The sequence below is a fragment of the Astatotilapia calliptera genome, chromosome 13 (genome assembly GCF_900246225.1).
Source record: "Astatotilapia calliptera chromosome 13, fAstCal1.2, whole genome shotgun sequence".
Taxonomy (NCBI): domain Eukaryota; kingdom Metazoa; phylum Chordata; class Actinopteri; order Cichliformes; family Cichlidae; genus Astatotilapia; species Astatotilapia calliptera.
In genome coordinates this window covers 22,630,945-22,900,695 of record NC_039314.1, presented here as the reverse complement: position 1 = coordinate 22,900,695, position 269,751 = coordinate 22,630,945, and the positions used below count along the sequence as shown (strand labels likewise).

The following is a 269,751-nucleotide window of genomic DNA, read 5'->3' as shown; positions in this document are numbered from 1 at the left end:
TAGCAGGCTCTTAACTTCAGGACTTAACTTCAGTCCGGGGTGCAGCCTGGACTGTTTAGAGACAGACCAGACCACCTGCACAAACCAAACACTTTTTATTAAATTTTTTCTACAATCTCAGAAGGAGAGAGGCACTGAGGCACAATCTTCCGCCCCCTCGCTGTGCCCCCTCCTTCTGACAGAAACTTCCTACAGAGCAGGCATGAATGCTGCCTGAGTGGACATACACAACTCACAAGTTCCTGGCTCCCTCAGCTCCTCTGCAGAGGGTTTCCCTTTAGATGGACTGAAAATGCATAGTCAGTATTTTGAGCCATACACTTCCATACACTTTGTCCACACACTTTCAATTTTACATTTCTTCCACATGAGTTTGGGCATTCACATTACTTACACGCACCTCTGCCGCAGTACATTACCTGGAGGCGGCTGTGAGCAGGTGTCCACTGAGAGTTGAGAGGAAAACTAATAAAATCCTGCAGCAGAAGTAAGTGGTTCCATTCAATTGTCTCTATTTTTCTTATCTAGGAGATACAGAGGGAGCCTCTTTCCAAATGTTTCGACACTTACTCTAAATCCCTTTCTTATCTGTGTTTCTCTGCGTGCCTTGCGACATTCTGTCTTTTTAATCTTCCTTTTTTTCCTGTGACATTTTAATGACCCCAACATATTTAATCCCTTTACTTTATTGGATGAACAGTACTGTGCCTGCTGACTTGTGCTATAAAACCCTCAAATGTTGGCAAGCTGGTGTAACCTATCACGGTGTGATGCATGCTCACGACAAAGTGTCAAATTATGGTGAGTAAATGTGTTTTCATAACAACAGTGAGGAAGGGAATAACTTTTGATTGATGTAATATTACTTAAGGCGGCAGTGTTTATTCTAGATGAATTCATTAAGTGTGATTTGCCTACAGTTTTTTTCTTGTATGCATATTAAACAAAATTGTATCACATACATAGAAAGATTTGGGAAGTAAATGTTTGCAGTTGCTGTTGCTAAAGCCACTTCATTAAATCATAAAAGCACATCAAAGTGCCTTAGATCTAAACTTTTGTGGACTGCAGGATGGAGATTAGAGCGCCTTTGCTCAATGACACCTTCACTTAAAGTTCAAGATGGATTTACTGGGTTTAACAAGACACCCTCTCCCCCTTTTCTTTACTGCACTCCTTCTCTTTAAAGTTTAGCATGTGCCTACTTTAATCAGCCCAAACTAGGGGATGTAGCCATGTAGAAAGGAGACATTAATACTCTTTTCAACAGCCGTCATTTGCAATAATTAGCCTCGCAGCTGCTAAGTGACTATAACAGCTTCACAATATGGATGCAGCCTGCTACACCAGTCAAAGCATGATGTATTACTGTACATTAAACTTGTTTTTATTCTCCTCCACACTCCATAAATGATGGGAGGAAGGAAAGAGTGAGGAAGAAGGAGGGAGGCAGATGAAGGAAGAAAAAGAGGCAGAAAATGTCAGATGGAAGGAGAAAGAGGGTGAAACTCTTAAATGGGAGAAAGAAATGGGAAAATGATGCACTCAGGAATCCCATGTGCTTAGATATGCCATACAAAATGAAAGCTTTTTATTACAGCTCTATAATGCCAGCCTTATTAATGGATTCTTGAACACAATACATTATAGGAGGAGAATAATAAAAAGTGCAGCTACAGTTGCAAATAAGCACAGAATTACAGTGTTAAATTTCCAGAGACACAAATATGATCAGAGCATCTCTATGGTGATACATGCTGTCATTTGCTGTGCACTAAACATATTTTATGTTTCATTTAACTTAATAAATAATGAAAGACCGAGCGCCAGCGTTTCCCACTTCACACATTTTTTTTTAGCATTATTTCTTTCAGCTACTCATTTTAGAGGTCGCCACAGCCAATCATCTGCTTTCTTGTCCCACCTTATCCCTAGAAATCTTTGATTCTGCCCCCTCTGGGTCAGCCCCCTGTATTTTTCTTAGTACTATGGTAGCAAACCATGCAACATAGCTGGTCACTACCATCATATGGGACCAGAGAGAATTAATCAGCTGACATGAATGAACACAAATGGACTCCATATGAAAAATGGAGCTTCATCTGCTGGGTAAGGTCTAATGATTGTGGCTGAAAGTTTGGAAAAACAAAATACAAGTTTTCCAAAAAAGTTAGTGCATAGTGTGTAGATGTCAGCCATTATGTGGATGCTAATGACACAGCATGAAGCACAGTCACACAATGATCAATTATGCACCATAAAAGGCCGTGCTCTAAACCACAAATCCACTCCCACATGAGTGGATTTCTGACACGATGACATAGGAAAAGACATACAGAAGCTTCGCTTAGGCACGTTTTCTAATCTACACCTGTTCTTCACACACGCATAATAATATTAAGAGACTTATAATCACACTCGCACAGACTTAAATGTCACAGATTGAATGATCAGTTTTCTAATTAAAAACTAAATTGGAGTTTCAAGTGGTATTATCTCCTAAAATTACACATTCAGCATGTGATGATTAATATTCAGCGCAATTTCAAGAGAGCTGTCATTTAAAAGGCCAGACTATTCAGGCATGGTTGCGTGTGTGTGTTTAATTAAGGTAGGTGGAGTCCATCTGTCATGCTCCTCCAACTCCTGTCTTTTATAAGCACCACCTTTGCTTTATCTTTTATTTTCTCCTTTTTCTCTCTCTCCACACGCTCTTTTTATTCTCTCTGCTTTCTTTCCTTTTAACCTCTCTCCCAGGAGGAAGTCTGATCTTTAAGAGGAGAGTGTAAAAAAGATAGAGACCATGAAAATTTCATTACTTATATGTGTCATGTATGTGTGCATTCTTGCCTGTTTTAAGTGCTGATGTGTGTCTGCTTATGATGCAGATAAATAATTACTGCTCTCAGAGGACTGCAAGTGTGCCAAGAATCCATGAGGGGGAGAGAGTAAGATGGAGACGCACTCTGATAGCGGCAGAGCTCAGCTAGCAAACACTGCAACTAACTGTCTGTGAAGGTTCTCACAGACAGTTACATAGATGGCTTCTTTCACTCCTCTTTGAAAGAGGAGTGAAAGAAGCCATCTATGTCCACTATGAGCGACCATCTTTGAACACAGGCGGTGGTTTACGACACCAACTCTCTGCCATCTATAATCCAGTTTTGAGTTCCCTCCCCAGACGCCTTAACGCCCACTCACATCCTGGGCCATCTGACCTCAGGAATTCGCATGACAAGGTGGGGCCAGGTTTCACAATGAGCTCACCCGAAACTCTGGTTGATTGGGACCCACACCCGCTTTCACACCTTGGCTCAGGTGATTAGAGGATCATCAGGGGGTCCTTTTGTCCCTCTTTGGGGGGATACTCCCACTGGGTTTAAATCTGGGACTCTCGGCCATTTGACCTTAGAACTGAAGAAGCTTCTCGGATGAGAGGTGAAACGTCTTCAAGCAACTTAAAGAAGTCCAGACGCTAGGGCTGGGCGATATATCAAGTTTTTTAAAAATATCGATATATTTTCATACGAGATATAAGATGGGACAATATCGTTTATATCGATATAGTCTATGTTACGTTATAATTATACTTGTGGAGCCGCAGGTTTGCCTCTCTTTCGTCCACTTTTGTCTCTACGCAACGTTACTCGGCCTCGCCTCTCCTTCACTGAACACAACTCCGCCTCCCCCATAGCTTCACCTGCAGGCAATGACAAGATGAAAGCGGAAAATCTCCGTTAGCGAGTTACCGTGCGTGGGGCTGGACGGCGTCAACGTGTTAGCGAGCTAACCGTGCTAATGAGCTAACCACGCTAACGACATGCAGCCCAGAGGGGCTGCACGGCCTAAAATCCTTTCCTTTTCTCAAAAATCGACAGTGCGCCTTATGTATGAATTCTGGTTGTGCTTACTGACCGCGAACCGATTTTATGTGGTACACAGCGCTCAGCAATCTGTCAAAAAATGTTTTAATATGACTTTGCTAAGCTACGGAGCTGCACCGCTTGATGGATTGTCGGAGAATTACGGCTACAGAGGAGGATCCTCGCGGAGTGATACGTACTGTGTGTGTATAAGGACCACAAATGGCACCTGTTCAGAGAGGTGGTGCAGCTGTGAAATCTGTCTCTTTGTTATTATGCTCAGCGTCTATTAGTTTACATTTTGACTGCACAATTGTGAGCTTTTTGTTATGCACAAAAACAACAATGTTTTCTTTTATTTATGGACCATGATTATTTAATAAATGCTGATAATTTATTTTTGAGTAATATCTACGCTGTATGTAAATAAAAGTGCCCGTGTGACATCTGGGACACAGTGTGACTAAGAACTCTCTTTTTGTTCTTAACTTATGGCTTAAAAAAAAAAATCGAGATATACATCTTATATCGCCATCCAGCTAAAAAATATCGAGATATGAATTTTGGGTCATATCGCCCAGCCCTACCAGACGCTTTTCTTTGCAAGCTCCTTTGACTGCAACTAACTGTCAGCTAGAAGAAGTGATGGGGAAGAGCGCAACGATGGACAGCAGACATGTGGATGCTGAAAAATGATTTTGTTTTCTGCATGTGTGGTTTATTGTGCTGTCTGGCAATGTTCTCCATCAGTTCCTGAGGGAATCCTTTTTTTTTTCCAACTGCCGAATGTTCACCACCCATTTACTAATTTGGTCTGTTTTCTGTGTTGTGCTGGGCAGGTACAGGAGTTCATCAGAGAATTTCTGATAAAAACAACTGCCATCTGCAGCTTTAAACGAGGCTGATTAGGGTTGGTCAGACTGAAGCAAAATACAAAAAAAAACTTAAAACATATTTAATTATCTGTTATACAGATAATATTGCAACACAAAAATTAATGATTAGCGCAACTTTAAAGTATCATACTTGAAAGCTGATATACTTATATAGTCACCAAACACTGGGCCAACACTCACCAATGACCTCAACAATAAGCATTTGAATTTGTGATATTGTCAGTAAAAAAAGAAAATGTGTTTCACCCCCCCAAAACAAAAACAAAACCTTGACCTTTAATTCTTTCCACCATCTGCTATTTTTTGACGCTGAATTATAAAGATCAACAGAGGCTGTCAGGCGTGTCTGCTTGCCACTCCATTTAAAGTCAGCATCCAAAATGGCATATGCTGCTTGTCCAAAATAACATGATGCAACCCAACACACTAACAAATAGTTATGTCTATAACTTCTGTTCCCTGAAGGAGAGGAATGAGGTACAACACATAAGTATGGGATATCACGCCCTCGCGTGTCCTGGCTGAAGAAACCTTTATTCACGCCTTTAAGGCAGGTGACGTGTGATGACACATGCATGGCCCCGCCCGCACATATAGCCACTGCTCAGTGGGGCCACCTTGTGTTGTACCTCGTTCCTCTCCTTCAGGGAACAAAAGTTATAGAAATAACTATTCGTTCCCTTTCAGTCGATTCACTCGGTACAACACATAAGTATGGGACATATATACACGCCCCGCAGAGCAGCCACCGAATTGGAATCGGACCACCACATCCTTAGTGAGTGGTAGACCCAGCAGAAAGGACAGCATGAGCCACCGAAGGGGCTGTAACGTCCAACCAATAAAACCGCATAAAAGTGTGCGGTGATGCCCAACTAGCTGCCGCACAAATATCAGCTACAGGCCCCCCTTTAAAAAGATGAGGTTGCCATCCCCCTGGTGGAATGAGCTCTCACCCCGTGGGGCAAAGCAAGACCTTTGGTGCCGTATGCCAGTGAGATAGCTTCTATAATCCAGTGGGACAGCCTCTGTTTGGACAGAGCTCTACCTCTATTTCAATTAGCGAAGCAGACAAACAGCTGGTCACATAAACGCACATTCTGAGTGCACTCAATGTAGGTGCGTAGCACACGCACTGGACAAAGAGAATGCATCCTCATCTGCTCGTCAGATGCAAAAGGACTGCATTACTTCTCGCTTTGCCGAAGCCAAAGCGAGAAGTAATGCAGTCTTATATGAAAGGAATTTCATATCCACAGACTCAATGGGTTCAAACGGGGGGCTACAAAGGGCCTCCAGCACCAAAGACAAATCCCAAGCAGGGACACTGGACTTAAGCACGGGCCTCAGCCGGCGAACCCCTTTCAGAAAACGTATGGCGAGGGAATGTGCACCTGGTGTCAGCCCGTCAAAGCCAATATGACAAGCAGATATAGCTGCTAAATAAACCTTAATTGTCGAAAATTAAAGGCCCTTATCCAGCAGCTCCTGCAGGAATGTCAAAACATCCACAATAGAGCACTGAAATGGGAGAGTGTGGCGGTACAAGCCTTTAGTAGATCAGGCCCTAGCGCTCTGAAATGGGAATGCCGACGCACTCTCTCTAGAACTGGAGATATCATTTCCACTGGGGGAAATGCATACAGGAGCACGTCTGGCCATTGGCGCGCTAGCGCGTCCAAGCCCAAGGGTGCATCGTGGTCGATTATGGAGAAGAACAGGGGGCAGTGAGTATTTACCCAGGAAGCTAAAAGATCTATTTGCGCATTGCCAAATAGATCCCACATCTGAGCCACTATTAAAGGGTGTAACCTCCATTCTCTCACCAGAGGATCCTCCCTGGAGAGAAGGTCCGGCCCCAGCTTCAGGTGGCCCGGGACACGGGTGGCTCTTAGAGACAGAAAATGAACACTGCATCATAACAGCAGAGAGCGAGACAACTTCAACAGGGGGAGAGAGCGTGTTCCTCCCTGACTGTTTATGTAAGACACCACTGTTGAATTGTCCGTCCTGACTAAGACATGCTGGCCCTCCAGGACTGGGCGGAAATGCTTTGGAGCTAAGAACACTGCTAACAGCTCTAAGTGGTTGATGTGCAGCTGGCGCTGGGCTGCGTAATATCGTCTCGCAGTCTGCGTCCCAGCTGAAACTGAGCGAGGCAGCGATGAAACGTGGCCACTCTGTGCTCTGACAAACGTGCGCGGCTGGACAGCGAGCATATTTCCAAACCGAGGAAAGAAATCTGCCTACTCGGGATTAGCGAGCTCTTTTGAAAGTTCACAGAGAACCCCAGTGTCTGAATGTGTGACAGAACCAGCGACAGCTGAGCTGTGTCTCCGCCTGCTCTCTGGAGCACGCTACAAGAGCCCAGTCGTCTAGGTAGGCTAAGATGCGGATGCCTCTCTCTCTGAGGGGCGCAGAGCGAGCGACAGCCTGAACGGCAGCACTAGGTATTCGTAGGCTACGCCCTCGAATGCAAACCTCAGAAACTGCCTGTGTTTTGGGTGTATAGCCACATGAAAATAAGCATCTGTTAGACCGATTGTTGCAAACCAATCTCCCGGCCGACTGCATTCAAGAGCTGTCTGAGTGTTAGCATCTTGAAGCTGTACGTAGGTAGCTATGTGTTCAAGACTCGCAGGTTGAGGATGGGACGAAGCCCTCCCCCTTTTTTTCGGAACAACAAAACGGCTGTACCAAATTTTGTCTGTCTCCGAAGCGGGGACCACTCGCATTGCTCTTTTCTGCAATAGCGCCTTTATTTCCTCTATGAGCATCATGGCCGCCTCGGTGTTGACAGTCGTGTTTACGACTCTTTGGAAACGAGGCGGCTTGACCCGGAACTGCAACCGGTAACCGATGGCAACGGTTCGCAGCACCCACAGAGAGGGAGCACAAGCGCGCCACTGAGGAAAGTGAGCAGCCAGCCGGCTGACCGGCAGCACCGTCGGCGGGGCGTTGTCGCCCCCCAGTGTGTCTGCAGGGGACTGCATCACCTGCCTGACCTGGCTCATTTTGCCTGCAGGCTGCCTGTGCTGCCTATTTGTGATTGTTTGAGAATAAACAACACTCTTTATTGATTGTAACATGGAAACATGTACATTCATACATTTTGGAGGCACCTTTTCTGGGGCACAACAATGAGAAACAGCGGGAACACTTGAGGTGTCATCGTGGCCGACCGGCGCAGCAGCGGCGGCACATTGGGCCGACAATGAGGAAAACTTGAAATTAGCGCTCCGCGGGCAGCCTACACACCAACTGCGTGGTAGAGGCTAACACCAACAGGGGCAGTTAAGCTAAGTTTAAGTCGGCAGACAACGCTAGCCCAACTCAGCAGAGGTGTTCTTAGCGAGGTGAAGAGCGTAAGAACTGAGGGATGACTGTGATGACAGCGGCTATATGTGCGGGCGGGGCCGTGCGCGTGTCATCACACGTCACCTGCCTTAAAGGCGTGAATAAGGGTTTCTTCAGCCAGGACACGCAAGGGTGTGATATCCCATGCTTACGTGTTGTACCGAGTGAATCGACTGAAAGGGAACGGTGAGTTGTCTAAATGATCAACATATAGACACTGATCTGATCTAAGGTCTGCAATACCACGTGGGGCATTTAATTTAGCTGTATACACAAAACTCTGACCTGACGGCGCACAAGCCCTTGTCCCAGTTAACAAAGAATAATACTCACACTACATAAAGTCCCAAATCCCCTCGCCCCATATTTTATCAAGGTAAAAAAAAGGAAAGAAAAAAAAGTCAGTATCACACCACTACCAAGGCCATTGTTCCATTTAGCTCAATAAAAAAAGATGAAAGACCTTGGCCTATTTTTTCAATGTTTAACACTGCCACAAAGAGTAGCTATTACATTCATTCCCAAAGTCCTCCGGCTTATTTCAGGAGGTCCTTCATATAACTTCACTATGATGCCTGCAGTTTAAAATATCATCTAAAAAAGTAATGTAATCTCAGAGGCCTTGGTTCTCCATATACCAAATGCTGACAGGAACCAAAAACCTTCTCGTATTGAGAGCACTCACTGCTACTGAAGATGCATCGAGCTTGCACTTGCAGGTATCTGCCGCCAGGCGGAGCTCTAGGTTTACTGCTGAGCAATATTGTGCAGGTGTGTTGTCTTGGTGACAGTCGACTGCAGCATAGAGGAAGTAGAAGGGTCGGCTGCCCAAAACACAAGTCACTGCAGTAACAGAGAGCTCAGATGGGACCAAAACGTTGCTGAATGTTAGTGCGAAACATTACGGTGATATTTGGAGGTAATTTGCGAGTCCTGTGACAGCTCATGAGTCAAATAGATCTGTTGTTTGTGTCTTGAATTTTGTAGACTGTACAGCTATTCGCAAGGTGTGGTAAACCCCCTAATTTTAGAATATTTTGTTATCCTCCTTTCTTTTTTCTTCCACAGATGCTGTCATAAAGTTGGGATATTTTCTGGTTTGTTGATGTAAATACACTAAAACAAAAGAAAGAAAGAGACAAAAACACACCATGGGGCAGCTATTCTCAACTGAAGAAGAAATTTCTCAAGTGAAGGACGCTATTGGCTCTCTCCTCTACGATGCCATGCTGGAAGGTGGTGCAGTACCTGACCTGGGAGTCGTCCATCCGCTCCTTTTAGCCAGTCATGATGACAGCTCTGTCTCCCAGGACCGCCTCCAGGAACAACTGCAGCAGGTTAAAGAGCTTTAAAAGAAAGTGCGACAGTAAGCTTTGGAAAGTTGTGATGCTGTTCATGAAAGCAGAAAACTGAGATAGCACGGAGAGAGAGAAAATAAAACACAGTGTTGTGTGTTAAGTGTGAAAGTGCTCACTGATCACCTTTAAAGCCACTCAGTCATAAGGCCCAGATGAATATTAGCAAGACGAGCAGGACGATGCTGTTGCCTTGATACCTGCGATTAAAATGACACTTAAAAGGAGTCCTACTGGGACTGTAAAGAATTTACAAATGAATATAATAGCCTACACAGACCAATATCACGACGAGAAGGTGCTGTTCACAGCTGTTAATTTTATTGACGCAGATAATATAAAACAGTGTGCTGGATTTCTGTTACCACTCAGCAGGCTATAAAAGTTTGTTCTTTTCACCCAGTTGCAGAACGACATTGGGAACAAAGCGCCCACCTACCTGAGGGACCTGATTAGTCGATTGTCAACTTTCTCAGATGAGCCACGCTTGGCGGGCTTGGTGGGATTAGTGGTTTCTATGGTTATGGATATGGCATATACGTCAGCAAAACAGTCGGGTGTTAAAGGGAAGTCAGCAGGATCATCGTCATGCCAGGTAAAGCCTTAAAGGAACTAGTGAAGGAGTTATAATAGAAAATAAAAAGCAAAACAATACAAACAATACATGATGATATCCTTTCTCTGTGTATTTCCACTGTGTTGATCAGTATTATTCAAATCTTGGCTCTTGGAGCAGTTTCTGAACTGAAGTTATACAGGTTTACATGTATCCCATTACTCTGTAAAACGGACCCATGCAACAGTTTTTGCATACTTAAGCTGACCTTTCTTGACCAAGAATAAATGCACCATTAAGTCACTGGATGTTTATAGCTATATATTATAAAAAAAATATTCTGACAATTCACCATGTAACTAAATCCAAATGTAGAATAAAGACTGTTAATCTACTGGGAATGTTTAATGTGTTAACCATTACCTGTTCAGCTGGGTTACTTAGTTTGGTTTATAACAGTACATTTCAGCCAGCTGTGTGCATGCTCCTACAAATACTGTATGTTAAGGGTGATAAGAATAACTGTAAAAAGCTGCAGGATGTCAACACCAAATGAATTGCTTCTAAAATACTGAGGTATACATCTTTGAATTTCTTCCTGCAGCAGAGAGTCTGGGAGCTTCAGGAGGTGATGGAGGAATACCTGAAGCGCTGTAGGATCAGCTTGAATGATAAAAGCAGGCTGATCCAGGATGCTGTCAGACTTGAGGCCCAGCTCAGCCTCACCCTCACCCAGCTGAAGACGTGTCTGCTAGGGGGAGATTGTGACTCCAGGTGAGAGAATACAGTAGAGTAGAGGATGATATTATAGAGTAAAAAAAATACTGGACAAGTTAAATAACTAACTACATAGAGCAGACTAAAAGAAAGAAGTACTCTACAAAGAACTATCCAGTCAGATGAAGAAGGACTCACAATTAGTGTTTTTTTTGGTTCCTTCAGGTCTTTGAGACACTGGGCCAGCGGAGCATCCTTTCACACCCAAATGTTGGTTCACCTGGCTCGCCTTGAGAGCAAGGCTAAGCCTCTGTCTGCAAGGGCAGCACTGCAGCAATACAAAGAAGATCTCACACAGATCCTGCCTGCTTACAGGTAAAACACTAAATGCTCCAATCAGACAGGGAGGAGAATTTTACTGCTTTAACAACAACAACATTCCAGCCAATAATGCTGTATGTGATGACTTTGTGTCTTTTTTAGATGCTCCAAAACTTCACTTTTGGGCACAGCATAGTTCAGAAATTGCATCTGATGACTGTGTCAACTAAACATCTCAACTAGGCTGAAAGCATTTTCAGAAATTTCTCTTCTTTTCCTCCTTGCTGTTTAACAATCACTTCAACACTTACATATTTGGAATGATACTTTAAAAAGGAAAACAACAACAACATCAGTTTACATGAGTCATTGACACTGTGGCCGAATGTACAGGCCTGTCACAAAGTATTTGAGGCATTGTTACACAGCAAACACACCACACTTCAGCGGTAGCAGAACCCTAACAAGCACCCTGACAGTGGATACTAGAGCCGCTGAGTGCCTGCTTATCTGCTATGAGACACCCTCTCTAGCTTGCTCTAAATATGACAGCAGAAACACAAAAACGCTAATCAAGCTGTCAGAAAAATGTAGCTCTAAACTTTCTGCTGCATTTAGACTTTCTGCTTACAGTAGAAAAAAATCTGAAACCAGAGAGGCAATGCTTGAAACCCTTACATAAGATAAGTGAAAAAGGGTAAACTACGAAACATCCTTGCAATGCTGTGGAAATAAACTGATGTTTGTATAAGTTATTGATTAAGATTTTATAAAGTATATGTTATGAAACAACTTTAGAGCAATGGTGTTAACTCAGAGATAAATGTGTCACTTGATTGACATTTTCTGTCCTTTCTTCTTCCATCCCAATTCTTCCTGCAAACCCGTCACTCTCCACTTTCCTCATTCCAGGCGTTATAAGTCTAAAACAGTGTGTGTTGTAAAATGTCGAGGGAGTTTTCCTGCAGCAACTGACCCCTGCAGTGAGGTGCCAGAAGAAGGCACCATGACTGGACTCACTGTGACCGACAGAGAGACAGGAAAGAGTGTGACCATCCCTCTGTCCACCATAGAGACTGAGACAGGTAGATTTTGTCTAAGTAAGTAGTGAAATTACTTTTGTCAGTCTCAGTGGATTTGCATTAACTGAATTGTCTTAAATTAACAGGGAAAAGAAGGAGAGTCTCTGGGCTTGATACATCCTCTACAACAGTGCCCTCCTCAATTAACCTGGATCTGATCACCTCGGATCAGTACACTCAGGCATACTTGGATCACCTGTTCTCTGCTAAGGGTCCTGTGGCAGAGCTGGAAAACTACTTTAACAAGGCTAGTGAGAGACTGAGAGTGCTAACAACTGAACTGGGATGTAAAAGCAAGGCAGGGGTGGCTAATGGAATCGAAAAAAGTGAAGGAGTGCATCTTAAAGACCAGGCTGAAGGAACAGATGAAGTACAAAGTGTGGAAAAGGTGATGATGGAAAGGAGAGGAAGACAGGGAGAGGAACGTTTGAAACTCAGTATTGTAGAATCACAGCTAGAGCAAAGCCTTAATTCCAATTAGCACAGTGCTACAAACCCATGAAAGTGCAACAGCCATATGACTTTTAGAAGTATACATGCTTCTGTTCCTAAACGTGCCTTTTTGAGTGCTTTAATGCTCTCATGCCAACAAGCAAGACTACATTAAGTGCACTACAAAAACAACTGACCACCGAACACAGCCCAACCTCAATGCTCATTGTCCTGTTTCTGTAGTTGAAGCAGAGGGGCCATCAGCCAAATTTCAGCCAGAAGGATGATGGAAGGATGAAGGACACTTGGAAATGTACCAACACAAAGATCTGAATTGAGATCCTTGAGAAGATTTCAGTCCAATAATGCTGATAATCAAAATTCTGCGATCATGGCATCATAAAATAACCCATCGTTCTTAAGTTATTTTAATTTATTTAGATAAAAAAATATTGCTTAAGCAAAATGTAAGTTCCACAGACTTGTCTGCAGTGCTGTGAACCACGCAAAGTTCAGCAGCCTTGACTGAATATGAGCTTTGAATTTTTTTGTTTGTTGTTGAATTGGATTTTCTTTGTGTTGATACCCTCTTTAATGGGTCACCTTTTGTCTGTGAACAGTAATAAATAATTGATTGCAAAAGGTTTTTCTTGATTTCTTTTTGATACTTTTTTTTTTACACTCATACTTTATTTCATTTGGTAACCTATTAAAGTTCATTCCCAGTAGGACAGTTACACTATACAAAGGAAAAAACACCCCATGATTACTACATTGTCAAAGTTTTAATTTCAGAATTGAATACACCAAAAGGGCACTAACAGTTATCAATAACAAATTTCTGAGAAAAGTACAGGAAGAATTCTACAAGCAAGTATTTATTTTAGCTGATCTGAAATTCAGATGAGATAGAAAACACCAACAAAACCAAAAATCAACAGAAGAAACACAGGAATGGGAGCAGGGATTTAAAATGATACAAACGATATCTGGACCAGAACTGAAATACTAACATAAAACTTGAGCTCAGCATAGAACAACTGAAAAATGAAGCGAAAGAGAGGATCGCAGAAAAAACATTTAATTCTGAAAAAGAGGTTAAAAAAAAAATCAAGAGCACAACAACTAAAACTCCAGATTGCTACTATAGTAACTGGATAAAAACAGGAATCAAAACCTTTCACACACGTCCTATGGTGGTACACTGGTACAGTGTGAATTGTGATGGCTTACAGTGTAAATGTACTGTATCCAACTCTGGCCTGGATAAGAAATGAATAGAAATGATTTATGAATTAACAACATTATAGCCAAGGAAACATATTTCTGTGGTACAGTTGGCACAAATTCTGCTTTGTAATAAAGTATATATCATATATATATATATGTTCATGTATTTTCCATTGATTAATTAAATGTCTTAATTAAAGTCTTTTAGGCAATCTTTTCAAAAGACTGGCATTTTCTTTTCTTTTCTCTTTTGTACTTTGGACCTTTGGCTTGCAGAAAAGTGTGCTGAAATTACATGGCATTCTTTCTTTTAAGTCTGTCTCAAAAGGTCAGAAGCATAATGACCAGTCCACCACCTGCACAAGACAGCTTTGTCTATGTATGTGACAGGAAGTCCATGCGCTAAAAGGGGACATTCACAGGAGAGATGGCACTCTCCCTCAAGTGTGTCTCACTTGGAAAGGTTGAAAAGATGCTTTCTGTCTCCGTACTGTGGCGTTGCGATGCAGTAGGTGGGCGAACAGACTGCAGGAAGGAGCCCTTATCTGGTGTATAGCTGCAGCACTGCGTGAATGTCAAGACAAGAGGGAGAGTGTAAGGATTTCTATGTGTGGGTGTGTTGGCGTGAGTGTGTGAGCATGCATCTCTGTATAACTGAATTGAAGGAAGATGTATCCAGGCAAAATAACGAGTGCTGGACATAAAAATGTGAGAGTGATTATAGTTTTGTGTTTACATAAAACGTGTGAGCTACATAGACAATAAGAGATGATAGTGATGACAGATTGTAGCACAAGTGTTTAATGGGTTTTTGTGTGTGCGAGCTTTAGGTCCTGCTAACTGTAGATGAGTCACACTTTGCAGTTCCACTTACTCGACTCTTCTCTGCTAATGCTGTCTTATTAGTTTTAGTTCTCTCGCTGTTTTATTCTCCTCTCCTCTTTTCCTTTCCCCCCTTTTTTCAGCGGCTATCAAATTAGTGTGACTTTATTATTCAAATGAATGCAAATCTGACTGGCTTTGTAAGCACAAATGGGTATTCATATACACTATAGAGTATTAGGACATCTAAAAGTGAAATTATTCACATAGCATCTTTTCTCATGAACTGTTTATTGTTTACACTGTGTTTTTGTACTCTCTGTTTCTCTTTGCTTAATTTTAAACTTTCATTCCATACTTTCTATCTCTGCTCTTAACTGTCCATTTTTTTTTCAAAATCAATTTTCCTGACTCTGTCAGTCTGTGTTTTTATCCTTGAGGCGCACTGTCTTTTTCCAGCTGTTCATCTCTGTTCAGGCCCATTTATTGGCAAGGTAAAATGCTGCTATTATAACCAGGTATTCATAAAAACATCAAAAAATAGGACATATCTCAGGGGACGAGGGTGTCATTGATTCATCAATTTAGAAAAGAAACAGAATGGCTACGAAACAAGCATTATTACCATCATCGTCATCATCAAGAGCTCGCTATTTTTCTAGGAACATCAATCCGGTAATTGCATACAATCTAAACTCAACCTACTGTTGTTTTTCAGGATAATAATGTAACCAGTTCTCATTTTAAACTTTAAATATTGCTCTTTTGTAAAAGTCTCTCAATGAACTGACCTTTATCATTTGTTACATTTCTCAGATCTCATCTTTACTGTCTGTTAGAAGGTGTAGTCCTGTTGTTTTGACGAACGATGACTTCAAGCGCATGCTCAGGGAGCTGATTGTGAAGTGGCTGGGATGAGAATTAGCACATCAAAGTCTGAAGCTGCGGTTCTCAATCTTAAAAGGGTTTACTGCCTACACCAGGCTAGAGATCAGTCTCTGCCTGAAGTGAAGAGGTTCAAGTACCTTCAGGTTTTGCCTTCAGGTGAGAAGATTGGAGCAGAAGACGGGCTGGTCTGGTGTGGTGAGAAGTGAAGCTGAAGGAAGTGAAGCTGTCTATTTACTGGTCAGTTTGTGTTCTACATTCAAGATGTAGTAGTGATTAAAAGAAAAAGATCAGAGATTCAAGCAGTGGAAATGAGCATTCTCTGAAGGAATCTTGGGCTCACTCTTTGAGATAAAGTAAAGAGGTGAGTCAGGGTAAAACTGGTGCTCCTCTACAAGAGAAGAAGCTAATTGAGGTTGTTTAGGCTTATTTGGTACATTTCAGACCAAGAAGAGATCCTGGAACAGATGCACACAGGCTAAGCTCGAGATATTACATCACATAGATCTTGGTATTCACAGGAAAAAGAGAGGGCTGAGCAATTTTGCATACACAAGTGTTATATTTTCCAATTCAGTGATTATACTGTAGCTAGAAAATTGTACATTTCATTACATGCCCGCCGGTGTCCTCCAACTGAACTTGGAAAAAGTGTAATAATTCACGTGCTTGGCCAGTAATGATGCACTTGTGTTACTGGATCTAGACAAATAGTGGAAAATGTGTGGATAGTGCTGTTACGGTTGTTGTGATTATACAAAATATTGCAGTCATGTTTACTGGGACTTACTGTCTTATTTTACACAGTTACCTTATCTTTGCAAAAAATAAAAATAAAATATAAAACACGCACAGACACACACAAAGGATCAGTATCAATCCTAACATTTACATTGCACACCATTCCCAGACCACCCACCCCTCCTGAACTACTCAACCCTAATAAGAATGTCTGACATTATAATCAACTAGAAAGGCTCTGAGTGGGTGAATCCAATGCCAAAACCATATTTTGCAGTTTCAGAGAACAGGAGTTTTATATTTATTTAATTGTTTCGCTTAATCTTGCTGATGAGAAACTGAACCTGTTCACCTCGGCAGTGGTATTTATGCATACTTCCAGCAGATATAGCATAATTGCACACATTTATACTAATGTGTCGATATTTGTAGACCTACAACATGTACATAATAAACAACTCTGTATCTTATCTTGCTCGCTATGTATGTTTACCTTTGTCTTTTGCCTCTCTACCTATCTAAACTTGGTGGAATCTATATGGAAAAACATTTCATAGGCGCCTCCAACTTAAACATTCTCTGTTAAAGTACGTTAACTCCACTTTGCAGGCTCCGATTATGTGGGAGTAAATACAGGTGTATTTGAGAGCACCTATGTCTGGACTTCCATGTGTGTCTGTGTAAGTGAGACTATGTTGCTTTTCCCGTCTCCCTTCTCCAGTCCTGAGTAGAGGTGTGCGTTAGCGTGTGTCCGTGCTTGTACGCTACATTTGGTTGTTGTGAAAGCGTTGCCCAGGCAACAGATAATCGCCACAGTAACTCGACATCATCACATCGCCCACAGCCTCTTAGCAGAGAACAGTCACTGACACATGGTAACCTGCTGTCGAGTGTGCACGTTTGTCTAAGTGTACTCTGTGTGTATTTGTGTCAGTGGATGTGTTAGATCATGCTTTGTATGTGCGTGTTCATGTGTGGGTGTCTGCAAATCAAAGAAAAGAGGACTTGGTGATCAACTTCTGCCAAGCCAAAGGGTGAAAGACGAGCAAGATGGCCAAGAAAAAGAGAGCTAGAAGGTAGAAGGGAAAGGAAGGAGAAATAGAGGAGAGAGGATCAAAGAACCAAAGACATGGTTCAAGGTGGTGTAACAAACTCAGGGAAGGAATACGCAGTTAGGGCCATCATTTCTTGAGCAGAGACACAATTTGTGTAACTTTGCTTCTACAAATTACTACAGTGGATTTTAATTCATACATTCAACATGTAATTTATGTGGAGGCTTTCAGCTTTAATTCAAGGGGTTACACAAACATCTGTCGAGGAGTTAGAGCCAGGAGTAAGCCAAAATATGCTTTCAGTTATTAAATACAAAACTGAAGGCAGAAAAAACAAACAGCAACTGAAGGTGGCAAAGTAGAGCATCGCAAGGGAGCAAACATATCATTTGGTCAAGGGGATTAACGCAGGTGGACTCAAATGTGGGTCCTTTAGAATAAAAGTTCAATAGTTTATCTACAAGCAGGAAATATGCAACAATATCTTGAGGCAAATGCTCTTAATTCTGCACAGGCTCAGATCTGCAAAATAGCAACCCAACAAACAGAACAACTCTCACAAGACACAAGACAAACATAGCAGGATTTCCAGCACAGATGGACATTAAAGGTGATGATTGATGATCAGGCACTGGATGAAGGGCTTCTCTCCATTTAAGTAGAGGCAGTGGAATCACATAATGAATCACAGGTGTGCTCATTAACACTAGGTGTGCTGGGACGAAGAGCAGGAATCCCAAAAGGATCCTGCCCCTGGAAACAGAGGCATGGTTAACACATTCGTAAAAAATAAAGGGGCTAAAGCGGAGAGAGATTTTCAGAAATTTTCAGAAAAGAGACAAAGGTCCCTTTTCCATTAGTACCTACTCGGAGCGACTTGACTTGATCTGTTGACTCAGATCAACATTTCCATTACAAGTTAGCACCTCCAAATGTGCGTGGTTGTTGTCATAGCATTAATTAATTATGTCGCGTCCCATAACATAATCACTATGCAACACAAACACTACAACAAAGATGGAGGTCAAGGTGAAGATATACCTGCTGCCCAGTTCGTGGCTTTTCTTCACTCCCAGGGAACACTGCGTTGTTTTTTTGTAGCCATTTCCTTAGCTGCTGGGTTTCAAAATAGGCAGTTTTGATTTTTGTGAATGATATCCTCTCATGACTTATCAAGTAACGCTACTGACCAGCCATGGTGGCATTCAGTCTGACCACGTCACATTTTAGTACCTGCTTGGATCACTTGGAACCCTTGCTGAACAAGTACTAAAAAAGTACCTGGTACCAGGTACTATGACCTAATGGAAAACCCTGAAAAACGTAGCAAGTTGATCTGAGTAGATACTAATGGAAAGGGACTAAAGCATGCCTCACCCTAGCAGTAAACATTTGTATTGTGTATTTTATTGTATAAAAACAGAATGTTAACATAATTGGTCAGAAAGTTGGGGGAGCAGCTCACGTCCGGCATACGTTTCATCTTCTACACCTTTCGGACATCTCCCTGTAATAGGTGATGTCTCTTCCCACTTCACCATGGCAACAATCCTCTGTGTGTGTGTGTGTGGTGGGTGGGGGGCTCTTGCTAGCATCGTGATTTATAGTGTTGTTTTCTGGTTAGTGGAGTGAGCCTGAAGTTTCTGTACCTTATCGTGCCGTCACTAGTGCAGGAAGACCATCCTCCCAATTCATCAGAAAAGGGGGCTTCGCCCTGTTTATGTCTGCTAGTAAAACGATTCTACAGTACAAAAGTCTTCTTGCTTAAAAAGTACTTCTCTATGAATCAACAATTTCCTTTTGTGCATATTTTCACACTTCAACTGAATACAGACATGTATTAACCAAAAGCCACAGAGTAGCATACAGCTGTAGAGTTTGGTGACTCTTTTACACGACACTTATATTATCCATCTTCTTTAGAGAAAAATATTGATTAGTGCATTTTCAAGAGTTGAATAAGACTTAAGTTTAAAAGCACCACTCTAGTGGTTGTGCATGTTTTAGCCCATTAATTCTAAATTGAATACACTTTACATTATTGCAGAGCCATATAGGTTCTCAGATTGATTTCCTACCTTCAAGGCAGCCATCGGATTCAATTCATTTCATGAGGGGAAAATTAACTTTCACTGAGTTGGAACTTGCTTGACATAGATAATCAATCTCAGTGAACAATTTATTCATTAAAGGTCCATTATGGTCAGCTGTAAGCAGCGACTGTTGGTGTGGTCACGGATGTTTCAAATTCTCTGAGATTAGACAATTGATTCCTAACGGTGCCAAAGCCACAGTAATCTCCTAAAATCTGAGCGATGACGTTGTGAAACCACAATATGCTGTCAAGGGTGATTTTATTACAAATAAAACAGGCCATCCAAAAATAAAGTAAATCCAACAAAGACCTAGCGGAAACTATATGAGTGGCTAAATCCCCCGTTTTGGTGCAATCTCTGGAAAAAAGAAAAAGAAAACACAGTCGAGCTCAGCAACATAAAAAGAGCTGAAAATCCACAGAAGACAACAGAGGTGGAGGATTGCAGGATCAAAGCAATCCCCTTTTACAACATCCAGCCAAATGAAGAACACTCCACAGGAAGTAGAGATATAATTATCCGAGTGAACCATGAATGGTAGGCGGAGACATTTGAAGCAGAAGTCTGAAGAAGCTAGACTTAGTATGGACCAGAATAATGAGTTAAAAAAAAACGTGTTCAGAGGCCTTGGTACGGCTCATGATTGAGGTAAATGACATCACCTGTAAAACACAGTGAAAACAATATGCATGTTTGTTAAGTCTAATTGTTGAATGTTGTCATTGTGGTTCTTAAATTTGTAAAGTCTGAGTTCAAACTATAGGATCAAGACATTGCTTTGTCTCTGACCACCTCTCCAGCCACTCTGTGCTGGGGGAGGTTTTATTGTAGATACATCCTATCTGATAGATCTGTGACTTGTGTTGTAAGCTTCCTGCTTTTATGATCCTTTTGGTGAGCAGGAGGTCACACACACACGTTCTTGTACATGCATACAGGTGCTTACACATACACGCACATAGTGCCTTGTCTTAGAACCATTGGGGGGTCTTACGAGGGGAGGTGCTTGTGTTGTATTGTGTATTGTAACTGTCATGTCAATAAAAAGGCTACGAGGACAGCTCCTCTTTGAAGGATTTGGGTTTGGAGACAGGTGAGGAGCGTGAGCTCCAAGAGCTGGTTCTGACCAAAGCTTCCCTCATTAGTGAGTTAAAAAAACGGTTGAAGATGTTCTGTTATGTCTTGCATTCTTCATGAGGAATTAGTCGCTAAACTAGCGAGGCATGTGGAAACACAGACCCAACAATGTTTATTGATAATGTTAAAGAAGAGAAAACCAGCTGGATGAACTCTGGAGTGTGCATGTTACAGTCCCATGAGAAGGACTTGGTGAGAAGTTTTAATAAAGGAATTTAACAAAGTTTCAGCAACAAGAAATGAATGCAGAGACAATGGTCAGAACATGGACTTTAGGTGAGTGTACCAGAGAGTGAGAGAAGATTTGGCGTTAAATAGTGACAGCGTGAAGTGAAAACATGTGTGGCCTGGGCCCTTCAGTGGCCATGTCCACTCCAGGATCAAGGTCAGAGCTCACACACACAGATGTGCGGGAGGGAACGATAGATTGATTAGTTGGAGAAAAAAGGGGGGCAATAATAATGTAGAGATGTGCTGCCTCAGATTCAGCCAAATTATAGCATTTTATTTAAAAAGGTGGAACATTCATGTAATCTCAGCCTACTATATGTTAATTTCACTTACAGACAACAAAACTAAATACAGAGACACTGCCTTAAAGGCATCAGAAAGAATGAAGTTCAGATTCTGAGGAGAGAAGAAACTAGATTTGGCTGTTTATCTAGGCTTCACTAATGGAGACCCTTTGCTTAAAATGTTGCTATCCTTGTGTTCTTGTAAATAAGCTTGTTTAACTTCTAGTTTGGAGTTGGTCTTATGAGTCTGGACTCTTGGCCTATGGCCTATATTAATTAACTGTAGCATGAATAGGTTTTTCTTTGTTTGTTTGTTTTTAAACAACTAAAATAACAAAAGAAACACTTTACAAAAATATCTTTTTTTCTCTAGCCCTTCATTGTTTCAAAAAAAGCCAATGAAAAAGAATACAATCAACACAGTTTATTATAATAATTAGTTATTTACTTATTGGAAATAACCTAATAAGGACCTATTTAGACTAAAAAAAACCCCTCATAACTGTATAAACATGTAAGCTAGAAAAGGTGTAGTCACATACACATCCATGCAATAAATACTGAAGTAACAGGCTTTAATTTACAGTGGAATGTTTAAGAAACACATGCAAGAAGAAAGACATTGCCACTGTAAAGAAAAGTGCATGTATACACACACAAGCATGCACGCACGCACACAAATCTGGTTGAAAAGTTCATGCTCTGGTATTTCCCTGACATTTAATTTCAATCTGTTCCACGTGTGTGAAACACCTGCGGTTAGGTGCTCACACACATACACACGTGGGCTTAATGCGACTACTTTAAGCCTTTCAATCAAGCCATTATTTGCAGAGGTAAGTGGGCAAAATTTGGCCTGGAAGGCATCTACTAATTATTCTATGTGTGTGTCTGCATGCAAGGAAGAGTTCATGTGTGATGAGTCTACATAGACCTTAAGTGATGTCCCCCCCCCCCTCCTCCTCTTTCTCCTTTTCCCACAGGCCTGACATTTCTACGACACAAATGCCAGTTGACCTCCCGTATGCAGGGCAACGCGGTTGGAAAGAGTAAGGGAAAATATTTAAAGGGAAAAGATCAACACAGAGATATGTCAAGAGAAAAATTAAGTCGGAAATTTGCCAATGGCTTTTCTAAAATGAAAACTTTCAACAACTGGTTTAAAATTAAAATTTCTAGAAACAGTTATAGAAATAGTTTAATATAGAAACAGCTATAGAAATAGTTTAATATAGAAACAAACCACTATGTCAGAAGTCCTTGATGTTGAATTCTGGACCACCTGAAGATTTGCTGAGAGAGAGACATGGATGTGTTAGGCACAATAGCCAATGTGTATTTTTTATAAAAACACCTCATAACATGTTAGGATGTAAGTTTAAAAAAAAGTATATATATCCTTTAATCTCGGGCAATTGCACTGGCAGAGTGCAATAACAGTTTGTCCATCTGTATTAGGAATCCAATCATCTTGCACCCTGCCGTTGTGCACTGGATTGTCTCAGGGGCATCTTAGCACAGCCTGCACCTGGAGTCTTGCCTAGTATATACATCATTTTACTTCACAAAAATAACATTTTAATTTTGCATGTGTAATTCAGACGTACATGATCCTGGAAGGATCCATGTCAGTGTTTTAGGTTTGCCTTTCCTTTTATTAAGTAAAACTTGATTTTCTATAAAATTATATATTCATGCATTTTGATGAAAAATCTCCACTTGCCATTTCTTGGCAAGGAATTACATAGCTTCACAAATTCAGTCCCATGTCACATGTTTAGGAAAAGTTGGTCTGATAAGATTAATTTCTTAATCTTTAAACAACAGCAACAAAAATGTCAGCATCTTGTCCTTGTAAATTAGTGACTTTGATCTCAAACAGGTTATAATTTTTCTTTAAAACTTTAAAATCTGAGTATTGAATAATTTTTGCTAAATGTTCAAATATATTCCACATTTCTATTTGCCCACCAATAAAATATACCATAAGAATACATTTAAATTACATTGTGAGCAAAGTCTCTATGGCTGTTTGACAATACATTTCTATTAGGAAATCTGCACACAAGCCTAGCTGCTATTGTTATTCCAGTGCTGACTAAGCTGTCATCCTCTGAGACAGAAGCAGATGTAAGAGAATAAATAAGTATATAAAGGGAATGAGTGTATGTGGAGATAAAATGACTGTCTAGACATTCAAAAATAAATTGACATATCGAAATATAAAGTGTCTCTATAGGCCAGGCACTTCTTCACTTACAGCCCTCTTGAGAAAATGTTGTACAAGAGTGGCATGATCCCAGGAAAACATTTAGACAAAGATGCTTACAAAAATAAACTCATATAAAAAGGTACTTTCCATCAGCACCTTTATATTAGAAGGACTTAACACAAAGAGGCCTCACTGAATACACGGTAAGGATAAAACTGATGTCAAGTATCTTCTGTAATTTTAGATAGAACAACATATTCTCAGAATATTTTAGACATGTTTTATTTTTATTTATTTCAAACATGTAAATAATATACAGATACATTTAGAAAAGAAAATAATAATAAAAACAATACATTTCAATATAGCTATCGTTCTGATTAATTTACATGTTGAAAGGGAGTGGGAAGAAGTAAACACTTATTTAATCCGACGCCATAAATTATCAGTTAATATTTAGTCAGCTTCCTTACTGATATAATTTGCAATAAAAAAAAGTGAACAGATTTCTGATATTCTATATACTATAATATCACATCATGATTTTTTTTTTTTTAAATAGAGACATTCACTTAATTTCAATATTTTCCTTTTCTTTATAGTTCGAGGAGATCATATTTTTATAACTCTTTTTGAACAGTTTTATGTTTGGACATTGCTTTAATTCCATATTCAGACTGTTCCACAGTTTCACTCCATGAACAGAAACACAAAAGCTTTTTCTTCTAGTACGTACCTTCCAAACTTTAACTGAAGCAGGGCAGAGGTGTTTCAACTTAAAGCAAGGACACCAAACACAAGTTACCAGTTAGACTGTTGAAACCTTATAATAGAATGCATTTTAAGATACTCTAAAATTAATCACTGGGGAAAAGAAAGAAAATTAAATCTCACCATCGTCTGTTTTAAAGTCTCCTTTTTTTGGATTTACTGAACAGTCTATTATTTTTTTAAACTTTTTTTTTTTTACTTTAAATGGTCCGCCCAACTGTGTTAAAGTAACTTCCAAGAAAAAAAGAATCTTATTTATTTGGATTTACATAACAAATTTGTGTTGTTTTTTTTTACTTACGTGAGTCATTTGTGTTATTTCAAAGCAATAAGGTGCATATTATGTAAAAGTCACGAACACTCTGACTGACTCAATAACCCCAAAGTTCTAAAACTCCTCTTTCATTAACATCAGCACAGAAATTGTGCACCTGGAGCTTCGTGGGATGAGCTTCCATGGCTGAGCAGCTGCTGTAGGTGTAATGTGTAAATGTCCCAGTACTGTTGTCCATATGGTGTATTTACAAACTGCATGTTCAGACTAATAAGTTATTATTTCACTGGACACACGTGCACACACTTGCCTTTTATAACTTAGTGAGGACATCTAATTGACATAATGCTTTCCATGCCTAATCCTAACCTTTGGCCTAAACCTAACCATAGCCTAACTGTAACCCTGACACTAAAACCACATTTTGAGTCTCAAAATGCCTTCAAAATATTTGGTCCTCACAAATATATATAAACATGTACACACACACACGCGCGCACACACACACATCTTTTAGTATATCTCTTTTGTGACAAAAGTCAGAGTCACAGGTCATACCTGTTAGGGAATTATTCAGTCTAATCCATTCCAGTAGTGTTCACTATTGCAAACCCAAGCAGATTAATCACTGTCCCATGGATAACTTGCTATTTTATTAGCCCGTTAAAGTAAATACCTGCAATGCTTCAAGATGTGCACTTTTAATCTATATCTTAAAGGTATAGTACAGCATACAACAAACTATCTTTAAAGTACTTGATTGTTTTGTAAAGCAACTTGTTGTTCAGAACACAGGCTTTGAATGAGCACTGACTGACAGAGAGCTAAAAGAAAGGATTTTCTTTAAAACAGAAAATCAAGGCTTGCCCTTTTGTCTCTCACTAAGTCGTTGCATATAGTTTGACAGCCAACTTTGACTTTCTGACAGTTTTAGGTTTTATTCAGCATTCAGGATCAACCATGCACACACACATACACATGCATAAATTCGCATTAAGTTCCCAGCATGTTAACCTTCAAGCAGTGGGCTGCCCAGACAAGAACCTGTCTAGAAATCAAATGTGACAGGCTAATGAGATTTCAGACAGACACAGCAGAGGGCAAATAATGAACAGCCAAGGCAAACACCTTTACATAAGTAACGGCATGAAACATGCTGCAACACGGTGTATTTTGCTGACTTATACGCAACCTTCAAACAACAAAAATAAAAAAGAATTTACCTAGTCTCTTGTCTCTTACCTAGTCTCTTGTCTCTTACCTAGTCTCTTGCACTTTAAATAACTACACCAGGGTTCACCTAGTCTCAGGGTGGGTCCATTGTTGTGTGGGAGTGGTTTGCCCCCTTGCCTTGTAGAGTGGGCCGACCCACGTTAGGATATCCAGTCTGCACCTGCAGGGCTCGTGGGTGCCCGTAGGCCAACTGGGTGGGATGGGGAAGCAAACATTGCTGGGTGCACCTTGTCTCAGACCCAGACCAGTTTGTCTTGTCCTTTTACTGTGTGTGTCTGTTGTTTGACTAGGTTGTTGTGGATCACCATGGATGTTGAAGGCCATTCATGTGGCTTTGCTGGCTGTACTGCCTGGCGACACCCTGAAGCACCACAGTGCTTCAATTCTGTTTGCAAAAGGTGCTAGACAGGACAGGATTAAAATAAATAAAACATCAGCCACAACTAAATGTAACAAACAGGAAGAGGATTTATTTGTGTTTGGAATAATCCATCATGCCTGCAGCAGAGAACGGGCATGATCCATCATGGTGGCAGCTAAGGAAGAGGAGAAACCTAAACACAATTCATCTATCAATCAGCTCTTATAAAGGCTTTCTACTGACCATTGTGTAACTTTCTCTATATTTACATTCTGTTTATTTCTCTAAAAGCCCTGCAGTTTTTTCTTTTTACTCAGTTTCAAATCAGACCCCCTACTTTACCCGGAAGGCGTTTTTCCTAAGTGAGTGCTTTAGGCAAGTGTAACATGCCGTTTGGCTGCTTTTAGTTCAAATAAACCTAGAAGACATTCAGATCAAGAAAATAACAATTTACAGCAAATGGTTACACAGATTTATGAGGGAGCTCTCACAAAATGCCAATCACGGTCACACTATGAAAATCAATTTTGTCACGTGCAAGATTCGGCAAAATGTTTTTAACTAGGATAGACTGGGACTGAGCTGCAGCAGCAAACAGTGCCAGCATGGATGTATCAGGATAGTGACAGTAACAAGGTTGCATGTAATATAGTAACTGGATGTTAGGTAGTAAACACAAGTTAAGGTAGTGATTTGGAAAGGTAAGTGAAATGTGTGATGTCAATATTTGCAATGACTAATTAGTATTAAAAGGGTTGTAATATTAAGCCTGCATTCTTACTAACAACAGTGGAAAAGCCTTTTGTTGTCTATATGAACCTTTAGATCTCTCACTCTGTGACCTCAAAACACTTTTCTGATGGGTTTATGGCCACAGAAGCCCATTTACTGAATATAAAATGATAGCCATTTTTAAAATTATGGTACCGCTGCACCATTGAGAGCATCCTGACCAACTGTATAACAGTCTGGTGTGGGAGCTGCTCTAGCGTTGCAGAGGGTTTTGAAAACCGCACAGCGCATCGCTGGAGCACCACTTCCTGCCATACAAGACATCTGGAGGAAGAGGTGTCTGAAAAGGGCTGGGAAAATCATCAAAGACCCCAGTCACCCAGCACACGGGCTCTCCTGCCCTCTGGGAGCATCCGGACTAAGACCACCAGGTACTGGAACAGCTTCTTCCTTACAGCTGTATAGATCCACATTCTGTAATATATCTATATTATTGCAAAAGCACTTTCTGGATGGATGCAAACTGCATTTTGTTGCCTTGTACTTGTGACATGTGCAATGACAATAAAGTTTAATTCCATTTAGAAGGACTGTTAATCAAACATTACTGTGTGATTTAGCCTATAAGCATACAGTATCCCTTTGTTTCTCAGTTAGATCCTCATGTCCGGTTTCACATCAATGGTAATGGCAGATTGAAGCTTAATAGTGGGATGTCACTAACCAGAGGGGGATGTCACGATTCAATTCAATGAAATCTGGTTGAATTTTATTTATAAACTACCAAGCAACAGTCATCTCAAGGCTATACCAGTATTTTACTTCATTGCAAAAGTCACAAGCCAACCTTCAGCTCTTTGTGCTTTGCTTCCAAGAAGCAAAAGTGAATTGTGTTGGTCAAACCTCATTAGAAATATACTAATATACAAATTTCCCATTTATATGTGCAAATTATTTGCAAATTTTCCTCTTTTCCAAGCTATATTTAAACAAATGAGTGGTGACTCAAGATTTTTGCAGAGTACTGTATATAAAGTCTATAACTACTATAAATTACACAGCAGGGGACATAATTTGTCAGATAATTAAAAAAGACCAGTGCAAATGTGAATTTAGAACATTTTTATACTCTAAAGGACAGATGTTCTATCTGTACTGCATAAAATTTATATAAGGTAGTCTCAATAACAGTCTATCCACTGGTAGATTTTTATTTTAATCCAAATTAATTATTTAGTTATTAAAATCCACAGTATTGGTACTATTGGACCTTAGTGTGGCGTTTGACACTGTTGATCATGACATATTACTGGAACGTCTCGAGAGCTGGGTCGGACTCTCTGGTACGGCACTCGACTGGTTCAAATCCTACCTTAACAACAGGAATTTCTATGTGTCAATAAGCCAATTCTCATCACAAAATATAGAAATCACATGTGGGGTCCCCAAAGGCTCCATCCTAGGGCCCCTCTTATTTAGCATTTATATATATATGGATGTTCAAGTGTACAAGAGACACACAGATTCTATTTACTTATTGAATATGTAGCTAATAATAGAAACTGCATAATAAATATGTTTGATACTAAAGCTTTTAAATACAGACAGGATGTAACACAAACACACATGCTCACAAACACACACTGTAGAAAGGCAGTGCACTCACAGGGTCTCTGAAACAGGGTATCCCAAACTTTATTTTACTGGTTTTATCAGAATTACCATGTACCATGGAGAGCAGTCACAGTTAGTGGCAACACACATACAACAACTTTCCTCCTATCATTTGGTCTTGACCAGAAATTAATTTAAAAAAGAAAAGAAAATTAATACACGCACACACAGAGAAACAGCGGCAAAAAGAAAACAAATCTTAAAAATTATTACAAACATGATTATTAAAGTTACTGTTCCGTTAAGAAAAGAAAAACCCCCCCACATCAAATCAAAGTGACAAACATAAAAAACCCTGAAACACCCCGAAAGTGCAAAGAGGACAGAGAAAGAAAGAGAAGATGAATGAAAGGAAGGAGTGAAGAAATAAAAACCAGAATTTGTTGGCACAAAGGAAGAATTTAGGAAAGAAAAACAAAAAGAGAATTATTCAGCAACCAAGATAAATGATCGACAGCTCGGAAAACAGATGGTTTAAATACAAACAAATTATCCGTTGAGAGACTAAATCAGATGCACAGGCAGATATTCATAACTATACTTGGATGTTGGTGAATAGAAGCAGTTCTAGAGATAATGATTTAGGGGGCATAAAAAGCAACCATAAGTGAGACACGAGTCAAAAAGACAAACTAAAAACATAACGCTGTCTGAATCAAACGACAACAATCACTGACAAAAGGCAATCTCAAAAGCCTCCAACGCCAAAATAAAAGTAAATGGAAGCAGATGGAAGGAAAAAAATTAACCAACCAAGAATGAAGAAAGAGGATGCATGGGAGGGCAGAGTGAGGCAGCGATAGAGAAATAAGCTCTAAGCAAACTACAACTTCTCCAAAAAGGCAATATATGTCATTCTTGAGTGTAGCGAGTGTTGTTGTTTCCTTTAAATAAATATGTAGAATTAATTCTCTATGGTTAGTGTGATGGTCGTATAGTCCACCTCACTTATAACACTGTACAGTATATACACATTATTATTATTATTATTATTATTTCTTTAATGATAAAATAACCTTTAGATATACATACAGTATTCCTCATACAGCCACAGTATTAGAAGTAGCAAGCAGCGTCTCTTTTTTTGTACAAATAACCCATGCAGCTCCCATATAGATTACTTATTTAAGATACATAACTTCTTTAAGATCACATCTCTCATTCAATAACAGCAGATATTGCCTTTTTTAACAAAAAAACTTGATGAATTCATTAGTAATGTGCAAGTTACTCCAAAAAAAAAAAAAAGTCATCGCATCTTTGTTTAAATTAAAAACAAAATGTTGTTAAGCTCTACATACATTACAAAATGTAACTGAACAGAAAAAAAGGAAAACCTGAATCTGTACAACATTCAAACCTTTTTTAGTCAACACTAAGGAAATGGGATACAATTCTCTATAACTATATACAGACATGTTATCATTCATGCACAGTGTCAACAAGTAGCACATTGACATTCCAAAATATGGAAAACATGGCATAGGGAGACAGAGGGTAGAACGGGAGCTGGGAAGAAGATACGGAACAAAAGGAGAACTGCCTGTTTTGGTTACTTTGGCAGCAGTGAGATTGAGAAAGCAAGATAGAGAAAGAGGGTGGAGAGACACAGGGACAGATAAAGACACCATAACAATACACATGCTGGGCAGGAGAAGTCCACATCAGTCTCTCTGACCCAGAAATCAACATATGGCTGTAACTTCATTTTTTAATTATTATTATTATTATTTTCATCTTCTTTCGTGTCATCTTCTTTTTCTTTCTTCTTCTCTACATCACCATCCTTTTTTCTACATGTTAAATGTTGCATTTTAAGGTAGAGAATAGCTCTGGTAGCCTTTGTTTCCAGCGGTACATTTTTTTCTCTGTAGCAAATATTGCTCCGCTTGTACCAGTAGGGGCGTTTGTCCTTCCTTTTGCTCATTTTGTCTGTCCGATGTTGCTGTTATTTATTCCTCGGTCTGTCAGACAGACAGTCAGTTAAAAAGTGAATATGGCAACACAAACATATCGTCAACCCTTACATTAGAATCAACATTGTTAATGGTTTACAACTGATTCAACACCACTGTATTTTTACATCAGGTACATCATTATTATTGTGTAAATCAGAGACAGAAAACACAATCTCTGTTTTTTACATCAGAAGCAACTCTGTAAATGAACCAACGTAGTAGCCGTTTCACATAAGCGACAAGAACCAGTGCAATGCTTGTCCGTCATTTAAAAACCTGCCCAATTCTGTTTCAAACCCCACCACAGAAGAACAAAAGTTAAAACAAATGCAATCTACAGCTCATTTTTCTACTCCTTACTAGCTGTTAGTGTTAATATATACAGTGATGACCTGGCTAACTTTTGACCCTTTAAAATGCAGAATTTCAAACCAAAGCACGAAGCTGGACTCAAGCGTTATTGTGACTTGAGCTGGAACAAATTGCTTTACAGTCTTTGCAGGAAAGTTGCTAGTTGCAGATAGAAAAAAAAAAGTTCAACCAGAAAGTTAATATTTGATGATGTACAGCCAAGAAAAGTCTTTAGCTAAACAACAGCTAACAATGTTTAGTTTCCAGCCTTGTTTCAAACTCTGAACAGCTGTCATTAATCTGCCAATAAGGTTCATGTCAGACTAGCTCTTAAGCCAAAGTGAATACACCCAGAGAGACGGTGCAGCAACGCCAGTGCAGCAAAGCCAGTGCAGCAAAAGAGCTAAATTCCCATAAAAGAAAACTTTTAGCATTTAAAAAAAAAAATACAAGCCATAAATTTAATGCACGAAACTGCATTTTTGCAAGCATTTGATTCCTGCTCACGCTAGAGTTCACCTCAAAATATTAGGCAGCTGGCACATTTTAAGTAATTCCAACATGATTTAGCAATATCAAAGACAATACCTTACTGAAGGTACTCAAAAAGTGATGCATACAGCTTTAATATCGTTATTCCTTCTTTTTTTTTTAAAAGCAAGCTAGCATAATTTAGTTTTTTTTACAGTGTATAAACCCTCAGCTCGTGCCAGTGAAGAGACAAATACATACAAATTTAAATAAAAAGATTTGAGTTCTGTTAAAACAACATCAAGCCTTTTTTAATGCTTTTCAGATTACTAATCAAATATGAATTATATTTGGTGTTTTAAGAAAGATCCATTGGTTAGAAAACCCTTTACAGATTGGACTGCAAACATTAATATCTGATATAAAGTTTTCCCTTTGGCAAAACAGGGGTAAACTGCCACTCCAAGGCCTTCACTTAAGAACAGCTACTCTAATGATGAGCCACAGATTGTGCTGAGTTTGACAAATGCAAGTAATGCAATATCTCATTATACTGTAGCTATCAAACGACATATACACCAAATGTCTTTTCTTAGTAGTTTTCAAACTGTACAACAAACAAAACTGCAGCAACAAAGCCATTTTTCTGTAGCACTGTCTTCTCAAATTTTCATCCTAGTGTTGTTGTGTAATTAATAATTTTTTCAAAAGCTATATTCAGAGTATTTATATCGTTGCAATTATCTGGATTTGCCAAACTCATCCAATCTAAGCCAGCCCAGGTCTACTTTCTCAGGGGTTAAAATCTGCCTTTTACAAGAATCCTGCCAAGTTTAAAATGGATTACATCTAGTCCGGACTACTTACTTTTACAGATGACATTATAAATACAATTTATCATATACATCAAGTAAAAAACACATTAGAAGCAGAGGAATTCTGGACTTATGGACTTTTATTATGCCTACATATACTGTAAGTTACGTGTATGCTGAGATCTTTGTGAGTTTAGCTGAATGTTGCAATAGTTAACAGTCTGAAGTCTAAACTTCTCTGACAGTCGAGACAGGCTTTAAAATGTACATAATTCTGGGCCCTTGGTGTTCGAGGTTTTGGGATCGATTTGTTGTCTGTCTAATACTGAATTACAGAAAGCAGAAGATTTCCAGACATTTAGTGTTTTGGAATTTTAGTTTGTGAGTCTTACGATCTGGCAGTAAGTTTGGTCTGCACGCAGTAGACGTAGTGTTTCATATGCCCCGGTGTCCTTTTAAGCTACTAGCACACTATTAGGATGATAAATAAGTCCAAGTGGGCCTCTGTCACATCATGCACACAGACCAGGGGTAATAATTTAAGATCAGTTTACATTGTTAAACTAACAAAAGTATGCTACATATATAATAGAATAACAGAGACTGTTTGTGCCCATGTCACAAAGAGAGATTATACACTTTAAGAGTTAATTAGCTTTTAACCAGGGTGGACTACCATGGTAACCTGGCTACTGAGAATTAAAACACTGGGCTATATACTCCACAGCAGGAGGAGATTTGTGGGGACAAGTGTTGTAACTGTATCCCTGTTAGCTTTCTGTTATTGCCCTGAAACCGGTGTGAGCTTGTCAAACACAGGCTGTCTGAGATTAGATGTAACCTGTGTTACATATCCACATTTACCCCGTCCTCTACGCTGACGTCCGGCCCAACAAAAAATCATTTTCAGCTATCCCTTTATCTGATGGCTTTTGTGTTAAGACTGAAAACTGGCAGCTGAACTAATGTGTCAAGTTCAACAAGAATGAGTAAATCCCACAGATCACATTAAGGTTATTTGTTTGAAAGCAACTTACCTTTGAATAAAGAAATATGACAAAGCCAGATGGTAATTGCTTTCTTTAGGTTAAGGCCTTCGTCATCCAGACATATTATGAGTAAAATGTTTTTGACTAGTAGTGTTTTTTGGAATGAAAAGTTGAAGCCTTGTCTGAATGAGTACTTAGAAGCAGCAGGTTGCTTTTACAATATCTAGGAAATTCTTGATGCCTGGTGTGGTAACATAACAAAGACGTGCAGCTATTATCTCATGTAGCCCTGCGCTAGTTTGAAGCAAAGCTCTTTTAACTGAGAAGTCAATGTGTAAGGTTTACCAATATAAGCGCCTGTTAAATATTCCCCTTAACGACCAATCTATGTGAAACATTATAAATCAAGGGTCAGGGTTAGGGATTAGTGGTTATTACAAAGCCCTTGAAGATTTTGATTGGTCCAGCGACCAGCCAGGTTGGCGATGCACAGAGATAATGACTGAAGCTGTTAAGTAAACCAAGTGGCAGAAAATGAAGGAAAAGAAGGCCTATAATGGGTGCTAGCTAGAATTTTCAGGCTATTTAAAAGTTATGATTCAGAAATGATGGCGGCAATCCCACAGGTGGAACACCAGGTGGTTCCATAGTAAAATCAAAAATACCTAGATATTTATGCAGTGATAATAGTTTCTAACAGTTTTCGACGGTAGAGTGGCCATTTCGTCTTCTCAGACATGACCTTATTAAAGATAAAAGCACACTAACCACTTCTTGGTTCAAATTAGTCCTTAATTCATTTACATTTACAGTATAAAGCAACAGAAAGAGGGTCCGATCAGGAGCGCATGGCGTAACCGAGACATTCAGAAGGAAAACCGTGAAGCTGTAATGTACGATCAGCTCTTTATATTTACAATTCGAACCTCAGTGACGCTTAAAACATTTCATCTCACTGAATTTGCTCTCCTGCGAAAGTCATACTCGGCATTTCTACAGGCTGGGAGAGCGAGAGTCAAAAAGACCTCGAACACGAAAGCATATCTCGCCTCACGCAGTGAGAGCAAGACGAGAGGCGTTTTTTTTCACAGTACTTGACCATCTTCCCACAACACACAAGCAGGGACACCCACTGTTACACACCAGCACACACACAGTTAGTTGTCATGAAACAATTGTGGCAATGTATCCGGTTTCTTCTGATTATGTTTTCAGTATTGTCTGGTCATGCATGCACATACTGATAAAGTTATTCTTTCTTTGTCTGTCTCACTCCTGCCTGTTACAGTGTTTGGATACGATGCACTACACTGAAAGAGGGCTCCTGCTGAAACCACTCGTTCTCAATAGGAGCTTTTATGGTGCGTACCTCTGTTTTAACCTCAGTCCAAGTGTTTAAATTCATTGTAATTCTGTAAGGTCGAGCCAGTTGGGACACGTTTAATAAGATGACTTGATTGGTTTGCACTTTTAGAGTGAGACGCGAATATATATCTTTGATTTTTTTTCCTTTTCTCATTAAGCTTCCACCGTTCTGGATAATTTCGCTTCCTATTAATCTCATGTTTTTTGTTATCCTTCCATGCATCTGTACCTCTTTCCATTCTGTCTTTATCTGTTTAAATGTGCACTCCTTCATCTGTACATCCATCCATTCATCTATCATTAAATCTATTGCTGAAGGGGGGACTTATAGAACAACGAGACAGCCTTAATTCCTAAATCCAAATTCATCCATTCATCCACCTCCCCCTTGTTTTTTCCTCCATGTTTTCTTGCTTTGTCCCACCCTTCTCTTCAACATCTCCTATCATCTTAGAAGCCCTGGATGTGGCAGTAGGCTTCCAGTGAGGAGAAGAGGATGTAGAGGAGCCACAGGCTAACGAACAGCATGGTGGTAAGGGCCTTCGCAGTCCGGGGCCCACCCAGCTCTCCACCAATGTCTGGTCGCCGTCGGTACATCAGCATGGCGACACAGATAAAGGCAAAGATGGTGAAGAGTGTGACCGAGAAAGCCAGCGTGCCAGGATCTACCCTGAACTCCTCACCCCTGCTGTTGTGGTAGATGGCAGCAATGGACCACGCCACCTGTTGAACAGCAGCAAAACTGAATTTAATAACATGAGACGCGGTGAGCATGTACAACAAAGGAAACAAAAGCAAATATAGACTTTGCCAAAGGAGACAGATGGGTGTGACAGACCATACCACTTGTCAGTCACACACTCATTCATGCAGAATTAAAGAATAGGACTCATGCAGTAACCTATCATTTATACCAAGCACAACATAATAATTTATACTACAGCAAAATGACAAGCACTACTGCATTTTCTCTAAATAGCTATCAATCAATACATCTTTAATCAAATGTGCTGGACTTACCCCAATGCCCAGAAACACATTGACAGCATTGGAGCCTGTCACATTACCAATGGATGCATCTGCATACTGATCCTGGATAGCTGCTACCTTACTGGCAAATGTGTCTGGATGAAGAGAGAGAGAGAGAGAAAAAACAGAGTTGTCATTGGCCATAAAGTAACTGGTGATCGTTGTTACAATCTCTCATGTTCAAGTTAATGAGAAAGAAAAAAAAAAGATCAGATACATGTAACACTGATGTAGCGCTAATGAGTTAATACATTAGCTGATCGCAAGATAAAAAACACTCTTAATTCTGATGATGACTTATTAAAAACTTTGACTTTCCTATTCTTCTTCCGTCACCAAGAAATGAATGCAACCGTTTTTGTGGAGTGAAAGTGTAAAGCAATAAATAAAACAAAATGTTCCATTCAGTGTAAATTAAGTGTTACTGACTAAATGTCTAACACTGCAAACAGACTGACACGCCTAATCACAAAATCCCCCAACTGTGCCTGTTGCCTGTAACAGTTGCCTTTGTTATCATAGAGTATTTGAACTTTTTTTTTTTTTTTTATGTTATTTCCACTTTCAACCAGAATAACAACAATGGATATCTATGCCAAAGGTACAAGGAGGGGAGGCAAAAGATAGATGAGGAGAGGAAAGAGGAGATATAAGTTGGATTACACTTTTATCGTCATGGACAAGGTAAGATTTCTGCACAAAAAGATGGATGACTTTGTAGCTCTTCTAAGGAGTCGGTTTGACTTCCATCAGTGTATGGTTCTGCGTTTCACAGCAACACAGAATTAATCAAGATCCCATTGCTCCCACTGACAAACAGGAATAATCTAAGAGTGGTAAGAAAAGAAGGTTTAAAATACAAACGATGAAACACTGGTCACACTGCAGTGAAGATATTGGTCTGTTAGAATCAATGTTTCTCCAACAAACAGCCATGCTGATGCTGGAAAACCCAGTAAGACTGTTACTGGAAGATTTGAATTATGCATCGTGCATTCTACGACTTTCACATGACTGAGCAGCTGTAATGGGATAATTTCCCGCTGTGAATTAGGAAAATTATTCAGGATCTGGTAAATTTGCAGTGATTTCTGTGTTACACAAGACTGCATGGACAGATAAGGACACTTTTCATGCATGCATAATGTATATAGCTATTAATACAGACCACATACAGAGCACTATATAAATCTTGTTTTCTATTTTTAGACAGGCAACCTTAAATTAGGAGCCACAATCTTTAATCCAATTGCAGTGTTTCTTCTACAGCAGCCAGCATATGCACGATTTGCTCCGAGATCAAGAATTTACAAAGTTGAATTGCAGTTAGGGGGAACAAACAGATTTTGGCCTGGTGACTAAGAAGCAATGTGCTGCGTAGTCCTAAAAATTTCCCCTGCCTAATGTTTGCCAAACTACAGCAGCTCCAAAGTCATGCTCTTCCTTCCTGCACTGAAAGGAGCAACGGTGACTCTGCCAGATCTCAACAATAGGCTGTTTGGTGAGCAAATAGCCAAATGGTCAGTTAGCACTCTTTTCTGGCTAGCTTCTCTTTGTTAGTGATTCATGTCATCTTGCCTTTCTCTGCCAGATACAACAAGAAGAGACAAAAACTGTGATTACGGAAGAAAGAAAAAGATGAAAAGAGAAGGAAGGGATTACTTGAAGCAGCAGCCAACCTGGCTTTGGAAAAGAGGATGATGGGAGGATCAAGAAGTAGATACAGGGTGGTGATAGATATGACAATTGGCCTGTGAAAGAGACTAACACCTGTCTGCTGGGCTTATGGATGTGTGTCAACGCTCTGTGTGTTCCTGTTTTTGTGTGTGTGTGTGTGTTTTCTGTATTAAGAGCGCATACTGTATGTACACTGTGTCTCTGTGTGTTTGCGAAGTTTGCCACCTGGGTCCAATCTGATGCCATGTCTCTGCCAGCTGGCAAAGGCATGCACGCCTGTGCATCAAATGGTCTTAGAGTGCTTGTGAGCTTGATTGAGTGGGTGAGTCCGTGGGTGTGTACGTGTTCAGCAGTGACGTGAGTGTGTGTTACTGTGAAACAGGTTCCACTCTGAAGCTCCTTATGTGACACTATGGCTCCCTGGAGAGCTTTTTGCCCTTTTCCACTACCTCTCTGTCAATCAGTCACTGCCTCGCTCTTCTCTTTTTGACGTCATGCTCCTCCTTCTTCCCCTCTCCCCTCTGTTCCTGTTTTTCCCCATTGCCTCTTAAAATGGAAGAACATGCAACTAATATGCTCAGGAAAATCTTGGCATTTGGAACGTTTATAGTGTTAGCAATAAAGGAATAAAAACAGAAGCATTAATCCTCTGGGGACTGTGACTATCCAAAGGAAATCTGGCCCTCTTGAGATTCCTTATTATAGATCACTGGTCCACAAAATACTGAACAATACACAGAGGGGTATATAAATACTCAGGGGGTATAAACCAGTTGAAAATCTTTTTAAAGATATTTTGTTCTGAACTGGACAGTGCTGGGAGACTGATGTGTGGCAGCTCTTATTAGTTTAATTGAAAAACATTCAGGAATATTTATTAATTTGTTACTTTGACAGAGGGTCAAAGAGTATTCGAGTATTTTACAGTGACTGATCATAAATATCTTATCTATTTACATTTATTTGTCAAAAATCATGTCTTACATGACATATTTATTGTGATACAATATTGTGAGGATACATGATGACTATCAGCTTCACTGTCCTGAACCAACATTTATTGCACAATGCTTTTATCTTCTGTATGTATCTTTTTTTTTTCTCTTTTAAATCCCTGCGTATTTTCCTCAGTTTATATGCTCGGATCAAATTTCTGAAGCCATTAGGAGTCATGATAATACACTGCACACATCAAGTGTACTGTGGAATCACGAACCAACAAAGTTTTACCTGAAATTTTACCCGAATACCCGCAAACTACAAAGAAATGTGAGCTTCTTTAGTTTCAAATTTTCCTAACAGCACCGCTTTAGTTGTTTTCTTTCTATCTCCCTTTCTCCATGTGTGGGTTAGCCTGGCTAACTGTGATAAACGAGGGTAACTGACATAGAACCACAGCACAGGATGGGTTTTATTAACTGTAATAGCCACAGAACTGAGGTCTGTTTCTTTGTGTGTGTGTGTATGTGCGCGTATGTGCGGTGAAGCCACAGGAGGCTCTGTTAATAAGGCTGAGAGCTTCAGAAAGGCTGAGCCACTTTGTTTTCATTCGGCAGCTCTACACATTGTGTGCAGTACTGTGACTTGAGCATCTCTGTGTATGTGTCCATAAATTCAGCTGATATCAAGTGCATATTTTTCTTAGTGTATGAGCATATATTACATGTACAGCCATATGCTAATGTACTATGTGTGTATGTATATATGTGTGAGTATAAAGTAGTATGGAGCACACGCTTTTTATCCCTAAGCTCCCTAAATGGGAGGCAAGGGAGCACCTGAGCCTGACATGACAAATAGCCTTATGGTAATAGCACATGGTAGTCACAGTACAAGTCATTGTGTGTGGGGGTGTGTGTACACAAGTGTGCAAAATCTCTTTCAAGCTTTAATGTTTTTCAGATAGATGAGTGTGCTTGTCTATTACTCAAGTCGTGCAGTCGTTTATGTTTTTCCATGTTCTAGTTTATACATCTAGCAGTCAAGTACACACTGTATGTCTGATGTATTTGTCTGTGTGTGCATGTGGGGACCAAGGTTAAAACATATAATCACCCAGCCATCGCATTTGGTCATTCTTCACACTTACGCAAGATGAGCCATGTTGCTGTCGGCAGACTGCACTGCTTTGTCTAACGGGGACCCATATGCAAAAAATATTGTGGCAAGACGCCGAGAACTACTGGGTTAGTTCTGGTACAAGTTCACTGAGAATAAGAGCTCGGGAAATGTGAGCTCTGAGGTTCTTTTGATCTACTTTTATGTTGTTTTTCTTTGGATTTGTAATAGCAGAAAAATAATATTAATGAACATCAATACAAAGATGCTTTCATGTGGAAAAGCTCTTCAAAGCTATTTGTGTAAAGCAAATTTAGTGAATATTATCATGATGCCAGAATTACGCCGATCATTTTCTAGTAATGGATAATTACCCAAGTCCCATTCCCTGTTACTAAATAACCATGACATTTCTTTTCTGGATGAGTGAATTTGAGTTGAGACTGTATAATTTGCCATAAACCAACATAAAAATCCCCTGCATACTTTGTAGTCTATAGTGCAACAGATCACGCTGAAATATATCTCATCTTTATGAAAGTTGCTACTGTATATATAAGAATTACTAGTTACTTAGTGTTTCTCGAACTTGTGAAGTTTTAATAGCGTGCCTTGATATTCATTCCACTGTAGCTTTTGTTGATTTGTGTAGTAAATTGAGCAAAGAACTGAAAATATCAATATATATTCCTTGAGGTGGATCATTGATGAACAAAGATCTTTTCCTCATAATGACTTTACAAAGCTAAATAGCAAATATAAAGAGAGAACAGGATTTGATTAAAGCTGGCACAAGGTCCAGTAGATGGCAAAAACATATACTGTGATGGATTCATGTACGCCTACACATACATGTATATAAACATAAAGGATAAGTGCTCACACGCTTACCTGGTACTGAGGTTCCCAATGCAACAAATACTACTGCTGTGACAGAGTCTTTCAGGCCTACTGTGCATCCAAAGTGAGAGGCCAGGTCCCCTGTAAGGATAGGAAAGGAATAATTTCCATCACTATACTTCACAGCATATACTTAGAAGAAAACAGATGCGTTCAGCTGTTGAACAAACCATCATTTGTTGTGTATCTCTTGTCAATCCCTCAGGATATTTAAAGTCTTACCAATCATAGCGGTGAGCAGTCCGATCATGCAGATGGAGACTACAAAGCAGGCCCAGCCATTCCAATACTCTGTGGGCGGGACGAAGGCGAACAGAACCTTCCAGAATACAGTGAGGAAATGCATGACGTAGTCAAAACACGAGGGCAGCTTCTCCTCCCCACACTCCTCATCGTCGTCATCTTCACCTGGGAAGAAATAGGGGGAAAAAAACATACATGGTAGCTAGTTGAATCCTTGAGTCTTTGTTAAAAGCGCAGATTGTTTACACCAATTTAAATAAGATCCACAAGTTCGAGACCCAGGCACATCACAGATCAGATTCAATGTCATCCCTGCACTCCCATGCCTTTCCTGTTGCTGTAGTTGAAAATGTTGTTTGAATCTATAGTCTATAGTGATTTAGCCTGATAACCTGAAAAGCAAAATCCCTGTGTGTTTGTGTGTGTGTGTGGTTGCAAGCCAAACCTCTGCTTTCAGAATCAGAATCATCTTTATTTGGCCGTGTTTGTACACGCGAACAAGGAATTAGACTCCAGTACACTTTGCTCCCTGCATGCAAAGAAAAGAAACATTTTTTTAAAAATAGGCTGTATGTTAGAAACTATGCAAACTGAGTAGTGCAATGTGAATATGTGCATATGGCCTGAATGAAAGCAGGGAGTTATTTCATAGTGTTCATGAGAGTCACGGTCCTGGTTCTTTGACTACGTTTTTGGGTTGATTATGGTTATGGTATTAGTTAGTCTTTAGTTTTATATTTCCTAGAGCCTCTGAGTTTTCATTATTTACAATTCTAGTTCTGTAATTCTTGTTGTTCATATTTGGTCCCTTTCTGTTACTTGTGTCTTCCATGATTCTCTTGTAGGTTCCGAGTTCTTAGTTTCCTCCTGGTCCAAGTTTTTATGTGTTTTTATATTTTTGCATTTTCATACTACAGCAACAAAAAGCAGCTTCATTCAGTTGATCCTTGGTCTCCGAGTCCTGCGTTTGGGTCTCACCTTACCTGCCACGGAGCGCATCATGACAATGAGAGTAACTGCCTGGGGGAAGAAACTACCTCTGTGGAGTCTGGTTTTCACAAACAGCGCTCTGTAGCACCTGCCTGAAGGTAGCAGTTTGAACAGTTTATGTCCAGGATGTAAGGGGTCTGCAGAGATGTTTTCTGCCCATTTACTAACCCTGGACCTGCACAGGTCCTGGATGGAGGAAAGATCAGCATCAAGAGCAATCCTCTCTACAAATCGGATTACTTGTTGCCGTCTGACCGGCAGCTCTTGTGGCAGGTTGTACTACCTGATTTGATGTGAAGTACAACCTCTGCTAGGTCTTCTTCCGGATAGTCTACATGTGAGGACCACTTCGAATACTGTGAAAAGGTGGTTCCTAGGAATCAGAAGTAATCCACAGTAGGTACTGTATTGTTGAGGATGGTGGAGGGGGGAGGGTTTCTCTGAAATTCCACCACAGCCAACCACGTTTGGTTAGGCTGCTATGTGCAGATCTGTGTGAGTGTTTGCTGAAAGAAGGGAATAGCTGGAACCTGAAATTAAAATTACTCTCCTCACTCAGTAAAAGAGAAACGCTCACATGCTATTAGAAGTCTGTGCGCTCGCTGTATAAGTGGCTGTTTTTCTGATCCATTTATAAATGAATGAATAAAACGAGACCACCTGCTGCTTCCATGAAACATGCTGACTTGGTGATTCCAGGGAAAGCTATAATCTCTTATTGATTTCACCCTTGTCATTCAGTCACTGCATACTATTAACATTCAAAGAGGTGGTGATGCATTAAAATGTTCCAAACAACCGAATAAAACCCCATTAGCACTCTAAACCCAGGCGAGTTTGGAGAGGTTTCAAACTGCAGCTGCTTTCCCATACGGAGTTGTATGAGGTCTGACCTTAAAAAATATATTTAGTTATGTTTTAACCTTACATCTTAACATTTAAATATATAGCATTTACACATTCATGATTGTCATGAACAACAATCCATTTGCATGTTAATAAACTGACTGCTGTTTTTTTTGTTATGCTCATGAAACAACTGGAAATAATCACTGTCTGAATATTTTAAGTAACCTTCAAAAAGAGGCAGACAGCAAGACTGTTAAGATGCTTATTATTATGATATTACAAGAAGCCTGATATTTAAGTCTTAAACATACTGTACTGTGCAAAAGTCTTGAGCTGCATTTGATTTTTGATGCATATGTTGCATTCAACGAGTGAGACGTGGTTTTGAATAAGAGTTCTTTAGGCTTCTTAAGGTCTTTCAAAATTTTTGGGACATTGGCTGCTTTTTTACTCATTTTCAATCCAGTCGTTCATCTTGATCAATTTCAAATGAAATTTTTGGTTTGTTTTTTGTTCGTATAGCCACTTAATAAAAAAAAGGCCCCTCAGCCCATTAATAAACTAATCTACACATAACAAATAGCTGTTATCTATCTAAATAGAAAATATCTATTTCAAAAACAAAATTGTTTTTACTATTTTTTTTAATTGAATCTATGAAAAAATTCACAGTTTGACAGACTTAAAATAGTATTTTTGCATCAATAAGGTGATTCCCAGTGTGTCCATAAAAACTGGGGAAATTGGATAATGGGAGAACAAAAGAAATGGCAGTCCTAAAAACTATTTACAGATGGACAGTATCTGAAGCCATGTCCTGACACAGGACTCAATAGACGCATCAGACACTTAGGTTGATTCATTTAATGTTTGGCTCATCCGAAATGTGTTAATGGAAGGGTGGCTGTGAAGAAGGAATTCTTAAGAAAGGGAAATGGGGATAAAATGCTGAGGTCAATATGTACACAGGAGGTCAGCAGAGAGGTGCAACAGTATCTACTGCCATTTGTAAAACATAATAGAGGCTCTGTTGTGGTTTGGGGCTGCATTTTAGTCAGTAGTGTGATCTTTTATGAATTATGAACACAGTAGACCATCAGATTTTGATCCACCATGCGAAAGTTTTTGATTGGTAATGGATGGCTTTTTCAGCGTGACAGTGATCCCAAACACACTGTGGATAGTGCATACCTGCATAGAAAAACATACAGTCATGGAGTTTAACATTACAGCATCATCTTGGCAGAGAACAGAACAAAAGCCAGCCAACACCCAAAGAAGAGCTTTGAACATCCTCCAAGAAGCCTGAAGATCTATTTCCAAAGGCTACTTGAACAAAGGCTTGCTGAAGAGAGTTACGCTGTATTAAAGAATAAAAACAGTCCTATCAATACTTGACTTTCAAGCTTGTTATTCTTGTACAAAACATTTCAATATCAAAATATAAAGAAATGTGGGTAGTGCAAGACTTTTGCTGAGTTATGCACCCGATCTTGGCTGTGTGCTGTGCGGTTACTACACACATGAACTTGGATTAACATAAAAATAAATGAACTCTAATAAGGCCAATAATTTCCTCTTGGGTCACTGTTTAATGTCATTAAAAATAAATGTTTCAAATCATCAACTATAAATGAACATAAGGGCAGTGGAAAGAGCAATACCCTCATCTACAATAATGGTTTGCAGGACACACTCTTACACACACACACACACACACACACACACACACACACACACACACACACACACTCTGCAATGAATTATAAAACAAGACTCTCTACCTGAGTTATGTCACTTTTCACTGTCAGCAGCTCTCCTTCCCTCCCACACAGTCTGTTACGGCTGAATGGAGCCATTTCTCTCTGGCTTTCTTTCTACTTCAGTTAATGTTTATATGTGCCCTTTTATCACAGCCTTGGTCTCACTATTTGGCTCTTTGGTCTTTTTTTGATTATTTATTTTCTAGCTCAGTATGTTTAGGTGCAAGCATCTGAGCGACAGAAATACCAGCACATTAGCAGACTGCTAATGTCCAGTAAAGTTAAAATATCTACTGCATACAGTCTAAAAACAATTTGATCTAACACAAGGAAAATATGCGCCGTTCCAACCTGTTTTGACTGTCTTGTTATTCTTTAAGTGCATCCTAAAGGGCTCAGTGTTCAATCAGTGCTTTTGACTCACACTGGGATATATGCAGCACACTGCTAGTTGACTCATTTGTCTTGAAATTTAGCATCCATTGTGTGAAAACAGGAGACAAGATAATGACTGCTGAACTGTTGTTCCTACATGCTCAATAATATGCACAAAAGCAAAAATCATGTCCAATTAAGTCATCTTAAAGGCCTTATATAGCAACAAAGACAGAGTTGTTCAAAAACTATGGATTTAATTCATTCATTTACTTTTACAACAGCATTAAAAATGTCAACTTTTCCAGTTTTCAAAGGGAAAGGGTTGCAAGGGAAAATGTGTATTCCCCAAGTGGTTGGCAGCGTTTTGGTTGCTAGCATGTTGGCTGCAGTTTTTTGCTACTATCTGTAGTACAACTTCAAAAAGCAAAGTTGTACCTCAGTACTCCAGCCAACATGCTCCAGCCAGCATCACTTCCATTCAAACAGGTGCAGTAATATGCTAGTGACAGGTGGTTGCCAGTGGGTCACTAACCGGTCTGTATTACTGTGTAAGTGGAACTTCAGCATTCATTTTCTTAGCAACTGCCATCAGCCTTCACTGACCAGGGAATACTTATTCTTTACTCATGACTGAGGTTGCCAGGTAGTCGTTGACCATCTGTAGCCCTGTGAGGCTGGGGTCTTATTCATTGATCCTAAAGTGTCACCGTGTGATTGTCACATTTGTTAGTGTCGTAGCTGACCACTATGTTGTAACATACATAAATTTCTAAAAATTAGTAAAAAAAAACCCCACATTTATAAAACCCTTTCTATATAAGGATCACAAAGTGCTTCACAACAACAATGAACCAATGAGGAACAAGCAACGGATTATGATCAGATAACCAAACTGCACCCTCATCCCTCTATCTCAATCTTCTACTTATGCCTGACTTGCATGCTCTCTTTCGCCTCTGTTTATCTATGTCACACCTCAGTAACGTGTCATACTGATAATGTTTTTATACTAGAGTAAGTTCTCAATTTTCTCTTTTCATTCTTGGTCACATTTGGTTTCTACAGCAATTTTGTAGTTGTAATTTGTAATTGAATATTATGTTACTCCCCTTCAGTCGTCATTCTTCACTCAAATATGAGTGAAGAAAAAGCCAGAAAAGGATGGAGGGCCCACTCTGGGTCAGGGATGAGACCCTGCCCCAAGTGGAGGAGTTTAAGTATCTCGGGGTCTTGTTCATGAGTGATGGGAGAAGGGGGCGGGAGATCGACAGACGGATTGGTGCAGCGGCTACAGCGATGCGGACGCTGTACTGGTCTGTTGTGGTAAAGAGAGAGCTGAGTGTAAAAGCAAAGCTCTCAATTTACTGGTCGATCTACGTCCCTACCCTCACCTATGGTCACGAGCTGCGGGTAGTGACCGAAAGAACGAGCTTGCGAATACAAGCGGCAGAATAGGCTTCCTCCGAAGGATGGCTGGCCTCTTCCTTAGAGGTAGGGTGAGAGGTTCGTAGAGCCGCTGCTCCTCCACATCGAAAGGAACCAGTTGAGGTGGTTCGGGCATCTGACAAGGATGCCTCCTGGGCGAGGTTTTCCGGGCATGTCCCACCTGGAGGAGGCCCTGGGGCAGACCCAGGACACACTGGAGAGATTATATCTCTCAGCTGGCCTGGGAACGCCTTGGTGTTTCCCCCGGATAAGCTGGAGGAGGTGGCTGGGGAGAGGGAGGTCTTTGCTTCTCTACATTTTCCAGCCCCAGCCCCAGATAAGCATAAGAAAATGGATGAATGGATGGATGGATGGATGGATTATGACTAAATGGCATTGTGAGTCTCTTCACATCATTCGGGGCATGTGTTTGATATCGTATTGGCATTCTCTGATATTTATTCGAAACTTTGTTTGCTTCCACAAAACAATTGCCTTTTGGGAGTGTATATAAAATCATAAAAACAAAATGAAAGAGCAATGCAAAATCACATAAAATAGTGTGTGATAAGGTTGGGCAACTAATCACTTTCTTAACATCAGGGAAGAATAGCGAGTTTAAGGGCTTTAAGAAATAAAAATTGATTTGTGGTGTGAGATGGGCTGAGGAACAGCTGTTTCCTGAGTCATCTATGTATATACATAATATGGTCTATTCACCCACTCCACATGCAATCAAGCTTTTAATAGGCCAACTTCATAAATTATAGTATAGGACAGCTAATGCATTCCTCCTCCCTCTATCTCAGTCTTCTCCCCCATGCCTTACTTGCACACTCTCTTTCCTCCATCTCTTCCTATGTCACTCTTCTGTTATGTGTCATACCGATAAAGTTGTTATTCTAAAGTTAGTTTTCAATTTTCTCTTTTCATTCTTTCATTTGGTTTCTACAGCCATTATGTAATTGAATACTCTGTGTTAAGTCCTTATTTCATCCCCTTCAGTCTTCATTCTTCACTCAAATATGACTAAATGGTATTGTGAGTCTCTTCACATCATTTGGTGCATGTTTGATATCCTATTGACATTCTCTGATATTTATTTGGAGCTTTGTTTGCTTCCACAAAGCAATTGCTAGCCTTTTGGGGGTTTATATAAAATCATCAAAACAAAATGAAAGAGCAATTTAAAATCACACAATGCTGAAGAAATGGAAGGCCAAACAAGCTAAAGACACCAGGCGCTGCCCCACATAGATATCAATATTTTTTATTTCTCACCCTACTACAGTAGTAGATATCTCTTACTTGTAGTTGCTCACTGGGCATGCCCAAAAGCTGTGCTCTCATAATCTAGGAAGAAGATAACAGACTGCAGCTCTTCTTTACATGCTTGCAGCCAAGCAGGATGCGTTTCCATGACTATGTCTGCCTATTGGAGTGTGTCCCTTAAATGATATGGTCAGTGGTCCTGGGACTTGTAAAAATCATGCCACTGTCTGTTTCTCAGATTTATAGACACACATCCAGACTCTAAAAAAGAAGCGCACAGAGGTTTGAAACTGATGTGGCCAAACAAGCTGTTTGCCAGAAAACCCCAGAGTTAAACAGATCACTTCCCATTACAAAAGAACAGAAAGAAACACTTTATTAATTCTGTCAAGCTTCTTTGCTGTTGCAAGAATTGTGAAAAAATGCCCAAGCGCATTGAAATCAACAGAAAAGGGGAACAATCCTTACAACAGGACTGTTAAGTCTAATTGTTGAATGTTTGCCATTATGCTTCTTAAATTTGTAAAGTCTGAGTTCAATCTGTAGGATCAAGACATTCCTTTGTCCCTGAGCACCTCTCCAGTCACTCTGTGCTGGGGGAGGTTTTATGCAGAAACATCCTATCTGAAAGATCTGTTTCTTGTGATGTTGCTTCCTGCTTTTATGATCCTTTTGGTGAGCAGGAAGTCATGCATACAGAGACACATGCACACAGAGAGACACACATTCTCACACACTCACTCAAACACACACACACATTTTTACCTGCATACATACACACACACACACACACACACGCACATATACATACAGTGCCTTGTCTTTGTAACCAAGGGGGTTACGAGGGGAGGTGCGTGTAAACTATTGTGTATTGTGTGAACTGTTTTCCCAATAAAAGGCAGCAAGCGGAGGCCGGATTTGGGGGTCATCTTGTGGTAGATACCAACAAGGCCTCCCTTGCAAGTAAATCGATCGATCGTTGACTGTCTTGTTTTCTTCATGATGAATAAGTCTCTAAACCAGCGGGGCTTGTGGAAACACAGACCCAACAAGGACATCAAGGAAAATTTGTCACATTGAAATACCAAAAGACACAATCATATACCCAATATATGCACAGAATACCACAGAAATAAAACAAACAAACAGTGGAGACAACTGCATGTCAGTCATCCAGGTACCTTCAAACGTGGTGCTGTGATTTGTGCTGCTCGTTAGTGTGTTTCTTTGACACTTGTAATTTGAGTCAAACCACAGACGCAAGACACCATGGTTGTTAAAAATAGGCAGAACTCAAATTTCGAGAGAACCCCAGGACTTCTGAAGAACCTCCCTGCATTTCTGAGGACATGTCCATAATCTTCAAAGCCTCGTTTGCCAATAAAACAGATTTTAGCTAGCTCCTACATTCTTTGATCAAATAAAACCAGGGACCATTTTCTACTGTACTCTGACAGCTTTGAGACTGATTGTGTGTGTTTGGTGCGTCTATCAGAATTCATGCTGGCATGCTCATGTTTATATTCATGTTCCACTGGTCCTGTCATCCTGTCTGTCTAGGGCACACATTGAAACATACGCACACAAACAGACTCAGGCTGTCAGGCACCAGAGTCACAGGAGAGCTTCAAGTAGACACTTGACAGTTAAACTGGGCTAAATCTTTTCTCAGTATGACATAAAAAAAACTAATTAACCTAACTTTGTTATTCAAAACATTTTAATTACTGGTGAGATGGTCTTTTATTGCATCCAGCAAAGACTCATGCCATCCATGGATATGCTTTTCAATTTGCTTTATTTGTGCTGTCAAAGGTTTTGAGCAGCTGTCACATAGAACCCATCAGTGAATTTCTTCACTCAAGACAGACAGTAAACAAATAACAAAATCAACGGTGACTCAACCGTTCATTGTGATTCATCATCTAAAGAATGGAAATTACAGTTTGTGCACAAAAGAGATAGAAAAGTGGTGACATCAATGTAAGAGAAACAAAGTTCTTTCTTTTTGCAAACACCAGCATGAGAGTCACAGTTTGTGAAATTTTTCTCTCTGATGTTTGTCAAAAGCACCAAATCCCATAACAAAACTTAAACAAAGCATCAGCATTGGTTTAATTAGCACTCAGAAATAATAAAAAAACCTAAATCTGATGCATGAACGCACAATACAAAGACTTCTAAACGTTCTCAATCTGCGTATTTGTTCTTGTTGATAACATTTGTTGCCAGAAAATTCTCTTGTGAACATAAGTAGAATTCCATTTCTGTGGATTTATCTTCTTTCTGTGTTTTTTCCTCGAATACCTATGTTTCCCTCGGGTGTGGACGCACTCCCATAAATAACACACCCACATGGACCAGGTGATGAACAGCAAGATGTGGGCTTAGTAATTAGAGGGCAGTGGAGTATGGAGTGGTTGTACATCAATCTCTTTTACCTTGTTTCACTTTTTTCCAATCATTCCGTCTTAACAGTCCCTCTCTGTCCCCTTGATTTCCTTTCCATTGATTTTTTTGTCTTCATCTAGTTGTCCCTTTGTTTGCGTCTGTGCTCTTCAGTCGGTATTGTTCATTGCATTTAAACAAAACTGTGTTCAAAACTAAACCAGGGCCCGCATGTTCATGCAATCAGTGTGTTTATTGTTGTTTAACCACTTATCAGCCACCAGATCCACTGGCAACCCACTTAAGACAGATTAAGATCAATTTCTTTTCATGGAAACTGGCATACTCAAAGGAATAAGCTTGTGAAACAATAATTGCAATGCATATTTGACACCTTTTGGTTTTTAGTTTAATGTCTGAAAATGCCCTTTTTTGGCATGTGGCTAATTTTAACCTAACCTTCCCATATGGAAAAGAAATAGAAAAAACTTATAAAAGATTTGCATCAGCTTTAGCTTGCTTCATATAGTGAATCATATAAGGCTTATATGATTTACTCATGAAAGTGGCCACTTTCTCATTGCTTTCATATATTGTTTTAGGAAGTATCCAAAACATACAAGTTTCATTTATATAATTTTTCAAGGGATCTTATATCTGTTTTCACTCTTGTATGCTTTTCATACAAGTTTCACACAAGACAGATACAAACTTTATAAGAGTTATATATATCTTTTCCATATCGGTTAACCCTAAAGTGTATGGATCCCAGGAGACCTGGTGGATTTGAAAAGTGTGTGATAAGCTTGGGTAACTAATCACTTGCTTACCATCAGGGAAGAATAGCGAGTTCCAAGGTTTTAAGAAATAAAAATTGATTTGTGGTGTGAGATGGGCTGAGGAACAGCTGTTTCCTGAGTCATCTATGCATACAATTAATATGGTCCATTCACCCACGTTGCACACAATCAACCTGCTAATAGGCCAACTTAATAAATCTTAGTAAAGGACAACTAATGCAGCGCATCTGTGACATCTCATGCCAGTATACACGTCAGCCACATTCCTTCCTCTACACAGAAGGATAAATTAAAAATGCATTTCGGTGAAAGTGAAAAATTCACACTTGGATACAAGAATTTTGCTTAACTAATCTTCTGAGTGAAACATCACCCTCAGATCTTTATCGCTGCTATGCACCCAGCCGCTACAGAGACAGACAATTAATGTTTACGGGTCAATTTCAATCATATAAAAACATTCAAACATTGGAGCCAGTCTGCTAGCGCGTCAGCATGATGTCGCCTCTCGGCCTCGACTTTTCACGCTAACTACAAATAAACTAAAATCAGGCATGAAAATAAATTCTCACACTATTCCACAGATTTTTCACACCTATGCACATATGTGCTTATTCATCGCTCAAATTATGCACAATGGGAAATCATCGTCATTGGGATCTTTGCACTCATAGTGTGTATTCTTACTGGACAATACATATGGCCTCACCCTTTAAGAAATGCTCAAATTTTGAAACACAACATTGCAAATATAATGATAATGAGGATGAAATAAGAGCAAAAACTGTAACAGGCCCCATGACAGCCTGCAAAAGAAAGGAAAATAATGCGTTTGGGACTCGACACTATCAAGCTGCTCTCTAATGTGGATGATTTGGCCCTGCATTGTAAAGACACAATGTTAAATACATGCATAATCTCCGGCTATCTTCCAGCTTGTCTGGGGAATATTCTCCATGAGCCACACAATGCCAAAAAAGACACACACAGAGGGAAACAGGTCATTGTACACACACGAATCACAGTGACATTTGAAGGGAGGTGAATGCAGGTTTTCTGATTTGAGATGAATGTCATGGATTTGGAAGAATTAGGTTGGGACTGTGTGTCAGTGTAAGTGCCAAATTGGTTACACGATCTGGTGACCTTAAGGTCAAGACTTGGCAGACTTTAAATGTCGTTACAAAGCTGCAATCTTAGAAGAAAAGCTGTGCAAAATTTGTACCCTTCCCCATCGTTTCTTTGCGAACATACTCTCTGGAGGGCTTCAAAGGATGAGATCCTGATTGACTATAAAACTTGCGTTTGGAAGGCAGGACTAGGATGACAACAAGATGTTGTCTCAGTGATTTTTGTTTAAGATGAAGGAATATTTGAGGCTCATTTAAAGTCATTGTAATCTCAAATTCAATCTAATATGCTTGAGAGGAGATAAGACAAAGTAGGGAAGGATAATAGAGAGAGGGACAGAAAGAGTATAAGAAGCAGAAAAAGACCGACAGACAGAGAGCGGGAAAGGAAAGGATAGAGATGAGATTAGACGAAGCCAGCTTATCTCTCTGTGTGTTAAATCCACAGTATCAGTTACAGCGACTCTGGACTTGGTCAAACCAGCAGTGCGTGTCTGAAGAGATGAGCTGCCAAGTAACAGCACGTCTTCATCTGGGCTTCTTGTTTGTGTGAGAGTGTGTGTGTGTGTGTGGCAAGTTTGGAAAAATGTGTGTGAAGTTCACGTCATTTGTTCACAACAACACAAGATGCCCAAAATTAGATGTGTGAGATTATTGTGCCTCATTTCATTTTGTTAAGATAATAATTGCCCTTTCTTATTTTTATTCTCGTCTTTCTCTCTTGACACCTTTTAAAAGCCTGAAGGAGAGTTGTTGGAGCCATATTGAATCATTTTCCTTATGTACTGCAAGTTTCGGACCATTGTTATTTTTCCCTGTTAGTACTCCTGCCTTTTTGGTAATCTCTGACTGTAAGTGAGGAAAGCACACAAAAATGGACATTGTGGTAAAAGTGTGGGAAATTGGTATAAAGTGAAATATTAAAAAATGTGCCACTGTTTCAGAAATCTAAATATTTCATTGCACCTCTATTCTTGCTATGAACTACACCGAATAAGCCTTGAGCCTTATTCGATTTATAACTTCTTGAGCGGCTCTATAGGAAACAATCCACAAAGATCTGACACAAGAGCTGAGAGATGAATCTGTCCCATCACTTGATCCACCTACTGTTTGCAAAGGACTCATCAGAAGAGGTGTCGTGGAAGGGTGGCCATCAGAAAAGTCATTCATAAGTACCCACGACTGGACAAATTTTAAGTTTCTGATTCAAACTGTTGTCAATATGTATGGAAACAATCAGGAGAGAGGTTCAATAGTGAGTGTCTACAGCAATTTGTAAAGCATGCTGGAGACAGTGGTGGTTTGGGGAAGAATTCCAGCCAGTAGTGTTGGAGATCTTGTGAAAATTGATGGAATTTTGAATATGGAAAAGTACAATCAGCTTGTGATCCACTGTGCAATATCATCTGGAAATGGTATTTTCAACATCTTTATTTTTATTTTTTTCATTTATACATGCTATTATATAAGATACTGTAACTTGTATACAATTACAGCTTTTGTATTATGTTTTTATTCTTTGGATAAGAGTCGTGCGGGTAATCCAAAGGATTTTGTGCTAACTCGGTAAGTTTTAAATATGTTGTGAATGAGTCTTGGTGCAAAACCCAGTGAATGAAGCTGGTGATAAGTGAATGGAGGTGTGACTTTTCAGTTGATTACAGTTAAACAAACATTTATACTACACAATAATAATATAGCAGAACAATTATTGTAAGCATTTTTCATACTATACATGAAAAAGCATTTGTTTCTATTTTCATTTATAAATTTCACAGCGTGAAAATTATTTGTTCCATCAGTTATTTTGGCTTTATTGTGTTTTCCCTCTCCTTCTCCTCCGCTTTCATTTCCACTCTCAGTTGTTTCACAGCTGGATGCAAACTGCCAGTTTGATCTACAAGCAACCAATCAGCTCGTAATCTTAGACACTTTGAACTCACACAGTGCAATCAGCTGCAGGTTTAAAGGCTCAGAAAAACCAATCAGTCTCCAGTCTCCAGTCTGACATGATTTTGAACCTGATTTTGTTTGTCATATGCGCTTGTGTGGGCTTGTTTTTCTGTGTTACAGTTAACCTGTTCTAGTCTGCAAGCATTACAATTGTGGATTGTACAATAAAGTAAATACTATATTGAAACTGTACTGTATATGTGTGCAAGATGAACCAAGGGTGTGACAATAAGTCTGTCCTTTGGTGGAAGTTGCTCTCATTACCTTTAAACAGTTCTCTCTTTAAAACACACACACACACACACACACACACACACACACACACACACACACACACACACACACACACACACACACACACACACACACACAGAGCACTCTGTCAGGCTAGACAAGCTAATCCCAGATAAGAGAGCAAAGACAACCCTTTTCATTAATGGCATCAGCTCACCAACAAAGGCTGGCTGACAGGCTGGCTAACTAAAGCACAAACAAACACACGCACGCCCACACAGGATAAAGTTATTTGAAGACACTAAAGTGACTGAGAAAGATCCAGGCAAACAATGCCCTGACAGAAACCCAGTTTTAAATGCAGCAGCAAATACGATTTCTTTCTTTAAATCCAACTTTGTATTTTGATGTGCACCGTAATTATCGGTGACATTTTTATCGCAACAAATCAACGGTCCCAGTTTAACTGTGTTAACAATGATTGACTTCTTTCTGATAGTAATTCAGCTTATATATACACAGTTGCTGAAATCCTAAACATTGTTGATGAGTTCGGGCAGTCTGAGCTGTGGAAAAAGAATACACGTTGGTTTATCTTGAATAATTGAAAATGTTTGAGTGCTCCATCCAGATACACTGATTCAACTTTCCGATTTTTCCTTACGTACATTATTGAGCATGCAGCAAACTCGTGCCAAGAAGGTAAATCCTGAAATGCTGAACCAACCCTTCATGTACTGAATAGCACTGGTGTATTGAATAGTAAGTGCAGCTATAAAGCATAGATGTTCAGTAATTTTTCAGTCAGTGTTACATTTGCGCATTTGAAGAAATCAGTTGATGAACATTATCAGTAGAAAGCAGCCGATGGAGATTCTCTGGAGCTGAAAATAAAGCCAGCTCTAACTCTTCCAGGCACAACTTCAGCCTTCCTTCAAAATGGAGTCAATCCCCATTGACTCTGATGTAATGTCCCAGCATTACAGCATCAATGTTTTTACAAGCCTGCTACATAAAACTAACTAACTAATAATAATAATTGTGTTGGGTCATGTACGGTTTGATTGATGTCCTGACACCGGAAGCTGATGCTGAGTGGTCTCTGCTAGCGTCACCTCAGCTAATTTGAGAGATTTTTAAAATACCTTTCGGGCTATTTTTAAATCGTTTGTCTGATCTTTATAAAGTCCTTGCAAGAAGTTTGAGCTTCAGCTTTGCTGAGTAAAATTCTAACATCCCAAGTCCATTAATTAGGACTAGCTAGCTAAGTAGTTTATGGAGGCAACTTGATAACCAAGCTAACTAGCCTTTAGCTGATAAATTAGCACTCCACTCTTTTTTCCTAATATGGTTTCAAAACTAACATGGTGGCATCTAGAACAGGAGATAAAGTAATAGTTCAGTCAAAATTTATTTAATATATAATCATCTCACAATACAGCAATTAGCACCATATGCCATTTTATTATAAAAGCTGCACCTCATCTATGACCATTGTTAATCTGTCCCTGGAGTCAAGCAGTAGATGTGATAATGTCCAAATACTTTGGAGTGAACTAAATGTGCAATATGCTATACTGTCCGTTGAGCAAGACACTTAATAAAGAAAACAAAGCAAAGAAAGAACAAAACAAAACAAACAGACGCTGCTTAAGGATGTTTAAAGTTTAAAGAGCTGCAAAAGCTTGCCATTTGTTTGTGAATCCTTTTCCAAATAAAATCCACAACAGAAGTGACCGACAAGAAATGACAGTCAGTCATACATAAAGAACAGATTACAGCTATACCTTTCTACTCACTATTTCTCCTTCCTGCTTCCATTGATGAACTGCAGTAATGCCTCTCTGCCTCCAGAGGGCAAATTCCCACAAGTAACCACTGAACTGTGAAAATTCTGCAGTGAATGTGAAAAAATGCTGCCGTTCTCCCTTGTCCCTTTTCCCTCTGTCACTCTCTTTTGAACTGGGTGCCTCTACTTTATTTATTGCACGTGTTCATTTGGTGTCTAAATTTCCATATTCATAGCTAAAGCATCCTTTGTCGTTATACATGTTCTTTGTTCCTTGGATTATCTTTAAATTAATGCATATATTTTCTTTTCCACACTGTGCGTGTTTCTCAAAGGCATTTTCACACTGCAGGCGCATCACCTTCTGTTTGCATAATAATGTCTGATGCTTTCACTCTTCACAGGACACAACCACCTGTGCTTATATCAGATCCTGGCAGTGATGTAACATTAGTTTTAAATATTCTTCCCCCAAGATTAAGATTAGGATACACTTTATTTGGCTTCACCAGAAAAACAAAACACTTTTTCATTCTTCAGTTCTGTGAAAAATTATTTAAAAAAGCAGGGCAAACACACACACACACACACACACACACACACACACACACACACACACACACACACACACACACACACACGAAACAGAAGCCTAAAAAAAACTACACATTGGACAAACACCCATTTCCAGGAGCATCTTTCATTACTTGGCGTTTAGTGTCTTGATGCTGACAGGAATTAATGTTGTGTTTCAGCTGGTTATGTACCAGACGCTAGAAGCTTAAATTTACTGTATGAAATGTGGGTAGGGCCAGACGCTATTTTTTATACTTACTTGGTCAAGGCCTGCACAAAAATCAGCTGCAGGCAACAACGATTCTTAACACCAATGATTTTCATGGCAGATTTAATCAACTGGCCAGTTTGCGATTTCAGATGAACTCATCCCACAGCAGATGATACTCTCTCAAACTGCCTGGCAGAAAACTATCATCAGTTTCTGTTCAACACTACAGAGCTTCTTTCTCTACTCCTCTCTATCCCCAAAACACACACACACACACACACACACACACACATCCTTGTTCTTCTGCCTTTGTTGGGCAGAAACACACACAGTCACTCTCACGATTACTCTTGACGTTATCACCCATCTGGTTAGTGTTTGTCCAAACCACACAGGCCAATCCACTCTCCAGTAACCAAAACACACACACACAAACACATGATGCCATGAAACCACGAAATTACTCTAATTTGTTTTTAGACAGAGAGGGACATTTTGATTGAGGTTCCTGATATTTTAGGTTGCACCGATTGTTAGGGTGCAGGGAACAGAGGACGTCTGAGAGCTCAGACTGTAAAACTGCAGCTGTTCATACTAAAAAGAATTTACACCACACTCTCTCACTTTCTTTCACACGCACACACACACACACACACACACACACACACACACACACACACACACACACACACACACACACACACACACACACACACACACACACACACACACACACTCCAGTTAAAATCAGAGTTGGACACAGGGCTTCTGAGTCTCGCCGTTGGTCTTACCTGCGCTTACAGTGATGGCTTCTATGAACTGGTCTCTCCAGCTGTTGGTTCCCACCAGCAGAGCCAGGTTGGTCTTCTTTATCAGCTTGTCCACTGTGTTCTGCCAAAGGAGAGACAGATTATCAGTCATTTGCATCTAGCATAGGAAATCTCTTGGATTTCGACACAGCATGAAATAAGAAACTGGCACTCAGCTTTCACAGGAAATGCATTTTTTTATGAATTTCCAGGGACATAATAAAGGTGAAAACATAAACATACTCTGTATCAGTTTCATACAATTCATGACTGAAGCTATAAGACGCACACTGCAGTGAAATATTAAAATTCAAGATTCTCTTACAGCTGCATCATTCCTGTGCATCGCTTTATACATCTTCCCCAGCCTTATATTTGTGATATTTCTGCAAGAATTCAAAATATAGTTTTCACTACCATTTATTAAATAAACATTTAGATCTACAGTAGACTTGTTTGTTTTTCTTTCCATATATGTCTCTGTTTACGTCCATTTTCCTTCCTTTTTCTTTCCACGGTTTCCTTCCATGTGCATTATTTTACAGTATTTACATTTTTATTACAGTCTTCTTCAATAGGAAGAAGCTAAAACAGACTGGGGTAACACAAACAATCCAGCATGCACACACATATACTAATTAGTGAGCACTGGGGGAATGCACTCTCCTTTTCTGAGGGAAGCTGTGATGCTACTTGTGTTGAATGGAGCTTAGGTGTGTAAATAGGGCTTCTTAGCTGTGGACACAAACATGCACAGACACAGCCAGCTTTACTCTGCCTATTGTATCTGGAGTGTTCGCTTAACTGCATTCACCTAGGTTTTGTGCATAATACCGTCTTCTACGATTGCCATTTTATCATTCTCTAATGCTGTTACTTTTATCAGCTTTGCTTTCCATCTCTTTTCTTCGCTCCCTCAATTACTTTGGACTCAGTCAGACTGAAACATGCATATGCATGGGTTTCCTGTGTGTATCCATGTGAATTTCTGCTTTATTTTGGGAGGGCCCCATGCTGGGACTGAGGAACGTTATGTATTTTTCTTCTGAAAGACACATGAAAAGACTTCTTGACTCTGTGTTTATCTTAGAAAGGGGTCAAAATCATCAAGATTGGTTTCATCATAGAAATCTAACAGACACAATGTTTGCTTTAAATGAGTGAAAACTAAATTATGTCAAAATCAAAAGAAAGTAAGTACTAGTGAAAATTATACTTGAGATAAAAGCTGCAATTTGCACATTGTAAAGTCAGTATTTTGTGGCTTATGTAATTTAATTATAACTTAACTAAAAATAAATTGTTTTTCCTTTGGATGACAGTAATTACATAACTACATAAATGACTTGAGAAGGAGTAAGTTAATATTTTGGGATGACAGTTTTTCTTACAATACTTTTCTAATCTTCAGTCAGTAAGCTGAACTGGAGTTTAGTTTTAATCCTCCAGCAAATGGTGCTATATAATCCAGTGATGATTGAGCTAAAAGTCACAAGTAAAATTAAAAGATAACACAGTCTGACAGGCATAAAATTATACTTTTGTATCAACATAATTCCCAATGAGCTTTTATCCAAAAACTGGTATACAGGTCCTGAGTGAGTGCCTATACCCATCTGTAGAACAACATGGAGGCTCTGACATAGAAATAAGAAAGCTTGCCTAATAGAATTTAGATTGTGTTGAAGAGTAAATGTGGTCATATTGTAGATTGCAGTTCAATTTCATGAGAAGTGTAGAAATTCTCATGATTTTGAAAGTCTTATGAGAGACTTTTTGCCTTCTAGGCATTTCCATTTCTAGTCCCACATTTCAATAAATTGCTCCAGACATTTCTCATTTTCCCAGCACCATATTTAAAGAAATAATCAGTGGCTCAAGACTTTATTATTATTTATTTATTTATTATTATTGTGCTAAAAACACAAGGGTAAAAACATTGTAAAACTTTTTTTCCTTTAACCTCTCATCCTTGTTCAGTCTCTAATGTCACTCTACATCTGCCAGTGGACAGTACTTTAGATAACTATAGGATCTCTTTACACACACACATACACATACACACTGAACTACTTGACAAACTATAGTATCCTGTCAAGTGGCAAGCTATTAGTGGGTGCTATTAGCTGTCTTTTTAGAGTGATTGTGTAGGTGGAGCAGGAGCAAAGAACATGCATTAGTACACACAGTCCCACACATACACACACAAATGTAACATGGATGGTAATTACATCTGCACTCGTCTTAAGAGTCTGTGTGGGTGAAGGGAAAGGAGGAAATTAAGCAAACATAACAAATATCCAATTATTTCCTATATGTATCAGAAAAATTTGTGCATGAATATGTTATATGAGCTTTATTTTAATCCTTTGTTGCCCTTTTGTGAACATATTAGCATATTACTACACTCGCAATAGACAATAATAATAATAATACTAATAATAATAACTTTATTTGTAAATCAAAATCAAGTTCTCCATAGTTTGACTAAAACCACACAATAAAAAATAATCATACATGTTCCAGCATACAGACATGCAGTCAGCCATATGGTCTTATATTAATTCCAACATACACCCTTCCGTACACCAATTTGAGGGTCTCGAAAAGCGCTATATAAATGCAATCCATTATTACTATTATTATTATTAGATGAGAACTATGGCCAAAAATAATGGGAGAAAGATTAAGGAAAAGCTAACCTATAAAAAGGAGTTTTGAGCAGTCATGTAAAACAAACCACTGCTTCAGCCGATCTAATAATGTGAGGAAGGCTTTTCCAAAGTTTAAGAGCTACAACCTCAAAAGCACGATTGCATGAAGTTTTCATCAGCAGCCTAGCTGTTGCATTCTAAACTAGTTGAAGACACACAGAACGAAAAACATGTAAACAGCATGTCTTTCATCGTCACTTCCCTCTCTCACACCAACCGGTCGCAGCAGATGGCCCCGCCCCTCCCTGAGCCTGGTTCTGCCGGAGGTTTCTTCCTGTTAAAAGGGAGTTTTTCCTTCCCACTGTCGCCAAAGTGCTTGCTCATAGGGGGTCATTTGATTTTTGGGCTTTTTCTCTGTATGTATTATTGTAGGGTCTACCTTACAATATAAAGCGCATTGAATTGAACTGAACTGAATTGAATTGAATTGAAAGACAGGATAAGGAATACTGAGACATGTATGTGAAAACAATAATATATATGGGAGAAAATTAAAGCATGTATTCAAAGTTCCAAATTGTTGGATAACAGACAACACGTAGGTTTTGAAAGCAGACAGAGATATGTCTGCTTTTAAATATCCTATTGTGTCATGAAATCTTATTGTTCAAGGATGTTTGAATCCGAAAGTTATACTTCAGAGTAAAACATCCTCAGTTTTCCTGCCATCTAAACTTGTTTTATTGTCCTCAGATGAGATCTGTCATCTTTATCTCACCACACAAAGGCTTCATTTCAATCCAAAGTACCTAAACTGCATGCAATCTGTGTCCACTGCCATGTGCAAACTTACAAAAACTATGCAAACCAGTCAGCTGATATATGAAAAAGCATGGGATGTCTTTTTCTCCCGTTTGACTATATAGGCTTCGTTTCGGTATATTTGATGTCAGCAATGCAAAAGATTACACACTAAATGTCACAGTGTAACAGGATAGCTTTCTCCCTAGTATAAAGGGCAAATATAGCCCATATCCTTTTGTAAATCAATGCTAATGTGTCAAAGCACAATGAAAAAAGCAACACACAACTCTATATATGGCTACAGAGTTTTAAAAATGGTGGCTGCTATAAAATTCTGCTTACTCAACCAATCAATTCACCTCTACAAGCTGTATCCCCCGGAGTTCCTGTGAAGTGAAAAATGCTACCATTTAAACAGAGTCTTTTGGAGCTCTGACTTTTGTTCCTGTAGTAGAAACACACTTAGTTCCTGCACTGGAAATATAGTCAATGTGGCACCGCCTTACCTTGAATTCATATGATTCCTCGATGATCACCTCCAGTTTGACATGATCTCCCAACATTGGACGGCCCATTTCAGCTATGCGGCGTTCCTCTTCATCTTTTCCTGTCAGCGGCTCTTCTTCCACTTCTTCGTCTTTCTGCTGTTCCTCTGAAGAAACAAAACAGGGGACACAAACAGTTAGAAAAGAAACAGCAGTAAGCCAGTCAGTTGTGTTAATGCAGATTGGAATTTATGCAAGAGATTAGCTGAAAAAAAGATAATAAAGTGAGGGAAGCTAGTTGTGTAGCACACCAGAAGAAGTAGTTTCAAATAAGAAATAAGCTGATATTGTTATTTTATTTATTTATTTATTTATTTTTTAAGTTTTCAAAATCAGTTTTCTCAAAAGTTAGCATGTCAGGTGAAACCATGTCAGGTGAAGTTGTCAGGTACAACTTCAAGGTCACATTCTGGATGATCTTGTTCTAGTGGAGTGATATCTCTTATACTACAATGAAGAGGACTTTCTTCTTCCAGTCTTTATGCCAGTCACACTGCAGTTACCATACCAAAGTGTGATGTAGCTGTTCAGGATGCCCAAACAGCTTTTATTGAGACCCAACATTGCCTCCATAAAACGGGGTTCTCACTTGCTTCATTTACCAACCTCTACACCTTTGGAGACAGAGCCTTCAGTGTGTCAGCGCCTACCCTGTGAATTCCCATCTGAGCTTGGCAGTGTCCCTTCATTTAACTTCTCAAAACCTTTTCAAACAGGCCTCCAACCTCTAGCCTGTTTACTTATTTCATCGTAGTTGCTGATGAGATGATGTGCGCTAGTGTTGTATCATTAGTCTTGTTTCAGCAAAGTATGGAGCAACGGACAGAGCACACAGCCCCGTGTGACCCCTGTGTTCAGTTTGATGAGGTCTTACTGTAAGCATTTACTGTTTGCACAGTATGCCAACTGTAAGGGCTCCAGAGAAGGTGGGAGGCTGGTTTTGATAAGATCCATGACTAGTCGGATGAATCTCTTCACATTAGTTGCACCTGCAGGTTTTCTTCTCTGGTGTAAGTTTCAGTGCCTTAAACCTCCCATAGAACTCATTCAGCTGGTTTTGGTGGGAGGGTTGTGTCGTCCACTTGCGGTATTATTTTACAGCCCGAATCTCCTGCTACATGAGCCCAGTGTCCCTGGAATCACAGAATTTGCTTTCAATTTTTCTTATGTATGCCAACTTAGTCTTCTTGATGGCTCAGTAGAGATCAGTTTTTGCCAACCTGAGCACTACTTTTACCCCCAATCAGAAGGCAGCATCCTTAATTCTCAGCTCTTTAAGGCTCTCTGATGACATCAGAAGAAGGGTTTGATAACTGTAACAACACACATACACTTGGAGCATACATGCTCCAATCAGTACTTGCAAAAAAGTCCTGAAGTGCTGTAGTTGTATCTGGCCAGGATGCAACTACTGGTCTGATCGGATTTGCCTTAATGCGTTTCAGTAATGTTCTCTATGCTGGAAAAAGCATAACAGAAATGTGATGTTTGTATACACCATATTAAATGTGTTATTGCGCCTGGTTGGAACACGCTATTGGAATTTGGATAGAACAATTTAAGTTTATGTATATGAAATCTCCAGCAACCACCTTGAAACTGTCTGAATGAACAGTCTCTAGCTCACTGATGGCACTGTACAGCTGCCACAGGATGTCCTGGGTGGTGACAGTGAATTACTATAGCTGGTAGAAGGGTTGGAATTTCACTATCATATCTTTCAAAAGAAAATGAGTTGTGACAATTCCACTGTTGCTGCACCACATATAATGTAATGTATACACACAGTCCTCCACCTCAGGTCTTACTGGTGCTTACAGAAGGCTGTTAGTCTGTCCAGCAGGAATGCGACATCAGAAATGTTGCTACGGAGTCAGGTTTTGGTCAAAACAAAAACAATACAGTGTCTCGCATCCTGCTGTGTGTGTACTTGCAGCCACAGATAATCCATCTTATTCTCTAAGGAATGAACATAGGCAAGTAAGAGTGATGGGACTGATGGTCTGTTTGGGTTAGCTCGGACGCTTTCTTCATTCACTTGTGTGTCTGTGCACACTGCTTCATGTACGTCATACCCCACACAGCTCTGTCAGACCAGCTCAGTGATCTCAGCTTTCTTCAAACACAAAGTCTCCCACAGACTTCTCAAGGTTACGCCTCATTTTCAGCAGCATCTTTTGGTTGGTCCTTAATATGAGACACTCATGATGCTCAAGACAAACACAACAAATATGATGCCGTGTATTTTCCTCTAAAATTCCAAACTTTTTATCTGTAATGAATACACGGGCGATCGTGGCTCAAGAGTTGGGAGTTCACCTTGTAATCGGAAGGTTGCCGGTTCGAGCCCCGGCTTGGACAGTCTCGGTCGTTGTGTCCTTGGGCAAGACGCTTCACCCGTTGCCTACTGGTGGTGGTCAGAGGGCCCGGTGGCGCCAGTGTCCGGCAGCCTCGCCTCTGTCAGTGCGCCCCAGGGTGGCTGTGGCAACAATGTAACTTTCCATCACCAGTGCATGAATGTGTGCGTGAATGGGTGGATGGCTGGACTTTGGGGTCCTTGGGGACTAGTAATGCGCTATACAAATATTTACCATATAACACAAAACCCTCAGCGTACCAGGTACAAATACATTTTGATCACTAATTCTTCAAAGAGAGCTGGTGATCATATGCCATTATTGGCACTTTATTCATAATTGCCACTTCAAGTAGCAATCTTTGTCTTAAATTATTAACTAGAAGTGTCTGCAATTTTAACTTATTTAATTAGCTTTATATTCTTCAACTGTTTTAGCACCATTACTAAATGGAAAATACTTCCACTAGTTCCCCTGTTATCTCATTATCCCTGTCGCTCTGTCTTTCACACGCCACCCCCATCTCTTTTCTTTTCTCTGTCTTTATGGTCTGTGCCAGTAATTGAGATTCACCGTCGAGAAAGAACTCACTGCTGGTATCAAAGGGTGAGGCGTCAGACAGAATGGCCTTGATCATATTTTTCACGGGGGAACAGTTATCCATGCTGTTGCCTTCCATTATTGTGCACTGCATTGTGGGTCTACACCAACCCGTTGGTCATTTGTTCCCCTCAGTTGGGTTTGCTGCATGGAGCTTATAGCTCACTTGCACAAACAGCCATGCAAATGTCTGCCAAGAGCACTTTCATCAAACTTGTACTCCACAAGCAAGGGGCACAATTTAGAACTGTGGTGCCCAGCGTGTTCATGTAGCAACAGAGTAAAGTCTAGGGCAACCAAAAGGCAGCCTGCTATTTTTCTTTTTAATTACTGCAGTATACAAAAGCCACCTGTTAATAACAAAGCATTCACCAGGAATAAATTCCTAGCAGACTTCTTTGTTAGCCAGCTGTAGCACACAAAACAGATTAAATTAAATTAGCTGAGAATATCACCTGCCTCTTCAGTCTATGCAGATGCTTTCACTGTTCTTATACCTTAGAACCACTTTCAACACCACACTGTCTGCCCATAGCCTTTAAACTGCAGGGAAAATATAGCTGGTTCACTTCTGCCTCACTACCAAATAGATAACAATGGTCATCTAACATTTCTGTTTTTCTCCTTTAATGGTGCAGTGTGTCCTGTAATAAGTCCAACATTTTGTTGACCTATCAGTCCACCCTGACCTTCACCATATAAGGATTCTGTGGCTTAAAATTACAGCTATGTCACCTCACTTCCTTTTTTGACCTGGCCAAAGGTCGACGGGTTACAATAAACTGTGTCTGTAAACAACCATGTGTATTTTTTATACTAACAGTCACTTCAGATATGACGGCAGTCTCTAAAAATAAAATTTTTATCTCAGCAGACTTTCAATGTTCGCTTTTTAGCTAACTTGAATTTACAATATAGTGATTAGCGCACACACATAAACACACACAGCTGCACCAAAGCTAATTTAATGAACTCTAATACCAGCATACAATAAGTCATATGTGAGATGAGGATGACCTGGCAGTATCCTCGTTAGCTACACTCCTTCTGTGTGAGCGTATCTGTAAATGAATCTGACAGAGGTTGAATGTTGCAGGGTAAGATGCTGCTTCTTGTCAAAGCTACTGTCTGCACAATTTATCATTCGGATTTCTTCTCCCGTTGTCCTTCTCTGTGCTCCTTTGAAGCTAATTCAATTAATACTACTGAATATGCTTTTAAGTCAGGACAGCTATACAGAAATATTACTAAAGCATTTAAATATGCGTTGAATTCAGCATTGTACATAATTAGATTCAAAATTGCATACTTTTAAACTTTTTGATAATGTATATTTGGATGAAAACAGACCTAAAATATGAGGATAGTATACGCTGTGGTATGTGTATTTTTGTTGCGTAACATTTTATACCTCCAACTCCAGCTGTCCTACTCTTTAAAATCTTTTTCATCTCCGGCTCTCATAATTAAAATCTCTAATTTGTATTCACCCTTTTCTCTGTTTGATTCAAATTTTTTCTCCTTCCTGATTTGGCTTTGTTTCAAGGGGGCTTCAGAAAACTGTGAAAGTTAAAAAACAAGGAACACATCACTAATTCAGGTAGCAATACTGACAATATGACGCAGCTCTCGAGTTAATTGTGCTCTGTGGCATATTCAGTGGGAACAAATGAGCCCATGAGGTACAGTTAGTACAGGTTAGTGCTCTCTGTCCCGCTAGCAAGAAGTCACAATTTGTACTTTTGAAAATGTAGAAAGATTATACTGTCAACTTTGCCTGCTAGGAAACAGAATTATTATTATTATTTCACTTTATTGTCCTTTCCTATCTTCCACAATGGACTGCAAATACCAATGCTAGACAGTTACAAGTTTGTATTTTATGCGACCTTTTGCAGATGTGTCTCTGATTTTTTTTCTTTAGAAAGAACCTTTTAATTCTAAAAATCTAAGCTCTAAGCTGTTTTCACACATTCATTGTGCCCGTTTTCAAGACATTATACAGTGTCCAACTTACCCAGATTGGACATCAAACTAATTTTTACTTTACAAGCTCCTAATAGCAAGTTCCTTAATCCCTGATTGATACCATTTGAGTGTGAGTAGTAGAACTTCCTGCATGGTTTACGTAAGCCTCACATGCATATCCAGTTGTGAATGTGCAGCTAGGGCAGCTACATAGAAATATAGTTGTAAAGAAAATCTGACATTTTTGTCTGGTACATGTAAGAAGGGGCGACTTCAAATAATTTCCAAATCTGATTTTTCTGAGACTGTTTGGAGTTCATGTGTGAAATTATCAAAAGAAGGCCACAAAAGAGCAGCTGAGAGGCATACACTTCACCAACCCCAATGTACTTTATATCAGATAACAATGATTTGGGGCTTCATATAGTATGGCACACCATAACAATTAGATTAGACTCAGTGATTACAGCATGACCATATTTGATATTCAACTATCCAACAAGAGTTGTTGTTGGATAGTTGAGAAGCTTATTGTAGAGATCAAGTAAAGAAGCAGGGTCTAAACTTGTTTATTTATTATGGCTAACATATAAAGCTTTTCTATCAGCATAAAATTGATCCAGGTAAATCATCAGTCCAAATTCTAGGCAATAACATGTGGTCCAACACCATATACAGATGCTAGCTTCAAATGTACACCCTGGAAAGGAACATTCAGTTTCTGAACTTAAATAGTGCTAAATTTCACTCAGTCTACGTGTGTTTCTTTCTGAATTTTCTCCACGGTATTGTCTTTAGTTTAGGAATTGTGTCTGCCTCTTTGTCTGGGTGAAACATCTGTCAATACGTGTCTGACAGGAGGTAGCATGTGTTCGGTGTGCATGTGGGATTTCACACCTTGTCATGTTTGATGGAGCCCCTACTTTAACAGAAGTGATAGAAGGTGACTTGGAGGGGAAGGAGAGAGTAGAAAGGTTGAGTAAGGGGCAAAGATGAAGGAAAGAAAGAACAATCAGAGAGAAGAGAGAATTTTTGTCATGTTTAATTGATTCAAGATTCACTGGAGAACGTAGAGGAAAAAGAGGAAAGGCAAGAAGAGAAAAACAAAGAGCAGGAACAGAGGGGAGAAGCATCAGTGCTTTGGGAAGGAGGAGATATGCAGATGGAAGGAGGAAGAAGACAGGAAGGAGACAATTGAAGACAGGGCCTCTGACAGGATTAAACAGTACAGCAGGGGACAAGACGGAGGAAGAAGCAGTTGTTATACTGTCACAATTCTGAAGAGTGTCACAGAAGGAGGCACAAAAGCAGATGGACAAGAAGAACTTTTAAAGACTTAACACAGTTTTACCAGGTCCATTACATGAGATTAAGGAAAAGAAAGGGAAAAAAGAAGGAAATACAAATAAAGGAGAAGAGTATGGGGATATAGATAAGAAAGAATATCATATGGAACATTTTGAAAAAGCAAAAAAGAGACAAGAAAAGAGAGGGTGAAAATAAAACAAAAATGGGTAGAGGGCAGGTAAATGAATGTAGCAAGAGGAAAAAAACAGGAAGATGCATATGAAAGTAACAACTGGAGTTTATGCTGCTTTTCTTTTCTTTTCAGAGTTTTGTTAGAGTGACAACCCATGTTAGTCACTACAGTTAGGTACTTGTTTTTGTTTAGAATTGAAGGATGTCTGGATAATGTATCTGAGGCAGACTCCTGAAGTGCTGTGTGCTGTCAATAAGGCTGAGCTAGAAGCTGGGTTAAATGCTATCGCTTATTGTCTCCCCAGCAACACTTTCTAGTTCCTCCTGGGGGATCACAATGCATTCCTATGCCAGGTGAGAAGTAATATCTTTCCAGCAGGTTATGGATCTTCATCAGGGTCTCCTTCTAGTTCAGGGAAAAATCTCCCAGAGGAGATGCCCAGCGGGGATCCTAACCACCACAACTGACTCCTTTTCACACAGAGAAGCAGTGACTCTTGTCTGAGCTCCCTCCAGATGTCTCCTAACTCTATCTCTAAGGGTTAGCCCAGGCGCTAAGTTACACCCAGCAAGAATATGTGCTTGCTGGGTGTTGTTTTCTGTAGTAATTGTATAAGCTGTACAATACTGATTTCAAAAATTTACAATTGCTCTTATAAATAATCTTAACTTCTACAGATTTAATTAGAGTAGTAATGAGAAATTGAATGATATGAGGAGCCTGCAATTTAATTAACCTAACTTACTCTTCCATTTTAAACAATCTAGCACTGAATATGAAATAAAAAAAATAGTAATCAGTGTCCTCATTCAATAAAATAAACAAAACAACACAAGCATTAATGTGAAATGATCATTAATCATTGCATATGTGAAATTTACTTAGAATTGCATATTGCTGTATTGCTTGGTGATTTTGCAGAGTTAATGACTCTGTTTTGCAATCTCTCATTAAATAGATTTGTAATGATGTTTACTGTTCTGCACAACACAGGGTTCAGTGGGTTTGTACATTATGGATATGTAATGTACATACTAATAAACAAACAGAATATGGAGAGATACATAGAAACATGTACATAAACATACTGACTGGCATGATGAAGAGTATCATGTGTCCAATTAGTTGATGCTGTTTTGACACATGTACCATCTTAATCAATGCTGGAATTAACGATATGCACTATTGTATAACTAAACACTCAAAAATACTGATGCACACAGACGGGGGCTGAAAAAGGACATAAGGAAAAGGAGTATGAGAGGGGATGACATTGCTGTCAGACAAAATCTGTCACATATATTCATGCACATAATGTATCTCTATGCATGTGTGGGCACACTACAATGCACATATGTTTACCTCTGCATTAGTATAAATTGTATCTGTCTGTGCCTGTTTTATACTGTACACATGCTTGCATGTTTTAGGACATGGGGTCATTATTACTTTCTGCAGGGCATGTGTGTTTTCAGCCTTTTTCCTCTCAGCAATATTCCTTCCTCACGCCGCACTTTTTCCCCCAATGTGAAATATTTAGCTTCATGGGTTGTGGTGAACTATCTACTGCTTGAGGTTCCTCGGGACAAAATTTGAATGATGCTGTATCTGAGGGTCATCCAGAAACTTCAAAAATTCCATGTAAATTCAATTGAGTTTACCCTCAGAAAAAAAACAACTATGTGCATAAAACATGTGATCACTCAAAACATCTTCTGTGGGAGTCCAAGATCCATTTACTTTATTTAAAGAGAGAAACCAACACTTCACATCTGCAACAATACTGTCACCCAATTTGATATCTGCCTACACATGCAAACAATAAATATCCAGCTGCACCTGCACAAACAAGCCAGAGCTGAACAGGTACTCATACCTTCTCTCCAAAAGTTGTTGAAAGGGAGATGGAGGAAACTAGTACAAGAAGAGGATAAAATAATCGACAAAAACACATTGAAAGGCATCTTTTGTCAATGTGCTACGGTTCTATTAAGTAAAAGCAGACTCGGGTTGAAAAATAAGTGAAATTTAAGGCAGCTGAATGTTGAAGCACTGACACATGAACTTAAGATGCCTTCAAAATACTGGAGCCAAGCTACAGTTGTGGTAAACTGATGAGGTTTAAGCTGAAATCTGAGGTGGGGTGATGCTATTGTTATTGGCAAAACATTGCTCTAGGGCATCTGTGCATAATCAGTCATAAAGTATCTGAATATGCACAGACTAAATCTTGTGCGTCACGTTCTCTGCCCTGCAGTAAAGAAAATAAAGACCAGGTTCATGCAGTGATGTCTCTCTCATTTCATCCTCCTTATCACTACTGAGTTGATCACAATAAAAAACTTAGCAAACAAACCAGGTATGAGTAAAGACACTGCAGCATTCTGTGCTTCTGAATACCTGAATAACAAGAACAGCATAACAAGAAAAAATTTCATGGACTCCTATGATTGTATTTTATGTACTCTGCTTACTGTCCTAAAAAAAAAGCCTTGTTATCAATATCTCTTCTATTTCCAGTAAAGTCAAGTGACTACAGGAAATTACTGAACTACACGGTTCCCCTCTGTTCTCTTTGCATAATATGTAGCTCCTTATATCAGTGCAACAGATGTCAAACCAGTTGCCTGTTTAGACACTATATGAATTCTGTGAACCTAATTTCCTTTAAGCAAAACACAGGTAAATGAAACAGCCGCATCAAAAGACAAGAATATCAGCCTTTTATCTTTGGTTCAGAATAAAAGAACAAGAGATGAAACGGGACCTTGCTGGAAGAAAAGCTGACTATATTCTCCCAGTCATAAAACCTTGTATGTCAGAGCTGTTTTCTGGGATTCATATCTGACGGCACAATTAGCAAATTAATCAACACTGGAGAGTGAATGTGCCTCTTTTGGACTGTGCTCAGCAGCTGTCTCAGGGGTAGGACACTTAAAAGCCAATTTAAAATATGTTGGATTGTGCCAAAATGCTCTGAGAAAACCAATTCTACATTCCACAGTCTCTCTGCAGTACTTTGTACTAATTTACTGAGTTTACAATAATAATAATAGTTTACTGAAATTGCAACCTCAGTAAACACTAATTGGAAATTAAGAATACAAAACAACATAGTCCCATGTTTTCACATATTCAACTGTGTTTGTTATAAAAAGCTGCCAGTGCTACCCCTCAGCCTCCTGAACACCTATGGTATAAACTTGAAAAAATGTGGTGACTTCCTTCTTGAGTTACCACATTCATCCACAAGATTTTCTGAGAAAAGGTCCTCAGACTTCTGAGATTTTGACTTTTCTAATTCAATTCAATTCAATTCCATTTTATTTATACAGTGCCAAATAACAACAAAAGTCACCTCAACGTGCTTTATATTTTAAGATAGACCCCAAAATAATACATACAGAGAAAAATCCAACAATGATATGACCCCCTATGAGCAAGCACTTTGGTGACAGTGGGAAGGAAAAACTCCCTTTTAACAGGAAGAAACCTCTGGCAGAACCAGACTCAGACTCATCTGCTGCAACCAGAGATTTTTAATTTGAAAATCCTAGTTCATCCTTAGTTATTAGTAAGTAAGTACCGTAATTGTCGGGCTATAAGCCGCTACTTTTTGCACCAGCTTTGAACCCTGCGGCTTTTAGTCAGGTGCGGCTTTTCTATGGATTGTCCATGATTGTTGTCATATCGTAAGAGGATTTGTTTTGTTTGTTCCGCTGTTGTACGGCACTACGTTGCCTGGCGGAAGGATCGGGGTTCAAGAGTGGTATGTTGGTCACGTGTCCGTCCGCCAGGCAACGTAGTGCCGTACGAAGTAGCGCGAAAAACAAACTTCAAAGTAGCGCTACGCGTTCAGCGGGAGGCGTGGATGATGAGCGGCGATAAACTTGCGAAAAGCAAGTTATGCCCAACTCCACCGGTGGATTCTGACAGCGTGGAAAAGTGTGAAAACATCCACGATCACCAACGGATTTCTAAGGGCTGGACTGCTGCATGATGGAGAGGAGGACACCGCCACGGCCCTTCTGAGGGTGTTCGACTCTGACAACGAGGATTTCTTTGGTTTTGAAAGTGACAACGAAGGAGAGAAGCGGAGAGTGGATGACGAAGCCATCCTGAGCCTGTTCGTATCCGACACTGGAGAAGAGGACTTTGGTGGTTTTAGTGGGCAGGAAGAAGAGAAAGATGGTGAATGACTGACTTTTCTTCTTGTTAAAGCTGTGTCACTGCACCTGAGCCTAAAAGGTAGGCTGAATCTATTGTTCTGGTGTGCTGTAGGTTACTGTTATGTACTACATGTGCAAATATGTACCCATAACTTGTTTTTCAAAATATTAATAAAAGTGATGTCTCCAAACAGCCATCTCTTTCCTGACAATTCCCTTTGTGCATATTCTCTTACATATGATGAGTCAACATTGAAACACCTGCGGCCTTTAGTCAGGTGCGGCTAATGTATGTACAAAACAGGATTTTCCCCTGATTTTAGCTTGTGCGGCTAATATTCAGGTGCGCTTTGTAGTCCGGGAAATACGGTAAGTAAGTAAAACTTTATTTATATAGCACCTTTCAAGATAAAAATCACAAAGTGCTTCACAGAAGCTAAAACCTAAAAATAAAAATCAACTAAAAGCAAGTTTAAAAAGATGGGTTTTTAGCTGTTTTTTTAAAAGCGACCACTGAGTCCACAGATCTCAGGCTCAAAGGGAGAGAGTTCCACAATCTGGGGGCCACAGTTCCAAAAGCTTTGTCGCCTTTTGTTTTCAGCCTCGTGTGCTGGACAGCAAGCAAGCCCTGGTCACATGACCTCAGGGACCTGCTGGGAATGTATGGATGCAAAAGTTCACTTATATATGTTGGTGCTTGTCCATGCAGGGCCCTGAAAGTCAAGGTCAAAACCTTAAACTGGATCCTGAATTTAACGGGGAGCCAGTGCAGCTGAATCAGCAGGGGTGTGACATGGGAAAACTTGGAGGACTTGGTCAGAAGCTTTGCAGCAGCGTTCTGAACAACTTGCAGACGCTCCAAAGAGGCTTTACATAAACAAGTAAACAAAGAATTACAATAATCCAGACGAGATGAAACAAATGCATGAATGACAATTTCTAATTCGGAGCGCGATACAATGGGACTCAGCTTAGCAATGTTTCTCAAATGATAAAAACAGGAGCGAACCAAGGATTTTACATGGGCATCCAAAGTCAGAGCTGAGTCAATACTAACACCAAGGCTCCTGATAGACGGTTTTGCAAATGTAGCAAGTGGACCCAAGCTTTCCATAACACTAGGTACAAAATTTTTAGGAGCACAAACAAGAACTTCAGTCTTCTCCTCATTTAGTTAAAGAAAGTTTCCAGCCATCCAACATCTAATGGAGTCTATGCACTTGTGCAAAATCTGTAGCTAGAACAACTATAAGCTGCTTAGCCACAACCTTTTCTAAAATCTTAGAAATGAACGGTAATTTTGAAATCGGTCTGTAGCTACTGAGAAGAGAAGCATCAAGCTTAGGTTTTTTTTAACAGTGGGTGAATAACAGCATTCTTACAATAAACAGGGACCTGACCAGAAACCAGTGAGGTATTAATAATTGTGAGCACACAGGGACCAATAGACTGAAAGACATTTTTAAACAAAGATCCAGGTAAAATATCAAGAGAGCAGGAGGATGCTTTCATTGAATTAACCAACTTGACCAGCTCAGTTATCATGTTCACAAGAGTTTCAGAAAATCAGAATCTGACCTTGGTCAAGGTCATCATTATTCAAGCTTGCCTGAGACTCAACACTCTGTTAAATGGTAAATGGACTGGTTCTTATATAGCACTTTTCTAGTCTATCTGAGCAGTCAATGCACTTTTATTTGCCTTTACTTGCCTCATTCAAAGATATTTGGCATCCAGACTGGAGGGAATCGGACCACCAACCCTCTGAATAGCAGATGCCCTGCTCTACCACCTAAGCTACAGCCATCAGTCGTTCAGGCTGAATAAAAGTCTAAACCCAGACTTTATTTCAGACATTTATTTCTGTGCCTAACACAAACACTGAATTTGAAACTCCTCCTCTAGCGTCCTCCTAAAATAAATCGGAGAATCGTGATTAGCTGATGGCAGCTGTGCCAGCCAATTTCCCCTGGTACTGCCCCTGAACCCGCTACTGCATCCCTCTCGTGCAGTTGAGCCACACACCACATCCCACCACCATACTAACAGTTTTGGGAAATCTTAGGATTTTGCCTGCCTGCCTGTCCAGTGGAGTCATGCCTTTTATATATGAGGGGTAAAACTCCCAGGAGCTCAGCTATGAAATTACAGACCACTCAAAAGGTGGTGACTGCTGAGGTGCATGGAGCATAATAGTCGTAATAGTCACAAATGCCCTGGCAACTCAATAACTCAATAACCAGCAAAACCAACCTCTGCCATTAACATCAGCGCAAAGAATGTGTGCCGGGAGCTTCGCGGCATGGGTTTCCAGGGCAGAACAACCCTGTAGAGGTAATGTGTAAGTGGTCCTATGTCTTTGAACAATGCAATGCTGTTTTGACCAAATACAGAACATTTTTAAATGTTCAAATTCTTGAAAGAGTAGTTGTCAAACAGCTAACAGTACAGAAACAGCTTTAGTGAAGGTTACAAATGATCTTCTTATGGCTTCTGACAGTGGACTCATCTCTGTGCTTGTCCTGCTAGACCTCAGTGCAGCATTCGATACTGTTGGCCATAATGTTCTATTAGAACGATTAGCACACACTGTAGGTATAACAGGTACTAGGCTGCAGTGGTTTGTATCATATCTATCTGATCAACTCCAATTTGTTCACATAAATGGAGAGTTAATTATGGAGTTCCACAGGGTTCAGTGCTAGGACCAATTCTATTTACATTATACATGCTTCCCTTAGGCAGTATCAACAGAAGGCATAGCAAACATTTTCACTGCTATGCAGATGACACACAACTTTATCTGTCCATTAAGCCAGATAACACACAACAATTAGTTAAACTGCAGGAATGTTTTAAAGACATAAAAACCTGGATGGCATCTAATTTTCTGCTTCTTAATTCAGATAAAACTGAGGTTATTGTACTGGCCAAGAAAATCTTAGAAATATGGTATCTAACCAGATCTAACCTTACTCTGGATGGCATTAGCTTGGCCTCCAGTAACACTGTGAGGAAGCTTGGAGTCATTTTTGACCAGGATATGTCCTTCAACGCACATATTAAACAAATATGTAGGACTGCTTTCTTCCATTTGCGCAATATCTCTAAAATTAGAAATATCCAGTCTCCGAGTGATGCTGAAAAACTAGTTCATGCATTTATTACATCTAGGTTGGACTCTTGTAATTCATGTTTCCATAAAAGAGGGGCCTGAAAACTAAAGGCTCTGATGGACAAAGAACAAACATCAGCATCTGTGTAGAACTGATAAAAGTCAATTATCACTGCTGATGAAAGCTGTGTCTCACCACTCTTCAGCGGAAATGCCTGCAGTTTCCATGCCTGAAGAAATGATTTCAGAAGTGCAAGCATTTGAATGCTTGTTTCTTTTGACATTCACAGGGTTGTGCACCATGCTCTTAATTTGTCCCTGAGGGTCAGACTGTCAATCCAAATGTAGCAGGAGGAAGAAGAAGCCTAGAAGTGGAATATAGCTGCAAAAACATAGCGAGTAAATCAGGTCCACTTTTGGTTTTTCATAGATTTTATGTAACCCTGCAACATAAGAATTCTAATTTTAAAGACGTATTTCTAGAGATTTTTTTTTTCTGTCTAATCTCATCAAATACTGTTTTTTGAAGACAAAAGATATAAAAATATTTAGTATATTTGTTTATTACTAAACAGCAGTCTAAGCAGAGACACCCAGACCTCCCTCTCCCCAGCCACTGCTTCAAACTCACCAAGCTTGAGGAGGTGCTTGAACACAGAGGCATTACAATTGCAGACCAAGCGAGTCGAGGGATATAACCTCTCCCTTTGAGGTATGCCCTGAGCCTTCCTCCTATTGTGGCATGCTCAAAAAACTTCACTTAAGAGGCTTCTAGGAGTCTGTCAATCTCCCACCACTCCCCTCATTCTCCAACAAGATCCCAAGATATACTTAAATTCCTCCACTTGGGGTAGCAGCTAGGCCCTGACAAGAAACATAGCTGAGAACTATGGGCTCATACTTGGAGGTGCTAGTTTTTATTCCCACCACTTGACACTTGACTCCAAACCACTTCTCCAGTGCCAGTTGGAGGCAACCACCTGATGAAAAATCAGAACCACATCTACAAAAAGCAGAGACCAGAACAAGTGGAAACCATCTGCTACTTGGCAATTCCTAGAAATTATATCCGTAAAAATTATGACTGACATTGGTGAAAAAGGGTAACTGTGGCTGAATGGCCCTAACAAGAGGCCAGATACCTGGGCTAAGTACCCCTACTGGATCCCCTGCAGGACACAGTCCAATGCCTTCTCCATAAAACACACAAAACCTTGAAATACCTTCGGGAGGATAGAAAATTGGTCAAATGTTCTATGACAAAGACAAAAACAATAATGTTGATAATGCAAGCATACAGTGATATGTGTACGTGGCTATATGCATACAGAACATGCACAGATAAACAACAGGATGGACAAACACACGAAAAAGGGGTTAATGCCATTAAGAGATGTGCAGGGCTCATTTAGTACAGACAACCAGCACATCAGATCATAAAACACACAGACAGTGTGTGTTTGCGTGTTCCTGTGTATCCCGGAGGTGTGGTTGATCTCCTGACTGTGATAATGTGATATCCAGCCCTTGTCTTTGATCCCCTCATCACTATAAACACTGCTGATGCCTGGTAAACACATGCTGCCATTAGCACACTGATATGGCTGCTCTGTGTGAGTGTGTAAAACAGAGAGAGAAAGAACTACTTTTAATGAGTGTACCCAAAAGAGCTAAAGTACATTTAAGGTCATAAAACTCATTTTAGACAACATGTAAACAGAAAACTGAGGATATATCTCAAACTCCTTAACAGTATGTGATTTATCAATCTCTGTAGTGTGTGTCAAAATAACAATATATATAAAATGGATCATTTCTCACTTAAAACCCCCCCAACAACTTTACAATAAATTACTTTGTAATAAAAAACAAGGGGGGTGAGCATCTCATATGAGATAATGGATAAACACACTGGAGATAGATTCAGCAAGTGATTAAGGGCAAACACAGAGTTGCAGACAAACACTAACATGCACATCTAAAGCCTAACTACATGGTGGAAGCATTGAAACTGAAATACTGTTTGATTCAATCATTAAATCAACATCATAGAACAACTTAGAATCAACATTTCAGTGTTATTAACAGGAAATACATATTATTATAGAAAATATATTTGGGAGCTTATAAAATTTCAATTGACTAAGCTACTAGATTACAAAACATTTTGATCACTGGTTTAACTGCACCAGATTGCTTAACAATGATGTGTGAAACATTGAAGCATTCCTCCTCCTGGAAGAGTAAAGGCTTGATATGACTCAAATAGGACTAAATTAAACTTTAGGAAACAGCTTCTGTCTGTGGAATATTTAATTTTCTAGAATGTAGAAAAGCTACAAAGTTCTTCATAAAAAGTGGCTCTGTGGAATGTCAACATGTCATGAGCAAAAGAAGAACAGCCCTGTGTCACTGTGGGTTTTTCCACCCATTAATATGTTATCAGCACAGTGAATGGCTATTATCAGTCATTATGACTCCCATAGATATGGGCCAATAGTTGCTCTTCCATCTACTAGCATGCCCATTATAATCAGAGAAGTCCTGTGTCAGTTATGTGTACTTAGGGAATTGTTAACCCCACAGTTAGCAGTCTGTTAGGTACTGCTTCTATATGTTTTTTTTAACCCAGTGATCCATAATCCAGCTGTACGAGAACATTTTGAATCAAGCAGTGACATTTTCAAACGCCAACAGAAAACATATCTCAGAAAGCTCTTGGCTGAATGACGGGGGGAACAAAGTAGATAAGAGAAAAAGGAAAGGAGAAGAAAGGAGAGGACAGGTGTAATTCCCGCTCAATTTGCTCAGGAGCAAAAAGACTAAGAATGAAAAAAATAAAGGAGGAAAAACAGAGAAGTCCAGAAGGGAGCAACACAACTGATCTGTGTATGCTCAGGCTGAATCCCAAATCAACAGACCTGCTAAATCAAGAGCAAACACAAGGGTGCTGCTCTGTGTCACTTCAGAAATATGCTATAAGTGTAACTGATGCTTTGATTTTATGTTTTATAGTGTTGCCAGCTGTAAAGTGTCAGTTCTTCCTTCTAACTGCAAAGTGCTCTTGTCTCAAATATCTTATCAGGGTTTACATAAAATAAATATGATAAAAAAGACTGAAACAAAGCTGGCTCGCTGACTCTGTAGTCTCTTTTCTTTGCTTCCATGTTTGGAGATTTGTGTAATCAGCTATGCTGGCAATGTGCACAGATGCAAAGGCTCATCCAGTTACAAAGCTGAGGAAAATCATGTTGTATTGCTTACAGTGACAAGAACAAGGCTTCTCTCGTGCACTGATAACCTGATGATAAAATCTATATTTTCCCTGGATATTGTTTGAGATTTTGTTTATATGCAAAATATATTATTTTTTAATTAATGTATGTTCTTTATATATGAGATATATTAGACCATGCCCTGCAGCGATTAGTCACCTTAATTATAAGTTATGTCAAAATTTAAACAGCTACTTTAATTATCAAACAACCGTTTCCTGTGGCGCAAACGTTTCAGATGCTAAAATTTACCGCTTTTCTTCGTCATATTTAAAAGTACATTTTAAATATTTAGGCTTTGGGTTGGTGGTTGGAAAAAGCAAATTTAGAAATCATAAAATAAATTCCAACATTTCAAGAACACTGCCAAATAAACTGAACAGAGACAGCCAAATGCTCCCTCCAGAAATCATATTTTTTACTTAGTGTTTCTGGAGCTTTTTCACCACCACCCACAACTGCTTTATATTTTTCTAGTTGGAAGTAACTCCATCATTTCCCAATACATAGCACTGTAATAGAACAGCGTAAAAATGAGCTTTAATTTTTGTCAATTATACGTTCTGAACATTTGAAAACTTGCTCAGATTGAGTATATTGCACGGAAATACTATAGTTATTCTTTGCGCAGAGATAACAGTTAACATTAACAGCCCACTCAGCAACTACAGTAACAAAGGAGAACTGCGTTATAAGAATGAATGAGGAACTTATTTCTGGTGATGGTCTGTTGAATCAGGATTCATGAAAGTGCATTCTCAGTGCTCATTAGTCGTCAAACCTGTCTGTTCCTTCCTGTTTCGTCTCCACTGGGGGGGTTCAAGCAGAATGTAGAAGGAGGATAGCTTATTGTACTCCTCCCGGTCTAAGATCCTAACGGTTATGGTCTTCCTGTATGGGACAACACACGTACACATACATAGAGGGAGGTGGTAAATGCATGCATGATAAACAAACATCATGGCGAGGTATATACACAAAAGGCACACACAGACATGCACACAGACAAAGGTGTAGTGGATGTGGTTGATGAGATGACGTACAGTCTGCCGCATGTTCGCTGTCATATTTAGGACACAACAGCAGGAGAACAATAAATCCCCTCCTGTGTGCCTCCATGTGTTAAGAACATGCGGCCTCTGCAGTGCGACGGACACTCTGGGGTCAAGGCTTCACTATTCGCAGGATCACGAGGCTCACCCTCTTCCTGACCTTTGGTGTCATTGCTCTCCACCAGGCGAGGCTCCCCAATCTCTATGTAGAATGTTTTGTTCTTCTCATACTCCTCGTCGTCAATTATTTTCACCTTGATGGTTTTGCTGAAGAGAAGGAGGGGGAGGAGGGAGGGGGGGGGGGAGAAGGGGAAAAAAGGAGGAGAGAAGAAGAGAAGGCAGAAAAGTGAGGAAAGGACAGGCTGGAAACTGGAAAACCAAGAGGAAACAGAAAAGAGCAGTACTCGACTTTCCCACAGATACACGTCCAGTTATCAGGTTACATAATATTTTCACATGGACGTATCTGAAGGCTGTTCTTTTGCTTTTAAAACTATGGAAAGTTTGCATATTTCCTCTGGATGTCATACTAATCTTTATTATTATGTTATTGGAGCAGCTCACATCCGTCTGGAATGATCAAACTGATATACTCTTTACTCTACCAGCATGATCAAAGCTCAGTTAAATCTTTCAATCCACCATGATATCAGGCATCTTCAGTATAGAGAAAAACAATCTTGAATGTTACCGGCTAAATGAACTGTGGAGAGTTTATCAACTCTGCTAGTCAGTTTGGTGAGTGAGCAGTCGTGAGACATGATGATGAATTTGTCAAATGCAATCAGTCAACTTTTGGGATGCAATGTTGACAATGCACTTTTTATTTCCACAAGTATTCCCTTTAAACCTTGATGACTGTGGGAAACTTAAGCAAACTTAACAATTCAATTTCCATGAAAATGTGTTGTATCTGATGTTAAAGGCTGGGATATCCAGCCTACATAAAATTAAGAATGCTACATGCATATGCTATAGCAAACAAGCATTTGTGGTTCTAGCTCTATTTAAAGTGTAGAAATTCAGCACATTTTTTAATTAGACATATCTAAGGCACTAGAACAGAAAGATCTCTGCAGCATTATTCATCACCTTCAATTAATGCTTTCAACAAGATGAGGTCAAGATTAGCTGTGCCTTGCAATTTAACACAAGAGAAACTGGCTAGAATTTAGTACAGTGCGAACAACAAACATGCTGACACGCCACGACTAAAATAGCACGAGCAAAATAACCATCTTTCTCTCTCAAAGTCTCAAAGTTCTGCAACTGGCTGAGATTTAACACAAAAACCAGCACTGAGAGTTTTATTCCACTGTTGGTCTCCATCTAAATTACAAACAACACATTGACCATTCTTCCGGCAAATTTTAACAGTGTTTTGTCAAAGAACAAAGACAAGGCAGGGATTTCTTTCTTTGAAAATTAGATTTCCACCAATAAAGTATACCAGCAATTCTGGAGAGAGAGTGTGTATCTGTGTATTTATTGTGGGAGTTGGCCTTGATCGCATTTGGCATGGCAGCTAATATTCCAGGTCACAGTGCTACAGAGTGGGGTGCGGTGAATGTAGCATTTGTGTGCTGTGTGACTGAGTGCCTCTGGACATATGCTTATGAGTGTGTTTATCTTGTGTTTCCAGTCTGGAACAAAACCCATATTCTAATCCAAATCCACTACAGGCAATAACAAAGACAGCTCAAAATCTGCCCTATAGCATGAGAAATGGGAACATGAACACACGAGCTTATATAAGCGTTATCTCTCATCGCAGACCTGCAACCAATGTGGAATCGTCAGCAAACACCGTGTTAGCAGAATTTGAATCCCTCCCTCTCTCACCACTGAGCAGCCATGTGAAAAGTAAAAGGTGTATGACAGTGCATATAACAACTTTCAAATAGAAACATGTGTCAGTCTCTAACATCAGAACAAGAAATATTCAGAAAAGGGCTTAAGGAGTAATACCATACAACAGAATTAGTATTTTATAAAATTTTGCATTGCACTGTTATTCTATTTACAGTAGACTAAAGTAAATAATGATGCCTTTGAGAGAAAAAAAAATAATAGCAGTACTACACTGTATTTCTACAGTACAATACAGTATGTGTTCTTGCTGTACTGAAGAGTCATGTCATTGTACTTGGAAAGGCAAGAAATTGAATTCAGGTAACGCTGGAGAATTTATGCAGTTAGATTACACAGTAATAACACAGTAATTAAGTGTAAGTTAGCGGAGGAATTTGTTACTTTGTAATAAAGACTTGTGATTGAGGTGTAAGTGAAAGTATTCATTTTGCATAATGATTATTATATGATTATATCATTATCCATCCATTTCATTCTACTTATCCAATTCAGGGTGATAGAGGAGCTGAAGCCCATCCCAGGTGTTACTGGACATGAGACAGGGTACATACTGGTCGCCATCTATTGCATGGTTGACACACAGAGACTGACAACCATTGATACTTGCACATTCACACCTAACACCAGTTTAGACTCTCCAGTTAACCTAACATGAATGCTGCTGGAGTTAGGTAGCCTGGAGTAGCCAGAGAGATCCCACACAAAACACAGGGAAACGATGCAAACTCCACATAAAAAGGACCCAAAGACTAAATTAAACAGGTTCATATTTACTTCTTAAATTTAGTTGATCAGAAATATATAGCAGGATAAAATGATAATGACCTGGTAATTACAAATGTCCCACACTTATCTAGCTTATAGTTTTTAGGATTGACATCCTTAGCATCCACAGCACACCTCTTTTGTGACTGAATACACACAGCAGCTCTGATAATAATTTAATTATACACAGGAAGGCCAGGGGTTAATCATTGTATTACATATACAAACGCAGTGAAAGTCATTTCATTAAACTATTGAGAACACCAACACACACACATGCAAATGTCAGAGGTTAACTTATTACACTAGAGGGATTAGTCCATTTATCACTGTCCTATAACTGCAGATGGAGAGCAGTCTCCACCCTCTGGGATGGAGAAGATCTCATCCACAGGCTGCCAGCTAACATTCGCACAACAGCTGGAACAGCTGCCTCAAGGTGGAACCATTGAACAAGACACTGCCACTCCCAAATGATAGAGTGGAGACAGGTTATGTTTACTTTCCCCTTGTGAATAAATTCTGTTTCTACTTCCTATGAATTTACAATTACACCATCTGGACTGACACTATTGTCAGGTTTTCCTCAAGAGTAACCAACTTTGAGAGCCAATAACAGTTTTTGTAATTTTAATTCCTTTTGAAAGCAATTAACAATTTTGTGTGACCCATATTTTAAGCATGTTTTTTTTCCTTTTTTTAATATTGGCAGATTTGCACAGGATTGAGAGCACAGAACTCTGAAATTAACACAAATCACAGAGGGACCCAGAACAACAGCGGTCTCATGTGAATAGGGATCTGGGCTCCATTTTCCCCTAAAAAACAAAAGCATCAGGCACAGGCCAAATGTTTTGTATTATTACCCTCATCTGTCAGTGCCTTTGTAAAACATTCTATTAGTGACAGCTCGCGTGAATTTATATATGAATATATGAATATATACTTAAGACTGAAATGAAAGGTTTTGGATTCAGGCTTTTCTTCTGCAAACTTTGAGAATGACGACTTTTCTGTTGAAACTGGCAAACAGATGACCAGCTTACTGGAAAAATAAACACACACTCACGCACACACACACACACACACACACACACACACACACACACACACACACACACACACACACACACACACACACACACACACACACACACACAATGTATGTCTTTACATACTCATGACAAACAAGCATATCCAGACAGTGCATCAGCGCAGATATAATTGATTAATAATGCAGTGGATTTATCATCAGCACCTTCATCTCCTATCCAATCATCCTGGCTATACGGCACGCTGTTTGGTTGCCATGGTGACAACATGTTTGGGTAACCAACAGGGGTGGAGAAGATTGTTTCCAGACCAATAATGTGTGTGTGTGTGTGTGTGTGTGTGTGTGCATGCATGTGTGCGCGTTTGTGTGTCTTTGAGTTTGTCATGACAAGTGAGTGCATTTTAGACAAAGGCCAAATACTTAACATACACTCAACATTTTGTCATTCCCAGGCGGTTTAAAAAAAAACCTTCAGTTTTGTCAGTGGGGCTGGTAATAATGGACACCGGGAGCTGGAAGTTTGAAAAAGTAGAGAAGCCCTCATAAGGACACAGAGGGCAGAATGTGTAACAGCGGCTAAAGTCACGACCAGGCTACCAAGCTACTAAGTGACCCATTTAGCGTTTTGCACTCTGTTTTCCTTTGCTGTCTGGTCAAGTTTAGATACCAAATCTTACTTGGTTAGGTTTGGGAACATGGTTTGGTTTAAGGTATGCCCGTTCAAAATCGACCCTGCATTTTGAAAGATTGTAGCTAAAGGGTGCATTCAATATATATGACAAGTACCAACCTTGTGTGAATCTCTGAGACACCAGCAGGTTTTACAAAACTGTAGTATTTGACACCCTGAGGATGAGGACTGGCTCCCACACTACACTGATTTGTGTGCACATGTGTGAGAGGGACTTTGATAGCCTACACTGTTTGTAGTAACTAGTGCCTCTTTGCCTCTTCCTTTATAATATAATATAAAATAAAGCTGATGTGAACAAAGGTGTGTGATAGTCGCATATCAAATATACAGTTTATGGTTTTCATATAAACATGTGCAAACTCATTGAAGTTGTGCACTCTATAGTCTTTTAGCTTCACCTAACCAAACACTAACATTAGCCAACTGTCAAAAAGAAGACTCCACTCCCCTTTCCAAAAGTCATATTAGTCCCCACAGGTATACAGCACACACTCACTCAGACAGAGGTGGTATCACACTTGCATGGCAGCATTCACAAATGTATCACACTAGCACACTTTCACGCCCATGCATGAGCACACTAAATTTCAGCTGCAGGAATACAAAAATTCACACACACATGCAGATAAGCTCAGGCACGCACATTACTCCAGGGAATACAATGTGTGTACATCTGTGTATTTCCACAGAGACGTCCTCCATCTGACTTTGCTAAAGCGTATGATAAACTAAGGGAACATCTGAGCAGCTGTGATCTCTACTCCACTGCTTCTCCAACACTCCACCACTCCTCCTTTTTCCCCTTTATTGCTTCCACGTTTCACCTCATAGCCTTTCATACATAGGATTTCTGTCCATGCTGGTATAACATCAGAACTCATCATGAAATAGCCAAACAGATAAAACAACAAATTAAACAGACAAAGAATTGCTCAAAAACAACTGACCTGAGTCACATAAACTACAAACACATACCTTTGGCACTGGGTGACCTCAATGTACCAAAATAGAATTCTCCCCCTCACTTTTCCTTTGTGGTGATCCAAGATACTCCTGTTTGGTTTCATTTTCCACAATGATTTTGTAGGTTCTAGTCTCTGGTGCTCATTGAGTTTGGACAGTTTGACAATAGTAGAGAAGACACTTAGTTACCATTTTGGAAACAGAACAAGGGAGACATCTCTCTTTTTTTGCCTTACAAATATGAGTAATTGCTCTAAGCTTTAACTTTTCACCATCTAATTGGATCACCATAATGAGGGTACAAATTAAATATGTCTTAAAGTCTATGCAGCTCAGTGGTCTTTTGATTTTCTATCCAGTTACAGATGTGTGTTTAGCCTAAAATATATTTATATTATAGGGCACGCATGTGACACTAGGATAGCATTTTCCCTAGCCTCACACATCAACATCCCCCATACATCCACACAGGAAGTCGTAGAGCACAACAGGCATTAGCGCGGGTCACTCCCTTCTCCTCAGCAACCTGCCTTAGCGACGTATTTGGATTGGAAAATTTGAGGAACCACCGCTTTATTTTAAGTTTGAGGGGGAAAGTTCTGCTGCTCCGTTGGTGTGTGTGTGTGTGTGTGTGTGTGTGTGTGTGTGTGTGTGTGTGTGTGTGTGTGTGAAATGGACAGCTGGAAAAAGGAGGGCAGAGGACAACCAAGTCCAAATAACATCACCATGATGGAACAAGCCCGCATGTTTGTCTCTGTTTGTGTCGAAAGTTGTGATTAAAACCCTAATCACTTCAAGTGCTTTTAAAGAAAATGACATAGCTGAGTGTTTACAGCCAACATGTGTTTGTTTGTGTCAGGTTTGCCTGCCTATCTTTTGCCCAAACTGTTTAAAAGTGAGTTTGGAAAAGTAGGAGTTGAGTGCGGTGTGTGCGTGTGCATGTGCTTGTGTGTAAAGAACTAGCTTTTGAGACTGTGAACTGGTTTGTTTGTGTGGAACAGATTGCTGGTGGGTGGACTTTGGTCACAGACTAAACAAAAGAGGCAAGTGTGTGTGTTTGTGTGTGTATATAAGTGTACGTGATATGTATCTGTGTGTCAGCTTGTATGAATGTGTGTGCATTTATTTTAGTTTGAGCTAATTTCACTTTTGCATTAAGAGTCATTATGTAACATACAGAGAACAAGTCTATATATTGATGTCTGCACTTGCATAAATTAGAATTTGGCAGTAATTTTATAAGGAAGAGTATTGGTGATGCCACTTTACAAAAGAAAGGAGGTCTGTGTTGGTGTGTACCGTCTGCATGCAGTGTTTTTATAAGACAAAGCTGATAATGGTGCTGGCCTCTGTGGGAAACTACAACAATAAGCTGACAGCGATCAGCCATGCCTTCTCTAATAAGACCCACTCTGCTCACTAATACGTGTAATCCAGAGTGCATAGAGGCTAATGGATACAAAAAAGGTTACACAAACACACCTGCGATAAGGTTGCAATTAGTTCCTTGTGGACTATAGGGTTTCCAGTTCATCTGACTGCCTATCTGCCCATCTGACTATATGACGTTTTTGTTTTAACGTTATTTATTACTGGCTAAGAAAAAGAGCCTCTCATTTAACGTGTTCACTGATGCTTTTGATTACACAGTTGTGCCATGTATATACTGTTAGCCTGCAGGTCACAGATGTAATTTGCACGTTTAGCCTGTTTCTCAGTGTGGTCTTCTGAAAATAAGTGGTTGTAATTCTAGATGAGAGTTGTGACATACAAAGAAAAAAAATCCTGGCTTGAGTATGACTGGCTGGTTGGTTATAGCCAATCCCTCAAATGCTTAGAGGAAGAGTTTATCAAAAAGATTATCATTCCTTTGAAAACTTTTACATCTTCCAGAGTCAGCTAGAACTGTGTAGGTGTGTGTGTGTGTGTGTGTTTGTATTTGCGTCAAACCCTCCTCCCCTTGTGTCATTTAAGCTACTTTCTATCATCACCGGGAGTTTCCCTATCTTCTCTCTATTTCTCTCCACACTCTGTTTGGCTATCTCACTCCCCCTTCATTCCTATCTGCAGTATATCTTGCTGGCCAAATAAGGAGCTGGGAAAATCCACGGGACTCCCTGATACACACACACACACACACACAGATTCTCAGAGGAAATGTTTTTAAAGAGCTTACATCTGATTAAAAAAAAACATGTACGTACTAGTGTGTTTATATGTGTGTATATTTATTTATCTTACTGGGATGGAAATCTGTTTGCGTTTTGCAATGTTGAAACGTGCTTTCCTTTACGTAATGTAAATCCTTACAGTTATGGGTAAAGACAGCTCTAGCGTAAGAATTTCCCAGAAATGAGAGCATTTAAAGATACTGCCCACTACACTGATGGAAATGAAATGGTGTCTGAGTGTGTGCGCATGTGTGTCACCTATATCCAACTATTTCTTTACTTTTCGATAGGTGTTTTTTTTTTTTGAGACCAGAGAGAGAGAGAGAGAGAGAGAGAGAGAGAGCGAATAAAAAGTGAGAAAATGGGAACGATATGGAGAAACTAACTAATGTTACCTTTAACTATTCCAGTCAGAATTAAGTAAGAGATTACTTTAAGATGCTGAGTTCAGCAAAGTACTAAACACACTCACATGCACATACACATACACACAAACTGCAAATTATAAATGCAATTAGACTGATAAAATAGTTAAAGTGAAGCATAGGAGAAGGATTGACAGATGGGTAGGCCACAGAACAGTAAAATGTAAATATAGGGCATACATCATGCTCAGTATCTAGGAACAAACCATACATAATGAGATAGAATACAGAGACAGCCACACAGCATGTGTATGTGTGTATGTGCGTGTGTGTGAGTGAGTTAGATGGAAGCAGAAAAAGAGCAGGAGAGGATATGAATGCTAATCAGCTGATGCGGCCAAACAGGCTGCGGTGCTCCATCGTTACCAGGGCTTTATGAGCTTTAAGCTGCATGCTGGGATCAGCACTGATGGAGAGTGACGCAGAGTCAAGTGGACTGAAGAGCCTCTGCAGCCACAAGCCACAGTTGCGGCAGTGAAAACATCTCCCTTCAACCAACTGTGCCTTGATGTAATTGTAGACTGCCTGCAGTACAAGGAGCATTTGTTTAGCCCATAGTTAGCAAGCTCGTGCTCTGAGCCTCAAATCTATCATAGGCTTTTTAAAAATGTTGTAACATTTATTTACACCTTTCATGTTCTAACTTCAAGTCTAATTTGTAACATAATTGTATTATTATGAACAACTTATAGCAACATGCACAGTATGTCAGTTTGAGCAGATGTATATTGCTAACTGAAATGCTACGCTAGCTTGAAAAAGCAATGCAAAAATGTAAAAAAGGGGAGGTCTAAAAGGTGTAAAATGCAATGATCCAGCCAAAGGCTAAGAAACATTCTTGCATCATATTCTAGCTGCAATGCATTATATCTGTGGAGGCTTTATTAAAGAAGGTTCAAGGGAACTGATATGGTGCATCGGTGTAATCTGAAGATGATGGAATAGGTAAACTATTTAGCGATTGAAAATCTTCATATTCATTTAAAACAGCAGGAAAACACAAGTTTATCTTTTTATTGCTCTCTCCCAATCTCCCAGAGTGACACAGCCTTGCAGAGTTTCAGTACATTCAAAGTTTAGTTTTTTTTATTTTTTATATATATATATATATTTTTTTTTTAAGTCAGATGTGAAAACCTTCACCTACACTGACACAACAGCACTTGTTGTGGGGGATCTCATTCCTTATCTATTTCCTCACACAACAAGACACAGGTGTCAAAACACTGGGCTGATGATTTCACTGGGGAAAACCATGAAGTGAATGTTTTCATCAAAAGACTGAATAGAGATCGTTTCATTTTCTTTGGTGTCATGTTTCACTTCGTGGTCCCTCTGCCTCTCCCTCTGTGTTTCTTTCTTACCTACAAGATCAACATATTTGAAAGTTTGCCGTGGATATTTTTTAATTAATGATTTTTTTAAAGGAGCATTTAAACCCAGGATTTAGATTAATTTAAGCTTAGCTAATAAGATCCAACCTCACATCCAGTTTCAGTAGAACAAGACTGAAGAGGTAAAAATAACAAATTGAAGGCTCCAAAACAGGTATGGTTAAGCCCACTTTCAATTTATCCTCTTTAGAATTTTTTACAATATTTAGAAAGTTCAAGGAAAATTATGTATTTCCATGTGGTTCAGACTGATTAAACTCAATACATCTGCTAGTTCTATAGCTATCTTATTCACTTGTTTTGATCACTTTATCTCCCTATACATACAAAACTCTAACCCTGATCCCGCGGTCTCCATTACCGCTATCACAGGCATTTCCCTTTTCAAAGACAGCTTCTACCTTTACATTATAAAAAAAAAACCTCTAAGGACAGAAAGCATCACCACAACACCCTCACAGCATAAAGATATGGACTTCTAATATTGATGTACATTGCTGCCACAAGGGAATCTAATCACAATCAGATCTTTATGGAAAAAGTGAAGCTATATATAAAAAAACAAATCAGACGTCACTTCACATTTATACATTGCATATGTAATATGCAATGAAGATGTCAGGTGTTACACATTCTCTGTCTTTAAATGCTCTCCCTTTAACATATTTATCACACAGGAGAATATAGTTTGTATAGCCAGGTGCTTTATATTCTCTGTGATTACATATTAATGGCTGTCCAACATGGTTTAAGGTTGTTAGTGATAAAAGGGTAAAGCTAATTCCATCTGTGGTGCATAGGTAGAGGATTACACCTCCTTTTCTCGCTCTCTTGCAATTATGCCTTTCATGATTCACTCTCTCTTGAGCTTGTGTATTCAAACAGCAACATTTTACTCTTCAGTATTCATGTGACTCTTATTTCCTTCCATTTCACCACTGTGCCTGTTTGACACACGTGGCTATGGTACATATGTTTACCACAGAATTACTGATTTTCTTTCTGTTTCCATTCACGTTATCCTCAGATACACAATCGATCAGTCAGTGAGCTAGGGGATGTATTTAATGTGTGTATGGAAGGAAGTTCAGACAAATATTCTGCAGACTAGAAGAGAGCAGTGACAACCCTGGGATACAAATAACACATTTCTGCAATACACACTATGTCAAAAGAATCAGACTCATTTTATGAAGTGGTGTACAGGCAGTATAAGCCTATATATTTACTGATCTGTGATGCATATTTATCTAAAAGTGAATTTGAGCTGTTCAAAGTTAAACTGATCTCTCTTATGCTGCTTGACAACATTTTGCTGTCCTCATTCTGCACTGCACTGAGACCTGAAACAGTGATTTAAAAGAAGAAACAATCTGTTTGACCCTGTAAGCTTTGACAAGATGAATGACATTGGCATGTATAGAGACTGCAGGATCCACTACTTCATATTAGAGAAACTATAAACATAACCTAGTCTAGCAAACGTTCCCAAACAGCAACCTCCAGGCCTGAAAAATGAAGCCAATATGAATATGCCAAAAGAGAGTGAATCCCCATGGGAAAATGCTCAACTTGAGAACAGAAATAAACATGCCTGGAAAAATTTGTAAAAAGTTTTGGGTCTCTAGAGCTAATCTCCCACTTCAGTCCAGCTTTATAAAACCGATTTAAATTACATATTAAAGTTTTAAGTTAGCGAGCGTGCTGCTAGCTATCTGCTAGTCTATACTTTACTAATAGCCTACTAATTTAAGTCACTGAAATCTACTTCTTGACCCTGTAATTGGAGTTGGTGCCTTTTAGAGAGTTTTTTCTCTATGGAGTTTTCTGAAAAATGATATGGCTTTTAGAATGATTAAATTACTATTAGAGTAGAAGCCTGCTCACAAGTTCTGTTCACTGAAATACTAATGATTTATTTGTAGACTTAGATATCTGTGTGTGTGTGTGTGACGATGCAGCCATACAGTCTATGAATGCATCATCCTTAAGCCTGCTAAATAAAGCTGATAATTCCACCTTCTCATTCAAATATGGTCACTTCTGGTTCAAAATGCAACTCTGCAAACAGGTATGGTGTCTATGCCTATCTTTTATCTACAGTCTGTGGAATTAGCTCCATCCATTATGCTTTTAACAAAGTTTATTACTACCAAAATATTTCTTTCTTCAACTGATCCTATTTTTCATGTGCCCACCACAATTTAACTTGTTGTCCTTGAATTTAATTCAATAATAAGGTTTTCCCAGTATATAATTCCTGGGCCTTAATAGAGAATTTTAAACTCTTAATTAGAAATTAAGTGTTGATTGAAAGATGATTACATGAAACAAGCCTCCTTGATTTAATGATCTTTTATTACTACCCTGTAGAGATTTTGGACGTGATGGCAATGTTATAAAAACAATTATTTCGATAGCGATGTCACTGATTAGCATTTCCTGTCTGAAGCAGCTATTTTGTAAAACATTGTACATGCTTGGGTCTAATTTGCTACCAGGAAACAGCATGCACTGGTTGCTGATGTTGAGGCTGACCGCACAAAAGACAGCAGGGGTAAAGCAAATGGCAGCGCTATTCACAGGGCTGGAAACCACACAGTATGCTTCACTGTCTTTCTGTTAACGGCTTGCTCTGTGCCATTTTCCTTTACAAACTTCTGAGGGAGAAAAAAAACTATTTTCTCAGACATTTCCCCTCGTTTCTCAGATCTGCAAAACCTCTTCGTTCCTTCTTTTCCTCACCTACCTCTTCTTGTTGTCTTATTAAGTTTAGCAGTGGCACACTATTCAAGTTGGCAATAACTGCCTCTTTTTCTGCCACTTACACGCAGACTCCAAATCTCTTTCATTTCCACTCCAATTTTCAAATGAATTTTACTGGCATGAAGTGAAGAGGCCCATTCACCTCCCCTCTTCACCACCTCTCTGTTTCTGAGTCCACTTCAGAAAGCTTTATTGGCATGATTCAATGACAATAACTCTTTCACCCTTCCTGCTTCCCCCTCCCTTTTCCCAATTTCTTTGTTTCCCTCTGTCGATTGAAGCTGCTTTTTTGGCACGCCTCAAGATAACACTTGCAAAGACAGACCCAAGTGTATAAACTTAAAAAAAAAAAAGATGCTATGCTGATTTGAATGTCATTTATTTTACTGCTTTCTTGTTTTTGTGTCATATCTTTGCTTCCTATACTTGTTACTGTGATGCTTTTATTTTGCTTTCGTCTTCTTTTTTGCTTTGTCTCTCCTGGCACTTTAAATTATTGTTACAGGAGTGAATCTATCTAGATTTAAAACCCGCTGTTTAATTAAAAAACAACAATTAGTAGGAGCCAATTTTCAGTTCCAATTTACACAGTGTGATAATATAGGTTGAATTATGTAAACAGGCATGGCATAGCTTATAAAGCAGTTGCCCAGCTCTACTCTGAACTTTTCTTAAATAACTAAAAATTGCATTGAGATGCCCAGGGGCATGACATGATATTCACTGAGAGAGAAAGAGAGAGAAGAATTTTGATATAAAAAATGTCAATTTTTTATTATGTGGACATTAATTTCCGAACCAGTTAAAAAAAGATAGTTTGATGAGTCTAGGCTTGGCCCCCACATTTAAATATTTTCTGGCATGGAAATAGTTGGTAGAAATATCCAACAACTCCTTATAAGGTTGTGTGTACATGTTTGAATGTATACAACTGTCAGCATGGAACCTGGAGTTTCAGGTCACAGAGAAGACAGTCAGGGAAAATTTACAGTCAGATCTCGCCTCTCCTCTCTCCTCCGCTCCTTCTGTTTCTGTTCTTTCCCTTTTTAACCAAACATGGTTGACTTGTGTTGATGGGAAATGGTCAAGTTAACTTAATTTAACGGCAAAAAAAGTATGGCTTTGATTCTTTTTTTAAAAAAAGAGAAGAAATAATTTAAATGCACTGGTTTAAATTTCTCCTCCACTTTTAATATAATTACATACCGTAATTGTCGGGCTATAAGCCGCTACTTTTTGCACAAGCTTTGAACCCTGCGGCTTTTAGTCAGGTGCGGCTTTTCTATGGATTGTCCATGATTTTTGTGATATCGTAAGACGATTTGTTTTGTTTGTTCTGCTGTTGTACGGCACTACGTTGCCTGGCGGAAGGATCGGGGTTCAAGAGTGGTATGTTGGTCACATGTCCATCCGCCAGGCAACATAGTGCCGTACAAGTAGCGCGAAAAACAAACTTCAAAGTAGCGCTACGCGTTCAGCGGGAGTCGTGGATGACCAGCGGCGATAAACTTGCGAAAAGCAAGTTATGCTCAACACCACCAGTAGATTCTGACAGCGTGGAAAAGTGTGAAAACATCCACGATCACCAACGGATTTCGAAGGGCTGGACTGCTGCATGATGAAGAGGAGGACACCGCCACGGCCCTTCAGAGGGTGTTCGACTCTGACACTGACAACGAGGATTTCTTTGGTTTTGAAAGTGACAACGAAGGAAAGAAGCTGAGAGTGGATGACGAAGCCATCCTGAGCTTGTTCGTTTCCGACACTGGAGAAGAGGACTTTGGTGGTTTTAGTGCGCAGGAAGATGGTGGTGAATGACTGACTTTTCTTCTTGTTAAAGCCGTGTCACTGCACCTGAGCCTAAAAGGTAGTCCGAATCTATTTTTCTGGTGTGCTGTAGGTTACTGTTATGTACTACATGTGCAAATATGTACCCATAACTTGTTTTTCAAAATATTAATAAAAGGGGTGTGTCTCCAAACAGCCATCTCTTTCCTGACAATTCGCTTTGTGCATATTCTCTTACATATGATAAGTCAACATTGAAACACCTGCGGCTTTTGGTCAGGTGCGGCTAATGTATGTACAAAACAGGGTTTTCCCCTGATTTTAGCTTGTGCGGCTAATATTCAGGTGCGCTTTGTAGTCCGGGAAATACGGTATGCAAAACAGGACAAACTGCATGTAAAAAATTGATGTTACAAATGTGTAAATAGCAAAGTGTGCCTACACAGAAATGCTGTTGGTGATCATTCATCACAAAATGTGCCACAAACTAATAAGCTTAATTTACGAATGTGGTTTTACAACTTTGTTCTTCAACCAGAGGCGACCCCTGGTTGAGGTCCACTTGTATAAAATTCTGAATCAATAAACACTTTCCTAATGAAATTATGGTCTCAGATGTTTTAGGTCTAATGAAATACAATGTAAATTTGTAATCTATACCTGTCAATGTCAAAAGAAGCATAAGGCAGGGTCAGAAAACTCACAGCGATTCCATTTTAAAGACAAACCATCTCCTACTGAAGGAGAAGTAAACAAAAAAATGTTTTTCCATGTTATATTTTGGCCTTTAAGGTAGGTCTACCTTTCTTCTTGTCATCACCTCACTCTTGTTTGAGCTGCAGGAGTCTAATCTTAGTCTGTAACAGATAGTGTGGAGGTCAGTAATTTGTTAAGAGTCTGATAGAAATGTTGTGTGAATGTTTTTGGCTCTTTGATGCAGTCAGATGAGGTCAAATGTATCTCTTCCGCCGTGGAAGCTTAGCTGACCGACCGCAGTTGTCATGCACACACACACACACACACACACACACACACACGCACACACACACACACACACACACCAACAAAACACAAAACCAAAGCAGACACACACTCGACCTTGAGCTAGTCTTCACAAGTGTATCTGGGAAACTGCATGTGCATTTTGCTTTCATTCACACAGACACAGACTTGAGCACTGTGGCAATCTGATACAGCAGACATGTGAGGCACTTGGCAACAGGCAGGCGTAAATATGTGCACACACGCACACTGCTTCATCTTCAGGACATAAACAGATAGCTGACCCATATACAATCTTTGAGAACACACACACACACACACACACACACACACACACACACACACACACACACACACACACACACCCATATACACAACTTATGATAATATAGTCGTACCGACCGAAGATAAAACAGAAATGACAAAAAGGATGAGATTGACAAGGATGTAAGTATGTCAGTCTCCCCTGCATTACAACGGCATCATAAGGCAAATCAAGTGAGCTATAAACCGATGAGTGTCATCTGCTGATATGACTGATATAACATATTTTGAAAGACAACATTAAAGTGAAAAAGAAACTGAGTGAAAAATTGATAGGAGCCTGTTAAACAGACAAGATAAGATGGTAACACTGTGACTGACGTGAACAGAACTTAGCATGCTAAGATGGCTCCTCAAGGTCCGCTGGGCCACAGGAGTTTAATTTTGGAGAGGTAATTTGCGCACAAACAATTAATATTTGTGTCTGTTCAGTGTGCACTCTCCAGGAACAGTACACAGTTTTCTAGGACACAAGAAACAGAGTAAAGACTTTTCAGTCCAAGAAAGTAAACTTAAAAAACTATGATGAAAAGTTTCCCGTTACATTAAAATCCACGCATGAGGAAGAGTGGGTGTTAAACTTAATTGGGAATTCATAATAAGTCACTTTATAAGCCCTACATGACTGAATCAATATGCTGGACTATGATTAACATGCTGCCAAAGCTGGCATGCAAAATACCACGAGCCTTATCTATTGCTCATCTGGAGGACAGATTTAGAGCATGAGGGAGATGAAGAAGATGAGAGGAGACGTTTAGTAATTTATTGGTAATCACCTACCTCTGCTATCTAGGATGTGCACACAATAGAAATCTTGATGTGAAAAGGGACAACTCCTGGCTGATCAACATCTGTCTATCGTACATCTTTTGCTTTCATAGCTTGTCTGATTAAGATTAAGTATAACATTAAGTTTCAAACCAGGTCACAAACTTCAGATACCGCCCTCAGCCTGCACAGCATTTAAGAAATCAGTCTGTCAGCCACACAAATCACCAGCTTCGCTTTTTAGCTTAAAATATGCCGAGCAAAATCTGATTCATGTTCCTGCTCTTCCCGGTTCTTGGTGCACATAGATCATCTATTTCCTCCACACTGTAAAAACACAGGTGATATCGGAGGGAAGAACAGGAACTGCTGGTCTGATTTCTATAGATGGCACTGAGAAGAGAATAATTGTGTTAGCTAATTACTTATTGTAAATATTGTCTTGATCAGTTTACCGGTAGTGGAGACTTGATTCATATTAAATCAAATCAGACGAAAGGTCAATTATGAAACTGGACCCATATATCAGCTTGGAATTCTCAGTGATAATTGCAGGATGAACTTAATGTTTGGCTCTCTGGGACTAAGAGAAAGAATGGAATTGAAGACAATCATATTTGCACACACAATCCAGATTACAATCGCCTCTAAACAAAATAAACCCCTCATCTAATTTTTCTATTTTGCCTCCTACTAAATGAGAAGGGTGCTGAAAGAGGGATGGCGCTGTCATTATCTTGAGATAGATGGATATTTAAGATTAAAGCCTCTAGCATCAGTTTTCTTTTTTCCCCATTTTGTCTTGCTATTGAGATGGTTTCATCTTCCTTTGTCACGAATAAACCTAAATGGTGAAAATATTTTTATTTGCTTTCCAACACAGTTTTAACAAAATTCAGTAATTGCAGGCACATTTAATATTTTATCAGCATCCTGGAGTCCAACAAGGAAAAAATTAAAGCCTATGCAAAACACCACAAAGAAAGCTATCGCCATAGCAACATATATACACCCTAAAAGCAAGTTATTTGGGTTAAATTGTTAGAACAAACAAGCATTCTTTACCAAATCGAAATGTTTTGCATTCTGTTCACCATTGTCTGTCCTTTGGCTTAAACCTGTTACACAAACAGGAAGAGCTTGCCTCACTCAATCCCCACACACACACACACACACACACACACACACACACACACACACACACACACACACACACACACACACACACACACATGCAGATGACCCCACTCAGCTCCCAATGTTGTTTCCCTTGAGACTCAACTGTAGCCCTGCCGGAAACATGACATAGACTATAGATAGTGTGCTACAGATGGCTTACAAAATGACTAAATAACAACAATAAATTAATAGAATGGAATAGAATAGAATAGGTAAACAAAACATAGAAACTAAAAGGGGGTTTAAAAGGAACTTTATTGCCACTATAAGCTTTGCTCCAATAATATTAGGCGTTTACGCCAATTAAAAAAAATAATTTGTACCATTTTCCTTCATGCATGCTTTTGTTGTCATAAATTCCAAGACTCTCAAACATGACATTTAAAATTAGAATAATTTATTCAGCACGTTCTTTACAAAAGCACAAAGTCATCCATGCGCACAAAGGAAATTTGAACTTTCATGGACTAATTATTGCTTAGCAAACAACTCATTTTAATGTTGCTATAATAACATTTTAAACAAATGTTTAAAAGTCATTGCACTGGTACTCCAAAGGCAAGAAACTGTGTCACTGTAATTACCGTATTTCCCGGACTACAAAGCGCACCTAAATATTAGCCGCACAAGCTAAAATCAGGGGAAAATCCTGTTTTGTACATACATTAGCCGCACCTGACCAAAAGCCGCAGGTGTTTCAATGTTGACTTATCATATGTAAGAGAATATGCACAAAGGGAATTGTCAGGAAAGAGATGGGTACATATTTGCACATGTAGTACATAACAGTAGCCTACAGCACACCAGAAAAATAGATTCGGACTACCTTTTAGGCTCAGGTGCAGTGACACAGCTTTAACAAGAAGAAAAGTCAGTCATTCACCACCATCTTTCTCTTCTTCCTGCGCACTAAAACCACCAAAGTCCTCTTCTCCAGTGTCGGATACAAACAGGCTCATGATGGCTTCGTCATCCACTCTTCTTCTCTCCTTCGTTGTCACTTTCAAAACCAAAGAAATCCTCATTGTCAGTGTCAGAGTCGAACACCCTCAGAAGGGCCGTGGCGGTGTCCTCCTCTCCATCATGCAGCAGTCCAGCCCTTCAAAATCCGTTGGTGATCGTGGATGTTTTCACACTTTTCCACGCGGTCAGAATCCACCGGTGGAGTTGGGCATAACTTGCTTTTTGGGCATAACTTGCAAGTTTATCGCCGCTCATCATCCACGCCTCCCGCTGAATGCGTAGCGCTACTTTGAAGTTTGTTTTTCGCGCTACTTCGTACGGCACTACGTTGCCTGGCGGACGGACATGTGACTAACATACCACTCTTGAACCCCGATCCTTCCGCCAGGCAACGTAGTGCCGTACAACAGCGGAACACACAAAACATATCGTCTTACGATATGACAAAAATCACGGACAATCCATAGAAAAGCCGCACCTGACTAAAAGCCGCAGGGTTCAAAGCTTGTGCAAAAAGTAGCGGCTTATAGCCCGACATTTACGGTATATAACAAAACATGTGGAATGAAAAGATTCATGCTGAATATCTTAGGTGGTTCAGTCACTAGTTCAGGTGGCATCTTTGTTCAGTGGTCAATACATATACTGCATATACTGACCTAAACAATTAACACCCCTCCAGAGAGTGATTTTGGGTTCAAAATTCACAAAGGTCAAAGGTTAAATATTGACTGACTGTTACTATTGCACTTTTTCACAGTTATAACTAACCAGACAAGGACTGGTGTTTCCAACAATTGCACATATGTGTGTTAGCAAGTATATAGGCTTTTAAGTGTGCATGATTTGTATACATGAGATCTAACTCTAGTGCATTTGACTGTTTCCTATTCTTAGATCACTCTGTTAAGACTGGTTGCTCAGCATAAAACCATGAACAAAGATGGCCAATAAAAATAAAAGTGAATTCCAACTTGAAGCTTGGGCTTTATTCTCATCACTAAAGGTCAGTCCTGACAACCAGTTTATTCCTCTGCACCTGCCTCAGCTAATAGATTAAGCTCTTGTATCGATCGGGGAAAGTTCTATTGATTAGAGTGGCTGAGCTTTCCTAAGCAGGCAGAGCATTTTGATAAATGATCCGAAAATAAAATAAAATCATCGTTATTGACTTTCATCAGTCCCAGCTCCAAAAACTTATTTGTAAAGGTCACACGGAATCTGATGTAAATCCACCAAAGTAACTTGCAAATAAATATATCAACTTCAGTTTCAGCTTTTCATTTTTCACCATAGCCATACTGTTAGCTTGATATTCTGAAGTCAATCCGCACCCTAAAATTACATTAAATTCAATGAAAAGGTGAGAGTATTCGACTGCCATTCTGATGCTGAAATTATTTGCTCATGGACACATCAGTGGGATGCTGCAAGACACAGGTCATGTCATTGCAATACATTTTTCAAAATGCACTTATGCAACTGTGATTCAGTCGTACAGGACCAATCTGAGGATAAACGGATGATAAAAACTATATGATGGGATTAATCTGACCCCATTTTAGGCCAGTGTAGGTTCTCAGTCATCCAGGTCATGGTAATCAGAGGATCTTGAAAAGTTGTTTCACTTCTCATCTCAGAAGATTCTTCAATTCTAAGAACAAATGGTGGAGAGCCCAAAATTCATTGAATTCACGTTTTTTTTCTTTTCTTCAGATTTCCCCTCATTGGGAGTCTAAATAGGAAACTAAAACATGTTTAGGTAATGAACCAAGCCCAGCTTAATTGCTTCGTATTCTGTCTACATTTTTAATTACTTTTTATATATGCTTATTTTTTCATTTTGTATGTTTTCCTAATTATATTGTCATAACATTACTGTTTGTAATGTTTACAAAACAGTTTGACTTGCTTTTTTTCTTTAAATGAAATAAAACTTTGTACAACTTCCACAATAGTTGCCTAAGTTTCTTACTGACTTTTGCGTTGGATTCCCGGGAAGTGTTCCCACCAAAACAAGCACAAAACTTTGCATGCAAGACTAACTAACATCATCGTTATGCCACAGTGACGGGCGCATGTTGACAAAGCAATCCTTCCTTTCCTGATGTTACCGGACACATGTCAATCACACCGGCCTGGCAGAGGGGTCACACTCACCCACACACAGTGCCAGTCATCGGGGCCTGCTGTCTCGGACCATTACTTGCTACTAAAGGTATGAGTGACATCCACTGCAAACTGTACTCACTGTCATACAAATGTGCAAAATACACTGGAGATGGCACATGCACCTTTACATATTTCAAAAATATTTATTGTCAGAATTTTAAAATGTGACTTACATATACTGTAAGGTATTCAGTGGTGCTTTGTAATATGAAACCCGACTGAAAGAAGTGCTTCAAATCAGTCAGATTTTAGAAATCTATTTATTAAATGTATACCTCTCACAACTAAGGGAAATATTGGGGAATTAAGTTGGAACATTGACAGTGTGGCACACAGCAGGAAACACTGCAGCCATATTCTCTCTATTAGATTGGGTTTGGGGAAAGTACTGACTGAGCAGAGCAAGCAGGAGGCAGGACACAGGTTGTCCACACACTCACTGAATTCACAGGAGTATTTGCTGTGCCATTCACACATCTGTGCACATTGGTGCATTAAATGGGCCTTGTACTAAGAGGCTGACAGGTTGAAGGCCCTTTTAATGTCTGATTTAAGTGCATTGGACATTTGCGTTCTCACACAGCTGCATAGGGTAATGTCTTTGAGTTCAGGGCTCAAGTGCATATGCCTTAAGTGTCTTAAGTCGCCACATATCCTGAGATTTGCCTTTAATGTTTTATTTACATGGAATTATGGTATTTTGTCTATTTGTATTTGTTAAGCTTGAAGATTGCACAAATTAAAATATAATAATTTGTAATAGTGCTGGAAGAAGAGACTAAGAAAAAAGAGATTGAGTCGCTGTGATTATGTGTAGGATGTATGTACACAGTGATTATGTAATGCGCATGTGCGTGTGCGTATTATTGTGTAAGACAGACAGAAGCACAGTGATAGAAATACAGAGTTGTTGACCTTGCCTGGAAGGTAACCAGCTCGTGACTTGGCAACTTTTCTAACAACAACACATACATATGTACACACACACACACACACACACCACCCACTGCTGTTTTTGCTTATTGCTTGTTTTGCCTAGAAGCATCCATGCTGATTCAGATCATGTCACACTAAGACAGATAAACCTGAAAGTACTGTACACACCTTTTCTTTTTGTTTGTGAGCATGTATCTTTTCAAAAAGCTACATGGTCTCTATATGCAGCTGGAAACACTGTACGTTGAAGAGAGGACAGCTACTCTTTATGTATGTGTATCAAATACCCCCAAAAGAAGGCTTATGTGGACTATATTTCTGAATTTGTGGGGTTTATGTTGTGTGTGTACGTGAGGGTGCCCGTGCAACCAACTGATAAATTGTTTCCTCTTTGGTCTTTTACATTAGCGACTTCATAATTATCACCCCATCTGCTCCTGGATTCAACTGTTCTTCTTTTCCACCAATGACTGTAGAAAACACTTTCTGTCCCATTTCACTTCGCAAAATAAAAAAGATTTCTAAACACAGCCAGGAGGATTGCTCAGTGACCAGCAAATTAATACTAGCATTGATCCACATGTAAGAAACGCTCCCCATGATACTCTAAAGTTATCTGCCTCAGGTCTCATCAAAGACTATCGTCTTTAGTCTAAAGGTAACTTGCTGACCTATGAGTAGGTAAAACGTTTTTAGTAAGAAATATAATGTGAAAAGTGTGTTTAGGCAGCATCAAAACCAAAGACAATCACTTGATTCCAGAGTTTTACTGAGTACTATGGCTGTTATCCATGTTTCCACAACAAGAAACTTTGATGAAACAATGTGACTAACTGGTCATCATAGTAAATCATTTAGCAGTTCAATAGCCAGAAATTTCCTTCAGGATTGAATACGCAACGAAAAAAGTAAAACACCAGCAATGGAGGATTTACACAATATATTGTTCAGTGTTAAAAATGTCAGAATGTCACTTTCATGCAATGCTGTTTATGAGAAATCTGAACATTACGTTTTTGACAGAGTGGGTCTTTGACCCAGGTTTTTTAGTTTGCTTAGTCTTTTGTTCATTTCCTGCAGGTTATTGAGATGCTAATGTTCAGTTTTGTGTTTCTAGTTCTTAGTTCTTGTTTAATTTTGTTCTGTTTCCCGTTCAGTCTGTCTTAGTCTCTCCTTGCTATGTCCTCCCCTGCGTCTCCGGTGCATAGTCTATCATGTGTGTTTATGAATGTCAAGTTTAGTGTCACTCTCTTTGTCTCTCGCGCCTTGGCTCTCTCTATTGTCTCTAGCTATTGGCTCCCCATGTTAAGTTGTTTGTCTTAGTCTTCTGTCTCATTGTGTGTTTCTCGTACTTCCTGTTTTATTCTGATAGTCACGTGTGTGCATCATGTTCAGTTTTGCTCCCCCTGTCTCATCAGTTAGATTATGTCCAGCTGTGTTTCCCAGGTGTTTCTTCTCTGCCCTTATTCCCTGTGTCTAGTTATCATCTGCATTTCCTTCTGTTCCTTATTGCAATCTCCTTCAATGCTGTGTGTTCTGCCTGCCTAGGGTCTTCCCAGTTTTCTTGCTATCTGCGAATCGGCAATAAAACTGCCTTTAAGTTCAGCTTTGCTTGTGAGTCTTGCATTTTTGGGTCCTATCCTGCCTGCTTCACACAGCACATATGACACTGGGGGGGAAAAAAAGAGCCAGGACACAGAGAAGCAGTCTGCTTTCATATAGTGTGTAGGTTGAAATGAACAGGTGGATTCCCAGCAGGGAGAAAGAGCAGCATCCATCTCCATTCTCAGACCAGTTAGACACTGCGAGGGGTTTCGAAATTAACAATGTAACGACGCTACTAATTGGCTGGAAAATTACATTTGGAAAAAACTGTCCACCCTGCAGTGCACTGTGGTCAGTAGGTGCACAGTCATAAAGCCAGCCTTTATGAACATGAGCATATAGATGAAGCTGTTTATAGTATGGGTAACCTTTGCGCCTGTGAAATTACAGATACATTCAGGCACATCCACAACCACGTATTCAGGTGATGCTTTTATATACTTAAAGATTTAAACAGAAACCAGCAAAAACCGACTGTTGCAACTTGTTCTAATGGACTGGAGTCATTGTATACAGTGAAAACTTACACTAACATGAATGTGCATACACATAGTATTGACATTCTGTTCATCCAGCAAGGCATCAATGTCAGCACACCTCTTAGAATAGAACTGCTGAGGTTTCAGAGAAGAAATCTGAGATGTTTTGGAGCGGAGTCATGAACCTGTGTTAATAAATGTACACAGATGAAACAGGAGGCAAGAAGACATGCATAAAGGAATTGTGTTATTGATTGACAGATAAATATTATGGAATAAGGTGGACCGACAGTAGAACATTCAAGAAACGCTTCATTCTTTGCACAAGACTTTATATTATTGGGACTGCCACACCCTGTACCACAGCTGTTCCCCCAGTGTGGCAGATGGTGGATTGCTTAGATATTAATTTGCAACATTCAATGAAAGCATCTATATGAACCTCCATTCATTCACTTCCGCTTATCCTTTCCAGGGTCGCGGAGGGGTGCTGGAGCCTATCCCAGCTGTCATAGGGCGAGAGGCGGGGTACACCCTGGACAGGTCGCCAGTCTGTCGCAGGGCTAACACACAGAGACACAGACAACCATTCGCACTCACATTCACGCACAGATTCACACCTATGGGCAATTTAGATTGATCAATTAACCTGTCCCCACTAACTATTGTGATTCTTTTCATAAAATCTAAATTTTTCTATGATTTTATATATTCTTCCCTTTATTGTCTTTTTAAATTAAAACTTAAAGCTTAAAGGTCTGTGTTTTCTTGCACTGCATTCTTGTCCTCGAACCAGAATGGCCAAATGTGAATGTATATTTATACTCATACTGAGGCAGCAGAACACAATTCTACCTTAAATATGGCTATCCATCAAGAGAATTTAAAGTGCTGTATGAACTCAAGGACTGCACATTAGTGGCCACCTCAGACCAGCTCCCGTCTAAAACACTGTATTCTCTGTTGACAATTGATTGCAGATTATGTGACCCTGGTTGCTGAGGCTTTATTGGTGAAGGATCAATGACCTCCTAGCTGGACTTAGTGGATCATACAAGACCTTTGGGATTTACACACAAACACACACATGCACATCCACACACAAGGCTTTGTGTTTCTAAGTGCCTATTAGATTTCTCCAGGCTCTCAAAGTGACTGTCATTCAGAGCCATGATGGCTGCCTGCCTCTCCGTAGGGACCTGCGCAATTACAGGCTATTACAGGTTGGCACATAGATACACGCTGCTGCTGCAAGTAAATTTGGGAAAGTAGGGGACAATTTCGAAAATTAGATTTGCAAATGAGGAACTGCCTTTTGTTTAGATTTCTTCAGGCAGTATGCTACTGATATTATTTGTTCAATTTCCTCTGAGCAGATTCAATCATCATCTTAGAAAGGCTATACCCTTAAGATTCCATGAGTCTTCTAAAACAACAAGGGCTGTTCTTTGTATTAAAATTACTTTCATGTAAAGTGTAAAAAAATGACCCCCCCAGTAGATGAAAATGCAAATATTGTTTCAAATATACATTAATATCTCTTAAGGCTTAATACAGTTCAGTTTCAAACCTGTGAGGTTTTAATGGTGAGTTCTAAATAAAGTAGAGGAGTTACACAAACAGTGAGGTCTAAATTTTTTTACCATGAACCCAGCTGGGTGTGACCTTTGATAAACAGAAGCCAGTATTTACACCACTGCAAGACTGATAGCCTCTGCTTTCTCTGACATTTACAGAGTTGGGCTTGAGGTTGCCTCAGGCAAGGGAGATGTAAAGATAGATCAAAAGAAAAAAGAATTTTTTCTTTAAAGAAAATCTTATTTTTTCTTTTTTAAATCCTGATTTAACACAGTAAGACATAGTAAGCCTGCATTATGTATATTACCTGCCATTGATGTAATCTGTTAATATGTGTATTAAGTAATCACAGTGCTGGAATCATGAAAACCAAACAGGATGAACAACCTATTACAATCAGTCAGCCTTCATCAGCTCAGGTATGCCACATTCACTTCAAGATAGGAAGTCTAGTTTTAAAATAACCTATAACTGAAGCACAAAGCAAAGACAAACTTCTGATAAACTGACATCCTGTCAAATGTTGCACCTATTTTGTTTTAACAGTTATCACTCAGGCTTGGAAAATAGCCTTAGATACTATACTTAGATACTGAAGCAAAAAATCATCCAGAACAAATTTGTAGCTAAATGTGTGTTTTTGAATAACAGTGATGCTGTAATCAGCTGAGCCTGGTGGACGATGCCACTGTTCACTGTCGATACCTGGGCAGAAAATCGCTTCGTCATGTTTGCTTCCAAAAGAAAAAGAGAAGATTTAGTTTCTCCAAACATTTTATAAAAAAAATGAAGAGAAGGTACGAAAAGGGTCTTTACTTAACAATATAAAGCACCTTGAGTTGACTGTTGTTATGATTCATAATAATAAAATATAATTAAATTGAATAAAATATGTATTTACCTCCTCAGAGCAGTAACTGGTGTTCATATAATGGCATGTACTATACTTTTATCTTTTTTGGGGGGCCTGCAAAAAAAAATAAAAATAAAAAATGAAATAAAAAGTATATTTCCAGCAGACTACTGAAAATCTATATTTTAAGGCGTAAGAATGTGCTGTTGAAAGTCCAAGGCTTAAAAGTCTTAAGGAGTCTGGTTTCAGGGGACAGATGGTCAAGGCAACGCAAAGTCTGTGATCTGATCCGACATATGAGATGAGGTGAGAGAAAGACAGAACAAAAGCAGATAGTTTACTAAGCATAATACGAACAGGGGGCCAAGAAAAAGAATTAATTTCAGACATACAAAGAGAGAAAAAACACAGATCAAGTGTCTGTTGAGATTTAGAGGTCAAAAACGTCTCATGTATAATTTTTAAAAATCAAGTCACAGCTTTTATTTAGATATTAGCTGGACCTAATGGGTATTAGAGTTTTAAAACCCAATGTTTGGGCTATTTTTCTTATCCCAAGGTTTTACCATTGCAGCTTGCTTTAGTGTAAAAGCATATAAACAAACTGCTCCAAATAAATCAAAATTTTTTCCCCTTAATTTGCCAGTTGGACAGCAGCATAGCAGTTATTAGTGCTCCATATTACTAGGACCTGTTGGAGGATGCTTCACACAGAAGCTGCTGGGTGTAATCGCCATTAAAACTCCCCCACAACCACAGAAAATGCCACCAAGAGTCATGTATCAAGAATACAATAACAAAATTATTAAACAATACTTCTGGCTGTTTCTGGCAGTGGAGATGATTTAGCTCTCAAATTTAGGGCTCCGCTGTGGGTTTTTCAACTATATTAGCGTGCTTGTTGGGGTTTATTGTTTTCTGATATCAGCTATCCTTGAAAATATTAAACCATCATATCTGCCTAGTGTTGTTGTGATTATGCCAGCAGGGGCTCTGCCAGTGAGTGCCTTTACAGTAAATATTTGTACAGTCCTGTGTTCATGCCTGATTCTATACACATTAGAATCCTGCTGCATCAGTTTTTGTTTTTTAGTTTCTTTTAATATCATTCAGCATTTTTTGGTTGCAAGAATCCGAAAGTGTTAACCCCAATCTGTCGCAGCAGATCCAGCACAGGTTTTCCATGGAGAGCAGCTTCTGAGGCAACATCAGTAAAGCATGCTGCTGCTGCAGAGCTTCAACAAGCTTACTTTAGTACACAAGCTGTTTGATTTCTTTATCAGTGTGTGACACAAATCTTCATCATGCTGAAAAGTTGGTGCACAGTTTTCTATCTATATACATTTAATGTGTCAGCATGTTTACTGTGTGAGAAATTGTTTTTTTATATTTAGTAACAAAAACTGTGATGGCTGCGGTTAGGATACATCTGACAAATGTGACAGTGCACATGTTATTGGACGTATTAGAATTAATTATTTGCACTGACAGGCAAATAGCAGCCTTTTTAAAGTGATTTCATAAACAGAAAAGGAGGCAACTCTGCTACGTGTTACTACAGTGTAACTCAAACCAAAAGGGTAGGTCATCAGTGAGAAGAATACCACTGGAAAAATTACCACTGAGAAATACCTCTGTTTATATATGTGTGTTTGTGTGTAAATGTGTCATTACACATTTTCCATCTGTAAATGACTGTGTGTGTCTGTGCATGTGTCCTTTTACACTTTTTGTTTGCAAAGTCATAAAAAGGTTAAAAATAGCTCTCTGCATGTGTGCCTGTGTGTGAAGGAACACAGTAGGCTACAGTGCCACAGTAACAGTCAACATCTGTCATGTTAAAGCTAAACATGGAAAGTTTTCACCCCCTCTGTGCTCTATGTGTGTGTGTCATATGGAAGCGTTTAACATGCTATGATTACACACACACACACACACACACACACACACACACTCCCCCCTTTATCTCTTCCTGCCATTATATGTTTTCTCATTTATTTCAATGTATAACAGGAACGGAAGCAGAAAACAAGTCATCAGATTCCATTTAACGTTTGAAAAAAAAGGCAAGAGCTATATATCTGTCATTGATCTACCCATGCAAACCCTGCCTGTTCTATTATTCATCTAGTTGGGGAGAAGAAAATGAAGAGAAAAGAAAAGGAGCATGATGGTGACAGAGAGAAAAGAAGAAAAAGAGCAGTGTTTTATACTTGAAGTGTGTGTGTGTGTGCATGTGAGCAAGTATGTATGTGCAAACAGTATGGCATTCACTGTAAATAAAAATGTAATACAATATGAGAGCACACACACACACACACACACACACACACACACACACACACACACACACACACACACACACACACACAAAGACCTCTTTTTGTAGCTGATATGTGAGAGCAGGCTGTAATGTGAAAACTGGAGGTTAAAACCTGAGCCTCTCCATCCCAATCTACAGACACACAAACGCGCACACAAATAATAATATACTCCTAATATGAACTGCTTTTATTAAATTATTGAATGGTTGTATCACTCATCTTACTTTAAAGGCAATTGTATGAACAGAGAGAGAAGGAATGCGCAGTGCTGCAGTGAAGTGGTGCAGCAGCCTCAGCATGTGTGATAAGAAATTGGATAAGTGTGTATGTACATGAAACTGCATCTGCTCATAGGCATACATTACTGCATGCCTGTGAGTGAGGTGATATAATATTAATGTTCCCTGACGTAGTGTTGCACCAGTTTCACATCAAAGCAAAGAAGAGTGGAGAAACAGCCAGATACAAGCTTCTTAAACAGAACAACAAAACACTGCAGGGATGGGCTGCATGTGTCTCAGTGCGCACGTGTGTGCTATTTACGGCTGTAATGGCTTACTTGTCACTGTGGTTATTAACCCAAGGAGGCTATACCATGGGGGTACAGGAGGTTGCTCCTTGCCAGTTATTGAGAGCCAACAAAGGACCAGTATGTATAAAACCGAATAATTTAAAAAATATTAAAAACATTACTAGAAATTTGACATCAGTGCTATCCTGACTGGAAAAACTGGAAGCTGTGGCCAGTGACAAAAAGTTCCAGCAAAGATGATCCTTTCTCTATCTTTTTCTTGCTCTCACTGTCGTTATGTTTGGATTAACACTTGACTGCTTGAAAGCTTTTATTGTAACAAATGTGGTGTTGCCCACTCCAATGATATCATTTCACTTCACCTGTGTCCTGCAGGCTCTACGTGTGATGTGTGTGAGTGAGGAGCATTAAAAGGAGGTGCACATGGACTGAGAGGAGGAGAGGATAACAGCATGGAGGATAGCAGTATGGAGTCTCACACTGCGCTGAAATGAGACCAGCGCAAAGAGATTATGTGAATAACACAAACACATTTTCTTTTCATATTTAACATTTCGGTTCTGTTTTTTACATTTTTACGACTAAATGGCAATTTAGTAATTGACATTATCCGATGCATTTGTTTGTCACATTGTTTTCTTTTACAAGGTTAGTAAAGAAATGTGTCCCAGTCTTTTCCTTAAAGTGAGCATTACAGTTTGTTCATTTAACTCTGGTTAAACTAAAACTAAAACTTAACTAAACTAAAGCTTAAAAACTGGATCAGTGAAGCTGGGTTTCAGTTATAAACTAACATTTCTTTCCTCTGTCGTGGACGCGCGACATTGACCTTACCCCACAGTTAAGCCAAACTGAACTCCTCCCTGGGTAAATGTGTGCAATGTGGTGTGAGCAGAGGACACTTTCTTTCCGTCTTTCTTGGGGGTGGGGTCTCATATCTTTATTTTCTTATACTAATCTTTTATTGACCAAAACACGTAAAATTGTGCTCCAAAAGAGCAAATAATCACAAACCACCACACAATACTGTCATTGCACCAGTCAAATGATAATTTCCAAATAGCAAACTAATATTGGCAGTAAATTCAACTTGTAGCTTGTTATTGCACCACTGAAGGACTCTCAAGTCAAAAACAATGATAGGCTAGAATTGGGGGCTAAGCAGTGAATAAAAACTCTGGTTTCTGCACTTTGGTTCATTCATTCCATGAATACCTTCTAACATCTGATTCTTTTCATTTCTATTCTGACAAGTACTTTTAGTTCCTCAGTTCCACAGAGCCAGGGAAGCTAAGAATTTTATGGAAGGCAATATCTGTTTGCATTTGATTGTTCAGGTGTGGATAATTCTTGGTCTCAAAAGAAAATGAAATACTGAGTAGTTATGAGCAGACACTGACTGTAGGTATTGACAGCCTTTGGTTTTTATGGGTCTTAATAAACCAAACTGTAAAACCCCCACTTCAGGTCCTTCAGCATTTGTGAGGGTGAGTGTGGGCGTTTCTCTCAAAAGCCATGAACCAAGTGTGACACGCTCCGTGTGCCCTCAGAGTGTGTCAGTACACTTTCCACAGTCAGTCAGCCATTTTCACAATCACAGTTTGCTCCATTTACTGTGGCTCTGCGTTTCAGTATTTGCATGTTCACGTTTAAGTAGGTGTGCTATGTGTGTAGTCTAGAGTTGCAGGTTGCTCTGAAGTGTGAGCCTGAAGTCATGGAAAATATGCAGCAAGTTTACCCTGGTTCTCTAAACAATGAGAAAGTGACAGAAAGAGAGTGAGACATACACAGGGACTAGGTGCGTGTGGGAGAGGGAGCAGGAGTGAGAAAAAAGATTGTGTGAAGTATAGCAAAGGAAAAAAACTGTGAGTCAGAGGAAGAGAAGGAGAAAGGAGAGTGATTAAGAGGAAAACATCTTTTTTGGGGGGCTCTGTCTGCCCTTCCTTGGCTGGAAAATCATATTTCCATGTGTGTGTGTGTGTGTGTGTGTGTGTGTGTGTGAGGGGCCTGTGTTAGTCAGCAGAACACAATGAAAGGCTGGCCAGTCATGTTTTAACATTCCTACATGTGAAACAGCCCGTGTAAGACTGTACAGCAAACAGCTTGGTGGTACACTGATGCAAAGGTCCTTTTTTAATGCTTAATATAAGTTAGTTTGTTCAATCACACAATTTTAGGTCTTGCTGAAACACAAATCAACATCATAATGTGCACGTAAGACATCAGTTATATTTTGGAACATTTACCACAAACTTTTGAATGGGATAAAAAAAAGGCAGCATCAAATGTTTCCCCCAGTGAGACTGGAAACTGTGATTTGTGCATCAAAGTAGATAAATGAAGGTTTTACAACAATTTGGAAAGCATGCAAGAGAGATCTGAATTATACCCTTTTTGTCCTGAATAAAAGAAAATGATCAAGAGACAGCAGGTCGGTGCTTTGAGAGGCAGAGAAAAACGCTATCAACTCTAAAATTGCATGTGCAAATACACTACTCTCAAGACACTCATGAATATGAATGAATTAAACACATAAATGCAGCACAAACATAATAGTTGTAATTACATGCTCCACATCAATATACAAGAGAAAAATAAATCACAAGTATACACCGAAAGCCTTGTTAATGCCTTCTCGAGCAGCACATGGAAGTGTTTTCTGAACTGATGCTTCTATCTGATTAAAATCTCACCTAAATTTTTTTGCTGTTTCCAACCTATTGTGCTATTTATCCATCTCAACCTCCTCTTTTTTGGGATTTCAACATACTACATTCTTATTTTCCACCAACACATTAGAGCAATAATTTCATGTGTCATTTTTGATGTGTTTATCTAGAAAGAAATGTGCAGTAAATGGCCACAAACCTGTGCATAAGACGTGAGATATACACCAAGCAGCCCCCTAATCAGCCACAACTTGTGCTTCATTTTCTCAAGCAACTGATTTCGAGGCTCAAATTGGAAACAGTGAGACTAAATCCTGCTTCTTGTTCCTCTTCTCCTTGTATTTGAAGGACCCATCTGGGCCCATCCATCCTGGCTGCCAGTCTGAATGAACAGCCCTCACTGACAACAGCTGCCAATCATTCTACCAGGCCACTGGCCAATTAAGGAAAGGGTTGTCATAGTTACCGGAACACACTCACACTCTCTCATTTCTCACCTCCGACGATTTCCGCCTACTCATGCCATGGAGAAAGATATGGAGGGAACGATATGAAGATGAAAGGAGAGAGTGTGAAAGAAGAAATGAAAAAAAGGCAACGGCAAAAATCACATATATTCCTACATTAAAAACATTTAGAACCAAGTGTCAATGCTGAGTACACATGCTGGAGCCTAGGACCTCAACTGCATTAATAAAATACGCCAAGCAGAAAAAAGCAAAGCAAACAGGTTAAACAACTGTGCACTTTGCTTTATAGGACGTAGTTGTTTTCCAAAAGCAGATATAGTCTTCTATTGTGGTACAGTTTTATATTACAGTATATCATCAAATCCTGCTCTTGTACTTCTGTTACAAGCAACAGGAACAAAAATTTTCTGTCTGAACCATTAACATGGGTGAATACAATGCTACAATCTTCAATCTGAGTGGAGGACCCATCAAATTCACCCAAAGGTCAAATAATGCAATGCTCAGAGAAACTGTTTGCAAGTGTTGAAACCAACACAAGCACACACATGCACACCCTTCCAACTGGAAATGCTGCCTTAAAGGGACAATCAATAAAATTCTTCTTAAATTCCTGAGCTTTACAGAGAGTGAGAGAAAGAGAAAGAGGATGTCTGACAGTTGTTCCCACTCCTTGCTGATTCAATCTTTGCTCGGTATGGATGGGAGAAAGACAGTATGCAATGGGAAGAGAAAGAGAAACCCGTAGGAGGAAGAAAAGTGTGCGCAAAGGGAACAGAATCAACATTTACCGGAGGCTTTACAAAAGCACAGGGGTGGGGGGTGGGGGGTGAGTTATTCATTGCACTAAGGATAACAGAGACTGGAAGGATCGGAGAGTGAGAGAGGGTGAGGCAAACCTCCGAATCCAAGACCAGAAAGGTGAACGGATAGATGAGAAAGCAAGATGAGTTATTTGAAAAACTAAAAGAAGGCACGGAGATGGGGGATAAGCACAGGAAGACCGTTGGATCAGTTACTTAAAGACAAGAGGGCCTCTGGGAAGAGTGAAGGGAAGGCTGAGTGACTGAATGAAAACTAGAAAAAACAAGAATGTATTGAATTAATACATGAGTAATGACACAAAGAACAAAACACATATAACAATGACTTTTTACAGGCTAGACAAAAAAATGGACAGCAGAACAAAAAGATGGAGCTACGGAATGAGATCAAGCCACTGACTGAAAAGAAAGTGTACAAGAGGGTAAGGACTGAAGAACAAAGACAGCAAAATAGGAACTGACAATTGAGAAAAGACAGAGGAAGAGGCAAGAAAAAAGGAACATCAATGCAAGGATGGGAAAGAGAAAAAGAGAGTGGCTAAACTGGAAGCCTAGAGGGAAAAAAGAGATGGTAATAGAAATTAAAAAGGGGACAGAAGAGAGAGGGGGATGAAACCTTGGTTATCAAACATGTGGAAGAAAGAAAGGGAAAGACGGATGGATGGGAAACATCAATACATGATCAATAGTGATTAACTTGGGGCAGAAAATAGAAGGAATTTAGAGAGAGGTTATAAACTGAGTCAGTTGAAGAGACCATAAAAATACTAAAAAACATCTGCTCAGTTGAGATATGATTCTCAATGACAAGCCCCATCAGCTGTCATACCACCAAATTCTTTCCTACTCACAGAAAGGTTTTTACAGAGATTTGCAGGGAAATACTTACAAATCAGTCGTTAATCCCCAACGTTTTAGAACTTAATTTAACTCCTGATTTGTTATGTTGCTGATCTCCAAGGTATTTGAGATTGTCCCGAGTAAGAAAATCCTAATAACTCAGCTGTAAATGCACCTCAAACAGCTTCCATCAGAGCATGTGATGAGAACGAAGGTGTACTTTCAACAATGGGGACAGCTTGACTGATCAAAGCAATACTCTAACAAACAGAACTGCAGCTGAATTTGTACACCAATTTCCCCCTGGTGTGTTATTACTGTCAAAGGGGTAAGCTTTCAGTCTTCCTACCACTTTCTACATCTGAATGCATGTAACATTAAGGGCTGACACCAGGAGGGACCTTGGATTAAAAACTATATTTTACAGATGAAAGAATTAACCACAAAGAAAAGGTAAAAGTTAAAGACAGTGACAGAGTATGGAGCTAATGATAAATGAATTCAATTTAAAGATAATTCTATATCCTTGAAACGTGTTCTCTCTCTTGCTCACACATATTCTGTATACACCAGTTCAGACATGCTCCTTGTGAAACATTCATTATACCGACCACAGATCCCACAGATCTCTCTCAGCCATCCATCATTTAAAGCTGGAACCAGCTGCACATTTTGTAGATGGATGTGTCAATTTTTCCAAATCTCAGAGTGCAGCTAAGGACAGTACTATGGAATGTGGTGTGTTTCATTTGCTATGATTTTAGAGGATCTTTCCGCTTTCAAACATTTTTTTTTGTCATGGACCTAATTGGACATGGTGCGAGTCCAAATATACACACACGTGCACTATCTAATAAAAAACTATCCAGCAATCAAGAAGTTGTAATCATTTATCCAAATGCTCTGCTTTCTAAAAGTAGCTTTTAACCTCATTTAGCATGTCTCAAGCTGACACACATGCAACACACTAGACAGTTGAGCTGGTTTGTAGCTAATTGATTCTCCATTGATTGCTCTGATTGGTCACTTAATTGAACCATCGAGTCTCCACTGATTAGAGCTGCTCCATGCACATTTGTCACGTTCCCAACACACACACACACGTATGCATGCATATTTAATTTCCCATCAAGCTGAATGACACCTTTCGTTTTTGATTTAACAAGAAATGAATCATGAAATTAATACCAAATAACTCAACTAGGAATAAACATCACTTCATTATGCTTTTTATCACAAAAACATGCAAACCTAATCACTCAAATAAAGATATTTTACCATAGCTAAACTTATTTGAATATATCAAAATCACCAAAAAGGACCCATTAGTCCCAGCATTACCCACAGCACATTGTAGTTGTGGCTCCTGAGATGCAAGTGAGATGCACAGCAAAGCTATTCCACCATAAACATCTTCTTCAGCTTCAAAATGTACGCTTTACAAACTACACAAATATAGGTATTAACCTATTATCCTCTAAATCCCTTTATATGGCAACATATGCTTGCACACAGACACTTCCACTCAACCATGGATATGAAATACAAAATTGCTGAGTGGCAGATGAATAAAAGATGACAGCAGAGGCTGTGTGGCAGGACCTATACTGTCACATATTACTTAAATCAAACCTTAGCTGGGATTTCCTCTTTCTTTGTGTTTATGGGGAAGTGTCAGAATGTAGCCACATGGGCAGGGTTACATTTCCCCTGAGTCTATCTTTAGTCTCCTACCCTTTGCTCCAGTATACTTAGCTGACAGGTAGCAATGCTACATATCCAGCTGACCAGAAGGATCTCAAAAACAGTAGAAGGCTAGTTGTGCATATTTTCCTATTTAGATGCCTGCAGTTTTTCCCCATGGTTGAACAGCTTGTAATAATACAAGTTGCAGTTTAAAATAGGTTAATGTGCCATGAGGATTTATTGCCTGGCTTCTTTTCTAGATCCTGGCAAAATCACAGGGATGACAAGAGGTACTGATGTGGATTTTCTTACCTTCATTGAGGCAAACTCTTACTAGATTGTGAAAATCCTTTGAAAATGTGGTGGGTATTAATAAACAATGTACTGGGTTCTTTTTATAACTTCGCTCAGCATTTCACTATGGGAATTGCCTTGGCGTGACCAACTACGGAAACTCCACTGACACCTTGTCTGTCCACGACAGACCTATCAAGCCATGTTCAGGGCTCCACCCCCTCAGCAAAGTTAGAGAAAGAACATAATCACTGGTTTACCAATACTTCCCTTCTTGCTTGGGCTCATTAGAATGAGTAGCCCTGAGCACAACTGTCATGGACAGACTTGGTGTCATTGGAGCTTCCGTAGTTTGTCACACCAAGGCCATTTCACCATGGTGAAATGCCTCACTCTGTTATCAAAGAACCAGGTATTACATTAAGTAACCCAGTGGGGTTTTTTTTTTTCCAGGATTCACTTTTATAACCAGCAGGTATCAAAATCGCATGGTCAGTGTGGCATTTCAGAGGCATCAATAATAGCACAAATGAGCCTGAGTTAACAGTAGATCAAATAAAATACTCCAAAGCCCCCTAGTCCCTCTGATTTAGTTACATCAGAAAAAAACATCCTGACAAAAACACAGATTCTTGACTTCCAGACTATGATTGCAGTGAAAAAACACATCTGGCTGATTAATAGATAATCCAGATGATCAATAAACCAATTTTTAAACTGGATTTTGATTAGAAACTACCTGCATCAGTGAAGCTATTAGAGATAGAAAAATAAAAAATAAAAATCAGCAGAGTGACAGAGGAAAAAATGGATATAAACTGAAAGAGATGCTGAGAGGATCCGGCTAACAGAGAGTCTTAGTGTTTTGGAGTATGTATGATTCAGCTGATGCACCCATCTGGTCCTCAAAGAGAAGCTCCAGGCTTATCTGCCTTCTAATGATCAACCACAGGACTTTGAATTCATTCCAGCAACTCAATCAAACTAATACAAACCTGCAGGGCTAAGGTTATTTTTAAAGTAATGTCCTCTGGTATATATAGAGCTCTTATTTACTGATGTACTAATGGGCATTACTCCTTTCTTATATTCCATTGTTAAGCTTTATAACATTATGGTTTATAATGTGTTTGTGATAGAGCAGTCTCAAACTGGGTTCAAGGGACTCTTTAATGACTAATGCATGTTTTTTTTTCAGGAAGAGACAATTAAATGTTCATAGATAAGTGAATGAATTTATTAATTTGATTAAATGCATGAATCTAATGCTTTACAGAGAACGCAGCAAATAGAAACCAATGCTACAAATGAATGCTACAAGAAACGTGACAGAATAATCAAATAAAAAACTGAAAGATAGTAAAAATTTTCATGAATGTCTAAAATAAATAAGAATGAAACAATGGATGGTAATATCACCTTTCTTTCACGTATAATAATCATAGAGTAAAATTTGATTTGTAGGCTCCGTTGTACGTCTGGCTCTACTCGTAAGATCTTCATGTATTTTAATGCTTCGAATACCGTGAGCAGATGATAACTGGTAATTGAGTACTGAGCAGGGTACACAAGTGACATCAGGGAGAAAAACATACTAAATACATGGTAACTAAAAATGATCAGCAAAAAGGGCACAATATTCTAGCAACTTTTAAACAACACAGAAATAAAAAACAAAGAAATAAAAAAACGATAAAAAAAATGAATCCTATGGATGGGCAGATGGAAACTAGGAAACCTTTCATGACCCACGTATAGGCTATAATACAATTATGTAACATCTATCAATAATAGAAACGTTTTTATAAATATATAATCTGCTCCTTGCTTCTACATATATGTGATTGAGCAGGCAGTGGGGGTGGAAGTACAGCCCCAGGGTTTTTCAGGCGGTGTCACGCAACAGTAAAGGGGAAGAGTCAGACAAATTTATGGTGAGAGAAGCTATAGCTCAGATGGCAAACGATGTAATAGACACGTCGGTAAACTGTGTCCATTTCACGCTCAAATCGTGAAATAGACACGCATGCAGAAGTTGCAGTAAAGGAGATATTTTATTTTAAAGCAACATAAAAATCATGACAAGAAAGTGTTTAAACAGACATTATTAACACATTTACTCATAAACATATATTAGCTGCTTAGCTTAATAAGGTCTCTAATTAATCAATTAAGGACACTGGAATGTACTTCATATGTTTTTTGGAGAGGCAAAGCGTAAAATGGTAACGGTGGACCAGCGTGTCTATTATACATTTTGCCATGATATTGTGTTGAGAGCAGTTAGATGTCACAGTGATGAAGTGATGTATATTTGTGTATACAAATGTACGTGATAGTATGAATCCCATTTAAAAATGCAAACACACATATGCATCTTCTTAGCTGTATGTATTGTATGTTATTTATTTCAGCCTATATTTGCAGGACAGAGTGGAGTTAAGTCAGCATCTAATGCTAGCAAGCATGCTTTGGAGGATACATCCATACACTGTATGCACTCAAGTAACTGTAACTGTTCAGCGTCAGAAGTTCATGCTTAATTTGAACATTTAAAAATGCAATGATTAATATGGGTCTTATGGATTCACCACACGAGCACACACACAAAACCTCCAGCCTGTTTGTTGTATTGTTGATTGGACCTGTAATATTCTAATTCTTAGGGCACAGTAGGTGTTCATCACATGCATACATGCTTAACTACAAATACGTGAAGAAAACACAGCTACTAATGGCAGATGTTAAGGTGAAAAAGTGACAACATTCAAAATAAAACTGCTTTTAAAATGTGTGTGTGGTGCTTGTGCTTCTCTCTGTCCCACCAAAACATGGAGAGCTGGGGAAAGGTCAAAGCAAATAGTGGAGCGTCTGACCTGCTTAAAAGGTTCAACTGCACACACACACACACACAAATACTCAATTTTAGATTAGTCTGACAGAAAGATCTGGTCTCAGCTGGACTGTAGAATTGTATATCGTTGCATCTTTATCTGGCTGTATTCAGTACTAAGTTGGATGTTATCAGCCTTCTGGAACCACAGGCGGTTAAATAAGAGCCATTTCAAAGTAACAAATCAGTGACTAAAGAACTTAATTAGATTTATGCCTACATTTTTAAAAATGTATATAAAATCATTTTGCATTTGGTTCGATTGTGTTACCTGATTTCTTCTGTTATGGCCCATAATAAGATGCTGTGCCGCTGATGCATTTTGTCTTATTTAAGTTCACTATAGAAACGACAGTTCTTCCTGAAACATTCTATCAAACTGATTTACTTCATGACTTTGCAAAACAGACACACAGATCGCAGTTGAAAGCTACATCATTTTCTTTTATGGCTTTGGCAATATCTTCACTAGAAGGGCTTTCTTCAGTCTTGTTCCCACTACAGAAATAAACACCTAAACAATGCTTATTATTATCTTGAATGTCTATATTAGACCAACTGCAAGCTTAACAGGAGGGTATCCCAGCCTTGTTTTTGCAACACGGCCACAGAGAGCTAATCACGGTATACTTTAGTGTTCTTAAACAGAGCCAAAAGAGGGTTTTCAGTACTTACATTAGCTTTAACTTGGATTGAACTATACAGCTAAACAGCCATGCTCATTAAGCCTTTTTAAGGCTTGCTTCTCTGTAGGAACCAAGGGGACCAGCCAGAGAGGGTGAATGCTTATTTATTGGCTTCGATTTTTATATAATTGTAAAGCCACAGAATGGAGCTTGTTAGTGGCTTACTACCGCAAGGTTTCCCAGCACAAATAGCCAATGCTAACTTATTGTTGTTTAATCCCCCGGTTTTGTGACTTTCATCCTCTTCATTGTCACCATATGGACAAATACCAGCTCTTCTATCTTTGTCAGCTATACCACACGCAAACACATGCTTACACAATAGTCAGTTTGTACCATATTAAGACAATCTGATGAGAATGTTCTAGTAATATGTAGGGGCTAGACACAAAGTGGATAATGAGAAAAGGAAAACAGCACACTAATCACTCAGCTGCCGTGGGAATTAACAGTAACACACACACAGCCTGCTGCTTTTCTCCACCTGCCACAGTTCAAAAGTGAGCTGATATCCTACAAAAAAAATGTGTGTGTGTGTGTGTTAGTGTATACTTTGTATATTATTTATGGGTGCAGTTTGAATTTTACATGTGAGCGTGTGCATGACTGTGCACCACAGCTTTGTTGCAGCCCTGCAACATCTCTGCACTAATAGACACAAAGTTTTACACACAAAGAGAGGGAGTGGAGGAAAGAAACAGTGAATGTGAGAGGGCGAGGTAGAAACTTGCAGAAATGTCAGCGTGATTACTAGGACCATGTAGAGAAGTCTGCTAGTGCTGATTCAACAAAAAAGTTAGAAAGTTTTAGGGAGCACAGAGGGCTGCAGGAAAGGAATCTGAAAGACAGAAAAAGGCAAGTAAAAGAGGGATGGGAGAGGTGAGAGAAACTACTGCAGCATTTCCTTATGACATTACGCTACTATTATTATTATTTCTCTCCGATTGACAGCTTTAGCTGAACTTAAAACTTGGTTGCTTAACGGCTGCTGTTTTTTTGGGCCCATCGCACTGACGTCATTCTCTTACACAACAGACTAGAAGTGCTGTGCAGCTGTGCAAAAGTAATGTTGGATTATTTATGAGTAACTCTTTGGAGCACAATTTTCAGATTTTTTTATGCTACATTTTGTTATGCACTTTTGCACAATATGAGTTTATTGTGAAGCTAGAAAAACAAAGCTGGGACCATTTGTAAGCAACAGCCTGATAATTTTCTATATTATATTTAAAAAAATACACACTACCGAAAAGATTTTGGCTTAAGTTCATTTTAAAATGTGAACTTGTTTTGGAAAAAGCCAGATAAATAATTAGAGCAAAGACAGATTTAAAAGGTCATGGTTTCCCATAAGAGCTCTAATAATTTCTCATTGTCACTTTGACTCGCTCCACATCTTCAAGCGAATGTGCTCTAGTCATTCAGCTGAAATTAATTTCCCACCTGGAACTTATCTTTTATGGCATTCCAGGACATTAGCACATACATGGCAATTTGTCGGGAGCATAAGAATATACGTACAAGTGAAATTATGTATGAAATTGCCTTATGCCACCTGACACCTAAGTGAAAATGGAATCAAAGTGCATCAAGTACTCAGTCTTACGTGATTCACTGTACTTCTTACTCACAGCTGAGCCTAAATCATACTCCAGGTAGTAGCAAATTGGACTTCCACAGCAGACTGTAGATATTTTTATAGCATGATTAAAGAAAGGGGTAAAAAATGAGCTGGAAGTCTTCTGATGTGTCTAATACTACTGGTGTCACAAGTGGTTATCCTCATTTACAGTAGACTAGACTCTTAGTCAATTCCAGGAGAAATGTGTCTGCAATTCAGTCTGCTGCAAAAATGTTAGTAAAATATACCTTAACAAAATCAGATCACACATTTAGCATGCTGAAAATATGTAAACTGATGTGACTGCTTGGGATATCAGTTAATGGGATCATTTTCACTGTATTTCTTGGTTGGATCACATTGCTTTTCATGGTTATCACATGTATTCTGAGCCATAGGGCAAATCAAATGTGCCACATTTCCTACTGAATAGGTGGATCAGTAATGATCTTTTTGTTTGCCCTCAAACCTGAAGTGCTTTCCCCCCTTTTTAGCCACGAAATTCCACTTAAAAAGAGGCCCAGCTACAAGCAGTGTGTTGTGTAAGCCAGTGGTGATAGATGATTAGCAATGATAATATTAAGCTGGGGTAGAGTGAGAGAGCAGTGTCTGGGAGGGAGAAGAGAAAACCAAACTATGTGTTAGTTTTAGTAGATCTTCTGTCACCAAGTTTAAACAATTCATGGTAGGATTCGGACAACATTTAAACACCAACTTTGCTGTAGTGAACTTCACTAAACAGAAGAAATTCCATTCAGTACAGCTATGCAACGTCCCAAGTGAGCCACAAGGGAAGACAGCAGAGAACACCATTACATCATTTACAGCATAGATGAACGAGACTTTTCTGCTTGGTTTGGTCTCCAGCTTGTGTGTCTTTGTTTTGAGTGCCTGTGGTTCAGAAGGCTGATCACATTAAAGATTTGCAGCAAATACAGACAAGATAAAGATACAAGGATATGTGATTCTACAATCCAACTGAGACCGGATCTTTCTGTCAAAAGAATCTGCAGTTGTCTATTCGTGTTTGTGTGTACAATGGTGGTTAAGTAGGTCAGACATTGCATTGTTTGCTTTCACTTTCTCCAGATCTCCATGTTTTGATGGAATGTAGAGGAACAAGCATGTCCGCACACATATTTAGAAAGCAGCTTTATTTTGAGTGCGGCCACATTTTTCTTGTTTTGTAGCTATGCTTCCTTCAAAAACTTGCAGTTATGCTTATGATAAGTATGCATGTGTGCATCTGGTGAACACCTACTTTGCCCTGGGAATTAGCATATTAGAGGTCAAATCCGTAATACACCAAGGAGGCTGGAGGGTGTTTATGTGTGTGCATGCTTGCCATTTTAACCTCTATGACACTGACTGCACAACTATGACGCTTGCTCCCTTGTTAATGATGACCCCTATTGCATCAGATATATACACATACTAGACATAAATGTGAAATCCATTTACACATAGACACACACCCATAAACAGATACACACAGCCACACGCACTCAACACAGTGAACCACAGACATCAAGACGCTTTTCCAGAGGAATTCCACCCAGCTGTTGTGGAAAGCATTGCTTTAAAGTGGCGGCTTGGTGCCTCACTTGGTTATTAGGGGGTCAGCGTGTAGATAGAGATAACTACTGATATCTCTAAGCAAAAACTGGTTTTACAGTTATCAAACTATGTAGAAAGCATAACATAAACAAATTAAAGAAGACCATGTCACGGAGAAAATAGGTAATGCACAGTAATCTGATCAATCAATTAGTCCAGGTTGTTGGATGAATACTTTAGATGCTATTTCCCCCACTTTTTTTAAATAAAAAAAATAAAAAAGGCATTATAAAAATTATAAACATGCCTATAAAACTATATGTACTATATGTATATGTATATGTAGAGAAATGCTCACAGTAATTGTCTGACAGACGGTAAATTAGACCTAGTTTAAAAAAAAAATCACTGATATTCAATTATCATGGATTTTATACCCATGAATTAAAAAAAATTGGAGGTTTTGCCTTTTCTAGACAATCCATTTCACTACTGCTCAACTTTTAATAGGATGAAACACACAAACACACACACATGCTCAGACATCACTGTAGGTAGGTGCTATTAATATGCGCCTGAACCAGGACGTGGAAGTGGGGAACGGAAGCAGGCCGGTATCCACTGGGAAACAGATCGCTGCCCCTGTTTTAACCAGAATACTGCTGGGACTGTCAGTGGGAATGACCAGTGGGAATAAGTAACGGGAAGACCGCTCATTCGCTGATAAAATCTGCGACAGCTCAGAGAAGATACATTAATGCTTTAGTCACTGACATAACAGTTGAAATTTTCGTCTCTTAAACAGTAAACCAACTTAAATCCTGTGCTTCAAATCATAACAGAACAATAACTATGCTGTGAATATTCTGCTTTATTAAAAGATCTTTATTAAAAGGGGAGGATGAGGAGAGGCAGTTTTAGGAGTGTGAGAGCAACACTCACAAAAACAAGACAGAACAACAAATATGGTGGTTAAACTAAAAAACAGATTTTTTTAAACACCAAGACAGAAATGGAAAAATATGACATATAAAAAAAAGCCCTACGTGGTCAAAGAGACACAACAGGGGAAAAAAGGGAGAGAAGATGAGAGTTTGAGGGTGAGAACTGTAGTGAGGAAAGGATGGGGCTTCATTAACTGCAACATAAAACACACCTGTTGTCCTGCTCTTTGTCTCTCCCTGCATGCATACTGTATAGTGTGTGCGAGTGTGAGGCTGTGTGTGTTATGACAGATGTTGTACCATGCTGCTTCCCAGCAGAGGACAGGCTTAAAGTTCATTAGGAGGGCCTCTTGACATTCAGCCTCGGATACAAGATACTTCTAAAACACTGAAGACTGCTGGTAGAATAATAAATACAAACCCAAAAGCAGTGTGCATGACCTGCGATTGACCAAAGCATCATGCACTTTCTTGTTCTCATTTTCAGTTTTTAAATGCCATTTGTACAGCATGATACAGCAAGAACACTGACAAAGAATCACTACAGCATAGAAGAATACATTTCATTTGCAGTGTTTCAGTGTTCAGAACAGTTGCACTGTAAGTATCACCGTAATAATACCCAGGGCAAAGTTCAAAGCCAAACAATGTTGAACTCTTTGTATGTATCTTGATATAAATTAAACTGACCTCAAGGACAGAGACAGAGGTAGAGAGAGGGCGACACATAGAGAGAGAGAGGGAGGTAAAGTCCAAGTCAGAGGCACAGAGTGCTATGTGCATTTAATGTTAGCCTTTGAACTCTTTTGTATTTAATGGAAGACACAGTAATTTATTCTGTAACCACCTGAGAGACTAGGCATGATCTTTTGACTGTGCTATATAATGAACTGATATTCATAGACGATTCAATCTCACGTCCATACAGACATGAGAAGCATGTCCTGATATCCTGGGACTTGAACTCATTTAAACCCAAGTCACGATTACTGAACAGCAGATCCTTCAGCTGTCTCTGTAAAATTGTCTATACATTAGAAGCCCAATGCAATCTCCACAGAGTATAATGAACAGTACTGACAGGCTGTTGAGATCCACCATCTCTATGGAGTCTGCTGATTATGCAAATCTCCACTTTTGACAGAAAAGTCGTTTACTGAACATTTAAATATCTCGCCGTCTCCATGGTCTGCTGAGCAGTAAAAGCCCAGCTGTTTCCATAATCATAAACTTTAGAACCCCTTATGTAGAGTCTACTAAAGATGAAAATCAGTCCTCTGCTAAAGACTACACCATTCTCTTGTGTGCAGGGAATAGAACATAACTGTACTGTACCTGAGAATTTACTCTACTCTGTTCAAAATGCCTGTGACATACATTATATGGTAAATGGTAAATGGCCTGTATTTGTATAGCGCTTTACTAGTCCCTAAGGACCCCAAAGCGCTTTACACATCCAGTCATGCACCCATTCACACACACATTCACACACTGGTGATGGCAAGCTACATTGTAGCCACAGCCACCCTGGGGCGCACTGGACAAAAATATTAGGCCACACCTCCTGATCTTTGAATTCAGGTGTTTTCAGGTATAGAAAACCAAGCACCTGGACTTGCTGTGTGGTATTACAAGCATTTGTGAAACAATAGGTCATCCTGCAGAGTCATTATCATCTATAAGTGGTTTTATTTACATGGCAGATCACATAAAGTTACAGAACTAGACCTCTATCAAAAACTTTGTCAAAACTAAAAATTAGTCAGAGTTTTAGTTTTGTCAGTCAGAAATTAATTAAGCATTTGAAAACATTTAACCACTAAAACTACATTCTCTGTTCAGGAGCACAAGTAAAGAACTGTAATTTGGCATCTTAATCAAAAAATTATAATGTGCTGTACTGTTTTACTAGAAAACAGAAAATTAATGGGTGACAACAATAATTACATTTTAGAATTAAAAGTATTTTGATTCAAATGATTTGATTTCATTTTGATTAAAGAGCTTGTGTATACTGGTGGAGTAACCATTACAGGAGCATAAAATGATTTTAGTAATTACCAGTGTTATTAATTAAGGGCAGCTGTGGCGTAAACCTTACACTGGGTGGGGGTCTAATAAGTTTGTTAAGTAGTGTATTGTGCAGCGATGTCTGCAAAGACTCTACTCAGTATTTGAAACACCTGCTACCTCTGTATTCCACATGGCATTCGAGCCTTCTGTTTCCAGTAAATGTACTTGTCTCCAAGGTCTCTGTTAAATGTAACACATTAATGTTCTGCTGTCTCTATTAAAACCTCTCGTTACCTCTTGTCCGTTACATTTTGTGTCTCCAAAGAATCTACTGATGAGTCGAATCTTCAGCTATCACCAGTTGAGATTTCATTCAGTCCAAGTTGTACTTAGAAATTCAATCTCTGTCAGTCAGTCTGCCACACACTACAGCCAACTTGCCTTCACAGAGATCCTTCTTCAGCTGTGTGCACTGACAGCATAAAAAGGAAAATGTAGACTAGCAGAGCAGCCTTCCGCTCCTTGCTCTTAAATGTTAGAGTCAGGATGGGAAATAAGAAGATTTAATGTCATGGAATTGGACAAATCAGGGTGAATTACATCACTGACAAGACTTATGTGATAGTATTTTATTAGAAAGATCCAACATGGTTAGGTTGAGAGGTTATTCACTGAATGGGAGACTCACTCATCCTTCAGGTCTGGTAACCCAAGATAGGACAGGGCAGCTATCTGGTAAGCTGCAAAGGAACCTTAACAAATGTACTAAATATATAACAATGCTGCCAAATCTTCTTAGACCAGAGATGAAATTCCCTTGAGAGTTGTGAGATGAGCCTTTAGCCTCAAGTTAAAGTGACAGGCTCTGCATCTAGCCAAACCTAACATATTTAGATGAGATCAAGTAAACATGGAAGAATGATAATTCAGGTCATGAATTGCGATTCTACTCAAAAAGAGTGTAATGTAATCCATTTTAGTGTATTTCTCTTTACAAAGAGTCCAAATAATAGTACTGTCTCTCCTTCCTGGTGCCTTTATAGACTCTGTTTAGCGATAAAATCCCCACAGAGCCTCCAAAACACCCCCCCTGACTCCACTATATAGAACATTATAGCTAGCCATGTTCCCCCAGGTGATATCGGGGCAGAGAACATATCTGAACAATTTAGGGAATAAAGCATTTTTGTGACAATTGCCCTGCTTTTATTTTTGGTTGTCTTGATATGTAACTGTTTCTGTTAAGCCATGCTCTATTGAATTCTTGCACAGTGTAGCATGACGATGGCCCATCTCCATTTGGTTCTGCTGTACTGAGACAGTGTTTGCACCTATTTCCTTTTCTGGTGTGTTAAAAACAACAGACTGTGCATGTTGCTGTTCTTCATTGGACAACTGCTAGAGGTGAGAGCATGAGAGAGCTCATTATTGATTTCCACTACAGAGCCACTTTATATGATCAGGAGATTTGAAAGGGGTGAACAAGGAGGCTGACTGACACCAGAGAGAAGTGGGGACATGCTATAGCACTAAAATTGTAATGTATCCCTGTATAAATATTGCATATTATAAGAGGAGCTTAGATGTTTAGGTACCTTAGGTAGAGTAGGAGACTGTTTTTAAGGGATATTCTGCTGGTTGAGCATATTTAATGGTCATTCCTATAAGCAGGGGCTGAATCAGGATGACTATATGTGTTGTTTTATTTAAAAACAATCTTTGAATTTCAATGTGAAATTCAAATACTTCCAGTCATATGGGTTCACATTAGGTCCACTTTGATTTGGGATTAATTGGAATAAATTATCTGCTATTAGAGCAAAAGAAAGAGGACAAAAGGAGAGCCTGTGTGAGTAGACAGTGAATAATGTGGAGCAGTGCACTGAGCCCGCTGCTGTCTTCAATAACCAATGATGGAAGCGAGACCTGATCAATACCAGCGTGCGCGCACACTCACACACAGACACGCACACGCACGCAGAGCAAGAGAGAGACTGTACGCAAACACAAGTAAAGAAACATAAGATCTTTTTCATTTTTGTACTCTCCACACAGAAATATGCACGCAAGCAGGCAAACAAACACACATGCACACTGACCCCTGCAACTTCGTCTTTTTTTGAATGCTTGGGAATGGAAACATTCCTGTGAGAGAGTCCCCAGAGAGAGAACGAAAAGAAGAGAGAGACAGGGAGAGCGGGTTGGCAGTTTATAGGGATCTGACAAAGTCTTTGCTTAAAGGCACTCTTGCAGTCATTAGAGTTACCATACAGTATCAATAGTCTTCTTTCTTTACTCCCCCTTTACTTCATCCTCTATACACATCCAAAGTAACCTTCTTACTTCCTGATTTCTTTCCTGTTTCTCTTTAGTCATTTAACATTTTGCGTTTGTGCCTTCATTTTTTCTCTCTTTGATTTTTTTCTTCATGTCAGCACCAGTCTTAAAATAGTCTCGGTGTGGTGGAAACTGCTAGCATGCTAAGACTGCAAAACATACTTACCTTACACACACACAGGAGCAAGTGGAAATGAACGCCAGAGCACTGCAGGCCTTTTGTGTTTTCAATGGCACGGTAAAGTAATAATCATAAGTCTTACTAATTAAATATCTTGGTGATGTATGGTTGTCCCTGTGCACGGCATGTTTTATGAGCATCTTTTGTCTGTGAAGGTACTGAAGAGAGTTAAAGGTGTACCGTTCTTCTTCTGTTTAGGCAGGTATAAATCTACACTAGACAAAACCCAACGGGGATGATGGAATGCATGGATAAATGAGAGAAGGATGGTGCGAGGAAGAGCAGAAAAGAAAACGATAAAAACAAAGCATGGAAGGGGAGCAATTAAAGATAGAAAGAAGAATGGTGACATTTTAGCAGTCTGTGGTAAAGCAAAAAGCATAATTTCAGCTTTTGTCTTTATTTGGAAGGGGTTGCCACAGCAGGCTCTGCACAGTGAATTTGGCAGATTTTGAAGTTGGATGCCATTTCTGATGCAACCCCCAAGGTATTTGTGTCTCCTCCAGGGACAGAACCTGATCTATCGCTTAGCTGAATGTGTGAACCACTTAGTGGTGAAATAATAAAGCATTGCAAATTATGCAGCACTCTAAGATTACCCATGCACTAAACAGAATTCATAGGTCACCTGTGTAAATATTCCAGCTATCCCACACATTATTTAATCTCTTTGTCCATTTTTAGTCTGTCTTTTTTTTTTTAATCGGTTTTGGACTGCACATAGTTAGTGCAAATGCTGAAATAGCAACTTTTCCTGCAGGATATTCTGACATTGAAACAGTGTGCATGATTTGCATTTGAACACCAGACAGAAAATCCCTGTACTGGTTAAAATGTCCCATCTAGATTTTCCAAAGCTTAAAAACAGAGCTGGAGAGGCGATGTGGAAGTTCACTTCTGAACAACTGACATATAACAAGTGGAAATTTCACTGTACAATGGCATTTTTGCCCAATACCACCTACCTTAGCGTTAAATGTATTGTTATTTCTTTTATCATATTAAAACAGTAAGATTTTGTGTTGTACAGTCTTGTGAAAATGGGAAATTGACACACATAACAATAAGCACCATATAAGCTGCAATGAATTAAGCAGAAGTGACAGACATGGAAAAGGACAGATTAAGACCCTCAGGGACTGGACCAGCCATGTAGTAGTTGGTCCTACATCAGTGCAGTGAACTGTGAGGTGTCTAACAAAAGGCTGGTTTCATATCAGCAGCTACGTTTGACCCTCTCTCTTCTCCACTTTCTTTATGTCTCCCTGAAGGTCATGGGGGTTCTATTGATCCATTATAAACACACTGATGTAGCAATGTGGAAAACAAATCACTTTAAAGCTAGGATACAGCAGAAATATATACAGTGCATGTCGCATGGCACTGGAAGGCATGCACTCAGATAGCTACTTAACAAACATAATCGACCTTGTCTGGCATATGTGAAAAACCATACCAAAATACTGTACATTAAGTCATACCCACTCACACACATACGCACACATACTGTGAAATGACTTATGTCATTTGGAGTTTCCAGAGATGCACCACAAGCCAAGTCCAACACAACGACTGGGAGAAATGATTTCAGACCCTGGTAGTCACAGCTTTAATTACATATTCTGCTCTCTCTCCTTTCCTCCTCTCTCTCGCTCTTCCTTCATCACTCCCTCTCTTTAGTTCTGTCTCTTATTGGCTTCACTCTATGGCCAGACATTTGTCACGTTGCCATCCCCCTTATGGCTTCCTCTTTCCCTCTCTCTGTGTGAAGCAATGGAAACAGGATTTTTCTGTTCAGTCTTTCTTTCCACTTCTTTTTCGTTTACTCACCCCACCTCTCTTGCTCTTGCTCACCTTCGCCACTGACTCCTCACTATTTCAGGCATATTGAAAAGGCAAGCTTGCGCACGTTGTGCTTATGATTGCATGCAGCTGTGTGTGAAAACAGCATAAAGGTGACAAGAGTGGCTACAAATTGCGCAATGGTGACATGTGTACTGCTTATAGAGCATTTTATTGGTGTGCATATGCTTTTAAGCGTGAGTGCATGAAGTGAATGTATATAGATGTGCTTAGCCTCTGAGGATAGAGATCAATTATAAGCACTGTGAAGAGCACAATTGTGATTTGCATCACTAAAGCTCTATGTAACACTAAAGTGTTACATTTAGTATTCTCTTCAAAGTTGATAATATTTGGTGTTTTAAGCAGATTTTGAATGGAAGTAAAACACATATGGTATGTGAGCCCTTTTTATCTGATATGGACCAAGTTCACATGCAGTCCAAGAGTAAATGAGCTACCTATCAGATCGCTGAAGTGGAAATCCTTCCATTTTATCCTTCTCCATGGACATTGACTCAAACTGAGCATGAGCAGCTTTGCATATTTCTCATATTTGAGAAAATACATGCTGTTCCTAATCCTGGTAAAACATCCAATACATGCCTTCAGTTCTTCATATGAGACTAATGAATACATTTTTTTTTCCAAGAAAAGACTAATCAAAGAGTGCTTTCGGCATTTGAATAAATCTGAAGGACTGTACCCTGAGATCTTTAGAAAACAGAGAAGGCGGCTGGCAGTGCAGTCTGTGTGTGTGGGCCACTCATGTAAAGCTTGGTTTTACTGTATGGTGGAAGCAGAGGATGTAGGAAGAGTGTGTAATGGAGGAATTTTTTGTAAAGGCTCGGAAGTGGCACAGAGTGATATTCACACACACACACACACACACACACACACACACACACACACACACACACACACACACACACACACACACACACACACACACACACAGGCTCAGTCCTAAACCACTTGCCTCAATTGTGCCAAGGAAAGACCTACCACACCTTCGCCAGAATAGAGAGACATTGTTGATCAGACAGGGATATAACACGCACAGAGGTCTGTGTTTAAACAGCGGGGCATGGCTAATGTCTGCTTGTCCCTATTTGTTCCCTGTGTGACACACAACAGACAAAACAGAAGGGCAACTGTAGGCTAATCACTGTGAAAGAGTGTGTGTTTGTGCACATTAAAACCATTTACCTCCGTTCATTATCTGCTGTCTAGCTATCACATGCTGTTTCAGCTTGTTAGTATATCTAAATGCTTAAATATAAGACAAATTAAGATGTTTTTAACACGGGTTTTAGCTAATTAGTCAGTCGATCAAATATTACACATGCTGAAGAAAACTAACAATGAAAACCGTGTGTTTTTTTGAGGAAGCACATTTTGCCACCTTGTTTGAAAAGTACAACCTATAAAACATTTGTATTGTATTTTGACCATTAAACATTAAACACTCTTTTAGCACTAAAATTAGCATCAATGTATTTTCCATTTCCATTTTCCATTGCTGGATACTGTCAGCAGACCATCCAAAAGAATCTCTGTCCTCAACTGCTTGTTCTTCCTCCCCTTCATTCACTTCTTTTAATACCAAGTTGGTTGTTTCATCTTTTGTTTATGCAGTGGTTTGTATTGATTGTCATTTACTCCCACTAGCTCGCAGAGTGGTGCCAACAATTCTGACTGCTTCGGGTTGCTTGTTTTTGAATCAAATTTAAGAAAATTCACAGCCAGAAATCAAAAACATTAACACGTCAAACACTCCCACAAACCGCCTACATTGATCCATGGAGGACAGTAGTCCAGATGATACATGAATTTTTGATAAAAATAAAATGCCCGATGATAAAATACAAAAAAGTGTGATCTTAAATATCGAATCTTTTTAACCCACTCTGTTTCAATTTTATAAGCACTTAATTTTTACCACGAGAACCACTGTAATATCTCATTCTATCGATCTGACATTGATAGATATGCTATTAGCAAAATCTCCCATCTCCCAAAATCTCTCCAATGAAAGGGTTAATATATTTAAAAAATCAACTTCTATTTCTCTAGTTGTCTCAGTAGCACAAAAACTACTACTGCCTTTGTAATCACTTTATTTAATGTGCAGATGCAGACTCAGTTTGCACCCTCCATCAGCTGCGTCCTTTGAAGCAGGTGGCTCTTGAAATGGGACACAATATTAGGCTGCTAGCATCATCTCCAGAGTCACAAAATAACAAATTGTACCTCTAACAGAGGTAGGTCAATGAAGAACAGGCACAGCAAAGCATTACTGAACAGAGGATGGATATGCGGTTTCTCCTTAGAAAAAGTCCACCTTTTACCCTATGGAGCCTATCCCAGCTACCACACTGTAAGAGGTGGGTACTCCCTAGACAGGTTGCCAGTCTGTCGTAGGACTGGCACAGAGACAGACAACCTTTAACACTTACACAGTATTCACACCTATGAGCAATTTAGAATTGCCAAAACTAACCTAACCCACTAACTGCATGTCTTTGTACTGTGGGAGGAAGCCTGGAGTACCTGGAGACAACCCACGCAGACACAGGGAGAACATGCAAACTCCACACAGAAAAGTCCCCGGCCCTTGCTGCCCTAAAACGTGGCATCTACTCATAAAAATGTAAAAACGAGTCGATAGATCATCTCTTTTAGGTTTTATGTATTCATACAGAGAATGAAAAATGTCTTTATTGTAATGCTCTTCATTGAGTATTACTGTGCATACTGAAAGCAAGCATAAGTGAAACAGTGTGAGAAAGTTCAAAGAGATCACATGAAAAGAGCTGAGAGTGATGAAAGACTTAAAGTATCCCTAAGAGAAAGTTAAAATGAGGGTAAAAGTGTGATTGAGGTGGACATATGAGAGATTGTGAAAGAGTACAAGAAGCAAGAGGAGCCGGAGGCCTTTCTCTCTCTCTCTCACTCCCAGTCTCTCGTCCTCTGCAGCATCATGGGAGTCAGTGTGCTACATTAGAAACAAGATCGGCTGATAGCCTACATCCACTGCTGGCCTATCTATGTTATAATACTACTCCACAGAAGTGTCTTTCTTAAAGCATTAGAAACTATCTGCAGTCACATAAACAGATATGGTAGAACATATTTAGATGTTAAACATCTAAAATGAGGACAAAAAGAGGTCACCAATGATTCGAATCCAGGTATTCTAATGCCATTTTTTTTTTGTTTTTAACTGTAAAAGATCAGTTAACAAAAATATGTTAGGGGTACAAATACAATGGCTTTAAATGTAAAGACCTAAAACATCACATCTGCAACTTTCCTCCCTGGGAATCGATCTTAGTGTAATTGTGCTTGTGTATTTCTTTGTCTGCTTCCCTGTGTATGTAGGGCTGTGTGTTTGGAGATGATTGTGATTCCACCGCTACCCTTCATCAAGATTAAAGGCACCTCTCTGTGCCAGGGGACTACAATACCACTCACAAAAGTCTGTATTTCCACCAAGACAAAAAAGCTCGAATATTACTTCTCAACTTTCATCCTAAAATCACATTTAGACTTATTTTCCATCAAGGCAGTGAAGGTGTCGTTGAAGAACCACACAACATTTCAACATTCCATAGCATTACATAGTGAAAGTTATGGTTATAAAAAAAACACACGAGCTACAAAATCTATGGGCTGCATCTGCAAATCACTGGTGAATTTCCTTCAGCAGTTCCTTACATCATCACTGGTGTTTTCAGTCGCTCCTATTACTTTGTCTCCAAACCACTCAATCTGAAGTGTTCCTCAAAGACAAGAGATAATAGAAAGCCCATTTTCCAGCTTCACTTCAAGACTAGACTATATTTATTACTCAGCTAGAGCCAAACATGCACAATTACACAATTATCTACTATAAAACAACAATCATTAAAATGCTAAATGGATGAAATTTTAATGTAGCTAAGCATAAATTTATTCATCTTCAAACTAAAAATTAAACTGCCTTCATTAAATTTCCCTTGACATCGACCGGTGCTCTCTTCCACTGGGCCACAATATTTCTAACTCTTAATATCTAGTCATGCCATATGTGAGTAGCCCGTGGAGCCCCAGTGATTAACCCACAGGTCTTAAGAACAGTCATTTATAATATGATCTAGAAAAAAATGTGGGGGAGTGGGTGTGCATGAGAAAGAGAGTGCATGTATGAAGCAGGCTGTTTCTCATTGTCAGTGTGTGAACTCATAAATCTTTATACACACACACACACACGGATGCGAGGCCTCCACTCACCGACAGTTCGTTCATCCACCAAGGAGACGCTTGTCACCGCGGAGACAGAAACCAGGACCACCCGGGGATTATGTGATAGCTCAGTCCTCCAACATATAGACAACCTGCCATTGCTGATAGATTGTAGAGTGGATTCATTTGCCCGTCTTCCCCTCCCTGCCTCACTCTTTTCATTTCATTCAACATGCTTTGCTGGCTGCCTCTTGTCTGTTGCTCTTCTTCTATCTGCCGGCTGCTTTCCTTGCTGTCTTGGGGTTTATATTAGTACAAATATTATGAATCAGCACGGCATGTCAAATCATATCGATTGCTTGGCTCACAGGTAAAGCTTGTAAAGATGTTTAGATTGTCACAGCTATTACTTTACTTTATAGGCACAAAATTACCTCATATTTCCTATGATTATTTAATAGGGGCATTGCATTTTTTTTGCCCTAAGAGCTGCTTATGCTGAAAGAATTTCATTAGCCTGCATTTCCATGGAGAGTTTGGTTATGATCTTATTGCCATTTTGGGGGTGTTTTCCATAGTGCCAAGGAAAAACTGTGTTTTTGTAATTAGTCTTGTATTAGAAAAAAAAAGTTGAATGTCAGCAGCTTCTCCTCCGTTTCTCTTCTCATGGATCATTTGTTATCGTTAAACTCTCAATAACCTCATTTCTCTTAATCATGAGCTGTCACAAGCTTTTCTAGAGTCCGGTCTGCATTGGTTACCACTCCTTTTATTAAAGACCTGTAATAACTCTTAACAAACCTGGAGACACTCATATCTTCAAATGCCTTCATCCTAAGACAGGAACCACAGGGAAAGAGGATATCTATCAATTTCAAAAACGGGGTGGCTCTGACCTTCGACCAGATAATCCTGGGTTCAAATTCCCCTGGTCAGGTAGGGTTTTTCTGTGAGGAGCTGCATGTTTCCCCTGTGCCTGCACCGATTCTCTCTGTATTCTCATGCTTTGTGATTGTAAATGCACAAAATACACCATAACAAACTCTGTAGAGATTCTATTGTAGCATCCCACCTCACTGCAGAGGTTGAACACTGAGATTCAACACCTTACACACGATACAAGCAATAGACTGTCAGCCTCACACTTAGATTAAGTTCCTATGAGAACCACACATTGCTAAATTATGACAGCTCACTGTGATATTGAGGCATTAAGGTAGTAGTCATACGCACCAAATCCTACTGCTTAATCTGCACTATTAAATTCCAGGTTGGGAAAAACTGCAAGGGAAATCCCAGCTGGAATTCCCGAATTACATTCTTTTTCCAGGGATCGCGGGAGAACTCAGTGAGGTCAGATCCCAGAGGACCCAAAATGACATAAAGAGTTATCTGTTGCATTGTTACACATGCATTATGGATATATACCAATCACACACACGTTTAAAAAAAAATATGGCAAATGCTCATTCTCCCTCAGTCGCAGAAAACCTACTTGTCAGGTCAGTGTTTAAACTGATGGCAAATCGTTAATTTGACTTAACAGGGTCCCACTTTTACTCCCGCTCAAAGATGTGGAAATGTTTACTTCGAGTAAACCTGACACACAAGCTAGCTTTTAACAGCCACAAAACCACAGAAAGTATACTGGCAGTGTTTTTAAACACACACACACAATTATATCCATACAAATCTTCTCTACAGTGTTTTGTACACTTCGCAGTTTGAAAACGAGCTTAAGGGCAACAGCGATGACAGAAAAAAAGCTCAGTGTCACATCACAACACACAGATGTGACACACAACACTGTGGCCAAAGGTCTCCAAATGCCACGATAGTTATATTCATCTCGGTTTCTGTTGGCATTATTTTGTTATTGGTTTTTGTAAAGATTAAGTTGAAGTTGAATTCCACTATTGTGGAAAATGTTAGATGACACAAATATAGCTCAGCAAAGCCACACTTTGTGGATTTTTTCCCTTAAGTTTAAACATAACTACTTAACATAAGCAATTGCATTAATTAGCTATGATAGCTAGTTTCTAGCTATAGCTTCATAGAGGGAGTGATATTAGTACTGTTAGGTCTTGAGCTTTAATTGTGAATATGGTTTGCTTACCTTCTACTTTTGGCTTAGGATTTAAGTGTTTTGCACCATATGGGATTAAATTGAAGCCTCCTCTTGCTGCCAGGCCAAACCCTTTCTGGGATGTCATACTTCAGGATACAGAAAGAGCATGTGCATGTGACTCGTGGCTAATTACACGCCTTTTATACGATTCAAATGTTTGTTAAAGTCATTAAAAAGCTTCTAGTGCAAACAGAAAGGCGCAGTGGAAGGAGGGAGTCTTCCTGCCTTAGGTTTATCGCCACAATCCACATCTGTTAAGTCTGAGTGTAACTGAGGTCACCAGACATTTTGGCACAAAGTCAAAGATTTGTTTGGCTCATCTGACAGTCACTCGTTCTCTAACACACACACTCCTCACTCACATCACTTACCACTTTTGTCACCTTGTGCGCATGAGAGCAATTATTTGGACTGGAAACTGAAGTGCACTTCATCAGTGCATTTTCAGTTTTTGGATAAAGACCTGCAGTTTGATGCCTGATTGTGTCAATGAGTGTAACGGGAGTAAGAGAAAAATTGTCATAAAAGGAAGAATTCAAATTCTTGGCTCCCCCAAAATAATATTTCAAATGCTGTCTTTAATATTTTTAATTAAATTTATGGTCTAAATTCCATTTTTATTAATAGCTTTACACAGCATCCAACTTTTTCAGATACTAGGCTGTGTTTCTAGGCTTGTCTGAGTCCGAGCACAAAATCCAGACACCGTCCCTGGCAAACTAGGACATCTTGTCATCATAGATTACATGGAAAATTCATCTAGTGGTATGACAAGGCTTTTCCACCATCAAGGAATATTATTTGTTAAACCCCTCAAACCAGGATTGCTGTACAGCAAATTTTCTTAGAAACAATGAGAATACTGGTGTTTTTTTATCATTATTATTCATTTCAAACCATTTAAACCTCCTATAGGAAAGTAAATAGCGCTCTTCTACAAATGCAGACAGAAGCTTTTAATCTGAAAAGGTAATGAAATAAATGCAAAGACCTGAGATTTTGCTTCCCCGGATGTCTTTCAAATCTTTAAGCTCCCTCCTCCCCTTCATCTAAATCCCAGCTCACGACTGAACAGATTTAATAGATGAAATCAATCAAAGAACAGAGCCTGGATTCTCCTGATCAGCCCATTTCGGTAAGAGACCATGGGGATGTAATATATTTACAGCTTTGAACACTACAGAAAGACACAGTCAGAGAAAGAGATGAAAAAGAGAGACAGATGAATTGGTATCAGATCTCTGTAAGCCCAGGATTCTGCACACTAGAGCCTGTACAGATTAGCTAACACTGCAGCTGCTGCAGCAAGAGTGTGTGTTTGAGGGTGTGTGTGTACATGTGTGTGTATGTGTGCCTGTCTAGCAGTGCACATTACTAGGGAGCATGGTCTGTGTCTTTTCTGTCCATGCAGCTATCAGAAGAGCAGAACTGTGGCTGTGAGCGTGTGTGACTATCCTCAGTGCGACTGCTATCAGATACATATTCAAGCTAAGCTCCAGGCAAGACTCACTCTCTTGCATCAAATCTGTTGCAGTGATATGGGCCACTAAGCACCATAAATCTGTTTAACTTTCACTTGGTTATCTCAGCTCAGTTTGTCCTAAGACATTTTTGTTTACTTTAATCACACAGGGTTTTACGTCTTCTTTGTACTGTACAGAGACAAACATCATAGTCACACTAGGTGCACCACTGTTTGTGGTTTGCTGGCATTTCCATCTGTGATGCAAACCGAAATCACTGATCATTCAGGTTTTACGAGTTTTGCAGACAAAATCTTCCAGTAGAAAAGTACGAGCTTTGCATTGCATCATAAATGTATTATCTTACACACATTTCTTTGTGTTATCTTTGTATGTATACAGCTGTAACTAAGGATTGTTTTGGTTGTCAACTAATCTGTCATTTTGCTTTGATTAGTCAACAATTACTTCAATAACTCTTACCTCAGCTTCCTGCGGGCAAACTTTCTGTTCTTGGCTCCAGTACCAGTACCTCAACTGCTTAAGTCTGCGCGCCTGTGAATATCAACCTGCTCTCTCACCCACTTAACAGAAAATTTAAATAATGACCCAAGAAACATGATTTTGAAAATAATTTTAAAAAATGTAACATTACTCAATAGGACCGTCAGAATAAAATATAAATAAATAAAAATATCAAGTAATACAAATGAAAGTTTTAATGATAAAGAGAGGAAGTGGCGTTAGATTTGCGCATGCGTGGTACCGATCGGGTTTCCGGTACGGATCAGGTAGCGACAGTGACATTCTGTTTTGTGTTCACACTGCATTCTTCTTTTTTAGCACTAAGTGTAGCCTTGGCAGACAATAGAGGCCATATTGCCGTCATAGCTTCCTGTAGTGTATTGCAGTTACAAAAACACATTTATGTGGTATTCAAATCAAATCAAAATTTATATATATTAGTGTATGACGCGTCGACAATTTTTTACAGTCAATTATTTTTACAATCTTTGCAGCCGTAGTCATCTAATCATTTTAGATGAAAAATAAACAATCTTAAGTAAGATTGAACAATGTGTAACCTCTACAGATAGTAGTTCATACTTTAAACGACTGCATGTTACAAAAATGTTAATGGCTTTGTCTTAGACATTGTCTGCTAAGTTGAGTATGCAGACTTTTCCTCATTTTCCACCCTTTGCCTGTCGCTCATTAGCATTGCACATACATCTCTGCTGTGCTCATTAACAAAAAACCTGTTCTAGAGTCTAAGTGAAATACGAGAAAAAACAGTTTGCATCCATCTGAGCAATGAAAAAAGAAGGTGGCTCTTAAGTGTTGAACTTGTCCTCCTCTAAGTGGATTTTCTTATTTATTATTTTTCTTCATACAAGGGCATACAGGACAAGCTTTCCTTCCCCCAGAAACTACCATTTTTGTTTTTTTCTTCATTCAGCTGCTCAGGACAAATGCAAATCTCTATTGCTCAAAGCTGGAGCACCTATAGCGTATGGGAGATTACCTCCTCAGTAGGACAGCTATTGGTATGATGCCACAATTCCAAGGCCACTCCTTTACAACACCTGGTCATTGGGAATACATTTTACCATTGGGTTATTATTCATTTTTTTCCACTCAACACAGAATTACATATTAAAAGATGAGCAAAGATAACTGTTTTCTACTAATTAAAAATGCCATATAATTAAAAGAGTGCCTTGCTTTTGGACAATATTAGAAGGCGAATTTGATTTCCACTTTTCCAAATCTTGCCATTGTTTAAAATTCCTTTTATATATTTCAACACTTATTGACACATTCTATCAAATGGATAACAGTGATTTGCACATTAACATACCAGTCTGCAGCCAGCCGCTGGACTCCTTACATCATTTACCACATCTGTACCAATGTTAGTCCAGTGTGGCCAAACATAGTCTAATCCTTTTTTGGGAAAGTTCCCCTTGTTGCTAACTGACCAAAACTATGTTGGCTGTGTCAACATGTTGTAAACAGAAAGTGGTTTACACAGGGTGTGAGCGAAGGAAAGGAGAAAGAAAGAAAAAGACATGTTTCAGAGACAGTCAAGAAGTACTTCTAGATACTCCATCACTTTGATTACTTGAGAATCTTTGCAGAAAAAAAAAAGATATGGGAATTGTACAGAGGGAGACGGAACAGAATTCCAGCCAAGAATCCATAAGCTATCATGTGTGATTATATTGTAGCAGATTTATTGGTGGATCTCACTGCAAGCTCACATCTCTCTTCATCACAATGAAAAAAAAAGGATCAAGTGAGGTACAAGCAGGTGATACTGTAGATCATGATTAATCCTCTGGGAATCATGAATCCTAGTGAAAGCTTGTCAAGGCAATAGCTGTTACATTTTACTTGAAATCACAAAAGTCAGCCTCATATTAGGATAAAACATAAATTCATCCTGATTATCGCCATTGTCTTAACAAATAATTAATTGCAATTAGACTGTGATTAAATATGTAAGTGTGGAAAAAGTGCTAGATAGACCAACTGGCAATATCTAGAATCAAATCAGAGCTAGCTAAGGTCTGGGTCATATACTCAGCAACTTCCTGGCAACCTGTTGTGTAGGAAAAATGCATATTCCCTGACTGGTAAGTGGTTGCTGGAGGTTGCTGGCTGTTGCTGGGTGAAACTTGTCACAATGAGGGCACTGCACCAAAAATATCCTTGTGATTTCTTTCCTTGTTAGCAGACTGCTGAAGTTACTATACTTTGTATAGAAGACGCACACTCACCAACTGCTGGCTGGACTGGATTTAAACCTGAATGGGAAAAAATGCTAAGGAAACAAGAAATGAAGAAAAATGACCTTTAAAATTTCTCCCTACTGCAACAAACATTTGCTAACCGAGGTACTATGGAGGTACGTGTCTCCATGGTTCACCATGGGGGCCACTGACAGGTCTCTAGGCCTGTGTGACTCAGGCCTAAGGTAACTTAAGACAGCTCAAAACCAACACTTTTTTGTTATGGTTCATACATTTGCACAATCACATTTGTCATCATTACTATTATTGTTAGACACGTTAAAGATGAGTGTATGTAATAGTTATATTATGAATGAAGATAGTGAGACACTGGATTAAGAGATACAGGAAATTTAGTAAGGATGAGGATGAGAAGGAGGTAGCAGAACAGTGCACTTTTATCTTTCACAACATTATTTTGTGGTCCTGCAGTTTGTTTCAAGTATATTTGTCAAGTTTTGTCCTTGTTTTTTGCAATGTGAGCTCTTGTTAGCACTCTCCTTTCACCTTTTCTCACTGTCCTCCATTTATTTCTCTATGGTCCTTTATTTGTGAACTTTTCTTCTATACATCCATTGATCTCTTGCTCTCTCCCCTTCCCTCTATACTCTTCACTTTCTCTGTGTGCACTGCAATAAGTGGCACACAAAAAGGGAGAGAGAGAGATGGAAAGAGAAACTCATCAAAGCGTGAAATAGTCTGAGCTTTTACTACAACTGGCAGCATTTGACCACATACTGCACCAGCCATTATTGTGGTTACCCGCAGCAACACTGCGCTAAGAGAACGGCATGCTGAGAAAAAAGAAGTGGAAGAAAAAAAGAACACATACAGACGGTGTGTTCTGCATATGGAGCAGGTGTTAATGGACAAATTAAAAACATGCATGATCTCGCTTTCGCTCGCTCTCTCTAACACACACACACACACACACACACACACACACACACACACACACACACACACACACACACACACACACACACACACACACACACACCGTCTGTCTTCCCAACTTCTTGTAAAACAAAGAAATGTTTTGCTTTGGGTTAATGTCTTTTACACAAAAGGCAGTGCAAGCATTAAACCAAGCCCCTTTCAATCAGCAAACTCCAAATCCTAGCAGTAAAACTGAGACCTATACCTGACCTGTCCTGTTGTAATGTTTTAATTACGTTCTCACTAAACAGAAGGATGCGATATGTGCTTGTTTTTGACACATACACAACATTTCCCATCACTTGCAATACCTTGGTTTTAAATGAAAATGAATGTGAACTAACTTTAGATTCTAAAAAATATTGTTTTCCTCGCTGAACTTGTTCACATTTGTATGTAAAACAAAAAATGTATGTAGAGGTGTGATTATTGGCCATACAGGTTATACTGATCATACAGAGAAGAGGCCTTTACTAAATAATTGGGGATTTGGGGAAGCTCTCCTTTGGAAGGTTTTTGTATCCTTACAACTATTAAAGGCTTAAACTCTTTCCTACTCAATTTTCCTGCTGAACACTGCATGTCTTCAAAACGCATGACACGCAGGGCGAATTTCACCCAAAAGTAACTGCCAACTGAATCTGGAGATTTGGATTTAAAGCCACTCTGGTGATCGAAGTGTATGAGGGTAATATATCCTTTATTTATTCCTGTAGTGAAACTGATCCTTTAACTTGTCCTACACATTATGATGCAGTAGGAAGCCACTGTGCAGAGAATGTAAGCCAGTACCTTCATGAAGAACACAGTGATAGGTGAAGTAAGTGAACATGTTTGTGATAGCATGAGCCCCCTGAGGAAACCTACACAAGCACAGGGAGGACATGCAAATGCAACTCAGAGGGACTAATGAGGAGAATATTGCTGAAAATGAACATGAATTAACTAAATCTAGTAATTGAACCCAGAAATCCATGTTTCCCAACGTCACAGAGAAAGGGATCAGAGTACTACTCTTGCACAGATTTCTATACAAACTGAAGTGTTTTTGCAACCACATGAGTCGCCCTCTGCTGGCCAGTAAAAATAACGCAATGAAATGACTTCACTTTTCAGACACAGAGGTTATATCCATCTTTGACTGTGGCAGCTGATAATATTCAAAGAACTCTCACACACAAAGTTTAACAAACGCAACCGAAATATCCCATGGTATAAACAACAATGATCTGTTTCACTTAACCTGTCAAGTTCATATACATACAACACACATTTGGCAATCTTCCGACCTCAGCGATTCCTCTGCGACTAACGTGAAGAATAAATAACCCAGTGGGATTCAGTTCCAATATCACAGACCCCGCTCACCAAAAAATTAACATCAACATAATAGCATTAGCCTGCTCATAGTCATCCATTAGAACTACTTAGTGGAGACAGACAGACAGACCAGGGAATATGCCAGTGCTCTTATTAAAGCCCCTCTTTCATAAGGATAAGCACCAAGCAAAGAGCTACACTATATACACAGTGATGCCACAGGTTTAAAAATGGCTCATGATACCTAAAATAGGTAAAGCAAGTGACCAGACTGACTTAAAAGCAGAATGCTCTTATGTTAAAACCACCACTTCAAAGCAAATGCCTCAGTTCCTGCTTTGTTGTAGGGATTAATTCATTAAGAGTCACATCCTTCTTGAAATTCTTTACTGTGAAAACAGCACTGCATGTTTGTGAGCTCAAAAACGTCGCTGTCAGTGTTTTGTCCTGGACTTGGTATCGGCAGTTGTAGATGCCTATACATGTTTAAGTGCTTGAATTCTTAAAGTGTGCAGTGGATCTCAACCGAGTCATCACAGGGTAAAGGGAGTGGCTGTTCAGTGGAAGCGCTGTTCCTTGTAGCTGAATGTGCTAGTTGGCAAACTTGTGAATGGAAGATGTGACACAATCAGTTGCAGCTATATTTGCCAGAGGGATAACAAACAAGTTGGAGGGCAAGTAAGTGAAAGCTGTAATTCAAGAATGGTTGGTGATGTATTGTGACATCTTTTTACATAGATCTACTCCTAAAAACTTCTATTAGCTTTTGTTAAAACTAGAACGACTGCAAAATTCCCTGTATCCTAAAACTGCTAAGATACATATTCATGAGCTGAGTGTGTTGCAATAGTGCATCAAGTACTTGTTTAGCAGCTAAAAAACAGTGCAAAGTTTGCGCTCATAGATTATAATCACGAAATTCAAACAACACAATTAGAAGCCACATCTGGCAGCTGTAAGAATAAATGAGAAAATATTGTTTCCCATCTGGCTTCTTAGTCTATGCCTCTGCTCTTTATCTCTTTACCCCAGACCAACCTCTTTTCCATCTTTCTCACTCTCCTGTCTTTTATCACTCTCTTGCTCCCTTTATGTCTCTGAGTATCTCTCTCTCTCCCCCTCTCACTCTCTCTCTCTCCATCCCCACCGTTGCCAAGGCAATAGTGTTTTGTGGAGGCAGCTGGTTAGGGCTCATTTGTCAAGCTGCTGACCTGCCCTCTCTTGTCCTCACCCCTTTCGCTTGCACTCTCTTCTACTTTTCTGTTATTCGGTATACAAAAAACACTGAAGAGCCTAATTGTCATACTTGTATATCCCAAACAATCATGCAGTACAAGTGGAAATGGCATATTTCAGTCCGGTCCAGTTCCCTCATTATGTTTATGAGTGTCCATCTAAAATGATGTGTGTTTTTCCATGTGAGCAATAGCTTGGCAATGATTTAGAGGTATATACAGTAAACAAAGCAACCGCTTATGGGTTAGCATAATGAGCTTGACAAAGGATTCTGAAACATTGATTGTGCTCTCCTTCATGAGAAAGACTGTGGCAGCCTGCCGGAGATAAAAGCTGATTTTGTGGAAAGTAGGGTGAAAAAACGCCAAGATATGATGTCAGTCTTGAGCCTCTCTCCTCATTTGCTACATGTTTCCTACACTTTTTCCCAATGCTTGTGCCTTCATGTGACTGCAGTTATGATCTTAATCATCCATTAAAGATACTAATCTTTTTAATTAGTCAGTAAGTCATCCAAAAAATAAGTCACAGAACTGGAAATCTCAACCATGTTTGTGGTTTTGGTGGAACATTTTTAGTGGAATTATCTGATAATAGCCTGCTGTGTGGTACGGCCTTTCCAATAAAATTCAGCTTTGTTAAGTGTTTTATTAGTCTGCGACATAGCACTAATTAGCAGAGTCTGCACTGGATATGCACCAGTTTATGGATGTAGCTTGCTAACTAAGTTTGCTAGCTTAACACTGCAATCAGGGTGACTTCCAGCTCCAAAAAAACAAATGGGATGACATCGGTAGTGCTAACACTGAGGCAAAATCCAAAGCAAATGTGCAAAGACGCTACGGCTACATCCATCCTTTATATACAGTCTCTCATCTAAACACGTGTCAAGCTGTTACCAGAAAATGGCAAGTGAAAAATGATTGAATTTCACACAAAAGGACGTGATTTGTTTCAGTCAGTTTACTACTCCAGTCGTTTAAGCATTAGAAACAAAATCATTTCAAAGCTGAAGTCAAATGCATGCACGGTAAAAGCGCGCGCAAGATCACAGGTGTCTCCTACCTTTAGATGTGCGATAACAATGTACTCTGTAACACGAGAACACAGACTTCACACCTCATAAAGTGCAAGCTTGTTTGTGTGTCTGTGTTGAATGTGTGTACATGTAAGGAGGAAAAAGATTCAAGCAGATATTGTTTCACACTTTGCTTCATTGTCCAGAGCAACAGAGGAATTTATTAAAACAAATACGAAACACTGCACAGACACCAACGCACACACACACATACATAGTTTTAATCATCCGTCCTTAAGTGGAAAAACAAGTGCTCTCCCACAACACTTGTTATCTTTCTCTACTAATTAATTCAGAAATGTTCACTAATGGTACTGCTCTGACAGAAGGGTGCAATGTGTATGGGTACATGCATGTGACCTACAAACCCCATCAAGCCTCATTACCACCAGCATTCAAACGTATGCGTGTCCATAAATATGTCTGTTTGTTTATTGGCATGTGCATTTTATAATGATACAATTACATCATGCATGCTCGAGGTTTAGGAACTATGCAAACTGTTAATGAAAAGAAGGAGACAGTTTGATGATCTGCAGGTGTTAGCCAAGTGGTTCTTTTTATTGTGTGGTTCTCATTTAGGATTTTCTTTTTTGCAAACTTGACGAAACATTTAAAATATACATTTTACTGTGACGCAGTTCTCTTGAGCATAGAGAAACAATTCAAGTAAGGGAACAATGAAATCTATATCGATGCTACTGTGAATCTTAGAAGTAAACCTTGATCAAACCGAACCTCGATGACAAGCAAAATGTTAAAAAAAATCAAATTTCTTTACCATCTGAATGTATTTTTAAAAAGCACACAGGCCTACTCATAAAAACACACAGACACATCCCACATTTCTATAGCTTCTAACCATGCATCTCAAAAGGCCGATCTGTCCTGGTTATTAGAGTGTGAACTCCCAGTCTGCTCATCGTGTGTATGCATGTGTGTGTGAGTGTAGGAGGGAGCCTAATTTGATTCTCAACTACACCATGTTTCTCCACTTGCTGCCTGTTTATGGAAATTGCATAATTGGTATGTATCTATGTGTGCATATATTTGCTCCCTCGTGGGGTCAAAAAGTGACTGATTGCACAGCAAAACAACTGATGTTGTGTTCTGTAGAAGTGTGTGCACCACCAGTTTGCTTAGATGTGTAAGTATGCATGTTTTTCCATATTCGCATGTCATTGTGCATATTCACCTGCATGATCTGTTTACTCAACTTTTTGACCTCAGTATGACGGCATGTGAAACAAGGGCTCGCTCTCTTGGAAAACACTGCTTCGCTGATTACTAATGAACCACATGTTGATTGTACTTTAATTTTTTCTATATAATATCCAACCTGACTGCCCTTTCCATTTTCTAAAAATACTGTTTCAATGACAAGCTTTAGAAAAACTGAATTGCTGGCCCAGTTTGCATTAAGTAGTCTGCCAATTCCATCAGGATCATCTATAATAAAAATAGAGCCACTTAGACCGCTGGAAGGTGCTCTGGATAAAACTGCTCATCATAAGACAGGTGTTATGATACTAGTTTATAATAGCATGTATGCAATACAATAGCAGTGGTAATACAGGCATATACAGAAAAACACGTGCAAATTATTTTGTCCAATATTTAGTTTTAAAATTTGGCATTTATGTGCCTTTATTGTAGCTTCTTGTAGATTTCTTGCTACGCAAAACAAACAGCTGTGGGTGGAAGCAGTTCACTTGTTGATCAGATTGTTTGATGAGGGACTTTCATCTGCTTTTTCCCAGTAAAGGTTTTAATGAGGCAGTTTTGGATACTAGAAGCATTCTTTCTTTCACTCCACCTGAGCTCACCTTGATGGCTCCGCCTCTTTGCTGTCTGTGTAGACAGACTCCATTCTAAACAATGACAACACCATCCTCACTTTGGCTTGTGTTATCAGTCTTTTTGTGGGGCTACTTGAGGTTAATGTTGTATTAGTTTATATTCTTATGCACACTCCTAAATACATTTCCACTGCAGGTCTGATTTTAGTTACAGATGTAGTAGAAACGCTTACATGGATTAAATCACTGAAGCAAAGAATTTGGCCCAAGGATTTTTGTAATAGAGTTATTTGAGTTACTCGATGAGTTGTTGCAGCCCTAGTAGTAGTACTTTAAATTACTGCCTCCCAAGGAGTTCTTTGACTACATCCTGTTTGCACTTGGAAACCTTCATCACTGTATCTTGCAGTACTATTATTGTGGCAAAATCTGCATAGAGACAGACAAATAAACATCTCCCAAGGGCTCAAAACCATCATTGTGGTAATTCCAGCAACATCTTGTCATGATGACGGATAGACAGACCTACAAAGTGAAAACAATACCAGTGTCAATGTCACAGCTGGTAAATTCAAGCATCTGTATTGGCACATTAAACCACAAGGTGGATAGCAAAGTACACCCACACAAACACAAATGTGCAGCACTGAGCTGGTAGAGAGGTAATTTGACAGCACTGAGCACTGGATGTGGTGTTGTCTATGTGCTCTTCCTATTGTTCTCTCTCTCTCACACAAACACACACACAAGCACAATCATGTACATTTCCGTCTTTCACAAAACACACTAGGCAAGACCTCACAAGCTACTCTGGAGACAAATTGCACAGGTCCTCTTTCAGACGCAGAGATACAAAGGGGTGAAAAAGAAAATTGGAGAAAAAAAAAAGGCAGGGGCTAGTACGTATAGAAAATTACCACAACTTTAGAGAACTACAACTTTTCTCTTTCTCACTCCCTCCTCCGTCCACCCCACTACGCTCCCATCACTGCCTCCATTCACACTAATCTCTCTCCTCACAGTACCACCCCTATCTCTCTCTTTCTACCTCATTCCCTCTCCTCTGTCACAGAAAACAGAATCAGGGTAGAGTCAGCCTCGAGGCAATCATATTTAGATCAGCTATTTTGTAATTTCTTTTTTCTCAGCAAAATCGTTCAATGCTTTTCCCTAAAGGGACATGTCAGGGCCCCAATGGCTCATTTCTGACTTACACTGTGTATTTCTGTGGGAATGCATATTTTCTAAAAAAGCCCAGCATGGGACAAGTGTTGCAAAATAATTAGGGCCATAAATGGTATGGAACGGTAAGTTGTCGTTACTATTTGTTACCATATTATTCGTTACATGTATCTGTCCTTAAAAGTTTAGTTCCTTTGCTGTGCTTGCAACAGCATAACCAGTTTCTGGCCATATATCAAGAGCAGCTATTTTTTAATCGCATCACATTAAAGGCGTGAAACTTTATCCAGAAGACAAGGCACAGTGTAGCATCCTCCTTTTTATATGCAACAACTGCTTGACTCCAAGGCTTGGAAAGAAGGACGGTACAGTGAAGTATAAAACCACAAAGTTAAAATACTTTAACTAAGATTTATGCATGTGCACAAATTAAGTTACCATGTTGCAGTCATGTGTGTTATTCTTAAATGAAAGCTCAAGTTTTGGTTAAATTACTGTTAAAATTTCAGATATTCTATCGCTCGCCATGACATGAAGTCTTAATTTTTGGTCTCTCTGTTATTATTATTTATAATGCTTTGGGGTTTCCTTTTGATTTAGCACCTACAGTTTTAACTTATTCATATAAAAAAGTCACCACAGATGAGTTATAGGCACACTTACTCCCCAAGTGGTTAAATGACTTGTCTGGGAATCAAACCCCTGATTTCCCAATAGCAAAATGGCTTCTACATAACATAGATAACATTTGTGGCATGTTTAGAATACTTTTCACTTCAGGCACATCTCCTGTAGTCTACAGTCATCACTTAGCAACTCAGTCTTCCCCTAAAGAAACACACACACACACACACACACACACACACACACACACACACACACACACACACACACACACACACACACACACACACACACACACACACACACACACACAGTAACCATGATAGCCGGATGTACAGTCCATCATTTGATTTGGACAAAGTATTATTAAAACCCACTTATTCCTGGCTGTAAGCGCTATAAGCTGTGGAAACTATTCTGTCTGCCACAGGCTGAAAAAGCAAGTCCTGCAGACATCTGCTTCAAATCTGACCTAAAACAGTAGAGGCTGACACAGAGAGAGTTTAAGACTACTGTTACTAAGACAGCGTCTCTCCTATTCATTCATTATGGCAGCACACTTTGTTTAATGTCATTACAACTCTTCTTCCATCTCTCATACAAACTGAACATTTCCAAACAAGCACTGTAAGCAAACCTTTGGTTTCCAAGGCAAACTACAGTAACCAATAACTGAAGCCAGCCAGCTAAAAGAGCACAGTGCTTTCCATCTCTTTCCGCACTGCTAAACAAAGTCAAGTACAGTTTATTCCTGTAGTTCAATATCAGCTTTAAAATCTCATTTACTTATTATGAGACCACACCAGCAGCAGTTCACAGTCGTGCTCATGTTCTCTGTGAAGATAAAGAACCTCCTCCACAGCCAGAAAAGCTAAGATAAACAGTATGGGCAAAGACTCACTAACTAAACACTCTTAGCATCTGATTTATAGGTCAGAAATCCATTTTATAAGGAAGCAGTACAGTTGATTTAGTGAAATCATTTCATCAGTATACTCAGTATCAGTTACTTCAACCTCATTCCAGTTGCTATACTGGGATCGATTGAGTGGTCAACGAAACAGTGATGGTGTGGATATTTAAATGACGGTTGTTATACAGCCGGTAACATGTGATGATATTTAGGGATGATCACAGCTCCCATAAATAAACATAATGCCTAAAGGTAACAAGGTAAACTGCTGAAGTATGTTATAGGGTATATATATCTCGCTAAAGGTACAAGCCCAACAACCTTACAGAACAATGCCCAGAAATGATAATTCGCAAGAGTATTTCACCTTACTGTGAGAAATACACAATACAGAGCTCCTATTAAAAGAACCAACAGACATTCAGTTTTACATGTATACAGCTACAGGAGTGCATGTGTGTAGGCACTTTAGCAACACTGAATGACTGCATTATAACAAAGCAGACGTAACCATTAAAGACATGAGATTCAAGTCAATCACAGTTACAAGGAGAACAAATGTATACAAAACTATAGTCCACAGCAAAACTAATATGGCCACCAAAACTGGCTAAGAACCACCGCGTCAATGTGTAAATGAAGTCTGAACAACATAATGATACAATGAGCTTGATATTTACTGCTAACAAGGTTAAAACAGCTATTAGGAGACTAACACACAAGGCTACAGTCTAAGTACAATACCATTTACCTGTATCAGCTGTACAGTTGTACTGTCAGCATGTCACCTAATGTTTTGGCAAAAAAAAATTCTTTATAATGGTTGGTAATGAAAGGACTTCAGTTTTGAAAAAATATATACACAAGAATAGAAGACTGTGGAATTATCTTCAGTTTCAAAGCATATTGACCAGTATTATACAAACATTAGACTGACAGCTGGAGCTAATTTCCCACACTTGGTGTGGGTCAGGATGACGACTACAGCAGCTGGCCGTGAGCAAAATCAACAGCGTGGTAAAAGTCCTCTTCAAATGTGGTCAAATAGCCATCACAAACCTCACCATGAGTCACCATCAGATTTTAAGCATTGGGTTGAGAAGAGCTTTAAACTGTGCCGCTCTTATTTCACAGCAGGGATCTTTAAATGGAGCTCCAGTGGAGTCCCTTTTCAACTAAGAAAGATGACAAATAAACTTCAAGCTGGCTTCGTGAGTGGTTTGTTCTGGGATGTTCTCACACATTATTAAGCCACCTAAAAGGGCAACTGTTGTTGTTTTTTTAAATCTAAATTAAGTTGACTAGATAGATGTCCCTCCTTAGCATTTCTCCAGCTCCCTGCTGTCTGTTGAGTTCTTGTACCTTTTCCAGTGTCTAGGTCCTCTTTGTTTTCCACTGCATGACTTACTCAAAGAAAGCTCAATGCATCTCGTTCAAATTCAGCGCTATGACATTCGAATTACTTGAAATTCAAACAACCGACCACCCAACAAATAATTCACTTTCCCAACTTCTCGGCACTGGAACTTATAAGTTAAACTACACTACAGAGTGCAAAAATCAATAAAATCTACAGAAGACTAACATCGCAGCACGGCAGAGACCAAGGCAGAGGTCTGAACAGTCTGATGAAAATAAAAGAAGAGCATAAGTAAGGCAAAGTAGGAAACAGAGACAAGGCAAAAAGCATAAAGGGGGTGGGGTATTGTTGATTTTGTTGTGTGCTGAGAGAGCAGTCCACCTTACCGCTCATCCCAACCACCACATCGCACTGACACCATCGCCTTTTCACTTCATCACCAATAACATTTGCAACATTACACTGACAAAATGCATAATAAACAATTACGAAAAATATGAGGATAATGACAGTGAAGCTGATCATTATCTACATGAAAACCAGTTAATGATTTTAAGAGAGACTGATCAAAGTTACTCACAATATCTCATCGTTTTGAAATTCCAGGACGCCGTGAGAGTCTTCAAAGTCTTCTCCACCACCTCGCGCTGTTCCTTCCAACGTCTTGTATGGCAGCATGACCACGCCACGAGCCCCTGAGGTTCTCAGCACCTTCACCTCCATGGTGCCAACGCTCTCGCTGACATGGCATACGGGCTCCTCAAACGTAAAGATGCCGGCATGATCGTCGTCAAAGATGGTAACGGTTGCTGTGGATGGCATGCCGAGACAGGCCACTGAGTCAACGTGATTAGCTGACTCGCCCCCCTCCTCAGGTTCCTCGCCTTCTGATGTCAACACTTTGACACTGGAAAGGTGAATCAAGAAGTTTTCATCCTCCTCAAAGATGTCATCATCAATGATCCCCACACGGACCTCCTTCATCGTCTCACCAGGCTTGAAAACCACTACACCCTCGGTGAACTCGTAGTCCGAGCCAGCGTTGGCTGTGCCATCTTCTGTCCGGTACTCCACAGAAACCGTCTTGCCCAGGTCGCCGCCACGCCGCACCACATTCACTGCCACTGTGCCACAGTTCTCAAGACACTGGTAAGAACCGGGCTCAAAAAAGATTTTGGAGACAGGATCGTTTTCGCCAGTTTCTGAGCGAACCTCGTGCATGCTCACAGCCTTTCGTGCTTGATCAGCAGCATGTTTTTTCAGGATGTTGCCAGCACCTGTCATCAGTCGGGTGGCCTGGCATCGATAGAAAGCACGGCTCTTCTGCTGCTGGCTCAGGACTTGGTAGTTGGCAAGCTCAATGAGTTGCTCCACCTGGTAAGAGAAAATACAAAAAGCCACAAAGAGTGCAACAACATGCATTAATAGTAGATTTCCTGGGGGTATAAATCCCGACTCCCAGACTGCTGAAACAGTATCCTATTTTATGTTTTTAAAAGCTGTGTGTCACTGAACCAATGTGGTGGAGTTTCATCAAGCTCGGATGGATAAATAAGATCTAACTACATGTCACATCAATGACTACTGAACAAGAAACTGTCAAATAGCAGTAAAATTATAATGAGTCAAACACTTACAGTAAGTCAAGCACAGTCTGGGGGAAAAAAACAGATGTAAATTACATGCCAAGCCAACCACTTAGTTCTCTTTCGCAAATCCTTTTTCTTGTAGAAGGACAAAAAGTTTTTATTTGAAAATGTTTTCAGAATTCAGAAATTTCGTCTTTGTGTAAATAGTAAGTCTGCAGCATTTTCTTTGTGAGAGAACAAATAAAAATACTGCATATTTTATTTGGAAATGTCTTTGGTTTCCTATTAATTTTCTATATTCACCAATACATAAGTGTGAAATTCACTTGTAAATATATATAAATGCCTGAATTTATTAAGAATTTATCTAATATTCTGCAACAGACTGGTGATCTGACCCTGTAAAAATGAAAGCAAACAGCAGTAGTTTTATATATTGCAGATTACCTTTGGTCTTGTGCAACTAGAGCAGCAATAGCAAGATATATTTCTGACTTTGTTACAAACCTCTTTGTCAGGATGTTTCTGTTTAAGCTCCTTCAGGATCTTGGCCATATCTCTCCGTGTTTCCTCCTCATCCAAGTCCTTCTCATCTATATCTAAGCCCAGTGGACCATCAAGGAAGTCAACACCATGAGAGTTCAGCATCTTTCCATCCATCTCAATGTCCACCTTAAAACAGAAGCAATAGAAGGACGGAAGGAAGAAGTAATCAGTACACCTCATTTAAGATTTTGTCAATATATCAATTCTTTAGGCGCTCTTCTGTAATCTCAAAGGTCAAGTGAGAACTGCATGTATGTGATGAGAACACAACAACAAGCATGAAATCAAATAGTGAGTGTTTGTGTGAATCCAGTCATGTGAACATGTTGGTGTCCAATAACACCCCTCAATCAAAGCAAAGAAGGGTGCTATTAGACACTGGTCAGTGAGAGTTTTATCTGTCAGTGTTTCAAAGCTCAGTTCTCACTGTTTTATTCTTGAAACTATTTGTTTTGTCAGCCACATTTAGGTCAAAAAACTTTTGCTTTCACATTTCCGAAGGTTTACTTTACATGTAACCATGGTAAGCTAACAGTACCAGATCCCAAAGGATGGGTAGGTAATATATTAGCCGTCAGTATTTGGATGTCACTTTATTTTGTAGCTGTCAGAATAAAGAAGTATTCTGTTTTTCACTGACATTGCATTTTTCGTAGAGAATCATTTCATTGATGAAACGTCCTTCGTCTCTTTAAACGGGAAGGCAAGAAATACTCATTTTTTCCCCCAGGAACATATTTGAATTTAATTTAGTGATTTTTTTTCAGAAGATGAAATGAAAGTGTTCTTCATATACTTACGGAGCACTGATTCTTTATAATGCCATCAAGCAATAACACCATGGGCAATTTTCAAATGCAGAAGAAGAGACAACCAGGCTTCAAATTAACTGTAGCAAATCAACACAATCTACACTACAGTACTGAAGATTTAATTAGATGTGTGTGATGCACTTCATCTTCACATGTGTCATCAGATAATAGTCAAAATGAAAAATTAATAGCTGACAATACTTAAGAAGGTATTTGTGCGTGTTTCATAACAACAGTTTAGCATGGCAAAATGTCATTCTGTAATACAGATTTGAGGTACACATTACTCATGAACACTCTTCACGCACATACCTTAGCACCTTATCTTTTCCACCATGTGTTTGGATGAGGACAGCTTAATTATGTTTTTACTAGCTGACTCTTCTCACAGATATGTCGGATATGCTTTAGTTATAACTGTTAAGATTTTTATACGACACTAAGGAAGGCATTTTTTCTTCTGCAAAACTTGGTAGTAAGACATTGGTGCGATATGGGAATAAGAAACTGCTACAACAACAAAGTCTAACAGGGCAAATCAAGCAATTTAAGGAGGTTCCAAAAAGGAAAGGTCAGGCACATTAAAACTAATTTATTTGAACTGAAGATAAGAAAACTGTTCATTGTCCTGTCCTCACTCTTGTGTTCATTGCAAAAAACTGTACATGCCAAAGCATAGCAAAGAATAGTAGGTAGTAATGTGTGTCTTACCCTTTCTGACATTTTATTCAGTGCATTCCCCAGATTTCAGTAAATGACTAGTTAAATGCAATAAACAGTTATATGCTTTATACAAAAAATGTCTGTGGAAAATGAACCCTGGTGATAACGGCTGTGGCAACAGTGACAGCATCATACCTTGGAAGGAAGTGGACGATCACCCTCGGTCTCAATGATCATGCCACGCTGCTTGCCAGTGCGGTAGCGCTTGTACACATACTTGTAAAACAGCAGGCGGCGATCGGCTATCCAGGCGAACACCACACAAATGGGGAAGAAGAGGAAAGTGAGCAGCCCCTCCCACACCTGCACAACGCCAGGTGAGATCACTGACAGAATCAGGTAGAGCCAAATGTAGGCAAAAATACTCCAGGTGGCCGTGACAAAGAACACACGGAGGTGCTTGACCTTCCTTGTCTCGCCATCAGGAACGACATACACACAAATACCGATGATGACAAACATGTTGAACGCTGCAGAACCCACAATAGTGGAGGGTCCCAGTGTGCCAGCCTCAAACCCATGACCAATAATTTCTATAATGGACAGGAGGATTTCAGGTGCTGAAGAGCCCAAAGCCATGAGGGTAAGGTTGGAGACCGTTTCATTCCAGATCCGGACAGTAGTGGTGGTGGTTTCTCCATTGGGTTTCTTAATGGTGATCTCCTTTTCCTGTGATGTTATAACCTCTATTGATGCCATAAAGCGGTCTGCGATGATGGACACACCCAGGAACATGTAGACCAAAGCCACAAAGTAAACAGTTGCACGAGCGACCTTGTCTCCAAATGATGGGTTTTGGGGCTCCCAAATAGGCAGAATCACCCCATGTGAACACTGCTCAGGTTTACTGCATTCAGTTTTATTGGTGGACACAGCTGAAACAGAGCCACCCAGGCTTGCTTCAGGGGGTGCCCCGGCCAACGAGGGATGGAGATTAAGGAAGAGGATCACCGTAACAACTGTTAACCTCATGGTCGGGGACAGGCGGGAGGAGTGATCCCGACGGGCCATGTTGGTGTCAAGACCAGTACTCTGAGGTGTTAATGAGGATGTTGAACCTTCAGAGAGAAAACAACAGGAGAAAATACAAAGTATTATTAGAAATAAGACAAATGAATGTTGTTGAAAACAGGAACCAGTGGGGAATTCTAACATTTAAATCTCCTTTAACATGATTTTTATAATGTAGTGATTTTCACAGGAAAATATTTGTTTACTTCAATTTACTTACATTAAATGATGCTGCCTGCAAGGTGCCAATATCATGAAATATTATGATAGAATGTTGTACAAGAGCACGTCAGCATTGATAAAGTACATGATAATAGGGCTGGGCGATATGACCCAAAATTCATATCTCGATATTTTTTAGCTGGATGGCGATATAAGATATATATCTCGATATTTTCTTTTTAAAGCCATAAGTTAAGAACAAAAAGAGAGTTCTTAGTCACACTGTGTCCCAGATGTCACACGGGCACTTTTATTTACATACAGCGTAGATGTACATGAAGAAATTACTCAAAAATAAATTATCAGCATTTATTAAATAATCATGGTCCATAAATAAAAGAAAACAATGTTGTTTTTGTGCATAACAAAAAGCTCACAATTGTGCAGTCAAAATGTAAACTAAGACGCTGAGCATAATAACAAAGAGACAGATTTCACAGCTGCACCACGTCTCTGAACAGGTGCCATTTGTGGTCCTTATACACACACAGTACGTATCACTCCGTGAGGCTCCTCCCCAGTAGCCGTAATTTTCCGAAAATCCATCAAGCGGTGCAGCTCCGTAGCTTAGCAAAGTCATATTAAAACATTTTTTGACAGATTGCTGAGCGCTGTGTACCACATAAAATCGGTTCGCGGTCAGTAAGCACAACCAGAATTCATACATAAGGCGCACTGTCGAGTTTTGAGAAAATGAAAGGATTTGTCGTTAGCGCGGTTAGCTCGTTAGTGCGGTTAGCTCGCTAACACGTTGACGCCGTCCAGCCCCACGCACGGGGCGATCCGCGGTAACTCACTAACGGAGATTTTCCGCTTTCATCTTGTCATGCAGGTGAAGCTATGGGGGAGGGGGAGTTGTGTTCAGTGAAGGAGAGGCGAGGCCGAGTAACGTTGCGTAGAGACAAAAGTGGACGAAAGAGAGGCAAACCTGCGGCTCCACAAGTATAATTATAACGTAACATAGACTATATCGATATAAACGATATTGTCCCATCTTATATCTCGTATGAAAATAAATTGATATTTTTAAAAAACTCGATATATCGCCCAGCCCTACATGATAAGTTGGGAGGTGTGTGACTAAAACCAAATAGCTCAGTTCACATGAATGCCTTAGGACCTTGTAAACACAACACCACAGAGATTAGCAGACATGTTTCAGGGCAGATGTTTGCGTAGTTGTTTAAGGACACCAAGTTTGAATAATCACACCAAAGATAAACTTGAGCTCCTGAGCTCAGCACTTTGGCTTTTCAAGGAGCAGCTTCTGAAACTTCCCTGCAGCGGTCCTGTAGCAATAATACTCTGGTCTACCTAATATGACACTGCTGGCAGTGGCCTTTATGAAAACAGTCTACTTCTCTCAGCAACAGTAACTTGTGAATAAGGTGGCTTTATTAAGACATCTTTTAAATATCACACACCCATAAGATGCTGTTAAGATTCAATATTGAGGAAGGGTACAAGAGGTGATCGAAGAATAACCACACTGGTCCGGCCGGGTGAAGTCAAACGAAGATTTTAATGAATACACGCGTGGGAAGAAAACTCTGTAAGCAGACAGGAAGTAGTCCTCGACTTAATCAAAGCATGAACAGATATTTTATAGCATCAGGGTTTATTTACTGACGCCCCTTCATGCGTCACATACATTTTATACATAGATCAGATCAACATCATGACTTTTCACCTAGAAAATCATCTTCTATTTTCATGGCTAGCCCTTCCTGTCTACCTTTCAGTTCTTGTCTTGTTCCTCTTTCTTGCCGAGACACCAAGAAACGGTTCCTCTTTTACCAAGACAATTTTGCAGTTACAGCCAAACATAACTAACCTCTCCTCTAAATAAATCTAATTTAAAGTGTGTGTGTGTGTGTGTGTGTGTGTGTGTTGACCTCACATGCTCTTTGTGTCACCTCTTACACTTCTGACCTTTTACCAGACCAGAAGCTCACTGAGACTATGTGTATGTCTTCTACTAAATAAATGTTTTAATCAAGAACCTCTACTAAAACCTTAATATAAAATGATAAAGCTATCTGTTACATTGTTAAAGCCTCGTCTTAGCCTGCGGCTCAAAATAACTTCCTGTCTTCTTTCTGCATACAACTTCCTGTCAGCCTGCAACTCAGTCTTTCTGAAAGAGACACTGTCTAAACCTTGGAATGCAATATCCATGCTGCAAATTATATTATTAATGCAATAACAATTATTTAACAATAGCAGTAAAATAATTTCCCTCCTCGACACTCCCCCTTTTGACCTCTGAAAACCAGAGGTCACAATACATTGTGTCCTCACGCAGACCCTTCTCTGGTGGTCTCGAACCTCGAGATCTCCAGGATCCTCGCCCCTCCTGTGGTCGCCGAGATCAGTCTTCTGCAAAGGAAACAAAACACCTTTTCTTGCATCTCCCTAACTTATCCTATCTGGGACTCTTTAATTAAAAGCCTGATCCTAATTATCTTCTTAACTTATTGACTTGTATTTATGTATACTCTTCAACGTTACTCATCACTTTAAAATTCTTTTAAGCGCTGGTTTCACGTCCAGTTGCTCGCTCTATTTTCCCTTATCTGATCATCAACATCCTGTGCACAAGTTGTCGCTGCTGCAAGTTAATCTACTCCAAAAGAAAACAACCACTTTAATCAATTAAGTTCAAGCATATAAGCAATTACTCCTGTATACATTTCATCATAGCTAAATGCTGCCTTGAAACAACTCCTATGTGTTAACACTAACTTCATTTTAAAACCTCACATTTCCTATGTTATCACCTGTTTTGGTATAACCTTTTTATTTCATTTTGCTCCCTTAATGTAACAATACCTTCTAATTCTAATGTATCAGACTTAACCAAAATATATGCTTTCCTTCCTCTTTGGTCCTTCATTTAGCTTTTAACTGAACTTAAAGAATTTAAGGCCTTTTGCCTGGAATCAATACTGTCATGTGTGTTTCTTAACTCTGTGTCTGTAAGCGTGTGCAATCCTTCATGAACTCATATTATCCTCACAGTAGATTGGCTAATCATAGCGCTAGCCAAAGGCTCGTGACCCTCCAGAGACAAATTTGAGCCACAACTCCTTTAAAAGCACAAAATGCAATATGTATAAAATAGTTATAACTGCACCTGAAATACAAAGTTAACATCATCATAAACATCTTATGGTCATCAAAGCAATGGGCAGGGCTGCGACCCAATTTAGCCCTGTCTGCACAAATTTTAGCCAACTTGTTTTTCAAATTTAGGTTCATCCTCCCTACCTCTTGCAAATCTTTATTCTTGAAGTGAGTACCATTGTCTGATCTAATTCTCTTGGGAAACCCATGCCTTGGAATGTAATGATTAAGCACTTAATCACGCTTTTCGCGTCTTCACATTCGGTCGCCCATGCTTCGGGCCATCCAGTCAAAACATCCACACACACCAACAAATACCTCACCCCACCTGGGCCTGTATCAATCATGTCAGTATAATCAATCACGACCTCTTCTCCTGGCCTTCCTGGCATGAGAACCTTACCAGCTTCAGGTTTTACTGCTGGCTTTGGGTTGTGTGCCCCACAAATTAGGCACGTTCTGGCCCTTTCCAGTATCATCCTTCTCAACTCAGGATGCCACCATCGGCACAAATTTCTCTCCATCTGTTTCACTCCCACGTGACCAAGCCCGTGAGCCTCATTCACCTTTTGTTCCGCCATTTTGGCCGTTAAAGCGGGACGCCCATCTGGCCCCCTCCACAAACCGCCATCTTGCCAGGCTCCTTTGTTTTCCCACACCCCCTTTTCCTCTGGGGATGTCTCCTCCTGAGCCTGTCTAACTTCTCCCATGCTATTAGTGCTACCCTCCTCTTCTGGGGTTACCTGCACCAGTTGTCTCTGTCCTTTGTAGCCCGCTGCTTCCTTTGCGGCTTCGTCAGCTTTCTGATTTCCTCTTGCCACCATACTGTCTGCTTGTGAGTGGCCTTTGCATTTTATAATACTTACCTCGTCTGGGTCCTCCAGGGCCTTTTTGTGACAGATGGGTGCATTAGTGGCCGTTCTGAACCCGGCTCTCTTCCACTGAGCCAGTTCCACATGAGCTGCTCCAAACGCATATGCTGAGTCAGTGTAGATGTTCACTCTCATGTTTTTAGCCAACCTCAGGGCTCGAGTTAGGGCTATCACTTCAGCTCTCTGGGCCGACTGTTGTCCCTCGATTTTTCCTTCAACCTGGGCTTTCTTAATACAGTCATGTGGTTCTCCTGACCCCATTAGGTCTGCCATATTTATTCCTTCATGTGTGAATATCAGATTTGGCGCCTCTAAAATTTTGCTGAACCTTTGTTGCGTCAGTGGAGTCATTGTGAATGCCTGTGAGTTCACATAGGCCACTACACTGTGTGTAGTAAGCACTTTCAGTGGGTGTTCCCTCACTATATGTGCTGTTTTCTGAATTATCTTTGCTACTCCTGCTGCGTGTTGTGTGCATGTGGGATGCCTTACTTCTGTTGAATTTAATCTTATGCTGACATACATAAGTACATCCCTACCTCCCCCTTTTTTCTGAAACAACACACCATTCACAACTCCCTTTGTTTCTGAAACATCAAGATAAAATGCCTCATCATAGTTAGGTGTGGCCAGATCTGTGGCTCTTGACAAATCCTATTTTAGTGAAATGAACGCTGTCCCTGTGTCCGGCGTCCAAGGCAATTCAGCCTTCAGATTTCGAACACTAACTTTCTTGATCAAGTCCCTTAAAGGGGCCGTTTTACCCACATAGTTCGGAATGAACTGCCTGCTGTAACCTGTCAAGCCAAGAAAGGAAAGCAACTCCTTCACAGTTCTTGGTTTTGGATGTGTCAGAATTTGGTCTCTGTGTGTGTTCATTAACCCCACTGATCTGTGTACGATCACCCGGCCCAGGAATGTTACCTCTGGCCGGACCAACTGAAGTTTTTCTTTGCTCACTTTGAAGCCACACTCCGCCAATCTGTTCAACACCACGAGCGATGCTGCCGTACAGGCCGCTGCTGACGGGGCTGCAATAAGAAGATCATCAACATACTGTATTAATTTACAGCCCCCTGGCAGTTGACATGGGGACAATGCCTCTTTCAACACCTGATTAAAAATTCCTGGTGAGAGTGCAAAGCCTTGTGGTAGGCGTGTGTACCTAAATTTGCGACCTCTGTATGTGAATGAGAAAATGTCTCTGAGTGACTCGTGCAGTGGGAGACAAAAGAATGCATTCGCTAGGTCAATACATGTGAACCACTTTTGGTCTTCAGTTATGTGCTTCTATTATGGTCTGTTAAATGGTATGTCATACTTCAGCCGGAACAGGACAGGCGAACAGTTAGCTAGACCCACATCTGTGGGCCCTGCGGACCACAAAGTACCAGGCAATTTTGAGAGCTCAGCTACTGCATCAGGATGATCCATTCTTTCCCTGTCATGTATTCTGGAGATTTCTTTATGTTCTAAGATCACTACATCGTTGGACAAACAAGTTATGCGATATATTTTACATTTTGGTGCATACCAGACATTTGGAATTTGGGTGCCTTGCCAGCATGCGTTGTCCAGCGCCCGCTTGACCATTGGTCCCAGATCTCTTGGCCCATGACCCTCGTGGACCGCCAATGTAATGTGAGGGGCTGAATCCTCTCCCACATTGCACCAAGGCAGTTGTTCATCAGTAAATTTCACAGCCGCGGCCACACCTTCTGGTCCAACATAAATGTTATGTGTTTGCACATTCCACGTCTGTCCCTCAAGATCAGACTGGAACTGTTCCCAATAGATATCGTTATCTTCCCTATCATAAAAGAGTGTAACGTGGAAAGGATCTCGCGGTGGGGAATAGACGGCCAGGCTCATTATCCAGGGTTTCCACAGCTGATAATGTCTCAGAATACCTTCTTCCACTAGCCTCCCCCAGTAGATTTTGGCAGTGGGTTGTTCAGAGTTCTGGACTAGATATTGAGTCTTTGAAGGTGATCCCAGTTTCACAAGCAGGTCCCTGCCCATGAGATTTTCCAGGCACCTGTGAGGACACCACATATTGGTGCTTCAAAGTCTGTTTTCCCAGCTGTGTCAATGCTGGATCATCATCATTGACAGCATAGGTTCTGCCGTCCCCACGCTGTTCAGTTTCTCCGGGCTCCATCAGTATTGCTCCCCCTCCCAGCCCCAGTCGGCTACTGGGTACTGGGGGGCTGGTGCTGCATTCGGGTTTGGAGCCTGATGTGCTCCCCTGTAAGCAACTCTTTGTCTTGGGCCTCCTTGTGCCTGGGGTTGATAGCCTCGCCTCTGATAATTTCGCTGCGATTCAGGGCATTCTCGGGACCAGTGTCCTTCTGCTCCACAGCTGTAACAGGCAGTCCAAGACACACTGCCAGGATTCCCCGGATTCCGAGCCCTTTGTCCTCCCCTCACGGATCCACCACGCCCTCTCTGCGGTCCACCGGTCCCCCAATTCCCTACGGGTTGACGCTGCCTTGGTGCATTGGCGGGCCAACGATCATCAGGGTAGAGACCCGGATCCTGATCTGGCCAGTCAGGCACAGGATCGGGCTGAGGCCTTGCCACCATTATAGTCTTATTTAGTTCTTTCGGTTCTTTTTTCTTCGCATTATATTTTTCGCGAGCCTCACCCAGCTGCAGCCTAAGCAGCTGCGCCTGTGCTTCATCTAACTCTTTCTTTTGTTTGTTCGTCAAATCCCGTTCCTGCTGAAGTCTGTGGGTCACATGTCTCTCCCACTGCACCGAGTCTGCAACGGCAAAATCTGGGTTCTTTTCCAAGTCAACTGCAACCTGGTTGGGCAGCCCTGCCAGCACTGCCGAACGACACCACGCTCTACTTTCACCCTCCTTCCCCGGATGTATTCCTGTTCCTAACAACCATTGTTCCTTTGCTTTAGCTAAACACTCTCTGGGTGTGTTTTTGGGATCCCAAATAATTTTTGGAATGGCTCCAAAGTTAGGAGTTGGGTCCTTCTCCCAAACTGCATCTGCTAAGTCACTCTGCACCTCATGATATTTCAGGTCATTTGCATATCTGGTTGTTTGAGCTATCTGCTCTACATCTGCTAACCCACCACCCAGCATACAACGTCCGGCCAAAGTGCGAAAGTCGCCCAGCGCTAATTCTTCTCCTTCCCAATGTTCTCCCTTGGTTATTGGTGGAAGTTGTTTAACCAATGCTTCCAAATCTCTCACCTTATAGGCGCGATAAACTGGTTCGTTCTTTGGACCTGCTATTAGAGGCAGACTTAAACCAGGGTCAGGAGCTCCTTGTTCAAAACTCACTCTTCTACTCTTCCTCAACTTTCCTTTCCCCTTTGAGCTCTTAAATATGGGCTGTCTCTGTGCTTGGTCTCTCTTCACACTTCTTTTCCTCAAAATTAGGCTTGTACTTGGTTGGGGTTCAGCTCCTCCATCTTCGTCCTCCTCATCGTCTTCTTCTGATGACGTCGCACGGTCTTCATTCTCCTCTTCTGGCCCTCCCTGCATTACTCTCTGCTTTATAACCTCCAATGCCGTTAATGCCTCTATGGACGCACGTAGGGCCTCATGCATTTGTCCATACACTTCTCCTTCAGTTTTTAACACCAAGGTCAGAGGTATTTTATCACCCAGCCCTTTCTGTTGGGATATAATAGGTTTACTTACCTCAACCTCCATCGCTTGGCACTCTTTCTCTGCTGATTTTGATACTCCAGGGGAAGCCAAGCGAACAGCTTTCTTAAGCTGTTCGAGCTGATCCTTCAGAGGTTTGCATCCCCTTTTCCTACTAGGTGTCGCACCCGAGCTGTCAGCCATTCTCTGAAACACAGACTTACCTCTTCCAATGGTTCCTCGGATTAGTGTTTTTTCATTTATTTTAAACCCATTAACGGCGCTGCGCGTCCCTTGTATACTTTACAGCAACACACCCTCAAGGGTCCCTCAACTTGTCCCGTGCTAATAAGTCTAAAACCAAGAAATCACCTTTATGACATTATGTCAAAGCTTTCTCCATGTTGCACAGCCTGCCACAGGTCTAACAAAAAAATCGCTGCCCGAGAAGGCTCCCACATATCAAGGTGGTCGTTTTCACAAACTTCCAGCAGACCCTCAAATAAACAAAAACAACGACCCAGGCAGGCTTCCAGTTCAGCCTCCTCAATTTCTATGCACACTGAAAACTCATGGGGAGATTCTTCTGTCTCCCCGTGTCCTACACAATTCACCTCCAAATGATCCCCTACAATTGAAATTTCAGTGTGGAATGACGCAGAGATTATCATTTCCTTATTTATTCACTATATGTAACCTGAATTTTCTCTGTCTTATCAAATAACAAAGGTTATCTTTACAATTTGTTATTGAACTACTAATTAAGTTGCTTTTTATGGTGTCAGTGATAAACTGCCCCTAAAAAGTCCACTTTATTGCGTGCTCATTGAGTTACTCCTATCAAAACTATTTAACAAGTTCAATTTACACATACTCATTAATCTGTCACGCTTATTAGTGGCTCATGGTTGCTTAAAGCCTATGTCTGACTTGACCACAGAGTTAGAGCATCATTCAATCCTCTCAGGATGACCACTCCACTTACTCTGCATCCAGTCAGCTCATGAATTAACAACCCTTGCAGACTGTAACCCTTTTATTTTTTGTTTATGCCTTCAAATCCACCTTAAATCTTCTTTACCTAACCGTTGGTTTTAAACACAAACAATTCTTATATTCTATTTTGAAACGCTGTCACCATTCATATATTTACAATGTTGTTATTTACTAAGCCAGCATTTTAACTGCAGACATTTATCCACATTTGCAAACAATAGTTATAGAGCTGAATGACACACAAAACCGAAAGCATAGTCCTCTCATGCGCTCTGCATCAGCTGCCTCATTTGCATGCACACACACTCTTCATCTAAGAATAGCAGCAGGCAGTCAGTGCATTGCTGACTCGACCCACAGAGATCTTTTTTAATACAGAGACGTCTTATATTTACAACTGCACAGATTTTAAACCTTTTAACACCTATCAAATTTCGACAAATTTAACATAACCGTTTTTTGCGATCAATTAACCAGTATCAAGACTTTAACTGTTTCTGGCCTCATTTCTAAAATCCCTAACTCAATTTAAAAGCGTCAACCAACCCAAACTTTGCCTGAAGCTTTAGGTTAAAGTTACACGCCCGAAGTCCACTTCTGCTGGCCAAAAAAGCGCAGATACCGTTGCAAACGGTAAGGAGATTCTAACTCCTAGTTATTCTGGAGTGCCCCAAACTCCACAGTGACCAACTGACTATCCCTCTTCGAGGACAATGTCTAAGCGTCCTTGACATTGGCAAGCGTTACCTCTGAGCACTGCGCTTCCTAGCAGACTCGAACTGCCGTTCTAGAATAATTTATAATACTTTGAAACAACAATCAACACCCGAAGCAAGTGTATAACTGAGGCAGGTGCAACCTAGTGGCCAATTTGACCGCTCAGGTCCACTCTTATGACCAAATTTGGACTCTAACCAACACAATAACCAATTCCCTACCAACTACTTGAGACTCTAACTCAATTTCTTTGGGACTTCAACCCAGTATTTAAACTTTTCTTATCAGACTCTTAACTACTTTCATTTCTTCTTAGCAGAACTCTAACTGCTTCAACTCATGAGATTTTCATCAAAATCAAAACAGACATCCACCAGTAACTTCAGTGAGTAGACTTAAATTTTATCATGTCCAATTTGGCACACTTTGGAAATAATTCAACAGGTAGTGCCTTACCTTTTGGATAAGCCGGCTTATGCCCACTCACTTAGACCACTGGAATTCACGTCTGCCCGTCAGACCACCCAAGACCCCGGATTTCTCCGTCCAAACCTCCAACTCTCCTTCCCCAATAACCGGACGAAGCCCCCAAATGTTAAGATTCAATATTGAGGAAGGGTACAAGAGGTGATCGAAGAATAACCACACTGGTCCGGCCGGGTGAAGTCAAACGAAGATTTTAATGAATACACGCGTGGGAAGAAAACTCTGTAAGCAGACAGGAAGTAGTCCTCGACTTAATCAAAGCATGAACAGATATTTTATAGCATCAGGGTTTATTTACTGACGCCCCTTCATGCGTCACATACATTTTATACATAGATCAGATCAACATCATGACTTTTCACCTAGAAAATCATCTTCTATTTTCATGGCTAGCCCTTCCTGTCTACCTTTCAGTTCTTGTCTTGTTCCTCTTTCTTGCCGAGACACCAAGAAACGGTTCCTCTTTTACCAAGACAATTTTGCAGTTACAGCCAAACATAACTAACCTCTCCTCTAAATAAATCTAATTTAAAGTGTGTGTGTGTGTGTGTGTGTGTGTGTGTTGACCTCACATGCTCTTTGTGTCACCTCTTACACTTCTGACCTTTTACCAGACCAGAAGCTCACTGAGACTATGTGTATGTCTTCTACTAAATAAATGTTTTAATCAAGAACCTCTACTAAAACCTTAATATAAAATGATAAAGCTATCTGTTACATTGTTAAAGCCTCGTCTTAGCCTGCGGCTCAAAATAACTTCCTGTCTTCTTTCTGCATACAACTTCCTGTCAGCCTGCAACTCAGTCTTTCTGAAAGAGACACTGTCTAAACCTTGGAATGCAATATCCATGCTGCAAATTATATTATTAATGCAATAACAATTATTTAACAATAGCAGTAAAATAATTTCCCTCCTCGACAGAGCTTCATCAATCTCCCCCGGTGAACCTTTCAGAGAAAAGGTGTAGCATTCTGAGTAATTATTTCAGATTGTATTTTTCAATGCCTGATTTGGGCTTATTGTTTCCAAAACACACTTTAGCATTGAGATGTGGGTAGTTCACAAATTAATCGTGTGCTTATTTGTGTTTTAAGTGTAGGCATTCACACAGACTAATCACTTTTGTCATAAAAAGCCCATGTAGTGACATTTAATGACAGGTACCAAAGAAAATGGGGGGGACATGCAAACTAGGGCTGCCACAAACGATTATTTTGATAATAGACTAGTCACCGATTATTTTTGCACCAGCATGCATCTGCTCTTATATAACTATCATTAGCTTACAGCTTTAAGTGTTTAAGGTATGTGCTAACTAAAAGTAAAGACAAGATGATAGTTAATTAAATGTTAATGACATTTGCAGATCGTTTCGGTGGAGTTTATTAAACTCAGCCGTCTGCTCCTTGCTATCTAAAATATAACAGTATATTCTTGAGCATCTCACAGTTCTGATAATCAGTTGTCTGCTTGAAGTTTATTCAGCTGTGTAAAAACTATAACTTTAATCTCAGCCAAACCGATTTACTCAGAAACAAATTAAATACTGAAAAAAGCCAAACAATAACATTTTTAAGTTATCTAAGTGACTTATATATGTTTAACCTGAGTGGCGAAAGACGGCTTGGGTTTGAAAACGATTTGCCAGGAGTCCAGTGTTCTTACCGGTTCTAGTGAGCCTTGCCCCCGGCTAGCGGCTCTGACGTCTCCAAAAACGTCAGAGCGCTTTTGCAAATATGTGGTGTCTTGATAAACTGAGCAGATATTTGAGGTTTACACAGCTACATTCTCGCCTGAAAATATGTTAAACTTTATTTTGTGACCCAAAAAGAATAATAAGAGTAATATTAAAACTAACTAGCTGCCGCCATCGTTGACAACTATTCTGGGCCGCTATGAATTCTGGGACACAACTTCTTCGGGGTTTAACCAGCTGGCATCCTTGTACATGCAGTGCTGCCTTCTTCTGTTTCAGTCCGTTATTACACTCTTAAATCATACTACTCATTCCTGTGTCTTTTGGGATCTTACAAAGCTTCAAACAACATGTCGACTATTAAATTAGTCGTCTACGATTTTAATAGTCGACGTAATCGTGACTAGTGGACTAATGGCAGCCCTAATGCAAACTGATACAACTTAGTCCTAACATCAGACTCGTATCCGAGAACTAAATTCTTGCTCCAAGGTAAACAACATAATTGGAAATCTGGCATTGCAACACCTGAAATGTATCATCATAAATACAAATCACTGAAAAATAACATGGATATTTTTCATAAGGCCGCTCATTTTTTATGGGAATTAATCAAACATATTGGAGCATTGGGACTCTGCTCTATAACATGATGAGTCTATTAGTGGACTCAAGGCAATTCTCTGGCATGTTTCTATCTTGGTGGCCTTGGAGTCTTTGCCTCATCTGTTTCTGTATTGCATGCACTTTTGTATGCAACAATGTGATGGTCAGACAGCAGAGCAGTAGGCAAAATATTAGAAAGTACTTTATCTGAATGAAAGGAGGAACAGAAAATATTAAATTGCTCCAAGTGAAAGGATAAACTTAGAATTGCAATGTTCATGTGAGTTGTAAAAAAGTGCAGTTACACTGTAGTTTGTAAATACTGCACAGCTTAAATTCGAGTCTCCTGAATTAGTGAAACCTCATTTCATCAAAATTTGCATTACTATAAAAGGTGCTGGGTTGCGGATGGTTATATAATTTAGTTTAAACTTCAGGAGAAGAACACATATCCACTCCTGGACCATTCCACAGAATTAAAGCCACACAGATTTTGCACGTTTGTATCTATACTTTGAATGCCTCTATGTCTAAATACAATGAAAAGAATCTTGAAAAAAAATCCATATTTTCACAGAAAATTTTTTTTAAATGTTCTTTGCCTTTTGCTATAGCACAAAAGTGCTATAGCAAAAGTCGTCATGACTGAACCATAAAATGTGCTTGATTAAAATTAAAGGTGGCCTGTTGTGCTCATTTCCAGCTTGGTGTTGCTCCCAGTTATAAATAGACTTTTTATGTGATTCTTGCCTTGGTGATGCCCCACAATTCATTCAGTTTCTGAAAAATTAGATTAAATTAAATTGTCTTCTGACTGGCTGCAGTTCACAACATACAGCACAGCTTGAGAGATCTGAGTTTGCCAAATGCATCGACCATGCTGAAACAGAACAAGTGTAGCAAATTAAAACTAATTTACACAAAACAGCAGTGTAAATTAATTTTACCACTTTTTAATTGTTTAAGAAAAGCAATAAAGCAATGATAAAAGAGGTAATCCATTGAATTAAAGAGCAATAACCAGAATTAAGAGACAAAACAAAGCTCAGATCAGAACCTTTTTCAAACAACCTTTTTTCTTTTTAACTATTCACCCACAAGTGGAGCATGCAACACCTCCAACCTCTCAGTGACCACTCTCCATTGCAAGCTGATTGCGGAGGTTGCCTGCAGGTAGGCAACCTGTCTCCAAACAAACATGGTCTGACTCAGACAGTCAGGTAATGTTCTCCATCTAGCACCTTTATCCATTTGCAGTTAATATAGCGTGGTGCAGCAGCTACGTCAGGAGGGATTTCAGAAAACCTTGTCCAGGTATGAGGTTCTGGCTGGTTTCTGAATGTAGTTATTGTGAATTTCTGTTTAATGTTAATTTTTCTGCACATTAACAGCAACAGTCTTGTGATTCTTGCCACTTTATCATAGATAATCACAGTAATATCACAAACAGACACTATGTAATTGTTCATTTGATCCCATTCAATCACAAACTGATAGCAGACTGACTCTGTCTTACTGTTGTTTTATCAGTGTCTTGACGCACCAAAGTCTCCTTGAAAATGGCAAGTGACTGCAAGCAGTAAAAGCCCTGGATCTCATCTTTGAAGCAATGATTTAAAGGGTAATGAGATCGCATTGCATACATACAAATTCATTGCATACTGTCGCAATAATTTTGATTATGCTGCAGTTAGGAACCACTGTTTTTCCTATGTGACAATAGCTGTACACAGCACAATTTTGCCAAGCTACTACAATAACTATTATGAATATAAATATATTTTTTCAACATGAATAAAATTTTCTGTCCTATTAAGCCAAGAATCCATTCTGATGCTGTTCATAGCTAAACACACAATAAAAGTTCCTTCAAGAATCTATTGAGAATATAATACAGTATACAGTATGGAGAGTATTTGTGTGTGTGTGTGTCTCGCTTAATGGTGTTGAAGATGTTTGCTGGCTAAATCTGTTACTTTGTAATGTAAAATCCACCAGTGGTGAATTTAAATATTTGGGTTAAATGGACCAAATGTTTAACTGCTGCCCCGATGTTTACTGAGTGGGCTCTGCTGTGGTGTAAGAGCTTTGTGCTCAGACATTAGGAAAATCAACTCTCAACAAAATTACATGTCTACTTAATTAAACCTCAATTTTCCAAGGTCATAAGAAACCATTTCCCCCCTGGTTAATGCTAGTCAGCAGCTCCTTGCCTTATATGGGCTTCTTGTGTGGTCACAAAAGCCTTTATGTTACTTTTCCAACTGATCAATAATTCAGTGTGCTCTGGAATTTGGCTGTTTTCACTTAGAGATGTCATTTTTCTAAAAGGCAGATGGCTGAACATAACACCAAAAGCCAGTTCTTCTCCATTCAATAGAGTGTATGTTCTAAAGCTTCACGACACAATTGGAGGTTATAAAGGTCGCAAAATTTGTAGATATGGTCAAAAAGGACAAAAGAAAAATTACAACTGAACCTGGAACAGGGTAGGTTTGTAGAAATTCAGTAAACCATCCCTCTAAATTAGCCGTGAGTGGGAATTTTACTATGATTGATGTTGCTCAATTGGTGCAGGTACATTTTTATGTCAAACAGAAGCAGTATATTGCTACAAGTCTTTGCATGTTTCCAGTAGTAATGTCAGAAAAGGAAGGAAAATGTGGTTTGTTTTCCTGCTTAGCGAGGTAGAGCCATTCATTTATTATTGCCAATTAGCAATTGGACCTTTAACGTTCCCCTAAAACATACAGGGTATGTGGGAAAGTGACAAGAAGTGTCTGGGTTGAAAAAAAAAAAGGTGACATGAAGGTGAACTTGTTAAATTAAAGGTTTTTATTAATGTTTTTATTACGAATGAAACTGAAACAGACGGACAAACGACTATCACCTTTAAAAGAAAGGAAACAACCAAACCCAGGAGTTAGTCACTAAACTGAAAAATAAGTAAAAAAAAAAAAAAAAGGCTAAGTCAACAAAACACACACTCCTCTCCACAGAGCAGCAGTAAGCAGCCACCACACACAGCTCTCTAGCTGCAACCCAGCAAGGCTCTCTGGCACTAGAACTCACCTTTCTCTGACCTTAAGCACTCTCTTAATTGTAGAGTTATTTGCCACCATTTTTGTAACCTAAGGCAGGACACACCCAAACAAGGCCAAAATCACAGCAGGCCCTGCTCCACAAGCACCACACTTGCTTATTTTGCGGGGCTTAAAAACATCACTGCAGCACGTTCATGGATAGAACTTGTTCAATGCTGTTCATATGGCTTATTTAGCCAGTCACAAATACACAACTGTGGCTGTCCTGATAACAAGTTTCACAGTTTTACTGCCGTTTACATGCATGCCGCCATCTTGGGTTGTGAAGTCAGGGTTGGTGAGGCTGCTCCAAAGTTTGTGTTCCAACTTTAGGGGGTGTTCCAGTTGAAAATTCCAACTGGGAACTAGGAAATTCAGCCCTCCAACTTAAAAAAACTGCTCTAGAAGTCCATAAGCACAGGAAAAAAACTACAAATGGCACAGCATAAGCTACTAATGGAAGGTCACAATTAGTACCGTTATGCCTTTCTTATCTGTGATGTGGAGGAGAGCTCAGTCAGCTTTTGAAATACTTTGCTTTTGGTACTTTCTGGTACTTACTGGTCCACGGCAACTCACTTGCTTAAAAACCCACGGCCTTTATTGCTCACTATAGCAGTGGTTCCCAACCTTTTTTGTGCCACGGACCGGTTTATGCCCGACAATATTTTCATGGACCGGCCTTTAAGGTGTCACGGATAAATACAACAAAATAAAACCAGTACCGGTACCGAAAAAAAGAAGATTTATTCATAACACACGTGAAAAGACCCAGGAAAACCGAGTAAACGATAAAAACAATAACAAAATAACGCTGAAAACCGATAAAAACCCTGAAAACTATACATTTGACACCTGAGCCTCAACTCTCGCGGCCTGGTACCAAACGACTCACGGACCGGTATTGGTCCGAGGCCCGGGGGTTGGGGACCGCTGCACTATAGTGTTTTTCCTGTGTTTTTATCTGTTCAAATGATTCAGTTCATCTGTGCAATTTTGATGGGTCTGTGACCCCGAATAGGACAAACAGGAAAAAACATAAGGATGAATAAATTATTGCAGTGACAACAACACTGGAGCTGCCAGAGCCCTCTCACAAACAGAGGAAGGGTGAATTGTGTTAAACTGCACAAAATACAGCAGTTGCTGGCTGTTTTTAGATCGTTTGGTCATTTAAACTACTTCCAGGCTTTCTTCCTTTCCCCTTGGGGCTTGAGTCTCCTAGCTTTTACCATAAAACATAGTTAATAGTCTGCATTCTTAAAAAATAAAGCAGTAGATTATGTATATACTATCAGCTGCGCATGCCACAGTTCCTAATATAACACAGTTCATTGGCTAACCCTGGGTAAGCACTCCAGTTTCTGTTCCTTCCTCCATTTTTTCCATCTGGCTTGCTTAAAATTCATCCTCACGAACAGGAATCCTTGATAGACCTACCTTACACAGTTTTGGTTGCTTAACGCTTTATCAGAAGATTACACTTCAGATGACATAAGATAATCACCCACACTGTTTACAGTTCAGGGCTTGTGTCTTGCCTGCAAAATACATCCTGTAAGAACATCCTGTAACATTAATGGCCACTTGATAAAGGAAAAGATAATGACCTGGATCGTATCAGAGCCAAACTTTAGGGAACGTGTCTGTTGTTAGTGCTTGAGTGGCTTTGTGGCTGAACAGTGGCTGCTATTTTGGATTTTCTAATTGAAATATCAGGTTTCAGAATATCCGTCATGATTTTCCCTAGTGTTATGACCTCAAAAACTTGGCTCCATTTCAAGAAGAACACAGCAGACGAAAATCCAGCCTCAGAAAAAGACAACAGACACAGAAACTGGACCACTGAATCTTACTCCCCAGAGGCAACAGCAAAGACAGAAAGCGTAAAGTTAACGAAACGAAAACCATGTGCTGCAGCGAAACAAGCTGTTGCTTCTCTGGCCCAGAACTGTTATGTCTTGAGAGCCTTTGAAGATAGCACCCAAAGATGCCAAGAAGGCAGCTGATCAGACCAACAGGAAACAGAGCAAGGACAGAGAGAAGTCAGGAGGAATACATAAGACAAGACCTCACATTTTGCATAAACTTCTAATGTTTATCTGAAACTGAATCACATATTTTTGCAAATAACATAGTGGTAAAATAATTGAAAATTATTTTAAATTAAAATGAAATGCTGTGCAGTGAGTGAAGGTAACAGCCTCAGCGTGCTGCTCTCAGCCTATCTGCGATGCATTTTCCTCACTATGGGACAGGCAGCGATAATGAAATATTTAAACCAGTGAGTGAAAGCGAGACAAAGAAATGTGGTAAAGTAAATAAGAATGGGAGCACAAGAGATGTAAGAAGAAAGGGACTGAAGGAGAGGAGTGTAATGTGGAAAACAGTACCATAAGGAGAATCAGAGACAGGCAGATGAAAAGAAAAAATACAAGGTAGCAAACAGGAGGCTAATCTAACATAATCTCACCTCTTCAAATGAAATAAAACCACAGGGATATTCCACTGAATGTGAGTGCAAGCACAGGCCAAAATAGACACACACACACACACACACACACACACACACACTATCGCCTGGAAACAACTGAAGATTAATGGTCTGCATTTACCATCATTAGAATGATGTTGAGCCTTTTTATCTGGATCTCTCTAACAGCCAGTCCCCCGACAAAGACGTCCTGTCATATTATTACACTTGTAGAGGTGGAAATGATCAGACTGCCACTGCAGTACACTGGGTTATTTCCTACTTTTACGTCTGACCAATGACTATCTGAATACCTGGGTTGTGATAAAAGATATGAATGTGTGGGAGGGCAATGATGAAGAAACAGGAGTTGTGCAAGACCAAATAAAAGAACTAAATTGTTAAAGGCTGAAACAAATTACCAAATGATTTCCCTTATTTACAGTTCCCTACTCATTCAAGAGATGGGGAATGATATAAGGCACATAATTATCTTCAACTTTGCCATCTTTAACCCTTTCTATGTTTATGGTATAATCCACATAAGGAAGCACGTGGGTAAAAATATCCTGCATTATGTACATTTTGCTAAAGAGATGACATCTTCCCCTTTCTTCAATAGGTTCAAATTTCACAAGAATTCTGTGGTTTTATCTTATGTGGTTATATAGTTTATGTCATCGGGCTTCCTAAAAATTAAGCAATTTTCTAGGAACATGCAGTAACAATGTTACACGCCACCAGCAGCCAATTCAATCTTCACAATAGCTTCATGTATTTTGTAATCTGAAATAGTGAAACATTGAAAAAAGTATTTTTGACAGTGCCCTTCCACCAGTCATGAGGTGACATCATATTGTGTAACCAAAAAAATAATTTCACAGTAGGTTTCTTCAGCTCTATGGAGCATTTTAGCGACTTCCAGCTCTGTTTTTGTTTTATTGCCTGTGACTGTGCCACTTTAGACCTCTTGCAGTACTGTCAAAAACCTGTTTGTTTGTTTTTTATCACAGGGAGGATGATATTATCAAGAAAATAAACACTAATAAAACCACTGCACACAAACTGCTGACAGACAATGTTTGTGACTAGCTTAGGGATCATAAAGAAGCATCTAGCAGCTTAAGAGTTACATTCCCTTGAGGAGCTGGACACAAGCTATTGTTTGTGTCAGTTGCTGTTATTTAACCTGCAGACACTACTTGGGTGCAATTGCTCAGTAAATAAAGGGAAGTTGAAGCTGATAATGAATACTGGACTTAGCATTTCCTTTCTAGTTAACAGTCACCACATGTAAATAATTAGATACGTCAGTGCACCAGTTCTCTTCTGAACAGCAATCAACAAACTATATAGCTTTATTTTTTAAGTGTCTAGTTTTGTCTTGTTTAAGCCAAGAGTTCCAAATATGAAAATGTTCTACGCCAAACATCTTATAAAAAGTCAAATGTTTTTCTTTGACACAATGCATGTAAACATAAACATATTTGGACCTATTTCACCGACACTTGTCTAATACTCAGTATTCAAATCAACTAATGACTCCAGAAAGCTTCCATTTCCTGTAAACGCTATTCACTCAAAAATAAAGGTACAATGGCCATTGGCTTTGTTGACTAAGACTAAACACATAGCACTTACAGAAATGAAGCCTATGCATAAGTTAGATAAGGAAGATCTGTCGCCACACATCTCTGCTTCCCTGATTTTTGCAGCTAATCTAAGCTTTACACCATTTCCAGTTTCCCATGCTGTCAAGCTGATTGTGACAACACTGATCAAGTCCAAACATCTTGCAGATGCCTTCATGCAACCAACCTCCTCCCTATTACTCAGCCTCCATTCAAGCCTGTGTCGTCATCTCCACTACCAGCATCTAAACTCCCGGGGGTCCTGCCCTAATCTCTATCACTGCTGGGATTAAATTCTGGTGTGATGGGCCAGCTGAGTCTAACCACTAAATATCTAAAACTGAATTTGAACATCAATAAATCATGTTCATTTCCTTCTAATGATCTTATTGAACTGAGTATTGCTTTTTTAACTTTCACAGTTTAGCACACTTTTAAAGGAATTAAAGAGTCTAGCATTTCTATAACAAAAACAACCGTTAGTGTATAAGTAATGATCTTTACAAAGCCTTTAATAAATTTTCTATCCACCATTACTATTTTAGTATTTGTATTTGACTTTACTGATATATACTCATGGATGGCACATAGAACACAAGGAGGAGCAACTCAGTGCATTTAAGTATATCAGGACAACCCATTCAAGTTGGGGAAGAACGATGACTTAAGTGAATCTGAACATGCCATGGTTGCTGATGTGAGACAGGTTCTCTAGAGTTTAGAGAGAATGCTTGAAATAAGAAGAAAATATCCAGTGAGTGGCAGTTCTCTGGGTGAAAATGCTTTGTTGATGTCAGAGGTCAGAGGAGACTGGCTATGCTGCTTCAAGCTAATAGGAAGGCGGCAATAACCACTCATTACAACCAAGGCATGCAGAAGGGCATCTCTGAACTCACAGCAGCAGAAGACCTCACCAGGTGTTTCTCCTGTCAGCTAAGAACAGCCTAATCAAAAGTGAACAATAGAAGACTGGAAAAGTGTTGCCTGTTTTGATGAGCGTCTGATTTCTGTGCTGATCGTAGGGTCAGAATATGCCATAAACAATACAAAAACATGAATCCATACTGCCTTTTCTGGTTCACACTGCTGCTGCTGCTGGGGGATTTTTTAACACACTTTGGCCCTCTTACTATCAATAGAGCATCATTTAACCGCCATAGCCTACATGTGTATAGTTGCTGACTATGCCCATCTTCTGATGGCTGCTTCCAGCAGGATAACGAACATTGTCACAAAGGTCAAGTCATCTCAAACTGGTTTCTTGAACATGGTGATGACTTCACTGTACTCAAATGACCTCTATTGTCACCTGATCTCAATCCAAAGACAGCACTTTTGGGATGTGGGAGATTCTCATCACAAACTGGCAGTAACCATGTCATGTTATCATGTTAATATGGTCCAAAATCTCCCAGGATCTCGTTGAATCTATACCAGCATTATTTTATAGCAATACACCCACAAATTAAACTAAGGATTCCCACTAATCAGCATAATTAATTACTAAAAATAATGATAAATCTCAGTGACTGCACCAAACTGCACACTGATTTCTAATAGATAGACCCTGTCTCTGAGCTCATCTTGAATGGCTAATTACTTGCCCATTGAGTGTTGAACTGACTGTATTAGCATAAACACCTTGACAAAAAATGTGGCAAAACAGTGAAAAAGGAGCATTTACTTTACAAGGGAATGTCTGAGATGTAGCAAAATTTACTGTTTTTCTCATGATTTTCTCATCACCTAATTTGTTCTTGTTTACTTTAAACTATAGTGAACAGGGTCTCTTTTGCTGAAAGAAGCAGAACAGCTTAGGGATGTGTGGGGAAAAAAGATGAATGGAAATATTTTTTTCAAATGATGTCATTCTTGAAAAAAAGTCATTTTGACCTAATGTTAGCATAACCTAACAATCATAGAGGAAAACAAAGCCTTAAACTGAACTATTACTATTAGGATTAAAACAAAAATTCCCGTCCTTTAATGAAAAAAAAAAATTCATATCCGACGTGGAATTTTTTTCAGTACACTCATGGCATTAATAATACAGAATTATTACATTTACATCAGATACAGTTAAACGTCTAGTCACAGACTCAGCTTCCTCTCAGACACTGAGCACTGACTTAGCTTTAGCTGTCACCTACAAGTGTGGAAGTTGCGTGCATGTGTGGTACATTCTCACACAACCAGGTTAAGAACAAGCCTAATATACACCCACTGAGAGGCGACCTGAATCTGGTGTCTGATATGGGAAAAGTTCCAATTTTATTATTGGAAAATGGGTCTGTTACCGAAAATCTTAAACTGTTTTGTCTTAATACCTACTCTGGATTAACACCACTGCAGCAGGACGAGTTCTTTAAAAATAAATAAATAAATGCAGCACTGCTAGGAGTTAAATAAAGCTGTAAAGGCTGACTGACATTCTTTTTTTATTGTTAAAAATAAATATTTTATATCATCCACACTGAACGAGCTCCAGTTCCTCTGTGTCATGACCATTAAAGCCCCGACTCATGTCAGGTGAAAGCGAAATGCCTAGAAAGCCTACATGATACCTGCCTGATTTGCCAAGTAATCCTCAACAGATGAGACACTTGGAGTGTCACACGGGGGCAATAATTACTTTACGGTATAGGTTTACATTAACTAATATGTGAAGCTCTGCTACCGTTTGGTTTAAAAACCTTTGCCAAAAGCAGACAGAAAATTAAACAAAAATTAAGCCAGTTTTCCCCTCTGTGTCTTTAAATCCAACTTGTTAGTAAAAAAGTACTAAATCAGAAGCCCACTGAAACTCAAACACCGGGTCCACGCGCAGGTTTTCCCCGAAACCTGCTCTCCACTGATGCACAAAGGCACTCCATCACCTCCGAATTGCACTGCTTGGCGCACAGGACATGGAACCTGCAGAATTGCTCAAATGTGTCTTTCAATGCGCATTCACTCTTTACAAGGATTACCATACAGAGCAGGGAAATTTAGCTTTGGTTGCGAATGTTTGTCACCCAACTTCCACATTGAACGCCTATAAAAAGGTGAGAGCATGGCTGTCTGAACGTGCTCTGCATCCGTAATGACTCCTCTATAAATAAGTGGGGCAGGCGGCTAGAGGAGTGGAGAGCGTGGAAGGAGCGTGGATGTGTAGAGCAAATAAAGAAAAAAAAAAGAAATACACCCCATGAAACCATGCTGTCTGTTCACTTTGGCGAAAAAACATTGATAAGCACCTCCCATCGTACTCGGTTCTTTCTAAGCCCAAGCTTCAATCTATGTACATTCCCAAATCACAGTGGAAGAAAGGCGCAGTGTGGAAAGCTCGGTGGGGGAGAATGGGAGTGAGGGAACATCGTTTCCACACTGCATCCAAACCCTTCCAACGCATGGTGCTTTCAGTCTTCAGTCGGAGCTCCACGAGACGAAAGGGTCCGCTTTCCATCCCATTCACTTTACCTCCCTGTGTAAAACTTGCTTTTACCAGACAAAGCCGCAAAATGTATGCAAAGCTGCCCACCTCGCTATTAATGTCATTATCCGTAATGAAGCACACCCAGAAAACTGCAGAGTGCCTACCTTTTAATCCCTTGAGTGGCCACGATCCGGAGAAGTCCGTAGTAAAAGCTGCACTGTAGCTCTACTAATAATATTAGTAGAACAAGGAGTAAGAGGAGGAGTAGTAGTAGTAGTAGAGGTAAGCCAGTGGTGGGGAATGGTAATGGAGACGCAGGGAGCTCTTATATGCCAGCCAAGACGGCGTATCCACCGATCGAGACGCACGAAAGGAGGGAAGAGTCTGGATTCCCATGCAGCGCCTGGTTATTTGTTGCTGTTATCTTCGTTTGTTGCCTACTCCTCGTTTCCATGTAGTTCGACCCGGCTGACCTGTATGATCGGATGACCGGAGCGGTGCTTCATTAGCATGCCCGCATTTGTTGGGACAAGGCTCGCAGCAGATCGGACTTCTTCCTCATTCTTCCCTTCCCGCCCCCCCCCCCCAAGCGCGAGTAAGAGAGCGAGAGTGTATGAGACTGAGAGTGTGCCTGTGTGTGTGTGTGCGTGTGTGTGTATGTGTGTCAGCGTGTGAGCAGGTCTCTCTTTCGCCTGTTCCCTCACAAACCGACTGAGGATCAGCTCAGCCTCTGTCTCTCTCTCCCTTCTTCTCTCTCTCTCTCCCTCCCTCTCTCTCCCTCTCGCTCTCTCAGCATGTGTGTTTATAGGTCCATACACACTGTGTGTTTCTCTCTCGGATACTCTGCCCCCCTCCGTTACTGGCATATTCGCTTACAGGAATGTCCATTTGAAAATAGTCCAAAAACATGTCACGCTGTTATGATAATCCATGTCTTAATTTTCTTTCTTAAGAGAGGTTTATCATTATTATTGGATCACATGCACAAGAACAAAGTATCATGTAGGTGTTGCAACCAGTTTCTTGACCATTCCCTCCCTGAGGCTTGAAGCTTTTGTCCCCTTATCCCAGGACTCTCCATTTAATCCCCAGCGTCTCCTCATCTCACCTTGCTCAGCCCTTAAAATGTCCTGTGCAAAGATTTTCTTTTATGTTGTAGTTGGAAAAGACAGTGCGTATAGGAGTGTTGCAAGGGGGAGAGGTCATAATGGAAACCAGGGGTGACTTGGACGCAGCTAACAACATCTTTTACAACAGACTAACATTCACATGCAGGAGTCGACTATGAGAAAGCAATTGTTTTAATGTCAGAACTTAGTAGTTACATATGAATGCAAAAGTTTATTTTAATATAGAGAGGTATCTGCCCAAGAAGTGCTCTGAAAGTGATCCCAAAAGAGGATAGAATCAGTGTCACGTGACACCTTTTAGAAGACCTGCATGGTGAGAAGCCTTGTAGGATTTTGGGCTGTTTGTAAAAGATCCAGGGATGGTTTGCTCAGGCAAAGGAATAACGAGTTACAATAATGAGTCTTTCAATCAGGATGTCTTGATCAGCTGTGCCAAAGGAAGAAGAAATATTCAACTGCACAACAACTGAATACATGGATTTGAGCTACAAATAAAATGTATGAGCAAGATGGGTGTTGAAACAGTGTTTTGTGAAAGAAAAGACCGCGTTCCAGCAACAGAAACCTTCATAGATGTAGAAACCACAGGACTACAGTTTTTCAAAAGATTAGTCTTCAGTAATAGAGTATCCATTTTTTTTGTTTGTTTTATACAAGAAAACATGATTTGTTGGCACTCTAAGGCCAGTCATACGCTTCATGAAAACAGTTTGGTCCATCAGTCAGTACACGGTTCTGCACTGCAAACCATTTAATATGATCATCACTTAACTGGAAGGCGGTCAAAGATACCGATTTTAACAACAAGGAAATAAACAGATTCTGCTGTCAGGTAACATGATTCATTTTGTATTTATTCATATGAATCTTTTCATTAGAAGTAGCAGTGATTAAAGGAGTGATTCCCTTTATGATTACTGGTTAATTGGAATTTTACTTCATGCCATTCCCCTACTTCTCCCAGCCATGTGATGGGAAGATGACATCATTTTTCTCTCTGAGTTAGCATCTTATGCAATAATCATAAGGTTGCCGCATACAGCTAATAAGTTGATCCAAAAATCTTGTCTAACCTGTCAGTCCTATCAGATGAAGAAGGCGAGCACAGTATATTAATTTATGTGAAAACAGATAATCCTAATCCAGTTTTAGGTTAAGTGCCCTGTCACAGGGGGGAAATCTGAAGTAAAGCAAAAAATCACCAAGAGTATGTGAATTTAGACATCTAGTACACATCTGCATGTGTAAAAACAAGAATTTATACCTTCAAAAACAGACTTTTGAAGAGAGACCTGAACAAACAAATAAAGGCAACTTGGGTATAACACTTCAAAAGGCAGGATCAGCAACCAGGGGGTATAGATTTGGATAGATGCAGACTGCAGCAGACAAAAGGGCTCTGAAAGGGACACTAAAACAAGTGACAGATACTAGCTTGATGGGAAAATATAGAATCAAGCAGTGAAACAGAATAGACAAGCTCTTGCTATGACTAAATCTTTTTCCTTTCTCATTCTGAGAAAGAGAAAGATTCAGACTCAGATAGAGTCAACACGAGAATCGACAACAGAATGGAAGCTGGGAAGTAATTTAAAGAGGAGCAGAAGCAAAGCTAATAGGCCAGAGGGACGTTTTCCCAACTCAGAGGCAGAGGGCAAAGCAAGTGTCACAGGTCTTATAAGAGAAACAGCTGGAGAGTCAGGAAGCAGAAAAACAGATAAGGTGGTTTACTGAGGAAGTGAATGGTTGGGTAATGAGGTTAGAGGAGTACAATCGGGAAACAAGAGTTGTCAGATGGGATGAATAATGGGCTGCATGATGAGTGTCAAAGAAATCGCAAAGAAGACTCCTGGATTAACCCATAGGTGGTATTAGGTGAAATCCCTGGAGATGATGAGCCATGAGCCCATAAATTCTGCCTGGTGATGCAGCCAGCTCACCAGCTGATTTACTACAGGCTTGGCAGGGTGATGCTATAGAGCAGAGAAAGGCATGGGTATCTGAAATGAGGTTTTTAAGGTTCGGGAAAGAGGATTTTGTTAACTTTGAAGATCACACTAACAGATGTACTAAATGGAAATTCAAACTGTTCAATTAATCGTTTCAGGTCAGTGCATTTGTTTTTACATTTATTTCTTCCAAATTATTTTTAAAAGGTGTTAATGAGGAAAAGCTGAATAGAACGCCCATAGACTGCATGTGCTCCATTGACACAGGAAGGTAAGAGCTTGAGCCTGTTCATTCATAATTCAGAGGTGTTGCAGCCCTGTGTGCCTCCTCAGAGCACAGAAATTCTCACAACTGTCAATCAAACAATCCTGCTAAAATTGCAGGAGCACAGCAAGCATATGCAGGGGACATAGGTTAAATAAAGGTATAGCTTTAAATTGATGGGATATGACACAATTGGAAAACAGGTAGAGGGACAACAGTATAAAATTAGCCATTTAGCAGACTGGGATCATTCACAGTTATGCTGATTAACGTGCATTGTCTCTGAGGCAAAAAGCTCAAGGCAAGAAACATTACTCCACTATCTCCAACTCCTTACAAACAGTAGCAACCTGAAAAACCTAATGTGTTGCAGAAAGAAAGGGAGAAATATGCTGTGAAATGTGCAATAGGCAGTGTGGTTGCAAACGGAATGCAGCCGTTTAGCACATTTCACTCAGACCGGTTTGTGACAAACTATTCCTATGGGCATAAATGCCACTATAGGCATATGAGCAAGAAAAATGAATGTGGTCCTTAGTTTAACTTCATGTCCCACTAATCTCAAGTAGAAAGGAGAAATTAGAAATACATTTAAAGTCTAAATACATGGTTACTGCTACAATAATTTCATGCATGCAAACTCTGGCTCGGTGTCTCTTTTATAACTGCTCTGCTTATCATACTCTGTTGAATCATGTAGAATATGATCTGCTATACTTTGTTGATTTACAACAACAGGATCAATAACATTAATATCAGAGAAATTCAAAAGATACCTTTGAATATAGTTGTTGACCTTTTTGTACCACTAAAATAAAAATATATGTACACAATTCTAAACTGTTAAAATGAATTGCCAAATTCTTCAAATAAGTACTTCCTATTTAGCCACAATCTACTTTCTTATGGAGAAATTATGACTCATCAGTAGGGATGGGTACCAGTTCTGACATAAACAGTAGTAGCCAGACCGAAAAGCAGCGCACATTTCGGTGCTTTTTTTTCCTGAGATGTCATACACTTTAGATTCTAGCCAATCATTTTACCTTTCCAAGGATAGTAGGCGGGCCCAGGTACGTACGTTCTTTTAGAGCAGAGCTACAGATTAAAAATGCCCAAGGCGAAGCGGTCAAAAGTCTGGCTGTATTTCACAGCAAAAGATGCAAACTCAGCAGCCTGCAACAAGTGCTTTAAGGTGATACTGTGCAAAGGAGGTAACTCCTCGAATCTGATGGGACACCTGGCAACGCATGGCGTTTTTTTAAAAGCCGAGAAATGCACACGTTTTTAAACACACCAATGTGAGTTATATAAGAGCTTAGTATTGTATGAATGGCAGCAATATAAAGATGGACAGTTCCCATGAAATCACCTTTGGTCTTGAAGCTCCATTTTAAAACCCCAAGATGAGCATTTCCATTACTGTCATCTTTTTACTGTCATCAATTTACTAAATCGAATCAGTGTTTTACTTGGTGTGACCCAAAATAAGTGACTGAGCCCTTAAACTCATCAGGATATTGTGACAGTGGAAAGATGCTACAGGTAGGGTGAAATGGAGACAGACGATCGCTGTAGTGACCCTTAAGGGAAGCAGTCAGAAGAAAAGGAATTTCATTGTTGTTCACTTTGGGAAAAAGCAAGCAATTCAAAGTCCTGCTTGTGGTAGTTTGTCAAACTGCAATACATTAAAGTCCTTGTAGGATACAGGCTGAGACGTGGTCGTTATCTCTGCATTTTATTTGACTGTCATGATTATAATAATTCTAGTCTGGTGTTTTGAAGAAGGATAGTTTACATTTTGGTATAATTAGGATGTGGCAGTTTAAAAAATGAATAAAGCTTTATGCCAAAACCAGAAATTTATCATCCGGTTATGCATATACTTGTACACACATAAAGCCATACAAAGTGAGTAAGAATAGGAAACCCATATGTGCAATATGGATTTAAGTCTTGCTCTCTCGGTAACAAACACACACCCACTCGCACCTCTGTGCATACAAGGCCACACTTTTTAACAGGAATGAGATGCACAGTCATACACAAAAAGCCAGAGGGGGATGTTTTGTCTTGTTAAGGCACTGTCCTCCAGGAGTAGTTTACAGCTCCAATTAAACCTCAGTGATGTGATTCTTCTGGACACCAACAGCTAAGGTAAAAAAGCCACTAATGGCGTGTTACTCAAACTACTACTACTACAAAACATCTTACATAAAGTGTTTATACGTGGGCACTTAAAATACCATCAAAGCAAAAGCTTAACAAATTATGTGAAAAAGTGCCAGTACGTTTCTCCAATTAATTGATTGCATCATCTTAGTGCTCATGCGCTAATGTAGCTGCACTGAAGAGTTTAACGGCTGATAACGGCAGCAAGGATAGGAAGCACATCTGTTAGAAAGGTTTTCTAACTGAAGTGTAAAATTAAAGAAAACAAAAAGTAGCTTTTTTCAGTTTTTGTTTACGTGCCTACTTGTGCATCACCTCCATCACTGTCAGTATAGAGGGAACAGTTGCTTGAGAGCCACACTAAACAGACAGTGGCAAAGTGGAAAGTCGAGGAAGGAACTTTTGCAAAGAACTTGAAATTATAGCCTTTTTAACACCTAGGCAACCTTTGGAAAGTTTAGGGAAGTATAAAAGCTGTTTACAGGACAACATTGATTTAGATGTTCTAGAAGAAAGTCTAAACAAGCAAAACTGTCAATTTATCAGTCGGTTTGTACCTTCACCTATGGGCATAAACTCTGAGTAGTGACTGAAAGAATAGGATTGTGGATACAACTGAGCTTCCACAGAAGGACAGCAGCGCTCTCCCTTAAGGATGGCAGGAGGAGCTCATTCTTGAGAAGCTAGGAGTAGAGGGGCATATCAACAAAAATCACTTGAGGTGCATCTGACTAAGAAGCCACCGGGTTTTCTCCCAGAAGAGGTGTTTCAGGCACGTTCTTCAAGGAGAGGACCCTGGAAGACACTGGCTATTGGTCGGCTTGGGAAAAGAGTTGGAGGACATGGCTGAAGAGGAGGAGGTCTGGGCATCTCAGCTTAGACTCCTGGCCCTGCAATCTGGACCCAGATAAGTGGCAGAAAACAGATGCATGGATGACTTGTGTATTTAGTGGCAGCTGTCTTTGGCGTGTTCCTATAACTAGAGTTTTCAGTGCCAGGAATGGTCATTTTGTGTGGATAAATCGTAATCAGTGCTGTATACACACTGACAAGAAATCAAAAATTCAATAAAGGCTGTTCTATCATATTTGCAAAAAGTCATATATCTATGCACACACACACACACACACACACACACACACACACACACACACACACACACACACACACACACACACACACACACACACACACTAATACACATGGAGTGGGACTGTGGTGAATAATCTTTCCAAACAGAGTATCTGTAAATAATGCTGAGTCACAAAGCATCTCTCTCTCTCCTTCTCTGCAGAAGGTGTCAGCTGAGCTGGCAGAGAATCCATAATATGTTTGACATGTTCACCCAACTTTGACTGTTTTTGCACCTTTCGTCTCTTGTTTGTCACTTCAAGTGTTTGTCTTTTCAGTGCACACAAAACAATACAATTTAATAATAAAATGCTGTTAAAAAAAAAGCACAATCACATATGTCCACCAGTGTTGGGCAAGTTCCTTTGAAAAAGTAATTAATTATAGTTACTAGTTACTTCTTCAAAAAAGTAACTGAGTTAGTAACTGAGTTACAAGATTCTAAAAGTAATTAATTACTTGAAAAGTAACTATTGCGGTACTTTAGAAAGAAAAAATGTTTAACCCTCCAGGGTCTAATTGGCCATTTTTAACTACTTTTGATTTTCCCTCTACATTTCACCTTTTAAAACTGTTTATTTGCCTTGTTTGGTATCATCCTTTTCAGCACAACCTCACGTGTCTGAATTTACAGTTATGTTTTCATTTTGACATACTGTATTAACACAATTGATCTAAAATCAGACAAAAAACATAAAATCCAAGTAGAAAACGTTATATTTTTTACTGTAACAACCACAAACATGTTTATTGAATCATATTTCATAACTTTAAATGCAAATATAAATTGTCAATTTTAAAATCATACGCACAAGTTTTGCAAACAAAGTTATTTGCAGCCATTTACCTTTTACCCTTTTTTTAAAAAAAATAACCATTTCAAACTATTTACAGAAGAATCAGCTGTTCTGCATTCAATAAGATGCTTCTGTCCACTATAAAGGAGAACATCACAGCCTGATACCTGCAGGTCTGACAGCAGCAGGTGTATCACTCCTGTTCTCTACCTGGAGACAGCAGTCGCCTCATTGTTCTGACACACAACACAAAACTATCCACAACACTACACATTAACTACATACTCCAAACACGCTAAGCGTCATAAATCTCTCACATCTCAAAACTTGCTCTCTCTCTCTTTCTGCTGTCTTTAACTCTCTCTCTCTCTCTCTCTCTCTCTCTCTCTCTCTCTCTCTCTCTCTCTCTCGCAGTCACTCCTAAAACTTCCCCCTCTTCCTAAACAACCAAATGTCATGTTGCCATATAATTTTTTGATTGGTCGACATGGTGCATTTTTCCACCAACACAAAAGGGCAGGGTTTTTTTTGTTGTTGTTGTTGTTTTTTATTTTTTGGTCATAAGCAGAGAGTGCATGCTAGCTCTGTCCTTAAACAGCAAACGTGACGAAACTAGGAAAAAACTGGTATATGTCACCTTGTTGCTTTGTCATCTTGAAGTGGTCATGTGATTGGCTTACCACGACTACTTTATTTGTCCTCAGTCAAACAGCAGCACTCATGCGATTGTTTTGCCCCTTAGCTCCAGGTGTTGTGCCAAAAAGTGATCGTATTGTAAGAATTTTGGTTCTAACTCTGGTATTATGACTAGAGTTAAATATACTCTGCGTTGCCTTAGTAAAGATTTTTTAAAGCATGAATCCTGCACTTAATTTATCCTAAACAGAAACAGTTTCTAACACCGATTACTCTAAGTGCTCCAAAATTCTGGCACGTACATGCAGAGAGTCATGAGGTCCATACACGGGTGGACGTGGACACTGCTTTTAGTGCCTTGGTGCAGATACTGTACAGAATAGACTATAGATGCATTTTTGGAGTTTTTTTCGACAGCATACTCTGAACACAATTCTTTGTGTACTTAGTATTTGATGGCCATGGTGAGTGATAAATGGGGCAATGTTAACACCTATCTAAAACTAATTACTGCACTCTTTGTAAATGCCAGTCTTCCACCACTACACTAAGGAACATCATCACTTTTCTGTCTCTCACCTACAGTCAGGCGTACCTTGTCTGTATTGAAATGTTTTGTTTTTTTAAACCTAAATAGACCCACAGAAAAACTAAGTAAATGACAGGATGTAACAGTTCCCAAGCCCAATCGCAGGACATCGAATACAGCCGTTTTGTCAAACCCACTGGGTACTAAATATGCAAACGGTGTACTTTAAACTGCTGTGTAAGGGTTATGGCATGCATCATTTTGATGTCTTTATGGACACTTGTTTAGGACCACTTGACATCACATTTACCATAATGAAAGCCTCATCTGAATCTTATTTAATTTAGGTTTTTGGTTTCTAACCTTAACAAGGTTACCATAGACTGACAGCAAAAGTCAAATGCAAGTGAAAATTAACCTGAACTAAACATTGTGCAGAACAGAATTTCCAAATTCTTGTTCACTTGACGGAAAACATTGGACATATTGCTCCTCAAACCCTTCAAGCTCCAACTTTGCCTTCTCTTCAAAGGGGGGCCATTATCTGCTGTAATGTTTGCATGTCTGATGCATTAAGGAGCCAGCATTAGAAGGCCTTTATGCCTATCTTCAGATATCTCCCTTCAGTGAGAATGCATTAAATTTCCATTTTCTACAGGTTGGATGATTGGATTGGGACAGGTGAAAAAAAAAAGTCTACTTGGACTGAAATTTAAAACTATATTTCTTCCTTATACTAGCTAAAAACAGACCGGCTGTAATGTGGTTGATGTTTCAAGAAAAACACAATGCACAAATCTAATACCAAACAAGAAGGAAAGTGAACCAAAAATAAAGGAAATCTATGGGAATCTGTGAGAAAAGATGAGCAGGTTTGTTGAAAGGTTGCCCTTGCTGAGTGGTGAGGTTTCTGGAGGGCAGCGATGATCAGTCTGCTGAACTGAATTAGTCTGAAATGTCAAGAGAGAAAAACTGTAGCAGAAACAAAATGAAAGAGGGGAGAGTATCAGACATCAGCTGTGAGGAGAGACCAGCCTGCAGTCGGCTGTGTCCTTAAACACTGACTGAGATGACACACACACACATAGTGCACTTTCACCTTTTCCTCTTCTTCTCAGAGAAAACCTTCCAAGTCATGCCAAAGGTCAGCAGATATCCAACCATACATTTAATCCTAGACATAAAAACCTATCAGTGGCATGTAACATCACCTGCTCAAAGTGTCTTTGTTGGGCTGGAGGCTTTTGACTGAGAATGCATTTAATACGATCATATATGCAATGCAACTGTTTTAAGACAATATCAAAGTGTGACCTTTAAACATTTAACAACTGTAGTAGAGCTCAAACATAAAACAGCTGTTATGCAACAGTCACATATGCAAGTTCATTCGATCTTTTTTTAAAATCTCCACGTAAGCTGCAGAGTTTCACCCGCAAAGGGTCAAGTTTCTGTCTGCAGCAACACAAAGGCCAGTACCCCACGCACATGTATGCATGCTTGTTTGTGTGCGTGTTTGTCAGTGTTAGTGATTTCAGATGCATGAAAACTCAGCTACACCATCTATGCAGACACTTCTTAATGAGGATCAAAGGTAACATCTCTCATAATCCCACACAGGTAGTAAAGTAATTCTTATACTTTGTGCATGACATTTAAAAAAAAAAGGCACATTGAGAGTACAAGCTTGTACTGAAAAATGCCCGTCTTAGTATCTTCCTGTTTGCTTTTATTAAAATGACCCTGAATTAGGACTATGATAATGCCCTGGAAAGAACAGTCATGTGTTCATTTCTCTCTCTCACCTGCAGCCACACTCCTGTTATTGGGGACAGCCTAAAAACAGGCAACTATTTTGGGGGTTGGGAGGGGATTGTGCTAAAAAAAAATAGCCCTGGGCTCCTCTTTTTCTTCTTCTCCTCCCTCCTTTCTCCTCTCATCTACTTTCCAGTAGCCCTGGGCTGCAGTAAAAACAGAGCAGTGCAAAATACCATAGTACCAAGTGGCACAGTCCAGAGCATTACATTAGGTATACTATATTACAATAAAGCCACGAAGATCAGATTTTAATACTAATAAAAATCTTCATTATAAAACATCAGATCCTTGTAGAACTAAAGAAAACACACAAAGGACCAAGAAAGGGCCATAATGTGAAAAACTGATATGTTTTTATTATATAGTTGTGAATTCCCCTATTTGAGATCCGTTTGTCCAAGGCTTTCTACAAAGTAGATTTGTAGTTTTGCAAATGAAAGTTTTTGCATTTTGTTGTGCAACCTAGCATAGCGTTTCTGCTTGTTTCTTCTATTTCTGGTGCTCTATGGTTTTTATCTTAGAAATTATTTTCTGACTTGGTAAAATAGACTTGAGCGTTAATAGTCCCCTCTTTAAAGTTAGAAGAGCTCAGCAATTCACCAAAGAAAAAATAGTTTGCACAGTTTATCAGAACAACTGAAGCAAAACAAAAAAAAGAGATGGTAGGTAAACACTATCATCTATGCGACAAATTTGAAAGGGGATTTTCAGAAGAGTTGATCTCTGACTTTGAAGGCAGTAAACACATGTCAATCCTGGGGAAGAGATGTTTGTTTATAGGTTTGTCCTGTTTTACATGGGTTGCTGTGTTTTATCTTTTCTTTTAATCTTTTCAAAATGATGAGTGTTTTTATTCTTACAGTTTTATTACATGCTTCTATTGTGATGTTTGTTTGACTTGTTTCTGGGAGACTCCTCACCTCTTTATCACTAATTTTACACACCAGTGGGAGTTCATGCCCTGGAAAGACTCTGCCATTGACAAATCAGGGTGAGCCTTGCGGGCACCTAAAGACCAATAAGAGGACCTGGCAAGAAGGATGAAAGAGCAATCATGGGGTGTTGGAACACGAAATGGAGACAGCCATGCAGAGCAGCACGTAACAGACAAAGGACTCGATGATGATGATGATGATGACGATCACTACCGGGGACCACAGCTGGAACAGGTTACAGCAATGTAGCCTGAAATAGAAAAGGAAAGGCACACCGTTTGGTAGACTGTGAGGAGGGGACAGGAGAGCATGGCTATCTCCTCGGATGGTGAGACACTAGCTACGCTTGTCAAACAGAGAACAGCGACAGGCAGAGTTAGGAGCTCTGCCCATTTAGGTACGTTCTGACCCAGTCGTTAGATGAAGGTCTGTTGGTAAATAAAAGAAAGTGACTGCATCTGTCCTCCTTTTCCTGTAGTTGGCACTGGTGCGAAGGAGTGGAGAGGAAGTGTGAGGACACTGCCAGGATTTGTATTTTAAAATGGAATTTTATTGGACTTTTACCTAATTGGCTGTCACTACTGGAACTGCAACCCCACTGTACTTCCCCATTTAGAAGGGTTTTCCCTTGTGACTGAACTTCACGACACACACAAGAAACAAAACCAACATACACTATATACTTCACAACTATTAATCCATCGTTATCTGGCAGGTGGCTTTAATATTGTGGCCGACTCCTGAGGTTTGGTGCCTATTGCAGTACAACTATCACAAAAAATAAATGCTGGAAAAAACATCAGCTTGTCAAACGGGTAGAGTGGAGAAGAAAGAAGGAACAATGATGCAGTCCAGGTTCATGAAGCCCAGTTAATAATAGAGATAATGGAGGAAGGCAGGAAAAGAAAGCCATTTCAATTGCCAGCAAAGCTCACTGGTTTTATTTACTTCAGATAAATCAAGTAATTATGTAAAGAAAGCAACAGTCTAGGAACATGAATGGAGAACAAAGGAAAGCAAAATGAAAGCATTGTAGGACAAAGGAACAATAAAATGACCAACTGATTGGGAGCAAGAAGAAAAGCTGAAATACAGCGAAGATGGAAAGGATTTTCTTTTTAAATGCGTTACCCTGCTCTTATCACTTTATGTAATAAGTACAATCAATTTTTTTATTGTCTAACACCTGGGGAAAAAATCTGAAGAAAATTAGATAAGTCTCCAGGGATAACAAAGTTCCTCAAAAATGTGTTTAAGCAGAAAGAAAAACAAAAAGCATTTCTTTAAGACATCAGTCGCATACTGCATTTTTTATTTTTTAACTCATTAATCATTCTTAGTGTGTTTTAACTACTCCTTCAGCCTTTTTGTCTTCTTTCCTCTTATGACTATCCTCTGTCTTAAAATATACAATAATTTGTATAAATATTATCACTTCCCTATCTTCTTCTTCTTTGTTTGTTTCATATTTTCCTCTTTTACCTCACTTCTTCTATCTTTGTGTATTAGGTCTCTGCTTGTGCTTTGCCTCCTCTCTTACACAATCTGCTCTTATCTCTCCACCACTGGTTGTTTCTTTCTTGCTTAATCTTTTCATTTGCAGGTTCTCTGCCCCTTTTTACATGTCCTTTCTCCCTCATATACAAGATTTCTCTCAGTCAAACGATCCACAACTTTGTTCATTACTTGCACTGCAAACAAGGCTGACATTTACACAAGTGCTAATCACAGCGGACACATCACTGTATGTTTCCGGTGAATCAGAAAATGGAACCAAACGCATCGTGTAGACACACGACACACACACACACACACACACACACACACACACACACACACACACACACACACACACACACACACACACACACACACACACACACACACACACACACGATTGCTAAAAGCTATATAGAATATATACTTCTTTTTTAAAGCCTAAATCAATCAGTTCTACACTGCCACTGCTGTCGAGTTCACAAGGGTGCTGAAAAACAATCAATAAAGTAACATGAATGATCTGTTAAAGTGAAGAGACAGGTGATATTTTCTATAAATTGATATTTTCTTTTTCTCTTTTTCCTCATCTGACGAACACCAGTGTAAGCTATCTGATTTTAAACTCTTATAACCATCTGACAAAAGAAGTGTTTATGTTGGATTAGAAACTCGTATATCAAGATTCTCCCAATATCCCGAGCCCCAGAAGACAAATGTGTAACCAGAAAAACAGTATAACACACATAAGATCTTAAACTTCCAAATGTGATCACTGTTGTGCTTGCATTATTGCAGTATCATAGTGCTATCATTCATCATGCTACTCTGAGTTGTCCAAGTTTTATATCTCTTTCTTCCCTTGTAGCAAACTAGTTTCTATACCTTGCAGATCAATAAAAATAAAAATTGAAAAGTCATCTATCCAATGATTATTGAAAATGAAACATTGCTCCAATTACTGCAACATTTACAAGTGTAATATACAGCCAGTGTTCGTATTTTGGCCTTAGAGAAATGTTTAATGACCAGTCTGCAAACATACCAGTAAATTTATTTAGTGGATCTCACATGAAAGTGACCTCAAGGGGCATTTGCAAAAGTGCCTTGAAGTGACTGTTGTTGTGATTTGGTGCCATAAAAATAAAATGAACTGAACTGAAAAGGGATGAAAATATAAAAGTTATTCTTGCTGGTACAGAGAGGGGGGGGAAAGCAAGTATTAGTAGTTGGGTGATTAAAGCTTAATATTTGATAACCCAAATCAAATCTGTTGATCATACAGTGATACTGTGGGCCAGCTTTGCAGAAGCAGCTCTCCATGGCTGTGCATGTGTCACCAACCCTCCACTTACTGCAGAAATAGGGGGACCACGGTTAATGTGAAATGCACAACGTGTGTGCCAATCAACTGGCACTGCTTCCTGAATCACTCTTCTTCACCTCTCCTCCTGCCTCCTGTTATACACTGATAACTGGCTTTAGTGATATGGAATATCTCCTTAAATGTCTTCATTCCTACGTATGCATGAAATAGTAATGAGAGTAGTGCTTTTCCAGTGTTGGAAGTGCAGCGAAGATGAACCTGAAAGCTACTGAAGCCTGCAATAAAAGCTACTTTTGGCTGCTCCTTGATTCATAAGGGTTAGCGACAGCGGGTAGCTCTGCATGTTTGATTTGGCAGAGTTTTACCCTTCCTGATGCAACCCCAGAGGGATTTGTATCTCCTCCTTGGAGGGAACTGGGGGGTATCATCTAAATGTTGTTTTCGTGTACAATAAAGTGGTACATCCATTTTATTGTAGCTAATTAATTATTATTGAGACAGAAATTTAGCAGAAGAGATTGTGTAACTGTTGTGTGACTCTGGAATCAAGAGTCTGTTCTGACAAAATGTAGCAAAGCGTGGAGTGAATCATAAAAAAAATTGAAATTCTTACTTTTACGAAAAGATATGAAAAGGGTAAAAAGTGCTTTTTGGCATTATAATAGCAAAGGTGAGGCGATATCAGAGATGCAATGTATTTTACACAAACTGTAATTCTGCCACCCAGCTGGCAAAAGCAGTGAAAACAGGTATATTAATTTTTTGGGTTGTTCATTCTTCCTACTCTGAATGCATTACAAGGCAGTTATTCTAGTTTATCTGTGCTTTTACACTGTAGGTGCTCTGGGCATTGCTCGGCATATTCACAGGTCATGGTGGGAGCAACCACATGTTCAAAGCATCTGAAATACAGAGTTAACATTCATGTGATGCTAGTTCACAGTTAAAATAGCTTTATTTTCTTGTTATAGCTCTCTTGTGTTTGCAAATGGACATTATCCCCTCACTTTTATATTTTCATTCACCAGCGTGACAGAGAAAGCCCTCCATTGTTAATTCCAGTGACTTCTTTAATTTTTTTCATTCCATTACCCCTCACAATGGACAATTTTTGATAAACAGCATTAATAAAGTCCAGGCGGCTGGGCCCTGATTTGTCGTTTATGTGTCTCAGAGAAGAAGAAATTATTTAAGATTAGTTTTGCTTGAGGAGAGGTTAGGCTGAGGGTAGTTTTTCACTTTTCCACTATTAATCACATAATTCAGTTTCACTCATGCTCACCTCACTAGTCAATAAAAAGTTAAATTAGAAGAAGTGGAAATAAACTTACTAGAATCCACAACATGGTCTTATTATTGCTTTTATTGACAGTCAGGAGCTTTGACCTAGTCTATTTTTCCATTAAGCATACATGTATTTAAATTCAGTTTTTATATGAATTAGAACCTTTGAAAATATTCTGAACTGTGACTGATGACTTTGCTGATTACAAATGTAGGAGACTGAGAATTCAAGGCCAATATATAGTAAATAGCATAAAATGATATTTGGCTTAGCTTGACAGGTTTGCATTAAAATAAATCACATTTATAAGAAAAAGTCTCCTTTTGTTAAATACTTCAGGGCTATTTTCATAATATCCAACGATAATCACCACAGTGGGCAAAGAAAACTGCCTGCGGCTGAAAATTGCTGCTCGGTAGAAAAAAGCATTTCATAACATTTCAGCTTTGGCGAAGGGAAGGCTTTAAAACTACAAAGTAGTTTTCAAGTCTCACAACAACACTAAGAGTCATGACCAGCACTTTCCCAAGCTGCCGTTGAGCATCATTACATAACAGGAGCTATTTCATACATGGGTCCTTGCCTCTCAAATATGTACGTACGTATTTTTCCAAATAGATTTGTTTGAAGGCAATTGATGGAGAAGACCACATGCTTTCACCTAATGGTTCGTATTAGACATAGAACAAATGACAACTTATAAGGAAAAAAAAGTAAAGTGTAGAAGAAAGGCACATGAAACAGAAATAGTTCTTTGTGTAAGAACTGCTGTGCTTCCTGAGTGACATTTTCAGATAATTTGATTTTACTGGAGATGCTTTTGTGGCGGTAGCCTATATTGCGCTCATTAGACCAAAGACATGATAACTTAGTTTGCTATTAACAGCATATTGGTACAGTATATCCTCATTACCTTAGTGCCATGAGGTCCTGACTAAGATTCCCAAACTGTTTTAACGCTTAGCTTATTTTGAAGATGTACAACCAGCCACATAACAGTTTTGCACTTTCTCTCTCTCTCTCTCATATATATATATATATATATATGTATAACAACTGTAAGAATGCTTTGTACACTCAGTGCTGTGAATCAAACAACTGGCACACACATACAGAATTTATTGAAGCCATAAACAGGCTATAAAGAATTTCACTTTAGTGGTTGATGATCAGTTCCTTGAGGACAGCCTTGGTAATGTAATGTATTCTAAATGAAACATCTTCCTTTACCAGCTTATCCTTTTCCGATAATAGTCTCATCACAGCACAATCATCATTTAAAACTTTAAAAATCTTAATTTCTTTCTTTCCCTATGCGACAAACACCCCACACAATATCAGAAATTTTTCTCAGTGAACTTGTTTTGTTTACCAGACTGTAAAACCTAGTTTTTCTGCGCCAAAGTTAAGTATTTTAACATGGAAGAATATACTGATTGGCTTGTTCTTGAAACATGTCTAAAGTATTTGAACAACTGTACTTTTGGGCAGAGCAATAAGCAGGGCTACATAAAATTCATTAAGAGCAGATTTTTTTTTAAAAAGAGCTAAAGAAACCGTTAGTTATGCCATATAATATATATATATATATATATATATATATATATATATATATATATTTTTTTTTATTTTTTTTTGTTACAATGTAAGTTGCAGTCTGTGTATGGTTTGAAGTATAAGAAGGTAGAACATAGAAGGAAATACAGTAAAATTAGGGGAATCGATCAGATTTCCTCATTGTCTGCAATCACACATTATGTCCATTTAAACATGAGGCAATTCTCATTTAGGGTCATGAAAATTACTCAGCGGTGCTTTTAGATACAGTGTGAAAGGCAGTTTATGCAGCACCATCCAAGTACTTAATGGAATTCAACTTGGTCTTAAATATAACTCTGCCAATCAGGACTAAGGACCAGAAGAGAGTGTTTTATAATCTTCAGCAGCATCAGCACAGGTTGTGAGACACTGCTGTCCTCGATGCCTCTCTGGTGCTGAGCTGACAAATTTCTTTTGGACTTGAGAACTAGACTGCAGGTGGAGAAGGGAAAAAATCACAGAGGGCTAGTTTTCTGCTTTAGTGTCCCAATTTCAGTTTGAGCTAAACCTTAGCAAACAGTAGACAACAGCAGAAGTGCAAAGTACACCAAGTTATTTAATTAATTGCTGAATCCTGCCACACAAGAACCTGATTATCATACTGAGCAAATGGATTCCTAAAAGCTTGCAAAAGTATTGGCCCCCCTTGAACTTTTCTGCATTTTATCACAGCCACAAACATGAATCAATTTTATTGGAATTCCACGTGGAAGACCAACACAAAGTGGTGTACACGTGAGAAGTGGAACAAAAATCATACATGATTCCAAACATTTTTTACAAATAAATAACTGAAAAGTGGGGTGTGCGTAATTATTCAGCCCCCTGAGTCAATACTTTGTAGAACCACCTTTTGCTGCAATTACAGCTGCCAGTCTTTTAGGGTATGTCTCTACCAGCTTTGCACATCTAGAGACTGAAATTCTTGCCCATTCTTCTTTGCAAAACAGCTCCAGCTCAGTCAGATTAGATGGACAGCGTCTGTGAACAGCAGTTTTCAGATCTTGGGTTTAGTACTTTCTGTGCGATAAACATTTGCACCAAAATTTAAATTCTGGATTTTTCCTAAAAGGACTACCTACCACAAACATGGACTTTGAGGAATTTCTACACAGTTTATGCAGTTTTGCTTTATGTACTTACTTTACTCTACACTCTACTGTTCTCTACAAGTGACTGTTTCAATGTGTGAAATTGAATCCAACTTGGATACATGACAAATCGTCATCCCACATATAGTCAGTTTCAACTTTTTAATATTTTGCAAAGGAAAACTTCCCACAAAATGGATAAAAAAAACCAGAAGGTGAGATGTGTTCTCAAACAATATGAAAATTCACTATAATCAGTATATCTATATTAATTGCACAAATAAATACCCCATAAATCATTATTATGCAAATGTAAGTCTTTTATATGTAACCTTATCTAAAGAAATTATTTGTGTATAGAGTTAATTTACAGCAACTTTGTGACCTGATGATGCTTTCTATTCATAAAATGAGGAAGTTACTTATGTTACATTATTAGTTATTTGGCACCAGCCAGAAATGATAATCAACAACAGACATATCATTAAGATGTTCACAGAAAATACTGTCTCTTGTAGGATTATGAACATAGTTCTATCAGGCTCTTTTTGGTTAATACTGGAGTGTTATTCCATCTACTGTAATTTCTATTTGTCAACATGTTCCGCAAAAGCCCCATCAGAGAACAGAGCAGGTGTCAATGTCAAGAGACATCACATTGATTCACACTGAAATAGCATGAATAGCATGAAATAGAGAACCTCGGGTGCAGCTAGGTTTGCGAAGTAGCTTGCAGAGGTAGCAGCATCTCTATGTAGGCTGACGCAGCATCAATAGCGCAACTGATATACCCAAAATGCTGGCTGAGCTTAACTCTGCAGCATGGCAGAATTAATGCTGTGCTTACTTGGTGGTAATGTTAAGATATGACTTTACTTACCTTGACATTGGGTCAAGGTGAATGAAAAATTGTGGCTGTGGTGTAGTTACTCATGACAAACATTTACATTTAACCAAAAAAAAAAACAAAATACCTTCCATATCCTTCACCAACAGCCTTTGATACTTGTCATCTGGTCTTACAATGTAATGTAAAGCATCAAATAATAATACTAAATGTATCCTGCAAGTAAGCACAATAAGTTATTTGGGTTTTCTGTCATGATGACAATAGTAAAGGTGCTGGAGGGTTGATGGTTGGTGATGATGATGATGGTTGGAAGTCAGAAATTTGAAGTTTGTCTGTCAGAACTACTGGTTTCTTTTGGTTTCATTCATTCATTTGTTTTTACCTAAAATGTTACTTTTTTTTGTTTACACGTTTTAGGAAAAGATAATAGTTTGAGTAAAACTTGCACTTACCCACTGCTTTAAAATTCTTCTTTTGTGACAATGATAAGAGTGCGAGCCCACTGTTTAATTCAGTATGTCATGGCACATATAACAAAGAAGCACAATATGCTTAATTTGAGGCTTTGACAAAATAGAAGTATTTGACAGGCTAGAAATAAGGAGGTCTGGTTCTAACTATATCTTGAAAACCATTTAGGTATTTTGAAAGTACTTGTAAACATTCTGTCATGAAAATTGTTGCATGGGAACAGGAACACTTCCACAAATCATTGCCTGTCAGCACAGTTCACTTCGCCATCCACAAATGCGGGCAGAAGAAGTGAACAGGAACAAGAAATGTTCTGAGGTCAGATTAATCAAAATGTGCAATTCTTTTTCAAAAATATTCAGACTAAAGAAGAGAGGGATCACAGGGCTTGTTATTGGTGCTCCGTTCAAAAGCCTGCATTGCCAAAGGTATGGACGGTACCATCATCTGGAAAGGTAATATCAATACTGAAAGGTATAAGCAATTTCTAGAATTCTATTTGCTTCCATCCAGATTATGTCTTTTTTAGGGAAGGTCTAAAAAAGTTCATTGAGAGAATACTGGCAGCAGCATGGCTTCATTGAAGAAAAGTCGGGGTCCTGAACATTTCACCATCTGAAAACATCTGGCCGAGATGTTTTGTTGCCACTAAACTGAAAATGAGTAAATATAAATTAAAATAGTACATTCTATGCCCACTCTGCTGCGTGATGGCGTGGTGGTTAGCACTCACAGCAAGAAGGTCCTGAGTTTGACCCCACCATCTGGGTAAGGCCTTTCTGGGTGGAGCTAGCATGTTCTCCTTTCTCTCTGTGGGTACTCCAGCTTCCTCCCACAGTCCACAGACATACAGTTAATGGGGTTAAGTTAACTGGTTATTCTAATATATCCCTCTGTGTTTGTCTGTGCCCTGCGACAGACTGGCGATGTGTACAGGGTGTACCCTGCCTGTCACCCTGTGGTAGCTGGGATAGACAACCCTGTAAGGATAAGTGGAAGAGGATGGATGGATGGATGGATGGATGGATGGATGGATGGGGCATTTTCTCAGGTTAAACAACTTAAAAAAATGTTTTCCATGTTTTATTGTGATAAATAAAATATTGGTTTATAAGATTTGCACATCACTGCATTGTGTTTTTATTTACATTTTACACAGCTGTTTTTGTTGTTGTTGTTTTATATTACACTGGGGTTGTAATACAGGATGCAAAGAGGTTGTCTTGTGCAGAGGTTTTTCTTTTGTACTGTGGCAGCTTGATATCTTGCTGACTCTCTACTCATCACAGTGGGAAATTGCACATTTATTATACATTTTCAATAGCTGGCAGTTTACCACACAGACAAAGAAAAGTGCTTTGTTGTATTGTGTTAATGTCATGCAGCACTGTAAGCAGGTAGTCCAGGCTCAAACCCCATTTCTTGCTGTGGCTCTTTACAGGCATTTAAAGGTCATCACTGTATTTATCTGCATTTGCGGTCTCTAATTGGAGTGATGTTGTGGCCCATCAAACCATAATCATGCATGGTGGACTTCTTCATAACATTTGTGCCTGTTAGAACAAAGCCACAGAGGCCTCTGTGTTCAAGTGCACATAAAACCTCTTGCTCAGCTAATAACTCCCTCAAGGACTGCTTGCTCTAAAAGGAACTGCATACATTAAATTACTGCACTGGTAGATTTGACAGCACAACATAATGTGATGAGATGTTGATGAGACTGAATTTTCTACCAGTTTTCCATGAATTCAAGTCCTAATTTATGTGTAAACACTAATATCATTGTCCCATCTTAATTTAGTCTTACACAAGATACTCAGTGGGGAAATATGTCTTTGCCAGATTTTGAGCAAATAATTTTTCCAAATTAAACTTTACACACTAGACTTAATTAAATCATTTAAAAAATAAAAGAACCACAAGGGGAAAACTAAGCTTGACATGAAAAAGTAAAATCGCACCAATTCACTTACAGAAATCATGATGCTCTAGAATCAGCATCCCTAAAGTAAATTCAGTATCTTAAAGATGCCATAGTAATATGGTAATAAAGTATTTATTCTTCTTGCTACCACTCCAGTTCCAAGTTTAGATCCCTAACACATTGGGAAGCATAATCTCTGTATTTAAACAGTGGCTGTGTCGCCTTTTATTTTTTAAAATCCTTTTAACATTACCAAGATGTAAATGCAGTCAAATCCTTTTAATAGTGTATGTAGATCAGCTTCAGTCTTGTTTATCATGTATAAACAGCATTCTGAGCCTCAGGGGCACCACCAAAGCATAATGCGGTGCAGGCTGTGTTGCTATGCTGTACATGTCTCCCCTTCAAAGCTCCATAATTTTTTTTCTGAATGTATTAAAAGTGACGTGAAGTCTTCCCATAGGAATTTATTAAATATGTCATACAACTAATATTCTAATTGGAAAAGAGCCCATCAGATGAAGTGGACTTGGCTGCAGTTTGTCTCGCTCCGTCTCTCCTTTTGTCTGGTCCTCTCGCTCGTTCTCATTCACCTTTCTCTCTTCTTCCATTGTCCCTCCACAGAACTCCTCCCTCTCTTTTTGGAGTATTGCTGTAGAGCTGTCCTACTTTTTAAAGCCAGAGAATAAAAGAGAGGAAAAAAAGTGCAGCACAAAAAAATAAATAAAAAATAACTACCTTCACACTACCTACAGGGCAGAGAGAGAGAGAGAGAGAGAGAGTAACACATGATGAATTACAGCCGTCGATTCCTGTTTTTAATCCTCACCTTAGATTCTACAACTTTCTGTTATAAGAACTTCCAATTTTACCTTTTTCTTTCTCCATTGCTGAAAATCTGCAGTTTGCAGGTGTGCTTGGAAGATAAAAACTGAGCAATAAACCGTGTGTGTGTGGGTATGGAAGCATTTAGATAGTAAAAGTGAACAAACTGACTTAAACATACAGGACATATTTTACCTCATGACGACAATTTTTTATCACGCCTGAGCAGGCTGCTTAGCCAGCATTTCACCACACACATCTCTTCCTTTCTTTTTCCTTTAATTTGAATTTATCTCTTGATCAGTCTCGGTTCAGTCTTGATCACACTCTTTTCATACATACAAAGACACAGTCCCCAGTCTGACCAGTGCTCCTCTGTGTGCAAATTATTTGATGTTGCTGAGGAGACAGAAAGCAGCCAATTCCTTCATCAGTCCCATGTTGTGGCAGACAGGCAATGAAAAACTACAAAGCAAGTGAGCCAGCAAAACAAAGAAAGAAACACCTGCTTCTTTTAAAAACTTCTTTTCTGAGTCAAAGCAGAACAATGAGGGAGAGACATGTAGAAACAGGAGGAACAACAAATGGGATCCAATACAGGAGGCGAAGGGGAAAGGTGGGGGTATGAAGATGAAAAAGAATGGGAGCAAGAAAAGAAGAGAATAAAGTGACAGAGTTGAAGGGACAAGGAGGTGAGAAGATGATGTGTGTTTCAGTCAGAAGCTCTTACTCCAAACTGATTGAGACACTGAAAAATTGTGTTTTTGTGTTTGGAAGGAGCTTTTTATATGGGTCTTTCTGTGGGCAGGAAGTGTGTCACTGCAAATCTTGGAGAGAGAAGCACCTGTGACTCAGCCTTTGTGTGTTGTCACTGCAGCCAGTCACTTGTGACTTGAGGTCTTTGATATCAGGTTTATTTTTTAATGCACATTTTGACGTCTTCCTCACAAACATTTATTTGAACCTATAATATTTAAAGCAAGAGATGTAAAAGAAAACATTTCTTTATGTATTTTTATGGATACTGCTGTCAGTGGCAGCTGTCGAGGCTGCTACATTGTGTGTTTATGAAAAAATGAAAGAATAAGAGTCAGTACTTGTCTTTTTTATGTCGACACAGTAAGATGTGTGCATGCAACATAGTTTTTAGGAACAGTTGTTACCATTTACTAGTTTCATGTGAAGGAAAAAAGAAGAAACTGAATCATCTATGAAACATTTATGTTGTTTTAATGACTAGCTTATCTAAATGTAGGCTGGAGAGCATTTTCTACAGTTAATAACATTTTCTACAGTTAATAGGCTTTCTGAATAGATGCAATGCATGACCTCTAATACATAAAATCCATATTTTCACCCAGATTGTTGAACCTGATTGTTCTACTTGTAATTTAAAGAGCTTGGAGGGAAAGCTACTGGACTCCTTTGAGTTTCTTGAAGAGCTTCCTTATATCACAGGGCTCTAGACTAACTTTTTGCCATGGTTGCACTGGTGCGCCTAAAAATAAAATTTAGGCGCACCAGCACAAAATTTAGGCGTACAAGCACAAAAGTTAGGCGTACCCAAATTTTTAAACTGCATTACTTAACACCGCAGTTTTACATGTTCACGTTTTTTTTTATTTGTAAATGATTAACTAACAACCTTTCAAAATGATTAACTTGACACCCCCTTTGCTCCCCAAATTAACAGCAGCTCCATCAGCCCCCATAGCAATGATTTTATCCAACCAGTTACTGCACTGGTCCCCAAGAGCAGCAAATGCTTTCTTTGAGGCAGCATAAATTCCTAAACAAATTAAAAAAAAATACCATTTACTTATCAGATCAAGAGTTTACAATGCAGTCTTTTTCAGTTTGAGTTTCTATATTCATGTATTATTGCTATGTTTAATTTTCAATGATAAGAACATGCTAGATATGGTTAATTCAGTAACACGACGTAATATTATTAATCATATACATAGGCTACGTGACATGACATGGCTTACCTTGGGCATGGGCATGCTGGACCTCAATGTGTCCAATCAGTATATTCGCTGGTCTTCCTTTTTGCAAGATACGAGCGTACACAATGACACATTCTTTTGTGGCGATGTCTGTGTCTCCATCGATCAGGAAGGCCATGTATGTACTGTTCGCAATTTCCACTGACGTCTTTTTTTTCAGTGTGTCAGCGATTACGCCTATAAACTGGGCGCACGCAACATCATTGCTGTATGTGGGGTTTATGTCCAAGCCATTTTTCCTGTGAAGAGTTATTTCTGACTTGAACTTAGTAAACGGAACTTCTTCTTTTGCAATATTGTAGGCGATGTTAAACTTAATGATCATCTCGGCCTCCTCCGATGACCCGTTTACTCCTGCCTGCCGCTGAAAGGCAGTGGGGAGCGGGGACATTTTGGCAGAGCATTTATCGCGGCATATAATGTGTCTTCTCGATGCTGTATGCTTTTTCAGCGTTTCAATTCGAAACGTATTAGCACCAGTGACAAATGCTGTGTTGCCGGCCATGGTCTTTCCACACTCGCGACAATAAATGCAGTGCATCATATTGTCAGCTTGGCTGTATCTTAGCCAGGGAAACTGGTCAAGCCACTCGATTCGAAATCTATACATTTTCTCACTTTTACTTTCAGTGGACTCCGGCTGGGAGTCGATCGTATGTGGCTCATTTTCTGATGCCGTCTCCGGACCAGTGTTTGACAAAAACGGAGAGGTTGATGGCTCCGTGTCAGAGCGCTGGCTCAGAATTTTGGACTGATCAGGCCTTAACTTAACGAAAAAGTTATCAATTGTTCTTTTCATATTTTCTCAATACCAACTTCATACACTTCTGACCTGGGCTACTCACCCTTCTCTATCTGCCCGCACTTTCAAACATAAACACAAGTAGGTCTGCAGGAATATCTGGACCACGGCCAATCACAGAGGTCCCCGCCTCTGAGTATCTCTGATTGGTTTAGAACACGACATGGGCATAATGTGTGCCTGTTGTTGAACACACGGAGACTTTCAGGGTTGCTGAAACTTTTTTTCCGAGAAAATACTTGGTTGCACCGGTGCGACCAAGTATTTTTTTTACTTGGTCGCACCGGTGCAACCAAGTATTTTTTATTAGTCGCACCATGGAGAAATTTGGTCGCATTTGCGACCAAATTGGTCGCACTCTAGAGCCCTGTATCATTTCTTCTGCTTTCGAGTTCTGCTAAGTCACCGATCTTAGACTGTAAATGGCTGTTTCAGTGTGCCAGGATTTCATTAGCTGCTGAACTGTGAACGTTGATACTGAACATTGCAGCTTATGAATGTCAGCTTTATGTGTCTCTCATCTCCTGCGCTTCATGAATGACCACAGCGCTTCTGGTGCTAAACTGTACTCATTAATTTTGCATTTAAACTCATGCAGCCAATCTCAAATGACTTCTTTATTGCTTTCCCTTGCTTCTATGGTATATAGACAGGGTGAGCTCACAGAGCTGTGAGTTATAAAAATGTTTCAGGAATTGAGAATTATTGAGAAAAACAATACAGTTTGTCTCCTCCTGTTAGAAAAAGACCAGCTAGCTTTCTGACAAGAATCACAGCAGTAAGTGTGAAGTGAAATCTGTCTGCTGTAATACAATGACCAGAACCGGCTTAAATTGCATTCTGTACCTTTCTGTAGAGTTCAACCTTTGAGGTCTAAACTCCAGAGATGAAATATAATGAATCAGAAAGCATGCCCCAATATAAATATATATAAATATAGTGCAAGCAAGAAAACAGATCCATTCATGCACAGTATAACAAGAGTTCAAATATTTATGTCATCTATATTTATCACATTTTCAGTTCGGTCTCTAAATGCTTCGCTATAATCAATTGGTTCCGTTTTTACCATGACTTTAAGCACAAGAGGACTATTTGTATTTCATTTAAATTCCTATGAGTATGCCTTTGCCAAAAAAAAAAAGACTCACCACTTCAAGTCATATGAACAGGGAATTATACAATAGAAAGACAACCTACTGCATGACATAAAACTTGAAAATGCAGATATGCACATGTAAACACTGGTTTTCACTGTAAAAAGAACATATCATTAGGTAGTAATATTGTTCATCTGATTGGAACATGAAACCTCAAACTAAAAACCGGCATGTTGTATTCCCACAGACAGCAAAACAGGATTTTGCCAGTTGCAAGGCTTTATCATATTTGTGAAAAGAAGACAAAACCTGACCTTGTGTTTTCATCAAACGAGAAAGAGCAGTCAGCATTTAAAGATGGAGACCTTTTACTGGAGGATTTGAGTGATCAACATTTCAATGTGCTGACAAATCATAATTTAGTAACAATTTAACCATTTTTGGCATAAAGGTTGCTACAGTACAGGCTGTAGGTCCTATGATATTCTGCAGTTGTGTGTGTTACTGGGCAAAAACTTCCATTAGAAATACATACTTATGGATAATAGAGCCAATACCCCCCAAAAAACCAACCAAAAAAATAATAATGAAACAATCTGTATGAAACTTAACTTGTGAGGTTGCAAAACTCTGCAGAGCACTGCTGAGTAAAGACACGCAGAGGCTTTTATGCACTGCAGTTTTCACTTTGGACTGATCTCCATCTAGAAATGTAAGTGAAAACCTGAAACTTTGCAGGTTCCTCTGCTCTCTGTAAAAAGTAACTTTATTGCCTGTAAAATCTCTTTAGCTTTTATGGGACTTGTATTAGTTAGCTATACACTACTTCCCACTGACACACCACATAAAATTTATCTACAAGGCATCTGGATGCCTTGTAGATTCCCAGATGCCCTAACCAGCTAAAGTGGCTGAGCAGCTCTACTCTGAGTTCCTCCTAAATGGCCAAACTCCTCATCCCACATCACTAAGGCTGAACCAAAACACCATTTGGAGGAAGCTTCGTGCTTGTATCTCTGATCTCATCACCCAGACTTTGTTGCCATTGGTGAGGACACCTCACCACACTGTCCATCAATCTCCCTCTCCCTTCTTCCCTCTCTAGTGAGCAAGTGACAAGTGTCTCCTTCACTTAGGGCATCATCTTATTCCCAACCTGGAGTGGGCACTTCATTCTCTCTTGGCTGAGAGCAATTGGCTTACAGTTGGAAGTGCTAATTCTCATCCTAACCACATCAACCCTCTGCACCAAACCATCAAGCTGGAAGTCATGGTTTGATAAAGCCAATGGAAGCACATCTTCTATAAAAAGTAGAGCAGCATCCTCAGCCCTTATCTTTGCTTTCTGTCACTAAAGATTGACGTGGAGTGAAAAAGCACTCCTGGTAGAGTCCAACACACAGAAACAAGTCAGACTTATTGCCAGTATGAACAATACATCCAAAAATGCAAATAGCCAGCACCAATGAGCCTGATACCCCATACTTCCCTTCTTGAAAAGAAGGACAACGCAATATCGCCAAGACTTTTCAACCACACGGCATCCAAAGCCTTAAGGAATTGGGGTAAACCTAATCTAGCCTAATCTAACTTTGCTACTTTACTACTCTGGTTACCTTATCCATAGCTATGTGCAAGTTATACTCTTCACCCCATACTCTTCCTCTGTGACAGTGGGATTGAGAAAATCCTTGAATTATTCCTTCAACCACCATACTATATCATCAGCACACCATAAACAGTTTTGTTCAGGAGCTACTTCCCCCCTAAGTTGCCTGATGATTTGCCACTGGGCAGCCTAAAGTCTTGCTCCTACATAGTGAATTTCATGAAGTGTCCGGGAAAAACCAGAGTGGGTCGAGTACAGTAGCTCAGCAGTCAAAAACGACTATTGACCTGCCCTTGAGCAAAGCACTTAGACTCCAACGGCTTAGTGATTTCTGGGACAGGACATTGCCAATTTCAAATCACAGCAGCTCCAAGGAAAAAATGAATAGATATGCAACTTTGCCATAGTGCAGCTATTTCCCCTGGATATTATTTCTAATAAAAACACAGCACGCTTGTTCACAAAGACTTTGACCAATTACATCATTTCCACATGCAAAAATAAACCCACACAGAGACAAAGACAGATGCTGACACAAAACAAGGGGTAGGGAGATTAGGCTGTTAAAAGTGCAGAGGCGTTGCAGAGGGAGTGCATGATTAGGAGTTTACTTTGGAAAGCACTTTAGCGACCACTTGCAACACCATGAGCAGGGTGAGGTGGGGAGTCAGATTAAAACTTAGGGCTGAAATGCAGTTTAACCACAATTGTCTGGCGCTTGTTTTGCTTGTACAGTATGAGTCAGAATATGAATGCGGTCTATAATATAAAGATGTAATAACAGAAGCTAAAACCCTGCTGGGCTGGTACCCAATGTCCTTAAGTTCCTAAAGCAAAGAGTAGGAGAGAAGGGTGCGGAAGTATTAATGATTTGCTTTGGCTGCTGCTCTCCCAGCTACTTAACATGAGGAAAGCAAATCCCCTTTCATAAATAAAGGCTCAGCTAACTGCTACTGTTGGCTCGGACCTCTTCAAATACTGCACTGAGCTGGCAGACTGAAGGAACACTTAGGGAGCTCATCACCCGCAAGCTTGTGGCTTACACTGCCAGTAGTTTTTTAAATCTGTAGACAGGAACATCAGCATGAAATCTCATGAAAAGGTGAAAAAAGAAAAGAAAGTACTAAGGTACAATGAATCTATTCCCTTCTGGGTTGTTACAGGCCTAAAATATTGAGAGCCCCTGCAGTATTTGGAGTAAATGCCTGAACAACTAAGCTTGTGAAACAACTGCTGTCCTTTTAAAATTCACACCGGCAGCACTTCTCCACTTTCTGACACTGAAAAAGATGCTGTATTCAGTAATTTAACTGACTCTGCCTAATTCTCTGCCTGACCAGAACCTGGTTGTTGCCAGTTATATACAACAGTACAATACTGTATTCATTTCACACAAGCTCTGCAAAGCTTTATGAGCTAAATGATAATGTCATCTTGTAGACTCACACAAACATTAACAACACACCGATAGCAAGTGAGCGCAATAAAATGTTATAATGCTTTCTATTTGCATGATACTGGAGTATATGGCGAAATGTGTATAACTAGAGGGTCACCAAAGTCATCTTAATTTACCTTGAATAAGCCATGATTGTGTTTACTAAAATGATTAGCAGTTTATGTACCGTATTTCCCGGACTACAAAGCGCACCTAAATATTAGCCGCACAAGCTAAAATCAGGGGAAAATCCTGTTTTGTACATACATTAGCCGCACCTGACCAAAAGCCGCAGGTGTTTCAATGTTGACTTATCATATGTAAGAGAATATGCACAAAGGGAATTGTCAGGAAAGAGATGGGTACATATTTGCACATGTAGTACATAACAGTAGCCTACAGCACACCAGAAAAATAGATTCGGACTACCTTTTAGGCTCAGGTGCAGTGACACAGCTTTAACAAGAAGAAAAGTCAGTCATTCACCACCATCTTTCTCTTCTTCCGCACTAAAACCACCAAAGTCCTCTTCTCCAGTGTCGGATACAAACAGGCTCAGGATGGCTTCGTCATCCACTCTTCTTCTCTCCTTCGTTGTCACTTTCAAAACCAAAGAAATCCTCATTGTCAGTGTCAGAGTCGAACACCCTCAGAAGGGCCGTGGCGGTGTCCTCCTCTCCATCATGCAGCAGTCCAGCCCTTCAAAATCCGTTGGTGATCGTGGATGTTTTCACACTTTTCCACGCGGTCAGAATCCACCGGTGGAGTTGGGCATAACTTGCTTTTTGGGCATAACTTGCAAGTTTATCGCCGCTCATCATCCACGCCTCCCGCTGAATGCGTAGCGCTACTTTGAAGTTTGTTTTTCGCGCTACTTCGTACGGCACCAGGTTGCCTGGCGGACGGACATGTGACTAACATACCACTCTTGAACCCCGATCCTTCCGCCAGGCAACGTAGTGCCGTACAACAGCGGAACACACAAAACATATCGTCTTACGATATGACAAAAATCACGGACAATCCATAGAAAAGCCGCACCTGACTAAAAGCCGCAGGGTTCAAAGCTTGTGCAAAAAGTAGCGGCTTATAGCCCGACATTTACGGTAATCACTGTGCACTAAAAACCACAAGTGAATGCAGAAATCGTTTAAGCACCTCTGTAAAATGCACGTGTTGCAGTTTCAAGGAAACCTTATTGAGCCCTTATCCCATAGGGGAAAATAGTTTAGATAACAAAAATAAGCAATATTGTTGCATTGTTCTCTAGTAATATATTGTGAACTCGGAAGAAGAAATATTTTGCACAGTACTTTAATTATTACAAATTCCAAGCTCTAAGCACAGCAGTGTGTTCAATGGCAGACTTTGCATACCTGAACCATTTCCACATCTCTTTTGTGTTATTTTGTCGTCATTAGCTGCTGTGTTTGACTGGCAAAGCGCATGTGTGGGTGTCACCAAGGAAACGGAAAGAGGTTTTCATTACTCTGCACTCCAGAGAACTACTTCTCACTGCTAGAGTTGCTGTGTTTTGGAAGCCTGAAGAGGAAGCAGGCATTTGGATCTAGATGTTTTCTACATTATGCAAGAATACATTTTCAAATCACTTGCATTAAGTTGATATTTCCCAGTAACACATCACTTTGAATGAAGAGTATGAATGCAGTCAAATTTTTCTTTGCTCAACTTTCTCATTAAATCTTCTCCTAGAAAGAAAAGAAGAAAAACACCTAAATGTACATCGTACTGCCAGAGAGAAGCTCACCAGCTTAAACTGTGAGAAAGAAATTGGATAAGAAACAGGTGTTGAGGAGACAATTACTGCAGACAGAAAGGGTGAGCTGGATTCTGAAAGGTTTTAGAATTACTCACCTTTTAATGACGTCAAAGATAGAGCAGAGCAAATGAAGAAATGAATTGTCCCTTTAATAATTTTGCTGCTGGTCTTCCACTTAACATAATCCATAAGCAATTATTTCTCTTTGACAGAGCTGAACTGATTTGTAGGCTCGATAGAGCAAGGTATGCTTAAAAAGTGTGTCTCTTCATATATAATTTACAGTTCAATAAGCCTCTATATTTACATAAAATCCCATTCAACACATTGTATGTGTAGGTTCTCAGTCATCCAGGTCATGGTGGTCTAAGGAGCTCGGAAAGAAAGCGACTGGACTTCTTAAAGTTTCATGAAGACGTTCCACTGCTTCTCGGATGAGAGGTGAAAAGAAAAATTATTAAAATGGGATTTGCCAGGTCAGGGGACAATCATTTTCTTTCCAAGCTCCCGAGACCATTCGTCACATTAAGAATCTTAGCTTTAAGCAGTAATAATTTGTTTAGCTCCACATAACTTGCTGAACGGTATTTTTTGGAGAAGCTACAAGACGAAGGAGAGAACGTCAACTACTAAGGAAACAGGATATCTACATTAACCAATACTGTTATATTACCAATGGGACAAAATACTCTTCTAAAAGCTGTTAAAACAGCTCATAAAACACAAGATGAGGTAAAGACTGAGACTTAAACAGGGATTTATTTTGAATTGCTAGCTAGAAATGACGGCCAGGAAAACATCACCAAGTCCAGCAACAACCATTGCCCCTCCTAAGCCAACTTCAAGAGTGGCTTTTTCTACACATTGTCAGGTCTGGACAATTAGCAATTAATCCCAGACAACACCCTGTCAGAGATTCACTGCCAGTGCAAGGAGATAAGGGCCCCCCCTCTCAAAGGCAGGCTCTAAATAAATAAAGAAAATGCTTCCCTAGTGTCTTTTCTACTGTTAGACCTGAAAGACAAAACAGGGAAGCCTGAAAACAAGTGTGGCATGCAGCAACCACAAATCAAGGTACTCCAGTGTACCAATCTACAGAAGTAAAAGGCAACCTCACAAACAAGCTTGAGACACCCCAGCATCGCTTTGGTATTTAACTACTGCATACAGAAAAATGAAATGCTCTCAGATAGTTTAAGTTGAATTCCCTTAACATACATGGATGCCCCTATATGAGGATCACACAAAGTTTACTGAAAACACAACAGTAACAGGAAAAAGTGGAGCACAGCCAGAAACCAAAATGATTACTCTATACAACGCTGCCCCACATCAAACAAGTAGAAGCAAATAATCCAACTAAATGCAAGCCATCCTTAACCACCAACTCTACCATGCTATAGCAACAAAATTTGTTACTCTAGCAATAATATTCAACAAAGCAAGCACATTACAAATAGGTGACTTTGTCTCCCCTCCTACAGAGAAAAATCATTACAGGGTTAAAGTGGGAACCTAAGACGGGTGGTAGGGGTGCGCCTTGAGTAAAAGAATCAATTAGAAATAAGTAACATTAATTTTTATTGTGACTTCAAGTAGATTTTGTGTACAGGCTGCACAGGCAAGTGATCAGTTAACCTGTGTTGCAGCTCTTTGTGGATTTAGCCCAATGAATTAAATAACGTACACGCAACTGTTACGTGAGCTATCACGGCAGATTTCTAACCTTGCAGACAGAAAAACGTGGTATAAAGGTAGAATTCAGTTTCCTAACACTGATGATGAACACCACAGCTTCCCTGCACCACTATAACATAGTAGATCACTGTAAACTTAAACTTAACTAGTATTTTCATGCACCCTGACAAAAAGTTAGTAAGCTTAACGTTATTGAGCAACACAACACATATCACGATACAATATCTGCTGCTGCTAAGAAAATAGACATAGACATGCATGAATAGACATCACATGTACACTTTAAATTTCTAGGTCATCAAATGTTACTGAGCAGTCCTTACCTTTAAAGATCACCTCTTTCTTTTATAGTTCGTCAGCTTTGAGTGACGTTGTCTCTCTGAGACTGTACCTTTGGTTAGTAGACATACTGTTTGACAAATCACACACAAGTTTACTATTTGTTGAGCTTTTTTAGAGACATTGCAAAATTGAAATTGTTGGCTTAAAAAGGGAGTTAAACATTATTCCACTTTATCTTCGCTTCTCTTATGTAGCACTAGCAAGATGCTGATATGTTACAACTTACAGATATCTGCACCAAAACTATTCCAGATCATTCTGGCCCTCATTACCCCCGGAGTATAGTACAATAAATTATGCATAAGGTATATGTCTTTTTGTTGTTGTTGTTATTTTGGTTGGTTTTTTGCATCTCTCTTTTTTATCACACAAGCTCCGGTGATCAACCAATAAAACTGTAAACTACCCCCCCAACTTTTGCATGTACCCAACCTCAGAAACCCCATTTTTGAAAGAGGAGCATGAGTCTCAGTGTCGAACTTTTACTCATCTGTTTTGGACTTGTTCATTTTTATTTTTCGGCAAGAATGGTTTCAACAGATATTCTATGATGTGGCTTCAGCATTAAGTGATGCAAAAATTAGACAAAGACAGGTACAAAGACAAAAACAAAAACATTGGTCTTTTTGTATTTTTCAAATAAATATTGAAGGGACTAAGAGAGAGCAACTGCAGTTCACTGTAAAATTGACTGCATGTGATAGGCTGGACAAATTAGACATACCTCATATTTTTCAAATAAGATACAGGGCAAAATGAAAAAGTCTTAAATCAAAAGACTCCCTTTGAGAAATCTGACTGAGCCAGTGCTGGCAAGCAGGACCAGAATAACAAGAAACAAGACAGCTGTTTGTGTAGACGTCTCAATTCAGTCAAGACTTAATGAGAAAGGCAGTCTTATGCAGAAAAAGTGACATGTTTTCTCATTGCTCTTTTGTGCACATCTTTCCAGGGGTTGCTGTCAGTTCACATTGGTATCAGATCTGAGTTACATCCAAGAATAGATATGAACAGTCATCCAAAAATCAAAAATGAGCATCTATTCAGGAATGAAAACCTGCAGTGTGGGTGCAGGCTCAGTCTTCAATTCACATCAGATACTTTTAATAATGCTTGCTTCAGCTGAAATGGCACAGCGAGGGATATAAAAGACAAGCAGTTAATTCTACAGTCTAGCTTCCCTTTTCATGTCATCAAGCTTAGCCTACTATGCTAATAAGAGTATTAGGGAGATAACCATATCTTCAAAATCTTCACTCATGTTACTCTCCCAGTGTTACAGCTTGTGTCTGCAGACAGGATGCACGTTTTCTAATCTCTTTGCTTTTCTTTTAACTCTAGTTTCTTACACAGCACTTATTCAAAGCTCAAGTTATTTCAGGGGACTACATTTGAAGGTAGAGACCTTAAAGACCTTAGACAGAAACTGAACATTTCCCTACGGTATGAGCAGCACCTGGTTATGGTGATGATGATTAAAAAGAAAGAAAACAACAGGAAGAAACCTAAAGCAGAACCGAGGAGGATAGAAATGTCCTATAGCTGGATACAGTAGGCAGAGGGGAATGTGGGGAGACACACAAGGAAAAGCATAGAGAGATGACAAAAACAAACAATGTAACAATAAACATTGAAATAAACCCACATGAGCTAATAATACCTCCAGAAATAGCAGCTGTTTTATCTTCATGCAGTTGAAAGGTTGTTTTCTGACAATAAAAATGACAATAACAATGCGAACAACATATTTAAATAGAGCATATCTAATTGAGAAACCGATTTGCCTCTAGTGCATGATATTCTAATCCTCAATATAATTATTCATTTCTAGATTTTCTTTTTTCAAGTGCAGTGTCCCAAAATGAAACACCAAAGAAAAAGTTCAGCAAAGAGTTCAAGAGTTAAGTTCAAAGTAATAATATATTAATGTGGTTCTATAATAACAAACGTGAAGGGAAGACTAGAATTTGAAGGCCTGTGTGTGTTTGTACCTGATGTAAAGCTTTTTAAGTTCTTATTGACGCTGCAAACAAGTACTTCTTTGATTTATACACAGAGCTGCTTGAAACTCCAAAATTTATTAATGGCAGCATTTATATTTTGTGCACACTCATGCAGATCAAGTACTACGCTGTATATCAACTGACAACTTATCTAGAAGTAGCTAACCATTAATTATTCATAATCCATTCAGGGAGTTTCTGTACAGGAAAAGTGATCAGAAGTTTGCTTACTGTTAGGATTTTAAATGTTGACGTCTCATTAAATAATTGAGATGGAAACATTTTGAGGTTTTATCGTTGCTGATCTGTTTATTGGGATTTCGTCTTTTATCTGATGTTGAAGCTGCAGAATAGTTATGGCTTTCCTAATATATCTTAAGGGTTAAGGGTGAACCAATTAAAATCTATTTTTCTTTGATTTCCTCATTATGTAATCTGCAAATAATAATATTATTTTGCAATGTCTGTCAGTATCACAAACATACTTTGATTCGTTTTCCAGTTCTTCAAAGTTCGATTCATTTTAGAAGGCAAATATGTAGGACAGTTGGGCTAATATCTTTTAGAAATCAGTTTCATATTGCACATTTTCACAAGGAATATTGTATAAAAAGTATCAAGAATCCATGAATATTTGTTAGGAAAAAAGGCCCAAGCAGCCTTTTGAAATGTTAAAGTCCATGCACTTCCCAATTTAGGGCCAGGCTTAGCAAAAATGTGTGATGTCACAATCAGAAAAAAACATTTTACCAAGAGCAGCACAAATTTCTACAGAAGAGGATTGGAGCCACTGGAAATAAAAAAAAGAGGGCACATATTTTTTTTTCTTTTCAAAAATTCTAAGAAAAAAGTCAAAATTCTGAGATTAAAGTCAAAATTCAAACTTTCAGAATTTGGAAAAGAAAAAAAAGACGTGTCCACTTTTCCCCCCTCAGTGGTCCTAATCCTCTTCCGTAAATTTCACACCAAGGTAAGCCACAGGTTTCAGACGCTATGTACCATTAAAAGCAACACATCTATTTGTAAATGACAATCTGTGTGGCTTATCGGTTTATGTCTAGAAAAAAAAGAGGAAAAAAGAAAATAAAAAAGACAAAGGTGAAGTGAGTGAAAGAAGGGAAATAAGGCAAGAGATGGAGCAAAAAATAAAGAAAACAGGATACTGAAGGGGGGGAAAGATGGGTTTGGTGTGTATCTGATAGTGTCACTTCCCTTGTGGACAGTCTGTCAGTGGTCAGCTGTCAGTGTCAGATAGGATTTAGGCCCTCGGGGGGCCTTGTCACTGGCCCTGAGCACCTCTGGGTGACGGTGTAGCACAAAAGGAAGCAATAGAAATGAGTGAGAGATGAAGGGAAAAAGACAAAAGGGCTGTGCTTGCATTCTGTCACTGACCCTAATCACCCCTCTATGTATGTGTGCGTGCGTGTGTGAAAGTGGATGTAAAGGAGGCCTGGCTTGCATCCGGCAGAACTGTCACTAACCCTCAGTGCTAAGGGCTTTGCTTGAAGTAGACCCTGGTTTGTGTGTCTGGTTTTGTATTTCTCGCCTTGTGAGAGACTTTACAGCAGTACACAATGTCCTCCAAACTCTGACACAAAGTGTTTTATTTAACTAGCAAATGAAAAAAGACAATTAATAAACTGTCATATATTTAAAGTGTTACCATAATCATACTCAGAAAGTATTCAGAAGAAGAAGTTTATTTCTGCACTGCACATCTGCAGAAGAGCTGGCTCATACTTTGGAGGCAGATAATCCAGTATCACCTTACCACTAATGGCTTTCCCAATTAATAGTCTTGCACACTGATACACGTGAATGAAAACATATGCCGCTCTTAGGATGAACCACATTAAAAACCCCATGAAATGATGGGAATCCATACAGGACAGGAGGAAGCACATTCATACGAAGCCTGTAGAAAATAATGGAGGTGTTGACATCTAACAAGCACAAGCCCTTTGAACTCATTTAGATAAAGCGTGATGTGTGCAGCATTACAGAGCTGTTGATTCAACTCCCAGGGTGTTATCCCCACAAAGAGAGATAAAAATGACAACAAAAAATATGTGTCTGTGTGTGTGTGTGTGTGTGTGTGTGTGTGTGTGTGTGTAGGATGTCACTTCCAGCTGTGTATATCAAATGCAGACAGACCTCTGAAAGAGCAGATCAGAAGAAAGAACAACAGTGACATTGAATATTAATTTGTTACCACCTTTGATTTCGTATTACATATTTCATACATATCCATCTATAGTTTCTTTATTGCTTAACATTACATTTGTTTTAAATTATGTCTAATCCAGGCTTATGTGTCTTTGTGTTCACATTTTAGGAGCATCAGCTCAGCAATCCATGTTTTAAGTTCACCTTGAGAATTCATGAAGTAAGATATGTGTTAGATTCTCAGCATGAAGGCATTCCCTCTTTCTGTGGGTGTGAGTGGTGTGTGTGTGTGTGCTTGTGTGTATGGCCATGTGTTCTAACCCATCCCCCATCTGACTGGAATCCCTGTGTTGTTGTAAATTACACAATCTTCTCCTAAAACCAGCAAAACCCATTTATTTATTTTATATCCACCAAATTTATTTGAGAGATTTTCTGTGAGTTGCAATGACATTTCGAGGATGCTTATATGTGCTGTCACCTTGAAATGGATGTTAAAAATATATTTATCAAAGTTTAATATTCATTATTAACAAATATAGCCAGAGGATGCTACAGCCAAGAAGAACAGCCAAGCATGGTGTACGTTATAACGTTATTTATAGTGTTGAAATGAAAATCCTTTAGACATGTTTTTGTGCACTTCTACCTTGAAGAAGATATTTTTAAGTCTACTTCCAACACAGTATGCAATATTTCCTCTGTTTTTGCTTTAAGCTGCTGCAGTGTGAAATACCCTCCTGCACTCATCTCGGGATTGCTTCTGCCATTTTGTCATAAGCCTCTGGTATTACAGAGATTTGTCCTTTGGTGTCAGTACAGAAAGCAAAAGTTCCTGTATGGAAGGCTGGGTAATTGTGGTATAAGGACACAGGACCCCAGATTCCAGGGGTAGTTTTTGGAAGCAAATTCACTGCCTATATTGCTTAACGGTACTCAGTAATTTAAAATGTGATGCAAAAGGGTTCTCATCAAGTGTCCATATGTGATGAGTGTAGAGTTTGACCAGTTTCAGTACTGCCATGACCCATTCAACATCTAAAGACAACTTGTGCACATAACTGAGCAGTGTTGCCAACTTAGCGACTTTGTCGCTATATTTAGCGAGTTTTCAGACCCCTTAGTGACTTTTTTTCTAAAAAAAGACGTGAAAGCGCGTATCGCTTTTACTCTCAACAAGCAGCGGGTGCTGTAACGCAGTCAGTTCTTCTTTTACTCTTTTACTCTTATGCTGTTTTGTGGATCACAAGGTTTAAAACTACTTATAAACACACACACACAAAGTAACTCCACCAGAGTGCCTATTTTGGGTTACTTTTGCCAGTCCAAGCCCGGGTAAAGGAGCAGGGTTGGAATTGTGACATTAAAAAAAACAATAATTGCTAAAAGAAATTTAATTTGTAGTTCTAAATAAACTCTAAATGCATTTAGGACGTTTTTTACTCACTTTATGTCTCTTCCACGATGTTATTTCTCTCTCCAACAACATGGGTTACAATTAGATTAGCATGACCAATTATGCAAATTAGGCGATGACGTCATTTAGCGACTAATAGCGACTTTTAGGACAGCCAATAGCGATTTTCCTTACTGAGGAGTTGGCAACACTGTAACTGAGACAGATTTGACAGACCAGGGATATTTGACAGCCTACAAACTACAGAAAAACAACAGAGGCCATTTCAACAAAAACCTAATTTCTGTGATTGTTCTGTTCACAAAACCCGTGTTGACCTGTATGTGCTTAGATTGTGTTCTCTGACTATATTTACTGGCCACTTTTATGTATGACCTTTGAGCCGTGCAGTTGATGACATGAGCCCATATTCATCAGAAGCAGGGAAAGAGGAAAAGATGATGGTGAGATAAGAAACAGCTGCCCCATGGAAAAAATGCTCTTTAAAAAGAAAAAAATATGGGTGGTGAGGGCTGTCATGCTTTCAAATCAGCAAAAATAGAAGATGGAGGTGATTGCTGTTCCTCAGAATAATCATCTCAGGCAGGTGAAAGGTGTCATTTTAAAGCTGTGTAGCTCAAGTGCCTATCAGAGTGCTGCAACTGCCAGATGAGACTAGTAATATTTCACATTCATTCAAACAATGAAACAAACAACTTCCTCCTCTTGCTCAGTTTTATTTTTAAAGTTGCACCATGTGAAATGTGTTGCAAATGTGATCATTACTGCTCGATAGTAGCTTTTCAGTGCAGTTTATTCAATTTTTAACCATGTAAAGCCGGAGCCATAAACTGATTGGCTGAAAATTCTAATTATTTAAAACCAGAGTGTTTAGTGAACCTTATGACAAGTAAAAAAAAAATATATATATAATCAGTTTTCATATATAAAATTGTGCTAAATAAATTGTGTAAATTGGGGGAAACACAAACACTCGTCGTTACGTTTTATTTATTTTTTAATATAAACCACAATACCTAAATGACAGTTTAACTAAAGACTTGCACATGTTGCCACTCAGAAGTCCTCTTGTTAACACCTTCAGACAGCTATTTAAGATCAGTACTCCTGCCTCTCTTATTCAGTGGTTACCAGGACATTAAAAACACTGTATTTATGGAATCGCCAATAAAATCTAATTGTAAAATTCTTTGTTTTTTTTAAATCATGGCTTTATTGTAGCTCACCACAGTGCGCTGACACAGTCAACATCTGGATCAAACCCCATTTGAATAAATGCCATGCTAATGAAAAACAGAAACACGATAAATACACTTCATACATCTTTAATGAAATATAACAAGTAGATATGTGTGACACCACACAGCTGAAACTAATATAAACCCACGAGACTGCATGCAGAACAACACAGTTGGTTAATACAGTACATGTCCATGTTCAGCTATTGACTGGCTTTGGATCCAGGAGCAGAAGCCTTTTCAGCACCATGCCTCTCTCATACACCATCTCAGCTCATGACACTGCTCTATCACACATGCTAGCAGACAAAAGCCATTGTATAGCAAAGAAAAATAACTATAAATAACACATGAAATATCATGAAAATGGTAATTTTATTCCTTGTTGTGTGTAAAATTAAGAGTTGCTGCTACTATAAGTGTAGAAGTCAAAGACTACAACCTGAATTAAGCCACGTTTGGCTGCTCCCCTGTCACAAGAGGTCGCAACAGCGGGTAGTCCACATGTTTTGATTTGGCAAAGTCTTACGCCAGATGTCCTTCCTGACGCACCCCAAAAGGGATTTGTGTCTCCAGCTGGAATCAACCAGCGACCTTTCACTTGTTAGGCGAATGTGTAAACCATCCTGACTAGAACTTTAGGACTGTTTTTTCATGCCCTGTCACGACATTCAACTCCTTTATGGTAGATGAAGCCTAACCATTGCACACACTGTGACATGATGCACACAGAGACATATAGGCAAGGCAAGGCAAGGCAAGTTTATTTGTATAGCACAATTCAACAACAAGGTGATTCAAAGTGCTTCCACACATGTGGAAATGCACACACATCTGCATCACTGAGCTGCACTAATTCCACACAGACACACATACACATTAGTAAGCGATCACACAAGCGTGTGTAGACCCCCCCACAGGACACATATGTCAGCACACACGATGTGTGAGAGCAGTGATTAGCCCAGCTGTTGTGCTTGTGCTTACTCTACATGGTTGAAATCTGGAAGTCCCAGTAGTCAGTAGGTTCCCTTGTCACTCAGGTTTGTACCCTTAAACAGCTGCTTTTGTTTCTCCTCTTTCCACTTTTCTTGTCTTTACTTTTGTCTGTTCTTTTTCCCATCAGATCAAATACTGTGCTGATCTATGTATTTGTTTTCCCACAATCCTTTTTGCGTCCTTCTTTTCTTCTTCTTCACAAACAGTCTGGACAGTGATAGAATTTTCAGAACTTTGCTCGAGGTTTAACAAAAATATTGCAATAACTATAACAGATTTGCTATGTGGCCATGGTGTACCCTGGGAAACAGCCCAGTCCCCTGAAACCCAAGAAAGCGCTGTTGTGATGTGGCGGTGAATTAGACAAGTGAATAAAAAGATGGATGGATGGATAGATGGCCTGTTACAGCCATTTTTACATGATATTTAATGCTTACATGATTATCTGTTTCAGTCAATTAATGCTGGATATCTGGAACTAAGTGACCTCACCAAATGCAGTTTCTTTTCTCGAAGTGTTTTCAAGGACTTTGCAGTAGTTGCCTATAGTTACTGCTAGTCTATGGGTCTTTCTGCTTGTGGTCTTCAGTAAGTAAAGAAAAGCATGCTCAACTGGAATGAGGGTAGGTGATTTACCATTAGAAAAATAAAAAATGTAATTACATTTTTAAAAAGGGCACTTCTTTGCATTCTGAATCCTTTAGATTCATTATTCATAGTCTGTTTGGGAAACACTGTCTTGTCTTTGTTGGAGCGTTTGATTAGAATAGGAATTGAGTATAGCTCTATATACTGCTCCCAGCGATTTCTGTCAGTAGTTATATCATCAGTAAACACTAGTGACCCAGTTCTACTGGCAGCCATGCATGACCATGCCATAACACTGCCTCCACCATGTTTGACAAATGGCGTGATTTGCTGTGGATCATGACCCTTCGTTTCACGTCATTATAGAACAAGAATATATTTTTTTTCCAGTAGAGTCCAATCCAGTCATTTATTCATAATTTATTAATGGTTTGCATCTTGTGAAAAGCCTGTGCATTTGCAGTACATTTAAGAAGACCTACAATACTGTGTCCTGAATCTGAATCTTAAAAATGATAAGCCCAGTTTCTCAAGAATGTTCTTGACTGGGATGTTGGAAAAAAAAGTGTCTAGGAGCTGCTTAGCGGGCTGAGAACAGGTGCACAGATGGGTTTTGAAATATGACGACTGAAGGTAGGAAAAACTGGGAACCGCTGCAAGGCAGAGAGAAAATAGACCTTGCTACAGCCTTGTCCTAGCATGAAAGATGTATTACCAGCGGTCAACAAATGAATCAGTGTACAAGGATATTCTCAGAATATTCTGAAGAGGTTTTGTGTGTTGTGCAAGGTCTTTTAGTGTACAGCAATTTCTGTGTGTTCATGTCCATGTGGATGTCTGTGTGTGTGAGTGGACATGCTTTTTCACACACTAATTCATAATTTAGCTGACATGTTGCGACACTGCTTTCGCTCCTCCTGCAACAAAAGAGGCAACAGTGACCTCCTACAACCCTGCACAGCTTCAGTTCACACAGACACTCATTATTGAAATGGATTTTCTCTCAATAACAGGTGCACACAAACACATGCACACGATTTTTTTTGTCAGGGAGGCTCTTATTAGTCTCCCGAGGTTTGAGGAAATTGTTTTACCAAGGCTGAATTTTAAACAATTAATGAATACGCATATCCATTTTGCTCCGTATCTTATCACAGTTGACCATTACACTATTCCCTCTGCTTAATTAGCCCTTTTAATTTTGCCGGGATTAAGACATCGATGTGTTACTTTGTTGGGCAGAGACACTTAATGAGAACGTCTTCAATGTCATTTCATTAGTAAAAGAATGATATCAGAGGAGACAAGCTAGAAAGATGTAGGGTAAAGTTATGAGGGGAACAGCAATTAGTCAGCTCTTCATGATCTACTGTAACTGTCATTCCAGAGAGAGATGAAAAAAACCCCACACATCCACTGTCAACAGCAGCACATTCCCTGACACTGAACATGTGGAATTCTTTCTGTGGCTCTCCATTTTTGCCTCGAGTCATTCTGTTTTTGTTCCTTTCCATTTCATATTTATTTCATGTGCTGCAAACAAAATGTATTCGAACAAGAACATCTAGAATTTCATTACTGTGCAACAATAGTGTACTAAAGCTACTGGAAATGCACTATTAGCTCCACAAACACTCCCCTCTGTCATTTTTTTTTTTTTGCATAATGTCAGGTATCTCATTCGACCACCCTGACTGAATCATCAATACAAACGACAAAACCAACATAAAGTGAGATGTTAGCTACCACCTAATTTTTATGAGAAACAACAAAGCAGTTTTCCGTTACTTTATGTGCAGCCCCACTAATGGTGGCAGAAATCCACATAATCTGCAACTTCTAGTACGAAAATTTAGCAGTTATTGTTTCTATACACAGCATTCAACCCCAGTGGTAGTTAGGCAACCTGGTGCATAAACAGCAATTGCAAGGGGAGCTGTTTCAAAGTCTGGCAATCTTATCCACTGCCTCCGCCCCATTTTATTATTTCCCACTAATTTCATGATGGTTATGGAAATTAACACTCCCACACCTCTCTGAGAAGGTGAATTTTGTGTGAATGTAGCCATGCCTGGTCCTGCCCACTGTGGGTTCTCTGTAGTGTAGTGCAGAAACATAGAAGAAGGAAGGAAGAAGAAAGAACACGTTTGTTGTCAATAGAGTTTGCTAACATGCTAACTTCAACTAAATCTTTTTTCCCTTCAATTATTTATTCTGGCAAAGCGCTTTGTGTTGTGGAAAGACGTAGAAGTAGATGTTTGGGAGTAACAGCAGATATTGAAGATTAACAAGAAGCTGTGGCTGCAGGCTGCAGAGTACATGCAGTGAGCAGGAAACCAAACTCAGAGACTGTAAACGGAAATGTTTACCAAGCGTTTTACGTTAATTAAATACGGCATACTCAGAGACATGAATATGCAAATAGTAAAAGGAGCAAATACACTTTGACGTTTGGATAATTTTGCTTTAATAATGTGAGAGAAAAAGAGATGAGAAAGCATCAGCTAATGATGATCAGCTTTAAGTGAAGCTAAGTCATCACAGTTTGGCACAGTAAAGCTTCAGTACAGAATTTGTCAAGAGTCACATGTTTACTTGTGTTATTTCTTCTTTTGAATTCAATAGAAAATAGGGAAGAGGACAGATGGTAGGTAGGCAGACAGGCAAGACGAAGAAGTTGGCAGGTAGAATACGAAGAAGTCTTGCCCGTCGTCAAAAGCAGCAAACAGCCAGACAGGCCAGTCGAGAGAAAACCTGACAGTCTTTAATCCAGTCCAACAAGCAGAAGAAGGAAAGTCAATTGTTTCTGAAGGCTTGCGGAAAGACAGGGAAGTTCACAACCTGGCAATTTTCTCGCCACCACACATCTGACCAGTTCCTGTATGAAGGAGGTGCGATTATTGAATAGTTTCAGAAAGTTACAGAAATTTGGTGTCTGAAGAGTGTGAGCAGAGCTCTGTTTGCTTCAAAAGATGCATACAAAATGCCAGTAGCCAGTCAGTAAGGCACATAGTGAGAGAAGCAGACTGAGAACACACTGTAGGTCTGCAGTATACTTTGAAATTCCTTTTAAGTGTTGAACATGGAAATCTGCTTTCTCATCAGTTGCTTTGACTTCAGCATTGTTTTTGCAGTAGCACCAAGGAGATGTCTTGTTATGAGAAAATACTACATCAGCTTCTACTTAAACTACAAGCTGGCCGTCTTTTCCATTTGGTTGTGCAAATACAAAGTTTGAATTAAGCTAAGCAATTCGCCTGCACACACTGACTGAAATCAATTGGCATTTTTAATATTAATCCACTTCTGGAGTGTCTATTTAAGCAACTGCATTAAATTAAAGGAGAAACTGGACTCTTCATCTGTAACATACAGCCATAGCAGAAACTCAATACAGGCCATTAATAAGTTATTTGAACATTTGGTGAAAGCTGTACTTTTCTGATGAGTTCACCTTTTCCTTCACGGCGTGCTGGTAGTGGCAGCACAACGGCAGCAGTGCTGATGGTAGGGACTCGTGGGATTCACAGCTGAGGCAAGTTGTACAGCCTGGCCTTCAGATAATAGGACTACAGATTGAGTAAATTAATGTATGGATGACAATACAGCAAACCGCAGGCAAGCTGTCTGTTTGTGTTCAATTGTTAACATGTCTGTAACCCTTATTAATTAGCCACATGATTAAGTATTATTAAATGATTTAAAAGAATTGGAGTACTGTGCTTGCTTTGTTCTTCCAGTAGCCTGGAAATTCAAATGAAGGAACTTGAATCACTTTAATCAGATTTAAATAAGACTATATTTGAATTATTTACCTTATATTTTTTAATGTAGTTACTATTATGCAGTATAACTCCTGTGAAGTCTTAGGTGAATGATGAATGAAACAAGGCATAAACACAATTTTGTAATCATATTAACTGGATGCTGTAGATTTTATTGCACCATACAGTTATTAATGTAATATTATTTCCTACTGTTGAGAGGTTTTTATAGACTGTCTTTCTTCATAGACATAATTAATTCTTCTGTAATTTACTGAACATGAAAGCAGCTTCACAGCACACAAAGGCTGTTGCTACGCAAACAATCATAGCACCAAGCAACTGTTTCACCAGAGCAAAGTGCTTTCAAAAACTCTGCAAGGTTGAACTTTTCAGAAAAGGAGTGAGCGGCATTTTCTCTGCCAAGCATCAATGAAGGAGATGTTTCATGCTGTGTGGGAGGCTGGCTCCTTCTCCACAGCAACAGCAAAGACGGGCACAGAGCCTGTAAAAAACATGTTTAATAATCTGGGAACAACTAGTTTTTATTTGTGCTTTATCGGTTATAAGCTGGCTTGGTCATCCACTGCTTCTTCATTTTCTACTACACATTAAATACTGCAGGTCACAAATGAGCCAAACATGGCTTTTCCCTCACTTCACTTCTCATTTCAATTCTGGAGGTCAATTAACAGATTACTAGAAGAGTGTGAGCGATATCTCTATAAGGGAAAGGGTATGCAACAGACAATATGAGGCTAAAATTTGAAGAGAAAAGGTATAACTCAATATTACAGGTACAGCAAGTTGGCTGTGCAGCATATGATAGAAGCATGAATGTGCATGAAATCGGATGTGTACGTGTAAGGTAAAGTAAAAAAGTATGCGTATAGTGCAGGAATATTTCAGTGTGTGAAATAGGATATATTCCACTGAGATGCAGAAGCAGAGTGAGTGTGTATGATTTCCTCATCACACAGAAACAGATCGGTTGTGCCCTCTCCTAAGTAAAGATCAGATTTCTTATTAAGATAAACGTTAAGGAGAAAACAAAGAGAAAAGGACACTACACTGTAACTGACTTCTGAAATCTGAACAGTATCACACTGCTCAACACCAACAGTATGATACTGTAATAGGTTTATACAGTAATTTACTGTAAATGGCAAAGGATTATGGGAAAATATGGGCTGACTACTATAATTCTTTGCTACTATAATTCAATTTTAGAGTAGTAAACCTGGGAAATATGGACCAATGGTAGAGGAGTTTACTTTGAAAATTCAAAATTTAATAAGAGAACAGAGAACCTTTGTCTACTCAGCAAAAAGTTGGCATAAAATATCATTATTAATTTATGCAAATCTGAGACATTTTTACCTGTATTTTCTTTTGACTCATTGTTTGCCCACTGCCTTACATTTCTATATAAAATATATTTTAACACTATTTTGTCTTCTTTCATTTATATTTCATACTTTATCTATTGCATCTCTGTGCAACCTCATTACAAATCATGACCATATTAGCATGTGTAAGACAGACTATCAATCAATCTTTATTTATAAAGCACTTTTCATACAAAAAAAATGTAGCACAAAGTGCTTTACATGGACTGTAAAGACTAGGACTGTAACTGGTTAAATAACTGTGTAGAGTTATTCCAGCACTTTTAAACAGTGCAGAGAGGAAAGAGACACAGACACACAGGAGCTAACCTCCATGTCTTCACACGATGATAACCAAAACACCCTGAGCCAAAGTGCAGCCTCTCAAGGTCAAGCTTGTGTTTTCCCATTTGGGAGCAAGAGCAAGAGAACGGATGAATGCGATCACACACCATTAATACACCAGCGTAATAAGGAGATGCCGAAATAATGCAATTAAATTAAGCCACTCATGTGTAAAAGATTATCCACTTGGTTTGGCTGGAGAAGAAACAGGAGTTTAATCAAAGAGTCATTACAAAGGGTGAATGAATGGTCAGAGATCTGTGCACTGTGTTTTCTGTTTTTGTTTTTTCTTTGATGGTCTTCTACGCAACCTGACATAAAGTCTATTCTGTAACTGCTGGTTATCTTTATTAGTATGAATAGTAAGTTAGAAAAAGCTCAAACTAAACTGAAAATAAGAGAATGAAAGAAAAACATGACCATCCTATAAGGTAACTCCAGATCTCTATGTGGATATATGAAACTTATCTTCAGGCCATTACCTTTCAATGCAGTCCCACTGCATTGTATATGCTGTTTTATAATGTGCCAGATGTTTTCAAAAGGTGATACTGTTGGTTATGACTGCAGACATTCCAGCTTCTCACTCCTACTCATTTACAACAAAGCCAGGCTGTTGGAATATTTGCAAAATGTGGTTTAACGTTATCACCAATGTCTTCCATTAAAAAAAAAAGTCCAGCAACAATGAGGTCTTCCAAGGATTTGCAAGGTGCCAGTGTCATATGCACTCATTCAAACACAGATGCTGGTGAACTGTGTGCAGATAGCAAGCTGGATGTTTCCTTTCCTCATTACCCAGTGGACATGGCATCTATGATTTCCCAAAGGAATGTCATGTTTTGATCCAGCAGACCATAGGATGGTTTTTCAATCTGCTTCGTTCAGTCATAAATTAATAGCATCTTTTTTATGTGTACCTGTGTACCAGAACCTATTTTGTATGTCATTCAGGCGATTTTGCTTCCCCTTATTTCCTTTTATATGGCTTTCATTTGATAAAATCGCCTGCATTTGAAGAATGCTATTGAAACTGTGAATGTGCTTGCTCAGTCTGCACAGAAAGTACACTGACATTAAACAGGTAAAACTTCACTAATGTTGACTGTTTGGTCAAAAATGCCTGCGACTATAACAGAAATATAGCCAATAGTTAAATAATTGTGTTATTTTTACTTCTATTCTACATCCATCCATCCATCCATTCGCTTCCGCTTATCCTTTTCAGGGTCGCGGGGGGCGCTGGAGCCTATCCCAGCTGTCATAGGGCGAGAGGCAGGGTACACCCTGGACAGGTCGCCAGTCTGTCGCAGGCGTTCTATTCTACATAAAAATAAAAAGAACATTGTTTAGAATACAAAACAGATCTACTTTGCTAGAATTGTGACACTTATAATTATGATCACAACTGCAAATGGAAGGCAATGACAATTTAAACTCACGCAAATGTCAACCATTTTGAACTTTTTTTGTCATTAACGTGCTTTTTATTAACGATAAAGAAAAAAATTCCGGCACACAGTGAAGACATATGTTTGTGTTGGTCAAGTCTATTGGCATGCATTAGCTTAATGTGACATTTGGAACACATCGATAGAGCCAAGTGTCTGTTCGGCCCAAAAGTGACCTTTGTTAATTGAATGCATTAAATCTAACTGACATGGTTAGTTTAACTACACTAACATTGTGATACAATTGCAAACTTTAGACAGACCTATCTGTCTAAAGTAAGTAAGACCTACACATGTAGGTCTACATGTGATAGACCTAGGTCTTACAATCAAATACAGTATATATCTGCTGTGTTTGTCTTTAAGCTTAAAGCTGGGTAGTTGATCTTATGGTTATCTATCTATATAAACAATTGAAGTGTTGCTAACAGTCAATTGATAAATCAATTGATGGCCTGACATTCATGTCACTAAAGAAAGCACAATAGCTGATGTGAGCCCTGCTGGCCTGAACAAGTTAGAGGTCAAATTACAAGGAACTGGGAAGAAGGAGTTGCACAAAGATACCTTAATTGGATGGGGGAACTGGTGACCTTGGTAACTGCCCATTAATAGGAGGTTGCAAAGGATGATAGAAGTGATGGAGCATTAGTGTCCTGAGGTTTACTAAACGCTTAGTAGAGACAAGAAAAGGAGGAATTTCCCACTTTCATTCCTATCGTTCCCATACCTATGGCTATTCACTCTGAACTGGCAGGATCATCTTATTGTCTTTCTTTTACCTTTCCCTAAATATCACAGAACACCAGCAGAGACACACTCCTTTTTATCAATGAAACATACAGTGATGCACACACACTCATATACACACAGGCTTAACAGCGTGCTAGCAGAAAACAGGAGTCTACAAAAGAAGATTAGTGATGGGCAGCAAGAGGAATTCAAGGTCAGTACTCCCATCAGATACACAAAGAGAAAGCAGGTTCTTTTTAGAATAAATCTGAGGGGATTTTAACACCAACAAACACAAGCCAGATTATGATATGTGTGCACCTCATGAGAGACAATCTGTTACTGCAATTGCAAAGAATCATGGGAACAACAGCAGAGAATTTTGTTTTCCCCCATTGCTCACATCTGTCATGCAGTTTGCTGTCAATAGGAACAACCAGTCACAATTTGAACTTAAGTCTGGTTTCAAATGCACTTGGTGGACAAGATGGATTTTAAGCATAGCTGGCCTCTATCACCCACCAGTTTGCAGTTCAAGAGTCCACAATTGAGTCCACAATTTTCCAAGCCCGATCCTCATATGTGTCATATGAGGATCAGCTGGGTTTTTAAATGTATTTATTCATTTAAATACAGGTAATGTATAGAGCAGATCAGCTACTGATTGGAAGGTTGGTGGTTCAATCCTTGACTTCCCCAGTCTGCATGTCAAATATCCTTGGGGAAGATACTAACCCCAAGTTGCCCTCCAATGCATTCATCAGAGTGTGAATGTAGATTAGTTTGCACTGTTTAGAAGTGCTTGTATGAGTGGGTGTGAATGGGTGAATGAGGCATGTTGTGTACAGCGCTTTGAGTACTCCGAGAGAGTAGGAAAGCGCTATATAAGAATCAGTCCATTTACCATTTTTGCTTTTAATATTCACAGGGTTATGTAGACTTCATTTGCCCAGTGTGCAGACTGAGATTTTAAATGACATTCTTCTTGATCTCAACGAGGACATTCAGTGGAAATTTGAAATGTGATGCACACCACTCGGAGTTTTTTGGTCAGACACACAAATGAAATTCACCATCTGCCCTTCTTGGAAGATTTGTTTCTGAAAATGAAAATAAAGTTGAAGTATCACAGATTTGTCACACTGCATGAGATCCAGCATGCATCACAGTTGAACAAATGTGAGGCAAAAAAAAAAAAGGAGCAGGAGCACAAGAAGATAATCTTGAAGCAGACTTTAAACAGCTCTGAAGCAGATGATTATTTAGATTTAAGATAAGATAAGATAAGATAAGATAACCTTTATTAGTCCCACACGTGGGAAATTTGTTTTGTCACAGCAGGAAGTGGACAGTGCAAAAGTTATGACGCAAAAATTTGAATACAATAAGAATAAATACAGTACACAGCTGTACAGAATAGAATAAAATACTATATACAGTAGAATAAAATAGAATAAAAATATACAATAAGATAAAAATAGAATACGAATGCTATATACAACTGAGTAAAAATACAACGATGCCAGAAAAGATTATTGCACTTAGTGTTATTGCACATGTGTGGATGTGTGTGTTTGTTCAGTTAAAGTCTTTGTTGTGGAGTCTGACAGCAGTGGGGAGGAAAGACCTGCGAAATCTCTCCGTCCCACACCGTGGGTGCCGCAGTCTCCCACTGAAGGAGCTGCTCAGTGCTGTCACAGTCTGCTGCATGGGGTGGGAGACGTTTCTGATAATACCTAGTATAGGGATATTTCCTAACAGTCCTTTGCACATTTTTGTTACTCTTCTTCAATTTTAATCTCAACCACCAGAGATGTGAGGAGAAAGTCACAAGAGAGAGAAAAAGGGATTGAGGCTAGATTCTTTTAATCTTTTGAACTATGTTTAATTGCATTTACAGTGTAGCACAAAATATTCTGTTGGTTTTCATTTCAAACACAAACATACAAGTGGTGAAAAGACACGAAGACTGTTTATTCAGTTGATCTGATAAAAACCAAATTCCTAAATATAAGAGTCTATTTGTTTGAAGAGTCCTTCCATGATTCTCCTTCAGCTGTATGCATGGACTGTTCTACAATGAATTAACAAACACATTTTCAATAGATACACCCTTGTATCCTTAAATATAACTCATCAACCTTCTCTCTTTGCTTTGCAGAATTTTATGAATTGAGACATTCTTCAATAAAGCATTTGAAGTGGAGCTCCAGGTTGCAGACAGCAGGACAGAGGATGGAGGTGGAGATGAAGAGGCGTAAATTAGAGAAATGAATACAGCCTACAGTCCAGCCACATTAAATTGTTTTCCTCTCTTCCTCTTTCTACAAAATTAAAAAGAAGGTATAGGTCACAAATACCAAGTTGAAGACAAAAAAAGACAGCTTTTTGTAAGCTAAAATACAATATACTGAGTTAAAAATAGGTTCCATGACTGTAAAAAGCAATTCATCTTACAGCCACACATTCATCACAATGCATCCTTGAGCCAAATCAGGATTATAAACTGCACTGATTATGTATTCACTAAATGGATATATGAGTGCTGCTTCATGACAACAATGATAACAGGGTAGCATATGTTTGCATCAATATACAGCATTTTGCACAGATGAGAACATTTACCAGAGTATGGGTGGGTGTGTGACCATGACATCAAAACAGACAAACTCATCTGTGCATTACAAATGAGACAATGGATTTAATAATAACTGATATTTTGTAGCATACATATACTGTATGTATACATTATTGTGTGCCTACACAGAGGTAGGTTTTCTTTTCATTTAAAATGATTGAATATTGGGACGCTCCTCAATGTGTGCTTTGGCACATTCAGAGAACATTCAAAGACAAAAATGTGAACATTCGGAGTGACCTTTACAATGACACACAAAGAAAAATATACTAAGCTGGAAATTAAATAGTGAATCAATCAATCTTGCAGCAGGTGCTAGACTGATTGATTCACTGTTTTCTCTGTTTTCTTGGTGATAAAAGCTGAAAAGCTGTTGATGAGAAAATAAGATAAAAGTTAGAGAAAACAGAGTCTGTAAAGAGAGAAATGCTGACTAAAGAATTAGATAAAATCTGGATGAATTGGTTCTGGGTCATAGACAGAAAATTGAAAAGGCATGACTTGTCATAATGGCTAAACTGGCAGGATGGAAAAGCAGATCTGGAGACAGCAATTTTACTAATGTTTATTACAGAAACAAGTGAAACTTTCACAGAGTCAGAGGTCTGTAACAGATAAGTGGAATTAGGAGAAGCAGAAAATCTGCCAGAGAGAACACAGGTTAGTGAATGTTAGGGGTATTCTGAATATGTCAACATTTACTGTGCAGTGTTTGAGTTGGAGTTCTTATATGGCCATTACTGCTTAACATGTGGTGAGGTGGATAAAATTGACATAACTGATGGAAACCAGAAAGAGATGTGGTGTGGTGGAGAGTGTGCAGACAGGTGAGTGGAACTTCTTTCCTTCACATCTTGTGCAAATTTGGAAGTAGTTGCAGATGGAGAGAGTAGTTTCTGTTGCAGACAGTGACCAGTTTGAAAATCAGGTGTGTGGTCACAGAGGACTGAAACAGGCTTAATTTGAGAAACATCAAAGGTAGAGGGAATCCTCAAGGAGGGAGGAAATTTTAGATCAGCAGATGGGCTGATTTAAAGAGCTTGGAAAGAAAAGTGTCTGGACCTCAGTAAATCACATGATAGGGTGGGGCTAGGTTTCACAATGGGTTCATCCGAAACCCTGGCTGATTGTTACCCACACCCGTTTTCACACCTTGGCTCGTGTGATTAGGTAGAGGATCAATAGGGAGTCCATGACCCTCTTGGGCACACTCCCATAGGGCTTAAAATCTGGGACTCTCCACCATTGCCATTAGAACTGAAGAAGCTTCTCGGATGAGAGGTGAAACGTCTTCAAGAAAACTAGAGAAGTCCAGACGCTTTTCTTTCCAAGCTCCTTAGACTACAATGACCTGGATGACTGAGAACCTTCACAGACTGATGGGCTGATGATTTTCTCCGTTTCATACGGACCAATGTATCTAGGGGACAGCTCCTTTGAGCAGGACTTCAAAGGAATTTTTTGAAGAGAGCCAAACTTTCTGACCTGGTGAGTTTTCTTGAGCTGGGGTCCTCCATGAATTAGCTAAACAATGGTTCTGATGAGTGGTTTGTAAGAACCTTCATTTACTACCAATACCAAGGGTTGTTGGTACATGGAGGTTTATAGGAGAAATAGTCAACAAAAGCTCAATTTAGAATAAACATTTTGATTTACTGAGTGTTAAAATGGTGCTGCTGTTACATAATTAAAGGTGCCCCAAGGAGGATGTCTGTAAACAATATTTTTTCATTATTTTTGACCAAGGTGTAGTCTTTAAAGTTGGATTTTTGCATTAAATCTACGCCATAGGCATGTTGTAATCACAAACCCCTCTGAAACCCTGACATGCAACTAGGCAAATAATTACTGTTAATGGCCTGTTCAGTACGGTCGTTGCCTTCTATGCATTCTGGCAATTTCTCCTTGTGCAACTGACAGAGAATTATCAACTCGAAAACAGTATCTCCTCCACCAAGTAGTGTTGTAGCAGTGAAACTGTAAAAAAATGCAGGCATGCCAGCTATGTGAGTTGCGTCCTAGACTTCACACACACTCACAGAGACCTTTCTTACTTCTTTGTGCATTGCTATACATCTTATTCGTAGCACTGACTGTCTGTTGATGGAATTGTGTCAGGAATGCATTCATAATAACACAAAATGTTAGACAAACTCATAAAAACCTTGCTTAATAGTGCTCCTAGTGATAATGAATTTTACACTACATAACTCCCCATTGCTTTATTGCTTCACTAAGCAAGCATGCTAAGATACCCAAATAAAAAAAATGTATTTCCAAGGCCAAAAGGCGAATGTGTCACCTTTATAAGTGTTAATCTGATGTAAGCAAAATCTATAAGGATCCAATGCATGGAATGGAATTAGCATAATGGCTAGTGGCAAAAGGCATTATGACCATGTGAAAAGGAATTGGCACAGCAGATAATGCAGTTTGGTTATGAGCATAAAAGGCTAAAGAAAAATGCAAACCATGCTTCTCTACTTCTCTTCACTCTTCACTCCCCTTTCTCTCTGCTATAATACTCTATTCTTCGTGTATCCATTTGGGTCATGGCTCAACACTTCACATATCTGTCTCATAAGAAGGTTTAAGGCAAAGGAAATGTCTGAGCCTTCTGGCTCAAGTCTGCCATTTTTCAATATGGGAGGGAAGGAAGCTAAAGGGAGAAGGAAGAATGGAGTCATAGCAGCTGGGTCTTAGAGAAAAGACACACTGAAGAGGAGGGGGAAAATGAGTATGTCATTGGGTTCTCAAATACAGTCCATCAACCACATCCAACAACTTTCACTCTAAAAGTATAAAGAGTCACCCAGAAAGATTTAGAGTTCACTGTCAGTTATGTCACTGGCAATCTGGATTGGGAAAGACAGAACAAGAGCAAAAACTGGAGAATGACACCAAATTTAAAGGGATGACCTGACAAATGAATGGAAAGACCATATATTTCATGACAGTAGCTGAAGAATAGGGAAAAAATCCCCTCCAGCCTGACAATAACCTTCTTGGTTCTTAAGCTGGTTCAAATCCTGAGCTACCATTGGCACACATATTTAAGCAAAGTAGGAGGGTATCTTATCCAAAAATATTAAATGCAGAAAATGGATTGCAGAGTGGGGTGGTGGTGCTACTATTGACTGAATGATTAGGACAGTAGATGAAACGATGGAAAAGAGTGCGAGTGCTAATGATCACTAAAAAACTGCAACTTGGGGCAGCTAAATCTATCACTCTCTTGGAGCCTTCCTTTAATATCAGAGTCAAGTTTCCTCCCTCATGGCAGACGGTCTAACAGGAGGGGGTCCTCTTATCTTCACTGCCAGAAATTTGCTTGAAGGGATAATGTGTGAGATATTTTATCTAATAAATCACTGTTTTGCTGCTCTCTATCTTCATCTGATTTAGCACAATAATAATTCACATTCCCTTAATGCTCAATCTTTCGACTGCGCCTCCAGCTGACCCGATGTCCACATCATGGGGGAGGTAAACGTTGGAGGTGGCGTTGGATCCGGGATAGGGAGGGTGAAGCGTCAGTGAGTGCTTATCAGTATCAGTATATGTATATGATAATGTTTACTCTCATTCAAATGACATTTTGCTCAGACACTGCTTTGCTTCGTTGTTGATTTCCATCATGTTACCGTAACCTTTGTCTGTTTTGCAATGGTTCCTAGTTACAATTCTGTGTTAAAATCTTTCTCTCACCCTCCCTCTCTTGTCCACACTTTGCTAGGAAGAAGCTTGAGTGTGAAACTGATGAATAAATCAGCAGTCTCTGTACTTGCACAAGTGTATGTCTGCGTATTGGCAGATCTTCATAAATTTTAGTTCAGTGAAAATATTACATCATGTAAAAGACACAAAGACGTTTTGTCTTTTTAGGTCTGGAAAGCTACGTTTAGCGTCAGCCAGAACTGCACGGTCAGAGAGCCACTTCCAATTATGATCAAAATGGAGACAATTTAAACATCGTTTCTATTTACATTTATTGCTAACCATAATTGCAAATGTTGCTAATAACATTGGAAAACAATAATTATACTCACTATATCAGATTCAAAAGAATGCCATGAAAGTGAATACTTGCTGTATATAGTGCACTCTATCATATTGTGATACTTTAGACACTACATCAAGTGAAATGTGACTACAATAAATATTTGTTAAATAGTATCAGTACAAATTTAGTTACATTAGAATGAGCTAGAAGTTAAATTTAATGTATTAAACACATACCTTTGTATTAACATATTTTATAATTAGCAGGGATATTTGTTTGTGTAACTGTTAGTAGGATCACCCTGAAAGTTACAGACTAATTAGCAGGAAAATCTGGCTACAGGTGAGAATTACTGGATCCTGATCGATTCTTTACCTTCGTGATTTCATTTTAGTATCACATAGAAGAAAAAGCTGTCTGATGTTTGTCCATTAATTTAACTCAATTACACTAAATACAGTTTAATTCAGTTTACTTCAAGTCAAATCGGTTCAGATCTTTTACACAGTGCCAGTTCACAACTCCAGTCAATTAAAGATGCTTTACATTGAAAGGTAAATCCCTACAAAAGAGCTGATGATCAACTGAGTTCTTACTTCCCAACATAGTGAGAAAGAATAACCCTGTTTTAACAAGAAGCGACATCTGGCAGAATCAAACTCAGGTAGGGGCAGCCTTCTGCTCTGACTCAATGGAGGATACGGGGAGAAGAGAAAGGAAATAAAATATTGCACATCAAGGGCAAAGTAAACTCTGGAACAGAGCAGGCAAAATTTAATGTCAATACTGCATGCCATAATGCAACACTGGTGAAAATAGTGGAAAGTGGAGAAAGAATACTGAGAGGATCATGGAAAGTCCCAGCCAGCCTAAATCTGCAATTCAGTTTCATGTTATTGTTAACATTCAGCCATGCATTTCCTATATCTGCTAACCCTTAAAACCTGAAGGGAATCTCAGCTGACTGTGAGCAAGAGGATGGACGGCAGTCCCGTTAATCAAAGCATCGTAGACACGTCACAAATTTCTTATAACAGGAAAAGGCATGGCCAGACTCACCTCACTGAACCAATACTTTAATCTCTCAAACAGTCTGCCTTTATAAAATAAGATGGTTTTGCCCTTTTGAAGTGAGAAAATCTGCCTTGTTTTACCAAAACAGCTCAGTCAGCCCAACTATTGTTAACAATGAACATCTACATCGTTTTGGCTTCACACTATCAATCACTTTTCTTAAAATTTAAAATGGCAATTTAATGACTGCTGAATATAGAATTTTTAAAATCTCCATCAAAAAGGCCATTCATGCTATTAGGTGTAACTTTCAAGTGGAAACAAGTCACTAAAAATATATTTACACAGGGCATAATGTTGAAAGGTCTTTTCCTGGTCTGACACTTACATTTGCATACGCAACACATATGCTGCGTGCTGTGACTTAAGAAAACTACAGGATGTGACCATCCAGTGACCTTGAACTGGCACATGCAGTAACACATTGCACACTGAGAGAAAGAGGAGAGTGGAAACAACCCTCTTGTGTCTACTCTGGATATTATAACTGAAGGGTTGGGCTTGTCAGTGACAGCTGGCCTCATGAGTGCCTGCAGAGAAATGCCAAGGCGGATCAACAACAGAGCAACAGAAAGAACAGGAAGGGTTTAATCTGAACAAGAACATTTTTTACATCTTTTATTTGAAGAGGCAGGTCGACTGGAAACACAAGGAATTCAGCTGAGAAAAGAAATATTACTTTACCAGAAAGTACAGGGGGGTTGGTATTCAATTAATAAGTAGTTAAGCAAATTGTCATAGGAATTATTTATCATCATATATTTATCAGTAATTGACTGAATGTATTCACTCAGTTACTTACACTTATTTTTAAACGAAATAGCTTAAATCAGCTACTTTTGGACATTAAATACCCTTTAATTTTGACCCAGAGTGAAAGTTCATTTTGTCATTCAGTCCCTCACATGCAAACGTGATAAAGCTCATGATTTAAATCGCTAGTTTCCATCATCGTAATCATTTTATTAATCTCTCACGCCCATCTTTATGCCAGTGTACCAAACTAAAGAAAGCATGCGTTCCTTTTCCACCCATTGCATTTTTTCCCCTTACTTGACATTTAATGAAGCATCATACATGTGTATCCTATCAGAACTACTGGTTGTACTTTCACGGGCAGTTCTAGCATTGTTTAATATATCAGCTCTTTTTAGCAGTGCAATTCGGACTTTCTGGTTGATACAACAGTAAATAAATAGTACTACAAACCTGTCTTAATGCTCTTGCTTTCTTTTCCTTCAGTGAAGTGGAGCTAAACTGTTTTACTCCTTGCATAAACTAACCAATTTTAGGAAGTCAGTTTAACTTGACTACTGTTGATCTAAAAAAAATATCTTTATCTATCTATATCGAAATAAAACCACATACACAAACATTTTCCAATGTATAGTGTTTTTGTTTTTTTAACTTTCTGTTCTTCAGACCTGATAACATAGTAAAAGCTGATATCTTGCTATGTAAGCATAACATGAACAGATAAACATAAAGCACTTAGTTGCTAAAGAGGATGATATTTCAAGTGAAATTAAGGCTGAAATCAGCTTAAAAAATACAATACATTCTAACCTTTTGAGAACTTCTAATCAATGTCAATGTAGCTGGAAGCATAAACTCACAAGTACTGCTGTTTGTCAGTGACTGTAACACTACAGTGTCCCATCACATTGCAAACACACTGAGTGATTAACATGGTCTGCTTTACATTACAATATTGATCAAATTCTTGCACATGCAAAAATCATCTTATGCAATGCTAGCTCTAAGGCTCACGCTCTATCTCAGTGATGTCTGATGTCTGGCTAATGACGTCAGCTACCCTGTGAAGCTCTTGCTTTCAGCAGCCATGAAGCAGACCCTGTCACTAAATACAGTGTGGTTTGGAGTACTCACACAGAGCCCTAGGTGAGCAGAGATTTGTGTTTGATGCATATTTTTTTTTACATTTTTTTTGTCCTCACAGAAACAAAATCCCTGAAGAATCAGTAGCATTAGAGTTGTTTTGGAGACATCTTGGGAAAATGTGTTATTCTCAAACTAAGGGTTGCATCAGGATAAGGCCTCCTTCAGGGTATAGGGATGATATTTCTATTAAGAAGTTATTCAATTACTCAGTAAATGAAATTCCTCATCTGTCCAGGATGAGCTATGTTCACTGTGATATTTGCTATTTGGATGGCTCCAGGACATCTGTGTCATGGCTGCATACTAAGTATCCCAAGGGTCACAGGCCTGCGTGTCTGGAAAAGGTTGCAGAGACTTCAAAAATTAGTTTGCATCAACAAAAATGAAGAAAAATGAGAGTCAGAAATGTAGAGCAAAGATAATACAAGGGAGGGAGATGAAAGAAACAAATGTTAAGAAAGGGGAGGATCTCTGAGGCAAATGAAGAAAACGTTGGAGGAGATGAGTGTGAAAGCTGCGAGGAACCAAATGAATAATGCATGGCTTTCTTCCAGCTCTCTCTCACCAGCATTTTCTTCGTTCACTCTTTGTAATAAGTTCTACTGAACATAAATCTCTGCTTGGAGCAGCTGTAATGGGTTTCGCTCATTCTACAACTCCCTCTTTCTTCATCATTCCATCTTTCTGTCATATTCACTCCTCCTCTCACTCTTCATTTTTTCTAATCACCCTACGTATGATTGATAACATGAGTGAAAAGAAGGAATGAGCTTTATACAGCATACAATGCTGTGTGTTCTGTTACCAGAAGAATATGATGAAGGTTAACAAAAAGATGTCTTAATTGCAGAATGCAAACTTTGTACTTCTACATGTTTTCCATTCAGGCAAACTGCTTTAAGTATTGGACATGGTTCTTGACATTGATACTGCAATATAAGCTGAATGAGAGTTCTTAGGGATACTGGTTTAGTTTGGAAGAAGTTGACATATTCCCTGTATCCTACCAACTATTTTACTGCTAACTAGGATTTAAAACAAAGAAAATCAGCAGTTTATTACTCCTTATTTCCCATAAACCATGTTGTTTCCTGAAAAATATATTGCATATTCCTCCTAAAACATATACACTCTGAGCAACATAAAGACAGTTGGTTAAAAAAGGGTTTTGAAAGGAATGAAGAAAGTTGTTTTTATTTACTGATTTATTTACCATTTCTTATTTTGCACTCTGATCACCAGGAGGCTGATCATCTTGGAAAAGCTTGTGTGTGGGTCCTGATTTGAACTGTACTTTTGTGTGTGTCTGTTTGTGTGTGTATATGTGTGTGTCAGAACTGACCTTGGGTTAAGAGTACTGGGGTTGACTGAGGCAGCACTGTCGCAAAGAGAGTCACTCATCTGACAGACAGCACCAAACCCCATGGTTTTGTGTGTGTACATGCCTTTGTTGCTAGTGTATGTACACTTATTTTGTGTGTTTGTGTGTTCTATTTCCCTGCAGGCTCTTGTACCTTGGAGCAGCCAGATATCTAAGAATAAACCCATGTGTCAAGACAAGGAACTGGCTAGTCTGCACCACAATGTGACACACACACACACACACACACACACACACACACACACACACACACACACACACACACACACACACACCTCATTAGTTCCAAGCTGTCTTTTTGTTTCTTACTACATTTTTCTTTTTCTTTGTGTATTTGTATGCCTAATATCTCAGAAGCACTCATTTTGGTTTTAGAGCTTGGATAAGTGAGCGCATTTTTAAAATGTAAGGATATTTCAGGTTTCCTGGCATTCAGATGGACGTTTTAAAGGAACAGTCAGTAATTCTTTGAGATTATTTAACTGACCCCCCCCCCCCCCCAGGATATTTTACTTATAAATATACACTGAATGTCGTGTATTTATGTCAGCATCTTGATGCATTCTCATAAACTTAGAATTACTCTAATAAAAATACCCAGGAGTGGAAGCAACCGTGTCCCCCCCCCCACCCCACACACAATATTTGAATAAAGTGGCCAGGAAAGACACTTCTCATACTTCTGACTATTAGCCTTTTACATGTGTGGCAAGAGACTGGCCACATATAGAAAAAACCAAAGACAGAGGAGAAGACAAATCATGGCCATTGAGTCTGCACTTTCAGACTCAAGATATAAAGATTCATATGTTTTGTCCCCTTTATCAAATAAATGAAAACATGAAGGAAAAAGACAGCACCACAGGTATCTTATTAAATGTCATTTTCTTCTTCCTCACCTCAAACCTCATCTTCTGAACTTAAATCGGGACTGCAACACATGAACATTTTATTCCCGATATGGTCGGAATTACTTAATAAGTACAGATTAGACATACAACCCTGCCCTCTTCAGATAGCTGACAACCAGTTGGCTAAACAACACCAGCTTACTATAAGCTAGCATTATCCCAGCTAATGTTAGGCTCGGGTAGCCTAAAAATCTCTGTTAAACAGTTTGATTACATTTTCACATCTTTTATTTATTTATCAAATTCACATCAACTTCCAAAACTGTTTCAATAACAACAGCTAACAACGGTTAACAGGGGCTAAAACAGTGGTCTTACCAACAGAAAAATTCAGCATATCCTCAACAATTCAGAGCTTCTCTGACACACTGAACCCTATAGCACTCCTATAGCACAATGTTTTACAGCCTGAGGGTAAACCTTTGTAAAGGCAGATATTTGTTTACCCTTTCTAACTCAGCATTGACATAATCAAATCAGCTCAGAATCAGCATACTTTATCAAATCCCTAAGGAAATTAGATGGGTTACAGTTGCTCTAGTATAAATAACAGTAACAGAAACAGACTAGACTATTTAACAATACAATATGTTACAGATTTAAGAAATTTGAAAAGTAACACAATATATACAAATCACTCAATAAATATCAAGAATTGACAGAGGTGATTATAAATAAATATCAAGAATGTTGACAGGAATATTACAGATTAGAAAAGACCGTGTGCAAAAAGAATGCAGTGTTTACAGTGTGTTAGATGGAGAAGTTGTACAGGGAGATGGCCACGGGCAGGAATGATTTCCTGTGTCGTTCAGTGGTGCTTTTTGGTAATCTCGGCCTCTCACTGAACATGCTCCTGTGGATAGCCAGCATGTCATGGAGTGGGTGGGAGGTATTGTCTTTATCTTGGACAACATTGGCCTCTCTGACATGACCTTAAGGGAATCCAGCTCCTTCCCCACAACATTACTGGCCTAACGGATCAGTTTATTGAGTCTGTTAGCATCTGCGACCCTCAACCTGCTCCCCCAGCATGCAACAGTATAGAGGATAGCACTGGCCACAACAGACTCATAGAAAATCCTGAGCATTTTCCGACAGATGTTGACGGACCTCAGACACCTCAGAAAATAGAGACGACTCTGGTTTTTACTGTAAAGTGCTGTGTTGCTTTTAACCCAGTCCAGTTTATTGTCTATGTGTACTCCAAGGTATTTATAGTCCTCCACAATGTCCACGTTGACCCCCTGGATTGAAGGGGGAAGAGGCGTCAAGGGTTTCCTGGTCTTTCTAAAGTCCACAATCAATTCCTTGGTTTTTGCCACATTGAGCTGCAGATGATTCTGCTTGCACCACGTGACAAAGGAGTCAACCACAGCCTGGTACTCTGCTCTGACTCATCACCCTCACTGATGCATCCAACCACCGCAGAGTTATCAGAAAACTTCTGAAGATGGGAGGTCTCTTTGTGGTGGCTGAAGTCTGTGGTGTAGAGGGTGAAGATAAAGGGGAAGAGGACAGTCCCTTGTGGTACCCCTGTGTTGCTGATTACCTTGTCAGGCACACAATGTGGAAGACACACATATTGTTTGATTTACAGAAAGAGCAGCTTTTAAAGAGCAGGGAGAGAGTGGGTGAGTTTTAATGTTTTACAGCGCTCAGTTTTAGAGAAATACATCTAAATCAGACCCTATCATGTCATGTTTAACCTAAGAAATGCAAACAACCATAAGGATTTGATTAAATGAGATTGAAAATAAACTATTAAAGATTTAAAAACTTAAAATATTTTGTGTATTTTTGGTAATTTTATGAGAAATCATCAAATTTATGCTAAACAAATGACATTTAGGGAACTTTTACTGCTGTCAAATGTCAAAACCGGTCAAATCTGACGTTAACAGTACATAAAGGTTAATACTTAGTTTTAGGGTAAAGGTTAGAATAAAATGGCCTGTGACAGATGGGATAGATGCCCATGTCCCTGAGACCCCAAGCTGTGACTGTTAAGAGTTAATTTGTCAGAAGATACAACTGAGTGTCCTCACAATGATAGAGGCACAACATGTGGAGAAACAGTGTAAATAAAAGTGATTGAAAGTGAAATTCAGAACCTTTCTCCCCTCCATACATTGGGAATTTTTGCATGAAACAGGTATAAAATCTTCTAAATTCAGCTGTAAGGAAGATGTTATGAAGCAGATTTCAGGACTATTTGACAATCTGAGAATCAGTCCCGATGAAACTGACTCCACTGCATAACTGTAACAAGGTAGAGCGTACAGCCCTGGGAAGCCAGATCGGGGGCCCCCCTTTCAGCTCTCCTCTCTCCTATCTTGTCCCTTTTGTCTCACTTCTCTCTATCGCCTTTTCTCCTTTGAAGAAGTGAGGCTCCATAAATGCTAACGAGGTAAGTGTTAATTCTCAGTTGCAGTGAATAGATAGGAGAAAATAAACTGTAGAAAACTAAACAGAAGAAAGAATAAGAGAAATAACAATTTAACATAAACCAATGACACACTCCGGGGCCTGATCAACCCTGGCAGGGCCTCCTTGTATGAGGGTGTCTAGTGATAATGGCCGAAACATCCGATGAATCCAAGGTCCACTACTGACAATGTGTCCCAAATCTTAATATGATAACCTAGATCAGATCTCTAATCCCCCCCAAAAATGGCAGATTAGCTTGGGTAAAAGACCGAAAGTTAAGGCACACAACGATGTGTGCTGCTGGTAAGGTTATGTTCTTTGTCTTTAATTTTAAATTGTGCAAATATGCTCGCTCATATTGTTTTGCTTGAAAATATAATGTGGGTGTTGTTACATTACATCAAACGATCTATGGGGTTTCGGGTAATTCCCGGATAAAGACCATTTCCAAAAGACAACCTTGCGTAGTAGGGTATGTAATTTCTTAAAAAGCTCAGTTCAAACATTCATCCAGAAGCTATTTAATCATTGTTCAATCATCAGGAAAGAGTTTATGATTTTGAGAGCTGTATGTTTAAAAAGAAGCTGCAATGCACTCTGAACAGCCACCATGTCCTTGACTAACCTCCACTGTTAAAATAAATAATGGGGTAATTTGGTCAAGCTCATGTTTCATCCAATTAACCTCTGTGTGCATGATAACACATTTTATGTTGGAAGTGTGGGTCCTACAGACAAAAGGAGGATGATTTTCAATGAAATAGGAGGAGAAAGAGTGCAAGTACTAATAGCAAGCGTGATACAAAATAACACAACTGCAATCTGACCCAAGGCTTTTTCAATAAAATAAAATAAAAATGAGGTAGGGAAGTGACAAGTTGAGGAGGTGGGTGAGTGAAATTTAGAATGTTAGAATAATTGCTTGAGAAAATGACACAAAAGGACAGAAACACACAGGTACTGTAATTTCTTCTGCAGACGAGTCAGTGGATTGAGATGCAGTTGCTGCCAGGTGCAACAAATCAATAATACAGGCACGTACTGCAGAAACACAGGATTTGTGAATGGATGCACACATAAATGCACTCCCACTTGCTGAGCAGAGCAAAATGTGACTACTGGGATGTGAATCATGATAGAATATGAATGAATTCAGATATGGATGGAGGAGGCAGAAGGAACAATTAAAATATATTCTCCCTTTTTCAAAGTACTCCATTGGGAAGGAGCGAACAGTTCAGAAAACAGCGGAGGCACAAAAAGGGTGTAAAGAAAATAAATGACTATATGAAGATAGCAGGATAGAGGGAAACCATGTAATTGGTTATCGTCGTTACTTATTACTGCTGAGTGTGTATGTCATCCATAACATGCCTAACAATAGTTTTTCTTATTCTTTTGGTTTAATGTTGTGTCAGTGTGTGGGAATACTGAACATTTCCAGTGTAATATCATGAGCATGATGAATTTATCTTTTTATCACAATTGCATGACTGAAATCAAAGCAGTAATATTTCAGTTACATCAATAAAAAATAAAATGATGCCTTCAACTACTGTGGCTTTGCCAAGGATTGTTTAATTCACATAAAGCAATCATCATTCTTTATATCTTCTGTCCATGAATTTGTGAAACCATTTGGCAGTTTGGTGGAATACATCAAGATTTAGAAAAGCTAACTTGTCTCTTGAATGTTTAAAAATATGCCGACATTGCCTGCAGCCTTTTAATTAATTAATTAATTTTTCTTTTTAATTGAAGATTATTCACATAGTTACAGCTTCCCCCCCCCCCCCCCCCCCCCTCTTGTTAAACTGTTATATCATGCATGATCCATGATTTCTACATAGTCTGTGATCTTGCTTACAAGGTTTCAGGTGAAAATGTCAAAGCTGAGTTACAGTCAGTGATTGCAATTTTGGGCCCCTTGCTTCTGAATGACAGTGCAGCAGTCTGCAGCAAAGTGTGCAAAGGAGTCTTACTGTGTGTGGGAACGTATAGTCTTTTTCTCTCTCTCTCTCTCACACACACACACACACACACACACACACACACACACACACACACACACACACACACACACACACACACACAGCAGCACTGCATTTAGCATCCGTCAGATGGAACTTTATTAGTGTGAAATAAAGCCCCATTGCAGAGAAACTTCAGAGCTTTGATTCACTTTGAACATCTAACTTCAGACTGAATCCATGTTCCTCATTAGTGCATGTGAGTATGTGTATGTCCATCCCTACTCAACAGGGCAGACTGTGTCATTAGCCAAAGTGTCATGTCATCCCCACTTCACACTGTGGGTCAGGACCAATTAAAGTTCCACTTTGGGAAAAAGGTTGTGTGTTAGGAGAGGGGAAGACAAGCAAGTCAAAGGACTATTCTGGGAATGATTGGAAAGAAGGTGTGTCCATGTCATGCATCTTTTCTCTCAGATGGGATAAATCTCAATACCACAGACACTTAAGGTTGTCTCATTTTAGCAGCTATTCATTATTTTTATGACCCAGATGATAATTGAAAGTAACTGTTCATTTAATCATCATTACACTGTCATGACCTTAAATAGTGAATACATTAAGCAGACTCTGAAGCAGGACCCAGGAAACAGCAACTCAGAGTTCACACTTTTTATTGACACCGAAGGTAATTTCACAAGTGGAATGTGCAACACGGGGGACTGAACAGGACCACAGTCCTGGAGAAGGAGAGATGGGCATTATTGTAGATGCAGGAATATCTGTGGCTAGTATTAAATCCAGTTCTTTGTATTCTTTAACAGCCAAAAAAGGCACGGCTCAAAGCGGCCTAACTCAAAAAATGATCCTTAATTTCACATTTTCCGGAAAATGGAGACACACACAGAAACGCCAGCTCAAGTCTGAAAAAGCAGCAGCCAGTCTCGCTATATATTTTGCAGCACGTCACACATAGTTTAGATACAAACAACTCCTTATATGGTACAAGTTCCTCTTTTCTTTGTGTCAAATTTCCTGTGCAGCTTGCAATAACTTCCCCTTTCTGAGGTCTGTTGCCAGGGCAACCTGTCACCCTTCGTCTGAACTTAGTTTCACTCTCTGTCTGCTCCTCATATACTGCAAAAACATGCAGTTTCCTGTCAGCCTGTGACCTCGTCAAGTCCGGGCCTCTCATAAAACAATCTAATCAGCAAATAAGCATTAAGAATATATATTTATTTCTTAACAGTTTCCCCCTTTTTAACTAATTTTATTAGTTAACCTAATTAACTGACTCCCTCAATAACTACTGTTAACTAAAAACCGATATAATTAGCTTTTCCTTGCTTTTCCTCTGCGGTTCAGAAATCTCCTGTAAAGGAAACAAAACACCTCTCCCTGCAACGCCTCCATAACTTATTACGTTCATCAATTGTTCTCTTAATTCTTCAAACTTGGTTCAACCTATCATGTTCGGGACTCTCTAATCAAAAGGATTCGCCTAATTATGTGTGTAAGCATGTTGGCATTTATCCATCGGCACTCAAGTTCATCCCTACAATATATCAGCTCAGTCAGTCACGCTGAACGACGTTTTCGACCTTCACTTGACCAAGTGACAACTCCTATGAGCACAATTGCAATGTGTGTATAAACAATCATTTATACATATATAATCTTCAATGTTATTCATTTGGGTAAGCGACACTTTTGACACCCTTTTAACAAGCTCTCTTCTTCTCTTATCTGATCATTAACATCCTGTACAAAAACCTGTTGCTCTGCAAGTGCAAAGTTTCCAAGCAAACTGTCTTAACTTCCTGTTATCTGTCTCTGCAAGCATTTTGTTTTTACATTGACCTTTTACTACACACTGTCACCTTTTACTTATTCTGCTAAAAGATCACAGAGAAAACAAGCATTTTCAATTAAGTTTAAGCATAAAAGCAATTACTTATGAGTAAGTTTTATCATAGCTAAATTATCAAACACCCAGAAAGTCATTTTTATTTCAAATTAAACCCAAAATCACCCCTTCTTGACACATCTTATGTGTCAAATAAGCTAAAGACTTATTTGACACATAAATAACTGAAACTGAAAATGCTTCACCACCTCTTCTAAAATTAGAAGAAAAAAGTTAATCATATTATTTCTCTAAAAAACCCTCAGCAATTCTCCTCTCAGGTACACTTCCTCCGGACCTCCAAACCTGTGTTCAGGAATAAAATCAGTTTAATCCTCATGTTAAATGTTTTAAACTCCTGACTCCATTCAGAGCTGCCTAGAAACAAAACCTATTGTTAACTTCATTTAAAAACTCAATTTTCCCACTTGTAATGCAATCTGTGTTATAACAAAACTTAAGACAGAACAGTTATCAGTCATGTTCTTCGTACACAATTTCCATATTTTGATTTCATTTTGCTCCTCTTAATGTAACGGTACATTTTAATTTTACTTTATCAGACTTAACCAAAATATATATATATATATGCCAATACCAGCTCTTTTAATAATTTACTGTTTTAAAGGGAAAAAAAATCAGTTCCCACAGGTCGGCCTTTCCTCAGCCCATTATAATCTGGAAAAACTCACCTTTTATTTGCTCCCCCAAAAATTTTATAGCGCTGTTAATTCAATCTTGCAAACAAAAAATGAGAAAAAGGAGAGCTGATTATTAGCTCATCAAAGCATAAAACATATTCACCTGACAGGTTTTTTTCTAAGTGCACTGTCACAATTATAAAGGGCCCAGTTCTAAACATGTCCATGATTAGTAAAACTCCCTCTATTAAAATAAGAAAACAACCCAAACTAACTGACAGAATCAACCCATCACTAAACCAACAACCCCAAAAATCTTAATCACAGAAAAGTTTTGCTTATTAATCTATCAATATGTTATGGGGATTAGAACTCCAGGGCCACAAAAGTTTTGTCCTACTCTTGGCTTAATTAATACTTACATAGTCTGAAATTAGACTTAAAATCACTCCCTCTGTTCATTTCCCCACATCATATTTCAGTGGCCAAAGGTTCTTCAGCGTCCTGACAATCTGAGGTCAACTGACATAATTTCACCTGCTAAATACCCAAAAAATCTTGTTAAAAGCCACAGTTTGCACAACAGTAATATTCCCCTTTAAGCACTTTCTAAACACGTTATAACAATGTGTCATCACTAAATTATAAATTTCTTGTCCAAATCTGCACTTCTGGACAGACCTGACCACTTTATTTAATTATCCTGTATTTTACCATTATATATTTTACCAAGTAATTCTTCTCAGTCACTGCTATGTTTCCTTCATTGAAAGCCTCAGACACACAGCCAGACAGGAAGCTTCTTTGTCACCACGGGTTTCAGCTAATTTGCATACTGAGTCATATCTCAAGAAGTTGCCTTGACAAAAAATGCATATTTAAAACATTACCACATGATTAAATTATTTTTATTTTTACCGTAGTCACTTCTTTTGCTCAATCGGCACAAGAGCACTTCCAATTCATTATTTCAAAACTACTTTAAGCCTTTAATCACTAGTTTATCCTTTTTCCTTTTTACAAAAGTCACTCTATTGTCATGGAGTTATTCCTCAACCTCAAGCTTTAAGTATGTTAAATCGACACCACTTAGCACACTTGTCATGTATTCACATTCATGAATGTAAGCATGTCTTCATTGTGTTTATGTTATGTGTTCATATTAATATTTAGTGTAAGCTGATCTTCATTGGATATGTATTTTTATAATCAGGTTTAATTCATGCATCTTTGCACTGAGCTGTGGATTCAAACTGTCTCATTTCTGATTCTCTCTACAAATACTTTCACATGTAACAGTTTGTATATGTGTCTTTTCTATTGATTCAGGTACTTGTTAGTTTATTTCTTTCTTTATCTATTTTTCTTTTAACCCTTCTGTTGTCATGTTCTGGACATTTCTAAACCTCCATCAGTTCAGTCTCAATTTTAAATCCAATTTCCCATATGCTTTCACTATATTACCCCAGATTCACCTTTCACTCGTCCTCGTCCCTGTTCTCAATCAGCTGTGTGGCCTTGCAGATCAACACAGGCCCAAATCAGCTGTTTCTTCTCTCCATTGCTTCTCTCTTGATCTTTTCAGTCTTTTCTTCCAGGATTACTCCCAGCATGGCAAATCTGAAACTCAGTGTCCAGTGCTTTCACACAGTTATACCACTGTTCAACTTCCCAGCTTGTAATTCAGAGTGCATGTTCCATCAAGTGTTTTCTTACACGCTGCTGCTGGAGTCTTCAGTGTTATAGGTCCGTTTCACTGTCTTTTTTGCCTGCTGTTAATTCTTCAAGTACACGATGTTCTGTCTGTCTTCTGTCTTCATCAGGAGATTGACTGTCCTTTAAGCTTCTTCTCAGGATGAGGACAGAATGAAAGGTGAAGCTGTCAAATTTTAAGCCAAAGCCTGGCCTGTTTTTATCCCACTTCTGTTAATCTATCATTTTGCCACTGTACTCATGCAGCCTGTGACCTCGTCAAGTCTGGGCCTCTCATAAAACAATCTAATCAGCAAATAAGCATTAAGAATATATATTTATTTTTTAACACTACTCAGTGAAGTTACTAATAGATTCAGGGAGTCTCAGAATTTCTTATTCAAGAGAAACTTGAGGAACACTACAGGAGGAGCCACTGGTCAGGTTTCAGAGGTAAATTGGATTTGAAGGAAGGTCATCTGGTAGTGAATAGTCTGGCAGATTAGTATTTAGTCAAGTACTTTAAGAGAAAGCAGTCTAGGCCCACAGAGACAGGTAGGTGAGTTTGGAAACGATATCACTCTTCAGTCACACAGGAGACACACTCAGTAGTAGATGATAGTCTGGCAGAGACTGTGCTGGAGCTGATCCTTAAATGCTGCAGGTGATGAGGCTGATCTGAAACTCAGCTGCCAATGCTGAGCCTAGGAGATCAAGGCTCTTCTTCTTAGAAAGAAGAATGTGAAGTTTACAGGAAAAAACAAAGCTGACCAGTGCAATACAGTCAGGTTGTTTTTTTTTTTTCCAAATTCAGCTGTCATACCATAAACAGAATAAAAAAATGCTTCAGTTTTTTGCTCATCACTGTGGAAAAGTGGAGTTAAATTGAGTGACAACTTTTTTAACCCCAACTCTGTTTTGTTTTGATTGAACCCTATATATAGTTTTAAGAGTTATTTTCTCTTGGAATCTCTGGTGTTAGCTGTCACATAGACTGCACAGTGTAGAGATCTGAAAACCTGTTGGTATTTTAGAGAATATCTCTTCTCTACTTGGAGCAGCAACATGTCTCTGACCAGGAGTAGACACTCGACCCGTTTCTGGCTGATGACCATGGCCTCAGACTTGTAGGTTAAAATTCTCAATCCTGCCACTCTGCTGTGAACCCCTCCACTGTGTGCTGGAGGCCACCACTTGATGAAGCCATTAAATTTACATCATCTGCAAAAAGCAGAGACGAAATCCAAAGGCCACCAAAGTGGAAGCCTTCCACCATTTGGCTCTGCCTAAAAGATTTTGTCCATAAAAATTCTGAACAGAATTGGTGACAAAAGGCAGCCCTGCTGGAGTCCTACACCCACAAAAATGAGTCTGATTTATCAGACCAATGGGCACCAAGCTCCTGGGATACTTGTGCAGGGACCAAATGAGTTGTAGAAATGGGCCAGACATTCATACTCTCAAAGTACCTCGCAAAGGATACTCAGAAGGATGCATTTAATGCCTTCTCCAAGTCCACAAAACACACGTAGACTCTTTGGGCAAACTCCCAGGCACCCTGAAATATCCTTGAGAGAATAAAGAGCTGGTCAAGCATTCCAGACCCAGGATGGAATATGTTCCTCCTGCATCTGAGGTTCAACTAACGGATAAACTCCCCTCTCCAGGACTCAAGTGTAAAGCATCCCAAGGAGACTGAGGAGTGTGATCCTGAACTCCTCCCACACCAGAGTTTCTGCTCCAGCTGAGCCACATTCCAGACTTTCAGACTTTTATTTCTTTATCTTTGAACTCAGTACGTTAGCCACAAAGAGCAAAAGGGACACAGGGAAAACAGCAGGAGTACGAGGTAAGGGCACAGAATCATAAATCCAGTTTAGAGAGGGCTAATGATTAAGTGTAGACATCCAGAGACATCTGAGCATCAAGCTGTAAAGATCAAATCATATACCACTAATACACCAACGAGACTGCAGGAGACACAGCAACTCAAAAAACAATATGGCTTTATGCATCTATTTTCAGGATCAGTGGCGCTTTCTTCAGTTCCCATTCATGAATGCTGTCAATCTGCCTCTATTATTCTCTTTTATTTGCAATCTATTTCCTCTCCTCTGCTGTATCCACCCTTGGTAGACAAATAAACTATTAGTAATTTATTTTTTTGTGGATAAACCTTTTGTACGTGCAGGAATTCATCTTATTGATGTTTTCTTACTGCTTTGGTTCAACAAATCTCTCTTTACCTCACTCCCCACTTTCCCTCCAGGTCCTTCAGCTGACTTATGATTTTTATTTTGTTTTCTTACCTTCCTGCCTGAAAGATTTTTTCCACTCTCTCAGGTTCTCAGTGTTGTGTTATCAATAGACATTAGTTTAAAGTGTTTGATGTCAGTCAGTAATAGATTAAAACAAAGGTATATGCCTCAGAAAGCTATTGATCTTCAGTCTGCCTTCAGTGCAGGCAGATCTGCACAGCTCAGCACTCAAGTGCATGCCACATGTTTGCTGGGCTGTATATATGTGCATTAATTTATGAAAAGTAAAAAAGTACAAAACCTTTAAAAAAAAATTGGTTTGGCATGTTCAACAAGAAATAAATAAATAATATATATATATATATATATATATATATATATATATATATATATATATATATATATATATATATATATATATTTATTTATTTATTTATTTATTTATTTATTTATTTATTTATTTATTTCATCCTAAATCTATAAGGACAATGAGAACATTCATATGATTGGTCATCAAAGCAGGATAAATCCACATAGGATAAAGGAAATGATGGCTCTTGAGCAAGCACTGCACCAGAGCAGTCCCCAACTGCTTAGGTGGAGCTATTCAGTGGGTACCAGATTGGGCTGTGGTTGTGTGGTGTGAACCAGCAGCAGTATGATTGATGAAAATCAGTTCAGCGAACTAAAAGTGCCCTTTTTCAGAATACGGCAAAACCTTTTTTATAAAACCAGCCATTGTTCAGTTAACATAATGATGTTAAGTAGTAGTATCAAAATATACTGCTACTGTCAATAACAATGGTACGTCAAAAAAAAATCTGTTTATAACACAAGTACAATAAATAAAATAAGCGTAACTAATATTAATTAATATTAAATTCAATGTAATAATAAAGACAAAAAACGATTTGAAATAGGGATATTTAATTTTTTCCCCAAACCCAATTTCAGTAATTGTGAAGTATTTTTACCATTACAATCCTCATTTGATCATGTCATGTCATCAGTGATGGGAATAACGGTGTTACAAGTAACGGCATTACTAACGGGGATGGCACTTTCTGCCCGACGATCACTTTTTGGCACAACACCTGGAGCTAGGGGAGCAAAACAATCGCATGAGTGCTGCTGTCTGACTGAGGAAGAATAAAGTAGTGGTAGGCCAATCACACGACCACTTCAAGATGACAAAGCAACAAGGTGATATATACCAGTTTTTAAATTGTGTTAATAGGCCATGTAAAACCAGAGTCATGATAAACAATATATATGCGTGTTTTTCCTCAATAGTTTCATCACGTTTACTGTCTAAGGACAGCGCTAGCAAGCACTCTCTGCTTATGACCAAAAAAACCCAAAACAAAAACCAGAAATTTTAGGAGTGACAGCGAGACAGAGAGAACAGAAAGAAGAGAGAGAGAGTTTTCAGACGTGAGAGATTTGTGAGGTTTAGCGTGTTTGGAGTGTGTAGTTAATGTGTCATCTTGTGTAGTTAGTGTGCAGTGTTGTGGATAGTTTTGTGTTGTGTGTCAGAACAATGAGGCGACTGCTGTCTCCAGGCAGAGAACAGGAGTGATACACCTGCTGCTGTCAGACCTGCAGGTATCAGGCTGTGATGTTCTCCTTTATAATGGACAGAAATTTTTGGAGTGGCACAAATAATTTGTGTGGCATCTTATTGAATGCAGAACAGCTGATTGTTCTGTAAATAGTTTGAAATGGTTATTTAAAAAGCGGTAAAAGGTAAATGGCTGCAAATAACTTTGTTGTTTGCAAAACCTGTGCATATGATTTTAAAATTGACAATTTATATTTGAATTCAATTTATGAAATATGATTCATTAAACATGTCTGTGGTTGTTACAGTAAAAAATATACTCTACTCGGACTTTGTTTTTGTTTTTTTCTGATTTTAGATTAATTGTGTTAATACAGTATGTCAAAATGAAAACATAACTAAATTCAGACACGTGAGGTTGTGCTAAAAAGGATGATACCAAACAAGGCAAATAAACAGTTTTTAAAGGTGAAATGTAGAGGGAAAATCAAAAGTAGTTAAAAATGGCCAATTAGACCCTGGACCTCAGAGGGTTAAACATTTTTTTTTTAAGTAATGTAATAGTTACAGATTCTAAAAGTAATTAATTACTTGAAAAATAACTCAGTTACTAACGCAGTTACTTTTTTGAAGAAGTAACTAGTAACTATAACTAATTACTTTTTCAAAGTAACTTGCCCAACCCTGCATATCATTACAGCTGTAATGCAGAAGCGTTAACCTAAATTCACTGAATTCAACAAGAAAAATGTTTCAATTTAGCAGTGACTCGAGACTGCATTAGTGACATTAAGTCAATGACAGAATCAAAATTTATGTTAAATTATAAAGAATTCAACTGTGATGTGGCTTCTTTGAAGATAAGCTTTATCTTATACTTTTTCCTCCTCAGTATAAAATAATGACAGTACACCTTACAATTAGACTTTTTGAAGAACATCATACAACGTATATTGTTTTTTAACCGCTTGAAGTTTTTTCTGTTTGTTTCTGAAATTCTGTTGTTTCTGCAACAGAATTCAAGTTTTAAACCAGCTGTCTAACCTTCAAGTGACTACACTGGATCAGGACACCAGGTATATTATTTATATGTCGGTATTTTAATTAAATACTTCTCGATATGAATTTGTCAGCTAGCCTTTCCTACAACTTTTGAACATTTTTACAGGAATTTCCGCTTGATTTGGCAAGGAGAACTGACAGTTATTTGTGAGTTACTTATGAAAGTTGTAATTTATACATTTTTTCTAACATTATAGCTTTGATTTTATCACAATTTTCCAATTTTAATGTTTTGCAGTAAATCATGCTAAACAGACATGGGGTTAGCAAGATGGAGAAGGCTCAAGGCTAACCCTACAAGAAAACAAAACAATAAGAGGATAATTAATTACAAAAGTGTATTTCAGATTTTGTCATAGATAAATAAAAACAACACAGGTATAGGTAAACAGTAATGGAGACAATAAGCATTCCTGTATAAGACAATGGGATCATAAATGTTAAATAACATGCAAAAATATTGGTAACAAGAATGAACAAAGAATATGAGGAAGGAAGAAGGTTGACAGCGAGGGAGCCTGAGTCTGCAGCAATTTCTCAAAAGAGAGCGAACAATACCCAACTGGCCAAAAGAAATCTGAACCACAGCTATGACTCTCACGGTGATCAAATTAAGCCAGTCTGGATTTGTACGGTGTTATTAGCTTAATGATCTTGCACTTCGCTGACCTTCCTGAGTTGCATTAAAAGCAGAAGCAAATGTTCTGTTTAAACAGATGGTTTGTATTTATTTCAAAGATCAGAGTTTATTTAGTGAGAATAACAGTTTTTTCCACATCATATTAAAACTCAGGTATTATATCAAAAACATACATTTCTTCGTCTTATTTTCTGTAGCTTACATTTCAAATGAGCAAATGAGCAATGACTACATGCACAAAATATTTCCCTGGAAAAGAAAACGCAACAGTTTTAGGTAAAAGAATGGTCAACACTCTATAACTAATGAAAAAGATTAAATGTAGTTTGATGTATCTCATGAGACAATGATGCAATTAAAGTTGTCAGCATATTGCATCCTCAATATTACAACCAAGTCAGTTCAAGTCCTTGGAAAATGTTATTAAAGAAGTTTATGTTTACTGATGCATATGTTTCCATTCTACAGCATTGTCGTAGCCTATGAGCTCTTTATCTGTTTGATGAGTCAGCAACAGTCTGTGTCTTGGTTCCCCCACCCCACATACTGCTGCTCTTTGACTTTCCAGCCCTGTTGTCATTTTAGCTGATGGTTAAAATCTAGAGATTCCTAATGCTTTGACTGATAGTGGTATAAATAAACTCAAAATAACAAAAGAGATAAGCAATGTTTGGTAATGGCTGTAGCAACAAGACATCTAGAGACACCAAGACAACTTTCCAGAAGGATTATTTCCCCTACATGACACAATTTAAGCATTATTCTGTTTGGATTTTTTTCTTTGCTCTTTTCTTTGTGCCTTCTTCTGCACTCCCTTTTTTAAAGATTTATCTGTATGTGTAAATTTGAGCCCACAACAGCATAATAATGCTGCTTACTAAGCAATGAGCATGGATTCTGAGAAAGCTTAGAACTGTCCTCAGTAATCTATCATAATAATTACATCAAATGGTCAAATAAGCTTTCTATTTCCTTCAACATTTTAAAATGATAGGATGTTAAAATTATTTCCAAATCATTTTAAAATTTATGCTCTGACAGTTTCTTTACATCTCTGTTTCAAACCAATGGATAGTAGGGGTGATGGGTTATAGCCACAGTGCTCAAAAAATATTCCTGTGAACTTCCAAAGATCATGTACACAAAATATTTCCAGGAAAATATGACAGATGAGAGCTAAGGTGGAAGGGCACATATAAAACAAAATATTACACCGTTTATCTAAGATGTGGTAACATTTTGGTGCTGTATCAATGTCACTGCTATATCTTCAGGACTGTGGAACATTTCCAGCAGGACAAAGTCAGATGTTAAACAGTGAGAAGATTACCCACAACATATTTTGGCTGAACTTAGACAATGTGCAATCAAGTACTGCGCTTGCAGCTTTTAACAACATCACTAAAGCTTCTGTCGATGAGATCTACAGGGAATAGTTCAGGGTGTATGAGTAATTAATGTCTGTATGCCAAGAAGTTGTTTTCATGTAATGCCAGATTTAGAAAGGCCAGCTCTCACTGTGAGATCAGTCGTTTCTAATATGGAGTTTCTGTTTCAATTTTCTCATATCAGCAGAACAGTTCAGTTTGTGCCCAGCTGATAATAAAGTCAACAACCACACTTAAAGTAATCAAAGTGGGAGAGAGAGAGCTTGATGGGAATTTTCTAGCACAGCTATGACCTCAGATGTTTTTTCAACTTGGTTATTGTTGTTCTTGACGACTGCAGAACAGAAACTCATTTTGTTGCTGCAAACGTGTATAAATGGGATGTGTGCTCAGCCCTATCATGCCACCCAGAGACCCAGAGTGAGAAAGACCACATCTACGAGTGTTGACAATCTACACAATGGTGTCGTGCTGGCACGCCATCACATGATGAACATGTAATAAAGGTCCACTACTCTCAGATTTCTATGCTTTTCAAAACCCTAAAAATAGATGCAAAAACATTTGTTTTGTTTTTTTAAAAATCAACCTCTGTTACAATAAAAATATATCATAAATATGCTTGAAATAGGAGAAAACGGTGATGTGAAGAATACAAAGCCTTTACTGGGAATTTAATATCCTAGTTGCATTTGAATTCAGTAATTCAAAATGCTCCACTTGACTTGCCCTGCATTCGTTTATAAAGGTCATAATATTATAACATTCCTTTGATTTTACCTCCTGTCTAATGACTGCATTACTCATATGCGATCGTGGCTCAAGAGTTGGGCGTTCGTCTTGTAATCGGAAGGTTGCCGGTTCGAGCCTCGGCTCCGACGCTCTCGGTCGTTCTGTCCTTGGGCAAGACATTTCACCCGTTGCCTACTGGTGCTGGTCAGAGGGCCAGTGTCCGGCAGCCTCGCCTCTGTCAGTGCGCCCCAGGGCGGCTGTGGCTACACTGTAGCATGCCATCACCAATGGGTGGATGATTGTGTATAGTGTTAAGCGCTTTGGGGTCCTTAGGACCAAGTAAAGCGCTATACAAATACAGTCCTTTTACCATGGTATATTCTTGTCACTTTTTTTTTATGGTCTATTTGATTCACCTTTTATTGTTTATTTTATTAATTTTTTTATTTTCACTTGCTAGATACGGGACAGACTTGAATGAGGAAAAGAAAAGGGAGAAAGGAAGAGGGGTATATTCTTATCACTAATTTGAATTTTTTTAACATGAAGTTGAGTTTGATAGTAATTTATACGATCAGCAAATTAATCTGTGTGCTGTTTTATGATGTTTAATAAACAAAGAGAGACACTTCAACAGGTCGCAGGGCTGTATATGCCAGCCTGAGCTTTTCGTGTGAGCTGTATATTTTCTATTTCTGAATCTATCTCAATGTTCTGTGTGCGTGCGTGCGTGCGTCCCAGGAGGAGAGCCTGTTAGCTGACAAAGTTGCCCAGTTGTTGTCACTGTGCCTGAAGCTACCTCTGGGACAATCTGGCCTCTCTGAAAGATCCTCTGCTGGAGCAACATTAGAGCTAGCATGCAGGGGAAACCAAAGAGAAGATGATGCTTTAAGAACAGCCAGAGCTGCAACAGGGGAGAGCAATGAAATGGGTTAAAATCTCAGTTTGCAGTGTTTGTTGAAAAAGGGTGGAAGGAACAGAAATCCAACAATGACAAAGCAATCTCCATGGTCAAATATGTATTCAAACAATAAAGAAAACAACTGTGCATTATTGGATACTACTCGTGAAAAATGTTCCCAGTAGTGATGGTGCTATTCCCTTTAAGCTTATACTTGTTGAATAAAAAAGGCCACACTGGAAAAGCCATTTTGACAAGCAATGTAACCTGGCACATGACAACAATTGTCTACTCTGGCTCCTTGCAATAATCAGAAGATATAAATTAAAGATTAAAAATGTTTCAGGCATTTTCTTGCCTTAAGGTCTGTTGCATGTATTGATGCTCTGAAGTGGGGAGCTGAAAGATTAGTATTATTCTTAATTAGAAATGTTACATATAAATATAAGATTAAGACTGTGATAAAAGGAATGTCATGTCCTGCTACAGTCAATATGACCAGGACCTCTGGGAAATAACCAACCTCATAAAAAGCCATCTGCTCATGAGTCCTGTCAGCAGCAGATTAATGAGATGTGGAAAAATAGCTCAATATTATTATCTCATTACAGACTACACTCAACTCAGTGAGAGGCTGCCTGAAACTGTCATTACCTGTAGGTGCCAGGATGGTTTTGGTGGTGACATTTTATGTCCCTAAAATACTTAAAACACATGATCTTAAGCTGTTTGACATATTTAGTGTAACACAGGCAATGAGTGATACCGATGCGATTTTGCAAGCCTGTCTTTTCTCAGCAAACACTGGGTAGAGTTAACTGTTGACTGAAATACATATAAAATTAAGTAAAGTGAATTATTACATGACCTCGGTCTCTTGAACAACCTAAATCTCTGCAGTAACAGCGACCATCAGTGACCTCTTGTATGTGGATGATATCAACCTTTGCAAATGAGTGAGACATCGACTCATTGATCCACTTCACCAGGATCAATCATGTGGAAGTCGTTCAGATTGGCTGAATGGTTGCAAAACAGTGGAAAGGTGACACAACTGAAGCGATGGAGTTACCCAATAGCGGTATAGTTCAGTCTGAGCTAACAAATACCTGGGTATCCCAAAGGCCAGCAGGAACCATGATGAAGATGTAAGGTCGGACACAGCCAAACACATTTAAAAGGTAAGACTCACCAGTAGAAATAAGATCACAGTATCAATACAAATGCCCTATCAGTCACCAGATACCACACTGGAATAATAAGCATGGGGAAGTTGTTCTTTTCATAAAACTGCATAAAGTCCTGTGAAAACTTTTGTACATGACTGTCAGGCCTATTGACATAAAATCCAGGATGAGGATGAGTTTTAACTACTCCACATTACAACCTGAAGAACAATATACATTGATCAAAGTGTGCACTAAAATATTATTTTTGTGTCCTCTAAAATGTATGGTGACCTTTCTGAACTTATTGCAGGGTTGCAGTGATTTAATACTGCAGCAAATGCTTTTCTTTTGGCATCTGCTGCACTGTGAGAGTAGGTGGCTTTCTCATAGCTCGACCTCTGACCTTCCCTTCAGCTTCTTATCGCTTAGCTTAACCTCAATACCTCAGAAAGAAAGTGTCAGATTTCTTAAAACTAGCAGTATTTTTCTTTGTGTGATAGCTATACTATTGTCTTTGGCTCGCACTCTCATCCGTGTGTGTGTTTTGCAGTTCAGCAGCACATATTTGACCTTGTGGCCACATGTAGAGGGATCAGTGACAGCAAAGAGAGAAGGGGATAAAGGTGAAGCAAAGGCAGGGTGGGTGGCGTGCAGCAAGGATTTATATCGTGGGAGAAAACGAACAATGTGATATATAGAAGCAATATAGGTAGACAAGAGGGATTATTGAGACAATAATGAGGGAAGCTCATCATAAATTAGCTGTAGGACAAAGGGAAAACAAAGATAGATTGTAATTATTAAACGGTATTGCTATCACATTAAGACTCTGCTATAAGGAAATTTAAATTTTCTGCTGAGCTCGATGTTTTTGTTGTCATTTCCTGGAAAACGGCATGGTATATTAAATGAAACCCAAATTGAATGGAAGTGTGATGAAAGAAAAACAGGTTCAGAGAAGTGGAATGAAGGGAAGAGATTAAAATCTGCATCTGTCAGACAGATGAGACAAAGGATTTACTGTGGGAAATCACACACACACACCAATTCACTGAGTCATTGCATGCCCCCTCCCCCATCCTCACACATTTCCCCACGCCCCTCCCTGCACCAGCACCACACAACGCCAAAGGCTAGAGGTTTGAGCTGAATAACCCTGGCTTGTCACAGTTGCTGCTACTTGTAGGAGAGGAGCTGCTCACGGACACACACAAACACAGGCTACAGATTGCATGACAGTGTTGTTAACATGGTGTCAAACAGTGTGGGTGTACGTGTGTGTATGGTGTGTGTGTGAAGCGTTCATGTTTTCTCATACCATGTCACAGTATAAAGAACAAACCATCCTGACACGAAACACTGATGATGATTATGTTAGAGTCCATAGTGACAGACACGTTTTTTCCTCATCCCCCTTCCACTTACTGCAGTTGATATTAAATTGTCATAAGAGAAAAGTTTGATCTCTAACAAATCCCCCAGAACGTCGCCACATCCACATCATTGCTCGTTCGAGCCACTGATGTTCCTTAGGTTTGAGCATTCAGTCATGCATTCACACTCCCTTTGTGAGCCTTGAGTGCGTGATATTCTCTGGCATGTACGAAATTTTCTCATCTAGTTTGAGCAGCTCTAGGACAAGCCTTGAGAGTGTCAGTGAGTGACAGCAAGCGAGAGTCAGGGAGGAGTTGGACCTGTGAGAACTGGGATTCAAATAACATGTTTTTGGTTTGATTCCTTTGTTCATCTGTGCCTGTGAGGGTTGAGTGAGTACTTACTCAAAATGTCTTTGTCAGATTCGGTAGTGATTGTGCCACAATATTTTTGCTTACGCAACTGTGATACAGGAGATGCTGCTGAGGATTTCTAAAATCTTGTGGTCTTAGATTAGCATAACATTTTCTCCATGAGCTTCAGTATCCCTCCTTTTTTGTGAAGACTACACAAAATGTTATTTTATCTGGATATTAGTAAATTAGAATAAGTAAAAACTACATTGAAGAGTTAGGTTACATATTCCTGACCATGTGCACGTGCATTTCAAAAATGAAAATATTGCAAAAGTTTGTTTTTTTCCCCCAATTTGATTTGAAAAGAATAACTTTAATATATTCTATATTAATAACTTTAAGTAAAACATTTCAACCTTTTTCGTTGGCTTATAAAAATCCAAAATCCAGCACCTCAAATTATTACTATATTTAATTTCAAGGTTCTGAGTTAACTGAGTAAATTACTATTCATACAGTATAAACAGTACCTCTCACAGTATCTCAGGTTACTTCAGTCATAATCATAGGAAAGACTGCCGACTTCCTAGTTGTCCCGATGATGATTGCCGACACAAAAGGAAAGTATACCATAGAAGTTCATTACTAAAAGGATTGGCTGTTAAGAGTGCTAAACCAAAGCATGTTAATAGAAATTAATGGAAAGGTCAATTGGCAGAGTGAAATGAGACTCCTGTCAGTACATCACCAACCACCACACACAGACATGTTGAAGAAAGGGGCTACGGGCTACAGCTGTTGCATTCTTAATACCGAGCCACTCCTCAACCAGAGACAAACATCAGAAGCATCTTACTGGTGTCAAGGAGGAAAAGAACCAGACTGTTGCTCAGGAATCTGAAGAGAAAAAAACCCTTATTTTCTGTTGCCTGAGGATGACTTTGCCTCTAAAAAGAACAGTGTGTACAGTCAGGGGTTAAAGTGGGATTTAGCAGGTGGGGGAACCCTAAAATTGGTTGTAATGACTCATAGTGGGGAAAAGCTGCTGCTCTTTGTGGATGTACACAACTGAGTTCAACCAGATGTCAGTAGATGTTTCATAAGATGTGCTGGCTGTTTCCGTCCACGACACTGACAGTACACTGTTTATGCTGTCTTTTTTCTAGATGGTATAAAGTTGGAATGAGGGTGGAATTCAGTGAATGGATCTCAGCATCATCAGGTAAAATTCATATGAATCTCTGCTACACTCGATGTAAGCTTACTCTGACAATGAAACCGCAGCCGCTGTGCACCAGTCGCACACTGTTCTTTACTTTAAATCCATTACAGTACAGGAAACTAACCTGTTTATCCTGCAATGACGTGCGGACCATTTTCAGGCACCCTTTAAATAACACAGTCTACTTGAGTTTCATTTGCATGTTTCACAATGTGAAAAAAAACAACAGAATGTAACATGTACAAACCCAACATCTGATTTAAAAACATGTGGACTTACATGTAAACTTTAAACTTCCAGTTTTTCAAATCCCACTGAGCGTCCTAACCTCTAAATCTAACCTCTCTTCCTCCTCTTCTGTCCTCTTTTTTATGTTCCTCCATCTCTGAGTGAAGTTAGCTCTTTTTCTATTCTCTCTCAGTGAAATACAGACGCTGGACCACAAACAGTTTGTGTGTTTGCTGATGTTTGTTGAGCTGATAGCTGCATTTGAAATTACCTGCCACTTAAAAAAAGTTACTACCTTTATCTTCATTCCTAGATGTTGCTAGATGTAGTAAAGTATTGCAACCTGGTTCTGGTGTTCCTGGTCATTAATAAATGAGAATTTTTTTCTTCATGTGTTACTGTTTAGGCTTAAATCGGTTTGATGTTTGAAGGCTCGCAGTGATGAAATAATAACTCCTCCCAAATGCGTTAAAGCAAATGTAATGAGCCTGTTTTGAAAATGTAAGGAGTAGAAAGTACAGATATATATATTTTTTAAATGTAGGGAGTAAAAACAAAACATATTCAGAAAGTAAGAAGTACAGATACCTGAAAATTCTTCTTAAGTACAGTAAAAAAGTATTTGTAATTTGTTACTTAACAAAGTAACAAAGTATTTGTGTGCCTAATAAAGTATTTGTACTTCTTCCCACCTGATTACTTTTTTAAAATCTATTACTTCTCAGACTATTATCACTTTTTTGTGTGTAAATGCTTTCAGAATCTATTCTTTTTTAATACTTTTTCAAATCAGACACTAAACAACGATTTTATTGGCCATTAAAAGAACATTAAAGCCCTAAAAATGTCAAGCTATGCCTCTAAAGATCTATATGTACAGCATTTTGAACATGCATAGGTTATAACCAGACTTACCTTTTTAAGACTGCATGTGTTTACTGCTATTCCTTCACATTACCAGGACTACACAGGACATCAAAACAGTTTCACCTCATTCCTGTCAAGTACTTGCAGAGACAAACTTGTAGAACTTCCCCAGAATGTAAAATGTACACCACAAATCGGAATATATAATGTGATATCTGTTGTGGTAATATCAGCATCCGTACTCAGAGTGTGTAAGAAACTGCCACATCAAACTTATAGCAAATTAAACTTTTATACAGGCAGACAGTGAAAGCAGAAAAGGAACACTCTGCTGCTTCTTCCACTCAGACGTCTTCCAAACAGTGAAAATGAGTTCCAGTTGATGAAACTCTTACCCAGGAGGAATTTAATATCAAGAAACAAATATTTGATGGAGCATAGGCCACAGAAAGAGATTTCTCAGACAACAGGGACAGAGTAGCTCGAAAAATAGAAATCTGACTAATTCAGGAGCAGAGGGCTTTGCGCTCAGTAAAGTCTGCACCAACAGATTACCTCCCACACACAAGCAATCAGCCTTCTGGTCAATTTAACCTAAGCCTGCTAGTTGTCAAACTAAATCCTCTTATACAATAGAATATGGTGGGCATAACTTGTAAAATCTCTGATTTTTATTAATTGTTTCATTTTTTGCAGACAGAAATTAATCTGTATTAGAACTCAAAATATGGGAGTCCTAAAATACTTACAAACATTGCTACAAGTGCATTTTTAAAACTATCAAAGGAACAACTTATTTGGGAAAATACGCATAGTTGATGGCTTATCAAGCTTTAGATTCAAGAATTCATTCATTTAAATGAGTTTGCTTTTTTGTGTTTTTGTTTGTTTTACATTTACCTTATCAAGCAGCAAGTGAAAGTAAAAAGATTTTCACTACTAGGAATTCACTTTCTCTCCCTGCGTTTCTTATCGTTTTCATCTTTCTACCCATGAAAGGTTTTAAATTAGTATCATGATCACAGTGGATATTATGGTATCATGATCTCGCTTAGATCAGTGTCAACTGTAGCATTAACGCTACAGAGCAGAGGCCAAATCCATGTCTAAGAAGAGTAAAACTAGCCACAGGCTAAAGACAGATAGTCATGTATTTTCTGACAGATTGAAGACCATATTCTGAGGATAAAGTCATCTGGTTGTTCTGGTTTCTTTATAATAAGCAGGAAAAACTGCACCGTGAATGGTAAGAGACATACAACCTTAATAAGGTGACCCATATAAAACCAAGGTATGGAATAAGAGACGCCAAGTTTTCAGTAGATTCAGTTTGTGCAAAGTGACAGAAATACAGGGGTATTTGTGCCTTGTAATGCAGAATCCAGCATTATATAGTAAGGATCACATTGCTCTACAGGGACCTGCATTCTCGCTAACAAAACGTGGCAGAAGCTAGTGCAGTATTCTTTTGCATCTGTGAAGATATCTTTTAAAGAAAATGGCTTGTGTGTTTCTGATGTGTTTTCTGTGAATGTGCACATTGATCAAAGACGCTGACAGGCTAAGCATATTGCTGTGATGTATGAGAATGAGACCGACTCTGTCAGCTGTGAAAATAAATGTATATGTTTGTGCTGTTGGTCCTATCGTGCATAAACAACAAAATCGGCCGCTGTGGTCTATGTTTGTGTGCTCTGTAGTGTGTATGTAGTGCATGCATTGTATAATGTGGAACGTATTATACATTATATACAGCAAAATTACTTGTGTCTACTGCATACTTCATATTACTGTGCATGTGTGCATCATTTTGCATTGTCTGTGTGATGACAGGTAGAAAACGAATACCAGGGATTTGTGATACAGTAAGTGTATACAAATCTCTGAGTACACTCAGTCACTAAAGAAGTAGTGATGACAACCTTAGAAGCCAACAGCTTAGATGGGATTATTTCCTACAGTACTACAAGTCTATATTAAATGTAAAACAGTGGGATTCCTTCCCTGTGATGAGTTTAGCTCATGTTAGCTCATGTTTATGTGGCAGGGTTGGTTAGGCATTTCACAGAGCCATCATTTTTCCCTGGCTTTTCTAAGCCGTACTCCTTTTTATTGTATCTTAACACTGGAGTAAAGTTTGGAAAATTAGACTTAAAACTGAAAATTAGGACAGGTATGGAGGCTTGAAATGGGTTATAAGTACTGTGTAATCACTTTTTGTTCCAAGGGTTGAGGAATTCTGCAGTGCATCTGTGTGTTATACTTAAAAAAAGCAGAATGGTGCAGAAAGTATGGTGTGACATATCATAGGCAAATACATTTAAGAAGTGGAATTTTTTTTTAATGGTTTTGCTAGGTGAAGTACCATTTTGTTGTAGATTTACAGAATGGTGTTGGACTGACGTATAACAAGAGGCAGGGTACAACCACTTCAGCAGATAATAGTTAAAAACTATCAACACAGGGTACTACATAGATTACCTTTTTTCCCCCCATAACTGGTAAAACTTGTCAGGATTAAGGTGAATATAATTTATAAAGAATTATCACTGTGGGGGTATTTTTTTATGGTAAATGGCCTGTATTTATATAGCACTTTACTTAGTCCGTATAGACCCCAAAGCGCTTTACACTACATTCAGTCATTCACACACTGGTGATGGCAACCTACGTTAGACCCACAGCTACCCTGGGGCGCACTGACAGAGGCGAGGCTGCTGGACACTGGCGCCATCAGGCCCTCTGACCACCACCAGTAGGCAAAGTAGGTGAAGTGTCTTGCCCAAGGACACAACGACCGAGACTGTCGGAGCCAGGGCTCGAACCGGCAACCTTCCGATTACAAGACGAACTGCCAACTCTTGAGCCACGAACGCCCCAAACAACTGAGTTACTTTAAAACCCTGCTCATTTTTCAGTTATCTCTATTTTTTGCTATGATTTTTTAATGAAAAGAAATAGCTCAAGGTATCAGGGATAGAAAAAAAGGGCCCAGGACTTAATTACGTCAAAATTCCATGAACAAAGACGGGAAAAGGCACACAGGCATACAAATGGCAAAATCCAAACTCTTGGGCAGAAACATGTAGCACACAAGGGAACAAACACAAAAAGACATCAAACAGACTCTCTAACAAGAGACAAAGGCAAACTGAGGCTACACTAAACCTGAAGATACATCGAAGGCAATCAAGGGAAAAAGAAACAGGTGGGAAACTAAGAACAGCTGAAACTAATAAAAAAAAAGACAAAAAAAGCTAAACTAAATACAAGACAATAGAGACAAATGACTGTTAAAATAAAAACAGGAAACAACTACACATAGAATCACTGACAGAGACGAAGACTTGACGAGGTAATGCATGAAGGTACAAGGGAGGCAAGAATACACTAATTACATGGAATCAAATGTTAATAATCCCCAAAACACAAAATCTAAATCTTGAAACCAAAAATCAAACAAAAGTAACCCAATAAAAGTAACAGAACTAAGACTCAAGTTATGTAAGAGTCAAATAATGAGGAAAAACTCAGACTAACAGAAGCCAGAATAAATGTGATAAACAAAAAGAAATTAATATTAACAAAAGAAGCAAAAGAGAGAGAGAAAAAAGTAATTATACTTGGTCACAGTGAGCTTACTGCTATGCATATTATGATAAGTGTAATTTCATTACATGTGTAGGTAACCAAACAAAGCCCAATTTAATGGGCAACATTTGTATGCACAAAAAACTGTAGCTATTAGGTGGCCTGCCCTGTAATAATACTACGCTGTAGTTTTTAAATGTTTTATTTAACACATCACAAGGAAAGATTAGGAATTTAAAGGTGTAAGGGAAATGGTCCGTGTTTAAGCTGTCACGCACAGAAGGCAGATGAGCATGATGGTGAATGTAGAAGCATCAGGACATGAAGGCTGCGACAATGAGCTAGTGAAACACATTCAGAGAGCTTATGACAGACAAAAAGAGGGGAAACTGTTAAATATACAGCTATAATCCTGAAAAGGTACAGTAATGAGGACATGTGCACACGCAACCTGACAATTCAGATGGTTTGTTATACTAAACCATCTGGAAAGCTAGAAAAAGTTTGGAAAAGGGTTGACAACTTAAAAAAATACTTGATAGATAATTGGATGAAAATTCTATATCTATCTATCTATCTATCTATCTATCTATCTATCTATCTATCTATCTATCTATCTATCTATCTATCTATCTATCTATCTATCTATCTATCTATCTATCATTTAAAACATAACCAGAGCTGCCATCTTAATGGCAATTACTTTTACTTGGGACCCTCTTTGATAAGAACTGACCACAATTACATTCATCTTCAACTTGGCAAGCTTGTATTCAGGACCTCTTCCGCTTCATAACAATGTCAGTATACATACTGCATTCATACACAAATAATCAAACAGGCAAAGGCGAGCCCACAATCAGAAGGTTACATTTATTCATGCCAGATCGATTAAACTGTGGGAAGAAGAGGCCTCCAGTTCCAGATGTAGACATTCTGCTTCAGTTGTTCTGTGGAAATCTTGGTGTTATAATCTTTGAGTAGATGCAGAAATGCACTGACAAACTTTTATATATATTGAAATCCTCACTGAAATGCTTTAAAGGAGCATGAACTGCATACATGTCCTTAACAATTTCTGCTGCAGGTCTCATCCATCTTTATGGCTGTTTTTCTTTACCACCACTTCTCGCAGGGGGCCGTGTGATTGTTTGCACTCTAATACTAAAGGGTCTTTTTTACAATATAAAATGCCTTCAGGAAATTCTTGTAAATTTGAAAATGTGTGCTAAATGTGTGCTAAATAAATGTGTGCTAAATAAATACAGTATAACTGAATTACTGCCAATTTCTCAAGTTATATTAGTTCTCACAACCAGAAGCCCTCTTCTTCTTTATCCACCCACACACACACACACACACACACACACACACACACACACACACACACACACACACACACACACACACACACACACACACACATATAAGGCTTGTTTTGCTTATCAACGTTTCCTCTTCTTCTCGTTCTCCTCTTGTGTCCTTTGTTCCCCGTCCTCTCATCATTGTCATTTCTAATCATCTTCTCTGATGTTGCCTGCTTTCAAATCAGTGCCATCACTGTTACAGGCAGCATGATTTGTTTTGACCATATGTATTCACTATGGAGATTAAAGTATGCACAGGCTAAATGGGCTCTCCATTTTATGTATGTTTTTTGCTCTGCTATACAACAACGTCTTGTTCTAGGTGTAGGCCACACAGCATGTGGAGTGTGTAACAGTTTGTGTGTAGGAAGGTATGAGAATAGAGACATGGCAGGCATGATGAATGCCCAGGCGTAAAGAAATATTCACCCAAAGCATTTACTAGATCTGTCACTAATAATTTTACTCCAATCAACACATGCAGATGCGGGTAAAATGCAGAAGGTACATGCCCCCAAATATTTTAAAGTATACAACTGTCTTCTCTTCTCTTTTCCATATCTCCACCCTGGACCATGTCTCTGTTTCCTTTTAGCTCAGAGTTATGCAAATGTCTGAGAATGTCAGTTCACTTTCCTATAAATCTCACAATAATCTCACCCGTTCTGCCTACTTCCATCTACGTAACATTAACAGATTGCTTCCTTCTCTTTCCACCCAGTCTACCTCCATTCTTGTCCACAGTCTTGTTACCTCCTGTATTGACTACTGCAATTCTCTTCTGCATGGTCTCCCCCAAAAATCCCTCCATAAGCTTCAACTGGTTCAGAACTCTGCTGCTCGCATTATCACCAGAACCCCCTCCTACCAACACATCACCCCTGTTCTTCAGGAACTTCACTGTGAAATTCCGGATAATATTCAAACTTCTTCTGCTCACCTTCAAGGCCATTCATAACCTCGCTCCTCCTTACCTTTCTGACCTGTTAACCACTACCTGTTCTGCCCATTCACTATTATTATTATTATTATTATTATTAATGTCAGATGAACAGCAAACCTATCCAGTGTCAGAATGCTGTTACAGACTCAGACCAAGGATCTCAAAAACTTGCAGTTTCCAAGCAACAGCCAGCACGTCTCGACATCATGACTTGACATACTGTGAAACCTCTGGAGAGCAAACATCAGAGCAGCAGAGCCATGACTGCCTACAGTGATTCTGTGTCACTGTGATGGAAACAGAGGTGAGCGCAGCCGATATTGCAGGTAAAAAATTCGTCGGAAAATCAAGAATCTTCAGCCTGGGTGCTACAATTGAAGCTGAACTGCACAAACTTACTGCAAAGAAAATGACAATAGTGAAAATCACTCCACTGCTGTGGATCCAGGTCAGTCTAAGTGACAGGAAAAAGACTGACGTGCAGACAAGAAACACCTTTCTTTCTCGTGAAGAAGAAAAAATGTCCCATGCTTGTCCCTCTGGCTAAAGCACTCCTTAGAGCTTGTGCTACTTCTGTCTGTAGGGGCTCTGCTTTCCAGCAGCTATGAACACTCATCTGCCAGAGTTGTCAAGTTGCTGCTGATATTCTTTCATTTCTGTCAAATTCTGCTACTGATATACTTTGGCAATAGTATCACTATAGTAGTGATTCAGACTGGGGCTTCTTATTTCAGAGGGGAAAGTCTTCTTTCCAGTTCATATAATCTCACATTTACATTTTTTTTTAAATTGCATTTTAATTTTAAAATTAACATAACTTGAAAAATAATAGCTTGGCTATTTTTTGACCATTTTTCTTTCTTAAAACCCAACACCATATATGGACACTAGAAACAGAACTATGTTGAGAAGTGGAAGGCAGGAAAGGCTGTCACATTCGTCCCAATAGGCTCAAATGAACTCTAATGTAAGATGCTTTTGTATAAATCAATGGCTTGCTTTCCTGTTGGATAATTTTGTGGTTTATAGGAACTAGCAAAATACAAATCTTTCTTCTAGCCGTTGCAGTAACACACAAGCAAGACACTGAGATCATTTAAAAGTGTAAATATTCATCAAAAGACTACAATAAGCCATATAAGGGGGGAAGTTAAGTATTTGTTTATTACAGTTTTAAATACATGAGATGATTTACAGTACATGTTGCTCATTATATCAATGCAAAATGTTACATTATTTTTATATTTTTCACTTTCAAGTTTAAAATTGACTTCTCAAAGTTTTTTTTGTCAATTTCTCCTCTATTTTTACTAGTTTAAAAGAAAATGCATGCCTACTTTTCATTTCTAACATAATTCATCTAGTTTTTGGCATTTTTGAAGTCTTCACAGCAAATTTCAGTTCAATCTCCTTTTTTTCTCAATAGAAATCTACTTGCAAAATAGTGAGTTTTTTCCCCCAACAGTGGGCAGTTTGTCCTTACACTGATTAAGGCACAAATGCAACTTTATTAGGTTTACGGGAAATCTGTTAAAAGACACAGTTATAAGCAGCATTTCAATGCGACACAACAATTGAATAGTGGCAGTGTTTTGTCCACTGCAACCCCAAACTCCTCTTTCTCGTGTTAGAAGCCACTAGAGGCCACTATCACTAATGGGTTCTCATAAGCTGCTTGCACAATTTACTTTCAGACTTTTTTTCTTACAGGATCTCAGTCCAAGGTTGTTTTTTTTGACAGAAGTTGGCAAGGGAAAGAAGACAGGCTCATATCAAAATGCTGGAGTGGGGAAAGGAGAGAGGACTTCAGTGAGTGGACATTGCTTCAACTAATAACTGAAGCTGCCAAGAAGAAAATTGCGAGTAAATTTAGAATTGCTGCCCTGTAGACACACTACACAGAGTCACAATAAATCCACCCACACGAGCTAATCTATATTACATGGGTTTTATTTGGATTAGGGAGAGTGTGTTTTCTTATACGTTCAGACTTTCAGAGTGATGACATTCAGTGCCTGTTTAAGAGAAGGGTGGATACTGGTGTGGGGTGTCATAGTTATTCAGTCGGCTATAAACAGTGCTGGATCTTGATAAAGTTTCTTGTTTCTAGTTTTAAAGTTTGATGTAATCCACACCTACAGTGTATTCAACCATGAGGCAGTTATCCAACTCATCATCAGTGCCATGTTCACCTTTAATATATCAAAACTGTGAAGTGCTGTGTTCTAGTTTGGCTTGGGGAAGGTGTCTTCTTGTGCTTTCTTGAAGGTGTAATTTATTTTATGAGTGTGTAGTGGATTTAAAGTATTTTTCTGGATCTATGTTAATGGTTTTGGCATCACTCCACTCTGAGATCGAAAACATTTTATCCATTTGATTAAACAGGCAAAACATGTCCTGCAAAACTGTCAACAATGAAATTTTAATTAAAATGCTTAAATTAGACAATAATTTGTGCAGCGGATGTTATTGAGGCTGTTCTAAAAATTCCCAAACAAATCTGATGCATAGAAATGTAGCCTAAAAAGGTTCACTCATTTTAGTCACATGGGTAGATTGCTGCCTTTTTATTTAATATATCCAATTAAGCCTTCACATAACGGCACTGGCTGGGTTTTCAAAACACAAGGTCTGGTGTTAGACTAAAGTTCTCCAAAGTGCAAAAAATGAACAATATCTCAAGCTAACGCATTTACATGAATCTGACTTTTCCTAAAATACATTTAAACCCTAAGTGGGTGGGGTTAGTGACAAAGAAGGCACTGCAGTGCCTGCATCGATTTCTTGCTAACATGCTTAACATTACATTAACACTGGAAAGTGAAAAATGAATGGATTTGTTCATAGAAACATTGTTTTTTCTTCTTATTATATACTATGTACAGTTTATGACCATCTCAATAAAAGCAGTAGCCAATTAACACTGAAGGTGGTTTTTTTTCTGGAAAGCAAAGACAACAAAGTACAGGTAGTAGGGTTTTTATGAGACCTGCAAGCTGTTTTCACTGTAAACACACAGAGTGCTGCATAGGCACACAAGATATTTTTATGGGGCAAATAAGAACACAAACAAGGATGCACAACACCCAAATTCACAAAGTAATGATTTTCTCGTGCTGCTGTAGAATTAGTAATGAGATTCTGCAGCGATAACATCTTGGTGCAAGTAGAGGTGAGCAGGGAAGAAAATAAATGAATAAACAGCTGCTCTCAGACTACAAACACTGTTCTCTCTACAGCTAATGGAAAAATTGACTGTCTAGTTTCAGCACTTTAGATATACTTTTTTGTAAACATGACTTTAATTAGGTGCCATTCGAACAGCAGTTTTATATTTATATATAAAGATGTCGTAAGTTACACAATTAATAGATTTTCATATTTACTTCCATCCCTTATGATTTCTTCAGTATGCCACAAAATATTATATCTGTCTTATTTATAGATTTTATAAACTTATCTTGTTAGTAGGCTTTCAAATCCAGAATTTGCTGCATCACTGAATGGTTTGGTTGGTGAAGTTAATTTCTT

The 269,751-nt window shown here is 39.2% G+C and overlaps 3 protein-coding genes and 1 pseudogene across 6 annotated transcripts; 1 reads left to right on the top strand and 3 right to left on the bottom strand.

Moving 5' to 3' along the window:
• Window positions 1-6,797: 6,797 nt before the first annotated feature.
• LOC113035446 (uncharacterized) lies at window positions 6,798-8,116 on the bottom strand (annotated as a pseudogene).
• Window positions 8,117-8,904: 788 nt separating this feature from the next.
• LOC113035509 (uncharacterized) lies at window positions 8,905-13,224 on the top strand. The gene is made up of 7 exons (XM_026191117.1): window positions 8,905-9,035; window positions 9,185-9,453; window positions 9,875-10,066; window positions 10,632-10,801; window positions 10,970-11,119; window positions 11,978-12,150; window positions 12,234-13,224. The coding sequence occupies exons 2-7, from the start codon at window positions 9,268-9,270 to the stop codon at window positions 12,626-12,628; spliced, it is 1,266 nt and encodes a 421-aa protein (XP_026046902.1). The 5' UTR covers window positions 8,905-9,035; window positions 9,185-9,267; the 3' UTR covers window positions 12,629-13,224.
• An 18,045-nt stretch (window positions 13,225-31,269) lies between these two features.
• Window positions 31,270-177,661, bottom strand: slc8a1b (solute carrier family 8 member 1b). 4 transcript variants are annotated; one of them, XM_026189820.1, is made up of 11 exons: window positions 177,078-177,661; window positions 153,102-154,024; window positions 151,393-151,557; window positions 149,877-150,670; window positions 78,911-79,029; window positions 60,708-60,853; window positions 56,726-56,825; window positions 40,153-40,338; window positions 39,922-40,011; window positions 35,287-35,390; window positions 31,270-34,989 (listed from the first exon to the last, which is right to left on the bottom strand). In XM_026189820.1, exons 2-11 carry the CDS (start codon window positions 153,975-153,977, stop codon window positions 34,717-34,719), a joined length of 2,853 nt encoding a protein of 950 aa, XP_026045605.1. In that variant the 5' UTR covers window positions 153,978-154,024; window positions 177,078-177,661; the 3' UTR covers window positions 31,270-34,716. The 4 variants fall into 4 exon arrangements, with proteins under 4 accessions (XP_026045605.1, XP_026045606.1, XP_026045607.1 ...); XM_026189821.1 differs by lacking the exon at window positions 78,911-79,029 and adding an exon at window positions 78,492-78,601; XM_026189822.1 differs by having other exon boundaries at window positions 78,923-79,029; window positions 177,078-177,660.
• LOC113034791 (uncharacterized) lies at window positions 159,030-162,888 on the bottom strand. The gene is made up of 2 exons (XM_026189824.1): window positions 162,424-162,888; window positions 159,030-162,181 (listed from the first exon to the last, which is right to left on the bottom strand). The coding sequence occupies exon 2, from the start codon at window positions 162,011-162,013 to the stop codon at window positions 160,358-160,360; it is 1,656 nt and encodes a 551-aa protein (XP_026045609.1). The 5' UTR covers window positions 162,014-162,181; window positions 162,424-162,888; the 3' UTR covers window positions 159,030-160,357.
• Window positions 177,662-269,751: the final 92,090 nt, after the last annotated feature.

Coding starts and splice junctions, on each gene's coding strand:
- LOC113035509 (XM_026191117.1), top strand. CDS start 9,268: ATGGGGCAGCTATTCTCAACTGAAGAAGAAATTTCTCAAGTGAAGGAC. Junction 9,454..9,874: donor TCCAGGAACAACTGCAGCAG/GTTAAAGAGCTT, acceptor CTTTTCACCCAG/TTGCAGAACGACATTGGGAA. Junction 10,067..10,631: donor CAGGATCATCGTCATGCCAG/GTAAAGCCTTAA, acceptor TTCTTCCTGCAG/CAGAGAGTCTGGGAGCTTCA.
- LOC113034791 (XM_026189824.1), bottom strand. CDS start 162,013: ATGGCTGACAGCTCGGGTGCGACACCTAGTAGGAAAAGGGGATGCAAA.
- slc8a1b (XM_026189820.1), bottom strand. CDS start 153,977: ATGGCCCGTCGGGATCACTCCTCCCGCCTGTCCCCGACCATGAGGTTA. Junction 40,339..56,725: donor AGCCATCACTGTAAGCGCAG/GTAAGACCAACG, acceptor ATTTCTTCCCAG/GTGAAGATGACGACGATGAG. Junction 34,990..35,286: donor ATGTGTTTCTGGGCATTGGG/GTAAGTCCAGCA, acceptor GCTGTTCAACAG/GTGGCGTGGTCCATTGCTGC.